Source organism: Microcaecilia unicolor, chromosome 2 (genome assembly GCF_901765095.1).
Source record: "Microcaecilia unicolor chromosome 2, aMicUni1.1, whole genome shotgun sequence".
Lineage (NCBI taxonomy): Eukaryota > Metazoa > Chordata > Amphibia > Gymnophiona > Siphonopidae > Microcaecilia > Microcaecilia unicolor.
Window position 1 is genome coordinate 157,211,113 of NC_044032.1, and position 243,793 is coordinate 157,454,905.

Here is a 243,793-nt window from a genome sequence, read left to right on the forward strand (position 1 = left end):
GAATTAGGAGAGAGGAAACATGTCTGGGGGGGTGGGGGATAAACAGATGGTATGAAAGATCTGGAAGGACTAGCAAGGAATGTTATTGGATCTGTGACAGGAATTAACTGTATGAATGGTAACAATGCAAAAAAAACTATAATAATTAACAACAAAAAAATTCTGAGAAGCTAGAAAGTTACCTTGCAGTTTATTATAAAGACTGTTATTGTTGGGAAAGAGTAATTATAGAAATAACAATACCAATCTGGAAGCTATAGGAGTCACTTCACACTAATCTTTATTATGTTACTATAAACTACAATTACAATTATTTGCTATGGAAAAATCAATATGTACAATGGCTCTTTTCTGTGCTGGGGATCACCAGAGTTTAAATGCAAGCAGAAAGTAAGAGTTTACAGATTCTCCTTCAAACAATGCTTAGAATCTTAGCTTTACCCCACAGGTTTCATGTCAGATCAGCCTTCACACCCAGGAGGTCTCCATAACTTCCTTGCAATGGCTAATAACCGCACCCCCATCATAACAGCCCTGACAAAACAGCCCCAACAAAATAGCCTTGTAACAAAATAACCCAAATCGGCCCCTAAGAAAATAACCCTTTACAAAATGGCCCTGAACAAAATACCCCTGGATAAAATGGCCCCTCCCACAAAATAACCCTTGACAAAATAGCCTCTTTGACAAAAATAAAAAGTATACTAAAAAAAATGTTTGTTTACTGGAGCTCTGAAGGGATTGAGACATCAATCGACCAAAATTCCATCTGTTCTCAGAATAAGTAGATAAGGTCAGGACTAGCACTACTGTGCATCATTGCGTTAATGTTTTAATTCATTTCAAAAATGTTGTTAGCATAAATCACAAACTCTTTATTATACTGTACACCCAAGATAATGTGGATTAACTTAAAATATAGTTTAATATCTCAGATCACAGTGTGAGTGTTCTATGGGGTCTGCAGTGTAATTAATATTGTTTTCACCATTCTTATCAAACCAATAGAATGCTTGGGAGCTGTTCAGCTCAGAGCCAGAAACAACCACAAATTATAGCGTTGCTGTGGTGGTCATAATTCCAGGCGGGACAAAGAGAAGTATTACACTTGGTCCTTGTTTTCACACTTAAAAAACAAGTGCAGTATGAGACAAGAAGAAGGGCTAATTAGGAACAGAACTAGATAAGAAGATTACATGAAAATACAGCTAAATTAATATCCAAGAATCATGTTGTTGCATAAACATGGCTGTTTAGTGTCCTACTATCAGATAATTGCTCTGCCCTTCCATCTCTCAGATGGGAGAAGGTGAATGGAGAAAATTCTGGACATGCACTTATTTTAAAAAAAACACTCCTTGCTCGACCTGCCAGCTTATTCTGAGTACTCTCAATGCCCAGCTGTTGCAGCAGCTACTTCCATTGCACATACATCTGCAGCCAACTAAAGCTAAACTGATTGCGTTCTTGTCTCGAACCACCTCGCAGCCTCTCTTGCACCATCCTATCTTCAAACTTACTTTCCTTCTCCGGTGTCCCACCCCCTATACATGGTATACATTCAGCACCAAAACACAGTGCATGTGTGAAAAATAATAGAAAGGACAGATTAAAAATAGGTAAGTGGGACATTATGTCGGGGGGGGGGACTAATATGTTGGGCCATTTTGTTGGGGGCTATGTCAAGGGACATTATATGGGCAGGCTGCTTTGTCATTGACTATTATGTTGGGTGCTTTTTTGCTAGTTTTTTTTGTCAGGGCTATTTTGTCTTGAGACTTTTATGACGGAGCTGTTTTGACCCGATATCATAATAATTATATCTTTGGAAGTTGGCAAGTATGTCCATCACAGGTGACATGGAGAAAGTGGACTACTGTTAGAGTTATCCTCTGAACTTTTCTATAATGAATAATTTTGACTTCACCAGCATCCTTGTCTTTGGATGTTTTCCCATTTCTCTTGTTCCTGCAAGCTTGATCTTTTTTTCTCTCCTTGATTGGTCCCCATTTCAGGTTCCGCCAGGAACTAGTGCAGCAGCTAAGTTTGCTCTGTTACTGTTTCTCTCTTTTGTTCCACTGTGCACTGGCTAGGCTAGCCAATATGAGCCTCCCATACATTAATGGAGCAGTGGCCAAGGACTAGAAGTCAAAGACAGGGCCACTCCCATTGGGCTTAGTACATAAATACATAAGTAATGCCATACTGGGAAAAGACCAAGGGTCCATCGAGCCCAGCATCTTGTCCACGACAGTGACCAATCCAGGCCAAGGGCACCTGGCAAGCTTCCCAAACGTACAAACATTCTATACATGTTATTCCTGGGATTTTGGATTTTCCCAAGTCCGTTAGTACGGTTTATGGACTTGTCCTTTAGGAAACCGTCCAAACCCCTTTTAAACTCTGCTAAGCTAACCGCCTTCACCACATTTTCCGGCAATGAATTCCAGAGTTTAATTACACATTGGGTGAAGAAAAATTTTCTCTGATTTGTTTTAAATTTACTACACTGTAGTTTCATCGCATGCCCCCTAGTCCTAGTATTTTTGGAAAGCGTGAACAGACGCTTCACATCCACCTGTTCCACTCCACTCATTATTTTATATACCTCTATCTGTCGCCCCTCAGCCGTCTCTTCTCCAAGTCTGAATAGCCCTAGCCTCCTTAGTCTTCTTCATAGGGAAGTAGGTCCCATCCCCGCTATCATTTTAGTCGCCCTTTCGCTGCACCTTTTCCAATTCTACTATATCTTTCTTGAGATGCGGCGACCAGAATTGAACACAATACTCAAGGTGCGGTCGCACCATGGAGCGATACAACGGCATTATAACATCCTCACACCTGTTTTCCATACCTTTCCTAATAATACCCAACATTCTATTCGCTTTCCTAGCCGCAGCAGCACACTGAGCAGAAGGTTTCAGCGTGTTATCGACGACGACACCCAGATCCCTTTCTTGGTCCGTAACTCCTAACGTGGAACCTTGCATGACATAGTTATAATTCAGGTTCTTTTTTCCCACATGCATCACCTTGCACTTGCTCACATTAAACGTCATCTGCCATTTAGCCGCCCAGTCTCCCAGTCTCGTAAGATCCTCTTGTAATTTTTCACAATCCTGTTGCGAGTTAACGACTTTGAATAACTTTGTGTCATCAGCAATTTAATTACCATCGCTAGTTACTCCCATCTCTAAATCATTTATAAATATATAAAAAGCAGCGGTCCTAGCACAGACCCTGAGGAACCCCACTAACTACCCTTCTCCATTATGAATACTGCCCATTTAACCCCACTCTCTGTTTCCTATCCTTCAACCAGTTTTTAATCCACAATAGGACATTTCCTCCTATCCCATGACCCTCCAATTTCCTCTGTAGCCTTTCATGAGGTACCTTGTCAAACGCCTTTTGAAATCCAAATACACAATATCAACCGGCTCCCCTTTGTCCACATGTTTGTTTACTCCTTCAAAGAATTGAAGTAAATTGGTCAGGCAAGATTTCCCCACACAAAAGCCGTGCTGACTCGGTCTCAGTAATCCATGTCCTCGGATGTGCTCTGTAATTTTGTTTTTAATAATAGCCTCTACCATTTTCCCCCGGCACACCGACGTCAGACCACCGTTCTATAATTTCCCAGATCTCCCCTGGAGCCTTTTTTAAAAATGGGCGTTACATGGCCACCCTCCAATGTTCCGGTACCACGCTCGATTTTAAGATAGGTTGCATATTCACTAGCAGTAGCTCCGCAAGCTCATTTTTCAGTTCTATCAGTACTCTAGGATGAATACCACCGGTCCAGGAGATTTGCTACTCTTCAGTTTGCCAAACTGCCCCATTAGTCCTCCAGGTTTACCGGAAAGTCAGTAAGTTTCTCCGACTCGTCGCTTGACATACCATTTCCAGTACACCGTATCCCACCCAAATCTTCCTCGGTGAAGACCCGAAGGCAAAGAAATTCATCAGTCTCTCGCGCTACGTCTTTGTCTTCCTTGATCGCCCCTTTTACCACCCATCGGCATCCAGCGGACCCAACCGATTCTTTTGCCGGCTTCACTGCTTTTAATATACCGAAAAAAATTTACTACTGTTTTTTTGTGCCTAGCTAATGCTATCTTTTTTTCGTAATCCCTCTTGGCCTTCTTTATCTCTGCGCCTTGCATTTGCTTTGACACTCCTTATGCTGGTATATATATAGAAACATAAAAGCATAGAAAATGAAGGCAGATAAAGACCATGTGGCCTAGCCAGTCTGCCAATCCGTGCCATCTACTCTCACTATCACACCCTTAGAAGCTCCTATATACTTGTCCCAAGCTTTCTTGAATTCAAATACTGTTTTCATCTCCAGTTCCTCCACCAGGAAGCCTTTCCATGAAGAAGTATTTTCTCAGGCTACTTCTGAGTCTGGAGTGCAAAAGTGGCATTCCACCTTCATCTTATGCCCCCTCGTTCCACAGCTCCTTTCAATTGAAAGAGACTCACCGCCTGTGCATTTATGTCACAGAGATATTTAAATGTCTCTATCATTTCTCCCCTCTCCTACCTTTCTTCCAAAGTATGCCACATTCCAGATCTTTAAGCCTATCCCCATACATTTTATGACGAAGACCGACCATTTTAGTAGCCACCCTATGGACCAACTCCATCCTGTTTATATCTTTTTGAAGGTGTAGTCCTCCAGAATTGTAACAATATTCTAAATGAGGTCTCACAGAGTCTTAATAGGGGCATCATCACCTCTTTCTCTACTGGACATTCCTACCTACACAATTTCCCTCCAAAGGGTGTCTCCTCTTACTATGCTCCATCTGACAGAAGAGGTATTCCTTGTTCTGCAAGCTGTGAGAACTTTCCAGTCAAAGGTTCAACAGATACTAATACTGATAGAGGCACTAAGGGTCTCTGCTGAGCAGTTTCTAGCAGGCAGAATCTAATCCCCCCTCTAAATTATTTTACCTTACATTAGAGCTGTCCCAAATTGCATATTTTACGATTCAGCCAAATACAATAATGAAAAATATTATTCAGTCAAAAATGTATACTAAATATGAATAATGGGCATTGAGCTTTAATGTAACAATATAAAAGGAGCAATGAAATCAGAGATCAAGTGTTCATATCAGTAGGATTTAGCACAGTAGAGCCCTGGATTATTCATATTCAAATTTAAATCACCATTTGGCTGAATATGAATAATGTATTTGGGGCACTATTTGTGGCCAAATCAAATTGAATACAAAACTTTGGTACAGCCCTATCTTACAGGGAATTAGAACTCATAAGGGTATTTTTCCATTATCCTAACATACCAGTGGCCAGATTATTTGGAGTTAAAAAGGCCTACAGAACATGGGAACCACTGCAATGCCTTATCATGTTTCTAGATGCTATAGCAATACACATAGGTAAAAAAAAACCAAACATTTTAGGCAGAATACAAAATCCCTTTAATGCAAATAAGCAGCATTAATCACTTCATCTACAGGACACTAATGTCCACTTTCAAATATTGCTGCCAGTAGGAACATGATACCCTGCATAGTGTCTTAAACCAACAATTTTACATTGTATATCATATGCCATTTGAATATATTAAAGGCTGCATGACTTCTGCTTTGTACAGGCAACAACTAGACACTGCAAGTTTATCTATGTTAGAAAAAATGTGTGATACATAAGTGAAGCATTAAATACTTCTACATAAATAGAAAAAAGAGCCAATGTCTGGAAAGCAGTATATACTAATGCCCAAAATATGGGAAATAAGGTTTTAGATCTTGAGGCTGCAATGGAAGAGGTTGATTTGGATTTAGTGGTAATCACAGAGACATGATTCACAGAGAACCATGACTGAGATATAGCTATACCTGGCTATAATCTGTTCAACAAAGACGGGCTAAGAAGAAAGGGAGGGGGAGTGGCATTATATGTTAAAAATAATATTAAAGCTACACAATTGCAGGACCAATTGTGGGTCAATCTGGAAAGAAAGAATGACATATGTATTTACATTGGTGTGATATACAGGCTTCCTTCACAGACAGAAGTAGACAGAGATTTAATTGAAGCCTTTCAATATATATCTATGAAAGGGGAAATACTACTAATAGGTGATTTAAAATGCCAGACGTTGATTGGGGTCCCTATTGCAGGGTCTTTTAGAAACAAGAAGATCCTCGATTCTCTACAGGGGGAACTTTTCTAATAGTTGGTAATGGAACCCACAAGGGATAGGGCCACACTAGATTTAGTGCTTACTAATGGGGAGAGTGTTTCTGATGTTATAGTAGGTGATCATCTGGCATCCAGTGATCACTAGATGGTGTGGTTAATATTAAAATAGGTGTGAAGAGGGTTCACTCAAAAGTGAAGGTTCTAGACTTCATAAAAACTAACTTTATTCAGATAGGGGATTACCTCAAGAAATTGCTGTCTGGATCGGAAGATCTGAAAGAAGTTGAAAAACAGTGGGCAAAACTGAAAAGAGTTATTGTAAGGGCAACAAACCTTTTGTAAGGAAAGTAAATAAAAGTTTAAGAGGAAAAGGAGGACACTGATTCTCAAAAGTAGTAGTTGAAAAGGAAAGGAAAAAGAAGTTAGCCTTCATATACTACAAGAGATTACAGAAAGAGGAAAACAGGTGACAATATCTGGAAAAGCTAAGAGAAGCTGGTAGAGTAGTCAGGAAAGCAAAGATGCAAATGGAAAAAAAAATAGCCAACATGGTAAAATGAGAGAACAAGAAATTTTTCAGATATGTTAGTGATAGGAGGGAGTGCAAAAGTGGCATTCTGAGACTCAAAGGTGAAGGGGAGGAATATGTAGAAGCAGGTACAGATAGGTGGAATTGCCTAACGAATATTTCTGTTCTGTGTTCACAGCTGAAGGACTGGGAACAGGACCACAGAAGACAAATAGGAATAGAGGGGTGGTAGTCCCTGAACAATTTTCAGAGCACTGTGTTCTTGAAAAGCTGGTTAAAATAAAGGTGGACAAAGTGATGGGGGCCGGATGGCATACATCTGAGGGTACTGAAGGAACTTAGGAAAGTTCTAGCAACTCCGCTAGCTGACCTTTTAAATGTTTCTCTCCAAAGTGGTCCCGGAGAACTGGAGAAGGGCAGATGTGGTCCCTCTCCACAAAGCGGAAGTAAGGAAGAGGTTGGAAACTACAGGCCAGTAAGTGGCTTTCTTTGGTAAGTAAATTAATAGAAACACTAACAGAGAGTAGTAAAGTTTTTGGAATCTAATGGATTACAAGTCCTGAGGCAACATGGTTTCACTAGAGGCAGACAAATCTGATTAATTTCTTTAACTGGCTGACCAGCGAGTTGGATTGAGGGAGAGCACTGGATGTGATGTATTTAGATTTTAGCAAAGCTTTTGACACAGTTCCACATAGACAACTAATAAATAAACTGAGTGCCCTTGGTATGGGTCCTAAAGTGACTGACTGGGTTAGAAACTGGTTGAGCAGAAGGCGACAGAGGATAGTGGTAAATGGAGTTCATTCTGAGGAAAAGGATGATACAGTGGAGGAGTGGCCTAGTGGTTAGGGTGGTGGACTTTGGTCCTGAGGAACTGAGTTTGATTCCCACTTCAGGCACAGGTAGCTCCTTGTGAGTTTGGGCAAGTCACTTAACCCTCCATTGCCACATTGAGCCTGCCATGAGTGGGAAAGCGTGGGGTACAAATGTAATAAAATAATAGTATGCCACAAGGTTCAGTTCTTTTAAAAATCTTTGTAAGCGATAATGCTGAAGGGCTGTCTGATAAAGTTTGCCTCTTTGCAGAGGATACCAAAATCTGCACTAGGGTAGACACCCCTGATGGTGTGGATAACATAAGGAAGGATTTAGCAAAGCTAAGGAAGGATTTAGCAAAGCTAGAGGAAAGCTCATTTGGCAACTTAGATTTAATGCTAAAAGTTGCAGGGTCATGCATTTGGGCTACAAGAACCTGAGGGAACGATACAGTTTAGGGGGTGAAGAACTTTTGTGCACAAAAAAGGAGCAGAACTTGGGTGTGATCGTATGTGATGATATTATGGTGGCCAAACAGGTAGAAAAGGCAACAGTGGAAGCTAGAAGAATGCCTGTGTGCATAGGGAGAAGAATGGCCAGTAGGAAAGAGGAAGTGATGATGCCCCTGTATAAGACTCTGGTGAGACTTCGTTTAAAATATTGCATACAATTCTGGAGACTGCACCTTCAAAAAAAACATAAACAGGATGGAGTCTTCGTCAAAAAGTGTATGGGGACAGATTTAAAGATCTCAATATGTATTCTTTGGAAAAAAAAGTTGGAGAAGGGAGATATGATAGAGAAATTTAAATACTTCTACGTTATAAATGCGCAGGAGGTGAGTCCTTTCAATTGAAAGGAAGCTCTGGAACAAGGGGACATAGAATGAAGATGAAAGGGGATAGACTCGGGAGTAACCCGAGGAAATACTTCTTCATGGAAAGGGTGGTAAATTTGTAGAATGGCCTCCCAGTGGAAGTGGTACAAACAAACAGTATCTAAATTCAAAAGAGCTTGGGACAAGTATATAGAATCTCTAAGGCAGTGATAGGGAGAGTAGATGGTATGGATGGGCAGACTAGATAGGCCATATGGTCTTTATCTGCCTACATTTTTCTCTATTTCTATACATTTTAGAATAAATACACAGCTTTATTTTTGCTTATATTTTCTATTCCTGTCCTATATAAATCATTTTTGTTGTTACATGTGAATTTACATGATTTGTGTATAACCCCCAGCTGCCTATGGTACCCTGTGATAACCCATTTTCAGGAGTTAGGCCGGAAGACACATCCTGATGTAGAAGGAATGTGAATAAGCAAGAACACTTCCTCCTTTACCTGGAAAAACAGGGTTCTGGGACACTGATCCACTGGAGCAAAATAGGTATAACAGGCTGATCAAAGGATTTCTGTGTTTCACACAAAAATTAAACATAGAGCAGGTGTATAATTCACATTAACTTTATTGAAAGTTACTGGGGTTAAAGCTAAAAAAAAAAAACCAGGAATAAGTCAATAAGGCATATAAACAAGAGAAAAAAGAACCAACATAAAATAAATAGTACATTCCTTTAAATAGCAAATGTTACTGCAAGACTTGGGATTTCAGTTAGTTGTCACACTGCTAAGCCTGCCAAAGAATGTGTTACTCAAATAAGCTCAGTTCAATAATAAGATAGCAGGTGTGATGGAGCCCAGTTGGAGCTCTTACAGTGTTCAAATAGGATTTCAAACAGCAGATATAATAACCATCTCAGTGCTGTATTATAGTTGGGCTAGATATGTCCCCTCTATGTTTAAATTTTGAAGGAGAGAATATCTTCTTTTTTTTTTTCTCCTGGAGTAGTGCATTTCTCTCTTCTCCAAAGAAGTTTGACATTTTCTTTTTTTCACGGGACTTGGGGGTGATTGTGTCTGATGACCTTAAAGCTTCCAAACAGGTAGAAAAAGCGACAGTCAAAGCCAGAAGAATACTTGGGTGCATAAAAAGAAGGATGACTAGCAGGAAAAAGGAGGTGATAGTGCCATTGTATAAGTCTCTGGTGAGGCCCCATTTAGAGTACTGTGTACAGTTCTGGAGACCGCACCTATGGAAAGATATAAACAGGATGGAGTTGGTCCAGACAGCGGCTACAAAATTAGTAAGCGGTCTTGAACACAAAAAATATAGGGACAGGCTTATGAACCTCAACATGTATACGCTGGAAGAGAGGAGGGAGAGAGGAGACATGATAGAGACGTTTAAATATCTCAAGGGCATTTATGTACAGGAAGTGAGCCTTTTTCAACTGAAGGAGAGCTCTGGAACGAGGGGGCATACGATGAAGTTAAGAGGGAATAGGCTTAGGAGTAATCTAAGAAAGTATTATTTCATGGAAAGGGTGGTGGAGGCATGGAATGTCCTCCTGGTGGAGGTTGTGGAGTCGAGGACTGTGTCAGAATTTAAAAAAGCATGGGATAAGCATGTGGGATCACTTAGGAAAAGGAAGAGTTAGGGGTTACAGAGGATGGGCAGACTGGATGGGCCATATGGCCATTATCTGCCATCATGTTTCTGTGTTTTCACTGAGAGGCACCGTAAGGTAAAGTATCCAGTGGCAATGTTTTCTTTTGGGCTGGTGAAGTCCAAATTATTTCTTGTGATTTCCCAAGTCCTGTGTGAGTTCCTGAAGCTGACTCTCTTCTCTCTAGCATGCAGACCCTTCTCCAAATCCTCTCCCTTCCCTTCTGCATATTGCTCTAGGCTGAGCTCCCAGAGTATTTTCAAAGTAGCCAATAGTAGCAGCTGTGTTCAAACAGTGGGAACAGTCCAGGCAGTGTATTTCCACTTCCTTGTTGCTTTACAGAGGCTTGCATGATGCTTTTTCCCCTAGTGGTGGAGTGCAGAATTACACTTATAAATAATTTGTCAGAAAAGGTCACAGTCCATGAAGTTTCCAAGGAACACTCCACACACAAAGGGGATTTGACAAGAACAAAGAGTAAATAATAATAAATTATGTCATTCAAGTATATTTCATTAGGTTTTGTGCATCTGGGCCTCTGTCACAGTCACTAAAAGTATTTCTGTATGAGACCTTCCTCACATATTTTATTTCCAGTACATTTTTTTAACAAAGAAAAAGATACCGGTACTCATACAGCACCAACCTTAAGGGTGGTGTCACTATGGCTCTGCCCCTACAGTAGCCACACCCCCACAGTAGCCACACCCATTGAGCAAGTAAAAAGGCATCATTAAAAATAGTACACCAGTCCTTAGGTCCAACAAAAGAACCCATGAGGATGACCATAAACTAATAAAATATATCAACAAACATTTAGCTGAACCCCCCCCCCCCCAAACCAGACTCTGACATGCAGGACAACACCAAAAAAACAAAAATATTTCTCCTTGTACTGCTATAAAGACAGCAGGCGCAAATTTCAAAAACGGACATATTCCATTCACTACATTACAAATTAACAACTACAAATAAAACAAAAAATTAACACAGATACCACATCACTTTATCTTAAACTAAAAATAAAATTATTTTTTCTGCCTTTCTGTCTGGCCACATACTTTTTTCAGTTGTGTTGGTCCCAGTCTCTGAGTTCTACTTTCCTTGTCTTCTGTTAACTCTATTGCCAGGATTTCCTGTTTGCTTGTCATTTTTCTCTCCTTTTCCTTTCAGCTTTCTTCAGTTTATTTTCTGCCTCTGTCCACATTTAAGTGTTTCTTATTATCCAATCTTCACTTTCCCTCTTTTGACTGTGTCTACGTACAGCTTGCACTTCTCTCCTCCCCACTTCCAGCATTTCCCCTCTATCTTCTCCCCACTTCAATCATCTGTCCCTCTCTCCTCCCCACTTCCATCTAGCATTTGCCCCCTCTCCTACAAACGTCCATCCAGCACCTCCCCTCTTTCTGTCCCCATCCTTCCTGCATCTCCTCTCTCCCCCCCCCCCCATTCTTCCATCCAGCATCTCCACCTTTCTTTCTCCTTCCAGCTAGCATCTGCCCTCTTTCTCTCCACTTTCCATCCAATTTCTCCCCTCTCTCCCCATCTTTTTATCTAGCCTCTTTTTACCCCTTCTTCTGGCCATCATTTCTCTCCCCCCCCCCCCCCCCTTCTCCTGATAAGCAGCAACAGCAGGCAATCAGTAGCAGGTGCAGAATCATAGTGTTCAGGCACATGCTGTTGTCTCTGCTGGTCCCCTGCCCCAGAACGGGAAGTTGACGTCAGAGGGTCAGGGAACCAGCAAAGCTGACAGCGCATGCATGAGCACTGTGGCCCTGCACCTTCTACTGCTTGCTTTGCCTGCCGCTGCTCATTGGGAGAAGCAGCAGCTGTGGGACAGAGGCAGGAGATGGGGGGGATGAGCGGGCAAGGAAAAAAAGGTTCCGGTAAGTTATACCGGCACAAAAAAAGCCCTAGTTATTTCTGTACTTTTCTATGGTTGTGATCCATTACACATCATCTTTCCCCAGTATGAGAGGGCATACGCAGTTTCTGATATTGAATATCTGGGTCTCACTAGTCATCCAGAAGTTAACCGGGCACCACCAGCTGATATTCAGACCACTGCCTGGTTAATTTTAGCACATAAAGTTAGGACAAACGTTTTGCTGTCCTAACTTTATGCAGTTACTTAGTAAGTAGGCACTCTGGCCATGCTCTTCCCCTGGTCCGCCCCTAACCGGTTAGGAGATAGCTGGTTAGCGGCAATATTCAATGGCACTAACCAGTTAAGTGCTGCTAAATATCATGTGCCGGGGCGCTTAGCAGGGTTTAACCGGACAGGAGCCTCTCTTGCCCAGTTAAATCCTTTTGAATATCCGGCAGTATATGTTTACGCCAGCCATATTGGGCTTAGCACCACTTAGTAAATGGGCCCCTAAGCACCGTTCTATAAAGAGCATTCAGTCTGCAGCACCTCTTATAGAACAGTGCTGAGTGTGACTTTTTCTCAGCACCTATGTTTTGGTGCCATTTACTGAATTCCGCCTTTATAATGTAGTAAGTGCAAAACTTAATCCCCAAATCTGGGTGTCATGAGAAAAACAGGATCTCAGGCAGTGGCCAGGTAGGAGAAAAGTATGTATCTTTCATTTCCTGGTCCTTATCATTATGCACCATAATGTATTTTCGTTTAAAGTGCATAATTTAAAACTTGCAACTTCTGTATTACAAAGAAAGACAATAAAATAATCGGACTTACCTTCAATTCTAGCATTATTCTATTTCTATAATAATAATGCCATCTTGTGGCAGTAGCCAAAGAATGAATAACAGTATGAATGAAAGAAAGAATGAAGAGAGCTATGTGAGGCAGTCTTTCATGCTTGCGAAACTGCAGAAACTTGAGTTGTGTTCAGCAAAGTGAAATAAAATGGTATGATCCAGAACCTTAATTTTAAACCCCCACGCTGACAGAATTTCTAACAGAACTTTATGCAAAAGATATCTGCAGGGGAACGTAGAGCAGTAAGTGCTGATACATCTTAATCAGGAGTGGAAAGTACAGTTCTATAAAATGTACATTACTTACATCTCTTACTAAAGTCAGAAATTATCAATTTACCTAGCTAACTTGTTACCTTATTCTTACTGTTCAAATCATTTATCTGATATCGTATTGTATTATCTCCATGACTCTTATAATTGTCTATTAATTGTAAAGTACTCTTACTAATGTTTGTTAATGTTAGCCACATTGAACCTGTTTGGGATAATGTGGGATACAAATGTCATAAATAAATAAAAGAATTTCAGGTAGAAGTTTCTCATCTACATTTGATTTGGATTTAGCTCACGCCTTTTCAGCAGTAGTTCAAAGCAATTTATGTTCAAGTACATTAGGTATTTTTCTGTCCCCCGAAGGCTTTACCATCTATGTTTGTACATGAGGCAATGGAGGGTTAAGTGACTTGCCCAAGATCAAAAGAAGCATTGGTGGAATTTGATCTGTGTTTTTTCAGGTTCTCAGTCCATTACTCTATCCACTTCGCTACTATTACAGTCAGAAAGTTTTAAATTAAATGAACATTTGAACATTTTGATGTGTTGCTTTAATGGATACTGAGAACATATGCATTGCCATACTGTGACAGACCGAATGTCCATCAAGCCCAATATCCTGTTTGCAACAGCAGCCAATCCAGGTCACAAGTACCCTTCAAGATCCCAAAGGTGTAAAACAGATTTTATGCTGCTTATCCCAGAACTATCCTCAGAAACTATTCAGTATGGTCAACATTTTATGTACTCAGGCACACTCTTTATTAGATGCCCCCCAGGTTTTTCCATAGCATTATACTCTACCTTCCTTTTGGACAAACTAGTGCAATTGCAAGGACCCTCAATTAAAAATCTGAGATTTTTCACCATTGCTATTATCTTCACCTCAAGGTTCATGAGTATTTCCTGTCCTTCTGGACACTGTAGAATCTTTATGAAATGTATCCCATTGTTTCGCTCCATGATGTGACCCCCACCTTGGGTATTGCATTCAATTCTGGTCACCATATCTCAAAAAAGATATAGCAGAATTAGAAAAGGTTCAAAGAAGAGTGACCAAAATGATAAAGAGGATGAAACTCCTCTCATATGAGAAAAGGCTAAAGAGGTTAGGGCTCTTCAGCTTGGAAGAGACAGCTGAGGGGAGATATGTTTGAGGTCTACTGACCATTTAACCCTACTCTCTGTTTTCTATCTTTCAACCAGTTTTTAATCCACAATAGAAAACTACCTCCTATCCCATGACTCTCCAATTTCCTCTAGAGTCTTTCATGAGGTACGTTGTCAAACGTCTTCTGAAAATCCAGATACACAATATCAACCGGCTCACCTTTATCCATATGTTTGTTCACCCCTTCAAAGAAATGTAGTAGATTGGTGAGGCAAGATTTCCCTTCACTAAATCCATGTTGGCTTTGTCTCATGAATCCATGCTTTTGAATATGTTCTGTAAATCTGTTCTTTATAATAGTCTCTACCATTTTGCCCGGCACTGACGTCAGAATCACCGGTCTATAAAAAGGTTCCCCTGGAACCATTTTTAAAAAATTGGTGTTACATTGGCCACCCTCCAATCTTCTGGTACCACGCTCGATTTTAAGGATAAATTACATATTACTAACAATAGCTTCGCAAGTTCATTTTTCAGTTCTATCAGTACTCTGGGATGAATACATCCGGTCCAGGAGATTTGCTACTCTTCAATTTGTAGAACTGCCCCATTACATCCTCCAGGTTTATAGAGAATTCATTCAGTTTCTCCAACTCGTCAGCTTCGAATACTATTTCTGGCACCAGTATCTCACCCAAATCTTCCTCGGTGAAAACCGAAGCAAAGAATTCATTTAATCTCTCCACTACGGCTTTGTCTTCCATGATCAACCCTTTTACTCCTCGGTCATCTAGCGGTCCAACTGATTCTTTTGCCGGCTTCCTGCTTTTAATATACCTAAAAAAATGTGTTTTTGCCTCCAACGCAATCTTTTTTTCGAAGTCCCTCTTAGCCTTCCTTATCATGCCTTCTGTCTTGTCTCTTTTGATGGTGAGCCCTTAGGTCCCCTAAGGCCCCGAAAGACCTCAGAGGACAGCCGTGCAACCCCGAATCTTCACCCGCGGCGGCCGCCGTTCACCAAGGGTTGAGCCCTCAGCTGCAGGCGGCCAGCAGGACTGCTGAAACCGCGGGGTTGACGGTTGGCCCGGCCGGCAGTCAGCAAACACAGTCTATGGGAACGGCTAGCAAGGCAGCTAGCAATCCGTGGATAGAATCGCTATAGTCTCTGGAAATGGCTAGCAAAGCGGCTAGCAGTTCGTGGCTAACAGTAGCACAGTCTCTGGATAGCGGCTAGCAAGAGCGGCTAGCCATCCGCGGTTAACAGCAGCACAGTCTCTGGATAGTGGCTAGCAAGGGCGGCTGGCCATCCGTGGCTGACAGTAGCACAGTCTCTGGATAGGGCTAGCGAGGGCGGCTAGCAATCCGTGGGTAACAGTAGCACAGTCTCTGGATAGCGGCTAGCAAGGGCGGCTAGCCATCCGCGGTTAACAGCAGCACAGTCTCTGGATAGTGGCTAGCAAGGGCGGCTGGCCATCCGTGGCTGACAGTAGCACAGTCTCTGGATAGGGGCTAGCGAGGGCGGCTAGCAATCCGTGGGTAACAGTAGCACAGTCTCTGGATAGAGGCTAGCAAGGGCGGCTAGCCATCCGTAACACGAAACCACTGGACCTGCTTCGGGAACAGAACCGGAAGCAACAAGGTCCTCTGGTCCCTGGGTTTAAATATCGTGCCGTCCCGCCCCCCGGGAAGGAAACCCACCAATCCGGCCCCGGGGAGTCGGCAGAGCTCCCGGATTGGCCTGCCCGAACTCCAGGCGGAGTCATCGCCCGGGTTCGCCAATCCGGTGCGAGGTGGGAGGAACTCCGGAATCCTTCAGCTTCTGGATTACAAGAGGCGTCGGCTCCGGCGCCGCCATCTTGGCCGGCGCGAACCTCCTTTCCCCGAGGCCGGCGTTCGCCCTAGCGGGTCGGCGGTCTCGGCCTGCCCTGCGGCAGCGCCGGCTCCTCCGGAGGCCCTCTCCCGCCATCCCTGATGCCGCGGATGCCGCTGGCTCCCGCTCCCTACAGCGGGAGAGCAGGTATGGACGCGGGACGTGACACCTTCCTTAGCACACTGCTCTAATAGACCTGACTTTAACATCTGAGGCTGTCATACAGGCTGGTAAGTCATATTTGTATTCACGTTTTGGGGGGTGGGAGGGGGTCAGTAACCCCTGGGGGATCATTGGGGAGGTCACCCTTAATTCCCTCCAGTGGTCATCTGGTCATTTAGGGCACCTTTTTGTGCCTTATTCGTTCTGAAAACAGCTCTAGACCAAAACATCTTGGTTTTAGTCCTGGACATTTTTGTTTTGTTCCATTATGGCTGTAAAACGTCCAAGTGTTAGGCACTCCCTAATCCCACCATCAAAATGCCCCCAACATGACCCCTTGTAATTTGAATGCACTTTTGACAGACTTCATAGAAAAATGTCTAAAATATGTTTTTGAAAATACCAATGTGGGCGATTTTGTGAGAAAAGCATCCAAATGCGGCTTTATGCCACTTTTTGGACATTTTTCTCTTTTGAAAATGAGCGCCAAAGTCTCTTTAGTGCTGGTGTAGTGCTGATGTAATTTCACTTAACTGTAGGACTCTCTTGTTACACAAACACTTTGGTCTTTCTTGGTGGGGGCCTGTAGACAGCAGTAATGATCTCTGGTGATCTTCTGTAAGCTATTACTCTAAATTAAAAGGAGGCAAAACCCTCTCTTCTTACCCTATTCTAGTAGCTTTTATCTGGGGTTTATTTATATATACTGTGGTCTTTCTAACTACAGTAAATAAAAGACATTTTAAGCCCTACTTTCCAAGGCTCTATACTTCAAACTGATTCCCTACAGTAAAGAAGAGCTTGATTGTTCATGATCTCACACATACTAGCAGCTGCTCTCATACACACATTTAAAAAAAGAAAACCAGTGCCCTAGGCTTGCTCACTCACTCATACCCTGCTATGTTCACTCAATTCCCTCGTGTCATTCATACCAGCTCAGCAAAACTTCAGGCATATACTTTTGTAAAATTATTATCATCCTCACTTTAATATTCCCTTATCTCTTATTTGTCCTGTTTGTCTGTTCTAATTAGATTGTAAGCTCTGTCAAGCAGGGACTGTCTCTTCTTGTTCAAGTGTACAGTGCAGCGTACGTCTAGTAGCACTATAGAAATGATAAGTAGTAGTAGTAGTTAATATGTTTTCTTTTGTTTTGGTTACCACACTCTAACTTGCTCAAACTTAAATTCACTCTCCCAGTAATGGACCATAAACATCCTTGAAATAGTTTTCAACACAGCCAATTAATTCTGGTCCTTTTCCACACTTGTGCAGTAAGCACCGCACAGCACATCTGCCTCTCTCAGCTACCTCTGCTCTTCTGAGCAACAGTCAGAGGAGATATTTCCTAGGAAACGCTGCCTCAGCTGGGTCATCTGATTTGATCCAGCCAATCACATAGCTTGCATAGAGCCTTCAGTTTTTTTTTTCTTCATCACATGGAACCTTTTTGAGCTGATCCAATCTCCATTTTGGTTTTAACTTTTTCCATAGCGAATAATGGAAAAAAATACACTTTCACACATTTTTGTGGGGAAATAAACACCAAACCTCACCCAATTTACCATGCCAGCTTAGCATAACTATACCAACACCTCGGTGTTTTTAAATTTCAAAAATACACATTCTAAAGAAGTCCAACATTTTTATCAAATAAAGCAGTTTACAATTTCACAAACCTCTTAGATGTCCCTCAGAAAAATTAATATAATATCCCAGACACCTCCTCTGTGAGGAATTTCTAAAAGAACTCACCACAGGCCTTACAAGCACTATGCTGGGATTTCATCCCTTAAATAATTTTTTTCCCAAATTTCACCCCCCCCCCCCCCCCCAGCCCACCTTAGGATGTTCTCAAAGTCCCATAACTACAAAAAAAACTTTCAAATTAAATTAATCCCTCACGACCCAGTCTCTATGATACAAAAACCTAAATTAAAAAAAAAAACTAAGCATTTCCTTGGGTCACCAGACCCCTTACCTTATTCCCCAGGGCTTCATCACATGGTGACCACCCTCCTTTTGGATCCTGACAGACTCCAGATGTAGCGGTTTAAAACTGTAAAAGACACAGATCTCCGGTCAGACAGGGCTCTGTTTTGGGTGTAGCGCAATCCTGGGACACTTATGCATATATGCAAAAAACCACATATGTGCAGAACCTCAGGCCAGGCCTCAGCCATCCATTTTTTCAAGTATGCCTGACCGGAAAACCCTCATTCCAGGCTGGGTCAGCATACAACAGGATGTGGAAAGCATGTCTCTTCACCACTTCTTCCCCCCTAAGAAGCACACTGGACCCCCTAACGGGATTCTGCTGGCCACCAATGAAGGAAACAGGGCCATGAACTGCCTGAAGACCCCCCCCCCCCCCCAAGTATTTTAAAATTTTAACTCTTCAGGGTTACATTATACTCACTTTCACCTCTTGTCTGGGACAGGACTTGGGAACATGATAGTGATGGTCTTGCAACTTTTCAATACCTATTTCCCTCTCACCCTTAGCCCCTAAGCACTTTCCCTATTTCTGCTCCTCTCTTTCCTGTCTCTCATTGTAGTTCCTTTTCTTAGATCACCTACTGTTTTGATTGTTGTAAACCACCTTGACAGGTTTCTCCAAGGTGGTAAATCGAATTGCTAATAAGAAACTTGATCTATAACTTCTTTCTTAGTTATCATTACAAATTGTCCTACTCTATATTATTATTGTTATTCTCCTTCATCCCTTGTGTAGCTATATAGTAACATAGTAGTGACGGCAGATAAAGACCTGAGTGGTCCACCCAGTCTGCTTGATTATAGTCTTTCTTTGATGTTTCTGGGACATAGACCATAGAAGTCCGCCCGGCTCTGTCCTTATGTTCCAACTACTGGAGTTGCCGTCAAAGGCCACTCCAGCCTATCCAAATCCGTCTTGTCATTTGCAGGGACAATGACTGTAGAAGTCTGCCTGGCACTGTCCTCATGTTCCAAACCACTAGAGTTTCCGTCAAAGCTCTCTCCAGCCCACCCTAAACCGGATCACCATATATGGGACTCAGACCATACAAGCCAGCCCAGCACCGGCCTTAGTTGATGCAGCCAGAGTTACCATCTAAGCACCACTTTACATGCAAACACATAAGCAACCCTTCAAGTTTTATTTTTTATATCATTTATTTTCTAATTAGAGATCCTCTGTGTTCATCCCACACTTTTTAGAATTCTGTCACAGTTTTATTTTTCCACCAACTCCCTCGGGAGGTCATTCCAGGCATCCACCACCCAGTGGCGTACCAAGGGGGGGCGGTCTGCCCCGGGTGCACGCCGCTGGGGGGTGCCGCAGCACGCGCCTGTCGGCTGCGAGTTCAAATCGCTACGCTAAATTCTCTCATTCGCTGCAGCTCCCTCCCTCTGCCCCGGGGGGGTGCGCTTCGCCGGGGGGGGGGGCGCATCGGCGAACTGAGGTGTTAGGAAGGGGGCTTGATGGAAAGGGAAGGAGAAGAAGGATGGGAGTGGGGCGGGGGGTATATTGAGGTCTTTTCCTGTGGCCTTTCTGTCTGCTGTATTGGAGGGTATAGTGGGCAGTGTTTAGGAGGTCTTCATGAGCCTTAGATTGGCTACTTTAAATGTGAGGGGGCTGAATTCCCCTTGCAAGTGGCAACTATTGGTGAAGGAATTGAATAGATTGCAAGCATAGATCTTCTTTGTTCAGGAAATTCATTTCATGGTATGTTATGAAAAGCTGCTGTTGTCTAAGGGGATACTTGAAAAAAAGAAGGGGGTGGGAATTCTTTTTTTCCTCATGGGTGTCTGCTAAAATGGATAAGGAATACAGGGATGTCAGGGGCCAGTGGGTTGGGAACTCTACACGGGAGTCAAACAACCTTAGTGACTGTGTATGGGCCCAATTCAGGACAGGATGCATTTTTGGATGAGCAGCTGGGAACCATACTGAAGGTGAGGGATGAGAGGTTAGTACTGGGGGGGGGGGGACTTCAATTTAGTGAGTGGTCCTCATCCATCCATCAGGAGATGGGGGAAATGGCCAACAAAAAGATAGGAGAATATTTTAGAAATTTTAAAGTATGCTGAACTGGTAGACATCTGTAGGGCCTGGCATGTGGGAGAGAAGAACTATACCAATTTTTCTCAGCTGCCCATAGCTCTTATTCCCACATAGATTTCTTGCTAGAGGAAGCAGGGCATGGGGGCAGGGCACATGAGGTAGAAACTGATGTTATCCTCTGGTCTGATCATGCCCCAGTTTGGCTCAGCTTTCAGCATTTACTGCATGGACTTTGCAAGTACCATGTGTTTCTTGTTTTTAACATGTGCTAAGTGGAAAACTCACCATATTTTAATAAAAGGGCCTCTTTGTTGTCTTGTGAATGCCTGAAGTACTGTTATTAACTGAGCTCAGAGGTACTTGCATTTTAAACAAAAAATCGATATTTTGGTATACTGACTTTGATTCTCCTTTCTATACATATTTCTAAACAGGAGTTATAACTCAAATAACATGTGCAAATATAGCTTAATGTCAAGAGTCATTGAATGTTATTCTGTGGATACTTTATGTCAACTAAATTTTACAATAAAATTACTTAGGGGTCCTTTTTACTAGCACTGGGGGATGTTTTTACCACGTGCCAGGGCCCTTTTTACTACAGTGGGTAAAAAGCCCCAAAAAATAACCACGTGGTAAGGGCTCCCACAGTAACCTGGCAGTAACTGGGCAGCACGTGGCAATGCCTGATTACCACCAGGTTAGCGCCACGCTAGGGGAAAAAATTTCCCAGAGTGCCGGAAATGGTGCACGCTCCAGCCGGAACTATCAGCGGCAGCCGCGTTGGACTGACTGTAGTTCTGTTTTAGCGTGCGGTAAGCCCGCGATAGGCTTTCCACCACTTTGTAAAAGGCACTCCCCCCCCCCCCCCACCCCCGTGAACAAGCAATTGGCCAAATCCTCTACATTCAATATCCTACAACTGTGCTGCTTTTGAAAACAGTACTGAATATTTTAGATAATTTCAGATCTTATTTTCAATTTTTCCCAAACATAGCAAAGGCTGTGTGGGAGGATTAAAAAAAAAACCATAACATTGGATAAGAATGAAGCATCTGGGGCCTGCCTGGCTTTGAAGCACAGAAATGTATTTTTAGTCTCATTACAATTTCACACTGGTGCTCTTTGGCTATCATATTCTTAAACATTCTGTAATTTTGCTTGCATAAAGAAATATATGCCTTTAAGATCTTACTGCTAAACTTGGGCACCCTTCACATGTACACATATGGTAACACCTTTAAGGGACTGTAACATTTTTTACTGTAAGTCAGCACCAGTTTTGCTGAACTCCTAGTTTTCCAGTATGACCTCAGGATCACTAAGGGGGGTAATTCTACAATGAGGCGTCCAAAGGGTACCTGATAGGAGCTATCTAATCTAATCTAATCTAATCTTGGCATTTGTAACTTGCTTAATCCCCAATGATGGGTCCAAAGCAGCGTACAAAACTTTAGTTAAGAAAGTAAAAATATGACAGTTGCTATACATGGTAACATAGTAGATGACGGCAGAAAAAGACCTGCACGGTCCATCCAGTCTGCCCAAGAAGTTAATTCATATGTGCTACTTTTTTATTTGTACTGTCCTCTTCAGTGCACAGACCGTATAAGTCTGGCCAACCCTATCCCCGCCTCCCAACCACCAACCCCGCCTCCCAACCACCAGCTCTGGCACAGACCGTATAAGTCTGCCCAGCACTATCCCCGCCACCCAACCACCAGCCCCGGCACAGACCGTATAATTCTGCCCAGCACTAGTCCCGCCTCCCAACCACCAGCCCCAGCACAGACCGCATATGTCTGCCCAGCACTAGCCCCGCCTCCCAACCACCAGCTCTGCCACCCATTCTAGGCTAAGCTCCTTGAGGATCCCTTCCTTCTGCACGATGCACATTAATCACACCATCTTAAATTAATGTCTCCTTCATCAGATATTTATCTTACAAGTGAGTTTTTAAACTTTTGCGAAAAGCAATAAATGGCAAATTGTTCCATAACTGAACTGTCTGAAAAGGAAGGGAATCCTCTAGCACTTTTTAAAGCAAACCCCTTTGAAAGATGGAAAACTTAATTCAAGATGGTCTAGTGTTCATTTAGCTCTTAATCTACACAAGAGGTGACTCAATTGAGTAACATGAATTGAAGTAAGACTATGCAGTATCTTAAAAATATAACAAGAAGATTTAAACAAAATATGGGCTTTGAAAGGAAGCCAATGTAACTTTAGCAGTAAAGTAGACACATGGTCAGATTTACTTGATTTGAAAATTAAGCAGGCTACAGCTGTTCTAAAAAGGAACCTGGGCACTACTATCCTTAACATTGTCATTTGCACTCAGCCAAACACCTCACCATCCTATAACCTTAACTTCTATTAAGTAGCACCATTACACACCTTAGTGGCATTAAATTTGGCCACAGCTTTATTAACCAACAACTCATTTATATTATTTTAACCTTGGAACCATTACAATTTATTCTTCCAATACAATGCTGGCATCCCTAGAGCGGTTTTAAAACAATTCAGAGCCATTCGGTAATGAAACTACCTCCCTTCATTTGCCCAAAATTGCCCCCCTTCAGTCCACATGACTCACAGTGCCGTCAAGCTACACTTCACTTGTGGTGGTTCCGCCCACGAGTTACTCTCATCCATCAAACATCTTTTACACAAACATTAAAGTAACTGCATCTGGTGCCTATTTGTCCCCCCATATCAGGTCTTCACTACCAATGCTGCAACCGACCCTCCCTCCCTCCAGAACCCAATACCAAGACCTCCACAACCCACCCACTGAACACCACAGAAACTCCACCCAACAGACAAACAACAACAAGAAGCAATAACTGAAAAAAACAGTCTGGACCATGGGCAGAGACAGGACAAAAAATTGTAACTACCTCAGCCACCCTCAGCCGCTCCTACCCACCACTTTAGAGCTGTAAACTGATTGGATCCGAATTTCCTGGTGTCCCCCGCCACAGAGAGGAGCTAAACCAATTGGACAGCATCAGCCTGGGATGTCCTGCCCACTCATTACAGGGGGGGGACACCAGGAAGTTCGGATCCAATCAGTTCAGAGCTCTAAAGTGATGTCATCAGGGAAGCCCTGGAGGGAGGGAGGAAGAGTTGGGACAGCAGCCAGCCAATGAAAGTCCATCTTCAGGGAGATGGGCATTCTAGGATGTCAGGCAGCCAATAAAAGGAAGCAGCAGGAACAGCTGGGGGTGGAACCAAGCAGTGTTGCCAGGTGGGCGGTTTTACCGCCCAATTGGGCGGTTTTCCGCGACCCGCCGCGGGAAATTTTTGCCCGCGGCGGGTTGCGGTTTTTTGGGCTGTTTTTGGCCTTCAGGGCGGTTTTTTCGGCCGCGGGGGGGCGGGGTTAGTGACGTTTTTGGGTGGGGTTAATGACGTTTTGGGCGGGGTTAGTGACGTGGGAGGCGGGGCCGATGACGTGGGAGGCGGGGCCGATGACGGGGAGGCGGGGCCGATGACGTGGGAGGCGGGGCCGATGACGTGGGAGGCGGGGGCGATGACGGGGAGGCGGGGCCGGTGACGTGGGAGGCGGGGCCGGTGACGGCGGGGGCGGGGTTGATGACGGCGGGGGCGGGGTTGATGACGCGGGGGTGGGGGTGTCAGGGGCGGGGTTTGTGTTTGGGCGGGTTTTGGGCTGTTTTTTGGGCTCCATCGGGCTGGAAAAAAATTTTCCACCTGGCAACCCTGGAACCAAGCACTGATGCTGCTGATTCCTCACAGAAGAGCCAAAAGGTCATCCTCAGGTCAGGACAGGATAACATAACAGCAGTATACTGTACTGACCTGAGAAAGGAGGTTTTGGCCTCTGAAAGCTAAATGAAAAATGTATTAGTCCAATAACATGGTACCATCTTATTTTCCATTTTTAGTTTCATTTCTGTTTGTTAATTTGTAAAGTGGTCATTGGTATTTGTCAGTTTTTTCACATTTACATGTGCTATCTTTATATTGCACAGTACTAGGGGGCATGCATCACTGTTTCTGTGGTGTGGTGTTGCATTGTATGCAGAATCTGACTTATTGGGGGTTCAGTTTAACTTTTGTCTACATATTTCTGTTTTTAGTTTGTGGTTACTTATTCTATACTTGGTGAGGATGTATCTGTGTTCTATGTGAAAAAGACATGGTTTTGTGTTGGCAGGATCATTTTTACTAATGTCTTGTGTAGTTTTACAATTGGTGTATTGATGTTCTAGTGCTCACTGCAATGTTTAAGATGCTGCCTTTTCGTAGGTGTTCTTCTGTATTTTGGTTGTTTTCCTAGTTACACCCTTGTTGTGTGTCGTGGATTATTATTAAAAATATTTTTTTCATATAGAGGAGGGGGGTGTTAAAAAATTATCAGACCTGTGTGTCAAATACACTAGGTATGCCACTGCTGCAGATTTCTTCTTTTCGCCTGTCACCGGCAGCGCTCTCACTGCTGCCGTTCACACAGGCAGCTCCGTTCCCCCTGCAGTGTCCATCTGGCCCTATGTAAACAGGAAGTGCATTAGAGAGGGCCGGATAGAAGCAGCAAAGGGGAGCGGAGTGCCTGTGTGAATCGCAGCACTGCCGAGGAACGAAAGCAGCAAACCTTTCTACAAGTAAAAGTTGGTTTGTTTTAGTTTTGCTGGTGGTGGGGGTTTGTGTTTTATTTGTTTTATACTTTCTGCATCCAGGATGGCAACTCTGACCCAGTATGGTTACCTTTATGTTTTTGCTTTTGGAATTTATGTACAACACTCTAAATCATGAAAACAGCTGCAAAGGAAAAGTGACTTATTACTGGAGAATAATAAGCCAGCATTGTATTTTAGTATGGTGACTTATTTTGGCTTATCGTGTGTTGTGGGTGTTCATGTTTTTTTCTCTCCTGGGGCTTTAGCTACTTTTAAGAGAGCCTGAAAACTGTGCCTATTTGAATTAGTTATTCACTCACGGATTTGTAAGTTATTGGGAGTGAGGTAGGTGTGCGGTAGGAGTAGGGGCGTGGGCAGGGCATATCAGGTGCCCATCCATCCAACCTGTTGGCCCACCCAAAAATTGCCTTCTGGCTACACCACTGATACATGGAATGATGTCCTCTCTTCTACATTAGACACTTTCCCCAGGATGCTATATATGGCACCTTAATTTCTGCATGGAAATCAAAGCATATTCTATAACTATGTGCATAACTTAATTGATTAACTAACTAATCAGCACTGTTAACTGGATGTTAAGAAGCAATTATCAGCACTAATTGGCATTAAGATTATAGAATACACTTGCTCTGTGCCTAATTTAGGCATTGGGATTTATGCCAAGTAAACATAACATAAATGGTTGCCACTACATTTGGTCATGTGGAGAGGCACTCGATGTTATTCTATTTACCATGCAGAAATGTAAGCCTGTTCTTTAAAATTTTAGGCATACTTTACAGAATATACCTAGATGTATTTTTTTTCCACACAGAATTTTCAGATACAATATATAGAATCTAGCCCTTTATCCCCAATAGTTTGTAAATCACGTTTGGCTAAACATCAGGCCCCTTGGTATACTAAAGAGTTGGCTACTTTGAAAAGACTTTGCCACTAGTTGGAACATAGATGAAAAAGATCAAAAACTGTTCCAGGGCACAGGGAGCATGAAAACAAAGAGCCAACAGGCGCGCGGCACCCCCCCCCCCCCCAGCGGCGTGCACCCGGGGCAGACCGCCCCCACCGCCCCCCCCCCCTTGGTACACCACTGATTTTTTTTATCTTTCATAGGCTGTCAACTTTAAATTCAGATAATATTGACACTCAGCTTTGCCCTTCTGCAGACCAGTTTGCTTCTTATTTTCAGAGAAAATTCATAAAATTATAACTTCATTTACTCCTAATGTAGAACTAGTAGATAAATCAACCTCTTTTAATGTGTTTCACTGCTATCCAGCTGATAGATTATGATTTGATTTTCCTCTTGTAACAATCGACAAAGCTAAATTTTTGTTGAAAAAAACTTTCTAAATCCAGTTGTTTATTGGATAGTTGTCTAGCTTACTTGATGGCTAATACTCTAGTAACCTTAGAAAATGACTAGATGCTACAAACAGATTCCCATTACTCAATGGAAAGAGAATGCGCAGGCTACATCCCCTCATACACAGATAAGAAACCAGCCAATAGGAAAAGTCCCACAAGGCATAGGGAACTGGGACATGTGCTCAGGAAAAAGCCTATTACAGAGCACTGCAGGGTGGAGATGGAGATTTGAAGAAAAAGAAGCTTTATGGCAGAGGTGAGAGAGCTGTCAAGTGAATGAAGGTGGTTCAGAAATGGGATGCTGATTCATGCAATATCTTGACAGAGAGAATGAATGAGGTAAAAAAAGACAAGATCTCTGCAGAGGAGCAAGAACATGTGCATCTAAAGACATGCATTGCTTATATATCATTGCAGGAAGTGACTAAGCAGTAAAAATCCTAGAAGTGAGAATAACATTAAAGGCATTAAACATATTTTACAGCTACACTATAAAAAAACAGTATAAAGCTGCTGGGGGCAGAACAACAGAGACTATGGGACGCTCAATAAAGTTACATGGTAATATTTTTAAAATTAATAGGAGGAAATTTTTTTCACTCGATGAATAGTTAAGCTCTGGAACTCATTGCCAGAGGATGTGGTAACAGCGGTTAGCTTCTCTGGGTTTAAAAAAGGTGTGGATAAGTTCCTGGAGAAAAATCCATAGTCTGCTATTGAGATAGAAAATGGGAAAGCCACTGCTTGTCTCTGGGATCGGTAGCTACTATTTAGGTTTCTGCCAGGTACTTATGACCTGGATTGGCCACTGTTGGAAGCAGGATACTGGGCTAGATGGACCATTGGTTTGACCCAGTATGGCTATTCTTATGTTCAGCTGGTATGGTTTGGGACTGAATAATCAAAGTTGTCCAGTTAACTATCTGATGGAGGCTGACTGAACAAGCTCGATGAAACAAAATTGCTTCAGTCTTTAACTACCATTTATTAGAGGTACAAAATAAAAGGTGATTGGCTGTGTGACTATATTCAGCTCTTTCACTGTATCTTTGTTATAATGAGAGGAGGGAGTTTCAGCCAATATCTGCTATATACACTGTCTGAGATATAGGTTAACTGACTCCTCACAAAGCTTTACACAAAAGGTCATTGACATGGACTAGAATGAAACAGCCACAGCATAATTTTTTCTTAATCCATTGTCTGATTCCCTTTCAATGCATTCCATTTTCATTCCTCATGTCCCCTGCCTCATCTCCTTCTCCTTGTAGGGTTGTCTTAATAGGTCTGCTTCCCACTGTCTCCCTTGTACTGCTTCATTTCACATGCTATGAGTAATTAGCTTTATTGTCCCCAAGCCTCTGTTACTTGTAATTTCACTTGTTCTGTTTTCTGCTGTCTCTTCCCAGGTTTTTTTTTTTTCTGCTTTGTTTAAAATGAAAAGAAGCCACAACAGTATCAATGCCTTTCTGACAGTGACGCCTCGATGTGGTACATTTGCCAGTTCCTGAAATTAATGACTTTTTATTTCTTGCATTGCCACTGATTAAGGTAACATCATCAACTTTTTCTACCACTCAGCCAGTTGTGTGTCTTTTAAATTAACCTGGAGAGCTGAATGTAATTGAAACTCACATAATAATAGAAGCCTTACTGCAACAAGTTTCCTAAGACACATTCACCCAGTTCCTTCAGACTGAATCCTTGAGATTATTTCCTTGTTTGCTGATATTCAATACATTGCTAAAACATGTCAAGGCCAATATTCTAAAATATTTGTGGGTCAGAGAGAAAACCAACAACAAAGTTTTCAAAAAAAAAAAAAATCTCCAGTGATTGTACTTAGAACTTTGGCACTTTTATATGGCCGAAATGTCCAAAGTTATATGTTCAGAAAAGGGTTATGGTTTGAGGTGGAGCAAGGGGGCATAGCAGTTATGGCCTTTATTTTAGAAGCATCCCCACATTTAAATGGTAGCAGTTAAACATCTGGAGAAGCACGGGTGTGTAAATGCTATTCTAGGACAGGGGACATTCAGATGTGGGGAAACTGAGTACATCTACATGGCAAGGGGACATGAGGAACTTCAAAAAAGGGCTAAATAGGTTAAGGTTCTTCAGCTTAGATAAGAGGCAACCCAGAGGGGATCTGATAGAAATATATAAACTCGTATGGGCAATGGAACCATTAAATAGGGAACAATTTTTTAACATTTCAAACACTAAGAGGGTTGTTAACAAGGTGCAGTAAAAGTCAGGCTTTTACAGCACCTTGATTTCCCACAGGAATCACCAACATGCGGTAGGTTACTGACTCCTGTGGTAAATGAATAATACTGATTGGGATCCACCTCACAACCAGTATTATTTTACCAACCCGGGAGCATCAAGCTGTCAAGTCACAGCCGGATATTCCCAGGCCACATTGTAAACGGGCCAGCCATATTGGCAATAAAAAGCCCCCTGAGCCTGACCTCCCCCAATCAAAACCCCCCTCCCAAAGGTCTCCCTCTATTTCATATTGTCATTTGACAATCCTCCCATTCAAGGCCTCCCAACCAGAAGGTTCTATGCAAACAGCTGACACAGTGTGAAGAAAGAATGGAGGTAGTGGCAGTGAGGAGGCAAGAGCAACTATGGCACTGACAGCATATGCCCAAAGCTTAAGACAGGCTGTGTGGCGGCAATAGTAGGGCTTTCCAGGCTACATATCAGGGATGTACAGCCTAGAAGAGGAAGCACAGGAGTGCTGAGAAAGCTCCCACTGCTGAACAAAAGTACTGGGGGGGGGGGGGGTGCTGTTGAGTGCTGCAGCCTCCTGGGAATCAAAAGACCACTGCAGGTGAGCATGAGCTGCTACAGGAATTAATGCCCCACTGTAAAAGAGACTGAAAAATAAGATTCCCAGTCCTACCAAGGAAGGACCCCCTCTGGTCAGCATGACACAGCTAAAGAGAAGTTCATGCTGCAGGAGGGAGGGATCTTGGAGTTCTAAAAGTAACAGGGGTTTGAGGCTTGGCATCACCGGGTTTGAAGGCAATTGAGGAAACCATTCTCTGTAAACACATATTTGGGTAGTTAAGGAAATTTAAAGATGTTTAAAGGAAAAAGTATATAGCTAAGTCTCAAAGGATAAATCATGTTTATGTAGCGAACTTTTACTGGGTGCTCCTGGATTTGGGGTCTGACCCAGTTGGAGCCATTGGGCCCTTACTTGTTTGGTGCTCAGTGCCTCCACCTGGGGAAAGAAGCATTAGCGGGTGGGATTACCCTCTTCTCCCCCAGGAAACCCAAACAAAATCCAAATCCAAAGGGAAACTGCTGTGAACAAGGCTGGCCATCGAATTCCACAGGGGTAGGTGTTCTAGCTCTGAGGTGGTGGTGGTGGTGTCTGCAGGTTCAGGAGACATTTACACTCTCTCAGGTTCAAAGATTACCCTGGAGTCAGCAGTTTATAAAAAAAACCTTCAAACTGTTTATTCTTCAACTCCACAAAAGCAGGAACTTCAAACCATATCAACTCTCCAACATTGTCTTTTAAAACTCACAATCCTTCTGGTATTCCCCAGGGGAACTCCTGTATTCTCCTCCTTTTGGATATATTTACAGATGCATTTCAGCTGGACTATGTACACTTTTTACATACTTCTGCCCCTGTCTATCCCATAGAATGGTGTCTCAAAGGCTGTGCTCCTCTCAGTTTCACAGGTCCAGTCCCCCAGTAGTCCTGACCCTCCTCCAGCGGTGACCCTCACTTTGGATCCACCCTGATCTTGGGATGGGCACTCCCTGACTCTGATCCCTGACTCCCAGGCTGGGTCTCTCCTCTGTGCTATGCTAAGTTGCAAAGTCTTTCTATATGTTAATGAAGTTGAGATCAACCCGAAAGTACATTTGAGATGGAAAAATTCAGATTGTTAGTACAAGCACTGACACTCTCTAGACTCGATTATTGCATTTGGCTGCTCAAGAACTCTGGTAAAACGTTTGCAGCTTGTGCAAAATACAGCCACTAGGTTGATATTTTTTGCTAAAAGTTCTATTTTTGCATCTTTGTTACTTAAGAAATTGTACTCTAGTTTTTAAGATTATGGACAGAAATGCTCCGCTATATTTGATCCATTGGTTGGTGGAATTCACTGCCATTGCATATCCGTGTTTTTCAAAATTATTTAATTTTCCGTAAGGAAGTTAAAACTAATCTATTTAACAAACATTATTCGTAATGTAGCTAAAGAACAGTTGATAAAAGTTTTATTTGTAAATTCCTGGATTATTTATCTGGTTGTCCTAAATTTGTGATTCACATTGAACTATTTTTGCTATTGGGGAATAGAAGAACTGTATAGCATAGCATAGCATAGCATAGAACTCCCTGGCTCCAATCCCTGGCTCCGGGGCTGGGTCTCTTCTCTGCCTACCTGTAGCTCCACTCCTCTTCAGTTACCGCTTTGCTAACCACAACTCCCCTTTACAACCAATGATCACACTTCTCCCAGTTGGGATTCCCCCTTTGTCTCCTCCAGGCCAGTGGCAGGAGACCATCAGGTAACAAAAGACCCCTCTAAATAGCAAACACTCCTCCTTATCTCCTTCCAATCTCCTTTCCCTGTCACTCTTCAGTCCCAGGGCACTATCTCTCCATTTTATTTCAAAACTACTCCCTCTGGGTTGGGCTTCCTCTCACTCAGGGACTTCCCAGTAACTCCTCCCAGTGACTCTCCACAGGGACTTACTCTCTCAGGGGGTCTTTTACAAAGGCACACTATGTTTTTAGCACACACTAAGTTTTAGTGCATGCTAAACGCTAGACACACCCATATATTCCTATGGGTGTCTCTAGTGTTTAGCGTGTGCTTATTTTTAGCGCGCACTAAAAACGTTAGCGTGCCTTTATAAAAGGATCCCTCAGTAATCCCCAGTCTAACAGGGAATTACACTTACTTTTGGAGCAGGCAAGGTTACTGAAGTGGGGAAAATGTATTAGATGATGCATGGTTGTATGACTCAAAATTATGTTATTTAAACCTAGATCAAGATAAGTGCAATGGAAGAGAGAGAATGTTTTAATCTTAAAGAGTGGATTCTTCTCTAGAAAGCAAATGATCAAAAGCCCCGCGCTGTTCCAAACAGCACTCTAAAATAGCGCTGGAACAGTGCAGGGCTTTACCGCACCGATGATCAGAGATAATTGCATGCAAATTTAAGCAGTGCGGGAGAATTGTGCCTGAGCATGCACTCAGCACAATCCTCCCGCACTTGTTTGACAGGTCTGGGCTACCAAACGCCCGAACCTGTCAAACACAGGGGCTGGAGGTCCATGGGACCAACAGGCCCCAACTACCCCTGCCCTGAGCAATGGGGGCTGGAGGTCCCCCCCGACGATCCCCCCAGATTCAGGGAGGGCTGGAGGTCCATGGGACCACCAGGACCCAACTACCCCTGCCCCGAGCAACAGGGGCTGGAGGTCTGGCAGACCTGGTCCCCCCGACGATCCCCCCCCAGGTTCAGGGATGGCTGGAGATCTGTGGGTCTCCAGCCCCCCCTAACTCCCACAGCAAAAGGTCCCTGGTGGCCTAGTGGATGACCAACCCCCCCCCACAGCGACAGGGGGGCTGGAGGTCCGCTGGACCTCCTGTCCCCCCCAGGTTCAGGGAGGGCTGGAGATCCGGTGGGTCTCCAGCCCCCCTCCTAGTCCCCCAGCAAGGGTCCCTAGTGGTCCAGACCCCCCTACCTTCTGGGTTGGAGGATGGAGGGTAGCCTACCTCCCTCCTCTTCCTGCGACACCGCAAAATGGTGGCACCCAGCCCTACCCAGTGTATCCTGGGATGCGCTGGGCGGAGCTACACAACATATGAGGGAGAAACTCTCTAGTCTCAAACAGGTGTCTAATCTTAAATAAACATTAAAAAGACAGCTTTCTTAGCTGTCTTTGGAGTCCATCAGCGTAACTAAGACTCTGGTGACCACCTCAGCTGTCCGTGCTGAAAACAGCTTAATAAAAAAAAAGGCACATGGCAATTTTGTTATGTAAAGGCATTTACAGATTTCAAGGGTTATAGAAGTGAATGTCTGTTAGTCCACAGTGTATAGGCATGAGATAGATTTGGATGCAAATATCTTTGTTCATATCCTGAAACCTGTGTGGCTGGGTGTGTCCTGACTGGACTGAGAATCCCTGAATACTGCTGAACTAAAGAGGGAAATTTACTGGCAATATCTAAGCCTTCCAAAGGAAAAAAAATACTCAGCGTGCTTTTAAAAAGACTGACAGGTATCTACAGAAAGCATTAAGCATAGGGACCCAAGAATATCACAGGAGACTATCAAGTGGGTAGAATATAGTGTGCAAATGTTTTGGAATAGGATGTTCAAGTGGGAGCACATGCCCTTGCAAGCACAATCATCCCTGTGCCACATGTGCAAAGGGAACCCCCAGCAATCTTCACTAGAAGGTTGAGCATATAGACATGCAATGAGGGAAGTACCCCCTGTAATTCCCCAAAGTCCACAGTGGGCCCTGCAAAGTGGCAGAAGGGAATTCTTACTCAATTTAAGGAGAAGCTAAAAACGTATTTTTTCCATCAAGCAGAAGTAATGAAACTGATATGCTATTCTGTATTTGGCTGAATCAGGATATTTATTGAGTTTGTTATGTTGGTGTATTATGACTGTTGTTTGTTTTTAATAATTTTAATATGCATGTAAAAGTGTACTCTGTTTAGAATTGTGAGATAGTATGGATTATAAATAAATTTAACTATGATTATGATTATTACTGCATGGCTCAACAATTGTAAGTTTATCAATTCCTTGTTCATACTTACTGCTGCTGACATCTGCTACTGTATAGCTGGAATATAAAATTTAATCTGTAGGAGAACTCTACAGTTCTCATAAGAAGTGGAAGAAAGGGACAATGTATAAAGTTTTTGCTGCCTTCACTTATGCTAACTCTGCCTTAATTGTTCCCAGTTTTTTAAACTTATCTTTGAAGTAAACTAATATTGTAGTTCAGAGTACATCAACCATGTGGTCTGCTTTTATTTTGATAACTGAGTGACTGTGTGTGAAGCATAGCTTTATTCAGCCTCCTGGGGTTTTCTCTAGTCCCAACCCACACCCTAAACAAATACGTGGAAGGGCATAATCAAATGGGGCGCCCAAGTTTTCATGAGGGCATCCTCACAGGACAGCCCTGTAAATGGGCGGGGCAACCCATATTATCAAAACAAGATGGGCGTCCATCTTTCGTTTCGATAATAAGGTCTGGGATGCCCAAATCATGAAATTTAGGTCGACCTTAGAGATGGCCGTCCTTAGGTCGTTTTTGAGATGGCCGTCCCCGGTTTTCGGCGATAATGGAAACCTAGGATGCCCATCTCAAAAACGACCAAATCCAAGCCATTTGGTCATGGAAGGAGCCAGCATTCGTAGTGCACTGGTCCCCCTGACATGCCAGGACACCAACCGGGCACCCTAGGGGGCACTGCAATGAACTTCAGAAAAAGGTCCCAGGTGCATAGCTCCCTTACCTTGGGTGCTGAGCCCCCCCACCCCCCCCCCCCCCCACACACACACACACACAAAACCCAAAACCCACAACTGTACACCACTACCATAGCCCTTAGGGATGAAGGGGGGCAACTACATGTGGGTACAGTGGGTTTGTGGTGGGTTTTGGAGGGCTCACATTTACCACCACAAGTGTAACAGATGGGGGGGGGGGGAATAAGCCTGGGTCCGCCTGCCTGAAGTACACTGCACCCACTACAACTGCTCCAGGTACCTGCATACTGCTGCGATGGACTTGAGTATGGCATTTGAGGCTAGCATAGAGGCTGGCAAAAAAGTATTTTTAAAGATTTTTTTTCAGGGTGGGAGGGGTTTAGTGACCACTAGAGGAGTAAGGGGAGGTCATCCCCGATTCCCTCCGGTGGTCATCTGGTCAGTTCGGGCACCTTTTTGATGCTTGGTTGTGAAAAAAAATGGACCAAGTAAAGTCGCCCAAATGTTCGTCAGGGACGCCCTTCTTTTTTCCATTATCGGCCGAGGACGCCCATCTGTTAAGCACGCCCCAGTCCCAACTTCGCTACACTGCCGACATGGAACTTTGGTCGTCCCTGTGACGGAAAGCAGTTGAGGGCGCCCAAAATTGGCTTTCGATATGCCGATTTGGGCAACCTTGCGAGAAGGACGCCCATCTCCCGATTTAAGTCGAAAGATGGGCGCCCTTCTCTTTCGAAAATTCACCTGATTGTGTACCTAGCCAACTCTCATGCTCCAGAGCTTACTCTAGGTGGTCACCTAGGGTGACCCCAAAGGTCAGGGCTTACATATAGGTTAAGAGTGACCCAAGTTCTTTTTTCTATGCAGATAGAGGACCTGAAGAAGAAGGGCAAGTTCCTGGCTTGAGGAAGTCCGGGCATAGATGGAAGGAAATGCAGATTAGTACGAAGCACTGACATATTCTATCACAAGTAGGGAATAGACATATAAATGCAGCCACCACAGCAGGCCTAATCCTTGCCTTACCTTCAACAGGTACATCAAGCAGTTACTTACCACATGGAGAGTTCAGTACCATTGTAGGCAAATTGAAAGCACAATGCACACAGCAGCTAATCATTCTAGCCACTTCACCCATCTAAAGTAATCACAACAGTTTATCTCCCTTCCATTCAGAATGAGGGAAACATTTTTTTCAGTTCAAGGATCCTGTCAGGTTCTCAGGTTCAGAGCCCGTGGGGCTGGGCTCTGGAGCAAACGTGAGCCCTTGGGCTGCTGACGAGGAGCGACAGCAGCAGGCAAAACCCACCAACCAACACTGGGTAAGCACACCAGCAGGGACTGCAGGCACTGCCCAGCGAACCGGAACACATGGACTGCAATCCCCCGGACTGGAACACACACCGGACCGGAACACACTGGACTGGAGCACACCAGACTGGAACACACACCGGACCGGAACACACTGGACTGGAGCACACTGGACTGGTCCACACAGCTTCACCTGCACTTAGCTACTAAGCCCCCCAGGAGTTGAGCTCATGGGTTCGAGTAGCCGGCAGGACTTACTGGACAACACAGGGACCAGGACTAGAACAAGCTGTAACTGAAGTGCACCTAACTCCTAAAGTGACCAAAAGTGTTCCTAAGCCCAGCACCAACAGAAAAGCTCCTAAGCCCTCCACTAACAGCAGTGCTCCTAACAGAAACTAACTGGGGTGCCCCTACGCCCTACACTAACAGAAGTGCAGGGAAGCCACAAGGGAAAAGGAAGGGAAGACAAATGCCAGACCTAACACTGGTACTTCCTAAACACCAAGCTGCAGCAGCTAAACATGGGTTCACACCCTGGTGCTTCCTAAGCACCCAGCTACAGCAGCTAAACACAGGTCACGAGGAAAAGCGGGGAAAGCACAAGAAAACAAACAGGAAAGCCAAATACCCAAACAACAAAAGGTGCTTCCTAAACACTTACTAACAAGGGTGCTCCCAGCACCAAACTCCAGCACTGCACTAACAGCAGTGCTACACACTGTAACAAAAGGGAAAAACAGGGAAGTCAAACACACAAGTCTCAAGTGCACACTGCACTAAACTAACCTGGACCTAAAGCAAGTAGCCAGAAGCAAACGTTGCGAAGGCCCTGAAGGAAAGAACCCACTTCCTTATCAAGGCCCTCCCAGATGATGTCACTCTCCCTAGAGCCAGGCAGACCACATTCAAACCCCGAGAGGCCCAACCCACACCAATGCAGCACTGAGAATCTCTTGAAGCCAGTACACCCAGGGAGAGGTAGAGCAACTCAGACCACACCCACAGCTGCAGTGAAGTGAGACAATTAACCCCATGATGCTGGAAGCTGCCAGCACAGAGAGACAGAGCCAGCTCAAAAAGGACAGAAAAACAGAACAGAAGCCAGCTAAAAAGCTGACCCCCAGGAAAGAGGTAAGTTTGAGAGGGGTTCAGACCCCAATCATAACAGATCCAAAACAAACCAATCCCTTGCCCCATCTCAAAACTCCCTAGTCACTAATGCTGTGGTTGACAAACTATTGATTGTATATACAAGAAAAAATATGAAAACACAACACTTTGCTAAAATATGTCCAGGATTATACAAGCTAAACAAGGCAATCTTGTTTTGTCAGAAGGAAAAGCCTCAGAAATATAAGTAGGCACAAATACCATGCTCATAAACAATCAATCATCAGTAGAAAAACCTTCTGGCTATTTAAACGAATGGAAGATAAACACTTCTCAAAAAAATGTCAGTGAACATAACTTTTAACTGTCACTGTTATTGTTCTATATTCGGTGTTCCAGCATTCGAGCAGACAGGTCATCCCAAGGATGGCCAGCGTTTCAAAATATTATGTTGCTGCCTTAGGGACCTAAAAATAATCATTAAAAAACATACAGAATCTATCTTGCAAACAAAACTGAAGCTTTGTCACAGAGTTTGGAAGGGTCTAAGATTGATTTTACATCTCAGATAACATCTGTTAATGATTAAGGTTCTTCTACATAGAAGAACTGAACAGATTGAGAACTATAATAGAAGGTTAAACCTTCGTGGTTTGTTGTTGGTTTTTTTTAAACTTTCCAAGGTCTCCAGGAATCCTGCCTGTTGGTGTATTGAGAAAATATTTCCTCAAAGTTTTTTAAAAGTTTCTTCCGAAGCTATTCCCCCTTTAAATAATCTTCAGTGAGATTATCAGAGGGTGGTTGGAGACTTTAGTTCAAGGAACAGAAGATTTGAATATTTCTGCTGTTTTGGAAACATCTTTAAATGAGAATTATGAGAAAGCAACATCTTTTGGTTTTGAACAAGATTACAATGCTATTATGAAACTGTATATTTGTAATTCTCAAGCCCTTTTCTGTGGCAAAAGAGTCTGGGTTTACAAATGTGACAAAATCAGATGCAAGATCTTAGGAAAACCTGTTTGGCATTAAGGCAAGAGACAGTTACTTTGGGAGTTTCTTTGCTCTTAGTCTACCCTTGCAAATGTTTGATAAAATATCGAGGTGTTAAATATGTGTATTTCCAACCAGAACAATTGAGGGCCTTTTTGGACTTGGAGAAGATTGGGACCGTTTTGCCTAGTTAGATTTGAGAAGATAATGTCTATTATTATTACAGCTATGAGCTTTGATTCAAGACCTGAGACTTTGGTTCAGGATCTAAAATGAGAAAAAAATCTTACAGGCCCATGACTTTAACCTGAACTTCAAGTGTGGCTGCAGAACTCATGATCTGTTGTGACATTCATGCAGCAGAAAGAGTAACGGGCGTAGGTGGAAAAACAGAGTAACATCGTTTAGCAATTTAGTCTTCCAGTAAAAGCTAGTCTATTATTAAGCTTTTTCAGTAAATACTAATCAACTCATCACCATAGCCAATCACTGTTAACCATTACATTAGCATATATCCAATAAATGGGATTATTGTCACAATGACCTGTTATGTTAATGAGCGTATATAGATGATTGTACTTCCTATTTCTTTGGAGTGAGACAGTAACATCCAGCACTTTTGTGCAAGCAGGGCTGCTCTCTCTCATGAGAAACCAATCAATTGTATCTGAATTGGCAAATAATCCTATTGCTTTCTCATAAGTAGCCCTGAGTCCTTTATATCTGCAAATTGGCTTTATCTGGTAATTTGGGGTGAGGGTGAAAAAGACCCTAAAATAAAACATTAGAGACTCAGACACAGAGATCACCTATGTGTAGCTGTGGTACTGTATTCCCATAAACAACTGATTGTACTTGTTGTATGTATAATCTTTGGAGTCTCAGATATAGAGGTAATTTTGTGTAGCAATGTTCTATACTCTCAGTGAGATATCACTGATCTGCTAATTGTACAAATACTTGATAAGAAATAAGGTATCTAATAAAGAGCAAACTGCTGCAGCCTTGGGTGATTTATTTCTTCCGAGGTATTGGTGGGTGGACCACTATATTGGGAGGGATGAATGTACCCTAAACAGTTTCAATAATGATGTCAATGGGGGTTTACTCATGTTAATGGCCTTTTTTTATATTATGTTTTCTTTCATTGACCTCCATGTTTTGGATCCCCCCCCCCCCCCCCCAACACACACACACACACTTTTAGTGGTCTAAGAAGGATAGATTTAGTTTCTTTAATATGTTTCCTAACTGCTTTATGTTATTCCACTTTGCTATATCAAGTGGTTAACATATAATATATTTTTGAAAATATATAAATAAAAATAATTTTTTTAAAAACATACTCAGTTACCACATTTCTGACTGTCATAATGTTACAGTGCACTCAAAAACTTACTCTTTGCATTGTCTCTCTGTGCTTCACCGAACATCCAAGATGGTGACTCAGCATCTACTGAGGATCTTTTATTGGTTCCTCCCACCAATCAGAGCTAGCAAACATTCTGATTTGCCAAAATTCGTGCTCATTCAAATTTATAGAAAAATCTTTAACATGCAAATATAATGAAATGTGGATACATACTGCATAAAAGTGCTTTTACAATTATTAGCTGACCTCATCATCCGATTAAATAGCTTTCACAAAACCTCTAGGACAAAAAAAGGTAGAAAAACATCAGTAATAAGTCTAAAAACAAAAGCATAAAAATTGCTACTGTTTATCTCAAAGATTGCAGTAAAAAAATCACGTGACTAAACATTATAAATTGAGTTTTTAGTAAGTCTGCACAAGATATTTCAAATTCACCAAACTAAGACACCAATATCTGTAAGTAAAAAATTTGTTCCTTATATTTTAATGTTCAAAAATGTGATGTGAGGGATGACTTTCAGTGTTCACAACCACCTGCATCAAATTAGTGGGTATATAGTCCCTAATGTGTCTAGCCATCAAAGCAGCCCAAGTCTGTAGGGGATATTCATTGATACTGTACATCACCAGTCACCCACACTCACCAGTGAAATGTCTCTATGTGCATATACACCAACTTAAGTAGAATGTCCACCAATAATGAAAACAACTTGTCTGTAGTGACCAGGCAATCTCAGCATTCTCCACTGCTAAGAAATTGCCACTGAAAAATGTTCTGCAGCTGCCATACTTGCTCCCTGGTTGTGATTTGACTCTCGGGTGAGTGTGACACATTTTCTGTTAGGTGCACTGCAGAGTCACATCAGCAATGCATTGTGGTGGGTGTAGGGTAGTGGGCTCTACTCCCATGGTGCTTTTCCCTCTGCTAACTGGGTCAGAGTGTGCCCTGTTGTGTTCCCTGTGGCAGGGAAATGAAGAAATTTTACAACATTTTTTTCAGTGGATCAATACAAGAGATCCCAACTTAAGATTCAAGATGGAATTCAACAATGATGAGATTCATTTTTTGGACCTGACTATTATCAAGCAACCATATTTTTTCAAGACTACTATCTACAGGAAACCAACTGACCGCAACAATTTTTTACATTACTCTAGTTATCATAACCCTCAACTCAAAAGCAATTTACCATTGTGCCAGTTCCTTCGTTTAAGGCGTATTTGCACGGATTTTGAAGAATTTAACCAACAAGCACGACAGATGAGTGACAGATTCTCAGTAAGAGGATATCCTCAAAGACACATAACAAGTGGATATGAGAAAGCGAGTCAAATATACTAATTAATAAAATTTGGTTTTAGCTTTACTGTGATCCAGTCTCTGGGACTCCTGGTTTTGTGCCCACTTTTTTGTTTGTTTTACAAAGTATCCGTGCATCTTCTTTGAGTTCTACACATTTTGTGGATTCTCTATATACTTGCTCCAATGCCATTTAGTCCAATATGGCCATGTTTTGGTTTCTCTTTCAGAAACTGGCGCTTTCCATGATCTATGCAGTTTAAAATTTCTTTACGTTCAATCAATATTTAAATGAAAAAAAATGACACCAAGAACCTTTCAGTCAGTTTTTGTGGAAAGAAGCCAACACCCATATCTGGTGTCCCTGATGATGTACTTCCATACCAAATGTAAAAATTCTCTTCAGTTCAAAAGAAGACCAAATAGCAGTATTCCATTCAGTACTGTTCCCCTAGTGACAATATATCCTGAATATTACCTCCTCATCCTATCAAATGGCACACTTGCTCAACAATAGTCTATCATAAATGTTCAAACAAGTGATTATATTGCATACAATGCAGCACCATGGGAGATGTAATAGCATGCACAGATGCCAAAATTACCATAGGGTGCCTAAACGTTCCCCACGGTAAGGCAGTTTAAGCTGTGGTAAACATGCTTTAGTGCTTATCGCAGCTTAGTAAAAGGACCCCAAAGTGAATTATATTAAGAATGTTTTATATTTCCCTTGAATCATTTTTAACAATGAAATGATACTTAGGGGCTTTTTTTATTTTGGGAGGGCGGGGAATCAGCCACAAGCTGTAGTGCTGACTGTCACACACATGAATGCTATCAGGTGTATCACAAGAGAGGAAAGGTAAGAACCACTGACATAGACCAATTTGACCAGACTCACGAGAAAGGGGGGCCAGCAAATCAAACACTCCTCTAGCTTGCTTCTCCTTTCCGTGAGTTTAAACAGTAAGATATTTGAAATGCATGGTGCTCATCTGCAAGCAGCAGAAGAGGAAGAGGTGCCAGCAGCTGGAAGAGCAGGTTATAAAATATCCAGGGCACCAGGTCCATTCTCCTTCTGGTTAGCCAGATCAGGTCAGACAGGGATGCAACTTTGAAACAGAGGTGCAGGCGCAAAAGATCTGAGCAGCTTGTCTGTTGCCCTGTGTGTTAGAGCAACTTGCCAATGGGACAACGCAGTTTTTCAGCAATGGGGGTACTTCGAATGTGACTATAAGATGAGGTGGATTTTTCAACATGCAGAATGTCCAAAAAAAGGTTTGTCTTAAACGTAGGCTGAAATAAACAAGAAAAAAAATAAGAGAATTCAGGCAAGGACTTTGATTTATACTTTCAAATTGCATTCTGTTCTCCATTATTGGTATTGAAACGAGGATTATTTTAAAGAAACTTCATGTTTCATCTGTATTAGAAACTTGATTAGGTTGGGTATCTTCCCTTCTGCATTTTATTGGCTCACTTGCTTGAACACAGAAGGTAAAACATTCCTTAAACTTACCATAAGGTGGCAACAAACCCCCACTAATTTAGCCTCAATCCCTAACATGTAATCTGGTTTTATTTATTTATTTGTAGTATTTATACCCCGCTCGATAGCAGGTTCAGTGCGGCTTACATGGTATGGTACAAAGTAACACAGAGTTAATACAAAGTATCAGAGATGACGTGGAGGGGCATAATCAAACGTCGCCGGCCACATAGATCGCCGGCGATCTATGTTGGCGGCGGCGCTACAACTGGCCGGAACCGTATTATCAAAAAAAATGGCCAGCCATCTTTTTGTTCGATAATACAGTTTAGCCCGGCTAAATGCCTTGGATGTCGCCGGGTTGGAGATGGCAGGTTTTGTTTTTAAGCGATAATGGAAAAAAATGCTGGCCATCTCCAACCCGGCGACATCCAAGGCATTTGGTCGTGGAGGAGCCAGCATTTGTAGTGCATTGGCCCCCCTCACATGCCAGGACACCAACTGGGCACCCTAGGAGTCAGTACGGTGGACTTCAGAAAAACCTCCCACATGCATAGCTCCCTTACTTTGGGTGCTGAGCCCCCCAAACCCCCCCAAAACCCACTACCCACAAATGTACAACACTACTGTAGCTCTTAGAGGTGAAGGGGGCAACTACATGTGGGTACAGTGGGTTTTGGAGGGCTCCCATTACCAGCACAAGTGTTACAGGTAGGGGGGATGGGCCTGGGTCCGCCTGCCTTAAGTGCACTGCGGTACCCACTAAAAGTGCTCCAGGGACCTGCATACACGCAGGCCTCTAGGACTTGTTGCTGCTGTATAACCTTGGCACAGCAGTTCACACCTGAAGACTAATCTCTTTGAAAAAGTCCTTTATTTGAATAAGCACGTTTACTCACAGTTAACTGCAGAAAGGTTGTGCCCCACTGGCAAAGAGTCTCCCTGGTACTGAGATTAGCAGTAGGTCAGAGCTGGTAGAATGGTGTACACTGCCCTCTTTTAGCCACATTCCAGGTAAGAACTAAATTCTCTAACGTGGGTAACACATGAAAGGGATCTAAAACTGCCTTACAAAAATGGCCACTACCTCATGGACGACCGGAAACATAACAGGGCACACTCTGACCCAGTTAGCAGAGGGAAAAGCACCATGGGAGTAGAGCCCACTACCCTACACCCACCACAATGCATTGCTGATGTGACTCTGCAGTGCACCTAACAGAAAATGTGTCACACTCACCCGAGAGTCAAATCACAACCAGGGAAAGGCTGTCAGAGGATAGAACACATTCTGCTGTCATGGAGGTGGGTACGGCATTTGAGGCTGGCATACAGGCTGACAAAAAAGGTTTTTATTTTTATTTTTTTAGTATGGGAGGGGGTTGGTGACCACTGGGGGAGTATGGGGAGGTCATCCCCCATTCCCTCCAGTGGTCATCTGGTGAGTTGGGGCACCTTTTTGAGGCTTGGTCGTGAAAATAAAAGGACCAAGTAAACCCGGCGAAATACTGCTTAACACCGTTTTTTTTTCCATTATCGGCGAAAGCTGGCTATCTGGTAGCCACGCCCATACCCGCCCATGTCCCGCCTTCGCTTCGCCGACGACACGCCCCTTTGAACTTTCGCCGGCGAGGCAACTGGAAAGCGGCAATGCTGTCAAAAAAAGCAGCTTTCGATTATACCGATTTCGCCGCTTTTCCGAGATCGCCGGCCATCTCCCGATTTGTGTCGGGAAATGTCCGGCGATCACTTTCGATTATGAGCTGGATAGTTACATAGAGTATGGTACAAGTATCACAGAGTTAATACAATGTATGAAACAAAGTATCAGAAATGACATTATTACATAGAGTAGGACAATAGTGAGAGATGTGGGAAAAGGATTGGTGTTTGGGTAATACTAGTGTTGTGGAGTTGGGTTCGAGAGTTAGGATGGTTCATTTGGGTAGGCTTGTTTGATGAGGTAAATCTTCAGCAGTTTCCGGAAGGGTAGGTGTTCATTGGTTTTCCTGATGTGTCGAGGTATGGCATTCCAGAGTTTGGGGATTCGCCATGGAGGATTTTGTGGATCATTGTGTGGGCTTTGAAGTTTATGCGTTCCTTGATGGGGAGCCAGTGAAGTTTTTCACATAGTGGTGTTGCACTTTTGAATCGTGATTTGCCAAAAATGAGTCTAGCTGCTGTATTTTGGGCAGTTTGGAGTTTTTTCATAATTTGGGCTTTGCAACCGATGAAGATGCTGTTGCAGTAGTCGGCATGGGTGAGCACTGTGGATTGTACTAGATTGCGGAAAGTTTTCTGTGGGAGGAATGGTTTTACTCTTTTCAGTACCCACATCATGTTGAACATCGTCTTCGTCGTGGCTTTTGAATGAGTTTCTAAAGTTAGGTGTTTGTCTAATGTTACTCCTAGGATTTTTAGATTATCAGATATTGGGATTGTAACGTCAGGGGTGGTCAGGGTGGTTAGGATCTGAGTAGCGTGTTGTGATGAAAGGATTAGGCATTGAGTTTTTGTTTATTCATTTTCATCTTGAAAGCGTTGGCCCATGATGTTAGGATGTTCATGGCAGTGGTTATTTTCTCCGAGATTTCTGTAAGGGTGGATTGGAAAGGGATGAATATTGTGACGTCATCAGCGTAGATGTAGGGATTTAGGCCATGTTTAGATAGGGATATAGCTAGATGAATCATCATAAGGTTGAAAAGGATCGGGGATAGGGGTGAGCCTTGGGGGACTCCGCATTTTGATGACCATGCAGGCGATATTGATGAGGTTGATTTGACCTGATAAGATATGGTGGTGATAAAACTTTTTATCCACTTGATGATGTTTCCGCCGATCCCTAGTTTGTCCAGTAGTTTCGTAAGGATGTCATGGTCTACCATGTCAAATGCGCTGGATAGGTCGAACTGCAGAAGGAGTATTTTGTTACCAATTGAAATTTCTTGTTTGAACTTGGTTACCAGGGTGAGTAATACTGTTTCTGTACTGTGTGCAGGTCGAAAACCCGATTGTGATTCATGTAGTATGGAGAATTTTTGTATGAATTCGTTAAGTTGGGAGGTCACTCTATTTTTCATCAGTTTGGTTAGAAGAGGGATGGAGGCCACAGGTCAATAGTTTGTTAATATACATGGTTAATTCTTAACCCAGTATGATGAGTTTGGACAACTGACCCAAAAATAGGTTTCTTGGTTGATAATGGGAGCTCCAGCGAGTATGCTAATCACTTTCAATCTCACGCATTCTATGGCATATTTAACATTGGTCTTCAGCAGTGCTTCCACATGACCCAGTGACATTTTCACTCTCTTTACAAATAGTGATGTGAATAGGACCTGAAGTATGTAGTATTCTTTGGCATCCCTCACTCATTAAACAGAAAGCATCTTTACTTTTTGTAAAATTTTATGTTCATGTATACGCCATTGGAAAAATCAAATTACTATACAAGTTCTACCTTTTAACTAGAGACTGTAAAGTATGTCCTTTTATTTAAACCAACATTATAAGCTCCTGAATCTATCACCTCATGGCACCCTGTGGTGTCTTTATAAAACAGGCCGCTCGTAAACTGCTTTTTGAGGGGTCCACCATAATTGAGAAGCAGTTATATAAGGGCTCTATAAGGATAGCAGTTGTTCTGGTTAATGAACCTATCTTCGAGCATAGCATCAGCTGGCTGAAGAGGGAGTTTATCAGAAATATTACCAGCGCAGCTTTGGCCACCACAGCAATGTCTATCCCATTTACTCATGATTTTACAGGTCAGGTACAACATTTTGTTTACATCTAAATAATCCTTGAGGTCACGTGATGCCAAGCTAGTGAGCAGGATTGGGTAAGACAGGCTTTCCCCTTACCCAGAGTCACTAACAGGCTTATTTTTGAAAGAGAAGGGCGCCCATCTTTTGACACAAATCGGGAGATGGGCGTCCTTCTATCAGGGTCACCCAAACCGGCATAATCGAAAGCCGATTTTGGGCGTCCCCAACTGCTTCCCATCGTGGGGAGGACCAAAGTTCCCGGGGGCATGTCAGAGGCATAGTGAAGGCTGGACTGAGGCGTGCCTAACAGATGGGCGTCCTCGAGGAATAATGGAAAAAAGAAGGGCGTCCCTGATGAGCACTTGGCCGACTTTACTTGGTCCATTTTTTCTTATGACCAAGCCTCAAAAAGGTGCCCGAACTAACCAGATGACCACCGGAGGGAATCGGGGATGACCTCACCTGACTCCCTCAATGGTCACTAACCGCCTCCCACCCTCAAAAAAAACAACTTTAAAAACTTTTTTTGCCAGCCTGAAATGTCATATTTAGGTCCATCACAGCAGTATGCAGGTCCCTGGGAGGGGAGACGTGTGTGTGTCAGAGGAGGCATAGAGAAGGTGTGGACGTCCTTCTTTCAAACATTTTGGATGTCCTGAACTGTGAGCAGCTCATTTGCATGTGATTTCCTTCATGCATGCCCGTTCCTTTCCGAATCGCTAAGGGATCGGTAAGGGAAGGGCTTTTTCCGTTCAGTTAGTGCATCTGGCTGAAGGTAAGGGAGCTATGTACCTGGGAGCAATTTGTGAAGTCCACTGAAGTGCCCCCTAGAGTGCCTGGTTGGTGTCCTGGCATGTCAGGGGGACCAGTGCACTACGAATGCTGGCTCCTCCCATGGCCAAAGGCTTGAATTTGGTCGTTTCTGAGATGGGCATCCTCACTTTCCATTATCACCGAAAATCAGAAACGACCAGGTCCTGGGGACGACCATCTCTTGCGCTCTGTGGAATGCCCGCTCTGTCTATAACAAACTTTCCTACATCCATGACCTCTTTATGTCTCATACTCTCCATCTGCTTGCATTAACTGAAACTTGGCTTTACCATGAAGACTCTGCTTCAGTCGCGGCCCTATGCCATGGAGGTTATCTTTTCTTCCATACTCCTCGCCCGGTTGGCCGCGGTGGTGGTGTCGGGCTACTACTTTCACCCTCTTGTAGATTTCAACCTCTTCTTCCACCTCAGTGTCACTGTTTTTCTTCCTTCGAAGTCCACTCTATCCGTCTATTTGCTCCTCTGCATCTCTGAGTAGCAGTCATTTATTGACCCCCTGATAAGTCCCTTTCTTCCTTTCTCACTGACTTTGATGCCTGGCTTGCCTTCTTTCTTGAACCTTTATCTCCTTCTCTCATTCTTGGGGATTTTAACATTCATGCTAATGATCCCTCTGACCCTTATGCTTCTCAGTTTCTTGCTTTAACATCCTCTTTCAATCTTCAACTGTGCTCCACTGCCCCCACTCACCAGACTGGCCACTGTCTTGATCTTATCCTCTTCTCAAACTGCTTACTCTCCAGTTTCTGTGCTTCAACTCTTCCCCTCTCTGACCATCATCTGATAACTTTCACACTTAAACACCCTCCTCCCCAATCCCATCCAATCTTAACCAATACATTTAGGAATCGTCAGGCTATTGACCCTTCTACTCTGTCCTCCAGTGTTTCAAATCTCTTCTCTACCACTATGTTATCCAAGTCTGTCAATGAGGCTGTCTCTTCCTATAATACTATTCTCTCCTCTGCCTGGATACTCTCGCTCCTCCCATTCCCTGTTCTGTAAAATGTGCCAAACCCCAGCCTTGGCTGACCTCTAGAATCCGCTACCTACGCTACCTATGCTCCTGTGCCCGCTCTGCTAAACGCCTTTGGCTGAAATCCCGTGCCCATGCTGACTTCATACACTTCAAATTCTTGCTGACCTCCTTCCAGTCTGCTCTTTTACTTGCCAAACAGGACTATTACATCCAGTTGACAAATTCTCTTGGCTCAAACCCTCGACATCTCTTTGCCACACTGAACTCTCTCCTCAAAGTGCCTTCACCTCCAACCCCCCTTCACTTTCCCCCCAAACTCTGGCTGAGTACTTTCATAATAATGTTCAGAAGATTAAACTTGAATTCTCAACCAGGTCATCTCCACCTCTCCTTCCCTTAGTCCATTCTCTCAACCCTCCAACCCCTGCCTCCTTTTCTTCCTTTTCTGAAATCACTGAAGAGGAAACTACACATCTTATTTCCTCCTCGAAACTAACTACCTGTTCCTCTGATCCTATTCCCACCCATCTACTTAACACTCTCTCTCCTACTGTCATCCCTTTTATCTGTCATATCCTCAATCTTTCACTGTCCACTACGACTGTTCCTGATGACTTCAAACATGCCGTAGTCACACCACTCCTTAAAAAACCTTCATTGGACCCTACCTGTCCTTCCAACTATCACCCCATCTCCCTCCTCCCTTTCCTATCCAAGATACTTGAACGTGCTGTTCACTGCCATTGCCTTGACTTTCTTTCATCTCAAGCTATTCTTGATCCACTTCAATCTGGCTTTCGCCCCCTTCATTCAACTGAAACAGCACTTGCTAAAGTCTCCAATGACCTGTTCCTGGCCAGATCTAAAGGTCTCTATTCTATCCTCATCCTTCTCGATCTATCTGCTGCTTTTGACACTGTTGATCACAGCATACTCCTCGATACCCTGTCCTCACTTGGATTTCAGGGTTCTGTTCTTTCCTGGTTTTCTTCTTATCTCTCCCAGCGTACCTTTAGTGTATACTCTAGTGGATCCTCCTCTACTTCTAGCTCACTGTCAGTTGGTGTACCTCAGGGATCTGTCCTAGGACCTCTTCTTTTCTCCATCTATTCTTCTTCCCTTGGTACTCTGATCTCATCTCATGGTTTTCAGTATCATCTTTACGCTGATGACTCCCAGATCTACCTCTCCACACCAGAAATCTCAGCCGAAATCCAGGACAAAGTATCAGCCTGCCTGTCTGACATTGCTGCCTGGATGTCTCAGTGCCATCTGAAACTAAACATGACCAAGACTGAGCTTCTTATCTTTCCCCCTAAACCAACCTCTCCTCCTCCCCCATTCTCTATTTCTGTGGATAACACTCTCATCCTTCCTGTCTTATCAGCTCGTAACCTTGGGGTCATCTTCAACTCCTCCCTCTCCTTCTCTGCACATATTCAGCAGACTGCTAAAACCTGTCGTTTCTTTCTCTATACTATCACCAAAATTCACCCTTTCCTTTCTGAGCACACTACCAGAACCCTCATCCACACTCTTATCACCTCTCGCTTAGACTATTGCAACTTGCTTCTCACAGGTCTCCCACTTAGCCATCTCTCTCCTCTTCAATCTGTTGAAAATTCTGCTGCATGACTAATATTCCGCCAGTGTCGTTATGCTCATATTAGCCCTCTCCTCAAGTCACTTCACTGGCTTCCTATCTGTTTCTGCATACAGTTCAAACTCCTCTTATTGACCTATAAGTGCATTCACTCTGCAGCTCCTCAGTACCTCTCCATCCTCATCTCTCCCTACATTCCTCCCCGGGAAATCAACAATGACACCTAGATCCTTTTCCTGGGTGGGAACTCCTAATATGGAACCTTGCATCACGTATCTATAGTTTGGATTTCTCGTTCTCACATGCATGACATTACACTTGCTCACATTAAACGTTACCTGCCATTTGGATGCCCAGTCTCATAAGGTCCTCTTGCAATTTTTCACAATCCTCTTGTGATTTAACAATTTTGAATAACTTTGTGTCATCAGCAAATTTAATCACCTCACTAGTTATTCCCATCGCTAGATCATTTAGAAATATGTTAAAAAGCAGCAGTCCCAGCACAGACCCATGGGGAATCTATTTACTCTTCTCATTTGAGAATACTGACCATATAACCCTACTCTCTGTTTTCTATGTTTTACCCAGTTTTTAATCCACAATAGGACAGAGGTACTTTGTCAAATGCCTTTTGAAAATCCAGATACACAATGTCAACCGGTTCACCTTTATCCAGTTTTATTCAAAGAAATGTAATAGATTGGCGAGGCAAGATTTCCCTTCACTAAATCCATGTTGGCTTTGTCTCATTAATCCATGCTTATCCATATGCTCTGTAATTTTGTTCATTATAATGGTCTCTACCATTTTGCCCGGCCCTGACATCAGGCTCACCGGTCTACAATTTCCCAGATAACCTCTGGAAAATTGGCGTTACTCTGGCCATCCTTCAATCTTCCGGTACTATGCTTGATTTTAAAGATAAATTATATATTATTAACAATAGCTGTGCAAGTTCATTTTTTAGTTCTGTGAGTACTCTGGAGTGTGTACTATTCAGTCCAGGCAATTTGCTACTCTTCCTGTGCCTATTTGCTGTGCTTTACACTGATACTATAGTAACTGTAAATTAGCCCCATTAAATTCTAGCCTATGGACCTGTAAGAAACGTTACATGCTAAGAAAAACTATTCCTTATACTCCTTTGCTAAGTGAGGGGAGTATCTTAAAATAAAGTTCCTGAGGTTACCAATTTAATTCTAAATCTACATCTCCCCAAATTTAAAAACAATTTCCCTGCAATTGCTTACCACTGAAGATCTCTCCCTCCCTGGAATCTTCTCACAGCACCTTTTCTGAGCTAAGGGGAATTTAGCCCTACATCATTTATCTGTTTCTGTTTCCTTGGTAATTCACACTTCAATCAGTGTGCCAATAGGGCCCTTTGAATGTTTTTTCTTTAATCAGTCACTGTGGTTTGATTGACAGATAACTGAACACAGTACTTACCCTGCTGCCTGAAAGGAAAACTGTTGCAAAAGTTTATTGTGAAGGTGCCCCTCTCTAGCAAGTAATTTTAACCAAATGTTCACAAGAATGAACCAACTTTTCTTTCTGTTTGTATTGATAGAGATATCTGAAATGGCTAAAGTTAAAAAGTCTAAACTGTGGCTTTCCGTGCCTATTAGCTGTGCTTTATACTGCTCCACAGTGTCTATATAGAGATGCAAAACATTAACCCCTTCTATGATGTCTTTGAGTATGTGATTACATTAAGTAAAAGTGTTACATTCTAACCACAAATGTTTGCTAATTTGCCATCTGTGCAGATGAGTGTGATAACCCATTGCTTTTGATTCTTTGATACATACGGATGTACTACACGAGTCACAGGGATTGTCTGTTACAGAGAGAGGCCATGTCCTTGTTCATACTCTTCACAAAAGCTTCCATGGTTGGATATCAGTATCTCTGTACTACAAAATTTTCTTCCAGAATACATCATTATGGTGTAAGGTTGGTCTTTTCTAACATTGTCCATATGCATGGGTACTACAATTACATTGGTCTTATATTCTGCAACATCCTCCTCAGTTCTGTGTGGATCAGCATATTAAAAAAAAACAGCATATTCAGCTGGGAATGTACATTAAATCACATAATAAACTGAACTGTACATCAACCCACAGTCTGCTCAAATAACACTGCTTTAAGTTGCTTACGAAACAACAAATAATTAGTTATTGAATTAATGACTACCAGAAGTGAATTCCACAATGAAGCAGCCTGAGAGGGAATAGAAGCAAAAAGCTGCAAAAAATGCTTAACCAATTTCAGTGACAGAAATTGTAAAGAAACCTGCCTTCTCAACAACAGACTACCTAATAATGGAAAAAAACCTACCAAATAAAGGGGTATATTTCCCTGCAAAGACTGGAAAATTAATATGCATAATTTAAGCTGTGATTGAGCAACTATTGTTAACCAATGTAATTTATAATAAGGTATAACAGATTCTTTCCTTCTTAAAGAAAAGATAACTGCCAGATTTTGTACGGTTTGTAACCTCTTCGTTATTAGTTTAGCACAGCCTATATAAATGATATTACAGTAATCCATATTTGAAAGTACCGACTGCACTATTAATCAAAACATATAATTCAAAAAATTTTCGGACAGATCTAATTTTCTCAATAGCTCAAAAGAATGTTTTACTGTTAGTCCACCTCACGCCCGGATGATGTAAGATAAAACTGGATTCCGGCAAGCCTGATGGTAGCAGTCGAGGCATCTTTCCAGAAACCAGCACCCAGGAATGAGGAGTGGACAACAGTAACTAACCTCGTCTCCCACTCCAGGAGCAGGAGAGGAAAATAAACTAATTTCAGGATTTTACTATTTCTGAGAATAAAAAAACACATTTCACAATTTACAGTTTGTTATAACCAAATAATTTAAGTACTCTGAATATTTTAACCCAACAATGTATCTAACTTTTTAATTGGTAAAATGCAGTAGGTTTAACATGTAATCACCCTCTTTTAACCCCATAAATTTTCCTTTCACAGGATTCAACCCACCTTGGATCACTATCAGATAAGTATTGATTTTACATATTACATCTTTTTTTCTTCACTTGCTAAGTTATAGAACTCCTATAAAGAATTTGATTCTTTGTTTCCAAATTCTTATTTTTCAGAATTTGCTTCAACCCTTTTCCCCAGAAGTAGCAGTACTCAGCCTTTCAGGTAAGTATATTTTCTTTTCCCCTTTTTGTCCTTTTAGGTTTTCTCTGTTTTCCCAAAGTCACTTAGCTGTTACAGGTTTCCTTTTGTTGGCGTGTAGCGTAGACTTTCTTGCATGGGGGCCCAGATCGATTTTCCTCTTCTCTCCTGTTCTTCTTCCTACACCTCACTCTTTATTAAAATAATTGGAAGCAAAACCCTTCCTTCCTGTAAATTTTCAGCAACCTTCATGGAACATTAATCAGGGTATCAATACTGTGGCCAACTTTTCTAATTAAAATAAAATTAATTGAATATTCCCTTCTACACACCTATTCTGTACTGCAGTTCCCTATTCTAAGCGCTGCAGTGCTTTGCTGTCACTCACTCTGCTCAAGATTCTTTCTCTCCTCTCAGACAGTGAACATTCTATCCACATCTCTTTTAATGCTTAGGATAAGAGAAACTCCAATAGACTCCCTTTTCTCCCTTTTGAATCCTAAAAGAAATGTTTTTTCCCTTTTTCACCTCTAACCTATAGTAATTCTCACCTTTTTCTCATTCAATCCCCTTCACCTTTAGGCTTTAACCTTTATCAATCATCAAACAGCTTCACTCTAAATCAAACAGACTCCCTTTTCACTCTTCCCCTATTACCCTACTTTCTTCATACTCATTCCCACATTTCAATCCTGACAATCCTATTTCTCTTACAATTTTACAATTCTCAATTCCCACTCGGAGCTTACTCACACATCATCCTTCTCCTACAAAGCAGCAGGCTCATCACAACTGCCACCAACCCCCGATTCCTAGGAAACCCCTCCTTAGCTTCCCATTCCAAACCCTTCTCAAAATTCCAAGCTACATTGCTGACCGGCAGAATGTTCACCAGCACAAGTAAATCCCCATTTTACAACTTTGTTTTTTCTTCCTTCCCTAACCCCATATTACATTACCACCTTATTTACCTGATTCATCATAGTTAGAGAGCTATCCACCCTACTCCTAAGACTCGAGTTGAAAAATCAAATTTAAACTGCAAGTTTCCCGTAACAAAATTCTTCTTTCCTTTTATAACTCCCAATTGGCCCAACCTTAAAACTTTTGTATTTTTCCTGATTAAGTTTCAGTCTAAAATCTGTTGCCCAATGATCAATTACACCAAAATATTCTTGAATTCTATTTCAAATGTCCTTATATTCTGTAGGAGCTGGCAATAAAACAGTTATATCATCTGCCAACTTCCCATTGTTCTTGAATATCCAGAGGCCTTGCTATTCATACCATAAAAACAGAGTTGGGGCTTGTAGAAATATTCCTGTGGATGTGTTGCTAGGCATCGTGATGTAGAACCCCTTCTCATTATCTGTTTTATCATGTGTAGCCTCAGATATACCTTAGTATATCTGAGGCTACACATATATCAGAAACTAGCACCCATCTGTTAAATTTCTTGTTACCCTGTCAAATTTCTCTAGACACTTTGTTCCTTCCTCTTCCTTTTACTTCTAAAACCTTTTCAAGACAGCACACCCTTATCCAGGTCAGGATTGATTTTTAATAGGACCTGTGGGTAAAAAATACTTTCCAGGCTTCTCCATCACAATTCTGTATCTTGTAACCCATTTTCTGCCCCCCTGTTTACCATCCATTATTACAAATATCAGTCCATGTCTGCTCATACCCCCCTTCTGAAAGATGCCCATTGTTTGACAATCTTATGTGATCACCTTTTTCAAAAAGTTTCTCAGCTGATCCTAAGAACATTTTCCGTATCTGCAAAGAATTCAAGTCACAACACTTGGTTTGCCTTGTATGGTTCTATGAAAACTATGATCATAGCTGTTTAGGAAAGCCTGCAATACATTCAGATAGTGAAACATGTTGCAAGAGGTGAAATACCACCACATTGTAAACTAAGCTTCAGTTAAATCTCTCCACTACGGCAACTTTTTCTTCACTGTTGGTCACAAAATGACAGATTCCTCTACTTTTCAAAATTCTTTACCTTTGTCTGTAATTTGTAAAGCATATAGCCTAAACTAAATATTTTTTCAAAGGTATCAGCTACTTCACAGCTGGTGTTTGTTTTTAGACTCACAGCCCTGTTAGTCACTGGTATGTATTTATATCCGTAATAACAAAACAATGCTGACAAATCTACAAAGTCAGCTTGCCGCTGTGCATCCACCTCTGACACTGTCATTTTGTTTCTTTGAAAATGGATGCAGGTGGTTTGGTGTAATGTATAAGCACCTTGCCCTCTCGAGCAGGTGTAAATGTCCACACCTAGATTATTCAAGCATGCTCATAAAAAAACATATTTTATAATCTAAGTGCATACTTGTGAACTCCACCTATGCTACACCCAAACTCTGCCCCATACGTGCCTACCACCAAATTATACCATCATGTCATCTCATGTATTTTACGCCAAAGATATAGTGGAATTAAAAAAGGTTCAAAGAAGAGCGACCATGATAAAAGGGATGGAACATCTCTCATATGAGGAAAGGCTAAATAGGTTAGTTAGGGCTGAGGGGGGATATGATTGTGGTCTACAAAATTCTGAGTGGTGTAGAACAGGTAAAAGTGAATCAATTTTTCACTCTTTCAAAAAGTACAAAGACCAGGGGACACTCAATGAAATCACATGGAAATACTTTTAAAACAAGTAGTACATATTTTTTTCAAAGAATAGTTAAGCTCTGGAACTCAGAGAAGTCCATAGTATGTTATTCAGAGAGATATGGGGGAAGCCATTCCTTGCCCTGGGATTGGTAGCATGGAATGATGCTACTATTTGGGTTTCTGCCAGGTACTTGTGATCAGCATTGGCCACTGTTGGAAACAGAATACTGGGTTAGATATGACCATTGGTCTGACCCTGCATGGATATTCTTATGTTCTTAAGAGATGACACATACACTCAAAAATGACTTTTTAATATGATGTGGTCTTTCTACAGGTTCTTCAATGAATTCCTTGACATTAAAAAATCTTTTTCTTTTGCCATACAGTCTTTTTGTTGTTTTAAAGCACATTGGGCATGAGTTAAATAAATTTATTCACCAGCAAAAATACTCACTGAAAAGGTGCAATCTGCAGTTAATTCTCAATTTCAAAATTTCCAAAGAAAAAGTATCTGTTGCAATTTAAGGGGCCCTTTTGCCAAGCCGCGTAAGCATCTATGTGCATCCAACACACGCCACAATGGAGTTACCGCCCAGCTACCACGTGGCTCTTGTGGTAATTTCATTTTTGGCGCGTTTCCAATACGTGCGTCCAAAAAATAATTTTTATTTTCAGACACACGTAGTTTATTACCTCCCGGTTACTGCGTGAGACTTTACCACTAGGTCAATGGCTGGCGGTAAGGTCTCAGACCCAAAATGGACACGTACATTTTCAGCAAAAATAAAAAGGCATATTTTGCAGGCGCACTGAAAAAATGGATCTGCGTGTGCCCAAAACATGCGCCTACACTACTGCAGGCCATTTTTCAGCGCACCTTAGTAAAAGGACCCCTAAATATTTATATTTTGTATTTAGACTTAAAACACAAACTAAATGGAGACTGAATTAATGTCTTTGACAGAGATGTATGTACCTTCACAATTTTTCGATCAGGCTCTCAAGAGTTAATACCAATTGTATCGTAGGCCAAATATAGTTCTACTCATGCAATTCTTTCTGTGGGAGGTGTATATGGAATCCGCTTCCTTCTCATTTACATCAACACTTATTTAGTTTTAGTAAAAAATAGAAAGTCTATTAGTTTTTAAGCTTCCACGGCATCTTGACCCCTAATTGTAATACGAGAGACCACCACTTGTGGTCACCAATGCCATTTTGAGTCTAGCACTAGCAGGGCAGTACGACTGGGGATTGCCCCTGCCTCAGAAACAACAGACACCAGGGATTTGAACAGGTAGGCCTGAGGGAACCTCTAGAAGTATGGGGGTCTTTGGAAGGGAAAGAGGGCTCTTCAGTGAATCTTTAGGAAGGGGGTTGTGTTTGGAGGCCTCTGAGGGAAGGGGGGTTGTGTTCCTGGGGAGGGGGTGGGCTTCAGAGAGGAGGAAGATAAGGTTTTTGTAATGCTTGGCCTCTTTAAAATGTGGCCTAGGAGCATTGGAACGTAAGATTAGCAGCCCAATGATCTCAGGGCAAGAAAAATACTGCTAGCTTTGGTCTAACATTATTTTTTCAGGAATACAGCAACTTGCACAAGCTGTGTTATTCAATTTATACAATAATAAGATTTTTTTTCTCTATTTGCATGCTTTGCATCTCATTATATATCCTATCACACTTTATATTAGCATATTTTACAGTAATATAACACACTTTATTGCAGTTTAATGTGAATTAAGAGGCAAATAACATGTATTATTGATATAATGCACCTTAACCCCAATCCAACAAACACACACACATACACATATTAATCCCACATTAGGAGAGAAGTGAAAAATAAGCAAACTGATTGCACAAATCCATTTTAGAAAATCAGTTTACTCCCTTTGAAAATGTACAGTTCCACATTTTCATTAAAATAATTTGTGTACTTTATCGTAAACATCTTATTAGCATTTAAAAATCAATTTAAAAACATTTACATTTTTACAATTTTCCAAAATTAATTTCAAATTATTTTGCTATACAAACCATTTACAGATCAATCAGTAAAATGTGACAATAAATAAATAGTTATAAGGTGCTTCTCTGCTTCATGAAAATATATTCCTTTTTATTAAATTATCATCATTAATTTACATAGCACTGACATAAATTTGAAGCCTAATAGACCCATCTTAGACAGGTCATAGAGATTGGAACTGAGACATCTAGAGCAAGATGTGCTCAGTCACCCCCCCCCCCCCTTTGTTTTTAAACAAAATGCTCTGCCAAAATATGCAAGTTTATAAACACCAGGAGCAACTATTTTATGAATTTACACATGCACAAAAAGAGCGTCATTAATTTGGCATCATCCATTCACTTACATGTGAAAATGTTAATTTTGCAATTTCCATCTGTAAGTGGTAGCACTCCCACAGGTAGCCAGTCCATATTACAAACCTTTATGTGGAAGGTGCCACTGTTGGAGGCAGAAACAAGCAATGGGGGGGGGGGGGGGGTAAGGAGAATTACCCCCTTAACCTCACATATCAAGCCCTGGCTGAAACAAGCACTTTCTTGAAATATGTGCATGCCTCTGAGCTAGTGCAAAAGCCAAAGGGGAATTTTATTTTAAATAGATGTGTATTCCCTATGTAACATGGGGAAATACATGTGCAAATTCTCAGTCCAACCAAGCCACGCCTCCTCAAAAGCTCTGTCTCACATGGATCTCCATATGTAAATAGCAGCTTTCTGAAATTGGCATTTACTTGAGTCTGAAATCTATACATTTAAATGCTGCTATTTACATGTGGAGAGGCTTTTGAAACAAAGGCCTAAATACAATAAAATGTCTCTTTAAGAATCTTTTTTTCTTGTCTATTATAGACAGAATTCAGAGGAAGTTCTCCTCAAAGACAAACTATGTATAAAATGTAGGTCCTGCAGAAAGAATGAGGTAAAAGAGGCAGACTCAGGAGTAACAAGATCAAAGGGGTCAAGGGTCATGGATTTGATATACTTTCTTTCTCTGGTACAACCAAAGTAATTTACATACATTATATGCAGGTGCTTTCTCTGTCCCTAGTGGGCTCACAGTCTAAGTTTTGTACCTGGGACAATGGAGGGTTAGGTGACTTGCCCAAGGTCACAATGAAACTGCAGTAGAAATCAAACCCCAGGTTCTCAGCCCTCTGCATTAACCATTAAGCTACTCCACCCAATCTCAGAAAATATTTCTTTATGGAAAGGGTGGTGGATGCATGGAGTGGCCTCCCAGTGGAGGTGGGTGCAGAGAAGGATTGTATTTGAATTCAAGAAGGCATGGGACAAAAAAGATCTCTAAGGGAGAGGAATGGCTTATAGAGCTTAGTAATTGGTCTGGACAGGCAGACGGGACAGGCTGTGTGATCTTTTTCTACAATCTTTCAAAGTTTCAGTCTAAGAAAACTACCAGGCAGTGGCGTACCAAGGGGGGGGGGGGGGGCGGTCCACCCCGGGTGCACGCCGCTGGGGGGGGTGCCGTGCGCTGGTCAGCGTCGTTGGTTTCCATGCTCCCTTTGCCCCGGAACAGGAAGTAACCTGTTCCAGGGCAGAGGGAGCATGTAAACCAACGATGCTGACCGGCGCGCGGCACCCCCCAGCGTCGTGCACCCGGGGGGGGGGGTTCTTCCACCGGGGTGGGGGGGGTGTCCCTTCGCCGGAGGGGGGTCGCGCTGCACGGGGGGGGGGGGGCGCTGCACCCGGGGGAGGCGGGGCACATCGGCGATCCGCCCCGGGTGTCAGCGCCCCTCGGAACGCCACTGCTACCAGGCATACTGTAAATCAATGATTTTACAATTTGAGTACTTGCACAAGATGGGCAGAAATATTCCATTTCTGGACTGTATTCACAAATATCATTATTTGCCCGTGAGTGACGTTTTCACAATCAAAGTTGTACACTCTGTGTATTTGAGTTTGGAGGAAATTTTGACGATCATAATGTCTGCTCTTGGCGGGTGAGGCTCTGAGGATTGCAAAGCCTGTTTATTACCCCAAGAATGAGGTTTTGATAGATATGAGCTAAAATCTTCTTTCATAAATGCAAATGAAAAAAAATTGCAGTTAAAATAACAAAGGTCCTAAGTGCAAAAAACTTCCAAATATGGACCTATACCTTGCTGTTCCCAAAATAGAAACAAAATGTCCTCTGTAGGCCGCGATATGTCCAGTACATAGACATCTTGTCTTTAGGAGAAAATGCGGGATAGAAAACAGTCTTAACACACGATTCAGTATCTTCAGACTTCTGTTGTCTCTTTGTCTCTTCTGTTTTTACCCATTCAAAGTTAAAGAGATACAGAAGAAACGATGACACTGCCTTGTCGCACGGGTGCTTTTTTCTCTGGTGGAGGTTTATAGAAACAGAATGCACCGATAACAAAGAGGATTGTGATCACTTTAGCAGAGGCACCTACAAAATAAAATGAAACATGAATAAATTCACTTACTGATGTATTTTACTTCCAGTACTATTACAAAAACAGCTCACATTGGTTTTATTTTCAAAACAGAAGATGATTTGCTGGCACTTACTTATAGCTATAAGCAGGAAAGCCATTTTTGAATTGTCATAGGTCCAGCAGGCTCCCTTATCTCCACATTGATCAATCTGCCACAGAATACACGAACTGTCTATTGTAATACCAAACAGAATTGGTCCAGGAATAGATCCTACAAAATATACACATTATGATTACATCACACTTTCATACCACAAAAAAACACAAGTTCTAACTGGTTTCAAAAACAATAAACCAAGCTATCGTTCTTAGGAATTACATGGCATACAATTCTAAAATCAAAGTACAGTGACTTTAGAATTAACGGTATCAAAGTTCACAAGATCATTTTCAAAACTTGTGCATTGTTTGGCAACAGAAAATTCAATACACGTACAAAAAATCTACACTGCAGAAAAAACAAATCCAGAACATATACAGTAGGACTAACTGGTTGCATAAGGGGATAGTTATTAAGGTGTGCTACGGCCATAACCCATGTTAGTGGTCCCAATAAAGGGCAATAATGTGCATTATATAACCTAACACATTAATTAACATTTTTCCTGGCAGGGAGCATCAGGCAGGAAAGCTGCGACACGATGCTCCCAGCTGCTTCTTAAATGGGCCATCCAAATGGCAAGAAAACTCTCTTTTCCTGCCAACGCCCCTCCCAATCACAAACTCTCCTGCCCTGAAGACCACCCATCAAATTCCCCCTCCCGATGCCCTCCCCATCAAAACCCCCCAACCCAAAGGGCCCCCCCCATCAAAATCCCTCCCCCCTCTCCTCAGGCCTACCTTGCAAAATCCCTTGAAATCCCTAATTGCTCCCAGCCCTTGCCAGCACCATGTTCAAAATGGCATCAGCCATTTTGAACATGGCAGTAGTTTCACAGTATTAGCACAAGGGTCAAGTTGCCATATAAGGACAAAAGGAGACACTAAACTGGTAAAAACCATTTTCCTTCTCACACATTTCTAAAATACTAATAATAATCATGGAGACTGAAAACCCACGACTGAACTTTTGGGTACCATAAGACTGGCTTCACTGCCTAGTTATTAACAAGTCTACTTTCTAGACTAGTCTAATGCAAACCACTGGTTTTCTGTTAACAACCCATATCAAGTTTAAGATTCTTGTTTTGATCAGCGTACTGCATAGTGATCAGCCGTTATTTAGTTGACAACTTTCTTCCCTATCTCTCAACACACAATTTATGTTCTTCTCAGGAATTGATTCTCTCTCTTACTTCAATTTTCCAGATTCATCTGGACTGCATTTAGCAGTCTGCTTTTGACTACCTGGGCTCATCATGCTGGAATTCGTTATTGCTTTATATTACACAGGAATCTTCTCTCTTTAAATTTAAAAGGGCCTTGCGAGCCTTTTTCAAACTAACTTTTGCGTCTGATGCTGGAGACTAAGGCTATAGTTTATCTGTCCTAATATCTAGTCTTTCATTTTTTATTTATTTTTATACTTATTAATCACCTCTATCCCCAAAATTTGTAAGGATGTACAAAGCAGAATATACAAGTGCATCAAACCATGAAAAACTTACTATTACAGACAGACCATCCTCACTATACCATCAAATCAAAAATCAACAATAAGCCTACCTCCATAGCCACATCTTGACTCCCTTACAAAAATTTCTATCATGGTGCAACACTTCAGAAAGCTTGTTTTACAAAAACAGCAGAGACATAGGAAAGGCCCTAGTTCTTGCAAATTATGAGTGAACCACAACAACTGGCACTGTTAAAGCTTAATTTGGATTGGGTTATTCACGCTCTCTGCTTGTGGCATTTGTTGTGGAGAAGCCCATTAAAGCTCTAACAGAGAAACAGAGAGTACCCAGGTATATAGCAGTGGTGTAAGCAGACAGCCAGTTTTGGGTGGGCCTGAGCCCAAAGTGGGTGGGCACAAAATTTTCTCTGCTCCGCCCTCCCTCCACCACTATACCCACCATTTCTCCCTCCTCTCCACCCCTATGCCTACCAGTTCTCCCCCTCCCCACCTATCCCCTCTGTATGCAGCATGTGTCCCTCCCCTCCACCTCATACACAGCCAAGACTTCTCCCTTCCTCACCCCTTTGCTGCATCTCTCCCTTTTTCCCCGTGCATCTCCCTCACCCACCAACCAAGCCTCATCTTTCCATCTTCCCTCCCCCCGTGCAGCATCTTTCTTTCCATCTTCCCTTCCCCTTGTGCAGCTGCTGTGTCCCCAGTCTTCCCTCCTCCATGCAACATCTTTCCCCATCATCCCCCCCCCCCCCCCCCCCCCGTGCAGCTGCAGCATCTCACCCTCCTTTCAGGCCCGCCCAGCAGCAGTGTTCCTGACGGCGATTCTACTCGCAGGCTCCGCTCGCAGTCGCAGCGATTCCCACACGCTGCCTGCCGGCTGCCGCTCAACAATCTCCTTGCGCTACTAAGCGCTAACCCGGAAGTCTCTCCTGCAGAGGGACTTCTGGTGGCCAGCACTGAATATCCAGTTTATTTTTGGCGAGTTTAAACATAACCAGCCGAGCTGGCCGGTTAAGTTTACACCAGTCAAAGATATAACTGCTATTTTGGCATCCTAATTTGGGGCCCCTTTTACCAAGCTGTGGAAAAAGGGGCCGGAGCTGGTGTCGGCATGTGTTTTACAAGCTCGCCGAGGCCCCCTTTTACCGCAGCTGGTAAAAGGAAAGTCTCACCTTCCTGCACGAAATGGCCGTGTGGCAAGTAAAGCACTTGCCGCGTGGCTATTTCAGGGAGGAGCCCTTTCCGCCACTCATTGAGGTGGCGGTAAGGGCTCCCGCGTTAACCCAGCGAGCGGAAGCCCGAAATTGGGCTTTGCCGCCGCTTAGTAAAAGGAACCCTTGGCCACTAAACTTAGCCAGCAATGCACTGAATATTGCTGGATAGCTGGTTAAGTGGCATTTAACCAGCCAGGAGCAGTTCCTGACCAGTTAATAGCTTTACATATCGGATGGTACAGCCTTACCTAGTAGTCGTACGAACAGCCACTGCACACCAAGAGCAAAAGACCGTTGCTTATCTGGAACACATCTGCAAATTATGCATTTTTAATGAATTTATTTCCATCTAATTTCCAGCAATTTTTTTTTTAACCTCAACACATGTAAGAAATGTAGTATCAACAAAACATGTCCGGCACAAAAATACACGGTGACCAGTATACATAAAAATAATGTAGAAATCAATATTTTCAAATCAATATTCAGTGGTGCGGTGAGCATATAACAAACATTTAATCTAGACATTTTCAAATTATAAGGGGTAGTTACTAAGGTATGGCAAAATTTGAAAATTGACTGCAGCCCATTTACTACACAGCTTGATTATAAGTATATTTAAGATGCAGATTCAGGTATCTTAGGGGTCCTTTTACTAAGCTCAAGCAAAAAGTTGCCTTAATGTGTGTCCTTACACAAATCTTTCGTGTGCTCTAAGGCCGTTTTTACTGCAATCGTAAAATGGCCTATTTTTGTTTTAAAGGCCATGCAGTAATGTTGCCATTAGCATGTAGGGAAAAGTCAAGAACAGAAAGTAGCATGATCAACACGACACTTCCAAAAAGCCAAGGAGACGAATAATTAAAAGTAGTTCTTTAATAAAGGCTAAGTTAGCATGTGGACTGTTTTAAAAGTTACTGCGTGAGCACTTACCACCACCCCTTGTATAGGTGGTAAGGGCTCACGTAGTATCCCTGTGCTAACCAGTTAGTGCCCAGTAATGTAGATGCGATAGCTGGTTAGCACAGGATGGTCCATCCTCCACCCATGAAACGCTCCCTCAAAAAAAATTAGAATTTTTTTTAGAATGCACACACTTTGAAGTTATCACAGCATGCCTGTGCATATCCTAAGGTACTCTATTTTTAACTGCGTTAACATTAGCGCCTAACGCATCTTAGTAAAAGGACCCCTCAATCCTTTATTTTTGCATATATGTTTGTCTTATTTTTTGTTTTGCACGCAGTTGCGATTTAGCCTATATACTTTTTTCTTCGTATATAAATACATAGAGTACAATAAATATAATGCAACTAGTTAATCGCACAGTAACCTACAACCCTCTCCTGAACCCTTCTATTCATGCCTCCTACCAAGAGGTCATTATGCTACCCCATTCTCCCTTTAATAATCTGTTCAACAAATCCCTGTCTTTTGACAACCCACATCACTATCTTTTTAACTTTTAAATGCTGATTTGAAGTGTCAGGCAACTAATGACATTCAAACAAATAGTTGTTAACCATTCCCCTGCAAGATTGGGATCGAATTAGGGAGCAATATAATTGACAGGGATCACCATTCCTCCCCAATGGTCTGCAAACCCTAACGCCAGCTCTGAGCTGGCGTAGGGTTTGCCACGGACAGCACGCCAATGTTCGGCGCGCTGCCCGCTGATCACTGGGGAGGAATATGTTTAGCATGCATTTGCATGCTACTCCTTTTAAGAACCCTGTTTAGCATGAATTTGCAAGCTAGTTGCGGTCAGAACCCGTGAGTATGTTGTTTCACATGCTCGGGGGCTCTGATTATGGGGCGGTAGCAAACACAGGCACTAGTATGGCGCTAATAGCCTTTAGCGCCCGCGTTTGCTTCTGAACATCGGCCCATTAGTGTTCCAGTGCCGAGTTCAATACTAACAACCCTCATCCACCATCAGCCTAATCAGATATCAGTAATCCTCAAGGCATACCTAGCTAGTCAGGTTTTTAGGAAATCCACAGTGAATATATAAGAGAAATGATAAGTAGTAGTAGTAGAAGACAGATATGAATAAAATTAGTGCATACAAATTTATCTCATGCATAGCCATTATGCAGCCATAGGAGAAGAGGGGCTGGATTTGGGAGTAGAGTAGAGTTCTCTATTCTGCTCCAGGCTCTCCCCGTCCCTCCACTTCCCCGCAGGCTGCCTGGAAGGAAGGGGGCTGAAGGAGAATACTCTTGCTGCTCTGGAGTCTGAAAAGAAGAATGCTGATTCCCCCCTGAGTTACAAAACAAGATGTCCTCAGCCAAGGTTCATAGTGTCTTATCTTATCAGTGTGAGATCAGCCACGGACAAAGTATGATGTGAAAAAGATGGGATCAGTGCACAAATCTATTTGCTAAGACAAAGGTCTAACAAGTTATATTTTAAGGCTCTATAAATAATCTCCCTGTTATTAAAAACTCCCAATTTGCCTCCAAAGAAAAGATAAAAGGGACACACTGGAGCACTCCCTTGCACTCATTTATTTCTAAATAATTAACCCCTTATATGCAAGCTGCAGTGGTCAGTTTTAAACACTAGCAACTGTGGACAATCCATACCTGGATATTCAGCACCAGTATCCAGATAATTGCCGGGGCTGAAATATCAGGCAGCACTAGAAGCCAGGGGGTATCCAGTTAACAGCAGTATTCAGTGCTGGTACCAGAATAACCATCTGCATAGCTTAGGACACATAACTTACCAGGCTATTTATCTGGAATAACAGCACTTAATAAAGCTGATACCTCCCCTCCATGAGGAGGCGGTGCCATAACATGGCTGAGCCGATCCCTCCTTCCTTTGCCCCAGGTCTGGTTACTTATTGGATCGGGGTGGAGGTGGTGGCGGGGGAGGTGTCAGTGAATACCAGTGGTGATTGGTACGTTAGGGTTTTGGTAGTGTATCAATCAAGAGTAGGAGTTTTTGTGTGGAGAATTGGCAGGCTGGACAGTGTTACGTTTAGAGAGCCTGGGCGGGAGCCATTGGCAACCCTCCATCCCAATTTTGGGTTTGGGTTGGGATGAGGGACAAATGTCACAGTGTTGATGTTTGGCCATTTCACATGGAATGGTACTCCCTGAGGGAATTTTGTGAGTTTGGGAAGTTAGGGCAATATGGGATGAAGCTATGGGGTCATGTAGAATGCCACCATGAACCCATGTGGTTTTGCATCACTTCAAACCCTGGTATCTGTTAAGTTCAGTTTGTTCATTACCATATACAGTGGGGGAAATAAGTATTTGATCCCTTGCTGATTTTGTAAGTTTGCCCACTGACAAAGACATGAGCAGCCCATAATTGAAGGGTAGGTTATTGGTAACAGTGAGAGATAGCACATCACAAATTAAATCCGGAAAATCACATTGTGGAAAGTATATGAATTTATTTGCATTCTGCAGAGGGAAATAAGTATTTGATCCCTCTGGCAAACAAGACCTAATACTTGGTGGCAAAACCCTTGTTGGCAAGCACAGCGGTCAGACGTCTTCTGTAGTTGATGATGAGGTTTGCACACATGTCAGGAGGAATTTTGGTCCACTCCTCTTTGCAGATCATCTCTAAATCATTAAGAGTTCTGGGCTGTCGCTTGGCAACTCGCAGCTTCAGCTCCCTCCATAAGTTTTCAATGGGATTAAGGTCTGGTGACTGGCTAGGCCACTCCATGACCCTAATGTACTTCTTCCTGAGCCACTCCTTTGTTGCCTTGGCTGTATGTTTTGGGTCATTGTCGTGCTGGAAGACCCAGCCACGACCCATTTTTAAGGCCCTGGCGGAGGGAAGGAGGTTGTCACTCAGAATTGTACGGTACATGGCCCCATCCATTCTTCCATTGATGCGGTGAAGTAGTCCTGTGCCCTTAGCAGAGAAACACCCCCAAAACATAACATTTCCACCTCCATGCTTGACAGTGGGGACGGTGTTCTTTGGGTCATAGGCAGCATTTCTCTTCCTCCAAACACGGCGAGTTGAGTTCATGCCAAAGAGCTCAATTTTTGTCTCATCTGACCACAGCACCTTCTCCCAATCACTCTCGGCATCATCCAGGTGTTCACTGGCAAACTTCAGACGGGCCGTCACATGTGCCTTCCGGAGCAGGGGGACCTTGCGGGCACTGCAGGATTGCAATCCGTTATGTCGTAATGTGTTACCAATGGTTTTCGTGGTGACAGTGGTCCCAGCTGCCTTGAGATCATTGACAAGTTCCCCCCTTGTAGTTGTAGGCTGATTTCTAACCTTCCTCATGATCAAGGATACCCCACGAGGTGAGATTTTGCGTGGAGCCCCAGATCTTTGTCGATTGACAGTCATTTTGTACTTCTTCCATTTTCTTACTATGGCACCAACAGTTGTCTCCTTCTCGCCCAGCGTCTTACTGATGGTTTTGTAGCCCATTCCAGCCTTGTGCAGGTGTATGATCTTGTCCCTGACATCCTTAGACAGCTCCTTGCTCTTGGCCATTTTGTAGAGGTTAGAGTCTGACTGATTCACTGAGTCTGTGGACAGGTGTCTTTCATACAGGTGACCATTGCCGACAGCTGTCTGTCATGCAGGTAACGAGTTGATTTGGAGCATCTACCTGGTCTGTAGGGGCCAGATCTCTTACTGGTTGGTGGGGGATCAAATACTTATTTCCCTCTGCAGAATGCAAATAAATTCATATACTTTCCACAATGTGATTTTCCGGATTTAATTTGTGATGTGCTGTCTCTCACTGTTACCAATAACCTACCCTTCAATTATGGGCTGCTCATGTCTTTGTCAGTGGGCACACTTACAAAATCAGCAAGGGATCAAATACTTATTTCCCCCACTGTAACTGGTAAATTCTTAACTGCTAAAGGTTTATTGTATAATGTTATAATATTTGAAAACTGAAATTTGGACCTTTGGTTTGGCAATGGGGTTTTTAGGGAAAGAAAGGATATGATTAATGGGGAATTTTAATAAAGCTGCACCCTGGAGTTTTGCCACATGCCTTCCTTGTTTGAGTTTTTATTTTATGGATATTCTTTGAGTTTGGAAGAGAGGAGTGAGTGTGAATCCCAATGTTATGCTGGTCTCTGGATAACTGCTGGCTTCACACTCCACCCCTGACACTCTCTAGATAGTACTGGGGCATTCTGTAGATATTTTCAGTGGCACTATCCTGATAATGCAACTAAAAATCCAGGTATGGCCCCTGTCAGCACTACCAACAGACTTGAAAACAATCAACGAAGTAATCAACTTCCGCAAATCTCTGATGACATATTGCTTCAATAAAGCCTACAAAGAGAACCTACAGTCCTACTAATCCACTTCACTAACCCACACAGTCATGAAAGTCCACCTCTACATTTACCCGCTTAATACTTTCCTTTCCTTCTCCCCTTACTTAATCTATGCACATTATTAATTGTATCTGACACCCTGTAATAACAATGTCATCACAAAACTATGTAAGCCACATTGAGCCTGCAAATAGGTGGGAAAATGTGGGATACAAATGCAAATAAATAAAATAAATAAATACTTATCCTGGCAGCAGCATCTGCTACCTCAGGTGGTAGGCAATCTTTATAACGCTGAGAGCCATTAGCATTATCCCTAGCAGGCCGCAACATGATGTTGACATTGGGACAGAAAATGCACAGCACTGCATTCACCACCTCTGATAAGTAAGTACAAGTGTAACTAAAAATGATGGAAGCAAACTGCTAGAGTGGCTATTCTGAAAAGAGTTGCAAAATACAGGATTTAGAAATTGCCAGAACTCTGGTTAATGATACTTTTTGTGTATACTTCCCATGGTCTCGTGGGCTGCTTAAAATTCAATGGCAAGCCATAGGTTGTTCTCCCCCATGCTACCTAGATAAGTAGACTTGAATAGTGGACCATAAGTGTTGTGTGTTTTCTGCCATGTCTCAGTGATCTTGCTTTAGGGAGTAAAACCTTGCAGCCTCAAACATTACATTTCTTAATCATATAAAGTGTATCATGGCTTTCTTTTAATGATGTGCATTTTGGAAGAGTAACATGGGTTCTCACTCTTTCACTCCCTCTCTCTCTCTGCTTTTATAATACAACTGTTCACTCAGTCAGTAGATCCTTTATAGGGAGGTGATCCATTTTACTGGACTAGAAATTTGAGTCCCTACTTCATCTGAAACCCATGTACAATACCTGTGGAGCATTCTGCCCAATAACAAGATTCACAGTCTAGAAGAAAAACATATTTTTATTTTTCCAAGATCAATAATATTAGAACTCTGTGCTTCACATGAGAAGAAAGTACATACCTGAGGATGGCCATGGTGATCGGCGTGGCACTCATGAAGGTGAACACCACAACAAAAAAGAAGAAGCCCATGAATAAAGGCATATTTTGGCACGTGGCAGGACATTTTCCCTCTTGAGCAATAGAGGTATTAAAGAAATCGCCATCACTGGACCAAGTATGTTTAGGATTTTCGATACAAGAACAATTGTGATAAACCTGTAATAAATTTATTAATAAATTGAAATTTATTATTTCTAATCTGTCCTTATCCAGGGCGGAGTGAAAAACAACTAATGAAAAATTATCATCAATATTTAAGGATATGATATATGGACATATGTGGTTTCAGTTTGTCTTGAAAAAGGATAATGATGATCACCTAACCCTCTTTTATAATTAAGGGGTATGTTTACTAAGGCATGTTAGCACTTTTAACGCGCCTTTAAAGTTAAGGCGTGTTAAATGCTAACGCCAATACATTCCTATAGGCACGTTAGCGTTTGACGCGCATTAGCGTTTAAGGTGCGTTAAAAATGCTAACGCACCTATAACACGTTTTTGTAAACACAAGTCTAAGTATGATGCCATGACAGGGATTATCTGCTCGTTTTCAATTTTAAAAAATATCCTATTTTAAAACTTTCTTCTTTCTAACATCCAAACTTTGAACCAATATTCAAAAGGGTTTAAACTATGCTGAGTAATCTGGAAGGGGATATTCAGTGGCATGTAATCAAGCAGGGCTTCTGAATATCTCCTCTGACCACTGTGGCACTGTTTGGTTTGTGCGGGGCCAGTCCATGGTCAGAGCCTTGGAAGGAGTCAGCACTTAACTGGTTAGTGGTGACATTCGGTTGCTAACTTGTTAAGTAAGCTGATAAAGTTAGGACAGCAAAAAAAAAAAAAGACTGTTCTGACTTTATCCACCAAGCCACCCAGGCACCAGTCTGAATATCAGCCAGTGATAATGCAACTTCCAAGTTTCAGTGCTGACCAGGATATTGAATGCTGATCCCAGACAGTAGCTTAGCCAGAATCCTTTTAAAGGGGGTGCATCTCCCCCATCCCCATTCCACCTTAAAATCATCTCAGCATCTTCACCCAGCAGTGGCAATGGCACTTATAGGCTGCCTGCAGCCTGCTCCTGGACTTCCTTCTGTCCTGGAGAAGACTGGAGGCAGCCTATGAATGCTGCTGCTGCTGCCGGGTGAAGACGCAGAAAGGATTTTAAGAGTGACAAGGTCTGACACGGGGAGAGTATGCCACGACCTACCCTAAATATGCCACTAATCCCGGAAATGGCCTGGCATTAAATATCTGGGCTTAATTCAGCCTGTAGGTGTCAGCAGTTTAAAAAACACTGACCACCGTGGGCTGAATATTGGCTGGTTTTTATTTTTTTTAAAACCCAAAACAAAACAAACACATTGCTGCTGACCTTCATTTAATTTTCTAGCCTTTCCTTCTTATGGTCATTTGAACAACACAGATCTAATGCCAATGATGATCAGCATGTACTAACCTACAATTAATCTAAATCTCAAAATTGGACAGGAAGCATATCATGACGTTTGATACAGATAAAGTGGAAGCCAGTACAATGGCTCAACCCTGTTTCTGATACCTCCTCCTATATTTCTTAGTACATTCTGTTGAAAGAAAATTAAAAGAAAAAAAAGTTTGAGTCTTGGTTTATGATTTTTCACAACGGTTTAATTTAGACATTGTCATTTAAGTATTTTGTTTGTTTCATGCCACAACATCAAAGCACGCAGCCCTTCCTGTCCTCAGAGGATTTCAGACTTGTGGAAGTTTGACTTTCAGTACAGTGATATAAGAATTGAGCAGAGAAGTGCAACAAGCAGTTTTCTGTTGTGAAGAACTGGATTCAACCTGGTTTGAGCTTGACAGAATTTTCAGACCTCATCAGAATCACCGGGTTATTTGTGAAGAGCTAGTTTAGGGTTTCAGCGTTTGGGAGCGGGTATTTCTTTTTACAACCTAAACACTGAGGGGGTAATTTTTAAAAAGGTATTGTAAACACAAGGCCCCCATGAAGGTATACACTTTTATGTGCCCCTCATATAGGCATAATCTTGGGCAGAGATTAAGCATAGAATGGACTGAGTCATGATTTCAGTGTTTTTGGTTTTTTTTTTAATAATATATGCATGTACTTCAGTACTTCACAATTGAGGGGTCCTTTTACTAAGGTGTGCTGAAAAATGGCCTGCGGTAGTGTAGGCACGGGTTTTGAGCGCGTGCAGATCCATTTTTCAGTGCGCCTGTAAAAAATGCCTTTATTTATTTTTGCTGAAAATGGACGTGCGGCATCCAGCGCGTCCATTTTGGGTCTGAGACCTTACCGCCAGCCGACTTAGCAGTACGGTCTCTCGCGTTAACTGTGCGGTAATTGCCTATGCGTGTCAAGTGGGAGTTGCTGCCTGATTTTCGCTGCATGCCACAAAATAAAATATATTTTCTGGAATGAATCGCGGATGCACATAAAAAATGAAATTACCACATGGGCCACGTTAGCTGGGCAGTAACTCCAATTTGGCACACGTAGGTGCCTATGCAGCTTAGTAAAACGGCCCCTGAGTGGGCATAAATGACCATGACCACTCTACGTGAAATTTCTGCCACTTTGCCCCTAGTATTTTATATAACAGTACATAGACGTCTTAAAATGGTCACCTACTTCACCTGTACATATAAGTGACCTGTTATAAGATTATTTCAGAATGTTCAAACTCAGTCTAGATCAGTATCTCCCAGCCTTTTCAAGGATCAGGCACATCTCTATTTTCAAAAATGTTGCATAGCACACCAGCCTCCATGGAGCAGAAATGTGGACATGGGAGAGGATTCATGGCTATAAGAAACCCCAAGAAAACACTGAAAGCCCCCTGCCCCCTCCTCCAAAGGCTGGACAAACTCAAAGGAGGAAATTCAGGAGAGGGGAAGAGGGAGGAGATGCCGTGTGCAATGTGGGAACCACAAAAAGCAGGACCAGGCAATCTGTGCCCTACATGCTACTTGTTAATTCCCAAGCTCCAGGGCTTATACTGTATCTAAGAAGGAGAGATGTGAGCAATCAGTGACACATTTTATACAGTCTGAAGACACAGAAGTGTGCCATATAACATATCCTGACTGCAGAAATGAAGGGGAATATTTTCGGCACATAGGGGTTGATATTTAAAAGAATTTATATGGTTAACTTAATAGTTAATCATCTAAGGGCCTCTTATCAAGCTGCACTAGCGGTCCCCAGTGCGGTAATGCCGTCGAAGCCCATTTACTTTGAATGGGTTTTGTCGGCACTGCTGTGTGGAAACCACTAGCACTGGTTGATAAAAGAGACCCTAAATCTTTTTTTTTATTTACAAAATTGGGCCAACTGATAGATAACATCAAGCTGTCCAGCACAAAGTTATCCACTTAAAAAGTGGTGGCAACAGAGGTGTTCTGGAAATATGGCATAAACTTCAGAAGATAGTTCAGTGGCAGTGTTCAGCTAGAATCCGATTGTTTATCCATTGAAGTAGAAATACTTAAGCAGCTGTGCAAACTTTAAAGGATAATGTGGCTGAAAATATGCCTAAAGATAATTAGAAGTCATTTGCCTACATTTAAGAGGAGACTACCCTACTGAATAGTGACACAATTGGTCAAGTAGTTTATGACTGAAATGTTTCTGTTAGAGGATCCATTTATGTTAATGAAATGTGGCTGGATTTGTTTTTCTTTTTTGTTTTGATTTACACAAAATCCCACCACTGGTGGCCAATCTTTTTAAGAAACCATGATAAATATCCATTAGATTTTGAATGTCAGAAATCTAAATTTGTCATTTTGAAGTCCAGTACATCTCTCTAACAATGACCTCCCAAGGGATATGGGAACACCAGAGAGAAAGACATGGAGATGCTGTCAGAGGATATTCTGTAAGGTGGCTAAATGCTACTGTAGAAATCTAGACAATGGACCCTATACAAAATACTGTCTGATCTCTTGCTAGTGCTGGTCCCTTACAATCTGAAAACACTGTATACTGTGGTATAAATATGATGTTTTTCAAATCATGCAGGCACTTCAGGATACTAAAGCCAGGAAGAAGATTTCACAACTTGAATTGGATAAATGGCAAGTAATATGCATCAGACACAGAGTTAATTCAGAAAAACATATATAAATAAAATGCATATATATGACAATTTAAGTTTATATGTCAGCAAATCTATTGAATAAGAAGATCACCTTTTGCTTATTTTCAGTTGTATAAGAGGTACATCCTGCGTAGCAAGGAGAGAAATACTGGATATTATCTGCTCCACACACAGGGCTATATGAAGAACGCAAGCAGCTGCAGTTCTCATTACAAGGAGCTGTCAATTCCCCTAGGTCTCCTGTTCTGTAAAAATGAAAACAAATATAGTTATGTTATGTTTCAATTATATTTCCTAATAACCTATAATTTGCTTATAGATTTGATATACTGTTCTTCTGTGGTACAACAAAAGCAGTTTTTATATTATATACAGGTGCTTTCTCTGTCCCTAATCTACTCAGTGCTTTCATATTCCGCCAAGTCCTCACAAGAGCTCAGAGCAGATTACAATAATGTAACAAGTACAACGTAACTGAGAATTATAAGATTTCTTCAACAATTACAATTCCATAAATATAAAATATACATAACTTATAATTTAAAGAAAAAATTTTCAAATAAAGTGGTTTTCAAACGACGATGAAACTATGAATAAGATGGTTGAGTGTGAAGTGAAACAGGTAAAAAACTTCAAATGAAAGATGCTTGTTATGGAAATGAACTATCCAGTTGCTTCTGAAAGCTCAAGCTCTGCTTTGTTGAAAAATACAATGTAACATTATCATCCGAGTGGTTTTTGAAGCCTTAACAAATGACAAAAGACTGACCTATGGGCTCATTTTCAAAAGAGAAGGACGACCATCTTTCAACTTAAATCGGAAGATGGACGTCCTTCTCCCAGAAACGTCCAAATCAGTATAATCGAAAGCCGATTTTGGACGTCCCCAACTGCACTCCATTTCAGGGACGGCCAAAGTTCAAGGGTGGCATGTCGGAGGCGTAGCGAAGGCGGGACTTGGGCATGCCTAACACTTGGATATCCTTGACCCATAATCGAAAAAAACAAGGACGTCCCTGACGAGCACTTGGACGTTTTCACCTGGACCCATTTTTCTTACGACTAAGGCACAAAAAGATGCCTGAAATGACCAGATGACCAATGGAAAGAATCGTGGATGACCTCCCGTTACTCCCCCAGTGGTCACTAACCCCCTCCCACCCTCAAAAAACATGTTTAAAAATATGTCATGCCAGCCTCAGATGTCATACTCAGGTCCATGACAGCAGTATGCAGGTCCCTGGAGCAGTGTTAGTGGGTGCAGTGCACTTCAAACAGGCGGACCCAGCCCCATCCCCCCTACCAGTTACGCTTGTGGAGGAAACAGTGAGCCCTCCAAAACCCACCAGAAACCCACTTAACCCACATCTAGGTGCCACTCCTTCACCCGTAAGGGCTATGGTAGTGGTGTACAGTTGTAGGGTAGTGGGTTTTGGGGGGGGGGGGCTCAGCACACAAGGTAAGGGAGCTATGTTCCTGGGAGCATTTTATGAAGTCCACTGCAGTGCCCTCTAGGTTGCCCGGTTGGTGTCCTGGCATGTCAGGAGGACCAGTGCACTACAAATGCTGGCTCCTCCCACGACCAAATTGCTTGCATTTGGTCGTTTCTGACATGGACGTCTTTGGTTTCGAAAATTGCCGAAAATCAGAAACGTCCATGTCTACGGACGTCAAAATCTAGGGACGTCAAAATTTAAGGATTTGGACGTCCCTGATGGTATTTTCGAAACAAATGATGGACGTCCATCTTGTTTCAAAAATACCTGGATTGGGATGTTTTGCAAGGAAGTTCAAATCGAAACTTGGACGTCTCTTTTGAAAATGCCCCTCCTAGTGGGCTCACAACCTAAATTCAAACAGAATCAGGGCACTGGGGGGGGGGTGTAATTTTATAAATCTTTTTCAGCGTTTAACATATGATTTACATATAGAAACAGGTGCTACTTTTTTTCCTCCCTGTGTGAGAGATTACTCCACCCCTGTGGATTCCAGTGGAGCCCTTCAATAGGCTCTCTTTTGTCCCAACAATAACATAATGCGTGTATGTGCAATGGATCAGAGGAAAGCTACTAGATTTCTACTTGACTTCCCTGCAGTGCCAACTGCCAGGTACATTCAAAGGTACTATAAAATCCTGCAAAAAAGACAACTCTGTCCCTGCACATAGAGGAATGGTGTTAGTGAGCATGTGAGAAAAGGCTTTTTATGCTTACTCTCCTCCCCTTCCCCCCCCCCCCCCAGCTTTATGGAGTTTTGGAATCTCTGTGGGGCTAGATTTTCAGGTGACATCCATGTTGTTATCAGACACAGTAGATGAACTTCCCTTTGGGGATGGAATGGAGGTGCTCTTTGTGAGGAAGGCTTGGTTAATTGCTGAGAAACACATGGATTGGTACGGAAACTCCGGTCTTGGTTTGCAGTTGCATGCTGTACTGAGAATGGAGCACCTTGCTGTGACAAGTGTGAGTTTAGCTTGCAGGAAATGTTTTATAAAAGTGTGGTACTCCTTTATTATGTCACTTGCACCACAATATCGTACTGAATACTCAATGTTCTCCATTTTGCTTAAGAGGGATAAGGTGTAATGGATGTGTGGCAGGGAGAGGAGGGGGTTTCAAGTTTACTGTGTTTGGGGTAGATCAACGTTCACTGATGTACTGATGTTTTAGTGTACGCTTTTAAAATAAAGACTGAAAAAAATAACTATCCCAATTCTATGTACTATCTTTTCCCCTTGCTTTCCCTTCGGGATCCTAGGATGGTGGAGACCACCCTCAGCATTGGGGACACTTTATCTTCTGGTAAATTTCTATTTTTCTCCTTTGCTTTGTTATTTAATATGGTAGTTCATTTCATTTCATCAGTTTTATTTGTTTTAAATTTGTGAACCTCTTTGGTTGATACAATTGAAATGCAGTATATCAAATGCAATTAAACATTACTACACATTACAATGAGTATTTACATGTTTTACTACATCCTTATCAGAGCAATTTTCAAAGTCCTGCTGATAACTGCCATCTCCAGGTAAATCCTCAATTTCCCACTTTAGAAAATAATTTCCATATAGAAAAAAAAACAGAAAAATATAGGCAGATAAAGACCACAGAGCTCATTTTCAAAAAAGAAAAACATCCAAAAAGTGGCATAAATCTGCATTTGGCCATTTTTCCTCACAAAAACGCCCAACTTGGTATTTTCAAAACCAATTTTTAGATGCTTTTTTATGAAGTCTGTCAGAAGTGCATTCAAATTACAAGGGAGCGTGTCAGAGGCATGTTAAGGGCGGGATCTGGGAGTTCCTAACACTTAGACATTTTTCAGCCATAATGGAACAAATCAAAAGTGTCCAGGACTAAAACGAAGACATTTTGAGCTAGACCTGTTTTATAACGAATAAGGCACAAAAGGGTGCCCTAAATGACCACTGAAGGAAATCAGTAGTGTAGTGGTCAGTGCAGTGCAGTGTACCATGGAGTGGAGGACTCTGGTCTCTATCTCCCTCTACCTGTCACATTTGTAGGAGAAACTGTGAACCCTCCAAAACTCACCAGAAACCCACTGTATCCACATATAGGTTCCCCCTTCACCCATATGGGCTATTGTAGTGGTGTACATTTGTGGGCAGTGGGTTTTGGGGGGGGGGGGGGTTCAGTAGACAAGATAAAGGAGCAATGGTGAGATGTGTACCTGGGAACATGTTTTTGAAGTCCACTGCAGTGCTCTCATTTATCTCCTGGCATGTCTGGGAGACCAGTCTACTAAAAATGCTGGCACCTCCTACATCCCAAGGACTTGATTTTCTATGTTTTTCACTTGGACTTTTTTTTTTTTTTAATGGACCAAAAAAACAAAACACCCAAAGTACAAAATCTTGTTAGAAACAGTATTTTCAAAAACAAAAGATAGATGTTTTTCTTTTTTGAAAATGAACTTCTTTCCTACTCAAATTTTGGATGTTTTTTTTTGCAAAACGTCTAAAGTCGGACTTAGACGTCATATTGAAAATGCCCTTCTATATGGCCTATCTAGTCTGCCCATTCATGCTATCTACTCTCTCTATCATTCCCATAGAGATCCTATGTACTTGTCCTAAGCTCTCTTGAATTCAGATACTGTTTTCATCTCCACCACTTCCACCAGGAGGCTATTCCACCAATTCATCATCCTTTTCATGAAGAAGCATTTTCTCAGGTTACTTCTGAGTCTATCCCCTTTAACCTTCATCCTATGCCCCCTCATTCCAGAGCTTCCTTTCAACTGAAAGACTCATCTCCTGTGTATTTATGCTGCATAGGTATTTAAATGTCTCTATCATATCTGCCCTCTCCCGCCTTTCTTCCAAAGTATACATATTGAGATCTTTCAGTCTGTCCCCCTACGCTTTATGACAAAGACCACCATTACTTCGGGTTTTTGCAGCCCACATGCATGACCCTGAATTTTTTTATCATTAAATCTAAGCTGCCAAATTCCAGACCATTCCTCTAGCTTCGCTAAGTCCTTCCTCATGTTACCCACACCATCAGAGGTGTCTATCTCCACAAAGAGGCAAACCATACCAGATAGCCCTTTAGCAATATTGCTTATAAAAATGTTAAAAAGAACCTGCCCAAGAACGGAACCTTGTGGCACACCACTGGTAACATCCTTTTCCTCAGAATGAGCTCCATTTACCTCTACCCTCTGTCACCTTCCACTCACCAGTTTTAACCCAGGGCACTATTTATTAGTCATATATGCAGAACTGTGTCAAAAGCTTTGCTAAAATCTAAGTGCAACACATCTAGCGCTCTCCCTCGATCCAACACTCTGGTCACCCAGTCAAAGAAATTAATCAGATTTGTCTGACAAGACCTGCTTCTAGTAAAACCATGTTGCCTTGGGTCCCATAATCCACTGGATTCCAAAAGCTTTACTATTCTCTGTTTTTACAGCTTTTCCATTAACTTACTTACCATAGAAGTTAGACTTACAGGCCTGTAGTTCCCAACCTCTTCCTTACTTCTGCTTTTGTGGAAGGGGACCACATTTGGTATTCTCCAGTCCTCAGGGACCATTCCAAACTCTAAAGAAGCATTGAAAAGGACAGCCACTAGAACCACTAAAACTTCCCTAAGTTCCTTCAGTACCCTAAATGTATGCCATCCGGCTCCATTACTTTATCCACCTTAGTTTAGTCAGCTCCTCACGAACACAGTGCTCTGAAAACTGTTCAGGGACTACCTCCCCTCCATTCCTATTTGTGTTTGTCTTCTGCAGTCCTGCTCCCAGCTCTTTAGCTGTGAACACAGAACAGAAAATATTAAGCAATGTCACCTTATCTTCTACATATTCCTCCCTTCACCTTTGAGTCTCATAATGTCATTTTGCACTTCCTTTTATCAATAACATATCTAAATTAAAATTGTTTTTCCCTCATGTTACCATATTGGCTATTTTTTCTTCCATTTTCATCTTTGCTTTCTTGACTATTCTACCAGTTTCTCTTAGCTTTTCCAGATATTGTCGCCAGTCTTCCTCCTTCTGCAATCTCTTGTAGTTTATAAAGGCTAACCTCTTTTTCCAGACTTTTCAACTACTATTTTGAGAACCAAAGTGGCACCCTTTTCCTCTTACGTATTTACTTTCCTTACAAAAAGGTTTGTTGCCCTTACAACAGCTCCTTTCAGTTTTGCCTACTGCTTTCCAGCTTCTCCCAGATGTTCCCATCCAAACAACAATTCCTTGAGGTAATCCACAGTTTGAACAAAGTTAGTTTTTTTGAAGTTTAGAGCCTTAACTTTCAAATGAACCCTCTTCACACCTATCTTAATATTAAACCATACCATCTGGAGATCATTGGATGCCAGATCACCTACATTAGAAACTCTTCCCGTTAGTAAGCACTAAGTCCAGCATGGCCCCATCCCATGTGGGTTCCATTACCAACTGCTGGAATAGTTCCCCCTGAAGAGAATTCAGGATCGCCCTGCTTCTAAAAGATCCCACAATACGGATACCCCAATCAACATCTGGCATATTAAAATCACCTATTAGTAGTACTTCCTTTTACAGTTATGTCTTGAATGTCTTCAATTAAATCTCTCCATTTCTTCTGTCTGTGAAAGAGTCCTGTATATCACACCAACATAAATACATTTGAAATTCCCTCTTTCCAGACTAACCTCACGGTGCCTCTCCCTTACCCTGTAGGCCCTGCAGTTGTGTGGTTCTAATATCATCATCTTTAATATATAATGCCACTCCCCCTCCCTTTCTTCCTACCCTGTCTTTCTCGAACAGATTATAGCCTGGTATAACTATATCCCAGTCATGGATCTCTGTGAATCATGTCTTTATGATTGCCACTAAATCCAAATCAGCCTTCACAGCCTCAAGATCTAAAACCTTATTCCCCATACTTTGGGCATTAGTAAATACTGCTTTCCATACATTGCCCCTTTCCCCCCCGTTTGTGTAGAGGTATTTAATTCTTCACTTACCTGAGGGCTTGTACCTATCTGGGGGCTTTGAATCACCCTGCTCCAATGATTCTAGTTTAAAGTCCTCTTCAGTAGGTTAGCCAGTCTGCTGCTGTGGCAAGACAGGGGATTTCATGCGTATGATTTTGTATTGTTGCTTTAATGACACCTTTCTTTCAATGCACTTCCCTGGTTTGGCTAGCAGGTGGTGTCTGTCCTCTGCTTTATGGCTGTAACAAGCTGAAAACAGACCTATATCTTCCCAACTAGAAAAGAGGAAAACCACTGGGGGAGAGTAAACTGCAGTTCCATTGGCCAGAAACCCCTTAGTGCTCTGGGTCCTGATTGGCCCTGAAGCCCAAGGTCTAGCCAGAATGTACTGGAATTTCTCCAGTCTCAGAGTGGGAGTAAGGAGATTGAAGACCTCTGAACTGAGACACTGTTCAAATCCTATGGGCAGTTATTTTTCCTGAACTCCCCAGGTACTATTTAGGTAGTAAGAAGTGTTTAGTTAGTTTTAATATTGAGTTCTTGTTCTTTTACCTGTTATTGTCTTTCCCTACACCCCTTCCCGTGCACTCCGCTCCATGGATAAATCCTTCTTATCTGTTCCCTTCTCCACTACTGCCAACTCCAGACTTCACGCCTTCTGTCTCGCTGCACCCTACGCCTGGAATAAACTTCCTGAGCCCCTACGTCTTGCCCCATCCTTGGCCACCTTTAAATCTAGACTGAAAGCCCACCTCTTTAACATTGCTTTTGACTCGCAACCACTTGTAACCACTCGCCTCCACCTACCCTCATCTCCTCCTTCCTGTACACATTAATTGATTTGATTTGCTTACTTTATTTTTGTCTATTAGATTGTAAGCTCTTTGAGCAGGGACTGTCTTTCTTCTATGTTTGTGCAGCGCTGCATACGCCTTGTAGCGCTATAAAAATGCTAAATAGTAGTAGTAGCTGTTTACACCTTTTTACCGTTCACTATTCTACCTTTTATATGATAATAAACCTAATAGTTCGTTAGCTCTGTTGTCCTGGACTGTAAGAATCCTGGTGGTTTTGTGTTCTAGAAACTGTGGGACCCGTGGGATTTTGGCCCCAGTGTCCTTAGAAACCACTGGAGGAATAACTTGCGGGTGGGAGACTTGCCCAGAGGTAAGCAGGACCCAGTTGGTGGGTGAAAGTTATACCAGTGTAGGACCACATGCACAGGTGTGAGAGGGCCTGGGCAGTGCTGGGATAGACCCCTTAAGTGACCACAGGGTTAACCCCAGGTGGGTGCTAGGGGTAGTGCTTAGGCATTTTGTGACAGTTGCTGAAGACATTTCTTTCCTTCACTGATAGGTGGACTCCATCTCTGCTTAGCAGCCCTTGGAAAAGAATCACATGGTCCAGGAAGCCAAAATGCTCTTGACGATGCCATCTGCACAGCCACATATTCATCTCCAGGATGTGAGCTTCTCTGCCTTGGCCTTTACCTGTTTGCTTCACCCTCTATCCCAGAGCCATGAAGTCACTTTTGATACATTCGTAGGGGTACCTAGTAGTATCATCATTTGTGCCAACATGGATAAGCAGCATTGGATAATAGTCATTAGGCTCTCTTAACATCTTGAATTTTGGCACCTGGCAGACAGTACACCTCCCAGGACATCATGTCTGTTCTGTAGATGGATGCCTCTGCATCAGAAGAGAATCGCCAACCACCACTAACTTTGGCCTCTTAATGGTCACTAATCCAGCAACTTTGGGGATTTCGAGCTCAGATTCCTCCTCTCTCTGTGATGCTCTCACCTCCTCCACTTCCAGGGCTACATATCAGTTCTTCAGTTTGAGGGCAGGTGGAGTCATGGTATCGATCCTACAGAGCTTCAGGATCTGAGTCCAGTTATCCCCTTTGAGCACAACTTCTTCCCCCTGCTGAAAATCCTTGATGATTCATGAAGCATTTCTCATTTTCATGGATACTTCTCAACCTTACCACCTCCTCTCTTGGTTCTTTCACTTCTTTCATGAGAGATTCAAGCTGAAGATATCTTGCACATAGAACCAGACCCTCACCTGGGATCACATTTTCTGTTTGCACAAAGGCAGAAACAGGAGCAACAGCTTTGGCGACATAATGTTTCCCAGCTATACTGCAGTTGCAGAACTACTTGCATCTGTAGAAAGAAAACAGAAAAAGCCCTACCAAAGTCCCTAACCTTTCCTCAGCTGTCCTGTAGACTAAAAGTAGCAGTTGTCTTCTTTTGTGTAAGGACTAACCCCTCAGAAGTATGGGGACTTCAAAAGAGAATATTTAGGTCACCTCTCCTTTGGAAATGGAGGTATAAAAGAAATCCTGGAGCAAGCAAGCAAAGAAGCTCCTTAAAGAGAAAATTAAACTAAGTCCTCTCTACTAACATAAGAAAAAAAATAAAACTATTGCTTAATTGAAAGGTAGCTCAACAATATATCAGTTCCTTTCTTCCTAACAGAAGACCTTTGCAAAATGTTCTCTGTAAGGTTACTTTCTCTAACAGATAAACAATAATATGACCCTACCTTGCTCCCTAGTTTTAATTAAGAGATTCCTGTTTTTTTCAGTGACTAAGCTGTACTCTAAACAAGTGATAAACACTAAACAGAGGCTTCACTCAACCGGTATCTATGCTTCAAACTGTTATGCCAAGCTCTAAAATGTTTAAATACTAGATCAAACACATTATACTTACCCATTATACAATGTAGACACTCCTGCAAATGGATCATTTCCACATTTAGCAAAGAGAAACACAGAACTCAGTCCAAGTGACACCACGGACATGATTATTGAAAACTTGATCAGATTTCTGCAATTCAACTTCAGCTTGGAAACTAGAAGCCCACCAACCACCTGGCCTATTGCAGCTGCTGGAATCAATACACCCCCTAAAGAAAACAAGAATGCACCGACAATTAGATTAATTTATTACTTGATACACCACTCCTCATATCATACAGAATAACAGAGTTGTATACAATAAGTTCATTCAAAGGCAGGAAGGAAATAGAATTAACATAACAGTAAATAAAAGCTGACAGAAGAAATGAAGGTTTCATTAACCAGCCACCCCCACCGCCAAGTCCATTTGCCTAGGGTAAACTAAATATACCAGTAAATAATTTGTCTTCAAGGCCTTTTTGAATCTCCCCTGATTTAATTTGCCACACACTACCCACATACACAACCTCACATCCCCAAACACATACTTACCCATGCATGTGTGAATGCACACACACACACACAAAAACATTTGTACAACGGTGAGGCAAAAAAAAAGTAACCCCCTAGAGTTTATTGCTGTTTTCTCAGCAACCGATTGGAATTCCAATGTGAAATGTTACAGGTTTATTTGTTGTTACTATGTTTATGCGCCAAGTAGAATGAGATTATCTTTAAACATGGCGGAGTTAAAGACTTTTTTAGCATGACTAACCAGCAATTTTCGCATGTTCAAAAATGTCTGTACTGTAAAACACCATTATTTGAAAAATAAAATTACAATCTGTATGTGCATAAGATTATTAGACTGAGTGGAGGCACCCCCAATAGCATGGTTTGCAATGATGTGTATTAATTGTGAAAATTGAAGCCTACATGTATAAATTAATCAAGACAATGTGTACACCAAGAAGCAGGCGTAAATATGCACATATATACTACACCCATACTTTTGCTTTGAAAATTCAGTCAGGTCCACACAGGGAAAGCTATGCCCATTCTTTTCATGGCTGAGGACAGCTATAATATTAATCCTGGAAAACTGAGGACAGTCAGAAAGCTTGGAGGACTCCACAGGATAAATTCCAGAAACCCGCCTCCCCCACATACACATGCCCCTTTCCTGAGTGCCCAATCACACCCTCTATAACCTACCCAAAATAAGTACATAAGTATTGCCAAAGGTCCATCAAGCCCAGCATCCTGTTTCCAACAGTGGCCAATCCAGATCACAAATACCTGGCAAGATCCCAAAAAAGTACAAAACATTTTATACTGCTTATCCCAGAAATAGAGGATTTTCCCCAAGTCCATTTAATGACTGTCTATGAACTTTTCCTTTAGGTAGCCGTCCAAACCTTTTTAAAACTCTGCTAAGCTAACCGCCTTTACCACATTCTCTGGCAACAAATTCCAGAGTTTAATTACACGTTGAGTGAAGAAAACTATTCTCTGATTTGTTTTAAATTTACATTTCAAAAATGTAAACTGTGTTGCAACTGACTCCCTGACTGCCAACCCCAGTCAAGGGAAGGTAATTATAAAGAAAACCACCTAACCTGTGCAGCAGGTATACGCTTAAGTTATACGAGAAAGTTTTAGCATACTTTGCCTCTGAAAACTACCCCATGGAAAATACACACACATTTAGTATGCACAAATATTACTTTATATTTGTAAAGTACCTCCCTAGCCATTTCACTCAGATCAATTTAAGAACACATATGGTGTACATGTAGTAAGTGAACTTCGTCTGAACAATTTTATAAAAGGTTATTTCTAAATGTAAATGTAAACTCCTTTTAAATTTAAAATTTATATTTTTACAGTACCAGGAACACTTTACAGTACTGGGAAAACTTGGTTAAAATCAAAACTGCATAACATCATTAAAAAACTAACACAATACAGAGCAACCATAAGATAATTAATTGAAATAGAATTATGCAATATCATAAGCAAAAACCAGGTTAAAACACTAAATTTACCAATCTATCATTAGAATCTACATACTGTTCCCACATGCCCCAAGGTCATAAGGCCAGGAAATCGTAAAATCACAAACACACAAAAAAACAAAACAAAAGCCAACATAGCCCATGTTCAAAAAATCAGAACTAAACCAGAACGCCACACCATTTTATGCCGGAATGTATTTTCTCAAGAGGTATGGCTTTCTATGCACATCATCACTTTCATCAGAATATTTATCTCCTCCTCCATCAATCTTAAATAGTCATAAAATCTAAAACTAGTCAGCCTTTCACATTTGCATTTAAAAAACACTGGTAATGAAAGGCATTAATACACTTTTGTGATGCTTTATACATTTTGAGAGTGCCATGGATTAAGATCGGATGAATTTCTCAGGTAAATTACAGAAGCAGAGTTTGTCTCCACATGAATGCTGAACCTGACTAGTCTACTTCTCTGTGCCTGGCAAACCTAGAGACAAAAAGTCTACACATTGGCACAGGATAGGTTAAACAAGTGCTTAAACGTGTTGCAAAATATAAACTTAGGGCTTGATATTCAGGGACAACAGAAGCCGGATAAAGCAAAATGCCAGGACTGTCACTTTATGCAAAAATTCAGCAGTATTATCCGTTCAAGCAGCAGCGCCAAATATACGTTTAAGTGGCGACCACTGTCACTGCTCATCCATTCAAAGTCCATTCAAAATCTCTTTTGGGAAATACAAACTCCATATCAAATCACAAGTCAGGAACCTAAGGGCAGGGGCACAGCCAGAACTGCATTTTGAAGGGGGCCCCGGGTTGGACTGAGGGGCCAAGCATTTACACTGCCCTCCCTCCCTTTAGCTGCTGAATCATACCTTTGCCGACAAGTCCTGGCAGCTGAAGAGATTCACTTCTAGAGCTCTTGCCTGAGCTGCCTGAACTGCGAGGAAGCCAGAGGGTGCTCTAGCATCCGATGCTGACACTTCTGTACTTGCTCAGTTTAATGCATGAAATCTGGTGCCACATGTTTGAAGGATATTGAACTGATCCAAGACCCCTCCCCCCGGGGCTACGCCACCGCCTTAGGATACAACTAGGCATGACCTGGTTGTGGAACAAAGTTCCTCCCTCTGCGAGATCTGTTAATGATCTTTTGGGATTTCATAAAACTGTTAAAAAAAAAAGACTGTTAAAAAAACTTAATTGTTTTAATCTAGCAACTTGATGAGTTGAAATGGAAATTGTCACAGGCTGGAACCACTGTTTAATTTTATTTTGTTACATATTGTACTGTTTTATTATATTATGAATGCAATTCTGTAACCCGTTTTTAGTGCTGTCAGGAGGGTGAGCTAAATATGGAATAAATAACAGCTGCTTGTATTATTTGTGACAACTACGCTGCCTCACATTGAGAACACAAATCTTATCCCTGTTGTGCATGCCATCATAACATCAAGACTAGATTACTGTAATGCTCTCTCTACACTGGTCTGACTACAAAGGGTTTGCACTAGCTCCAATTGATTCAGAATGCTGCAGCAAGACTAATAGAAGGTTGAAAGCAATGTGAACACATCACACCATTTTTGCAAAAACATTCCTGGCTACCAGTACAATACAGAGCTAAATTTAAAACTCTGTCTGAAAGCCTTTAAACAGAATGGCCCAGAGCATTTGAAGAACAGGATCTTCCTCAGAAGACCTCCAAGATCATTAAGGTCCTCACAAGCAGTATCCCTAACCACTCCCTCTCCAAATGCTATCACAAGATATGATACCTGCCAGCGGGCCTTCTCCGGAGTAGTCCCCAGACTCTGAAATGAACTTCCCGAAAGGCTTTGCTTAACACAAGACTATCTTTACTTCAAGACGCAGGTGAAAGCTTGGCTCATCACCCAGGCCTTTAACGGAAGAAGTAACTAACTTGCTTGTCACACATATTCATTGTGGATATCCTGAAAATATGATGAACTAGGTATGCCTCAAGGACTGGGTTGAGAAGAACTGCTGTAGCAGAACATGTTTATCCACTCATACGCTAGCTGAAATTATATTCATGCACCTTTCTGACTTTGCATGCAACTCTCTTTAAAATTAGTCCCCTTATTTTCTAACTTCTGTTACTCTATCTCAGGGGTTCTCAACCCAATCCCCAGGACATGCCTAGCCAGTCTAGTTTTCAGGATATCCCCAATGTATATGCATGAGCTAGATTTGTATGCACTGCCTTCATTATATGCAAATCTCATGCATATTCATTACTTATACTATAAATTCTACTTTACTTTTTCTTATATTTCTTAGAAAAACATACTTAACAACTGAACTAAAATAAAAACCTAACTAGAATCTTAGTTGGGGACCTATAATCTATAAATCACAATGCCTACAAAAGGTCTACGAAGAAGTCCACAATATTGAGGGGGATAATCGAACGGGGCACCCATCTCTAAAGACGGCCCTGTAAAGGGGTAGGGAAACCTGTACTATCGAAACAAGATGGACGTCCATCTTTTGTTTCGATAATACGGTCGGGGACGCCCAAATCATGAAATTTAGGTTGACCTTAGAGATGGTCATCCCCGGTTTTCGGCAATAATGGAAAGCGAAGACGCCCATCTCAGAAACGACCAAATCCAAGCCATTTGGTCATGGGAGGAGCCAGCATTCTCAGTGCATTGGTCCCACTAACTGAATGGAAAAAGCCCTTCCCTTACCAATCTGGAAAGGAACAGGCATGCACGAAGGAAATTGCATGCAAATGAGCTGCTCGCTCATTTGCACACGATTTCCTTCCTAAGGAGGGGAAGTGACGGCAGTTGAGGACGTCCTTCCCTGTGACAGAAGTTGAAGACATCCAAAATGTGGATGTTTCTGTAAGAAGGATGTCCATGCCTTGGACACCCTCTTTATTTATTTATTTGGATTTGGGATCACAAGTGGCAGCAGTGGGATTTGAACTGGCCACCTCTAGATTGCAAGACCAGTGCTCTAACCATTAAGCCACTCTTCTCCACTCCCTTGAAATTTGGCCATCCCTGTGGGGGGCAGTTGAGGACGTCCAAAATGTTTGAAAGACGGATGTCCACGCCTTCATTATGCCTCCACTGACACACACATACCTCCCCCCCAGGGACCTGCAAACTGCCCCCCCCCCCCACAGGGATGGCCAAATTTCAAGGGAGTGGAGTGGCATAGTGGCCTAGTGGTTAGCGCACTGGTCTTGCAATCCAGAGGTGGCCGGTTCAAATCCCACTGCTGCTACTTGTGATCCAAAATCCAAATAAATAAATAAATAAAAAGAGTGTTGGAGGCATAGTAAAGGCATGGATGTCCTTCTCACAGAAACATCCACATTTTGAAGGTGGTTAGTGACTACTGGGGCAGTCAGGGGAGGTCATCCCCAATTCTCTCTGGTGGTCATCTGGTCAGTTCGGGCACCTTGTTGATGCTTGGTCGTGAAAAAAAATGGACCAAGTAAAGCCGGCCAAATGTTCGTCAGAGATGCCCTTCTTTTTTCCATTATCGGCCGAGGACGTCCATCTGTTACCACGCCCCGTCCCGCCTTCTGTACACTGCTGACATGCCCCCTTGAACTTTGGTCGTCCCCACGACAGAAAGCAGTTGAGGACGCCCAAAATCGGCTTTCGATTATGTCAATTTGGGTGACCTTAGGAGAAGGACACCCATCTCCCGATTTGTGTCGGAAGATGGGCACCCTTCTCCTTCGAAAATAAGCAGGATTGTAGTTCAGACTGCGCAATAATGTCCAAAGGCTTGAAAATGACAATAACCACTTTGAAATCCTTTGGGCGTTATTGCATAGTCTGAACCAAAAATATTGTGGACTTTTTTGTAGACCTTTTGTAGGCATTGTGATATTTAGATTTTAGGACCCCAACCAAGATTCTAGTTAGGTTTTTATTTGAATGCATTTTTTAAGTATGTTTTAGTAAGAAATATAATAAAAAGTGAAGTGGAATTTATTGTACAATTGTACAATGATTGTTGGTAGTGTGGCGGGGCATTTTCGAAGGGGGCATCCAAGTTTCGATTTGGACGTCCTTGCAAAACAGCGAAATCCAGGGGTGGGGAAACCCGTATTTTTGAAACAAGATGGACGTCCATCTTTTGTTTCGAAAATACCGTCAGGGACATCCAAATCCTTAAATTTCGACAACCCTAGACATGGACGTTTCTGACGTTCGGCGATTTTCGAAACCAAAGACATCCATGTCAAAAACGTCCTAATAAAAGCCATTTGGATGTGGGAGGAGCCAGCATTTGTAGTGTACTGGTCTCCCTGATATGCCAGGGCACCCTAGGGGGCACTGAGTGACTTCAAAAATTGCTCCCAGGTACATAGCTCCCTTACGCTGTTGTGCTGAGCCCCCCCAAAATCCCCCCATAACCCACTTCCCACAACTGTACACCACTACCATAGCCCTTACGGGTGAAGGGGGGCACCTAGATTTGGGTATAGTGGGTTTTGGATGGCTCGCTGTTTCGTCCACAAATGTAACAGGTAGGGAGGTATGGGCCTGGATCCGCCAGTCTGAAGTGCACTGCAGTACCCACTAAAACTGCTCCCGGGACCTGCATGCACTGTCATGGACCTGAGTATGACATCTGAGGCTGGCACGACATATTTTTAAACATGTTTTTTTGAGGGTGGGAGGGGGTTAGTGACCTCTGGGGGAGTAACGGGAGGTCATCCCCAATTCTATCCGGTGGTCATCTGGTCATTTCAGGCACCTTTTTGTGCCTTAGTCGTAAGAAAAACAGATCTGGGTGAAAACGTCCAAGTGCTCGTCCTTGTTTTTTTCGATTATGGGTCAAGAACGTGCAAGTGTTAGGCACACCCAAGCCCCGCCTTCGCTACGCCTCCGTCGCCCCCTTGAACTTTGGCCGTCCTTGTGACAGAATGCAGTTGGAGACGTCCTAAATTGGATTTTGGTTATACCAATTTGGACGTCCCTGGGAGAAGAACATCCATCTTCCAATTTATGTCGAAAGATGGACGTCCTTTTCTTTCGACAATGAGCCCAATAAGTACATAAGGTCATCGTTGTTAGCAGATGATAATCCTGAGATAAGTAGTGATTGATATGCATATTCATTAGGGATATCCTGAACATCTGACTGGCTAGATGTGTCCCAAGGATTGGGTTGACCCTGCTCTAACTTATCTATCTATATGTTCCATCTTTGCTTACACCTTATGCTGTCTATTAAAATGTTTTATTGTGTATTGTGTTGACATGCTATGCCATACCTTCTATTATCTGAATATGTTTACTGTTGCAATTGTCTATTGCCTATGTTTGACTTATTCTTGCTGTACACCGCCTTAAATGAATTTCTTAAAAAAGGCTATAAATAAATCCTAATAAAGTCAGGATGCTATTTCTGTATCCAGACTTGAATAGATATATCCATCTATTTAGTAGCTTAATTAACTGCTGGTACAGTTCACAGAATGCCTTTACCCTGCCTTCACATATATACATAGCTTTTATGCACATGCTTGTAATGGAACGCTTTGTGCATTTAAGACGTGTGTGTACCTGCCAGGAAATTTTTACAAGCACCACTTATGCTTTCCAGTGGTTTAATACATAACTTTTATAAGCAGAACATGCCATTGGATATTTGTAAAGAAACAATTAGGAGGCACTGCACACACTAGGAAAAGCTTTTGTGGTCTGATGAAACCAAAGTGGCAGTTTTTGGTCTCAGAGATACGTAATATGTGCAATTCAAACAAGCACAGCACATCATCCTGTTGACATCTCTATAGTAAAGCACGGTGGTGGCAGCAGGACAGGGAAGCTCATGAAGAACAAAGGAAAAAGAAAATTCTGTGCATGTATTTCAGCTGTGTTTGCCTGTTGTACTTGTTAAACCTTCTTCAATGGTTTATATTATTACTAGTAAAAAAGGCCCGTTTCTGACACAAATGAAACGGGCGCTAGCAAGGTTTTCCTCGGAGTGTGTATGTTTGAGAGAGTGTATGTGAGAGTCACTGTGTGTGAGAGAGAGAGCGAATGTGCGAGTGTGTGTGTGTGTGAGAGAGTGAGTGAGTCTGGGTGCGAGTGTGTCTGTGAGAGAGAGAGTGTTTGTGTGAGAATGAAAGTATGTGCAAGTGCGTATGTGAGACACAGTGTGAGAGAGAGAATGTGTTTCACACAGATACAGTGTGTGTGAGAGACAGAGTGTGTGTGAGACACAGACTCTCTGTGAGACTGAGTGTATGAGACCAAGAGAGTGTGTGAGTGACTGTGTGACACATAGAGAGTGAATGTGATACAGTGTGAGACATAGAGTGTGTGAGAGTGAGAGAGAAAGACATTGACTGTGAGAGAGAGAGAGAGTGTGTGAGAGAGAAAGACATTGGCTGTGAGAGAGAGTGAGAGAGAGAGAGAGAGAGAGAGAGCGTGAGAGAGAGAGTGTGTGTGTGTGGCAGAGATACCTCCCCCCCTCTCTCTCTCTGGTGTCTGAGCGTTACAGTGCAGGACGCTGAGCTCTGGCTGTGCTTCAAGGAACTGACCAATCCTATTTAATAGAATGCACCTCCAATATTGTGAAGCCGAGAAACCTCGTGTGATTGGTCACTTCTGCTTGTGACGAACCCGGAAGTACGTGATGTCAATTCAGGAGATGGACAAAGAGAGGGAACCAAGTACAGAAAAAGACCAAACAAAAAAAAAACAGCACAAAGGGCCTTTAAAAACAAAAGGGAACACAGTTCTTTCATTAAAAAAGCCTTTAATAGTGAACTTTGATTGAAGAAAGACCCGACACGGGCCGTGCTGCGTCAGGGGTCACACCAATGACAAAGGAGACTTCAACAGACTAATTTCAAAAGGCTGATGCTTTCCAAAATTTTGTGTGATATGTTCCTCCGAATGAAATGCAGTGCAAAACTCACACACAGCAGCAGCGAAAATCGCACTGCACGTCTCTTGACGTCAAATTAGTAGGAGATGTAGCCCTAAAGGGGGAGCTTTTTTTTTTTTTTTTACTTTATTCAATTTTGAAAATACTTTCCAATAAGACTAAAATCGCATTATAATTAAACGTACAGTCATAACCATAATGGAAGGAAAAAACAACTCATTCACATTATGGAAGTCAACCCTAACTCAGGAAAAGGAGAGAAAATTACAAAACAAAATTAGAGTAATATAGTTGACTAGTATAATTCCCCTATCTTCACCAAGAAAATAACAAAGGAGAAACTATATTTACTTATTCATAAGAAAAGCTTCCAGCTGGGAAGGTTCATTAAAAACATAATTGGTCTGCTGATAGGAAACAAAACATATACAGGGAAACCGTAAGAAAAAAGTAGCTCCAATAGCTGACACTCTAGATTTTAATTGAAAAAATTGTCTCCTTCTCAGCTGGGTAGCTCTACAAACATCAGGAAAAATAGTAATCTTCTGACCACAATACATCAAATCTTTCTTTCAAAAATAAGACTTTAATACTAACAATTTATCCTCATTTGCAAAAGTAACAAGCAAAGTGGCTCTAGTAGAAATAGCATACTGTGAAATCTCAAGAAATTGAGTTAAATTAGCAATTGTGGGATCATTAGCAACTTGTTCTCCATGCTCTGATGCAGTAATTGAACTTGACAAATAAAATAATTTTGACAATGACATGTTATCCACATCAGAAATATTCAAAACCTGCTTAAGATAATTCCTAAATAGTATTTGCAAAAAGATGGGTTTTTGGAAAATTCAATAACCTAAGATTTTTATTCCTTAATGAATTCTCCAAAAATTCTTTGTGCATGTGAAGAACAACATTATCATTTACCCTTGTTGCTCCTAGAGATTGTAAGGAAGACAATTGAGAGGAAAAAACATTACAGGAGTCTTCAACCTTTTAAGGTCTGCCATCTACTTCAACCATTTTCTCAGCTGTTCCATTAGAAAATTTCACAATTTGGTCAGTCACACCCTTCAGCAACAAATTGTTACTGGAAAGTAGAATCTAAATATCCTTCAGAGTAACTTAATCCAAAACAACAGGAACAAACGACATTACAAAAGGATCCATAGGCAAAGTTATTGGAGCTAAAATAGGTAACAATTTCCTAGGAGCATCCAACAAAGAATCCTGTTTAACATTTAAATTTCCACCACTAATAGTAGCAGGGACTTGTAACTCTGTTGGTGAAATTGAATCATGTAATCTTCCAGAAACACGGAGAGTCACCCTCTCAATGGGGCTAAAAGATGCCCCCAAGTTTGAAGAACACTGGATTGAAGAATTCAACGAGAATCTGTACTCATCGGAGGCGGAGTTGATAAATGTCTGTCTATAGGACCACAACTGCTGAGGGAGTAGAAGCTGCCTTCTCTTTAACCCTTCACTTCAACATTTTCAAAGGAAGAAAAAGACCTACTGCATCAAACTGGCACCTAAGGGGCACCAAAGGGGCATGACCCCCTTTGGACATTGGCCGAGCGGCCGTGTCCAATAGCACAGAGGCTCAAAGAAGTAGGCAGCAGTCGATGATCTTAGGAAACAAAGTCTCTCTCACCCAGCTGCCTCCCTGCAGCTGCTGCTCTCCTGGGCCTCCTTCTCCACACTCCAGGTCAGCTTCAAGTCGCTAGAAGGGAGGCTCAAAGACGTAGGCAGCAGTTGATGACCTCACAGCCAGGGGTGGAGCTAAGCTGCAATATACTGGGGAAAAAGTCTCTCTCACTCAACTGCTTCCCTGCAGCAACTGCTCTTTGGGCTCTCCTTCTCCACACTCCAGGTCAGCTGCCTTGAGAGGGAGAGCTTTTATCACCAGCTGCCTCCTGTTCTTTAGTCACTTCTATGTCAGAGTAGTCAAGTTTGTCAAACAATGAACACGTGGTGGTGCCACGTCAATGCCAAGAGCCCAGGTTCTACCTTCTTGTCCTGTTATTTCAGCGTCTGTCATCAGTGGCAAATAACTACAGGCCGATTACATGACTTCCATTCATTTCTAAAATTATTGAATGGGTTATTATGGATTACCTGACTGACTTATAGAATCCCATCAAGTACTGCATCGTCAGATGAGTTTTAATCCTCACCATAATAAGAAAATGGTTGTGTTAGGGCTGACGTTCATCCAGATAGAACTGGTTAACAGACGATCGGCTATCCTGCTGTCTTTAGATTTGCCAGCAGCCTTCATAAGTACATAAGTATTGCCATAGGGGGCCAGACCAAAGGACCATCAATCCTGTTTCCAATAGTGGCCAATCCAGGTCACAAATACCTGGCAAGATCCCAAAAAAGTACAAAACACTATATACTGCTTGGGATCTTGCCAGGAGAGCAAAGAAGTAAGAAGTTAATAGAAATTAGTAGAACTTGATCTGTAATCATTTGTATAAACTTTGAAGAACAAACAACAAACTAAGAAACAAGAAAATCAACAAATAACCCAACAAAACAGAAGATGCAAGGAAGCTACAAAGTAGTAAATTTATAACAAATCAGAGAAAATATTTCTTCACTCAATGTGTAATTAAACTCGAATTCGTTGCCAGAGAATGTAGTAAAAGCAGTTAGCTTAGCAGGGTTTTAAAAAGGTTTGGATAGCGTCCTAAAAGAAAAGTCCATAAACCATTACTAAAATGGACTTGGGGGAAAATTCAAAAAGGGTTTGTGTGCTTCTAAAGCGACTATAGCTCATTGGTTAAAGGATACTATCTCTTCAGCCCCTGGCTGTGAGGCCATCAACTGCTGCCTACTTCTTTGAGCCTCCCTGTCTTGAGATCTTGCCAGGTACTTGTGACCTGGATTGGCCACTGTTGGAAACAGGATGCTGGGCTTGACGGACCTTCGGTCTGTCTCAGTATGGCAATACTTATGTACTTATGTGAAGGGTGGGATCTGGACTAATCCTCTGGGACTAAAGGAAAGAAAATTATCAGGTAAGAATTTTTTCTTCCTTAGCATCTTCCTTAACATCTAGATGTTTTTCTTAGGTGTGGACTCCAAGGTGGACCCTAGCATCAAGTAACTATGATTCAGATCCTTTGCATTTGTCCACATTAAATTTCATCTGCCATTTGGATGCTCAGTCTTCCAATTTCCTAAGGTCTTTCTACAATTTTTCACAGTCTGCACGAGTTTTTAGCACGTGTTTTTACAACTTTGAATAGTTTTGAGTCATCTGCAGATCATTTATAAAAATTCACTCTCCTCCATTGAGAAAAATGGCCATTTAACCCTACTCTCTGTTTTCTGTCAAATAACCAATTCCTAATCCATAACAGAACACTGTCTCCTATCACATGACTTTTTAATTTTCTCAGGAGTCTCTCATGAGGAACTTTGTAAAAGCCTTTCTGAAAATCTAGATATACTACATCAACCGGCTCACCTTTATCCACATGTTTATTCACGCCTTCAAAGTAATGAAACAAACTGGTAAGGCAAGACTTCCCTTGGCTGAATCCATGCTGGCTCTGTCCCATTAAACCATGTTTGTCTATGTGTTCCATAATTTTATTCTTTATAATAGCTTCACTGAAGTCAGGCTTACCAGTCTGTAATCTCCCGGATCAACCCAGAACCCTTTTTAAAAATCAACAATATATTGGCCACCCTCCAATCTTCAGGTACTACAGGAAATTTTAACGACAGCAGATCGGCAATTTCATGTTTGAGTCTTTAATCAACTTCTTCAGATCTTCTCCAAACAGAAGTAGCTTTGCTAAATATGACTTAGAAGCCACATCAGCTATCCAATGCCTAAGCCAGAGACATCTCCTGGCTGAGACTGTCAAGAACTGATCGGCATGGCTGTGACTGAGAGCTAACTGGTGTGGTTGTGCCCAAGAGCTTGCTGGTGTGGGTGAGAGCCAGAGCTAGATGAAGTAACAGAATATGGTTTGACCATTGTGCACTAGTGGTGGCTGAAGTAGTTCTTTAATAATTGCAAGCTCTCCAATAAAATTAAAAGGTACAAAAGTTCAACATAAGCATTTAGAGACACTATGAGGCATATTTTCAAAGCACTTAGCCTCCCAAAGATCCATAGAAACCTATGGAACTTAGCCTCCCAAAGTGCTTTGAAAATATGCCTCTAGGACATACAGCTAGTGGTACTGCTTAGACACAGTGAAGGTTGGAGCTGGTATGCAGTGTCAGTGTGCAAAACCATAAAGCAGAGCTACTGTGGAAAACCAATGCAGCCAACCTTTAGCACTGTAGTATAGTGTTAGCTGTATGGGGGTAAGTATAAGGTCATGCTGAGGGTATAGCTCAGTGGAAGAATGAAATGTGTATGGGAGTGTGGGAAAGTGTGAATGAAATTGTATGGGGAATATCTGGGTTTGTTGGGATGTTGTCTGGGGAGGTGTATGGTGTGTGGGGGGAGGAGGGTGAAAAAATGTATGATGGTGTATGTGTGGAAGTTTGGGGTGCAGTGTATGGGCACCATGGGGTTTGTAAGTGTGGATGTGCAAATGGAGGTAGTTTTTGGAAACATGAGGGAAGTGGCTTTGAAGGTACTTTTTGGTACCATTCTTCACCAGTTATTTCAGTCACTCTTTCCTGTTTCTATCAGCCTGTGATGTTGGGGGGGGGGGGCTCTTTAAATGGAATGTTTGTCAGCATTCTACAGCTTCTAATCCTATATAATAATTCTCACCTCCAATGTTCTAATGTGCCTGGTACCGTGGCTCCCTCGGAGGTGGTCTGCTAGGCAGTTTAGAATGCACTGACGTCAGTGATGTCACTGACAGCTGATTCCAAGGCAAGGGGAGGAGTAGGGAAACACGCGGAGCGTGTTTCCCTACTCCTCCCCCTGCCTGGGAAACAGCTGTCAGTGCCCCCCCTCAGCGTAACACCCAAGCCCCTGCCCTGCAAAACCGTGAGCCAGGCAGGGGGAGGAGTAGGGAAACACGCTCCGTGTGTTTCCCTACTCCTCCCCCTGCCTACCAATCAGCTCTCAGTGCCCCCCCTCGGCGCAACACCCTAGCCCCTCCGCCCCGGCGCAGCACCCAAGCCCCTACCCCCCCTCGACACATCACCCAAGACCCTCCCCCGGTGCATCACCAAAGCCCCTAGCCCCCCCCCCCCCCCCCTCTCGGGCACATCAACTCCCTCACCACCCGCAGCCACCAATACTAACGCTGTCCGGCCGCTGCTGCTTCTCCTGTGGAGCAGCAGCGGCCGGTACAAAAAGAAAAAAGCCAAAAAAAAAAGATTTTTAACCTGAAACGCGGCTCTGTAGACAGCCATCTGGCATTGGCTGTCGTCACTGCAGCCGCTCCTCCTCTCCCCTCCACGTCACTGCCCCTGCAGGAAGACCCTGGAGGAGCGCAGCGATGTCAGAGGGGAGAGGAGGAGCGGCTGCAGCGATGACAGCCAATGCCAGATGGCTGTCTACGGAGCCGTGTTTCAGGTTTAAAATCTTTTTTTGGCTTTTTTTCTTTTTGTACCGGCTGCTGCTGCTCAACAGGAGACGCAGCAGCGGCCGGACAGCGTTAGTATTGGCGGCTGCGGGTGGCGAGGGGGTTGATGTGCCCGAGGGGGGGGTAGGGGCTTGGGTGATGTGCTGGGGGGGGTAGGGGTTTGGGTGATGCGCCGAGGGGGGAGGGGAGGGTCGCTGGACATGGGTGGCTGGAGGGGGGCAGGGGGAGGGGAGGGTCGCTGGACATGGATGGCTGCGGGGGGGGGCAGGGAAGAAGGAGGTGGGGAGGGGGTCCTGAGACCAGATGGGTGGCTGCGGGGGGGGGGGGGGGGGGCAAGGGAGACAGGAAGGACGCTGCAGGGGGGGGATTACCTTGCTAGCGCCCGTTTCATTGCCTACCAAAACAGGCCTTTTATACTAGTAGTTTATAGTTTATGAAGCACTTTCACTTAAGCGGATTGCACTGTATGTGGATACAGCAGCCAGTATCATATAAATTCATTCTCTATATAGGGCTGGGGCAAATTTAGGGCAGGAGCCAAAAGTTCTCTATATTCAGCTACTATCCACCTAATTCTATAACCTTGTATACTTATTTTCATGCTTAATGCGATCAGGTTATAGAATACTCCCTGTTGTGTGTAACTTAATTGTTATATTAGGCCCTAATTGATGTTCTCAACTGGATATAAATTGGTGCTAAGTTACAGCAATTTGCAGTTACATGTACTTAGCTGGTGTTCTATAACCTTAGTGTGTAATTTTAGCACGCAACTGCTAGGGGAGATGTGGACATAGGAGGGGAATGGGAGTGCCTAGCAGTTATATGCTAAGGTTATAGAATACTGTCAATTATGCACCTGACAACGGTTAGGCAGAGTATTTACATCAACCATCAAGCTAGTATATGTGCTCACGCCTTAAGTTAGGCATGTGAATGCAGATTTCCTAGTATTTCTTTTTCATGCTTAGCACACACCCTTTAGTCACCTAACTTCAGGTAACCTGTTGAGAATTACTCCCTATGAATTAGACTCTAAATGGCACCCAAATTTGGGCACCAAAAAAAAAATGAGCACAAAGTGCTATTCTATAAACGGCACCTTGAGTTGGGCACCATTTATAGACTAAGTTCAAGTTCACTTTATTTGATATACTTCAAAATTTTTAACGCACAGATCTAACTGGTTTTCAATATATAAAATAGTGGGGAGGGAAAAAAAAGGGGAAGAGGATCTGCGCCCAATTTTGGGTGTGAGGATTTACATCAACTGAAACCTGGTGTAAATTCTTGCTCCTAAATTAAGCATGGATCTATCATATTCTATAACACTGCACACAAATTATAGCAACACCCATGATCCGCCCCCATGATCCCTCCCATGGCCATGTCCCCTTTGGGATCCATGCAAGAAATTTTACGCATGCATCCTTATAGAATCCCAACTAGGAAGATGCACATGTAATTTCTAATTGTTACCAATTAGCACCATTGTTAGTGCCTCATTATTGACGCTAATTGATACTAGAATGCGGGCAGAAATGCGTCAGATGAACAGGCTATTGACATCCCAGCCGGTGTTACTGAAGAGGAGTTTCATCACTACGTAGCTGTTGATTACGATCTAGAAACAGCTGACGACAGCACTGATGTCCAGATATGTGCCTACACGCAGGCAACAATGGCCGATGATGAAACAGATGAAGAAATGAGCAGCGAGGCACATGCTGATGAAATTCAACAACCTCCTCCTGTCACTTTTGCAAGAGCGCTGGAGAGTCTCAACACCGTGCGGGCCTAACTGGAGGCCACTGGATGTCAGTGCTATGACAGTTTTTACCGTCTGGCAGATGTAGTCTATGGAACTCATAGACACAAGAGTGTACAGAGGACTATGACTGATTATTTCAAGTAAGCCTAACATCAGTTAACAGAGACTATATAACATCAGTTAACGGAGACTGTATACTGTACATATAATAAACAGTACTGTACATATGTTTATCAGATGTCAAGCTTCTTTGGGTCACAACGGTTAAGTGCATGCTCCGGTTAACTGCATGTATTTCTTTGGTCCCAGACCCTTGCCATTGCGCAGCACTGCCATTCACACAGGCAGCTCCGCTCCGCTTTGCCACATCCATCCGGCCCTCTCTGATGCACTTCCTGTTTATGTAGGGCCAGATGGACGCGGCAGGGGGGAGTGGAGCTGCCTGTGCGAATGGCAGCACTGCGCGATGGGCAAAAAGAGAATGCAGGGACCAATTCTGCGGAGCCTGGGGAGAAGACTTATTTCAGGGTAGGCAGGCACGCAGGCAACCCTGAATGCTGCCTCCCAGAGGGCCGTACCCAGAGCCGTGGGAGAAAAGGCAGTGACAGCGAGTGAAGGATGTTGGATGGGTGGGCTTGTAGGGCATTACTAAAGTAAGTGCTGGACCTTTGGGGAGAGGACGAGGGGGGGGGGGCTGGAGGGAAGGGATCGTTTTGCTGGAGTCGGACTTGTGGGAGGAAGGGGATTGGAGGGAAGGGAGAGAGCTACTGGATGTGGGAGGAAGAGGAGGGAGGGGATCTGGATGGAAGGGAGAGAGCTGCTGGAGATGGAAGGAAGAGGAGGAGGGGACTGGATGGGAGAGAGCTGCTGGATGTGGGAGGAAGAGGAGGAGGGGATCTGGATGGAAGAGAGAGAGAGCTGCTGGACATGGGAGGGAGAGGAGGAAGGGGCTGGAGAGCTGCTGGACAAGAGAGGAAGAGGAAGAAGGGACTGGAAGGAACGGAGAGAGCTGCTGGACATGGGAGGAAGAGGAGGAGGGGACTGGATGGTAGAGAGCTGCTGGATGTGGGAGGAAGAGGAGGAGGGGATCTGGATGGAAGAGAGAGAGAGCTGCTGGACATGGGAGGGAGAGGAGGAAGGGGCTGGAGAGCTGCTGGACAAGAGAGGAAGAGGAAGAAGGGACTGGAGGGAAGGGAGAGAGTTGCTGGACACGGGAGGAAGAGGAGGAGGGGACTGGATGGAAGGGAGAGAGCTGCTGGACATGGGAGGGAGGGAGAGGAGGAAGGGGCTGGAAAGCTGCTGGACAAGGGAGGAAGAGGAGGAAGGGGCTGGAAAGCTGCTGGACAAGGGAGGAAGAGGAAGAAGGGACTGGAAGGAACGGAGAGAGCGCTGCTGGACATGGGAGGAAGAGGAGGATGAGACTGGATGGGAGAGAGCTGCTGGGTGTGGGAGGAAGAGGAGGAGGGGATCTGGATGGAAGAGAGAGAGCTGCTGGACATGGGAGGGAGAGGAGGAAGGGGCTGTAGAGCTGCTGGACAACAGAGGAAGAAGGGACTGGAGGGAAGGGAGAGAGTTGCTGGACATGGGACGAAGAGGAGGAGGGGACTGGATGGAAGGGAGAGAGCTGCTGGCATGGGAGGGAGAGGAGGAAGGGGCTGGAGAGCTGCTGGACAAAAGAGGAAAAGGAAGAAGGGACTGGAAGGAAGGGAGAGAGCTGCTGGCATGGGAGGGAGAGGAGGAAGGGGCTGGAGAGCTGCTGGACAAAAGAGGAAAAGGAAGAAGGGACTGGAAGGAAGGGAGAGAGCTGCTGGACATGGGAGGAAGAGGAGGAGGGGACTGGATGGAAGGGAGAGAGAGCTGCTGGATGAGGTGAGAGGAGGAGGGGGCTGGAGAGAAAGAGCTGCTAGATGTGGGAGGAAGAGGAGGGGATCTGGATGGAAGGGAGGGAGCTGCTGGATGTGGGAGGAAGAGGGGGGAGGAGAACTGGAGGGAAGGGAGAGAACTGCTGGTACAGCACAAGCAGGGAGGGAAGGGAAACAGAGATACTAGACCAAGGAGATGAAGGAAAAGGGAACAAATACTAAACATACAGCATGAGGGAGAAAGGGAGGGCAGACAAAGAATCAAGCAACCAAACCAGATGCTGGAAAGGGGAGGGAGTGAGAGGGAGAGAAGCTGGATGGGGTAGGGTCAGAGAGGGTAGAGATATAATGGCACTGGGGACAAAGAGAGGGGAGAAGCTGGACAGAGAAATATAGGGACACAGAGAAAGGGGGATACTAAACATGGAGGAAGATAAGAGGTACCTAGATGGAAGAAGATGGATAGTGAAGTTACTGGGAGTGGGGTAGGTGTGTGGTAGGAGTAGGGGGCATGGGCAGGGCATATCAGGTAGCAGGTGTTTCTCTAGTGCCCATCCATCCAACCTGTTGGCCCACCCAAAAATTGCCTTCTGGCTATGCCACTGCTATGCACAGACAGGTAGATGGATAGACAGACAGCCACCCCTCATACATACGTAATTCTAAAATTCTACTTGTTTGAAACCATATAAAGAATACACTTAGGGTGGGAAATACTTTAAAACAATATAGATTTTGTCAAGAATCTTTCATTTGAAATTCTCAGGAAAATCAGTTTCTGTTCTAGAAGAAACCAGTGTCATTTGAGGTACCAGGGCAATGTTCATTCTATGGAAGAAATAATAAATAGCAACTTACCTCCCAGGGTGGCTGAGAAGCTGGAGGTTTGGGAAAACTGATTTTCTATGAACTTTGGCAAAAATGTAGCAAAGCCAGTGGTAATTAATGCATCAGAACAACTGGCTACAGTCAGACTCATGAAAACAGGATTCCTCAGCAACAGCTGTCATGGAAGATAAACATTCAGTGTGCATTTATACAGCAGGATGGGCAAAAAAGTTCATTAATATACAGTAACTTCAGCCTATATTCCATTAAACCTGAAAAACAAAATTTAGCTACGTTTGGTTTTTTTTAAATCTTTATTACAACCATGCAATACAATAAAACACACCAAAAGACAATACATGGTAATTTTTAGTTTTCACTCCTCCCACTACCCCCTTCCCCCTTCCCAATCAAAGAATACAAAACAAATAGACCAGATCACACATGTTGATTTACATTTGTATTTTCAAGCAATCCATTCCCCATCCCTCCTAGAAAAAAAGGGCCCCCCCAAAAAAACTCAACAGAAGAGTATGGAAACCGTGATTCTAAACCCAAGTGGTATAGCCATGAAAGAAGAAATGATTTCCTTCATTCTGATCAGCTAAATTTTGCCCATCTGTCCTTTACCATCAATTCAATATAAGGGCAATTCTATAAATGGGTGCCCATATTTACACACCCATTGTGCACATAAATTTACAGGATGCTAGCAGTTATGCATATAAGTATGTAATTAACTGTGGGAGTGCCAGCACTGTGTGCATAAATGCTACTCTGTAAGGGCACAAGCATAAGTGACAAAGGGGGGTAATTCTATAAATAAATACAGTACAGTCTTGATTATTCAACGTAAACAAGACCCAGCCATTGTCGGATAAGTGAAAAGTAGGATAATATGGAAAACAATGGCAACCCCTTAAAACATACATGGAAAACATACTTTATGCATAAAGAACAGGCATAGGGTATCTGTTTTTAAAATACGGCACTGATACAGACATTCAAATATTTGAAAGGTATTAATCCGCAAACAAACCTTTTCCAGAGACAGGAAGGTGGTAGAACTAGAGGACATGAACTGAGGTTGAAGGGGGGCAGACTCAGGAATAATGTCAAGAATAATGCACTGAGGAAAAGGATGTTAACAAGTGGTGTATCGCAGGGGTCGGTCCTTGGGACGGCTCTTTTTAACATCTTTGTGAGTGATATTATGAAGGGCTATCTGGTAAAGTTTGTCTCTTTGCGGATGATACCAAACTCTTTAATAGGGTGGACACTCAGGAAGGTGTGGACAGCATGAGGAAGGATCTGGCGAAGGTTGAAGAATGGTCCAAAAATTGGCAACTAAGATGTAATGCTAAGAAATGCAGGGTCATGCGCTTGAGTCACAAAAACCCGAGGGAACAGTACAGTATAGGGGGTGAAGAACTTCTGTGTACAAAAGAAGAGTGGAACTTGAGGTGATCGTGTCTGATGACCTTAAGGCAGCCATAAGGTAGAAAAGGCAACACTCAAAGCTCGGGTGCATAAGGAGAGGAATGAGCAGCAGAAAAAAAAAGAGGTGATAGTGACCTTATACAAGTCTCTGGTGAGGCCCCATTTAGAATACTGTGCGCAATTCTGGAGACCGCACTTACAGAAAGATATAAACAGGATGGAGTCGGTACAGAGGGTGGCTCCAAATGTGTCAGCGGTCTTGGTCATAAATCCTATAGGGACAGGCTCATGAACCTCAACATGTATACGATGGAGGAGAGGCGGGAGAGAGGGGATATGACAGAGATGTTTAAATACCTCAGTAGTGTTCACGTATAGAAGGCAAGTCTTTTTCAAATGAAGGAAACCTCTGGAATGACAGGGCATAAGATGAAGTTAAGAGGGAACAGGCTTAGGATGAATTTGAGGAAATATTCTTTCATGGAAACGGTGGTGGATGCGTGAAGTGGCCTCCTGATGGAGGTCATGGAGTTGAAGACTGTGTCAGAGTTTAAGAAGGCGTGGGACAGACACTTGAGATGTCTTCGGAAAAGGAGGAGTTTCTATAATCGCAGGTTACTGAAGATGGGCAGACTGGATGGGCCATACGGCCCTTTTCTGCCATCATGTTTCTATTTTTCTAAGTAATTTTTCATGGAGAGGGTGGTAGATACTTGGAATATCCTCCAGCAGGAGGTGGTGGAGATGAAAATGGTAAGATAATTCAAAAATGTATGGGAAAAACTGAAAGAAATTCTGTTTAGAAGGAATGTATCAACAGAAGCTTAGCTGAGATTGGGCAACACCTGTAATTGGGAAGCAAAGCCAGTGCTGAGCAGACTTTTACGCCTGTGCCCTGAAAATGGCAAGGACAAATCATATAAAGCATCACATACCATGTGTAATGACTTTACCTTGTTGGGCAGACAGATGAACCCTACAGGTGTTTATCTTTAATCATCTACTATGTTATTATGCTATTGTTTATTGACACTAAACAGCTAAGCTGGAAAACAGGAAGAGAACCTGCGCATATCTTAACAGCAACGCAATGACGTCACTGGGGGTGGTCTGTTGGATATGCCAGAAGGTCAGATTAGCAAAGGTCGAATAATCAAGACTGAATTGTAGCGCTCAAAATGGGCGCCAAGCTCTATTCCCGCACCTAACTTTGGGTGCAAGACTTACGCCTGCTGAAACCTGGTGTAAATGCTGATGCCCAAAATAGGTGCACTTACATGGTATTCACTAATTACACACATAACTTTTCTGAATGCCTCCAACACATCCATGCCCCCTTTTGGAATACACGCTATAGGAGTAAGGCACCCTGCCTTATAAACTACCATAGTGTGCAGCCAAATGCAAGCGCAAATTTTAACAAGTTCCAATTAAATCATTGGTTGTTGGCACTCAATTATTGATGGTTAACAGTCCGTTAACCAATTAATCTGCACACAGATTTCAGCAATGTGCCCAAATTTGGTTGCCATATATAGAATCCAGGGATAGTGAATAGATCAAAGGGGGAGGTGATTACACATGGGCAGGCAATGGACAGGGCTCCCCACTTAAAAGCATAACTTACAAAACTTCCGCACACTACTGAAGACCCATCTCTTTGAAAGAGCATACCAAAATCAACCCAAGTGAATATGCACAACTCGCCTATTTAATTTTAGAACTGTCTCCTAAAATCTGCTTGTATACTACTACTTTGCTTTTATCATCATGCTGACCAAGAACATGCAATACTAAATGTTTATTACTAACATTCTTCCACTACTCATGATGTATTGTAAGCCACTTTGAGCCTGCAAAGAGGTGGGATAAGGTGGGCTACAAATGCAACAAATAAATAAATAAAATACCGTAAGTTCTGCACATCCCACCACATTATGCAACTGCAGTTATGCAAGTTCTACGGCTGCTAAACATACGGGTGTGTAAATGTAAGGTGTGCCAATGCTGGGCTAGTCTAGTATTCTATAATGTAACCTGGGTGCCCAGATGCCATTATAGAATAGACTCTCACTACACATCCACAGGGCCCCAAATGGAGATGCGCAGTTATAGAATTGTCCTCTATCCTCAATCTATAACAGGTCGAAAATTATAGCATATTAGCAGTTATGCACCTGTTACCAGTACGCATGTTAAGTGCTGGCTGGGCTCTAAGTAGTATTCTATCATTTTAGCATGCACTCGCTAACCCCCAAATTCGATATATGGCGCCTTAACCTGTGTGCTCTAATTTGGCTATACAGCCAAATTGCGAGCACAACTTAATTGAGTAACCAGCCAATCAGTGCCAAAAACTGGTACTTAACAACCAATTAGCGGCACTAATTGGCTTTAATTAGAATGTACATGCACAACTTTGGACTGCTTGCACGTTCAGTGAATCATTTAGGAACACTTTTGTGAACACTGAGGCAGGCATCCTGTGATGCTGAAACACGACTGTGTCGGGTCCCCTTTTATCCAAGCAATAAATAAAGCATCCTTCAAGCACCATCTCCTGTGTTGGATTGTCCTTTGGCCAGCCTCTACCCGTTTCTTTGGAAACCCCATAGCCTGTGACTTTTTCTGCTGAATTATTTATAAGTGTAATTCTGCACTCCACCACTAGGGGGTTTGTTACACAGAGAATCAGAGAGAGTGCACATACAAGAGTTATGTGTCTGGGTAGAAACAGCAATGGGGTAACATGATCTTTTCTCCTAGTTTTTGTAGAAGGAGAAGAGAAAGCAAGCCCAACTAGCACCATCAGAAACAGGGCAAGAGTCTAGAGGAGATTATCAGAGATATTAGATTGCAGGTGCCAGGGCTATCCCAAAAAACAGTGGGAAACCTTAAAACAGAGCCAGTCAATCCTTTTGTGACCATGCCCCCCAAAGTCATGACTCCGCATTGAGCCTGCCATGAGTGGGAAAGCGCGGAGTAAAAAATAAAAAATGCCTCCGTTTTGGCTCCCAACTCAGTTTGGGAAGTTCTGCCCTAGAACTTTCTCTAAGTGGGGATATAACATTATAATTTAAAGATTCATCCCCCAGGAAGCATATACTGTGTTAAAAGTGTCACTGCTGAAGTTTTATTTCACTAAACTTTACTTTTGTTTTAACACCAGCTGCTGCATGGAGAGTGATTATTTCAGACTGTGAGAGAGTTCTAACATCCGAAAGTCCCCAAGTGCTACTCCCCCACCCCAATCAGAACAAAGCAAAGAACTGTACTGCATTATATCAGGCCCAAGAGATCCTGCTTTTCCATAGTGAGGCCATGGAAGTGGATCTACATTTAACTTTGACCCAATGAAAAAAAAATAGCTCTCAAAAGCTACTTAGAAATGTATTTAGTCCATGTGCAGCTTACTTTCTGGCCTTATTTCTACTTCTTCAAAAACAGAATCACTGTGAAATCAAATATTCTGCTGATCAGTCATTCTCAGTCAAATATTATCTAATACATCCTCCATGCTGGGCACTAAATAACAATTCATCTCTTTTTACAGGTTCCTTCTCTTGAATCTTGATTACCAGAGCCACCTAAACAGTCCTGACAATTCAAAACATTGCACTACTACGTGATTTATCACTGTATGAAGCCAGCAATTTACTGATATACTAAATTGCATACGCTAAATTTACTGCTAAGTAACTCGAACATTTCCCAATGCACTGTAAATGGAAACATTATTTCAGTCTGTGAATAGGATGCTGTTATGTATCAATGTTCCCTATGTGATCACTCCTAGGTAGTGTAACTGAACAGTACTAGAGTAGTTAATACACAGAAGTATGAGCCTAGAGTCTAAATGAATGTTGTACAGACAGGTAATAAGTTTGGTCAAATATCAGATCTACTTTTACAAACAACAAGATCAGCACGAACTTACCTAAATCTCCACTACCCAAGTACTAAAGGACTCAAATACAAATCAACTTATGCGTCCAGCTTTTCTTACTTAAGCGCACAACTATGGAACGACCATCTAAGTTTCCGGAAAGAACTAAAAACAAACCTGTTCAAAAAGGCATACCCCACCGACCCAACATAAAAACCTAAGTTCCTGCAACACTGCAAAACCAAAGACTGTAATGGACATACCTTAACCCTCATCCCCCCTCCCTAACTTCCCCAATGTATCTACGAAACATGAACCTTCTTTTACCAAAATAACACCTGTATTTGTTCATACAGCAACTGGAGAACGCCGTTGCAGTACCATGTAAGCCACATTGAGCCTGCAAATAGGTGGGAAAATGTGGGATACAAATGAAACAAATAAATAAAAATATTGTGCTCGCCCCACAAACAGCAGAAGACATTAATTATTGTTTTTCTCCGCTCAGCAAGCTGACTGGCACATCGCTGTCAGGAGGACCAAGGGAACCACTATCCCCAGATCTGAGCATTTGGGATACATGGCTCCCTTCACTCTTTCATTTTCCAGATTTTTCTTTTTTTACCACCAGCCTTCAGCTATGTCTATGCTTTCTTAATTTTCCCTGACAAAATCATAGCCACCAATCACAGAGCCTTTTCTGCTCTTTCTGCAGATTATGATATGTAGAATGCTCAATTTGTAGCCTGAGTTCACATATTTCCTACTGATACAGCTCTGGCGATCCAGTCTCAATGTAACTGGGTATCTTCTGTTTGTAAAATAAGGGATTTTTTTTTTTTTTTTTTTACTTCTGCTTGTTCACCAATAGCGTCAAAAGATGCCCTGAGTGTCTTGGGAGGCGAGGTAAAGAATGAAATCAATGAAATGAAATGTTGGTTGACAATCACTAGCACAATATTCAATTAACAATTTGGGATCCTTTTACTAAGGTGCACTAATGGATTTAGTGCGTACTAAATGCTAAGAAGCCCATACAGTGGTGGAAATAAGTATTTGATCCCTTGCTGATTTTGTAAGTTTGCCCACTGACAAAGACATGAGCAGCCCATAATTGAAGGGTAGGTTATTGGTAACAGTGAGAGATAGCACATCACAAATTAAATCCGGAAAATCACATTGTGGAAAGTATATGAATTTATTTGCATTCTGCAGAGGGAAATAAGTATTTAATCCCTCTGGCAAACAAGACCTAATACTTGGTGGCAAAACCCTTGTTGGCAAGCACAGCGGTCAGACGTCTTCTGTAGTTGATGATGAGGTTTGCACACATGTCAGGAGGAATTTTGGTCCACTCCTCTTTGCAGATCATCTCTAAATCATTAAGAGTTCTGGGCTGTCACTTGGCAACTCGCAGCTTCAGCTCCCTCCATAAGTTTTCAATGGGATTAAGGTCTGGTGACTGGCTAGGCCACTCCATGACCCTAATGTGCTTCTTCCTGAGCCACTCCTTTGTTGCCTTGGCTGTATGTTTTGGGTCATTGTCGTGCTGGAAGACCCAGCCACGACCCATTTTTAAGGCCCTGGTGGAGGGAAGGAGGTTGTCACTCAGAATTGTACGGTACATGGCCCCATCCATTCTCCCATTGATGCGGTGAAGTAGTCCTGTGCCCTTAGCAGAGAAACACCCCCAAAACATAACATTTCCACCTCCATGCTTGACAGTGGGGACGGTGTTCTTTGGGTCATAGGCAGCATTTCTCTTCCTCCAAACACGGCGAGTTGAGTTCATGCCAAAGAGCTCAATTTTTGTCTCATCTGACCACAGCACCTTCTCCCAATCACTCTCGGCATCATCCAGGTGTTCACTGGCAAACTTCAGACGGGCCGTCACATGTGCCTTCCGGAGCAAGGGGACCTTGCGGGCACTGCAGGATTGCAATCCGTTATGTCGTAATGTGTTACCAATGGTTTTCGTGGTGACAGTGGTCCCAGCTGCCTTGAGATCATTGACAAGTTCCCCCCTTGTAGTTGTAGGCTGATTTCTAACCTTCCTCATGATCAAGGATACCCCACGAGGTGAGATTTTGCGTGGAGCCCCAGATCTTTGTCGATTGACAGTCATTTTGTACTTCTTCCATTTTCTTACTATGGCACCAACAGTTGTCTCCTTCTCGCCCAGCGTCTTACTGATGGTTTTGTAGCCCATTCCAGCCTTGTGCAGGTGTATGATCTTGTCCCTGACATCCTTAGACAGCTCCTTGCTCTTGGCCATTTTGTAGAGGTTAGAGTCTGACTGATTCACTGAGTCTGTGGACAGGTGTCTTTCATACAGGTGACCATTGCCGACAGCTGTCTGTCATGCAGGTAACGAGTTGATTTGGAGCATCTACCTGGTCTGTAGGGGCCAGATCTCTTACTGGTTGGTGGGGGATCAAATACTTATTTCCCTCTGCAGAATGCAAATAAATTCATATACTTTCCACAATGTGATTTTCCGGATTTAATTTGTGATGTGCTATCTCTCACTGTTACCAATAACCTACCCTTCAATTATGGGCTGCTCATGTCTTTGTCAGTGGGCAAACTTACAAAATCAGCAAGGGATCAAATACTTATTTCCCCCACTGTAGGTATAAAGAAGGCTTCTTAGCTTTTACCCCAGGATTCTATGTATCGCACCTTAATTTCCACATGGAAATTTAAGCATATTATATAACGGTATGTGTAACTTAATTGGTTAACTAGCTAATCAGCACCTACAATTGGATTTTAACAAGCAATTATCAGCACTAATTGGCATTAAGATTTACGTGCACAACTCGCTAAGTTTATTCTGTAATGTGATGCACTTAAATTCTAAGTCGCACAGTTGAAAAAGGGGCATGGCCATGGGCAGGGCTTGGGCGTTTCTAAAATCTATGCGCTTTGTTATAGAATACACCTGCTCTGCGCTTAATTTAGGTGTCGGGATTTATACCAAGTAAAGCATGGCATAAGCGGCCATGACTAAATTTGGTTGCGTGGAGAGGCGCTTGGCGTATTCTATATACCACATGGAAATTTAAACCTATTTTATAAAATATAGCTGTGCTTTACAGAATATGCTAAGGTGTATTTTTTTCTGCGCAGAATTTTTAGGCGCCATATAAAGAATCTAGCCCTTAGCACACACTAAGAGTCCTGTTTACTAAGCCGCATTGTAGGCATCCTATCGTTTTTAGCGCGTGCTAATGCTATAGACACCCATAGAGCAGCAGCGTGTGCTAACTTTTAGCGCACGCTAAAAACAATAGCACACCTTAGAGTAAACAGGGCCCTAAATGCTTTAGCGCACCCATTTGTTTTCAATGTCAGAAACAATTCAGGCAGAACAAAGGCATTAAACTATTTTAAAAACGTTTTTCCTCTTTTGTCAAACAGAGGGGGCCCTTAGAATCATTTACATTACGCATTTTAAACAAATGGATTTTGCAGTAGATTTAGTTTTTCACATTACCTTAAGAGCCACAGGAAAATCTTTAAAACTTTTTCCAATATCCTTCTTGTCAATGATATTCTCACTCCCGTTGCTGTGCGCCTGAGACACTTTTTCCGCCTGTACTTTTGCTGTGCCTGCACAACCAGAAAAATGTTCAGTGAAACCCAGAATAAACTCTTCAGTCAGCATGTACAGCACTGTAACGTACACACATAGCTTCAATGTGAATACCATCAACTTCTACAACAAGACAGAAGACTCAGACCAAGCACTGAGTTCACTATAACCACCCAGTACTACAGAGAATGGTCTGCTTAAAGATGGGAACACTCTCTGACTACCTTGCACATTACCAGCTAGTGTGTTAAATTGGAGGAGTAGTCTAATAGTTAGTGCAGTGAGCTTTGATCCTGGCAACCTGGGTTCGACTCCCCCTGCAGCTCCTTGTGACTTTGGGCAAGTCACTTAACCCTCCATTGCCCCAGGTACAAAAAACAGATTGTGAGCCCCCTAGGGACAGAAAAAGTACCCATATATAATTTGTACAGCGCTACGTACGTCTAGTAGCGCTATAGAAATGATTAGTATCAATAGTAGTATTACCAGCTCTTCTGAAAAATCTGACAGGCTCAAGGATCAGTATTCCATGAAATTAAGTTGCCTTAAAAACTTAGGGGGCGATATTCAAAGCAATTTAAACAGCCAGGAGAGGCTCTTGGCCATTTCAATCACTTGTGCAGGGCTATCTGAGGATATTCAGTGGCACTTAACAGAATAGTGCCAATGACTATGCTAAAACCGGCTAGTTTCTGGCCAGTCTGGGAGTGGAGTTTGGCTAAGTTTCCATTCCACCTTGTTAGTGGAAATTTTCAGTCTGCTACCATAAAGCTAAGACAGCAAACACCTGTCCAAACTTTAAGCAAGTTAACCAGGCACCAGTCTGAATATCGGCCAGTACCCAGTTAATTTCCGGGTCAGCGGTCATACCCAGATATTCAATGTCGGGAGCTGCACATGCCCCTGGCCCAGGGTTAGTTAAGCCCACAGCCAGGAGCGGCTTACCAGGCACTTATATATTTGCATGAGCTTTTCCGGGTTGTGGTTTGAGGGGTGGCTAGTCAGTTTGCCTATGAAGCTGTTTGTTAAAGTTCTCATCTTGCCTGTATTTTTTCCCTCTTTCCCATCATGATTACTGGTGTTCTTTTCTTGGTTTGTTATTTATTATAAATGAATTGTAAACTACTTGGATGTGATTATTAAATGTGATATACCACAAGAATGAAAAAGCTCACCGAGTATAGCCTCATTTATAATGGTGGTGTACTGTCACACTGCCAAGGCCTACTGATGCACACAGTACAGATGAAAGAGAGACTTCTGCATTCTCCTGAAAGGGACAGAAGCCAACAGAAACCCCAGGCTTTCAATTCTACAAACAATCCCTCTCTCCACAGAAACTACCACACCAATGAATGTGGAGCAGAACTAGGCCATTTCCCATTGCTACAGTACTAAACAAACAAAAAAAAAGAGTATACAGATTCTGGTGACATCTCAGTAGTAGCAACACAAACTCCACTATTAGGCACTTTGGGACATTTCACAAAGTCCCACAAAGAATGTACTTAGCACCACTATACCAAAACAGCATTAACTCCCGGGATTCAAACAGTGATAATCTTAACTACGAAAAGGCAGCCATGTACATTTATTTATTACTAGTAAAAAAGGCCCGTTTCTGACACAAATGAAATGGGTACTAGCAAGGTTTTCCTCGGCTCCCCTGCAGCGACCCTCCTCTCCCCCTGCGCCACTGCAGCCACCCATGTCCAGTGAACCTCCTCTCTCCCCTGCCCCACCCTCCTGCCACCCATGTCCAGCAACCCTCCTCTCTCCCCTGCCCCCCTTCCAGCCACCCATGTCCAGCAACCCCCTGCCCCCCCTGAAGCCACCCATGTCCAGCGACCCTCCTCTCGCCCCTGCCCCCCTCCAGCCACCCATGTCCAGCGACCCTCCTCTGGACATGGATCAGCTGTGAGGCATGTTTTTTCCCCCGGGTTCTGAAGTTGGCATCATAATGGCTATGGTGATGTCAGCCTGATCTACGGAATGAGCCACGGTCCCAGGCAGTTGGAGGTGAGAATTATTATATAGGATTAGGATTTATTACAATGCTACAAGTGGTGCTAGAATACCAATAAACTAGCTACTGGAGACTGTCTGAGCTACTTGATAGATCAAGTGGAGTTTAAAGATTTTAGAAGAAATAGAATATCAAAATATTCTTCTCCTTTTGCAGTCCCTTCTCCTAAGGGGATAGAAAGATTTGGTTTATTTAAGCAGTTGATGATGTTCCAGGTGCCTAATATTTGGAACACATTTGCTTTAAAATTGGAAATTTGAAAAGTTATGATAGTTTTTTGGAAACTTCTGAAGACTACTTTTTAAAAGATTTGTTAGTTATTTCTCCTTTTTTACTTAGATGGTATAATTGTAATTCCAGAGGTTTGTCCCTGTTTTTTGCTCTATATTTTATTGTAAACCGCCTAGAATTTACAAGTCAGGCGGTCTAGAAATTCAATGTAATGTAATATATATTGTAAATAATCCCTGCTTGATTGCTGCAGATCCTTGCAGAACCTATATGTTGACAGAATTCCTCACCTTGGTCCACATGCAAAACAAAGGCGGATCACCACCAAATATAGAATAAGGAACCACAAATTAAAAGCAAAAACATATAGACAAAACATGAACTGAAAACCACAGAAACATGTAGACAAAACAAATTGAAAACCACAAGTCACTCTGCACGATTCATAATACTGGGGACAGGATGCTGGGCTCGATGGACCTTTGGTCTTTTCTCAGTATGGCATTACTTATGTACTTATGGAGAAGCAGAAATACAATATGCAACAACTTTTCCCAAAGCTGATGGAAAAAAATCAGAGGTCTCTCACAAAAGTAAGGCTGCCAACTGAATCCAGATTCAAGGACAAGGTTGATGCAGTCCTGGGTTTAGCCCCTTGCATGTAGGGACTTGTAGTTCAGATTTCCCGCCTATCACATTCCCTACGAAAAGACTACAAGTCCCATCATGCAATGGGGTAAACCCAGAACTGCTTCAACCCTGTCCTACGAATCTGGATCCAGTTGGCAGCCTTACACAGAACATAAACAAGAAAACCTCCATATAATCCCGGGGAAAACAGCAGCTAGAACAGCAAACTACAGTGTATCCTTCCACAAGCCCAGAAATGGAATTTGACCAAGGTAATGCCATACATCACCAGAATCCTAGAACCATCCTCGTAGTTCTTTTGCACTTTATAATTCTTCTCTTTTACCATCAAAATTAGATCCTCCATCTAAGACTCCAAGAAATTAAATTTCCATACAAAGTTACTGCACCTATTTTTAACTTCATTACTACCTTATGTGATGCAATTATTAACACTGCGATGGCACGATACGGTCAGAAGCTATTGCTCCTACAGGAAGAAAAGTGACACACGGCATAAATTTAGCATAAACCACCAATAAAATGCATCTGGGCAGAAAAAACAACACTATATCACAGGAACTATATCCTATATCCTACAGCCCGATATTGAATTTTATGCAGCCCACAAGACCATGGGAACTATAAATGAACTTCCAACAAAAATACACTTATTTGAGCAATGTATAACGTTAACTTTTCAATCTGTAGGTGCCACTGCTTTCATGAGCTTTGAACGATGAACAGATGAACATGGCAAAGCAGCACTGCAGAGCACAACTAAGAGACTGGGCATTCAATGAAACACTTATAATGAAAACAAAACATTGATTGTTTATTCACGATATTACATTTGACACACTTTTCCCATCCTCAATTTGGGATACCTGGAGGATGCGAAGCAAAGCCACTGTTCCCAAAGCACAAAGCCTGAATTTTTCATATCTCTAACGGCCATAAGCTATATTAAACCTATTGGCTGGACAGGTAAAGTTAGGCCAGGAGTAGCCTAAATGGTCCAGCAGGATTTTAAATGAGTAACATAAAAAGGAAGGGAAGCCAGGGACAGAGCAGAACACAGCTCAAGCATGCAACCTGGAAGAATAGAAAAAGAAGCAATTAATAAAAACTTACCAATGAGAGCGCGTTGGACCACAGAAGCAAGAAACAACACTGCAGACAGAACTACTGGCAATTGAGCAAGGTACCCAAGTAGCAGCTGCACCATGAGAGGCACAATACTTCAGAACAGCTGATAAAAAGGTAGCAGTCACAAGGAAGGCAGTCATTCAATATTCTACTGAGGTGCTTTCCCTCTGAGCACTTGGCCTGAAGCAAGCTGGCTGGTAGCTCCATCTTCCCTGTCCAACCATCTCTGATGGGCTGATGATCAGAAGCCCTGCGCTGTTGCAAACAGTGCTCTAAAAATAGCACCACAACAGCGCACAGCTATAATGCCCCTATGATCAAAGCTGATCTTGGCGTGGAGGAGTGGCCTAGTGGTTAGGGTGGTGGACTTTGGTCCTGAGGAACTGAGTTCAATTCCCGCACAGGCAGCTCCTTGTGACTCTGGGCAAGTCACTCCATTGCCCCATGTAAGCCGCATTGAGCCTGCCATGAGTGGGAAAGCATGGGGTACAAATGTAACAAAAAACAACAAACAAATTCCTCCCACAGAAGCTGTTAGACAGGTCCAGGCTGTCAAAAGCCCAGATCTGTCAAACAGCAGAAGAGGTTTGACAGGTCTGGGATTTTCTCCCAGAGCTGTCAAACCTAAGCCTGTCCCCCTCTGCCTGGTGCATCCCAGGATGCACTGGGCAGGGCAGGAGGCCACCATTTTGGGAAGGCAACCGAAGAGAAGGGAAGGAGTGCTAGTCCCTCCCTCCTCCCACCATGACGACCACAGAGAGGTAGGCTGTCAGGGGCAGGGGGGGCGGATAAATAGCAGTCCCACTAGACCACCAGGGCATTTCTATTCAGTGGGTGTCTTCTGTTTTTTTTTTGGGGGGGGGGCAGGCTTAGAAAATCCCCGGATCTGTCAAACTTCTTCAGTGGGTCTCCCTCATTCCTCCCTCGCTAGCAAACCCTAATGCAAGCTCCTAGTTGGCGTAAGGTTTGCAGCAGTAGCAGCACCCTTGTTTGCCACGCTGCCCACTGATCATGAGGGATGAATGTGGGAGACCCTTGTTTGCATGCATTTGCATGAAAGTAGCATTCAGAGCCGGCAAGTGCATTACATGCCCTCACCGGCTCTGATCATCAGGCGGGAGCAAACACAGGTGCTAGTATGGTGCTATTGGCCTCTAGCACCCATGTTTGCTTCTGATCATCGGCCCCATGAGTGAGGTTTATCAGCAGTGGCAGCAGCAAAGGAGTCTGGATTTCCAGAGCAACATAACCTCTGGCCCCCTTGGCTTGCATTCAGAGGCAAATGGAACAATACTGGAAGTGCAGCAGACGCAAACTTTTAATTCTTCCTTTTAATCTAGTAGCAAGAGCAGCAACCAAGTGTGATCACTCACCTTGTTATCACCTCTGCTGCCTAATCATGGGAGGCTACAGAATTGCTTCCAGGCCAAACTCTCATCCAAGATCATGGAGCAAGGGCAGGTAGAATGGCCAACATGGACCAAGCAGTTGTCAGAACAGAAGTAGAATAGGAAGCAGCAGTAGCAGCAGCAAAGAGTGTCAGCAGTCCCCAAGCAATATCCACCAGGCAGCTGGAGGTGGAGCCACATAATCACACAGGATAGCGGTCAACTAGAAGGGAAAAAAAGAGCAGCAAAAGACCAGTGGCAAAGTCAAACCTGGCAGAGTCTTGACATGGGTGAGCGACAATCCAAAGAACTAAGCGGGCTGCAGCACACAAACCTCTTTCTGAAATAAGTGGGTCAAAGATAGGTCACCCAAATATGGGCAGAAATTCATGGAGTGCAGCCAGGAGGAGACAAAAGAGAAGGCAGTAAAATCAGTGACAACAGAGATTACTAGAGTGGTATTAATATAAAAGAGAATTTGAAGGGTACGCAGGTAAGAAAGCAGAATGATTGTCAAATGGTTTTGTGCAGGGATTATGAAAGCCTGGTAGGGCACCACAACGGCAAGCAATATAAAGTCAGAACTTAAAGAGAATGTCAGAAATGAAAATGGTAAAGAATTAAGTCTGGGAAGAATAATGATGCCTTTTAGCAGAAGACCATTTGTCAATGTAAACATTTACTACAGAGTAGTGCCTAGGGAATCAAGGGAATTTAGGTAGATCCATCACTTTTCATACACCTATGGGAATAACTTCCTGAAGCTCTTCTGTAATCAGTGACACACACATCAGAGATCTAAGCAGTGAACCTGGTGAGGGGATAGAGTGTGTGTTAGTATTGGAGAAACTCACCACATTCATGGAGTGGGAAAGGAATATTGTGCCAAACATACAGATGTGAAATATTTCCTGAGAGACTAATAAAAACAAGGAGTAATAGTTCTGCAGTATTTCCCTAAGAGGGTACAACAGAAGACTGCCTTACAAATTCTTTACTCAGGGAACTCCATAATAAGCTATTAAGTAAAATTAATCTAGAGTATAGTGGGGGCCTACTATATTGAAGAGAATGCTATCTGTTGTTGCACCACAAGATGGCATTGCTTGGGTATTAGGGGTTAAAGTAACAGATGAAAACATTTCTTTTGCTATTGTGCCCAAATTACTTTTTTTGGCCAATTATTGAACTTACTGATCTTCAGATAACATTTTATTTACTTCTTGTTTCCAATCCTAACGATGAAAAGTCTTGTATAAGTAGGTTCCTGTTTCAGAATCTTGTGCAATTTGCTCTTGACTATTTAAGTAAAAGCTTAAGATCCTGTTTAATAAGCTGTTTTAACTTATTTGCATGTTTCTACCAAAGTAAAATGCATTACTGCAGCTCAAAAGGAAATAGCATGCTGGAAGCTGCAATTAATGCAATATTCTGCAAATTATTTATAGGTTTGTAAACTTGGTGCAACGAGGGTACAGTAAAGAACTCTCTGCATGCAAATGATTGCTAAGCAGCTCATTACTATGAAAATGAAATAACACAGCCTGTGCTATGTTATTCCAATAGTTAACTTTCCCGAAGGAATACAGGTAAGCCAACACACAAACTAATGTTCTGAGGGAGCCACAAAGCTGCAACAAAATCCTCCCATACCTTGGTGTTGAAAAATCTCTGATGCTCATGGTGGGACCCTAAGCCTCTCCACCAACATATTTTAAGGAAAAAAAAGTCCCCTTAAGGTCTACCACCTCCACTGCCCACCCTTGGAACTCCTCCTGGTAAGCAGAGTCAGGAATGGCTGAATGAACAGGGAGCTCCTCCAAGGCCTGATACGAAAATCCTGCAATATCCTTTCCTATACATTAGGCAGCAAACTCACCATCAGACGCTTCAGAGATGATGTCTTCAAAGCCTGGGAAACTGGATTTTGGGGATGCTGCAGCTCAAAAGGGCAAAAAGGCAGACACATGATCTGCCCTCACCCCAGAAAAGACAGCAACGTCACTCTTCAGACTGATGTGTGAGCTTCTGCAGGTCAAGAACATGCTGCAGGAATCATCTACTTCCTCAACCAAGTCCCCAAAGCAGTCCTTGAAATATTTGAGGTCCAGTGGACACAGGAACAATCCCAGAGATTCTTGTCTGTTGGCATCACTTTCCAAAATGGTACCAGCTGTTATGTCATGTGTGAAGCAAAGTAGCACAGGAAATTATCCAAAGCCATTTTAGGAAATGTTACTGATGACTTTATATTACCCATGGTTTTAAAGGTATGACTGAGAGGGGCAAAGGGTATGGAGGACTTCTATGTAGTGGATGTTAATATTACACAGGGGTGGATCATCTGATGGGGGATGAAAAGGGGTCTGGCTGGGGGGGGGGGGTTAAAGTAGGGATTGGGGTATGGAAAGCTCAGAATTCCCCAAAGACCACCACAGATCTTTTTTTTCTTTAACAACTGGCAAGGGGGACTCCATTCCAGGTCCTTTAAGCATGGCAGGCCCAAGGAAGGGGGCCATCATGGCTCCTAGCCAAAAGACACAAAGTTCCCAGTCATGACAATTGACTTCTTGACTTATCTAGTAATAAATCCTTAACAGAAGGCATCAGTGAAGCCTTTTTTAAAAAAAGTTAAATTGGATGTTACTAAGGTTCAGAATTTTAGGCCTCTCTCATCTCTTCCTTATACAGCTAAAATGATTGAAAGAACTCTGCTATTCCAATTGGTGGATTTTTTAAATGAACATCAGATTCCTGACAAGTATCAATTTGGCTTCAGATGTGAGCATGACACAATCTTTGTTGCTCTCTACAACAGATGTTTTAAGAGCAAATTTTGATAAAAGGACATCATTTATTTTAGTCTCTTTAGACATATCTACGGTGTTTGATTCAATTAGTCATATAGTATTGTTACAATACCTGCATTCTATTGGTATCACTGGTGTTGCTGGAAAATGTTTTTCTTCTTTTCTGAGTAAGCAGAGTTTGCATTGTTCAAGAGTCGGATTACTGAGTTAACCACTGGAGTGCCTCAAGGGTCTTCCCTTTCAGCAATTTTAACATTTTTCTTCTTCCATTAAGCTCTTTGTTGAAGGGTCTGGGTATTTATAGGATCTATGCAGATGATATACAATTCTCTTTTTTAAAATTGAGAATTCTGTGACAGAGAGCATTCTTTATTTAAAGACAATTAAGCAATAAATGAAAGCAAATTTCCATAGCTTAAACATGTCTAAGACTCAAGTGGTTTCAAAGTCTAGTTTTTCAATGGATAATGTGCCAAGATCTTTTATGACAGGTGGAATAGAAATATTGTTTAGTGAAACTATATGATTTTTAGGTGTGATCCTGGATCCAGTTCTGAGCATGAAATCTAAGATTACCAAGGTGATTAGTACAGTGGTTTTTTTAATTGAAGCTTGGTAGACGACTGAAAAATTATCTCTCTCAAGAATATTTTCAAACAGTGGTCCAAAGTATAGTGATACCACATTTCAATTATGGTAATGCCCTGTATTTAGGCTTACCATAAAGTTGTTTTACGCTCTTTGCAGGTTGCCCAGAATGCTGCTGTGCGCATTTTGCTAGGGTTAAGGCGATTTGAGCATATCACCCCTGATTTGGTTTCTTTGCATTGCCTTCCAGTGAATTTAGGATTCAGTATAAGATTTTATTGTTAGTTTTTAAAGTGTTGATTAGCAAATTTTCACTAGTCATTGCTTCTAGTTTACACTTACATCAGTCTGCTAGAATGTTCCAGTAATATTTTGGATGCTCCCTCTTTTACACTGATTTATTTAGATGAGTATAGGAATTCCATTTTCTATATTGCTGGGCTGAAGTTTTGGCATTCTTTACCCTCTGAGTTAAGGGCTTTGAAAAGTATGCCTGAATTTAAGAAAGTCATAAAAACTGTGCTGTTCCAGAAGGTGTTATCTTCTAGTTAGGAAGCAAGTCATGGACTAGAACTGCTGTTTCTGATCATTTCTTGTTTTAATAAGAGTTTGTTTTGTATTTATGATTTATGTAGATATTTATATTTGCCATTTTGTTATTTATTTATTTATTTATTGCATTTGTATCCCACATTTTCCCACCTATCTGCAGGCTCAATGTGGCTTACATTGCTCTGCCCTGGCTATTGCCGTGGCAGAATAGAAATACAATTAATAATATCACAAGAGTATGAGTAACATAGTGGAATAAAACATTAGGTATAACAAGATTGATAATGAAATAACAATTAAAACAGTAATGTATTAGAGTTCAGGTGATGGGTCGTTATGATATGCTCTATTGAAGAGATAGGTCTTCAGTGATTTCCTAAAATTGATAAGGTCACTTATTTTTTCACATCAAGTGGTAGTGCATTCCAAAGCTGCGTTCCTATATAAGAAAAACTGGATTTTATTGATTTATTTATTTTATTGCATTTGTATCCCACATTTTCCCACCTTTTTGCGGGCTCAGTGTGGCTTACAATAAGTTGTGAGTAATAGAAATACAATTTGTTATTACTCGGTTATGGATTACATTGTGAGGAGTTATGCGAGACAAACTCAGAGTATCATTAAGGAATATAACAATGGAAAAGAGCAGTGAAACATTGGGGGAAACAATGGGAAACTAAAAGGGGCAGTACATAACAACAAGAAAGCATGTGGTATACATTTTCTGTGAGTAGAGGTATGAGTGTGGTGAGATTACAGGGGATGAGAATTCAGAGTGGCTGTATTGATGCATTATTATTAACTTATATATCAGTCCTCTGCAGCTAGTGAAGTGAAGATTTAGGAATGTGCGTGAAGACCTTTTAATATTCCACTCAGAATTGTAGATGTGGACTACAAATTTTACAAGTAAATAAATAAAATAAATGACAACACAGGGGTCCTTTTACCAAGCTGCAGAAAGCAATAGAGTGTGCTTACTGCAGCTTAAAAGGGCTTACCGCAAGACACACTTAGGTGTCCTATGGTAAATTCCAGATTAGTGTGTACACACCAAGCATTATTTTTAATGCACAGTGTGTCTGTGGTAATCAGCACAGCGTAATGGCAACATTAGTGCATGGCCACTAATACAAAAAAATCGGCCATTTTACTGCTGAACTAAAAATGGCCTTAGTACAAGGGAAAGACCTGCGTAAGTGTGCGCAAAGGCCACTTTTTAGTGCTGCATTGTAAAAATGGTCCCTACAAAAATTGCTAAATGATTCAGTAAACTGAAGTTCTTGGTACGTTAAAAGGGAAAGAGGGAAATGGAAATTGACATACCGCCTTTCTGAGGTTTTTTCAACTACATTCAAGGCGGTTTACATATATTCAGGTACTTATTTTGTACCAGGGGCAATGAAGGGTTAAGTGACTTGCCCAGAGTCACAAGGAGCTGCAGTGGGAATCGAATTCAGTTCCCCAGGATCAAGTCCATTGCACTAACCACTAGGCTACTCCATTTTACTTCATCCTAGTAAATAGGCAGACTCTGTACAGAAAAAAAAATCTGAGAAAACTATCTGTAAGAAATATCAGAATCCTAAGAGCCAGAATTCTTGGTAAATTACTTTGACATTTTTGTAATTTTGGCCAGCAAATCATACCATTTCTAGTCCATATTCTGAAGGGAAGAAAGGGTCTGCTTGTGTGTATGTGTCCCACTCCAATACATTTTTTCCTTTTGATACTCTGTCTGCACCAAATTGTCAGGATACGTTAGATCTATGAAGACCCCCCCAGAGGAGTATATCTGGGGAGAGGAGGTGTATGAGGGGATCCATGTATACCCATAGACTCACGTATACATGCGTTTTCTCGAGCGTAGGCTCCAATAGTGCTGCACAGAAATTTTTTTTTAATTTCATACACTTGAAAGATCTGAAATGTTTTCATTTGCAATCCCAATTGTAGAGACTAAAATCATCTAAAATTAGAGAAGTTGTCATGAGACATCAAGGACAATCAAAAGTTTCAGAAGTTCCATTCTGATTTGTAAACAATTGCTTAATAAAATGTGTGATTTTTGTCCTGTTAAAAGCTATACTTTCTGACCGATATCTTACTTCACTGGCTTTAAAGTACTTTTCCCTGTATTCTATTGTCAGGTTATTTGAATATAAGATTTTTCACATTTTAAAATTCATAATGGTTATCAAGTCTTTGAAAGAACTAGCACCTGAAAGCTTCAAATTGCCCCATATATGCCATTTTCGCATATATAAATTCAATATTTACAAATTCAAATGATGCCTAAGTCTTCTAAAATTTGGTATACAGACCTGGAGACAGGATAACATGAAGTGTTACTTGTTTTAATGTGAAATCCCTTTCATTTTGACTAGCTATTGCTGTACAATAGAATCTCTTTGCATCCACTGTGCATTCAATTTAATAATAAACCTTTTAGATTATTAGTTCTATGTCTATGTCTAAGACAGATTAGAATGTCACACAAGTACGACACTTTAGATTCCTAGTGTTCTGAAGCTTGTGGATATTTTGCTTTCCAGGAATCCCATGACCTAAGGTTGTGGTTAGGTCTTGCTGGAAGAAACTACAGGGAATTAGCTTGTGAAGCATAATTTGCCCGGACAAGAGGTCATTTACTATCGCCTTTATTGCTAACTATTTCCTTGGCATGTAGGGGATTGTTAGAGAAGGTACAGGCAGACAGCATGGTGCTAGCTGAGATCCTGATATGTGTTAGGGGGTGATACCATGAATGTATGACAAGCCTCTACATACAAATGCTTAAGGCCTGTAAATGATTGATTATATCAGAGTTAGATGAAGATAAAAATTGATAAGACAGAGTTGTTATAGGTTAGCTGAAACCCAAATTTCAGTGGATGAGCCTGAGGTTAGATTTGAAGGTATGGTAATCCTGCCTATGATGGAAATAAAAGTCTTAGTAATATACTGGACTCAGCACTTTCATTAGATGTTCAGATTAGTGTAATGATTTTTTAAAAAACCATGGGCATGTTTACATCTGATAAAACAAATTTGGGCATTTTTTGAGGACCCAAGATTTCCTAACAACGATGTAAGCAATGATCCCGAGTCACCTGGACTACTACTATGCAATACAAGTCTTGGGTTATGTAAAGCTACACTAGGGAGGTTGCAAAGAATACAAAAGCTTAAGCTAAAGTGGTTACGCAAAGAGAACTATGGGATAGGACAACCCCACTGTTTGTCTCACTACACTAGCTGCAAGTACAACTGAGATTAGGGCTCAAATTACCTTGCTTAATGTTTACATCTTATTATTGGTTTGACACTGTAATCTCAGTCATAAGTATTCACCATCTCGGGATCCGAGACCAAGACAGGGCCATAATCTCAGGGTCAAAAATGTAAAAATTCAAGAGATCACGAGGCAGCTCATTTTTTGGGTGATAGCCCAGGTCACTGGAATGTCCTGCCAGTGGAGACAAAGGAGCTGGTTGATTATCAGAAGTTCAGAAGACCTGATTGTAGCAAGAAATGGGGTAGCAGTAGCAGGGTGTCTTCTATGAGGCTGAGCTGATCTTGTTTATGAGATTGTGTTTTTAAGGTTATTAGTGTACTGTATGTGGTGTAGTGTATTGCATTGTATGTGAAGCTGAAGTATTTTATATCAATTTTACATATACAGGGCAATTCATTAACCGAGTGTCGATGGTTATACACCCCCTCTGCACATGTGTGTGCGGCAAGAAGTATAATTTATACACATTAATGCCCTAAGTGCATCACTATAGAATAGTGCTTAAGAGCTATCACATGCAAAGATGCATACATGTGGGAAGAGCATGGGAGAAGCATGGGTAGGGCTCCCAGGTATGCACATATGTTACAGAATACTGTAGGGTACTTTCCTAAGATCCTTACCATATTTAAGCGCGTAACTGCAGGTGCATTGATATGGGATTATGCTAGTATTTTATTACAGAATCTGGGCATGAATATGCCATTACTGTTCTGTCCCCTGACAGCCTGGCACTAGTTATAATGTGACCCTGAAATGTGTTAATGCCTTCACTGCTATTCTTACTTCTAAAGATCTTTACTGCTGCAGTCTTCACTGCTAGGATATGTGTGTGAGCAATGCATTGTGTGTAATGTAGTTCACAGACAACACAACCCCACTTGCTTGTCTGTATAAGATCCGTTACTACTGGTTGTGATGCTGCTTAGATCACTCCTCTGTCTCAGCCAAGCTTGGCTTCTTTGTTTACGTGCCAGCACTTCCTGGCCATTCTTGCTATCTCTGTCCTGAGAGGTCAGCCAGGTATGACCTTTTCCTCCAATCAGGGGTGCCCCCTAGAGCCACCCTTGACACTCGAGGGCAGGCTTTGTCCCTATTGGCCTTTCTACTCTTTCTTCTCTGAGTCTGTATGAGCTTCTAGCTCCGCCCACCCCTGTCCATGAGGAGGACAGTATCCATTTTGCTCCAGGACAAAGCAATGATCCTGTTGTAGCTCTGGAAAAGCACTAGTCTTTTCACCCTGAAAATACCCTCCTAGAAGAGGGTACTGCACTCCCAAACACCTAACTCCGAGCTGCCTCTATCTGTGGAACTACTTTTCTTATCTCTGCAATGAGCTGATCCCACTTAAGCTTCTACCTTCTCTCCACTGATACAGCTCATGAAACTACAGGGTTCCTTTGTGCTTATGAACATCTAACTGTGAGTAATCATCTATGTTATTCAATAAAGGAACTTCAGAAAAGAACAAGAGATTTAGGTGTGTTGATGTGCTAGGGGTTTATACTTCAAGATATTGAGACTTATAGCTAAATAACTCTTAAGAAACAGCTATACACGTCTCAAGAGACTTGACAATTACAGACTAGGTGCTCCTCACATGGCCTTGGGAAGCCTAACAGGAGTCACCCAGTTATAGAATTGCCACCTAAATTTGTAAACACTTTGTACCCTCAAGTAGCAAAGAGGTGGTTCATCAAGTTTTAAAATTAAATTAAAATCTCCTGCCAAGCCCCTTTTTCCACATTTGCAAAAAAGTGAAACTGGATTCAGTCCAGATCTCCAGATATGAGGACAACTTGGAAAGGGATTCATCTAGGTAACTAATTATCTGGAACATATTTCCCTAGTTGAAAACTGCCTGCCACTGCCCCCTCAATGCCCCCCCCCATCAGATTATGAAGAGGGGAGCAAACCATGTGTATACAACTGTATGTTCAACTAAATGTATAAGGTTTTGCTCCAGAGGTGAAAAGTACACACAAGCACTTTGAAAATTTCCATATGGTCTGTGGGTACAAAGGGAAACTGCCTGCATCACTTTTCTTTGAAAACCAGCTGCACAGGTTTGCCAAAACAAAAGCCCCATACTAGTAATAAAGCAGCTATTGAAAATTACCCCAAGTGTGTCCACTATATTAAGTGTTCTGCATCAGGAATTCTTACCTGGCAAATGCTTCGGAAAGCAAGAAAAAGGAGGAATCAGGAACCATGTTAGCAGCCCACACAGTAAAAACCCTATCCACCAAGAACCAAGCCAACGGGCATCATCTGGCGTAAGCTCATTCCTATGTTAAAATAAGAATTTGTATTACATTAGCACCGAGTTGTGTAAAATACAGTCTCAATATGCTGATAAAGTACATACTAAGAAATTCCACCAAACTTTTAAAAATGAATACCTTAGCTGGTGAGGATCCCCAAGCTCCACCAGCTGAAGACATCCCTCAGCCCGAACACCCAGGCCATTACAACACCATGACAGTCAACCACGCTGCCAGCCACCACCTCTGGCACCCCGCACATGCTTAATTTTTGTACAAGAACTGAGCATGTGCAGGGTACCAGTATCAGCAAATGGCAACGCACCTACCAACTGCCACAGTATTCTGATGGCTTAGGGGTTCATGCTGAGGAGGACCTCAGCTGCCAAGGATTGGGGATTGGCTATGTCCCTGCTCTGTAGCTGAACACTTATTTTTAGAGGAAAACTCCCTCCAGAGCTTCCGTCTGAAAATTGACCAGTGGGCCAGGGCTGCAGAGAGTTTGAAAGTGTGAAGCATGTAAAGAAGCACAAAAGGCACACGTTCACCGACACTGCTCCAGTCTGTGGTCTTTTTTTTACGTTTGCACTCTATCCGATATATCAATCAGTTGTTTGTGATCATCAAATTAAGTTTAAAGGTATCCTTTTCGATGTCTGCGTTCTGAACTAGTGTGTACTTGCTATTAAATTTCATTATTGTATCCTTTAGATTTTGTAAAATCATATCAATTACTATTAAGCTCAGACATACAAGCATTAGTACAATATGTTTATATTCTTTTGCATTTTGAGTTTTACCAATGTCTGCTTCAGCCTACTTACTTGTATTTTGTATTTTTAATTTATCAATAGTTCTAATATGCATTTATTCATGATATGTTATTTATTTCATTATATTTATTGCCATGATGATTATGATTTTATAACCAGCATCTGAGGCAGGCACGTTCGCACCAAAACACGGCCACTGTGTCAAGTCATTTTGGTGTATCTCCAATAAATTTTATATTGAGGAACTGTTCCATTTTCCTTGTGGTTTTTGGAAGTGCCACCCCTTTACCCTACTCACTGGTTCGTCTGTATCTTACTTTGGGTGCCATTTACTGAATTTGGCTTTATATGTATACTGAATTCCTATTTCAAGCGTGAATGCTCTTCAATGCAAAGCCCAGGGGCCAGTGGCAGCCCTCATCATGATTCTGGGTATTTTTTTTTATATGCTCTGCCTCTGAACCCATGCTCACAGCAGAAAGGGGGAAGTGTATGGGAGGAGAAGAAAGGGGGAAGTGGATGGGAGGAAGAGCCACACACTTGAAGGACAAGGCTTTTCTCGACAAAGAGAAAGCATTTGAAAATGCTGACCTCCTTGAGGATACACACAATGAAAAGTTGAGGACAAGCTGGTGGGGTGGATGTCATTGATACACACTAATAAGCAGTGTTGAGGCATCACATGGGAAGATATTTGTTGGCTTTCCTTCAGCTCACTTGGAAAGAAACTGGCCCTACTTAAAAATTAGGGAAGATCACTGATCTATTATGAAGAAATAAAAACATCTCTCTCAAATTAGATGAATAAATGATTTGCATGTATTTAAAGATTTTTTTTTAACCCTTTTACACACCATTTGGAGCAAAGGTGATGTCTTTAGCCAAGTAAATCATTATTTTAAAAATTGAAATCAAGAGTATATGTTCTTGAGGGGTTTTCCATAGTGTGTTTCTACTGAAAAAAAAAAGTGTATCTGGATGCCATTAATGAATACAATGCAAATTCAATTCCTACTTTTCAAACAATTTTGTGGCTTGTACAAGATTACATAGGCCACAATATTTCTTTTATAAACAAAAGCAACCTCAATAGTTGTTGGTTCAGCTAGTTATATCTGTAAATATCTTTTGATGAACCTCTTGTGAAAATTGTTTTAACAGGGTGAAGTTTTCTTTCAGCTCTTTCCGCTTCAAATTTCTCTTCATCATTTAGAGGGTCTTTTACTAAAGCTTAGCTCAAGTTATCTGCAGCAGGGCCCATTTTATTCCTATGGGCCCTGCTGCAGATAACTCGAGCTAAGCTTTAGTAAAAGACCTCCTAACTTCCTTCGTCATTATAATCTGATGCGGCAAATGAATCTATACTGGTTATCAAATATAAGAGATCTCAAAGGAGATCAGCATGCACATTATTATTTTCCAATCTTTGGAGGTATTTTCTGAGACAATCATTTTGTTTTACGTTTTTATTATTTTTTGTTTATTTTGAAATTCTTTCAAGAGTACACCTTGATTACAGTAAAGTGTGAATTTGCAATTTCAAACCATATATAATAAATAGAAATAAAACAAAATATAGAAAAGAAAATAAGATAATACCTTTTTTTTATTGGATTAACAATACATTTTTTGATTAACCTTCAAAGGCAATATCGTCACTTCAGATCAGAAATGAGCAAATGTTGACAATATATGTGAAATATAAAAGCATTCCAGTCTCACAGGAGAAGGGTAGAAGTGGGTAAGGTGAGATACAGGGAGAGATGGATAGGTGATAAGCTTTTTCCCCCTGATATTCAGTGCAGAACCATATCTGGGCACCAACTTTGAATACCTGGGTATGTGTGGACAGCCATCACTGATCAGGTTAAGGCCTATATTCAGCACTTAACCAGATAGATGAGCTAGACAAAGATATGAAATTGTAGATGTTGGTGCTGGCCAAAATGGTTGAGACGATTATAAAGAACAAAATTACTGAGCATGTACATAGACATGGATTGATACGACAAAGCCAACATGGATTTAGCAAAAGGAAATCTTGCCTCGCCAATCTGCTACATTTCTTTGAAGGGTGAATACACATGTGGATAAAGATGAACCTGCTGATATTGCATATCTGAATTTTTAGAAGACACTTGACAAAGTACCTTAGGAATGACTTATGAGGAAATTCAATAGTCATGGGATAGGAGGCAGTGTTCTAATCTGGATTAAGAACTGATTAAAAGATAGAAAACAGCAAGTAAGGATAAATGGTCAATATTCTCAATGGAGAAGAGTAAATAGACTGGATTTCCCCAACAGTATTTTCTGGAACTGCTGCTTTTTAACATATGTATAAATGAAGTGCTTCTGTGTACAAAAGAAGTGGGACTTCGGGGGGGGATTATGTCTGATGACCTTAAGGTGGCCAAACAGGTAGAAAATGTGATGGTCAAAGCCAGAAGGATGCTTGGGTGCATAGGGAGACGGATGATCAGCAGGAAAAAAAAAAGGTGATAATTCCCCTGTATAAGTCTCTGGGACAGGCAAGTGGGATCCCATAGGAAAAGGAGGAGTTAGTATTTGCTGAGGAAAGGCAGACTGAATGGGCCTTTTGGCCCTTATCTGCCATCATGTTTCTAACCACATCCTCCACGCTGCCATTTCTCTGCACAGAAGGGAAATTTTCAAAAGGGTTCTTTCTTTGGGTAAATACCTGTTTACCTATGAACTCCCTTCACACATTGTCCCCAAAATATACAGGGCTGGTTTACTGAAGTGCACAGCCAGATTACTGCACTCTAACATGCATTAAACATGTTATTTACCACAAGTCCCATTTTATGCAATAGAGCCTGTTTACTAATAACATATGATAATATTGTTGGTGCATGCTAATGCAGTAGCACACTTTAGGAAATCTAGCTCAAGCCACATAAAGATAAATCTACGAATAACACCACCAAAATGAGGGAGGATGCATATAAATTATAACTATAAACTCCTACAAAACGCACTCCAGCCGATACTCAAAGTGGGTAAACTGGCCAGGAACGGCTGCCAACCAGTTAACTCCATTATATACGGCTATCCGGTCATTTTCAGCAGCACTGAAAATGACCAGTTCGTGCCAAAGTGGAAGCCAGCTATGTCAGGGATGTTCTAGGGGCGTTTAAGAGGCAAAGTCCGGTTAGCTCCCAATATTCCGAGCTAACCTGCCATGTTTAGCGCATAAATAGCTCTCCTACCTTCATGCGCCAGCCCACAGTAGGTCAAGTCTAAATATTGACTTAACTGGGCAGTGCTAACCAGCTTTTTAAAAAAATGGAAATTCAATTCCAAAGCCCACACAGAACCCAGCATTGAACTTCCACTTTTAGTGCTCTCGGCAGGGAAAAAAAACGCTGTCTGCCACCAGATGAATATCAGCCAGACTGTGTTAAAAAAAAAAAAAAAAAAACTATACAAAGCTTTTCTGCATAACTGCCAAAAGTTGATCAACTTCAATAAATTAGAGATATATCATCCTGAATAAATTTTCAATAAGCCTACACTCATTCTGGACACCTCACCTAAATGATATTGCCATTAGCCAGTGATTATTGTCACAGACAGAGTTATGAGCATCTGTTCATTGGCTCTAATGGTGCTCGTTACAGAAAAGACAAGGGTAATTACTGAAGATATAAAAAAAAGGGCTTGGAAATGAAATTGTCCGATTCAAGGAAGAGCGACCAAAATGATAAAGGGGATGCACTCCTCCCATACAAAGAAAGAGGTTAGGCCTCTTCAGCTTGGAAAAGAGACAGCTAAGAGGGGGTGATTGAGGTCTACAAAATGCTGAGTGGAGTAGAACAGGTAAAAGTACATCGATTTTTTACTTTCAAAAAGTACAAAGACCAGGGAATATGCAATGAAATTACACAGAAATACTTTTAAAACAAATAGGAGGACATTTTTTTTCACTCAAAGAATAGTTAAGCTCTGGAACTCATTACCAAAGGATGTGGTAACAACAGTTAGTGTATCTGGATTTAAAAAAAAGGTTTGTACAAGTTCCTGGAGGAAATGTCCATGGTCTGTTATTCAGATGGACTTGGAGGAAGTCACTGCTTACCCCAGGATTGGTAGCATGGAATGTTGCTATTAATTGGGTTTCTTCCAGGTACTTGTGACCTAGATTGGCCACTTTTGGAATCACTGTTGGCCACTGTTGGAAACTGGGCTGAATGGAGAGCTGCTCTGACTCAGGGCCAGATGCACTAAACCTAAGGAGCCCACAACTTGCATTTTAAACTGGTTCCAGCCAGTTTAAAACGCAAGTGGAACCAGTTTAAAACGCAAGTAGTTTACCGGGGGCATGCACTAAGGGCATTTTCCCTGTCACGGTAGCAAGCAACAAAAACGGAATGCAAATTATTCAAAAGCTATTATAATGAGCTGCACTACCGTTGCAGCCCATTATAATGAGATGCACTACCGTTTTTCCGAATCCCTTATCATAAGAACCCTAACGGGAGGTCTGCACCTCTCGTTAGGGCTCCTGTGAGGGAATCGGAAAGGAAAAGGGCCCCCCAAAAAATGTAAAAAAGAAAAAAAAAGCAGGGAGCGCATGTGAGGGGCGTCCTTTATGGACGTACTCTCTCTGCGCTTGTGAGAGACGTCTTTTTTTTGCCGTTTTTCGCTCTGCCAGCGCTCATGTTTTTTCCCCTTTCTATTTTGTCTTCGCCGCGCCACTTACCCCTCCACAGCAAAATTTTTCTATTTTCCTGGTTGCCGGAGAATCAGGACGTCCCTTTCGATTATGCACCTCTTCCTGGTCTCTTCAGCCAATATCAGCGTGTTTCGCTGACAACAGCCAGCTAAACCCGCTTTGATTGGCTGAAGAGACCAGGAAGAGGTGCATAATCGAAAGGGACGTCCCGATTCTCCGACTGGCAACCGAGGAAAATAGCGAATGCGAGTGAGCTACAATGAGTAGCTCATTTGCATTCCCTATCGTTGATGCATTCCCGTTCCCTACCGATTTGCTATTGAATCGGTAGGGAACGGGAATTACCGACGACTTTAGTGCATCTGGCTCTCAGTACGGCTATTCTTATGTTCTTATGTTATGCCCTTAAAGATGGAGGTCTTGCAACATGAGTCAACACAATTGACCCCAACCAAGGTTGCAGAAAGAACAAGGTAAACAAGGATAATTCTGTTGTGATCAATTTATCAAGATATCAGTTGACTGAAACAGAAACAGCAGCTGAGTAAGGGGTTATCTTATGTTCCGGTGAAAAAATTACAATCATTTCAGTTGAAAATTGATTTAGAACATTTTTTTAGAAATCTACAATTAAAAGAATTATTTTTTGAACATACGGTACAGAATGAAGAAATATGACGAGTTAAGAACATATCCACATGGATTCCTCCCACTCTCCCAAGTGCCAATTTAAAAGTGTTTAAAGAATTAACACTCCGGGAGATAGATCAGAAGACCCAGAAAATTATACACAATGTTACAATTTAACACAGGAAGAGCTTCTTGCCTTACAAGATTTAAGACAAATCTGAAATCCGGATATGTAAGGCAGATAAGGGAGGAGCCATAGTAGAGACCATGGATTATGACACTAAAGTCTACAGACAGTTGTCAACAGCAACAGAATATTTGAAATTACAAACTGATCCTACTGAAAGGTTGCAAAGAAGAGAGATGAGAAATTACATCTGAGAGCATCAATAAGGGAATTTTGACTAAATCATAATACCATTATTTGAATAAAAAGAACCCTAACCTACTTGGGGGGTTTTTTATATTCTACCAAAAAACACAAAACTTAGTTAAACCACCTGGCCGCCCAATAGTATCCAGTAGAGGTTCTTTGCTTGAGCCCCTCTCGAAGTATGTGGACACTTTAAGGCCATTAGAAAAAGATCTAGGTGTCATTGTAGATGATATGCTGAAATCTTCTGCTCAGTGCACAGTGGTGGCCAAAAAGGCAAACAGGATGCTAGGAATTATTAGGAAAGGGATGGTGCATAAGACCAGAAATACTACAATGCCTCTGTATCGCTCCATGGTTTGACCACACCTTCAGTACTGTGTTCAGTTCTGGTCGTTGTATGTCAAATAAGATATAGTGGAATAAGAAAAGGTTCAAAGAAGGGCAACCAAAATGATAAAGGGGACGGAACTCCTCTTGTATGAGGAAAGGCTAAAGAGGTTAGGGCTCTTCAACTTGGAAAAGATTGAGGTCTATAAATCCTGAGTGGTGTAGAATGAATAAAGTAAATCAATTTTTTACTCATTCCAAAAGTACAAAGACTAGGGGACACTTGAGGAAGTTACATGGAAATACTTTTAAAACAAATAAGAGGGGATGATTGAGGTCTACAAACTCCTGAGTGGAGTAGAGCAGGTAAAAGTAAATCGATTTTTTACTTTCAAAAAGTACAAAGACCAGGGAGGAATATGCAATGAAATTACACGGAAATACTTTTAAAACAAATAGGAGGACATTTTTTTTTTCACTCTGAACTCTTTGCCAGAAGATGTGGTAACAGCGGTTAGCGTATCTGGGCTTAAAAAAGGTTTGGACAAGTTCCTGGAGGAAACGACTCTGCTATTGAGACAGATAAGGGGAAGCAACTGCTTGCCCTGGGATTTGTAGCATGGAATGTTGCCACGATTTGGGTTTCTGCCAGGTACTTGTGACCTGGCTTGGCCACTGTTTGGAAAAAGGATACTGGGCTAGGTGGACCACTGGTCTGACCCAGTATGGCTACTCTTATGTTCTTAGCAGTAAAAGGCTTTTCATATCTTCGGGATTCGTCAGATTTTTTGAATAAATTATTTAAGATGCAAGATGTCTCCTCAATCACATATTTAGTCAAGCTGAACATAAAGGATAGATTCTATATAATCATGTCTAAAAATTCAGCACAGAAATCAAATTTGCTTAAGCATATTCTATAAAGTATGTCTTAATTTAGGCGTACTTCATAAAATAAGCCTAAATTTCTGTGCAGTATATAGAATACGAGCGCCGGTCCATGCGACCAAATTTAATTGCAGCCAATTACGTCAAGTAAAACCTGGCATATATCCTGATGTTTAAATTAGGTGTGGAGCGGGTGTGTTCCATAATAATACACATAGATTTTACATACACCCATGACCTGCCCATTCCATGCACATAGCCATGCCCCATTTTCAACTAAGCAATTTAGAATTTACATGCACTAGATTACAGAATACGCTTGGCAAGTAGTGCGTGTAAATTCTAATGCCAATTAGTGCTGATAATTGGTTTTACATGATCCAACAAGAGGAGGAAAAATTCTAGACCTTGACTTTAGTGGAGCGCATAACCTGGTGCAGGAGGTAATGGTGCTGGGGCTGCTTGCTAACAGTGATCATAATATGATTTGAAATCAGCTCTGGAGTAAGTACACACATGAAATCCAATACGCTAGCATTTAACTTTCAAAATGAGAACGGTGGAAAAAAAAAACCTCAAAACATAAAGAAGTAGCTGTGAAGGTCAAAAGTTTACAACAGCCATGGATAAATACCATCCTGGAAGCCCAGGCCAGTTATATTCCATGCATTAAAAAAGAAGGAAGGCAGGCCAAACAACAGCCAGTATGGTTGAAAAGTGAGATGAAGAAAGCTATTAACAATTTTGAATAACTTTGTGTCATCAGCAAATTTAATTGCCTCACTAGTTATTCCCATCTTTAGATTATTCATAAATATGTTAAAAAGCAGTGGTCCCAACACAGATCCCTGCAGAACCCCACTATCTACCCTTCTCCATTGAGAATACTGACCATTTAAACCTGCTCTCTGTTTTCTATCTTTTAACCAGTTTTTAATCTACAATAGAACACTGCCTCCTATTCCACGACTCTCCAATTTCCTCTGGAGTCTTTCATAAGGTACTTTGTCAAATGCCTTTTGAAAATCCAGATACACAATATCAACTGGCCTACCTTTATCCACATGTTTTACACCCATAAGAACATAAAAGTAGCCATCCTTTGTCAGACCAATGGTCCATCTAGTCCAGTATCCTGTTTTCCAAAGTGACCAAGCCAGGTCACAAGTACCTGGCAGAAATCCAAATCATGGCAACACTCTGTACTACAAATCTCAGGACAAGCAGTTCTGTCTCAATAGCAGACTATGGACTTTCCTTCCATGAATTTGTCCAAACCTTTTTTAAACCCAGATACACTTACAGCTGTAACCACATCCTCCGGCAAGGAGTTCCAAAGCTTAAATATTCGTTGAGTGAAAAAATATTTCCTCCTATTTGTTTTAAAAGTATTTCCATGTAACTTCGTGTGTCCCCTAATCTTTGTACTTTTGGAACAAGACAAAAAAATTGATTTACTTCTACACCACTACACTCTACTCGTTCTACACCACTCAGGATTTTGAAGACCTCAATCATATCTCCCCTCTTTCGTCTCTTTTCCAAGCCGAAAACCCTAACCTCTTTAGCTTTTCCTCATGCAAGAGGAGTTCCATCCCCTTTATCATTTTGGTTGCTCTTCAGTGAACCTTTTCTAATTCCACTATATCTTTTTTGAGATACAGTGACCAGAACTGAACGCAGTACTCAAGTGCGGATGCACCATAAAGTAATACAAAGGCATTATAGTATTTTCGGTCTTATTCACCATCCCTTTCCTAATAATTCCTAGCATCCTGTTTGCTTTTTTGGCCTCCGCCGCACACTGAGCAGAAGATTTCAGCGTATCATCTACAGACACCCAAATCTTTTTCTTGAGCGCTGAACCACAAGGTGGACCCTAGCATCAGGTAACTATGATTCAGATTATTCTTTCCAATATGCATCACCTTGCATTTGTCCACATTAAATTTCATCTGCCATTTGGATGCCCAGTCTTCCAATTTCCTAAGATCTTCCTACATTATTTCACAGTCCACACGTGTTTTAACAACCTTGAACAGTTTTGTATCATCAGCAAATTTAATCACTCACTCGTCATTCTGATTTCCATATCATTTACAAATTAAGTTAAATAGCACCGGTCCTAGTACAGATCCCTTCAGCACTCCACTATTCACCCTCCTCCATTGAGAGAAATGACCATTTAACCCTATCCTCTGCTTTCTGTCCAATAGAAATGTAGTAGATTGGCAAGGCAAGACTTCCCTTCACTAAATCCATGTTGGCTTTGTCTCATTAATCCATGCTTATGAAAAAGGTCTATAATTTTGTTCTTTATAACAGTCTCTACCATATTCTGGCACCGACATCAGGCTCACCAGTCTATAACTTCCCGGATCACCTCTGGAACCCTTTAAAAAAATCGGTGTTACATTGGCCACCCTCCAATCTTATGGTACCATTTGTCCGTGTCCTAAATTATACATGGTATAGACCACACTGCCTTTTAAAGTACTTTTAAGTGAACACAAGAGTTGCCTTAAGCAACAGCACATGGAAGCTCCCTTAGTAGAGCATTGTGTAAATATGGGACACACCTCTTCTATGCTACGATGTTGTGCAGGGGATTGGGTCAGTGAGGATTTTAAGGATCATGCTAAGACTATTATGGAGAGAAACATACTGGATTACACAACTAAAGACTGAAGAACCAAGAGGGTTAAATGTTAAGGTAGAATGGAGGAGTTTTCTTTAAGATTTGCTCATGATTATGTTGATGAATGGTGAATGGGAAATGATGTGAGATACTTGCCTGTTTTAAAAGGAACTATCCCACAACCAGGAAGAGGGAACCTAGTAACGCAAATACTAATGAAGAAGCGCGAGAAAGGCTGGCAAGTACTACTGTTTTATGTAGTGTGGATGAAGTTCTTTAATGTTTGAGCATGATTTTGGTGAATTTCAGATTGCACTGTTTACTTAAGTTTTGGAAAATATGTTAGTTTTTAGATATACCGTCACGTCTTGAGACAGCTTGTTGTGAAACTCTGGCCATAGTCAGCGGGGACAGCAGCTGAACACTAATGAAGCGCCCTGATGAATCAAAGCTGAGTTGCTTTTTTTCCTTTTTTTTTTTTTTTTTGAACTATAAAAGTCACATGTTTATTGGGCATCCACAAGAATTAAAGAACTCTGGAGTGTTTTAAAGACTGCAAATGGGAGGATTTTTATGCCAATGATGTTAAGATCACCCTCACCCTAGAAGATCCTGCCATTTTGAAATTGTAAGAAAGTGGAGGAGGTGTTTTGAGGCTTTTTCCTCCTGCAGTAAGGTCACTCCATTGCTCTTTGATTTAATGTTTAAGTACTTGAGCTAATATCTTGGAAGAAGAATTTGGTATGATATACACAAGATTTTTATTTATTTAAAATACTTATATTCTGCACAGACCACAGTTCCTAGTGGATTACAATAATAACAACCAAAATAACCAAATACTTAACGTAATAAAAAATATAAAATAAAACAAATTCACACATCATTCAAAACAAACTCCACATCAAGTTACAAATAACAAACGAGAGCAAGTCCCAGCCTTAACTCAACTGTTACAAAAATGCGTTCTGAAATAAGTAACCTTTAAGCTGCTTCCTAAAGGAAAGATGTGAATTAATTTTCTATAAGTCAATAGGCAACGAGATCCATAAAGTGGGACCCATTACTTGAAATGTAGAGGACCTAAGGCCAAGTAAATTAACGGTACGAAAACTAGGAATTTCCAGAATCAAAATGTCACCCATAGCCGGTGAGGGGGGGGCAGGGGGGACAAAATTCCCTAGGCCCGGGCCTCCAAGGGGCGCCCGGCGCCGCAGTCCCATCCACCCTCCGTTGTCGACTGACTGCCACCAGGCCGGGCCCCCTGCATTGAAATCACAGCACCTCTCACCTCCGTGTGAAAGCACTGCAGGCAGCAGGGCAGCAGTTCGCCTCCCTTCGGGCCTCCTTCCCTCCCTCCCTGTGTCCCACCCTTGTTACTTATTAGGCTGAGCTCTGGTTTTGCTTCTCATTGCTATCTGTTGCTATGTTGTGAGCTCTTGTGTATTTCTGTACTGAACACCAATAAAAGAAATTAAACTTAAAAAATTGTATTTGGAGAAAAGTTTTCATAGACTGGTGAAAGAGTTTCCAGAAAAGAGATGAAAAATGGGAAGTGCAGAATGTATTTTGAAGAAATTGCAAGAAAGTCAGGAATCAGTTCACACTGAAGAAAACATTACAACAGTTAAGGAACCAGGTAGCGAAATGATGTCATTTAGGTGAGGTGGCCAGCATGAGTGAAAGCTTATATACAAATTTATTACAGATGATATATCCCAGATGTATTAAAATTGGTCAAGTTTTGACAGTTACGCAGAAAACAAGCTTTGTATAATTTAGGTTGTTTTTTGTTTGTTTGTTTTTTGAAACAGTGTACTTAGCAGGTAATTTTATAAAGGGGAAGGAGATAGAATTTGATTTACTGTCTGTGAATACAATCAAAGCAGTTTAAACATTATATACAGGTACTTATTTTGTACCTGGGGCAATGGAGGGTCAAACTGGCTTGCCTGGAGTCACAGAAGCTGCAGTTTGTGGCATGTACCAAGTAAGTACATATTTTGTGTGTGTACTTTGCTGAATCTTCAAAACAAGCATACATGCACCTCATTTACTTTGACCTAGATAAAGTCCTATTTCTGCCAGTAAAGAACTGTTGTACCAACAGAAATAGCTTCAAAATTGCCCTTTTAATTATTGTTTAAAAGGAAAACTAATGATGTTATTACTATGGTACATGGAGAAAGCTTAGAATTACGCACAATTATTATTCTGACGAAGCTACATTTCTCATGTTATAGATAAGGAGGCATCACTACGGCAAAAAAGAACTGGAGATCTTAAGAAATGCACCCAAAGATGTCTAGACAATACCACACAAAAACAAGAAAATGAGATTTACCGTTGCCCACTATCGAAGTCAATATAGATATTTAGTAACTGCCCTCCAACCACATAGCCAATTGCAGGACCGATTACAGACATGCCATAGCCAATTCCTAAAAGAAAGACATTTCAATTAGCTTAAACACGCCTAGCAAAAACAATATCACAGTTAGGTTATAAAAGCTAATTCTTGAATCAAGCTAGAGTCCCAGGACTTAAATTCCTGATGAATGACTTAAGAGGTCATAAATGCATTTACTTCAATAAAATCATATCACTGCCAACCTGTTTGTTGACCCTTAGTACTAAGTAAACAACAGGAAGCATTCTTAAATCTGGATAATCTGGATTTTGCTCACACGTTTCAGTAGTAGCTCAAGGCGAGTTACATTCAAGTACGGTAGGAGTTTCACTGTCCTCAAAGGGCTTGCACTATAAGGGTCCTATTTACTAAGGCATGCTAGCATTTTTAGCGCGCACTAACGCTAGAGACATCCATATATTCTTACAGTGCGGTTTAGTAAATAGGGCCCTAAGTTTGTACCTGTTTGGAGGGTTAAGTGACTTTCCTAAGATCCTTACCAGTTCCATTAAGTATTTGTATATCTGAAGGCTAGGGATTAGGCATAGATTAAAGATGGATCCAATGTGTGCTGCCAGGATCAGACTGAGAAGTTATGGATTCTTCTAGTCTGCTGAATTTCTTGTCTGTATTGTCAATTGAGTGTCCTTTAATATTTGTCAGTCCAATCTGGACCCCTGTACCATCTACCCTAGGTCCAGTGAATAGAGCAGAGAACCCTCCCACCTGGATACCTGAAAAGCACAGGTATATTTTATAAAGACATACAGCACTCCCATGTGTCTTTATGAAATAGGCTAAAAAGGGGGTTCCAAGACAAAGATGAGGGGAGTTCTAATTTAAAATAAAGTTTGACACAGAGGTATAATTGTTTAACATAGTATTTTATGTTACAAATTAATAGTACTGGCAACTGTACTATCAGTTTTGATTTTTTTTTCTTTGATAAAAAATGAAATAAAATTTCAAACAGGCTAGAAACAGGCGCCTTCCTGCTCAATTAACAGATACCTTGTTATAAAGTTACCTTCATACTGCTATATTCAGCTGTGCTGAATACAGTTATAAGTACATAAGTAATGCCACACTGGGAAAAGACCAAGGGCCCATCGAGCCCAGCATCCTGTCCACGACAGCGGCCAATCCAGGCCAAGGGCACCTGGCAAGCTTCCCAAACGTACAAACATTCTATACATGTTATTCCTGGAATTGTGGATTTTTTCCCAAGTCCATTTAGTAGTGGTTTATGGACTTGTCCTTTAGGAAACCGTCTAACCCCTTTTTAAACTCTGTCAAGCTAACCGCCTTCACCACGTTCTCTGGCAACAAATTCCAGTTTGAAATAGTTATAGATTAACCCTTTCAAACTATTTCCTGGACATCCCATATAAAATTTCAAATCTGTGTGAATTCCTGATTTTGCACAGGTACAAGTATATTTTAAAGAACTTCCTCATCAACTTTCGAACCTCATCCAATGAACGGATAGGTGTCATCAACTTGCTTGTTTCAGCCAGGAATTTATAAGAGTGAGGGGATAACTGTGCCTAGCACTCATATTTAAAATATCCTTAAAAACATAGAAAAGTAACACCTTGAGTACTGCGCTCAAGTCTGTTCACCGTATCTCAAAAAAGATACAGTGAAATTAGAAAAGGTTCAAAGCAGAGTGACCAAAACGTTAAAGGGGATGAACTCCCCCCATGTGAGGAAAGGTTAACGAAGTTAGGCTTCTTCATCTTGGAGAACAGACGGCTGAGGAAGGATATGATTGAGGTCTACAAAATCCTGTGTGGAGTATAACGGGTAAAAACAAATTGATTTTTCACTCTTTCAAAAAGTACAAAGACCAGAGGACACTCAATGAAATTATATGGAAAAACTTTTAAAACAAATAGGAGGTAATATTTTTTTCACTCAAAGAATAGTTAAGTTCTGGAACTCATTGCTGGAGGATGTGGTAATAGCGGTTATGTATCTGGGTTTAAAAAAGTTTTGTACAAGTTCCTGGAGGAAAAGTCCATAGTCTGTAATTGAGATGGACATAGGGAAAGCCACTGCTTGCCCTGGGATTGGTAGCATGGAATATTGCTAATAATTGTGTTTCTGCCAGGTACTGATGACCTGGATTGGCCACTGTTGGAAGATACTGGGCTAGATGGACCACTGGTCTGACGCAGTATGGCTATTCTCATGTTCATATATAAGGAGGATACAAAAAAAGACTCTAGTTACCAGCTATTATGATAAGAAACCACTGTGTGTTTTGCCTATAATTTGATGCTCTTCTGTTTTTTGTGAACCACATTTGTACTAGTTGTACTTGTATTTTTGAACCAACTTAATAAAAAGATATATATATATACAGTATATATGTAGAAAAGTACCTTTAAGAGATTCAGTACTGAATTGGCTGCTCTTATAAGTGGAATTTTGTAAGATACAGCACTTATAAAGGGCCAATTCTTACACCTGCAGGTAGTAAAAATGCTCACCTACATTTATAAGCGCTGGTGCTTACATATATAAGATGTTAAGTGATGCTGCTGTTTTTGTACACACAGAGGGGCATTTTTGATATGATGTCTAAGTCTGAATTTGGACGTTTACACAAAACCTCCAAATCCAGAACAGGAAAGAAGGTCATTTTCAAAAAAGAAAAATGTCTATCTTTTTTTTTTTTTTTCGAAAATAGTATGGTCGTTTTGTATTTTGGACATTTTGTGATACGGACGTTTTATTTTTTGGTCCATTTTCAAACAAACAATGTCCAAATGTAAACTGTCCAAAATAGAGAAGTGGCTTAATGGCTAGTGCAGCAGGCTTTGATCCTGACAACATGGGATCCCCACTGCAGCTCCTTGTGACCTTGAGCAAGTCAAATGCACAAGGGGCATTTTTGGATATGACGTCTGAATGTAAAACATCCAAAATCAGAAAAGGAAAGGTCATTTTCTACAAAAAAAACATTCTATCTTTTCCTTTTGAAAATGCTGTTTGGAAAAACGTTTTGTGATTTGGATGTTTTATTTTTTGTTCCATCTTCAAACAAAAAACATCCAAATGCAAAACGTACAATATACACAAGAAAATGCACAATAGAGTGAAACCATTCACATGTTATGTTGTAAGTGTGGTAAAAGCTTTGATTGTAATGTAAATCTCAAAGTGCATCAGAAAGTCCACACAGGAGAGAAACCATTTGCATGTACAGTCTGGTAAAAGCTTTGGTCAGAAGGTAAACCTCACAATGCATCAAAGAATACACACAGAAGTGAAACCATTTACATGCACTGATGAGGTAAAAGCTTCAGTTGCATTGGGACAGGTAATTAGGGAATGTACACTCTTGCTATGAAGTATGGAAAAATAGAACTCTGGTATTTAGATATATGTAATGAGACCTCCTTTTCATCTATAGATCTGAATTCAAAGCCCAAATCTAATGATAAACAAGACTCAGATGTTATAAAGAAAAATAGAAAGCTTGGCATCAGGTAGAATAGTGGAAAAGTGACATCCCAGGAAAGCAAAAGGGCATCCTTGGGGGCACTGCAGTGGACTTTAAAAAAATGCTCCCAGGTAGACATCTCACCATTGCTCCCTTACCTTGTCTGCTGATACCCCAAAACCCACTACCCCCAACTGTACACCACTACTATAGCCCTTACAGGTGAAGGGAGCACCAATATGTGGGTATAGTGGGTTTCTGGTGGGTTTTGGAGGGCTCACAGTTTCCTCCACAAATGTAACAAGTAGGGGGGGGAGGTAGAAGCCTGGGTCCACCTGTCTGAAGTGCACTGCTCCACTACTAGACTACTCCAGGGACCTGCGTGCTATTCTAATGGACCCGAGTATAACATCTGAGGCTGGCATAGACGCTGGCAAGTAATATTTTTATTCACATTTTTGGGGGTGGGAGGGGGATAGTGACCACTGGGGGAGTAAGGAGAGGTGATCCCCGATTCCCTCCTGTGGTCATCTGGTCATTTGGGGTACCTCTTGTGAGGAGCAGCCTAGTGGTTAGTGCAGCAGACTTTGATCCTGGGGAAGTTGGTTTAATTCCCACTGCAGCTATAAAAACAGGTCTAGCTCAAAATGTCTAAGTTTTAGCACTGGACGTTTTTGTTTTTTTTCCATTATGGCATGCCCCCTTGAGATTTGGATGTTCTTCTGATGGACTTCAGAGAAAAACGTCTAAAAAGAGGTTTCGAAAATACCGATTTGGACATCTGGTTCCACTCTAGTTAAGGTGGAGCCCATCTTTCTGGAATAGGCTCCCCCTTCCCCAGAATGTTGCCCAGTTCCAAACAATCTAAAATCCTCCTTGCCTGCGATCTGCACGTAGTGCCAGCAGGCCTTATTTTTTTATAAGATGGAGAGCTGGGAGCAATTTGAGCTTGACTCTATAGACTAATCCCTGCCTGCTGAACCTCAGCCACCCGTGAGTATGGCTAGTTTGTCGGAGGCTGTGGAAGAGTCTGGGTCAGTTGGAGTCTCTTCTTTCATAGCCGATAGTCTGGTGGGCGAGTCCACAGTGAGAACTTAAAAGGGTGTGGAACATCTAGGATTATGAGAGGCCGTGGGTTAGCTTCATCTTCTAAGGGAAAGAGTAGAGCCTTTATGGGGAAAAGAAGAGAGGGAGGACTGTTACTAGGCAGAAGTCACAAAGCTCTCACTGAGGCCACTAGGGTGATTCCTGATGTATCTTCTTCTGCATCAGGCATGGCGGTGCACAATTCCAGCGGAGCTATGGGTACACCCAATCTATTCATAGTGGTAGGTCCACAAGATGCACTTGGTGGAAGGTTTGTACTTACAATGCAGCTGGGGGGAATGTTCCCAACTACCAGAAGGATCTGGAATTCTGCTTAGGACAGCTCTATTGACAATGCAGATGGAAGGATTCCTTCTCAGACTCCCTTCAAGGCAGAGAGGGATCTCAAATCTTCCTTTGGAACTTAGCAGCCCTTATGGTTGGCAAACAAGTGGTCACCCATATCAATCTGAGCCCTTTCATCGGGGAGCACTGGGGCTGGGCTATCAGGGGAAGGTAGCCATCAGCTAGTTCGGCCATTGGGGGCACATCTCAGCCATGGATGGGTCACAGATCACCGCAATTACTAGGTTGGTACCTCTATCCACTATATGCACAATATGGTCCTTCTGGCACTTTGCAGCCAGGATCAAGTTGGTTACTGTATCAAGATTACCCGGGTGTATGGTGGGGGCATGGTGGCTTTGGGTTTTCATGTCTCCTCAATCCTTCACCCAGGTGCAGGTCCTTCTATTGAAGATCCTCCTACTGAAGATCAGCCAGGTCCTTCTGGGAGAGATGCATGGAGGAATGTCCCTCAGTTGCAAACAGTGGAGTATGATTGTGGCGGCAAATCAGATGGTGTTGGAAGAAGGCAGTTGGTGATACTGGTGGTTTGCCAAATGGATTTTGGCTCCTTTGGTGATTGCATCGAAACCAGGTGACATAAGTGCTATGGATGGGCCTAGCAGGAAAAAACATACAGAGGTGGAGACTAGAAAGGTGGACCACAGCTCTGGGGTTTTGGGATAGCGTGGTTGGGGGGAAGGATTCCTCTGGGTTCAGTTCTTCTTTGGACTCCTCTTCTACCACATCATCTTCTCCAGAGCACCCTAAAGGGAGGGAATTGCAGAAGGCTGGGCAGCCCACTTTGATAGCAATAACAGAATTGTGGGAAGGCATTCCTTGAAACTTGCGCAAACATATTGTAACATGAAAATATATTGATATATTTAAGCTGATGGAGGGGAATAGGTGAAACTGAAGAATAAAAAAGGTAAGAAAAAGGAGGAGGTGGAAATGAAGGTGGCCAAGAATATTATTAATTGGATTTGAGCTTTCCTGAGACTAGCAAGTGCGGTTAATCATCACAACCCATCTCAATCTGGTTCTATTACTGGTTTATGCTGTTCCTGTATTGGGCACCATAAGGATTATGAGGGCTGGGCTTGGCTCAGTTACAATGAGTATTTTAGGGACAAGATGGTTGGCATTAAATTTATGAACTGGGGAATACAGGATGTCAACATATGGTTGACTCAAATGATGAATAAGGTGCACTTCAGGATGGGTTGGACACCTTTCTTTTATGTCAATGAGTGAGCAGCAACTGGTTATGGGCCAGCACAGAGCAATCGGGTTGGATCAGGAGTGTCCACCGGTGGACAGACAGGGATGGCAGGATGCCCTGGTGGCTCCAAGAGTGACGTCTGCTGGAGATATAGTAAAGCGGCCTGTCATTTTCCCGATTGTAAATTCCAGCACATTTGCTCAGGGTATGGAGCAGGGCATCCAGGCACCAAGTGACCCAAATGAGCTATATCGGTGGGAGGTGGTCAGTATTAGTTCTGTTTCTATTTGGCTTCTAGTTATGTTTAATTATTTGCTATGTGGTTACCATAATGCTGACGAGACTTTCCTTGCGGGTGGTTTCCAGGCTAGATGAGGCTCAGTGAATTGGTGGCACAGTCCAAAGTGGCACATGGGGGGAGGGAGGGTCGGTTGAGCCTGTATCGAGAGCACGTGTGTTTTACGAGAGATGTTCTACACATACAGGTAGCGTGCTGTAAGACAAACCAGAGTAGTAGGAGGGTGACTTATCCTCTCTCCAAAGTGCAGTCTTTTTTGGAGTGACGTCCTGTGGATGGGAGTTATTTTTTTGATACATCTATCCCCGCTCACAAGTTTTCAGTTTGTGGCCATGACAAGGAGAGAACTTGAGGCTCTGGGTTGAAATCCCCATGACTGGTTCACAGTCTTTTTGAGCTGGGGCTGCGACAGGGACAGGCTAAGACGGGGCTTTCAACGTAGGTTATTTGTCTTATTGACAGGTGGAAATCGGGGGTATATACTAAATACATTAGGCCAGAGAAGCAATAAGGGATTAACTATTTCCTTTTTCTCTAAATTTTAGACTCAGCTAGGTGGGTGCTAGAAGATAAAAGCTCTGCGTCACGGGCATTCCTTTGTGGTTTGGGCTTTTCAGTGGGCACTTGTGCAACCATATGAACCTCATCCATCACTCAAGGACTTTAGTATAGCAGTTGTCTGAATGGGAATTCGCAGTATGTATTGGGACCAATTACTCCAGGAGCTGAGATCTGAGTCAGCAGATTTTCGTGCCCCGCATATTATCATTGTTCACTTGGGTGGGAAGGATTACATCAGTTTCACAGGAAGGCAGTTTACTGAGTGGGTGCAGAGAGATTTCCCCACTCTGTTGAAGTGGTTCCCTAAAGTAGTCACAGATGGTCTGATGATATTCCTAGACCTAAGTTTATGGGATCGATGTTGTGGTCTAAAGGCATTAAGAAAATTAACTGACAAATTGGTAAACAAGTGATTTTACAAGGGGATTTCACATTCGCCATCATTGGCTGAATGATGGGTTGGAAGGGTTTTTCAGGGCAGAGGGTACCCCTCTGTCAGACGAGGGGGTCTTGACTTATTGATTTGCAGGAAGCTCCTGAATCTTATCTGCGACTATAAATGTTTATGCGGCCACACTTCATTTGTGGGAGGGGGGGCCATGAGCAAGCAGTTTTTAAAGGTAAACTACCCCTGTTGACACTTGAAGTTTGACCCAGTTTTATTTTGTGTTAGTATATGCAAATGCAGCATAACTTCAGATATATTGAGAATAGAATATTTTACTTTTGTTTACCTTTGGGACTTTTTAACAATGCTATTCTTCACCAATTAAATGCCAAAGCTTTAAAAAAGAATACATACCTATGTACAGAGAAGATTTATGCACAGGGAGGCTATCATCAAAAAAGGCTGTTCCCAATGTATATAAAGGAGTTCCTCCCACGCCCATCAGCAATTGTGCAAAGATGAACACATACAGATAGTTAGAAAGGGAGGATTTTGATCTGCACAAGGGAATGGTGCTGTTGGTTCCTGAAACATGACAGGTCTCTAAAAAAAGGAGAGAGAGAAAAATGTATTAATATTTAGGCTATATATGTCTTTTTACATATGAACATTCTTTATATAGTAACACAGTAGATGATGGCAGATAAAGACTTGCATGGCCCGTACAGTCTGCCCAGGAAGTTGTTTAGATTTGTGACCATTACCCCTTGTAGGTTACCACCATTGCCATTCTGTCAAGGCAGAGCTTTCCAAACTCTTATCCAATATGATCCCATTTAAAACTTAAGAATTCGTGTTATCCCAAATAATGATGGAAAAATATAAGACCTCCACTCCCCTCCCCTCTTATCCATTTTCTGCTTCATCAGAGTACTCACAGACCTACTCTACATGAGTTTCTAGTCTAACAAGGATATCTGGTGGGGAGAAAATATCCTGTAATTCTACATCTCATAAAATGACATCATGCAAGTATTTAATGTTTCTAAGAACAATTCACTTACTCATTTACAAAAAAAAGGAAAGAACAGTTTACCTACATCCAATATGAACCGATTTGATCCTGACAGCTAACCCCTCCTGTGCTTCCGTATTCAAGGTGCTAATACTGGTTTGGATCCAAACCAACAAGGATAGCTTTCAGTTTGGGACACAATGATTCATACCAAGTCACACACATTTGACCCCCTTCACCAGCTCACACACCAAAAGTTCCTTCCAGCATTGGCACCTTGCTTCTTGCCCTCATGGTAAAGCATCTCTCTTCCTCTGCCCTCCAGCCCAGGGTCTAGCATCTCCTCCCTCCTCCCTGGAATTCAGAAAATGTTTCTCTCTTCTATCTCTTCCCCTCCCCCATCCGTGGATTCAGTATCTCTCACTTTTTTCCCTTCCTCCACAGGACCTGGAAACTTTTCCATTCCTCCCCCTCCAACCACATGGGTCCAGCATCTCTCTCAGCCCCCTCCTATGGTATGGCATTTCCCTCCCTAGTCCTAGTATTTTTGGAAAGAGTAAACAAGCGATTCAAGTCTATCCGTTCCACTCCACTCAGTATTTTATAGACCTCTATCATATCTCCCCTCAGCTGTCTTTTCTCCAAGTTGAAGAGCCCTAGCCATTCAGCCTTTCCTCATAGAGAAGTCGTCCCATCCCTTATCATTTTTGTCGCCCTTCTCTGTACCTTTTCTAATTCCAATATACATTTTTTGGGATGCGATTTACATATTTTGTACCTGGAGCAATGGAGGGTTAAGTGACTTGCAGTCACAGGCCACTGTACTAACAATTAGGCTACTCTTCCACTTTTTTTTTTTTTTTTTTGCAGTTCCTTGTGAATCTGAGCAAACAGAATATCATATTGCCTCTGTATCACTCCATGGTGAAACCACATCATGAGTATTGTGTGCAGTTCTGGTCACCTATCTCAAAAAAGATATATAGTGGAACTGGAAAGGGTACAGAGATGGACAACCAAAATGATTAAAGGGATGAAATGACACTCTAGAAGGAATGACTAAAGAGGTTAGGGCTCTTTAGCTTGGAGAAGAGATGGCTAAGGGAAAGACATGATACCCCTCCGAAGGGACACCACCTTGTAAGTGGTGGAGGGGCTTCCGTGTTTCAATGACTCAGAGGGCTATGCTGAAGGGTTACCCATATCAGACAGGCCTCTGAGGAGAAACCAGAGAAAGAGTGTCCCAAACTGGAGGATCCAAGATAGCATCGAGGGAGGACGTACGTTAGTTGAGTTCCCGTTTTACACCAGAATACCTGAAGAAGTAGGCACGCTCCCCAGAGAATGGGGAAGAAGAAAGGCAAAGCCGTGGTGTTGCCCTCCTCGAACACGGCTAGGGTTCCCACCACTTCTCAGTCTACTTTGGAGAGATTCGGGGTCATAACGTCAGGGATATTGGTTCCTGCTTCGGGGAACAGCAAGGCTTTATTGCCGAATCTCAGTGAAGAGGGAGTGACTTTGAGTCCCCCTGTTGGCATGACATCTCCAAGACCCGGAAACAGTAACACTTCGCTATGGAGGTCGACAGTGGAAATGCCCGAAGTGGGTTAGGGTTTTCACGCGATCCAAGGAGGTCCTGGCGCAGCATTGATTCCGGATAATAAACCAACTGGGGGATTGGAGCGTGAGCTCTTCCCCCCGAAGATATCTGGAGCAGTTTCTGTGGAGAAATTGGACCTGGTGAAGCCAAACAATGTCACAATGGACGCACTATGGGAAGTGCTGCAGAGTGTGAATAACTCTCTTCTTCAGATGTCAAAAATTTTATAGGAATAAATATGTGATTATATCAATACTTATCTAACAAAGTGGAAGTCCAAGATAAAAAAATAAAGACTTTGATTTTGGAAATGGTTTCTCTATGAAAATCAGTTAATCTGGTAATGAAGGCCAATTTATGTTTTTTGTAAAAAATTGGAACTTCTGGCGAACCAATTAAGGAAAAATAACTTGAGAAAGATAAATTTTCCTAAAATACCCTGTATATAGAGTTATATTATTAGTGACTTTTGCCTTTGATTTAGATAGGAACAATGTTTTGAAACTGTATTTCCGACATATGGCTGATAGTTTTTTTGGGTTCAAAGATAAATATTTCCTGACATATCAAGGGAATCGTAGACTAGGAGGTGTGAACTCTTGGCTTTTAAGCCAAGAATCATTGCCCTAGGTGGGACCTTCCTAAAGTGATTCCCTTGTGTTTTATTTCCTGATTACTTATTTGTTGAACCCAGGAAACTATAAGAGTTTGTGGAGATAAAAGAACAGATGAAGAACCCTCTGCAGCAACTTCCTTTAAGTTACCACTGTACCGGCTGCAATTACCGATTAACCTCCTCCCTCAGAAAATATGAATTGTAAGATTAACCATTCCGTGTTTTTTCTTATTTTCTTTGAGATGAGATTGTTTTCCTGATCTTGGATCCCCCAACTGTGGACTAACAAAGATGATATTTTTCCTTAATGTTTGTTTTAATTGATATTTTCTCTTTTCTTTCCCATTTATGTATTGGACATAAATGAAATATAAAATGAATAAATAAAATAATTTAAAAAAAAAAGACAGACATGATAGAGGTCTATAAAATCCTGAATGGAGTGGTACAGGTAAACAGGACTCAATTGTTTGCTCTTTCAGAAAGTACAAAGACTGGGGGGGGGGGGGGGGGGGTATAGTAGTACATTTAAAAACAAACTAAGTTTTCATTCAATATATAGTTAAGCTCTGGAATTCTTTACTGGAGCAAATGGTAAAAAGTTAGTCTAGCTGGGATTTAAAAAAGTTTTGGACACATTTTGGGAGAAAAACTCCACAAACCATTATTAACTTAATATAACCTGCGGTTAAATATTATTTTGTTTGCCTGAAGGGAGAAGCTTGTTTCAGTTGTGGGGGGGGGGGGGGGGGCTCAGGGAAGCCCAGAAATAGTTCACAATGCTCTCAAGACAAATCCCTCCTTTCAGTACCCTTCTCCACCACCGCCAACTCCAGGCTCCGCCCTTTCTGCCTCGCCTCACCCCATGCTTGGAATAAACTCCCTGAGCCCATTCGCCAGGCCCCCTCCCTGCCCATCTTCAAATTCTTGCTCAAAGTCCACCTCTTCCATGTTGCCTTCAGCACCTAACCACCATACCTCTATTCAGGAAATCTAGACTGCCCCAACTTGACATTTCATCCTTTAGACTGTAAGCTCCTTTGAGCAGGGACTGTCCTTCTCTGTTAAATTGTACAGCGCTGTGTAACCCTAGTAGCACTCTAGAAATGTTAAGTAGTAGTAGTAGTAATAGTACTGAGACCAGTATATAAGATAAATTGTTTAAAATGTTTTGATGGTTGTGTATGATTATAAGTTATAGAATTCAGGTGCCCAGAGGTCCTAAAGTGGTGCTGTGACCTTTAAAGAAGTTTGATATATAAAATGCTTTAAATTGTATTTCTCTTTGGGGGTTTAAGAGGTTCAAAAGTGCAGATTTTCACATAATTCTCCTCAAAGCATGGCTATAAGATGTTGTATGATGTTAAAAGTGAACATGAAAGGTTTCTTTAGGATAATTTTGACTGTTTTAACTGTGAGCTTTGCAGGGCTTACTTTGCCAAGCCCTCTTCTACATAAATCTGCATAGCTTGAATCTGATTGGCTGCACAGTTCACTAGAGGAACCTGTTTCTGGGGAATTTTCTGGAACCTCAGGACAGAGAAAAAAAGAAGACAGTTGGACTATGAACAGGCAGGGCGGAATAGATGTCTGAGAGTCTGGGAAGTTAAAGTGTGAGCTGAAGAAATAAGTAATTTGTGTGAGTAATATATGAAGAAGTTTAGCGAGTGGAAGTGAGAAATAAAGTGTGACTGTTTTGGATAGACTTAAACTTTTTGGACCCTTTGGTGTAACGAAGTTCTGCTCTATAGTAAAGTGTAAAGTAAAAATTTATTCTGATAATTATTAGAATTACCTAGTAGTGATTTTTCATTTAACTGAAAAGCTGTGAGAAGTTAAAGGGAAGGGGAGAGAATTAAAATACATACCAGTTCTGTAAGCACCCTGCAAAGCATGTACAGCTTGAGGAGCATTTTTTTTTATTATTATTCTGGTATTCACACAGAAATAAATCTGAACTGTGAAAGGGTTGAGATGTCTCAGTTTCAGGTGTAATTCGGAGTGTGTTTGAATTTCTGAAAATTCTATTCAGAGTGTGTTTAAGGTAATCTAAATTTCATATAGAAATAAATCTGAACTGTGAAAGGGTTGAGATATGTGTCAGCTTCAGGTGTACTTCATAGCGTGTCTGAATTTCTGAGAATTCTGTTCAGAGTGTGTTTGAATTTCTGAGAATTCTGAAGTGGAGAAGGGTATTTTTCTTCTGTGGCTTCATTGTCACTGGAGACTCAGTAATCTTGTCTAGGTGATTGCTACTGTTTGTGTGAAGTGAATAGTATTTTTGAAGAGAGTCAATCAAGAAGACAACAGATAGTGAGGTGAAACAAAGTCTGAGATAGTCAGATAACATTTAGCATATACAAATAATTATTTTTATTTAAGAGAAAGTTAGTCCAAACCAGTATTTAGATTCTTAAACTAAAAGAGATTTTTGTTAGGAACATATCCTGAGTGACAGGTTGCACACACTTTTGGATAAGGGGGTGATTTCTCTCCATTTTATTTTGGTTTTAGTAGTAGGCAGTAGGTTCCACTGCAGCTGATCATTCATCACCCTACACAGGAGGAGGACAAAGAAGAAAAAGGGCCCCACCGTTTCCATGCAAGCAGAAGACCCAAGGAAAGCTTGAACCATCAGATAAGTTCAACAATTGCACCTATGACATCCAGGAACTAGACTACATTTTCTATCCGTTTTCATTGAGCTAAAGAAACACTGACACAAAGAGGGTATCATCAGGGGATAAAGGCACACTTCCCTGGTTGATTCATGATCCTGAGAGAAAGTGTACCGGTACTAGAGTGCAATATCATATTTTCTGCAGAATCTATTATCTGGAAAGAAGTTTCTGATTTTTGTATACACCAAAGTGTTCTGAGCTGTAAGAGAAGTTGCCACATAGTTTATTGTTAAGTGAGAGAGAAGAAACATTTGATTTGTAACTTTCCTTTGCATTTATCCCTGCATTTATACATTGAGAAGTATAGTTTTCTTTCTTGCACCCCTGTTAACCAAGGTTCTAGAAAACCTTTATAGTTCAACTAGTCCTTGTGGAATAAACATATTCTGTTAAACTTTAATTTCGTCATCTTTGATTATCCTGTATATAATTACTTACAAAATTTTCCTTTAGAATGTAATACCTTTTCTCTAGATTTTCACATATTTTTCCTCCCAAGTTTTTTTTTGAAACTCGAGACGAGGTTAGTTTGTTAATGAAGCTTTTCCCTTTGTCTTTACATGAGCACACTGAGGTAATGTTGCAGGCCATGATAACACACTTAAATCCTATTCAGGTACATGTAGGACAGAGTCAGCTCATGGGACTAGGGGGCTTACATTAAGATAAACTTTGGGAAAGCCACAGCTTATCCCTGGGATTAAGTAGTATGGAATCTTGCTACTTTTTGGGACTCTACCAGTTACTTGTGACCTGGACTGGCAACTGTTGGAAACAGAACTAGGCTTGATGGACCCTTGGTCTGACCTGTAGGGTGACTCTTATGTTCTTAACCCTCCATTGCTCCTGATACAAAATAAATAACTGTATATAATATGTAAACCGCTTGGCTGTAACCACAGAGAGGCATAATATCAAATCCCATCCCCCCTTCCTTCCCTAAATGAATGATACTCTCCCTCACCTCCACCCCCAAATCCAACATCTCCAGCATCTCTTCCTTCCTTCAGGTCAATTTTCTCTCTTTCTTTCCTGGGGTCTATCTCTCTCTTCTCTTCCTTCCATTGTCCAGCACCTCTCCCTCCATCCCGTCCACCCTCATGAGCAGCAACACCAAACTCATTGTGAGCAGCATCAAGCTCATCATAGCTGCTGGAGCTCACTGCCTCGGCCATTTCCACCGGTTCTGGGTCGGCAGCTCACTCTCCTCCCTCCACCCAGGGTTCGGGCTCCACCTCCCTCAACCCCCTCCCCCCCACCAACCAATCTACCCTTAAAGGTCACCTTTTATTGGTTCCAGGTAGCAGTAGCGTCAGTGTTACATATACACTGCCTGCGGCCTGCTCCAAAGCTTTTCTTCCAGCCCTTTGTGCCTCTTCTCGACATCACTTCCTGTTTCAGCATGGTAGGATAGGTCAGAGGGAAAGCTTCGGACCAGGCTGCAGGCAGCATATGTGCAACACTGCCATGTTGGGAACCAACAGAAGACCATCTTAAAGGTAGACTGGCTTGGAGGGGAGGGCTTATATTGAATTGTGAGTGGGCAGGAAAGATGCCAGATCACTCCGAGGAGAGGAGTTGGGACTGGAAGAGAGAAGAGATGTTTGGGAAAGACAGGAAATGTTTTAACACGATTAATTTTTTTTTATTTGAGATTAATAATTAATGCATTAATTGCAGAGTTAACTGCAATTAACTTGAAGCCCTACTTAAAATGTTACAGTAGGTATGTTAATACCTGGTTATGCTAGTATTCTATAATGGCATATAGGCACCTACTTTACTTTATGGAATAGGCTCCAGTTCCGGCGCCTAACTGGACGTACCAGTTATAGAATTGCCCGCTTGGTGACTCAACAGTATGGTTTGCTACTCGTTGCTGTATCTACTGTCAACTGACATTAGAAAAACAAGCCAATGTCTGTTGCCATGGGACAGTGGCTCATTGTGGTTAAGCTATAAAATTCACCCTTGAAATCTGTTAACAGTTCCATCTAATGTTTGAATTCATTTTATTATTCTTTCCCAAAACAGAATGTTTGGAAACTACTCAGTACAAGCCACATTTTCTCTCTTGCCTCCAAGGTCAGAGACATACACAAAAACAACACAAATACAAACACATGCACAGAGGGGCTGAAAACAATGTCATCAGCCACACTGCACATGCTTTCTCCCCTTGTTCTTTCTGTGGTTGAATTTTGGTGTTTTATACATCATACAACTGGTTTTGTAAAATGATTTTCATATGTACTATACATTCCAAGATATTATAAGAAGAAAAGCAGAATGCGCTATTAAAAGGAGTTAAGGTATATTTCTGAAAAAATTGTGGAATTAACTCAATACACACACTGGTTTTGAAAAAAATGGATATTTACAGGAGACAAATTTCTAATGGGTCCTTTTACTAAGGTGCACTAACAGATTTAGTGCACATTAAAGAATTGGTGTGCGTTAAGTGCCATGCAGCCCAAAGGTATACAAAGAGCTGTGCAGCACTTAGCACATGCTAATCATTAGCACGTGCTAAATCCATTAGCAAACCTTAGTAAACAAAGGACCCTTAAGTCAATAATATCAAATTAATGACCAACTGTAGGAAAAAAAGTAGTCTGTCTCATAAATTGTGGAAATATAACATCACTACTGAGCTACAAAAAATTGCATTATTGTAGAGATTTTAACTAGGGCTGTCCATTTAACACATTAATAATGCAATTGTGTTAAATGAATAACGTGCGTTAAAGTTTTCTTAACGCGTTAATGTCACCCTTCCTCAACTAGCTGACACCTCTTCTTACCTTCCAAGCACGGCACTCCAGCTGCCCCCTTCTACAGCTCCTTCTCCCTGCTCCTCACCGCTGCACTGAAAACAGTGCTGCTTCTCACCCTTCCCGCAACCGTCTCTCTGTAACAGGAAGTTCCACCTCAGAATTTCCTGTTACAGAGAGACGCTTCTGTTTTCAGTGCAGCCTGCAGCATTGAGGATCAGGGAGAAGGAGCCACAGAGGAGAGAGGGCCCGCTGGAATGCAGTGCAAGGAGAGGTAAGAAGAGGTGCCCAAGACAGAAAGGAATATGCGACCACGGTGGCAGCGGTGGGGGTGGGAGGAACGGAAGAAAAAGGAAGCAGAAAAAAAGAAGACAGAGATAGATGTGAGTCACGGGGGGGGGGGGGATAAAGAGGAACGAGAGATGTGGGGGGGCTGGGAAGGATGCTGGAAATAGAGGATGGAAGGATCAAAGACGAGAAGGAAGGAAAGAGAAACAATATTGATCATGAATGGAGGGAAGGGAGGAGATGGTGCCCATGGAGGGGAGGGCAGGGGAGAGGAGGAAGGGAGATGGTGCACATTTGGATCATGCAACTAATTGTGTGATTAAAAATTTTAATCCGTGTACAGCCTTAATTTTAACTCATTTCCTGTGGAAGTTTCCCAGAATTTCCATGATGTGAGAATAGATTTTCTCTAGCTGGCCTCCTCACAACCAAGGTTTCTAAAATCCCCAACCATCAAATTTCAAGGTCAGTCAGGCTGCCTAGAACTTCAAAAAGACAATTCCAGGGGGGGAAATGTGAAAACAAAGTCAAGGAGAAGGAAAGGAAAGAAGGATATAAAATGAGGAAAAGAAAATACTGCTGCCCATTCTTTCTGAACTAACACCTTCAATGTGCCCCACCTTTCCAGAAGGGTTGCTAAACTGTGTACTGTTACAAGCTCACTGTAACTGCAGATGTTGATTTCAAATGAATGGTCATCTCTGCAATGAATAAGTTTCAACCTTCTCAAAAAGGCACAGAATTCACCAACAAGCTCCCCTGCAATGCTTAGGTCATTTCTTAAGAAAGGCTTGTGGTTTCCTTTAGCTGTTGCTGGAGCTACATCTCATAAAGAAGCCTGCCAGAAAAGTGCTCTCGGATTACAAAATTATCAGATGTTCTTTTAAAGGGATTTTTTATGACAGGTTTATCACAAGTAAAACACCAAAGAAATAACTGCAGTTTAGAGAAACGTGATATTCACTGCAGAAAGGGTTCCATGCCATGTGATCCTTTCTCTCTCCCCTTTGTGAAAAACATAAGCCTAACATGTAAGAGAATAGTTCAGTATATTAGCAAAACTAAATGCATATAAGAATAGATAGTAATACGAACAGCCCCCCCCCCCCCCCAATTTTTTTTTTTTTGGGGGGGGGGATAAGATCTGTTCATTTAGTCCATTTTCCTGATTTTTGGACTTTTCATTTCACTTCACACATTAGTTTTAATTTAAAAAAATAAAATGCTTGCAAATTGACAATGGACCTTCAAATATGTCTGCGTGCACTTAAAAAATTTTTTAAGGCACACTAACAAATACACATCCCTAATTTGCACCATGCCCCCAGACCCTTTAAATTAACCTCCATACTGCTCCACTGGAGGCAAAGGGAGTTACATAAGCTTTGCCATTAAAAATAAATGTACAGCCTGCCAAATGGAAGAGTGCACACATGATCATTTCCCTGACATATGAAAATGTCAGACAGAGATACGTGATGGAAACAACCCACTTCTGAGAACAGGGAACACAGTTCTTAAATCAATAGGCTACTATCATGAAAGAATTACATTCTGTGATGAGGAAGTTATATCAAGCCTTGATGTGAAGTGTTTTAGGCTGTTTTGATGGCCTCTAGCCAGAACCTCTGAGGTTTGCTATATGTGGACCTGTGCAGCCAGCTGAACCTCAGTATTCTCTCTATCCAGCAGGTGGAGGGACATCTCTGTGCAGATCTGGTTTGATCTGGCTACTGGTGTCCTTTGGGCCTAGTTTAGCACAGACAGGGGTTGAGTGGCTGTTTGCAGCTTGTGGTGTACACCTGGTGGTACCAGGTCCCTCCCAGTCTCCCCCTACCTTTCCTCCGTCGCCCGGGGCTGTTGGCCTGATCGGATGTTTCCTTTCTCTCCTGACAAAAAAAAAAAAAAAAAAGCTAAGAGACTTTGTTTTTGTTTAATCATATGGAGGAACTAGACGTTCTGCCAAGTCAGTTTTGGAGCAGGCATTTGTGGAGCATGTCAATGCCTTCTGAGGCGGCTAAGCACTGCTCCCGGTGGGGGCCGGACAGCAGCATCGAGGGAGTGTGAGTCCTGCTGCCATCAGCCCGCAGCGGGTGTACAGCACGACGGGGGTTCCCCTCAGGCGTCCGGTGAGTCGGAAGCGCAGGGGATAGTTTTGGCGGTTTTCTCGGGGCAGTTAGTGCAGCGCGTGTTTGCGGGCGCAATTTTTTCCTCTCAGGCGCGATAGACAAGAGGCACAGCGTGCTTCTGTGGCACATGCTCCAATGGAGGGAAGCAATGTACAGGGAGCAGGGGAGTCCTTTACAGTTCCTTTTGCCCCGGATTTTGTTTTATTAATGCCTTTCTTTTGAAGAAGTCAGGAGCTTCTCTTCTGGCAGCCCCGTCTCTTCCTCAGAAAAACTTCAGTTGCTGCAGCCTCTCAGTCTTTCCTGCCAAAACGTCCCCGGGTGGAGATTTTGGATCCCGAGGAGCTATCTGACACAGATGGCCCGGTTTTGTCTCTTGGCTCTCCCTCAGAATCTTTGGATTTGGCAGATGAGGTCACCCTGCCCTCTGAGGAGGGGGATGATCCAATGGCTGCCCACCATTTTTTCAGGGAAGAGCTTCCCTCCCTGATTGTTAGGGCTTTTGAGGTTTTGGCCATTAACCCCCTGAATCATCAGGGGGAACAGATCTGGTGCCCTCTATTATGTCTGGCACCAAATGCCCACCTCGTTCCTTTCATGTGCATGAGGCCATGAAGATCCTAATTTCAGCGAAGTGGGATACGCCGGGCAGTGTGTTTAAGATTGCTTACAGCTATGTCGTGTCTTTACACGCTACCTGCTCCTGACTTGCTGAAGGTCCCTACGGTGGATTACTTAATCACAGCGGTCACTAAGAAAACCACTCTCCCTGTGGAGGGTTGCGCAGCGCTCAAGGACCCTCAGGATCGTAAGCTAGAGACTTGCTTGAAGCTGTCCTTTGAAGTAGCGGCCCTTTCCCTGCAGGTTTCAGTTTGTGGCTCCTATGCGGCACGGGCATGCTTATCGTGGGTACAGAAAGCCTCCTCTCCAGAAGATCTCGTGGTTGTTTTGCCGGCCTTGGAGTCCGGTTTAGACTTCCTTGCGGATCTTCTTTATGATCTTTTGAGGGCTTCAGCGAAGGAGGTTTCCCTAGCGGTCACCGCACATCGCTGGCTGTGGTTGCAGCATTGGGCAGCAGACGAGGCCTCTAAGTCACGTTTAGCAAGGCTTCCTTTTAGGGGAAAGCTTTTGTTTGGGACATACTTAGAACAGATTGTGAAGGACCTCGGTGACTCTAAGGGCCAGCACCTCCCGGAGGACAGGCCCAAGTTTGTACGACTGGCGGGAACTAGACCTAAGTTTAGGGATACATGGTGTTACCGTCCAGGTCGCGGGGCCTCTTTTCAGAGAGCAAGGTCTTCTCAGAGGCCTCAGCCCTTTCGAGGTGACAGGCGGGCCTTCCTTTCTGGTAACAGAAATCAGCCCGCAGCCAGGTCCGCCCAATGATGGGGCCCTGGTCCATATCCAGCCAGTTATTGGGAACAGACTGTCCCTATTCCTGGTGGAGTGGACCAAGGTAACATCCGAGGAATGGGTCTTGGAGGTTATCAGAGACAGCTACAAGTTAGAATTGGCTCGTCCGATAGTAGACTCTTTTCTGGAATCTCCTTGCAAATGTCCCGCCAAGGTGCAGGCCGTTCGACACACCCTCCTCAACTTACAACGGCTGGGTGCTGTCCAGCCTGTACCCCCAGCAGAAAGAGGGTGCGGTCAATACTCCATTTATTTTGTGGTGCCAAAAAAGGGCGGTTCTTGTCGACCCGTCTTAGATCTCAAGTGCGTCAACAGGATCTTATGGGTTCGACTTTTCCACATGGAAACCCTCCAATCGGTGATCGCAGCATTACAGCCAGGGGAGTTTTTGACCTCTCTCGATCTCAAAGAGGCCTATTTACACATTCCAATCTGGCCTCCCCACAGGCGCTTTCTTCGCTTTGCAGTGCTCAGTCATCATTTTCAATTCAAAGCGATGCCCTTTGGCCTAGCCACAGTGCCTCGGACCTTTTCCAAGGTCCTGGTAGTAGTGGCGGCCTATTTCAGGAAGGAAGGGATTCAGGTCCATCCCAATCTAGATGACTGGCTTGTGCAGGCGTCTTCTTTCGAGGAGAGTCGGCGGGCAACTGACAAAGTGGTCGGGTTGCTTCAGTTGCTTGGTTGGGTGATCAACTTCCCGAAGTGCAGCCTAACGCCTTCCCAAACGCTGGAATACTTGGGGGTGTGCTTCGATACCCGAACAGGGATAGTTTCTCTTCCTTCAGCTCGAGCACAGCAGTTACAGGCTCAGTTATGAGTGCTGTTTCAAACTCCAAACCCGCAGGCTTGGGACTATGTACAAGTTCTAGGTTCCATGGCCTCCACCTTGGACGTGGTAAAGTGGGCCAGAGCTCACATGCACCCCCCTCCAGTGGCACCTTCTGAGCCATTGGTCTCCGCTCTCTGAGGATTACGAGGTTCGGGTGCCATGTTCGGCCTGTCTTCACACAATCATGCACTGGTGGTTCATTCAAAAGAATCTGGTGTCGGGCATTCCTCTGGCAAACCTGGACTGGAAGATAGTGACCACGGATGTGTCACTGTCTGGCTGGGGGGGGCTCATTGCCTGCAACAGACGGCCCAGGACGTTTGAATTTCGACGGAGGCGTCATGGTCCATCAACTGCTTGGAGTTACGGGCGATTCATCTGGCCCTTCGGGAGTTTCTGTCTCTTCTCCGCGGTTGCTCAGTTCAAGTTCTTTCGGAGAATGCGATGGCGGTCGCCTTCGTAAACCGTCAGGGGGTCACCAGGAGTGCACCCCTACCGCGCGAGGCGGCTCTGATCTGCCGTTGGGCAGAGACTCATCTCTCTTTCTTGACAGCAGCTCGTATAGCAGGGTCACAGAATGTGCAAGCAGACTTTCTCAGTCACCACCAGCTGGAGCCGGGGAGTGGACGCTCTCCCCTCTGGCCTTCGATCAGATAACTGCCCATTGGGGGATGACAGAGATGGACTTAATGGCCACCGCATTCAATGTGAAGGTTCCCCGTTTCTTCAGCAGGGGACAAGAGCTGTGCTCAGAAGGCATCAATGCCCTTCTTCAACCTTGGCCCAGGGGCCTGCTCTATGCCTTTCCCCCATGGCCAATGGTGGGCAGATTACTGACTTGCACTGCCAGTCATCCCTGTTAAATGATCATAGCGGCCCCGGATTGGCTCAGACAACCCTGGTAAGCAGATGTGATCAGGATTCTGTTCTATCATCCTTTTCTGTTACGGCGCAAGACGGTCTCTTGCTGCAGGGGCCAGTCATGATGGAGGATCCCTCCCCCTTTGGTCTTACAGCTTGGCCCTTGAAAGGGCAAGGTTGAGAAGAAAAGGGTATCCGGACCCGGTTATCGCTACGATGCTGTAGGCTCTGAAAAGATCCACCTCAATAGCTTATGCTAGGGTGTGGCGTACCTTCGATACATGGTGTATGAGTTCGGGATTGTCAGCGGCTTCGGTATCAGTTATCCTCACATTTCTTCAGGAGGCTGTACAAAAATCACTCTCGTTGAGTTCTCTAAAGTTGCAGGTGGCAGCTCTGGCATGCTTTAGAGGCTGGCTTCAGGGGGCGTCCATTGCCTTCCACCCAGATGTGGTTCGTTTCTTGAGGGGCGTAAATCGTTTGTGCCCTCCTCACATGCCAGTTATGCCATCCTGGAACCTTAATCTAGTTATCAAAGCGCTTCAGCGTCCTCCTTTCGAACCCTTATCGGGGATTACGATTAAGGCTCTCACCTTGAAGGCGATTTTCCTACTAGCCATTACGTCCGCTCGGAGAATTTCAGAGTTGCAGGCCCTTTCTTGCAGAGACCCCTTCCTGCGTTTTATGGAGGCGGGGGTATCGATTAGGATAGTCCCTTCGTTTTTGCCCAAGGTGGTTTCTCGTTTCCACTTGGGGCAGTCCCTGCATTTGCCGGCCTTCCGCCAGGAAGATTACCCTGAGCAATTCCAGGCTCTTCGCTGCCTCGACGTGAGATGGGCTCTTCTCAGGTATTTGGAGGTGACGAATGAATTTCTTCGTACTTTTTGGAGGCAGTAAGAAGGGGCATATGGCTTCCAAGGCCACCATAGCCCGTTGGGTGCGGGAGGCCATCACTTCGACCTACGTGGCTTTGGGCAAGCAAGCCCCTGCGCAAATTCATGCTCACTCTACGAGAGCTCAGGCTTCCTCCTATACAGAGTCCCGTTTGGTTTCTCTATAAGATATCTGCAGTGCCGCTACATGGGCTTCGGTCCATACGTTCACTCGTCATTATCGGGTAGATGTGGCAGCTCGGCAAGATGCGATGTTTGGCTCGTCGGTGATTTCTGCTGGGTTGGGGTGCCCGCCCTACTTTAGGACTGCTTGGGTACAACCCACAAGTCTCTGGATTGATCTGTGAGACGCTATGGAAGGAAAAATTAATTATTACCTGATAATTTTCTTTCCATTAGTCCCAACAGATCACTCCAGAGGCACCCCCTGGGTTTACTGTCTACAGTTTTGTTGCTGTTGGTCAGTTTTTTTTCGGGTTCCGTTGTTCTGAATGTTCCTTCGTTTGATTTTTAAAAATAAATAAATAAATATAGAAATGGTGGGAGTATGTGGGCAATTGGTCTCACAATGTCAGAAGAGTTTTCTATTGTTTTCATTCCACTGCTTTGGTATCGTTCATACTGAGGTTCAGCTGGCTGCACAGGTCCACATATAGCAAACCTCAGAGGTTCTCTCTATCTCCACCTGCTGGTAGAGGGACACAACCCACAAGTCTCTGGATTGATCTGTTGAGACTAATGGAAAGAAAATTATCAGGTAAGAATTTTTCCATGTGGCACTTGTGTGATCCATTAAGGAATACACTTTTCCAAACTAGTTTGATATAAAGATCAGAAAACTGAATGGCACTTACTTCCCAAATTCCACTGCCATCTTGCTTTAGAGAGATTTGCTGTGAAACTGCCAGTATTTGACAGAGAGGATCAGAATATCCACATATCTATATAAAACAACACCTATCCCTGTAAGGTTCTGGCAGTCCATAAGGTTCAAGGTTTATCATGGCCTCTCACAGGCAACAACCTGCCAACACTGCCAAAATTGTAAAAGATGGAGTGGAGTGGCTAGTGTAGCGGGTTGCGGAACTGGGTTTGATTCCTGCTGCTGCCTGATGGTTGGCAGTAGGTTGAGATCATGGGGAACCAGGTTCAATTTCCGTGTGACCCTGGGCAAGTCAATTAACCCTCCATTGCCCAGGTACAACAGTAGTACAATGTACTACCAAGATTGTGAGCCCAATAGGGACAGACCCACTACCTGTAAAGTGAAGCTTTAAACCGCTTAGGTCTAAGCGGTATATAAATACTCAAATGAATGTCATCTTAGCTTAATGTGCAGTATCAAATTAGTTTCTAAACATACTGAAGTTATTTTGTAAAGCTTTCTCCACATGTAACGCGTGTTTTACATGTAGAAACAGTCAATTAAAAAATTGTGTCCAGGTGTACATATCAAGAAAACATGCACTTCTAAACAATTTCTCAGGCATTCCTGGAAGCATCATTTGGGCAAAGCTGGGATAGGGTTGAGAAGTGTATATAGGCGCTTATTCTATAAAGCAATGCCTGTGCACCAATGGCAGTCCCCAGTGACCTCTCATGCCCCCAGATAGTTCCCTGATCCCCCCCAGACACTTCCACAGCTGCCTCAGACATCACTTGACACTCTGCTGATTCCCCCACAACCACTCCTCTGACCTTCCAAACCCTCACCTGCTCAATCGCTCCTGCCTCCAGCACCAACATTTTACAAAATGGCAACACCGAATACCTAGCAGTACATTCCAACACACCATTAAGGGTCAGTCTGCCAAACAAGGTAATGCTTCAAGCATTGATTTGGCAGACTGACTCTTCAAGCAGGGGATCAGAATGCAAGGCTAGGGATCAGACACTGCCATTTTGAAAGATGGTGGTGCCCCTGACAGGAGCAATCACATCTTGTTACTGCCTTTAAAGGTTGAGTCTGGGTTGGCATGGTGAGGGGGGGACAGAAAGAGAGATGCTGGACCTGATTGAGGAGAAGGAAAGGATGGGGAGGGAGAGACTGGTGGCACATACCTAGGTAAGGGGGCTATTCGAGATACACAGATTGGTGGAGATGGATGTCATTGGCACACTGGTCGGTGTTGTAGTTCCACATGGGAAGATATCCTTCAGCAGTTCTGGATCAAAAGCACCACCACTTAAAAATTAGCAAAGATCACTGCTATAAAGAAAAATAGGCAAATACTTTCCTTCATAGAATACCAGGTAATCAGGTATAAGCATGTGTACATGCTTAGGCACGAAAAACAAGCCACCTGAAGGGTGGAGGTACACTAAGGTCCTACGCAAAGAGATGCACAGAGCAAAGAGTAGGAAAGGTGGGCTCTTCCAAGAAACTGGAGCAGACGTGTATAATAAAATCAAACCTTTATTCCAAGATACAAATTAACACACTGCTCCGGTTTCTTGGAAGAGCCCACCTTTCCTACTCTTTGATCTGTACATGCTTAGACACCAGCAAGTACATCAGCCATACAGTTGTTATAAAAGTGTGTGCCCAGGTGCCGGTGATATGCACATAACTTATACTAGTCTAAGTTATGTGAATAAATGTGCAACCCACTCATGCTCCACTCAGAGCCTGCCTGTGTACACATCACTCTATAAAATAAGCACTATCGCAGATATGTGCATATTTACAGAGTACCGCATAGGCGCACATCTAGCACGTATACATTTATTCTCTCTTTATATGCACATATGCCAGCATTCTGAACATTTATATGCATAAGTGGCACCCAAATGTTAATGCCTACTTTAATGAATTACCCCTATGTGCGTATTTCATAAAATACACATTTTATTATAAAGGTTTTGACCACATATAAAACCTGTTTTACATACAGAAAAGGGCTTTAAAAAGATTGCAGAACCACACACACACACACACACACGTGTAAAAGGTACACTCACATAAACTGTATACCCACTTTCTTGCCATCTGCCTGTAGGCATTCCTGGGGGCACAGTTTGTGTGGATGTGCAGGAGGAATTACAATATATACACATTTTACATACACAAGTACATGCTTACAGAGTAAAATTTTAGCAAGCCCCTAATTTATGAAAGTACCTATTTTTCTTTATAAAATTGCTTCACAGAGAAAACTTTCCACAGACCTTAAGAATAACTTCTAACAAAAAAAAACCTGTGGATATGGATATCAAGCGCTTAAAACTGGAGGAAAAGATCTCAAATGTCCATAGTGCTCAGTGAAAATTCACAGAAACATTAGCACTAAGTGGACCCTCACTTCATCATTGGCCAAAATCCTCCAGTCACCCTTAACACCATTTCTTGTAGTTTAATTGATGCTGTAAACTAGTGTGCAGTGCAAAAAAAGGCACTTAGCTTTAACAATGTCATCTTCAAAAGGCACTTAGCTTTAAACTCCCGATGGGGACCTGTTTTGCCCTCCGGCTTGTCAAGGGAGACACTGTGCTATTACACAAGATATCACCAATCGTCATTCTGCTTTATGACATCTTCACAGCCAGGATGACGATAACATTAGCCCAATTGTGGTTGATATATATTTTGATTAATAGTTTAAAAGAATTTGATATACCACTCTTTTTACAAAGTCAGCGTGGTGTACAATTTAAAAGTCAACAAAACAAAAGACAAGAACTCCATCAAATTAGAGCACGGAAACAATCACCCCAAAAACACTCATAGCGACTTCCTTTTCAATCTCCACAGGTCACCTTAAAGTCAGTTAACCCAAATTTCTGAAAAAAATGAGTTTTCAATTTCACTTTAAACTGCTTAAAAGAGTATCGTATTGACTTGCATTCACTCTGCAGTTCCTCAGTACCTCTCCACTCTTATCTCTCCCTACACTCCTTCCTGGGAACTCCATTCATTGGGTAAATGTCTCTTATATGTACCCTTCTCCTCCACTGCCAACTTCAGACTTAGGCCCAGATGCCACTAAACGTTTTTCATCGTTAAATGAGCCCTTAAGGAAGAATTTCCTATCCTTTCCATGCACTAAAGCCTATTTTTCGACGGCAGTAGCAGCTAACGAAACTGGAATGCAAATGAGAAACTACCATTGAAATGTAGACAATTCGGAATGCACTAACCATACCGATGATAGCAATGATTCACTTACCACCAGAAATTAACGTCAGCTCAGACCTGTCGTTAAAGCCTGAGCTGTCATCTCCCCACTGCCCCCTGCACGATGAAAAACCAAATTGCTGGCATGTTTTAAAGAAAAGTGGCTACCTGCTTCCCTGTGCCCCCCCACCCCACCCCCCCTCCCCCCCCCCCCCCCCCCCAACGAAGTCCCCGCTGCTCCCCGCTGCTCCGTTTGTGAAATAAAGCTTTTAAAATGAAACCTTTGCAGTTGCTGGGCTCCCCCTCCCTTCCTGTGTCTCTCTTCTTTAGTCGGCAATGCTCCGCCTCCTGCCTCCTCCCCCTCCGTGCCCCACCCCCCCGATTTCGTCCCCGCCGCTCCCCCCCCCCCACCGGACCCTCCCCCCCCTCCACCATAATGGCCGGTGCAGCGCCTCTCACCTATGTTTGAAGGCGCTGCACAGGATGGATCAGCTATTCTTTAGCTCTTATGTTCTCCCTCCGATGTCTCCTTTTTCTTCCAGTGTCCGCCCTCCTCTGACGTCAGCTATCTACGTAGATTACTGACGTCAGAGGGAGGGCGCGACACAGGAAGAAAAAGCATGCTTTGCGCATGCTTTACGAGCCGATTACCGACGGGGATTAGTGCATCGTTCTTTCCAATACCGCACCAACGTTTTGGGGCTGTGTTTTTGGAGCATGCTTCGTTATTTGAGATTCGGTAAAGGTTTTTACGTTTCTGATTTTTTTTTACGTTTGCTTGATGCATCTACCCCTTAGTTCTTTTTATCTTGCTGCACCATATGAACAGACTTCCTGAGCCAATGTCAAGCTCTATCTCTGGCCGTCTTCAAATCTAAGCTAAACGACCCACCTTTTTGAGGCTGCTTTTAACTCTTAGCTCCTATTCACTTGCTCAGTACCCATGTCTGTTTTATCATTCCTACCTTCAGTAATTCCCTTATCCCCCATTTGTCCATTTTGATTAGATTGTAAGCTCTGTCAAGCAGGGACTGTCTCTTAAATGTTCAGTGTACAGCACTGTGTATGTCTTGCAGCAGCTATAGAAATGTTTAGTAGTAGTATCTTCTGAAAGTTATTACTACTAATCATTTCTACAGCACTACTAGACTTACGCAGTGCTGTACATATTATATGCAGGTACTTTCTCTATCCCAAGAGGGCTCACAATCTAAATTTTGGTACCTGGGGCAATGGAGGATTAAGTGCCTTGCCCAGGGTCACAAGGAGCTGCAGTGAGAATCAAACCCAGTTCCCCAGGGTCAAAGTCTGCTGCACTAACCACTAGGCTACTCCTCCCTAGTTGATTCTATAATAATGGGGCAGACCCAACAAATGCACTCATCTGTGTGGAAGTCAATTGAGCCTGCGCAGCGCCAAGAAGTACTACTAATGCAGCATCACTAGACTTAAGCAATATATCAAATCAACTTGAATGTGAATGCTAACAAAGTTAGATTAAATCTCAACCATGCATTTATTAAAATGCCATCACAGTCTTCTCTGCTTCTATCAGCATAAGAAGCAAGAACTGAAACAAATTCAGCTAGCAGTGGATAATGCTGCAGCCAAGCCATCAAGATGTCCTACCAAGAAAGTAAGAGGGCAACATCAAGGCTGAAATAACATCAGGAAAAAGGAGGATTTTGCAATCCTATTACTACTCAATACACAGCCCAATGACTGTGAATATCCTCCATAACCATGTGCATGGAATATACAGTGTAATCTGGAATAAATTAACAGAATATGTATATTCAGGTGCCCTTTACTGAACTTGATGATTAATGCAAATGAAAGTTTGCAACATTCACAAAGACTATGGAGTTAGCTTCTAAGTTCATGAGGAACTGCAAATTTGGCATGGGATAAAGCAGACTACAACTTGAATATATTTGCCTTTAGACTGGAATGAAAAGATAAAAAGTTTAAAAAAAATAAAAGATTGTTGAAGGTTTCTGTCACTAAAGAAAAGCTTTACAATAGAAAGAAAGTTTCACTAATAGTGGGAAAATAATAGGCAAGCAGCCTTTCTTTATGTGTAGCCAGCCAGGGAAATAAAATATCATGGGAAGAGTACCATGTTTCCTCATGGTAAGGGGCCGATTCACCCCAAGCAGTAAAACTCCTTATGTAATATTGTAACCCATGTAATTTTTTTAAACATTTTTTTTACCTTGGGGGAAGTCCCAAGTGTTGGGGCTTGTCTTCAGGTCATTTCTGTCTCATTAAAAATCATTGGTGGCCAGTCTTGGGATGAGTTTTGGGTCCAGAATTGATCCTGGGGCTCTGGGAGGCAGATCATTAGGGTCAGCGACAAAAGGCAAGCAGGAAAATGGCCGCAGCTAGGAGAAAAGAAGCAAAGTTCTAAGAAGGAGCGTCCAATTGACTGGTTAGGGTCAGCTGACGGCTGCTGAGGCTCCATTATCAGGGAAACAGTTTCTCTGGCAGTTGCTCAGAAGAACTGAGGTGACTGAAGAAAACAGATGCATTTTGTGGTGTCTGCTGAGTGACAGTGAGAGAGGTCTTTGATTGAAAGTTGGAAGTGTGATTTAAGTTTAAGAATTTTTCAAGATGGACCAGTGTGATTGGATTTGGTACGTTAAGCGCAAAATGTCCAAAGTCTGACTTAAACACACTATCAAAAATGCTCCTCTAAGAGGCAGATGCACTAAACGTTTTTCATCGTTAAATGAGCCCTCGGGGAAGAATTTCCGATCCTTTCCATGCACTTAAGCCTATTTTCCGACGACAGTAGCAGCTAACGAAACGGAATGGAGATGAGCAATTAGTGTGAAAACCCCATTGAAACGACATGCACTAACCTTTTCCGATTGCCTTTACGCAGGAAAAAGGCAGGAAAACTAACGAGAGGTCTGGACCTCTCGTTAGGACAGCTCTGTGCCAGGAAAAAAGTGTTAAGTGAAAAAATAAACAAACTTTGAGCCAATCCCAGCGCATTAGCAGAGCTAAAAGCGCTGTGATTGGTCCAAAGGACCTCAGAAAACACATAAAAAAATAAAACTAAAAAAAGGATCGGGAGGGGGCAAGGGCGCTCATCAGGAGCGTCCTGTACGGACGGCCTTGCCCCCCCCCCCCCGCCGCTGCTCCCCACTTTCCGCCGCTCCCCCCACCCCGAAAAAGCAAAATTGTAGCAGCCCCTGCCCCCCTCCCTTCCTCACTACTCTCAGCTCCGCCTCCCGACATCCTCCGTCTGTGCCCCGCCCCCTTTGGGGGTCGTCGCCGCCATTCCCCTTCTCCATCGGGCCCCCCTCCCTCTTACGGGCCCGTGCAGCGCCTCTCTCCTCTGTCCGAAGGCGCTGCACGGGCAAGAACGCTGAATCAGCTGATGCCTGCCTTCGCGATAGAGCGTCTTTCTCCTCCTGGGCCCGCCCCTGTCTGACGTCAGACAGGGGCGGGGCGCAGCAGGAGAAAGACGCGCCATCGCGAAGGCAGGCATCAGCTGATTCAGCGTTCTTCTTGCCCGTGCAGCGCCTTCGGACAGAGGAAAGAGGCGCTGCACGGGCCGGTAAGAGGGAGGGTGGCCCGATGGAGAAGGGGAATGGCGGCGACGACCCCCAAAGGGGGCGGGGCACAGACGGAGGATGTCGGGAGGCGGAGCTGAGAGTAGTGAGGAAGGGAGGGGGGCAGGGGCTGCTACAATTTTGCTTTTTCGGGGTGGGGGGAGCGGCGGAAAGTGGGGAGCAGCGGCGGGGGGGGGGGGGGCAAGGCCGTCCGTACAGGACGCTCCTGATGAGCGCCCTTGCCCCCTCCCGATCCTTTTTTTAGTTTTATTTTTTTATGTGTCAATTCAATTTGCCATGTGCTTGTGATTTGACTGTTTGTGGCATGCGCAGAGCAGCTAACATAACGCTTGGCTGCTCTGCGCATGATTTGGGGGCCGATATAACGATGTGTATTGTGATTCTTTGATACATTCTACGTTTCAATACCGATTCCAGCATGTGTGACTTTTTTTTTTTGGTGCATTTTTCGTTATTTTAAAATCGTTAGGGACTTTAACGATTAGATTTTTTTACGTTTGGTTGCTGCATCTGCCTCTAAATGTACTATTCTCAGATACCCATTCAGCAGTCGTCTTTCTGACAAATTCAAATAGGAAATATAACCATTTTCAAAAAAAAAGAACACCATCTTTTTTTTGAACAAGGTTTTGTGCATTTATCTTTTTAGGCCATTTTCAGTTTAAAAAAAAAAAAAAAAGTCTGCACAAGTTAAAATGCACAAAATTGGCCAGCATTTTCAGCAGACTGGTCCCCAAGACATCTCAGGAAAGCAATGGGACACCCTGGGGGCACTACTGTGAACTTCTTATAAATGCTCCCAGGTAAACATCTCACAATTCCCCCTTATCATGTCTGCTGAACACTCAAAACCCACCCAAAACTCACTACCCCCAACTGTACTTTATTACAATAGCCCTTATGGGTGAAGGGAGCACCTATATGTGGGAACAGTGGATTTTAGTCAGTTTTGGAGAGCTCACAGTTTTCCACCATAAATGTAACGGTAGGGGGAAGTATGGGCTGGGTCAGCCTGTCTACAGTACACTCCACCACCACTAGACTACTCTAGGGACCTGACTGCTGCTCTAATGGACCTGGCTATAACATTGAGGCTTTCATAGAGGCTGGTGAGTACTATTTTTATTCATATTTTTGGGGGTGAGAGGGTGTCATCCCTGAATCCCTCCAGTGGTCATCTGGTCATTTAGGGCACCATTTTATGGCTATTTGTTAGAAAAGCAGGTCTAGACCAAAACATGGAAGTTTTCACCCTAGATGTTTTGGTATAGGTGCTCCCAAATCCCACCTTAGAAGCGTCCCCCGACATGCTCCCTTGTGATTTGGACGCAATGCAGACAAAATGCATAAACAGACATCTGCAAAACAGTTTTCGAAAACCACTGATTTGGACATTTTGAGAAGAAATCCATCCAAATGGTGCTTTATGACACCTTTTGGTCATTTTTCTCTTTCAAAAATGAGCTCCTTAGTCCAAGGACTAGAAAAAGTTGGAACAGCTGTCAGATAATTTTGATTGTTCCCTGTGAAAATTGTGAGAAGAGTGGCCTCCTGTCCCAGGCTTACTCACAGACTCACTGTTTTCATAAGTGTGTGTGTGAAAGCTGCATGAAGGTGCATGCTGAGAAAATAAATTGTACTCTTCAGTAAATTGGGGAAAAGTAAATCATAGTTCCATGGAATTCAGGGCCTACAATCAAAATTTTATTTCTTTAGCTAGCAAGGCCACAGTTATTTGAAAAAAAAAAGTCCAGATAAGGTCCACTGATTTAAAGTAGGAGAGTGAGGGTTTTTTCTTCCTTTGATTTTGGTAAATCATGATAGTAGCCTTTCATCCTCAAGAAGATCATCACTGATTATCAAGGGCCTCTCCACAAGTGAGACCAAAGTCCTGGAGCCAAGAGAAGCCACAGTTATGTGGAATTTGCACCACTACACAAGAATTGCGGAAAAAGGACTGTTAGGAAAACAAAAGTTTAGAATACTTACCTGGGTTGAGACAGGTTCAGGTTGGGAAAGGGAATGAATCAATTCTTATTTAGGGGGAAGAGTTTAATGTATAAAAGTAAAAACGTAAGGTTGATTTATAAAGAAAGAGACATTTCGACTACACACCAGACCAAACCTCTAAAATACTACCGGTACATCAATGACATTTTAATGATTTGGACGGAGGGTGAAGAAAACTCTGAAACAATTTTATTCTGCCTTCAATACATACCATCCTACAATCAGATTCAAAATTGACTACTCCCCAGAAAAAGTCAATTTTTTTGGACACCACGGTCTCAATCAGTGATGGCTGTATACAAACATCTATATACAAGAAACCCACATGACAGATGCAGCTACCTCCACAACTCCAGCTTCCATCCTTCACATACAAAAAGATCCATCATTTACAGCCAAGCCACAAGATACCACCGTATCTGCTCTGACCCAGGGGACAGAGACAGACACCTTAAAAGCCTGACTGCATCCTTCAAACAGAAAGGCTACAACCCCAAAATAATCTCCAAGAATATTGCCTCCTCCCTCAAAACACCCAGGGAGAATCTGCTACAGTACAAGGAGAAAAAATCCACAGACAGAATCCCCCTTGTAGTGACATACAATCCAGAGCTGGAAAAACTGAGGAAAATCATAAGAGATCTACAACCTATACTCCAGGAGGATGAATTACTGAAAGAGATATTCCCATCCCCATCAGTACTGGCCTTCCGACAGCCACCCAACTTAAAACACAAGCTAATCAGAAGTAAGACTGAAAAGGAACAGAAGGGCACACGTCCCTGTAATTTATCCAGTTGCAAACTATGCCAAAATATTTCACAGGACCCCACAGTTATCCACAAAGGAAAGATATTCAACATAAAGGGATCTTTCACTTGCTCATCTTCCAATGTGGTATATATCATTCAGTGTAAAAATGTAACGAAGGATGCTATATTGGAGAAACAGGCCAGATGCTTAAGACAAGATTCAATTTACATAGACATCACATGAACAATACAGCCAGTAGGGCCCCCACCCCGGGTGGGACAGCACTTCACAAAACCAGGACACTGTACCAGTGATTTCACAGTGAGAATACTGAAAGGTAACTTTAAACCATACAAGAATGTAAGACCTTTGAAGTCAGATCGATTGAATATTTTAACACCAACAGAAAGACTTAACAGGATCTGGGGTTCCTAGCCCATTATAAACCATAAAGCTGTATGTCTCTGTTGATCACCCCACCCCTCACCTATCCACACCCATCCTGTTAGAATATCAATGATATGCTTTGATGTCCCCATGCATACCTCCTACCCACCCCCATCCTCCCACCCTATCAGACTGTCATAGTAATATAGTAATGCTTGAATGTTTTCACTTATATTCACTGTCAGCTAGCACATTTGCTTATTTACGATCTGACGAAGAAGGGCAACCTTCGAAAGCTAATCAAGAAATGTATTAAGTTATGTCCAGTAAAAAAGGTATCATCTTATTTTCTTTCCCATGTTTTATTTTACATAAGTACATAAGTAGTGCCATACTGGGAAAGACCAAAGGTCCATCTAGCCCAGCATCCTGTCACCGACAGTGGCCAATCCAGGTCAAGGGCACTGGCACGCTCCCCAAACGTAAAACATTCCAGACAAGTTATACCTAAAAATGCGGAATTTTTCCAAGTCCATTTAATAGCGGTCTATGGACTTGTCCTTTAGGAATCTATCTAACCCCTTTTTAAACTCCGTCAAGCTAACCGCCCGTACCACGTTCTCCGGCAACGAATTCCAGAGTCTAATTACACGTTGGGTGAAGAAATATTTTCTCCGATTCGTTTTAAATTTACCACACTGTAGCTTCAACTCATGCCCTCTAGTCCTAGTATTTTTGGATAGCGTGAACAGTCGCTTCACATCCACCCGATCCATTCCACTCATTATTTTATACACTTCTATCATATCTCCCCTCAGCCGTCTCTTCTCCAAGCTGAAAAGCCCTAGCCTTCTCAGCCTCTCTTCGTAGGAAAGTCGTCCCATCCCCACTATCATTTTCGTCGCCCTTCGCTGTACCTTTTCCAATTCTACTATATCTTTTTTGAGATACGGAGACCAGTACTGAACACAATACTCCAGGTGCGGTCGCACCATGGAGCGATACAACGGCATTATAACATCCGCACACCTGGACTCCATACCCTTCCTAATAACACCCAACATTCTATTCGCTTTCCTAGCCGCAGCAGCACACTGAGCAGAAGGTTTCAGCGTATCATCGACGACGACACCCAGATCCCTTTCTTGATCCGTAACTCCTAACGCGGAACCTTGCAAGACGTAGCTATAATTCGGGTTCCTCTTACCCACATGCATCACTTTGCCCTTGTCAACATTGAACTTCATCTGCCACTTGCACGCCCATTCTCCCAGTCTCGCAAGGTCCTCCTGTAATCGTTCACATTCCTCCTGCGACTTGACGACCCTGAATAATTTTGTGTCATCGGCGAATTTAATTACCTCACTAGTTATTCCCATCTCTAGGTCATTTATAAATACATTAAAAAGCAACGGACCCAGCACAGACCCCTGCGGGACCCCACTAACTACCCTCCTCCACTGAGAATACTGGCCACGCAATCCTACTCTCTGCTTCCTATCTTTCAACCAGTTCTTAATCCATAATAATACCCTACCTCCGATTCCATGACTCTGCAATTTCTTCAGGAGTCTTTCGTGCGGCACTTTGTCAAACGCCTTCTGAAAATCCAGATATACAATATCAACCGGCTCCCCATTGTCCACATGTTTGCTTACCCCCTCAAAAAATGCATTGTTTGATTTCTATTGATAACCTTAAGAGTGGACTAACACGGCTACCACACTCCTCTACATAAAGAAAGAGGAAACTTATCTGATAAGGTGCATCATTCTGCGGTGAGGTTCTTGTTCTCCACTAAGTGTTACAGTAAAGTAGAATTATATCATGGGTAAAAACAAAGAGTTCAGCTGAATTCAAATTTAGAAAATTACATTACATGTTAGACAACAATTGTCACCTTTCTTTTTGAAAGTTAATAACAGTTTATATGGTTGCCAAATACATCCAAGTTCCAAGGCAAAATAAATTTTGTGAAGTACAAACTGGTTTCAGCCTCTATTTACTGGAAAACCCTGAATGTAGAAATATTTTTCTTCACCTAGCTTTGGGCCTGGTGAATGTAGTTAGTTTAGTTGTGTAATCCTAACCATGTCCAAGTTCACCTCCAGGTATTTGCCACAACTGCTAACATTTGGTATGGTGAGCCTAGTCTCTTCTGGAACAGGGTAACAACAATATGTCTTTCTGAACATAAGACATTTGCATGGGTGCCAAATGCACAGAAATGCAGTTTTTATTATGACTACACACAACAATCTATTCAGCAGGCTTTGAAGACTTATGGGACACTGTCAACACAGCAGAATAAGCTATTGGAGCGGCTTTCTGCACTAACAACTCATCCTGCTTCCTGGTCCCCAAACTTGGCAGAAACAGATAAAAGGCAGTTTTGCACATGCCCTCAGGGTCAGTGATGAGAGAAGGGAGGATGGTAGTTAATGATTGCCCAAAATCTTTAAGGAAAGAGCAAGAAAATTATTGGTGTTGTCAGTCTTGGAGGTTCTTGTTCTCCACTAAGTGTACAGTGAAGTAGAATTATATCGTGGGTAAAAGCAAAGAGTTCAGCTGAATTCAAATTTAGAAAATTACATTACATGTTAGACAACAATTGTCTAATTTCTGTTGTTCTCTCTTGCCTATTTTGAGTGTGTCTCTCTCTTACTTTCTAAGTACAGGACCAGTACAACCCAGTAAACAGGGTAAAGCATGGCAGGAGGTGCCAAAAGCTGCTGCAACCAGTGTTCATCTGCTGTGCCAGGCTACTCTCCTCTCCTTCCCCAGCGCCTGCAGCTCCACATTGCCTTATCCCTCCAACCCCTCCCTGGGCAGTCCGGCATCTGGTGATTCTCTAAGCTAAGCTTTTTCTGCATCACTGGCAGCAGCATCAGTGATGTAAGCAGGCTGCTTCAACCAGCCCCAAGGGTCTCCCTTTAGCCATACCCCACCTCCTCTGAATCAACTTCATTTCCTCAAGGGTGAGAAGGAGAGAATGGAAGAGAGAGGTGCCAGACTGGGAGAGGAAAAAAGATACTAAACTTGGGTGGGTGGGAGTCAGAAGGGAGAAAGGTGTCAGATTCAGGGGGGAAGGGAGGACAAGGAGACAGAGAGAGAGGTGCCAGACTTGGAGGGGAAAGGATACAGAGGGAGAGAGGTGCTGGACTTGGGGGGGGGGGGGAAGGACAAGAAGGAGGTGCTGGACGCAGGAGGGTAAGGAGGAAGACCTCAATGTGAAGTACAGGAGTATCATGATCGGTTAAATTTTAAACCAGTAATTAAACAAGCAGAGGCATTATGTACAGCCTGAAGAGAATACAGAAGAACATAAGAGTAGCCATACTGGGTCAGACCAATGGTCCATCTAGAACAGTATCCTGTTTTCCAAACAGTGGCCAAGCCAGGTCACAAGTATCTGACAGAACCCAAATTATGGCAACATGCCATACTACAAATCTCAGGGCAAGCAGTTGCTTCCTCATGTCTGTCTCAATAGCAGACTATGGACTTTTCCTCCAGGAAATTGTCCAAACCTTTTTAAAATCCAGATATACTAACCGATGTTACCACCTCCTCCAGCAAAGAGTTCCAGTGCTTAACTATTGAGTGAAAAAATATTTCCTCCTATTTGTTTTAAAAGTATTTCCATGTAACTTCCTTTTGGAATAAGTAAAAAAAAAAATTTTGATTTTCTTCTACTCGTTCTACATCACTACACTCTACTCGTTCTACACCACTCAGGATTTTGTAGACCTCAATCATACCTCCCCTCATCTGTTTCTCTTCGAAGCTGAAGAGCCCTAACTCTTTAGCCTTTCCTCATACAAGAGGAGTTCCATCCCCTTTATCATTTTGGTCGCTCTTCTTTGAACTTTTTCTAATTCCTCTATATCTTTTTTGAGATACAGCGACCAGAAACTGACCGCAATACAAGGGCATTATAGTATTTACAAAGGCCAATTATAGTGGCCATTTTGTCTCACACTAAAAGCCCACACACTGACACCAGCGCCGGCCACTTTTTCGCATGGCTTGGTAGAAGGACCCCTTGGGTACGCAATAATGTGTTATTAGTAACCCGGTTGCATTGCCCTAAAATGGGACCTGTGGTAAAATAACATGCATTACTAATTGCATTACTAATGTTTTACTAACACTGGGTAAGTGTTATAATAATTTTTTTTTCATTTTGCAATTAAATTCTTCTTTTAAAAAATTAAGGGCTCCTTTTGCAAAGCTGCATTAGCAATTCTGGTGCAGCAAATACAACAAAGCCCATTCAATTCCTAAGCCATGCGCAAATTGCTAGCGTAGCATTGTAAAAACAGTCCTAAAATAGGTATATCAAATTTTAATGAAGTATTATGCCAAAATAATACCTTTCATTTTGGCCCTATACTTGTAATGCAAAGGAATATATCCAGGTTAGATTGTGCAAAGAAGACACATTTAACAGGTCTAATCAAAGAAGCAAACTGAATGAATGATTTTTGTTTCTATTTTTTTAAGGAATTTTAGGATAGGTACATATATTATTAAGAGTACCAGCAAAAGAAACCATTTCCATTATAGGAAATAACACTCTGGTTTGAAATAAGTTCACATAATTGGTTAACTAGCTAATCAGTGCTATTAATTGGATATCAACAAGCAATCAGCAGTAATTGACATTGAGATTTACGCACACAACTCAATAAAGGCCTCGTTTTCTAAGCTGCGCTGTAGGCGCCCATACTTTATAGTGCACGCTGTTAAAGACACCCAAAGGAATATAATGGGTGTCTATCATTAGCGCACGTTAATTTTTAACACGCACTAAAAAGTTAGTGCGCCTACAGCGCAGCTTAGTAAACAGGGCCCTAAGTGTATTCTAACGTAATGCACCTTAATTCTAAGTCACATAGTTGAAAAGGGGGCATGACCAGGGGCAGAGCATGGGCATTTCTAAAATCTATATGCATTGTTATAGAATACACCCGATCTGCACTTAATTTAGGCATTGGGATTTACACCAAGTAAAATGTGGCCTAAATGGATGCGAACAAATTTGGTTGCGTAGAGAGCCGCTTAGAGTATTCTATATACCATGCGGAAATTTAAGCCTATTCTATAAAATATATGCATACTTTACAGAATATGCCTAGGTGTGTTTTTTTTCCATACGGAGTTTACATGTGCCATATATAAAATCCAGCCCTATATGCAGGTACTTTCTCTGTCCCTAGTGGGCTCACAATTTAAAGGTGTTTTTTTGTACCTGAGAATATGGAGGGTTAAGTGACATGCCCAGAGTCAAAGGAGCTGCAGTGGGAATCAAACCCAGTTCCCCAGGATTTAAACTCACTGTACTAACCAGTTAGTGTGTGCTAACTGGTTAGCACAGAACACCCACTCTCCGCCCACAACATACCCCCTCAAAAAAATAAACAAATATTTTTTAGGTCCCGAATTGGCACATGCTAATTTGGTAGTAACCAGAAGATGCCTGAGTGCATCTCACAGTATGCCATTTTAAGCTATGTTAGATACAGTGGGGGAAATAAGTATTTGATCCCTTGCTGATTTTGTAAGTTTGCCCACTGACAAAGACATGAGCAGCCCATAATTGAAGGGTAGGTTATTGGTAACAGTGAGAGATAGCACATCACAAATTAAATCCGGAAAATCACATTGTGGAAAGTATATGAATTTATTTGCATTCTGCAGAGGGAAATAAGTATTTAATCCCTCTGGCAAACAAGACCTAATACTTGGTGGCAAAACCCTTGTTGGCAAGCACAGCGGTCAGACGTCTTCTGTAGTTGATGATGAGGTTTGCACACATGTCAGGAGGAATTTTGGTCCACTCCTCTTTGCAGATCATCTCTAAATCATTAAGAGTTCTGGGCTGTCGCTTGGCAACTCGCAGCTTCAGCTCCCTCCATAAGTTTTCAATGGGATTAAGGTCTGGTGACTGGCTAGGCCACTCCATGACCCTAATGTGCTTCTTCCTGAGCCACTCCTTTGTTGCCTTGGCTGTATGTTTTGGGTCATTGTCGTGCTGGAAGACCCAGCCACGACCCATTTTTAAGGCCCTGGCGGAGGGAAGGAGGTTGTCACTCAGAATTGTACGGTACATGGCCCCCATCCATTCTCCCATTGATGCGGTGTGAAGTAGTCCTGTGCCCTTAGCAGAGAAACACCCCCAAAACATAACATTTCCACCTCCATGCTTGACAGTGGGGACGGTGTTCTTTGGGTCATAGGCAGCATTTCTCTTCCTCCAAATACGGCGAGTTGAGTTCATGCCAAAGAGCTCAATTTTTGTCTCATCTGACCACAGCACCTTCTCCCAATCACTCTCGGCATCATCCAGGTGTTCACTGGCAAACTTCAGACGGGCCGTCACATGTGCCTTCCGGAGCAGGGGGACCTTGCGGGCACTGCAGGATTGCAATCCGTTATGTCGTAATGTGTTACCAATGGTTTTCGTGGTGACAGTGGTCCCAGCTGCCTTGAGATCATTGACAAGTTCCCCCCTTGTAGTTGTAGGCTGATTTCTAACCTTCCTCATGATCAAGGATACCCCACGAGGTGAGATTTTGCGTGGAGCCCCAGATCTTTGTCGATTGACAGTCATTTTGTACTTCTTCCATTTTCTTACTATGGCACCAACAGTTGTCTCCTTCTCGCCCAGCGTCTTACTGATGGTTTTGTAGCCCATTCCAGCCTTGTGCAGGTGTATGATCTTGTCCCTGACATCCTTAGACAGCTCCTTGCTCTTGGCCATTTTGTAGAGGTTAGAGTCTGACTGATTCACTGAGTCTGTGGACAGGTGTCTTTCATACAGGTGACCATTGCCGACAGCTGTCTGTCATGCAGGTAACGAGTTGATTTGGAGCATCTACCTGGTCTGTAGGGGCCAGATCTCTTACTGGTTGGTGGGGGATCAAATACTTATTTCCCTCTGCAGAATGCAAATAAATTCATATACTTTCCACAATGTGATTTTCCGGATTTAATTTGTGATGTGCTATCTCTCACTGTTACCAATAACCTACCCTTCAATTATGGGCTGCTCATGTCTTTGTCAGTGGGCAAACTTACAAAATCAGCAAGGGATCAAATACTTATTTCCCCCACTGTATATGTTAGCGCCTAATGCATCTCAGTAAAAGGGTCCCTCAAATTGTTCTATTAGAAAATTTTAAATTACAACCTTTACATAGTTTTAAACTTAATGAAAAAAAAAGATCCCTAAATGATAAGTAGTAGTAGTAGTATACTTTAGTCTGCATTTATAACAGATTTCTCAAGGTAAATTAGGAAACACTTGAACAAACCTACAGTGGTTTCATTTTTAGCCCTTCTGAAATTAGCGATAGTCCTTCTGTGTTTGGCAGTAAGAGTCCCTATGTCCACAATACTTATGAAATGTTAAAGGATACAGCCTTGGTTGTTAGGTTTACATGCAAAGCTAGCATTTCCCATTTTGTCTGAAACCACAGACATTGCAGTGTCTCGTAAACCCACTGGCTACATATTTGTCAGTGAAGTGCTGGTGCTGCTGTCTACTTCAAGGGCCTGCTTTGTCATAATTCAGGCTTTTAATCCAGTCAGGAAGGAATTCAATAAATGGTGCTGAAAAAAATTCAGCACTAAGTGCTATTCTATACAAGATGCGCACACCTTCAGTGGCTCCCCTACCATTAGGCCACCCCCTCTTGTGAGGCGGCATCTCCCCCCTTCCTCGAACATACCTTTTTTGTTGTTGTTTTTAAAAGGTGGTGGTGACAGCGGCAGCAGCAATTCCCATACTACTTTTCCCATACAAATGCACTGGACCCTTTTTCCAATACATCTTTTCTCCGGAACCCCCTTGTTCTATCTGACCCATTTTCAAATTTGATATGTCTTTTCACTGTTTGCTTTGGGGTTTTTTTTTGTTTGTTTTTGTTTTAACCACACCATGTTTGGTCCTATTTCATAGACAAACATTCTTAATCCCTTATAAGGCTACAAACAGAAGATAGTTTTGCACACATTACCTTAATAAAGGTTTCAATAAAGAGCTGAATCATCACATTTTATAGGTCTAACATTTATTAAACATATTTACTCATACTTGCTACTGGTTGGCAAGGCTTAACTTTTAATGTTTTGTTATAGAGTTGTAACTTTCAACCATGCTATCTAGAGGCACCCAGAGGTTAACCGTTTCCCATTATTGAGATTCACGATCACTCTTGTTTATTTTAACCGTTAGGTCTGATGTCACAGAATGAACCTTACAGCAGTGATAACCTCTCAAAATTTTTCAATATTAATAGATACCCACAATAAACAATCCTTCAAAGGTATTAGAGCTGAGCGCCACTACCTCCGATTTCAATAGTAGATTACGATGCCCTCCATCTACCACTGTCACCATCCACACACCCCCACCCCAAACCACCTAAGAGCTACATAAGCCTTTTATGTAACTCTGTAATATATGACTTAACATGACAAACAATAAAATGAAAAACTCTTTCCCTTAAAGGTATTTATTTCACCAGAGACCAAAATCAGGGATATCATCATGACCTGCCTCCAACATCTTACCTTGGGGAAACTGTATATTGAAGAACACAGAGAAGAAATTAAATATTTATCTAAGTCAAGAGTTTAGGTGCTTGGAATTTCCATTTCAAGCGGGCTCTCCCAGCTAGAGCATGACATGGGGATGAGGACAAACGGTTAACCATGGGGACTGGGACAGAGCCCGCAGGGAGGAGTCAAGCTTTGTCCTTGTGACTTTGTCTAAAAGTTTGAAGACTAGCCTTAAATAGGCTATTCCAACTAGATATACAATATACAAATAAAACACAACACATCTTAGACAACTGACAACTGAATTCAATGATAAACTGCGGAAGAGGCTTTTGGCCTAAAAAAATGCACAGTTAAATGGCATCATTTGTGTCTTATCTGCCTTTGATGTGGCAACAATAATCTTGTCTGCTGATCAGACTTTTACCATCTGCAATGTCCTTCCATCAAGTGCCCAGTTGCTTAAGCATCTTACTGTTTAGTGAAACAGATTCATCCATTGTTGCTGGCATCAAGAAGCATTTCCAACACTTAATTGACACTTATTTTCCTGTTCATCCTCTACAGTGTTGGTTCTCTTCTACACCCATATCTGAAAGTCAATCCAATTATCTTCCCAAATGATGTAAAAACACAGGCAACCAAATCTTTGAGAAAGTTGTACCAAAACTAAATCGAAATGGAAGGCTCGAGTTCAACATCAACAACTCAGGATCCTCCATGATCCACATTCCCAGAAAGTGTCATATCTCCAAGAGAATGAAAATGGATGTTAGCAATATTATGAGCAACTTTTATGGAACAGTGTCTCCTTTGAACAGTACTTTTAGTGAATTGGACAGTTATTTATGTTCGAGTGATGCAGACGATATTTTGATTTTTTGGAAAAACAAGCAAATGTTCTGGCCAAATCAGGCAAAACTTGCACAGGGGATCTTGTGCTTTCTGCTACCAGCACATCTTCTGAGAGGACCCGGGAAAGACTGTGGAAGGCAGAAGAGCTAGATTGAATCCAGAGATTGTTGATGACTATTATTCAACCACAGATTAAAAAATCATAACAGTGCTTCATAGCGCATATTTCTCCCCCGCTAGGGCATACAGAGCAGGTTGCATTTTGTCCCCTGGACATTTTAACAGGGTAGACTTGGGTCCTTGGGTAGCAGAAGTCAGATATTATTCAGGTTGGAAGAGTAGAGGATGGCCGGGGGGGGGGAGGGTATTTCAGTTGCTCACTGTTATTGTTTTCTATTTACAGTTGTACAGAATATTGTTCTTTTTATACTTAATAAAAAGAGCCCACAGGGACAGGAGCAAACTGTCCCCATGTCATTCTCTACTCCCAATCCTTTCCATGTGAAATCTTGCTCTACTACACACATAAAAGGATCCCGGGGGAGGAGAGAAGAAAATCTCTTTCCATTTCTTGTGAGAATTTTAAGTCTTCAGAATAACCACTCTGGTAATTGCGATTTGCAAGTTCACACTAAACAGGTTCCTTTATTTCCCACTAACAAGTTTAGCAACATGGCATATCTTCTGGCTATTTACAATTCTGAATACCTCACTGGCTGCCAACCCTTCTGTCACACTAATTTCCAATTTCAGTTTGAAAGGCCTACCTTTCTCTTGGAACCTGCAAGCCTGACTTTTTTCACTTTCACACACACTCCATTCCTATTTCAGAGGTGCCAGCTATGCCCATTAACAGCAGAACCCCCACAAGAACATTCCGTCACAGTACAATTTACATCAACATTTTACCCTGCAACAGTTTCAGGAATATTGCTACTTTCTCCGTGCATCTTTCTCACATGCAACATTTTTTCATAACTCAATAGGTCACAAAAAGAATAATCACTCCTTTTAAAATTTCACCAGGCTATAATTAGCAGATTACCCATGCAAAAGAACAAAAAGAACAACCTACTCCAGCACTGTCATGAATATATACACATTATAGGAACAGTAAGGGGGCCACAAGTTTTGCAGAAACATGCATGGCTTCAGCTGCATCAATTTCAATGGGCTTCAACACTGCTAATTTTCTGCACAATCTACCACATTTGCAGAAGATTCACAGATTCCGCCAGACACTAGAGCACAGACATACTCGGATACTGCAGTCTGCAGCTTGCATGGGTCAGATATGTTACAGAGAAGGGCTTTCAAAGCCTGAAATACAGAATAAGAGTTCTAGAAAGAATCTGGGACACTTTTTCAAAGTACAGTGCACTCCATTTAAGTGCATATCGGATAAGCGCATGCTCTGTTTAACTGCATGCCGTACTTCGGCCCCGTTTTTGGCGCCATCAATTTCTATGGGGACAAACTTCGGTTTAGCGCACCACTGATAAGTGCAAGATTCACTTATATGCACGGTTTAAGACTGCTCCTCTGCAGGAAAAACTCCGCATAAGCGCATGCATGGAATATGGAAGCCGATTGGCACGTGACAACTGATTAGATATACGTTTTGTTTTAGGTTGGTGTTTAAATTAAATTTAAAAAAGAGTCTGCTACTAACTTTGAAAATTGGCTCTATTATCCCCCGGATTCCATATAGTGCACCTAGAGATCAGAGCCGAATTTCAAGCATATTCTATAACAACGCACTTAATTGGCTTAACAAGTCAATCAGCACTAATAACAGTTCTTAACGATCAATAATGAGCACCAATTGGCATTAATTACAATTTATGTGCACAAGTCGCTAAGTGTATTCTGTAAAGCAGTGCATCTAACTTCTAATATGCACAGGCACAGTTATGGGCAGGAAAATGGGTGTTTTGTGCGCATTCTGAAATTTACATGCGCAGTTATATAATATGGCACAGTGCGCCAGGATTTATACCATGTTTTTGTTGGCATAAATGGATGTGCATAGTTTTAGGCGTCAGACGCACGCAGAGGAACTTCAACAGAAGATCACTGAGAAAGCAACGCCACAAAGGCCAGCACAGGACTTCGGCTGATGGGGGTTGGGGTCCCCCGTCAGCACAGGTACTCCATGGCAGCAGGGGACGATTTTCGCCGAGAAGGGGGGTCGACAGGGTCGCGGAAGGGGAGTACAGGGGTCCGTAACGCGGAGGAGGGGGGTGAAAACGGAGGGAGGGCAGACTCTGGAACAGCGACGGAGGGTGGGGGATGGCCTTGCTAGCTCCCGTTTCCTTCCCTTAAGAAACGGGCATTTTTTACTAGTATTCAATATACCACGCCTAAATCTAGGCGCTGCTTATACAATATGCTTGGTCAGCACTGTTTTCTGCATGGATATTTTAGGTGCCATATGCAGAATCTCCTCCAATGTGTCTATGAAGCCAAAGCAGCTGAAAGAAGTGAAAAGCTTAGTCATTTGCAAAGGATCTGGAGCCCACCGAATGCTTTTCATTCCCTATAAAGTTCTAAGTTATAGTCTCCATGAGGAAGCCACATATGCCTTTCTTACTTGGGAACGTCACAAGAAACATAACTTACATTGAAATAAATGCTACCCAAGTTTCCAAGTTTAATAAGGTTTACTACCCCGCTCTTTGGGAGTGCCTTCAGAGCAGCTTACAGTCTAATAAATAGGGAAGAAGAGAGTTAAAAAGTTGAAATGGATGGACAGAAAGTGAAGGGTAGGAGAGGAAGAACATTGGGAATGCTACAATTGTCTTCAGGACTCCACCCAAGTACTCACTGGTATTAATGACTGGAATAAGTACGTGAAGGTATTAGAAAAAAGGTGGGTTTTGAGATCTAAAATTTATAAGGAGGATTGTAGATGAAGTGAAACTGGGAGTGAGTTCCACAGTTGAGGACCCTGAACAGAGAAGATTGTATGTCTGGTGTGCTCATGAATTATTTCTTGGTAGGTCGGTATGACTACCTGGTTTAGATGTGCAGATCAGAGGGTTCTTGTTGGACTGTAGGGAATAAGCATACATGATAAGTAAGGGGGTTTGGTAGACGCCAAAACTGTAAAGACTAGGAATAAAATTTTATAAGCATTACGATGGGAGTTTGGAACCCAATGTGCTTCTTAAGGTGGGAAGTTATATGGTCATATTTTCGTAAATTAGAGATTAATCAGATTGCAGTTTACTGGATGGTCTGTAGTTCAGTGAATTTCTTTTGTGCTGAGGCATTTATAAAGAGAGCTGCAATAGTCCAATTGTGTTATAACCAAGGAATGAATACATTAAGAACACAAGGAAAAACTAGTAAGCAAATTGAATGAATCAGGCATAATTTATAGAAAGTTCCCTGGAATACTTGTAAAACCTGTGGTTTCAAAGAAAGACTGGAGTCTAGGATGACTTCAAGGATGTGAAGATTTTGAATTTGGGGGATTTGTATATTTGCAAGAAATGTTGGAGAATAGGCTATATGTAGATCTATTTGGATTTAGAACTAATTTATGTGAATCAAGTCAGCTAGTTATGTGTGATAATTTGCAGTTTATGGAAGTGATTCCTGAAGGGGTACAACAATCTAGAACATGGAGCAATTGGATGTCAAGGGTTCCCTTTATGTGTTGTTTTAAAGAGTTTTGGCAGCTGACACACTTTTAAAATAATAAGCCTTTGTGTTTTATTTTAAATAGATGATGGGAAAGCATAATAAAGATATATAAAATAAACTTTAATAGACAAGATTACAGCATGTAGAAACAATAACATGACAAATTTACCCTTTATAGCCAAAATGGTTGAAACAGTAGCTCACACACAACTTGTAGACTTCATCAATAAAATCCACATATTACATCCCAATCAGACTGCATTCCAGCAACATCACAGTACCAAAACTACTTGGCATCACATCTTTCATTTACTGTTCCTTGATCATGCCAAACCAGTCCTCTTATTGTCTCTTGACCTCTCTGCTGCATTTGACTTAGTTGATCACACTGTTCTCCATTGCCTTCACACTATCAGTCTTGCAGATATAGTCCTGGACTGATTTCATTCATACTTGACAAATCTCACCTTCTCTCTCCTCACCATACAGCCCTTGTTCAGGAGTTCCACAGGTATCAATCTTCCCACCCACTTTATTCAACATCTTCCTGGCCCCCTTACTAACCACCATGTAAATCTGCAATGTTATTGTTTCTACATGCTGTAACCCCTTCTATCAAACTTTATTTTATTTTATATATCTTTATTATGGGAGATCACGTGATGCAGTGAGAGCAACGGCTGCAAAGTAGTTGTGCTCCGGGGCCCCCGCTCTTTCCTTTCAAGTTAACGGGAATCGGATCTCGCTGAGAAGCGGGGAGACGCTCGAAATCAGCGTACGAATAGTGGATGGACCAGTTCTTGGTTTCGATGCCGGCAGGAACTGCACGAAAGAACTCTAAAACTGAAAAAGGGAGAACCGCGACGCCTGACGCGGAACCCAAAATGGCGGCCGCAACAGCGGGATCTAATATTGAGTTCACGGAGCAACAAGTGGCCCAAATAGTCAAGGCGGTGGGTTCGGCTTTGGAACCACGATTCGAGGCACTGGCAGACAAAATGAGTAAGTAGGACGCAGTAATAGCGGAATTAACGAAGCGCACGCTGGATGTGGAAAACCGCGTGTCCGCTGCAGAAGACGCATGGAATACCGCCGAACCAAAGCTGAAAGATATGGCGCTTCAATTACAACAACAAAATGATAAGATCGAAGAATTGGAAAACAGAGCCCGTCATTCTAATTTAAGGATAGTGGGCTTTCCTGAATCTGTTGCAGAAAGAAACCTGGGACCGATACTGGAAGCATGGCTGAAGCAAGAATTCGCTTTGTCAGACAGTAATGGGGCACTGTGCCTTGAGCGGGCACACAGGATCAGCAGACTACAAGCTGACAAGACCAGGCCCCGAGTGGCTATTGTGAAAATACATAACTATCTACACAAGGAGGAAATCCTACGAGGCTATAAAGCGAAGCGAGAGACTTTGAAATATGATGACAACAGGATGCTGATTTTTCCAGACTATTCGGCCGGAGTTCAGGAACGCAGAAAGCGGTTTCATCCTCTATGTTCTAAGTTGGCAGACAAGAAGATTCGTTTTAATGCTGAGCTACCCGGCAGTCCTGAAAATCCAGCGAGACGGCAAATGGAATATTTTTGAATCCGTGGCAATGGCCTCAGAGTTTGTGAATCAGGACATTGAGGAGAAGAGGGAGACCACCTGAAGACAAGCCGGGGTCTGAAATCAGATGTAAAGCCGGTGATCGTGGAATGGAAGAGTTGATTTACTGATCTTGTAATGTTCAAAATGAGGTCATGTTTACTGATATGCGTTATGTAACAGATGATGTTTTGCTGATGTTGAAAGTATCGGGGGGGAGCGGGGGTCCTCGCATGTATGTGATTTCTGGGATGGGTTTAGGCTCATCACAAGCACGTGTTTGTTATAAGGGGCAAGGGCAAAGGGTGAGAGGGTGGGGAAGATGGGAAGGATGGGTTGGGGGGGGAGGGAAGACCTTGGTCAGAGGGGGGCGGGTAGGACGGGTAGGGAGGGAGTGGGGAGCAATGTAATATATCTAGGCTCTGAGTGTATGCAAGTGGGAAAGTTAAGGTGCTGGCACGGTGGGGGTTTGAGATTCAAGAGGCTGGGGGGAGGGCTGGGCTCCCGGTCTCGATATATATACATAAACATGATTCATAGGTGGGCTGTATAGACAACTGTCTCTTCCTCATGTAAGATAATATCCTGGAATGTGGGGGGGGATTTCCTCCCCGATAAAGCGAAAGAAAATTCTGGCACATTTGAACCGGCTGCAGGCGGATATCGCTTGTCTCCAAGAAACTAGATTATCTGATGAGGAACATAAAAAGTTGGAGAGGACGTGGGTGGGGCAGGTAGAATGGGCCTCCTCAGGAGCGCGCAGAGGGGGGGTGGCAATATTGATTAGGAAGTCCTTGGTTTTCTCAGTTGAGAGGATCATGGCCGATGACGGGGGAAGATATCTGCTGGTGAAGCTCTGTTTACAGGGCAGGGAGGTATACCTGTTATCTCTTTATGGACCTACTCCCCGGGAGCCGGGGTTCTTCCCAAACCTTCTCAAGGACCTAGTACCATTTCAAGGAAAGACCCTAATAATTGCGGGTGATATGAATGCCTTGTTGGATCCTGCCCTGGATAGCACGGGAAGTAGAGCACAAGGGACTTTGAATACAGGGGGGGCAGGGACTTTGTCGACATTTGTCACATCCTTAGGGTTAATTGACACTTGGAGGTCACTGCACCCGGAAGAGAGGGATTTTACTCATAGATCAAGGGCACATGGCTCTTGGGCACGTTTAGACCATGTGTTTGTCTCAGCCAGTCTTTTCTCAGAGATCTCGGAGGCACAGATAGAACAGGTGGTGATCTCTGACCATGCGCCGATATGGGTAGCGCTGGAGGCACCAGGGGACCGCCATCCCATAAAGCGCTGGCGATTCCCAAATCACTTAGTCAAAGACCAGGAGTTTCTTAAATACTTGCAGGGGAAGTGGGAGGAGTTCTCCCTTCACAATGAGCAGCACAGGGAGGATCCAAAGCTGTTTTGGTGCACAGCAAAGGCAGTTCTGAGAGGGGACATTATTCAGTATACAGCCACGAGACGTAAAAAAGTAGCGGCAAACATCATAAATCTAACTGGGCGGCTGCGACGGGCCAAGCGTGCATTATTAGAATCCCCTTCTCGGGTTAATAGAGAAAATTATCTATCCTTGCAGGTAACTCTTAATTCATTGATCTATGAACAGACCAAAAGACAGATGGTTTTTCAGAGATATAGGTTCTACAGGCATGGAGACCGTCAGGGTGGGCTCCTGGCCCGTATGGTAAAATCGTGGAAGGGTAATAGGACCATAGGAGCTCTAACAGATGCAAAGGGGCGAGTGACAAATCGCACAGAGGGAATTTTGCAGATATTTAAAGAATATTTTCAAGATCTATACGTGCACAGGAGCCCTCCGAACAAAGAAGAGGTGGTAGCTTTTCTGGAAAAGGCAGGGATGGGAAAGTTCACTACGGAGGCTCAAGAAGTTTTGGCTGGCCCCTTCCAACCTAAGGAACTGCAGACGGCAATAAAGGGGTTGAAATTAAATTCTTCCCCGGGGATTGATGGCTTTTCGGGAGAATTTTATAAAACTATGCAGCTTCCATTGTAGAGGTCCTTGTTGGAGTATTATAATGCAGTGCTTGACTCTGGAACGTTTCCGCCACATGAAAACACAGCCCTAATAGTTATGCTCCTTAAACCGGGTAAACCATCAGAAGATCCAGAATCATATCGGCCCATATCACTGATAAATGTGGACATTAAGCTTTTATCCAAAATGATGGCGAATAGATTGATTGGTTATCTTCCAGGAGTGGTGAGTACGGCGCAGGTGGGGTTTGTCCCGAAGAGACACTCGGTGCTGCACGTTCGCAGAATTTTATTGGCAATGGCCAAGAGTGTCTCTGGGGGGAATCCAGCAGTGTTGGTCAGTTTGGACGCCTCTAAGGCTTTCGATAATGTGGGGTGGGAATACCTTTTTTACTTATTGCAGTGGATGGAAGTGCCGGAAGGGTTCTGGAAAGCCATAAAAACATTATATACTGGAATAGGGGCACACATTGCAGTAAATGGGGGTAGATCAGACTGGTTTCCCATATATAGGGGAACTAGACAGGGGTGCCCCTTGTCCCCTATATTGTTTGACCTTTTTCTAGAGCCCTTAATCAGAGTGTTGAACAGCTCCGTGGAGGTGGTGGGGGTGGACATTGGCTCTGAAATAGTTAAAACGCTGGCATATGCGGATGACATTGTGATGATGTTGTCGAATCCGCAGGTTTCCTTGCGGAAGGCTCTGTCTAAAATAAAAGAATTTGGCAGGCTTTCCGGCTTTTCCTTAAATTTACAAAAATCTTGTGCAATGGCCCTAGACGAGACAGTACAACTTGGGTGGAGGGGGGAATTCCCTTTGCGATGGGTGGATAGAGAATTGAAATATTTAGGTGTCCTTCTTCCCAGAGATTTAAAACGGCTTTACTCATGCAATGTTAAACCAATGATTGAGCTGACAAAGCGGAAATTGACACTCTGGGAGGGACTGCCACTGTCATTGTGGGGGCGAATAGCGCTTTTTAACATGCTGATTGCCCCCAAGTGGCTATATTTATTTCAACAATTACCAATATTTTTGAAGGGAACAGATGAAAAGAGAGTGACTCGCCTTCTCCAACGATATCTTTGGCAGGGGAAAAGGCCCAGACTCCCGATGTCCACTCTCACATCGCCTAGGGATTGTGGTGGGATGGGCCTGACCAGTATAAAGACCTTATCGGTGGCATGTGAAATGCGTCACATTAATGACTGGTTCCGGGGTACCTCTGAATTTTCAGTGACACAGGCGGAGGTTAGGTGGTTCCCGGGGTGGCATTTTAGTAGTCTCTTGCATGGGGGGAAAAGGATGCCTCCACACGCGCTAGCACATCATCCTTTGTTACCAGCTCTGAGAGCTACTTGGAGATGGATCTGTAGAAGACATCAGTTTTCGGGTAAGATCACGCCATGGTTGGCCATTTGTGATAATCCAGCTTTCCCTCCAGGTCAGGGTGGAGGAGTGTTTATACGTTGGGCAAGGAAGGGGTTAATATACTTATCTCATGTGCTCACCGAGGAGGGGAGGTTAAAGGCCCTTTCAGAATTAACGAAGGTATTGGGGGAGGAGACAAGTCATCATTTTGCTTATTTTCAATTACATCATTACATTTCCTCCCTAAGCTGGACGGACTTAACTGAAGACGTCCAAGAAGTGTTAGCAGAAATGTATTCCTTGGGGGCGCAGATGTCTGTGCCACTCAGGTTTCATCTTCAGCAATTGAGGGAGACATCATCTGAGATAGATTATGCACGCTTGGTCCGTGGCTGGAGGGAGGACTTGAACTGTGAGGTGACTGAAGATTTATGTAAATCCTTTATAAAACAGTTATACTCTATGAGGATTTCGATTCCACAGAGGGAACGTATGTATAAAATCCTGTTACGAATGTATATACCCCCCAGGAGAGCTTCTAAAATGATCGCTAACTGTGATGGTTCTTGCCCCAAATGTGGAATTGCCAATGCATCTTTGGGTCATATGTTTTGGCGCTGCGCACGAGTGCAACAGTTTTGGGGAGGGTTCTTGCAGACGATAGATAGTCAGTGGGGATGTACAATGTTGAAAGATCCCTTAATAATCTTTTTCAAAAATAGTTACACTTCTCCACCGCCAGCAGGATTTAAAGGATATATACAAATGGCTGTTTATTTTGGGCTTACATCCATTTTAAAATCTTGGACATCAGAAACGGGACCCTCTCTGGCATTTTGGAGATCTCAGATGATTGCCCAGATGAGAACAGATAGATGCCAGGTTAAATCATGGGATAGTGTACCTGGGCAGCAGTTTCGAATGCAATGGGAACCTCTATGGCTGACTTTGCCCTCACGGGGGAGAAGCTTCATATTGAATTTTTGACTGCACTTAGAACTTTGTAAGAGAGGGGTAGGACGAATCTCGCTGTGTCAGATGGGTATAGATTGAGGATCACGTCACACTGAGAGACTACTTGCATTAGATCAGGACTTATTGCATGGCTAGGGTAGGGAGGGAGGGGAAGGTGGGCGGGGAGGGTTTAGGGTTCATATTCTGACCATTCAGATGCCAGAGCAAACACCACAGAGGCGACTTGCAGCTGAAGGGTCATAAGAGTGTAGACCCTTTGCAGCATTGCACAATGAATGGCATAATAGTTTCTGTCAATAAGAAGTTTGTTGTATAGTGGATACTAAGAGGTTAGGTACTGGGACTCCGGTATTTGGGTTCTCTGGGAGAAATGGAGTAGTTGTATGCTGGCAATGTTGAAGAGTTATGAGAAATATGTTTGTATAGGTATCTGAGGGTAGGGAAAGGGTGGGGGGCTGGGATAAAAATGTAAAATGCACGGGAACATTGTTATGAGTTAGATACATTATCTATGTGGTTTGATTTGTGATTATGTACAAGTTCTAAGATGCTCAATAAACAGATTTAAACATATCTTTATTATGTCTTCCCATCTTCTATTTAAAATAAAACACAAAGGGCTATTATTTAAAAAGTGTGTCAGCTGCCAAAACTCTTTAAAACAACACATAAAGGGAACCCTTGACAAAACCAGGTGCAACACCTATGATGTGCCAAGAACAACCGCTCTGGGTTGCGCCATAATACTAAAATTACCATCTGATACATTCAGATGGGAGGTGGTAATTAATGGTGATATTATTAAAGAGCTGAGTTTAACACCAGAACTATTAATAATGCTGGCATCAGCCACATGTACAAACAGCTAGGTAGAAAAACAGATTTCCACCTAGAAACCAAGCAGGGAACACCTATTCACCTGTCCTAGTATAGTCAGTTTTGCACGTGAAACTTTAAAGCAAAACCTTTTGTCAAAGGAACATTCTTAAATACAATTAGGTCAACATTCAAAGCAATTTTACCAGGCATCAAACACTCCTGCCCAGATAATCTCACTGGCCAGTCCAGGAACAGATATTATAGTTTATTGAGATTTGCTATACCACCATGCCTAACTCGCAGATCTAGGCGGTATACAAAAATAAATCCAAAACAATGTAAAAAGAAATAGAAAGGAACTACAACAATTGACAGGAAAATAAATAAGAACAGGCAGAAGAACACTCACACCAAACCGACAGAAGGTAAGGGTGGAAAATAAAGAAACAATAAAAACCAGGGAAAGGAAGGGGGAAGAGAGGGGAGAACTACAGAAAAAAATCTACAGACCAGATCAAGCTCAGGCTAAGAAAGGCCAAAGGCCGGTTGGAAATCATGTCTTTAGTTTGGTACCACCCTTGAGGAGTGGGGTGATCACTAAGGGACCCACCCCACAATAGCCAGGTCCCCTGCAACCAGTCACAGAATCTATGCCAAGGCAGAATTTGTGTGTAGAGCCTGAGCTCTTTCATTAAAACTTGGGGACCATGGGTCAATTTTAGCAGACAATGGAAAAGGTGCCGGTACTCAGTACCCCCAAGTACCCCCTCAAAAAAAGCCCTGGTTTTAAAGCTTTTGAAACAGGTGTCAGTATGGCTATCCAGAGGGAGTGAGTTCCATGAGGATAGGGTGGCAAAGAAGAAGGCATGAAAAATATTGTGGCAGGCCAAGTCTGAAGGATTTGAATATAAGCATGAGAAATTTGAAAAGGACTCATTGCTTAATGGCTAGCCAGTAGAATTTCTGTAATAGAGGAGAAACATGATTGCGATGTTGAGCGTGACATAGCAAGCGAATAGTGGTATTCTGGCTAGACTGCAGTTTCTTGATGTTAAATTGAGTAGATCCCAAATAAATATTGCAATCAAGTCTAGTAGTCAGTAATGAAAGTATAATTGAATGAATGAAACATTTCAGGACTAAAGTAGCAATGGATTGTATGAAGCTGATGAAGGACAAAGAAACCAGATTTACAGACATTGAGGGGCATAACTGAAAGCAGCGCCCAAGTTTTCCTGAGGACGTCCAGGCGAAGGGGCGGGGAAACCCGTATTATCGAAACAAATTGGGTGGCCATCTTTCGTTTCGATAATACGGTCAGGGACGCCCAAATCTCCACATTTAGGTCGACCTTAGAGATGGTCATCCTTAGAGATGGTCGTCTCCGATTTTCACCGATAATGGAAATCGAGGACACCCATCTCAGAAACGACCAAATCCAAGCCATTTGGTCATGGGAGGAGCCAGCATTCGTAGTGCACTGGTCCCCCTCACATGCCAGGACACCAACCGGGCACCCTAGGGAGCACTGCAGTGGACTTCAGTAATTGCTCCCAGGTGCAAAGCTCCCTTACCTTGGGTGCTGAGCCCCCCAAACCCATCCAAAACCCACTCCCCACAACTGTACACCACTACATAAGTACATAAGTAATGCCATACTGGGAAAAGACCAAGGGTCTGGATTACTCTCTTGCCTGCTGCCTGCCTACTGACTTTGCCTGTACCTGGATTACTCCCTTGACCTGCTGCCTGCCTACTGACTTTACCTGTACCTGGATTACTCCCTTGACCTGCTGCCTGCCTACTGACTTTACCTGTGCCTGGATTACTCTCTTGACCTGTTGCCTGCCTTTTGACTTTGCCTGTACCTGGATCACTCTCTTGCCTGCTGCCTGTCTGGCTAGGCCGCCCGCACCTAGGGGCTCAACCTCTGGGGAACGGCGGTCAGCACAGGTGAAACCCGGGGTTATCCTGCCGCCAAGCAGAACCTGGTCTGAGTACCGGGCTCAGCAGCGCTGACACAGTATCTGATTCTGCTGCTCTCTATCTATTCTCTTAACTCTGTTTCCAGGGCTTCCTTTCCATTTATCTCTTTATTTTCCTCCTTTCATCTTCATTTCTTGCCCTACATCCATAAGTAAAAGTTGGGTCCACCACGGACTTGACTGGAGGAGCTATAGAGTGGATCCAGCTTTTGCCTATATTTTCCATCCATGTGCAGTTTTTCTCCTCTCTTCCCTTTCCCTCATCTCCATCCATGTGCATCTCCTTCCTCTGTCTTCCCTCCCTTCCATCCATGTCCAGCATTTCTCCTCTCTCCCTTCCTCTCCATTCATGTGCTTCCTCTTCCTCTGTCTTTCCTCCCCTCCATGTCCAGCATTTCTCCTCTCTCCCCTCCATCCATGTACATCTCCTTCCTCTGTCTTCCCTCTCCTCCAGCCATGTCCAGCTATTCTCCTCTGTCCCCTCCATCCGTCCATGTCCAGCAATTCTCCTCTCTCCCCTGCATCTAAATCCAGCAATTCTCCTCTCTCCCCTGCATCCATGTCCAGCAATTCTCCTCTCTCCCCTGCCCTCCCTCCATGTCCAGCAATTCTCCTCTCTCCCCTGCCCTCCCCTGCATCCATGTCTAGCAATTCTCCTCTCTCCCCTGCTCCAACCTCCATCCATCCATATCCAGCAATTCTTCTCTCTCCTGCCCTCCCCTGCATCCATCCATGTCCAGCAATTCTCCTCTCCCCTCCATCCATGTCCAGCGCAGTTCTCCTATCTCCCCTGCCCTCCCCTCCATCCATCCATGTCCAGCAATACTCCTCTCCCCCTGACCTCCCTTCAATCCATGTCCAGTGATTCTCATCTCTCCTCCCCTCCCATCCATGTCCAGCAATTTTCCCCAGCTCCCACATGCCCCCTTTTTCAGCCCTTGAGTTCCAGCCTTAGCCCCCTTCTCAGCTGCTGCTAATTCCAGTTCCAACCCCAGCCCCCACCTGCCCACTCCCTTCTGCGACTGTCCCCTTTTTGTTCCTGCTGCCCCAAGTTCAAATCTTGTACCTCAAAGTCAAAGTGGCAGCAGTGGCAGCAGACAGTGAAAGAAGCAGACTCGCCTCAAGCTTTCCCTTTCCTCACAGTGTCCCACCCTCGTGGAAACAGGAAGTTACATCAGAGGAAGGCAGTACACTGAGAGGGAAGGGAAGACTCGAGGCGAGCCCTGCTTCTTTCACTGCTGCTGCCACTTTGACTTTGAGGTGCATGATTTAAAAGAGGGGTAGTAGGAATAATAAGGGAGATGTCACGGGAGCTGAGGGCGGGCAGGTGGGGACTGGGGGGCTGCAGCTGGAACTGTGAACCACCGGGGGTGGTAAGCATGACTTGTGGCACCCTCCAGAGGTCGGCATCCCCCTGCCATGCTTACCGCACTTACCGGGTTGCGCTGGCCCTGCCTTTTTCTCATGATGAAGTCTGCACAAAATCAGCCTTTCACAAAACACTTGAAAAATGTAGATAAGAACCTGCATATGTGCATGAAATTTTGCTTGGGCAGAATCACTAATGAACTGATTTGGCAAATAGTTTGACTAACTGCCTAACAAATGTAATAAAACTTGAATGAACTGTTGGGGACATAAAGGTTAAGGGCTATTATTAAAAGCTGGAATAAACTATCAGCGAAGGACAGCAAAAAAGTTACACATTATGATATGCTCTATAAGCGAGTAAGAAGGTAATGGCTGTACCCACAGGCTAGAGGGCCCTGCTGGGACAAGACATACAGACTGCTGATTTTCAATGATGGGAGGAAGTTACATACACCACTATTATTTACATACATAAATAATATTATTCAAAGCTGAAGGGAAAGAATATATATTGAAATAAATATATTCTAAAGAGGTGACAGGAATGTATTCATGAGGAAGGCAGACTCTCCATCCAAACCAGAAAAGGTGGAATTTCACCTCGGTACCTGGCTTCAGAGCAAGTTAATTTTAAACATTGACAGGTAAGATCTTGCACTTTTGACTCCATAGCCTCTCCTCAGCTCTTGGCCTTCTGTCAGAGAGGGGAGGAATCCCTCTACGCTGGCTAATGCTGAACTGTAGTCCATGGGCTCTGTTTGCAATTCCAGCTCTTGGGAGGTTCAGCTAAGAACTGAAATCATTATCAGCTTAATTCACCAAAGCCTACAGAGCCTTGGACCAACAGGAATATAACATGGTGATAGAAACCCCTACCAAGGAGAAAGGCCCTGCCACATTTTGAGCTGTGGCTGGGAGGAACCTAAAGCAAATAGCCTAGTGGGAGGAGCTATAGTGGGTGAGAGGCAAATGACCAATGGCTCCAGGCAGCTGAGGCATAGTTGAGGGGCCCTGTGGCTAAAAGGCACCCAGAGCAGTGCCTCCTCCAGCAAGAGAAAGGTCCATCATCAGAGACAGCAGAGCAGCAACTCCTCCAAGCAGAGAGAGATCCAGCAATTGAGAGGCGGCAAAGACAGGCCAGGTCCCACAGATCTTCCAGCACCAATTGGTTCAGTTGCACTCCTGGCTATGGGTGAGACACAAGGGTTCCTCTTATCTACCTGGTAATATTTGTTGGGATTGGTACCTCAAATGATCTGAAAGACTATCTGATGCATTATAAGAATGTACTGTATAAGAGATTCATACTATTCTTTGAATAGTTACACTTCAAGGGATGTGCTGTTAGTATGTTTTATAAACCTATAATTGTATACATTGGTAGTGTTCTATAAACTTAAATATTGCCAGCAAGCAATTCCAGGAATTCCTCTTCCTCAAACACAGAAGCCAAACCAGGTTCAAGGGAATGTTCAGATTGCAAGGAATACAATTGCTCACCTAATATAGGTGCACAGTAATGAGCAAGGCTTTGAGCACACAAGACAAGAGCCTCAATACATTCCACCTCAGGTCATTCTTATAGGTGTGGTAGGGTAAAGGTAGGTATGCAGCTGTAATTCTGAAGCTCCACTGCAGTATGCATCTGTGAACATGACTCTACAAGTTTCAAGGTCCTATTACAGAAAGAAAATCATTCTGAAACAAACACTTCAACTGTTTTCAATCACAGTATTGGTATTTTAAGTGGAAATCATTAGATGAGAAAAACATACTGATATACTGTAAAAATGAAAAAAAAAGGGGGCACAGAATTTAATCACAAGAATTCCAGAAGCACTTAGAAAAATAGCCAATAAGCTATAATGGTGGGTGGAAGGACAATACATTTTTAGACATGTTAACGATAGGAGGAAGTGCAAAAGTGGCATTGAGGCATATTTTCAAAGCACTTTGGAAGGCTAAGTTCCATAGGTTTCTATGGAACTTTGGGAGGCTAAGTGCTTTGAAAATGAGCCTGATAGTGTGGTGAAGGGGAGAAATATGTAAAGGCTGATAAAGATAAGGCAGAATTGCTTAAATACTTCTGTTCTGTGTTCATAGCTGAAGAGCCGGGAGAAGGATCACAGAACACAAACAAAAATAGGAATGGAGGTGTGGTAGACCCTGGGATTTTCAGAGGACTGTGTTCGTGAGGAGCTGGCTAAACTAAAGGAGGACAAAGTCACGGGGCCAGATATATCCAATAGTAATGATGGAATTTAGGGAAGTTCTAGTGGCTCTGCTGGCCAACATTTTCAATACACTTCTAGAGTCAAGAGTAGTCCCAAAGGACTGGAGAAAGGAGAGCACTAGATGTGGTATATTTAGATTTTAGCTAAGCCTTTGACACAGTTCCACATAGACAACTGATAAATAAAACTGAGCACCCTTAGTATGGGCCCTAAAGTGGCAAGTACAAGGAAAGGAGCCCTTTTTTATGTGGCACCCATCCTGTGGAATTCGTTACCACAGCAGTTACAGGAAGAAGGTTCTTTAAGGCGCTTCAGGTGTTTGCTTAAGGAGCATTATTTGTTCAGGCGCTTAATGCTTCTCTCTCCGAGATCCAGCAGTATTGTGCATTTTTAATTTTTTATCTTGCTTAGAATGTTTTAAGTTTTGTTTTTTCTTTATGTGTGAGTGTGCTTTCCTATGGATTATTGGCATTCTTTTCTTATTTCTTTATGGTTTATATATATTGTACACCACTGTGTTCTGGTTAAGCTAGGCAGTAAAGCAAATTTAATAAATGATAAACAAACTGGTTGAGTGGTAGGTGACAGAGGGAGTGGTACATGGAGCTCACTCTGAGAAAGGGAGGTTATCAATGGTGTGCCACAAGGTTCAGTTCTTTTTAATATTTTTTGCAAGTATTATTGCTGAAGGGTTGTCTGGTAATGTTTGCTTCTTTGCTGATGATACCAAACCTGCAATAGGATAGACACCCCTGATGGTGTGGATAACATGAGGCAGGACCTAGCGAAACTTGAAGGATGGTCTAGAATTTGGCAGCTAAGATTAAATGCTAAAAAATGCAGGGTCATGTATTTGGGCTGCAAAAACCTGAGGGAAGCTGTACAGTTTAGGAGATGGAGATCTTATGTGCATGAAAGAAGAGCGTGACTTATGTGTGATCATATGTGATGATCTTAAAGTGGCCAAACAGGTAGAAAAGGAGATAATGAAAGCTAGAAGGATGCACAAGGTGGGTGCACAGGGAAAAGGTGATGATGATGTCCCTGTATAAAACACTACCCTACAAATGCACTCGATCTGCAGCCCCTCCTTACCTCTCTACCCTCATCTCCCCTTACGTTCCTACCCGTAACCTCCGCTCTCAAGACAAATCCCTCCTTTCAGTACCCTTCTCCACCACCGCCAACTCCAGGCTCCGCCCTTTCTGCCTCGCCTCACCCCATGCTTGGAATAAACTCCCTGAGCCCATACGCCAGGCCCCCTCCCTGCCCATCTTTAAATCCTTGCTCAAAGCCCACCTCTTCAATGTCGCCTTCGGCACCTAACCACTATACCTCTATTCAAAAAAACTAGACTGCCCCAACTTGACATTTTGTCCTTTAGATTGTAAGCTCCTTTGAGCAGGGACTGTCCTTTTTTGTTAAACTGTACAGCGCTGCGTAACCCTAGTAGCGCTCTAGAAATGTTAAGTAGTAGAAAAAAACTGTGTACAATTCTGGAGACCGCACCTTCAAAAAAAGATATAAACAGGATGGCGTCGGTTCAGAGGGCAGCTACTAAAATGGTCAGTGGTCTTTTGTTATAAAGCTTATGGGGACATAATTAAAGAGCTCAATACATATATATACAATTTTGAAGAAAAGCAGGAGAGGGGAGATATGATATGAGAAGTTTAAATACCTACATGGCATTAATGCACAGGAGGCAAGTCTCTTTCAGTTGAAAGGAAGCTCTGGAATGAGGGGGCATAGGATGAAGGGAAAGGGAAAAGATTCAGAAGTAACCTGAGGAAATACTTCTTCATGGAAACGGCCTCTCGATTGAGGTGGTGGAGACGAAAACTGTATCTGAATTCAAGAAATTCAAGTACACAGAGTCTTTGAGGACGGGACAGTAAATGGAATTGACGGGCAGAATGGATAGGACATATGGCCGTCATCCATCTTCATTTTTCTATGTTTATATGTATAAAACTCTAATTTCAGTATATCCATGAAGACTGCACAGTGCAGAGCCTTAGAAAGCACACAAATATACCATAATGTAGACTGCTGAATCAGGAATGTTTACTAGTATATTTTTATTTTTTATTTTATTTGTTACATTTGTATCCCACATTTTCCCACACATTTGCAGGCTCAATGTGGCTTACATAATACCGTGAAGGCATTCGCCAAGTCCGGTATGGGAATAGTACAAAATGTTATAGTGAGATAGGGAAGATAAGATTCAATCAAGTTGGGTTTGAAGTAAAAGGGTTTGTCAATGTTCCAGGGAGTTAAATAAATGTAACCGTCTCCGAGAACACATAACTAAAGCTTCTGGTGACTTTAGTCGCATTTTCCCAGAGACAATCACAACTATAAAAGTTATAAAGAGCAGTAAGAAAACCAGGCTGATCCACCGAGTTCCTCCTCTTTCTGATTTCCTAATAGTTCTCTGTTCATGATAATCCCTAAGAGGTACCAACTCTGTAGCAATTTGAAATATTCTTTCTGGTCCACAAATACTCTAGATTAGCACTTCCCTACCATGCAGCTATATAATTATCCATCAAAATAATCTTTTCTCTAATGATCTTGTTCTTCAATTTCCCTTTTAATTGACATAGGGATCTGTGTACTAACAGGGGTTACGCTTAATGTACATATTTAACATGTGTTAATCCAAGTTATCTACCTCTGTAACAAAACTGGTAATGCACTCATATAGACACATGTGCAGACTGGTCAAGTGTGTGCCTGACCCTAAACATGGGTAGACATATGCAAATAGATTCATTAGGTATTAGATATTCAATTTGCTATAAACATTAACACCTAACAGGCCTAATAAAGGGGAAATTTTGAGCATTTCATGGCCTAAGGGTCACCTGGGTTTTAATACTTCTCTCCTTTGAGGATGAAAGCTCCCTGAGGTTGAACTCCCTCCCTTCCCCACAAAACATGACCATTACCCCCTCCCCCTCCCCAAGATGGACCTCTGGGAGGACAGAACTCCCACCCTACCCTTCCCCGAGGTGGAATCCCCTCCTTGAGATTGGACTCCCCTTAAAACTGCTCCTTCCCAGCATTCGTTACCTGGGGGTCAACCTGACGGCCCGCCACTCTGATCTCTTTGCGGTAAACTATAAGGGCTTGGCTGGGACACTCAATGAGGACCTTGGTAGATGGGGCAACCTTGACCTCTCTTGGTTTGGCAGCATAGCTGCTGTAAAGATGAATGTTTTGCCGCGCCTGCTCTACCTTTTTCAAGCCCTTCCAATCAAAATGCCCCGGAAATTTCTAGTAACACTGCAGGAACGTATTATGCGCTTTATCTGGGTGGGGAAACGTCCGCGGCTGGCGCGCTGGGTCTTGTATCAGGATAAGAAGAGAGGAGGGCTGGGGGTACCCAACTTGGCCTGGTACTATAGAGCAGTTCAGGCGCGTGCGGCAGTGGAATGGTTTCAAGATTACCCAGATCGGCAATGGGTGCAGCTGGAACAATAAACCTTAGGTGCACGGCCCCTGGGGGCGCTCCTGTGGATCTCGAGTTCACTTAGATCCCTAGAGGGGGGCTTGTGTCCTTCCATATACGTCACCCTTTCTAACTGGGATAGTATGTTTCCACATGGACGTACTGTACTTTCTTGTCTGTCCCCTATAGTGCACAATCCATTATTTTACCCAGGTACAATAAAGGGAATTTTCACAAGATGGTACAAGGGAGGCTTACGAATGTGGGGCCAACTGTTTGAAGGGGACTCTTTGTTGTTGTACCCAGAGGCTCTTGAGAGATTCCCGATAATTGGGTCTGACCGGTATGCCTACCTTCAGTTATCCACCTTTCTTAAGACACGGGCAGTTCGGGAGGTGGTGACCCGGGAAAAATCCACCCTTGAAGCCATTTGTGAGGGGCCACCCAAGACGAGTGGGCTGGTCTCACGTCTCTACCACATTGTTAATAGGCAGTCCCAGAACTACACACTTCATAGGAAGGGATGGCAAGGGGAGTTGGGGTTGACAATGGAGGAGGCAACGTGGGAGAGACTGGAGCGGGATGTGGTGGGAGTGTCGTCTCATGTGCCTTTCAAGGAGAATGCGGTGAAGGTGTTGTATCGATGGTACTTGACGCCTGAGCGCCTTCAGTGCATTTTCCCCACTATGACGGGGCTGTGCTGGAGGGGTTGTGGTGTAAAGGGCACAGCGGGACACATATGGTGGACTTGTAGGAAGGTCAGTGCCTTTTGGAGGTCTGTACGCAGCAGGCTGCAGAGGTGGACGGGCAGCCCACTACCTTGGAGCCCGACCTTTTTCCTATTTCTGGCGGGAGTTGCAAGTCGCCCTCAGACCCAGCAAATTTTTCTGAGGCAGGCTATATGCGCTGCTAGAGTTGTAATTGCTGCCCATTGGAAGCAGCCTATAACTCCACCGATAACTCAGTGGATTCAAAAACTGAGGCTTATCTGTGAGATGGAAAGATTACTAGCTGAGAGGCGCAACCACCTGAATAGATGGCACTTGATCTGGGATCCTTTTCTTCTTCATGTATAATTTGATTGCTGTTACAGGTTACGGTGATGCTTGATAGAGGGGTAGGGGTGGGTGGAGGTTTAGTGGGGAAGGGGGATGGGAATTAATATAAAAATCTACAAATATTGAAGTATTGGACTGGACATTCTGAATAGTTTACTGGGTGCACTCGTATAGTAAGATGTGTTTGGTTTGTTGGGTGTGCAGTGAGAGTTTCACCACGTGCTGTATTATTTGTAAGCCACATTACCAGAGATTGGTTCTGTATAACTGAACTGTACTATGTTGTGCATGATGTCCTATGTATTCGACTTTGTGTATTACTTATTAATAAAGACTTCATGAAAATTAAAAAAAAAAACTGCTCCTTCCCTGACTCCTCCCAACTCAAGGAAGGACTGTACCCTGTCAAGGGTAGTCAAGATTCTTGATTTCAGTGAAATATTACCAAAATATTCATGGCTTGGCAGAAAAGTAAAACACAGCAACACTTATTCAATAAAGGCTATAATCTCTAGGCACAGAATAGAGGGAAGCAACCTATATGAATAAACACCCCATATAGAACTACTTACCTTTAAATTCAGATCCATACTCATATAATCCACCAGTGAAGTGTGGCAAGGAAAATATGATTGCTCCTAGCCCAATCATGAATGCTGAAAAGGCAAGCCATCTCGGTTTGTGCCCTCTTTGGCCGTGGAAAGATACAAAAAGTGACAAAACACAGAATGAAATGTCATAGCTGGAGGACACCACGCCTGTGAGGGAGCTGTTCAAGTCGTATCTCTTCTCAATGGTGGATATACCAACGTTCACAAGGCCATTCACGATACTACCTGAAATAAAACAAAAGGAAGACATGAATACAATATTTCTCCAGGCATTATTTTCTCACATAACAATCACATATTTACCCAGTTATTAACGTATATGTTAGTGTGCATTAATATCATTAACATGCATTATTGGTAACTAGGTCCCATCTCCTAAAATTTGGACCTGTGGTTAAAATAATGCACAGTAATGGTGTCAACACATCTAGCCGATCAATTTTTGACTGGAGTCACTAAGACAAGCACTGAGTTATCATAGCTCCTATTTTTAGATAATATTTTTGCTATGCACATATAATGAAAAACTCTTCTCATGAACAATAGCGCAAAATTATTATCATTTTATTATTATTACTACTAAAACTTTATTTCTAACCCACTGTATCTGAAACACTCTAAGCAGGGAACAAAAACTACATACAAAATAATACAAACCAAAACAACATAAAATACAATAAATAACTCAACACTAATACAGTCATCTATTATCAAAAATAAACAGCATCATTAATTTAATGACCCATATACTTCAACAAAATATGGGTTTTTAATTCTTTCTTCAACTGAGCAACATTCTGCACAGAACGAAGCTCAGTATGCAAAGCATTCCATAACAGGGCCTTTAACATAAAAGATGGAAGATCTATACTCTTCCAAGTGAATCTGTCTAAATGATGGAACCTCAAGCTGCTGTTTTGGGGAAGATCTCAAAAAGCACAAAGGTTGATACATCTTAGAGTGGAACTGAGTGCTGGAGAAACACAACCATTCAATACTTCAAACATTTAAATTTTGAACTCAACACAGAACCTAATAGGAAGCCAATGCAGGGACTTCAAAATGGGAGTAATATGATCATAACGTGACTCTTGCTATAGAGTTCTGAGTAACTTGCAATGCTCTCAACAAACTACTCAGAATGCCTATAAAAAGGCTATTACAGTAGTCCATCAGAGGCCAAACCACTAACTGAACAACCTTTAGAAAATTATCTTCTGTAACAAAAGGTCTAACATGTCTAACTATTTTAAGTTTATAAAAGACCCTTGAGATCATATTCTGAACTTGTTTCTTTATTGACAAAGTTGTGTTAAGTTGAACCTCCAAATTTCTAATTTCTCTCAGTACTAGAAATTCAACTGAATTAAATCTAAATAAAGTGGGACAATCAGTATCAATAAAGCCTAATAAAAGAAGAATTTGAGCTTTTGAAATGTTTAATTTTAACTGATTATCTTCTCTCCATTGAGTGATTTTCATAAGACACAATCTCAATTTTGCGAAAGTGTCCTCAAAAAACACTTTGTCTGGCAATAAAAATTGGATGTTATTGGCATACAACTTATATTGCACTCCAAGACACTTCCAACAACATGCATAGCCATATAAGAAAAAGATTGAAAAAAGTACTGCAAACAGACAGGAGCCCTGGGGGACTCCAGTTGAACATGCAACAAATTCAGATTTCTCTAAATTATTACACAATACCTCCTACCTGATAAGAAGGTGATTCATTCATTATAGCAGTTATAAATAAGCAAATAATAAAACTAGTTATTACAATAAAAACATTTGCATAAGCCCACCTTACAAACACTATTTTGTGGACCCATTTTGCTACTCAAAGTAAAGACTACATGTACAAACTTGCATAAATTAATTTAAAAGCACCTTATTTAACACACAAGTCCCATTAATGTCAATGAGACCTTTTTACTAATTAAGCCTCTGTTTACTGAACCCTGTTAGGTGTTTCATTTATTAGATGTTAACCGTTACTGTGGAGCTCCAAAAACAGAAAGGACACAATGTTAACAGTATGTGTTAACTGTTGCATTAAACATCTAACAGGGAATTTCATGTTGGGGCAGGGAGACCACCTTGCAGTTAATGGGGGTGGTGTTAACATACACTGACTGCAAGCACAGCAAATCTGATGAGGAGAGATACATAGGTGAAACAAAAATGTATACTGTTGTTCCTGAAAGGAGGCTGAGCTTGTGAGATGCAACAACCAACATCCATCACCTGTTACAGGCTCTGCAGCTTACAATTCCTGATTCCAAGCACCAGCTAAAGCTTTGTAGTTCCCAAACTGAGGCCCAGATGCACTAAACCTAACGAGCCAGCAACGTGGTTTTTATACCAGTTCTGGCCAGTTTAGCGAACAAGGAGTAAAACGAGACATGAACAAAAGGGTTCTCCGAGCTCTTTTTCTATCACAGTAGCAGCTAATGAAAACGGAATGCAAAGCTATTATAATAAGCTAATTACTATACAAATATGCATGCAAAGCGATGCATAGCCATTTTACAAACAATGCACAGAAGAAGCTTCTACCTTTAGCGCTGAAATTTTATCAGGAGGTCTGGAGCACACGGTCCTGACAGGTCTTGCTAGTACTCCACAGCCGCAGGGTCCTCTTGTGCAGAAGATGTGAGAGCAAAGCGATATATAACTCCCTAGCAGATGTCAGCAAAGACTGCAACACATTATTGTAAGAGCCCAGTGATCTGTGCCTACAGCACACCTCGAGAAGCAAGGGGAGGATGGCGAGAGGGAGAGAGAACGAGAGCAGAAAAGTCTCTAGAGTGACCATGACTGAAAAAAAACCCTCTTGCGGGGCTAGCCCTCTCCAGCCAGGCACTCCTCTCCCAGACCGCACCTCTGTGTGCCCTGGAAGAACTAGCAAGCAAAACCTTCAGGAGCTGGAAGTGTGAACCGGCTGTATTGCTGCTGCTGAGATTACAGGGAGGTGGGGAAGAAGTGGAAGGCCTGACAGAAGCAGGGCCATTCCTCTTGTCACTGCTCTATAGGGAAGACAGGGTCAGCAAATGTTGCCCACCTGCCCTCTTGTCTCCTCCCCTCCCCTCTTTCTCTGGTGTTGTCCGTTCCTTGTGCTGCAGGCGGCTGAAGGTAAGATCTAGCAGAAGCAGAAAACAAACAAAAAAGCCAAAACTTAAGCTGCATGTATGAAGACGTCTGAAGCATGTGCAGAGCAGCCACGCTTAGTGACTGTCTGCTCTGCACATACTCAGCTGAGTGGCTTCCCCCTATCACATGCAAATGAGCCCTGTTAGCAAAAGCAGCGAGCAGCTTGCATGCAATTCCCTTTGGGAATCCCTCTGTATTTCCAAATCGGTAATGTTTACTAATTTGGAAATACAGACGGATTCTTAACGGGGACCTTTGTGCATCTGGGCCTCAATCATTTTTAAAATAACCTAGAATCCTGAGGGGACTTGCACACAATACATGGTCCATCAAATGCACCAATATGCACCTAAAAGGTAAGACAGATATGGTTCCTCTCCAAAAAAAAGTGGAAATAGAGAGGTTAACAACTATAGGCCAGTTACCTGAGTAGCAAGTACATTTAATGGAATTGATGCAATTTATGGAATCCAATGGATTACAGGATTTGAGGCAGCAGGGTTTTACCAGAAGTAAGTTCTCTCCGATAAATCTGATCAATTTCTTTGATTAGGTAAACAGAGAGCTATATCAAGGCAGAGCGCTCAATGTTATTTACCCTGTTTCCAAAAACTAAACATCCTCAGTGTGGGCCCAAAAGTGACAGGACGTGTGGAAGGCATTGAAGGATAGCCATAAATGATATTCACATCAAGGCAAAGGATAGTCCCAATGGTCTGCTGCAAGATCGGTCTTTGATTCGGTTCTTTTCAATATTTTTAGAAAGTGACATTGAAGAAGGGGAACAGAGTGTATCACAGAGTATAATCATGCCTTAAATGATAAAAGGAATGAAAACTATTTCGGCCAGACAAGTGGGATCTGCCTAACTGCTGGCAGAAGGGAAAAATTTCACTGGTCTGAAGTAGTTTAGCAGGGTTGAAAAAAATGTTGGCTTTTTTTTTTTTTTGTAGCAGATGCCAAAATCTGCAACAGTATAGACCCACTGGAATATCTGGAAGACACAAAGAAGGCTCCAGCGAAGCTTGAGGAATAGCCTAGAATTAGCAGCTAAAAGTTCAGAACGAGTAATGCAGGGTTAAGCATTTACTCCAGACTCTATATATGGCAACTAAAGTTGTGTGTGCTAATCAGTGTGCATAGCTGATTTGGGCATGATTAATGAACCAAGCAGCATCAATAACTGGCTGTTAACTAATTATTAGCATTAATTGGGAGTTACGCGCACATCGTATTCTATAACGATGTGAACTTAACTCCTATAAGACATCATTTCAAGGGGGCATGTTTAGGAAGCATTTCAGGGGCGTTCCTATGAGTTACGTGCATTTTATAGAATACACCCAATCCACGCCTAATTTAGGTGCCAGCATTTACACCTGGTTTCAGCAGGAGTAAATGCAGGTGACTTAACTTAGGTGCAGATTAGGCGCCTAGGAACTATTCTATAAAATGTGGATACCCTTTATAGAACAGCGATCAATGCATAATTTTTTCTGTGCTAATTTTTCAGCGTAATTTACGGAATCTAATCCTTAAGGTGCAAAACTCCAAGGTGGTACAGTATAGGGAGAGAGAAGTTCTGGACTTGGGATGATCATATCTGATGTTCTATAGGTGGCCAATAAGTTAGGAAAGATGAAAGCAAAAGCCAGAAAAAAAGCTTCAGTGTACTGGGAGAATAATATCCAGCACAGAAATGACAGTGCCTCTGAATAAATTTCTGATGATACCTCACTGGGGGCCCTTTTACTAAGGCACGGTAGGCCTAACATGGGCCTACCACATGCTAAAAGGGCACTACTGCGGGATGAACTGAGGTGTCCCGTGGTAGTTTTCTGCTTAGGGCATGCTAAACCCACACTGGAAAATATTTTTTATTTTCCAGCGCAGGAGGCGTGCTCATGAGCGGAGAGTAAGTGTGCCTGAGCTAACTGGGTAGTGTAGACATATTATTGCGCACCACCCGATTAGCATGGAAGTAGCGAGGAGGTAAATAGGTGGTAGTAAGAGCTTCTGCGGTAATGGCCACGTATTAATGGGGAAATTAGCGTATGTCCATTACAATAAGGCAGCCATTTTACCACCATGCTAAACGTGATTGCAGTGCATGGAAAACCCATACGCTGACACCAGCGGCAGTCACTCTTTAGTGTGGCTTGGTAAAAGGATCCCTTGGAGTCCTTTGTGCAATTCTGGACATTACACCTTTGAAAAAGACAAATCAGATGAATTCAATTGAGACAGTGACAACTAAAATGGCCACCTGTGCTCTGGTTTATAATGAATGCCTTTATTCATTGTGTACTCATTTTACAGCTACTGAGTCATTTGACAGAGTTTAATTATCTGATGTTTCCTCCATCAATAATCCAAAGTATATCCTTACTAACTAAATGTTCTACTGCCTCACTATTATAAATGGAATAACTTCATTTGAGCACCTAGAATAAAATAAACAGGAAAAAAGGAACATGAAAGCCCAGTGGAGGAGTAACCTAATGGTCAGAGCCGCAGGCTAAAAACCAGGGCAGCCAGGTTCATGTGCCACTACCTCTCCGTGTGATCTTGGCAAGTCTCTTAATCCCTCACTGCCTCACAGACCGAAATGCAAAGGCACTTATTCAGTTAGCAGCGCCTGCTAACCAGATAAGTGCCAACAAGTGGGATATGGAGGAACGAGGAGGCTCGAGAGGGAGGGTAGAGAAAGGAAGGAGTCTTTTCCCTGGGGGATTGGAGAAAAGGAAAAGACTACAATTCCCAGCAGCCCTGAGTAGGCCCCATGGTAGAAACAGGGACTTCAATCCCCAACAGCCCCCAGAGGAGGTCAGGAGAAGGGCAAGAGAAGAGAGTTGGAAAAACCTGTCCCTGAGAGCCAGGATGAGGGAAGGCGTTCTGAACCTGCCCAATCAAGTAAGTGGAGAGCAGCTGAGCAATGGGTGTGGGGAGGAACCTATGGACTGGAAAGGGGAAGAAAAGGGGGAGGAACTAGAGCAAGAGAAGCCGATGGAGATTGCTGTCCTGACTAAACTGTAAGGAAAGGAGGTGAAACAGGAGAGGGCTGCTCGGGAGGAGAGCATGGTAGAAGAAGGGAAAAGGTGGCTATCCCACGAGGGGAGCTGAGAGAACAGGTTTCCACGGAAGGGTCATGCGGGTGGTGGTCAGGGTATAATGCTGGCCTGGTTGGGGAGGGACCCTTGCCACTCTTCCTAGGTTGATTTCTTTTGAAAGGGAGAGAGGAGGAGTGGTGGTTTTGGGCATAACTGCTTACATGAACTGCTGGGGAGTTTGAACCCTTTTTGATCTACCGTGTTTGGAGCATTACTTTGCATAACTGCTATACATGAACTGCTGGGAGTTTGAACCCTTTCTGAACTGCTGTGTTTGGGGAATTGTTTTGCCTAACTGCTGACATGAACTGCTGGGGAGGGTTTGAACCCTTTCTGGAGCTACCATGTTTGGAGAATTACTTTGCAAACCTGCTATACATGAACTGCTGGGAGTTTGAGCCCTTCTTGAGCTACTTTGTTTGAAGAATTGCTTTGCATAATTGCTTTATATGAACTGCTGAGATTTTGGAACTTTTTGGGGGGGTTTTGTTTTGTTTTGAATACTATGCGGTTGAACTGCTATGCTTCTTGAGAAATGCTGTGGTGGGAACTACCTTTGGAGGAGCAGTTGACACAAAGGGATTACAATAAAGTATAATGATCTGACCTTGTGGATTGCCGTGTGCTCTTTAGCAGTGGATTACAGCACACAGCTCAGCTAAAGGGCCGAGGGACTCAAGAGTCTCCCACTGCAGGAGACTTTTCCAAGAGTCTCCCGGTGCAGGAGACTTTTCCAAGAGTCTCCCGATGCAGGAGACCTTACAATATTAAGACCTTTGTGGGACAGGGTCATACCTACTGTACCTGAATTTAACTCACCTTGAGCTACTACTGAAAACGTCATGAGCTACATCCAAAATATCTCTTCCCTTTCTGTATAACTGACATCTAAAATAATAATGTCCCATTGCTAAAATAAACATTTTGAGAATATTGTATAAAGTGTGTACTCTGGGCCTGATGCTGAAAGCTCCAGCACTGAAGCGAACAGCGCCACGAGAACAGCACAGAAACGTAGCCCTCCAATGCTCAAAACTAATGGCATTAAAATGATATGTTTGCTGTAAAAGCAAAAGCAAGGGGGAGAAATGTGCTTGGCGCATGTGCAGATGAGCTTGGCAGTAAAAGCAGCTCTTATGTGCATACGCCAGGCAAACTCGAAAGTGAAGCATATATCAGCACCACTCTTCAGTGCCTTAAATATAAGCATCTCAAATTTTTTTTCACTTGAAAGATTTATATTTAAGCGCATAAAAAAGGTGCCAAAGTGCGCTTTGACATTTGAGTTTACTCAGACTCTCACAATTTTGTTTTTCAGTACCGGCGCTTGGATGCTTGCACGGGCTTCCTTCTGCTTCCAAAACAAATGAAAACTAGCAAATTTTATAGAGAAAAATCTCAAGAAATTCTCTCTACAAACCCCCCAAATGCCAGCTCTTGAGTTGGTGTTAAATTTCCAGCGGTAAGAGCAGGGTTCGCTTGTGCGCTGTTCGCTGAGCGTTGGGAGGGAAAAGCAAATGACCTCATTTACATCTATCTGACTACATTTGAATATAATTTCTGGCCATCTCAGGGGCACATGCTGTTTCCAGCATTACAGCCCTCTGAGCTCTGTGCAAATTAGTGCCGGCATTAGGTTTTGAGCATCAGGTACTCTGTTAGGCAGACATCATCAGGGCTGTTTTGGATTAAGACCTCTTTGTCTGAATGTAAAAATAGGTTTGACAACAGAGGTAAATGACAACATGCAACCGTTTATAATTCTCACAAAGAGGAAACCAGTGAACAATGCAATCCATTATGTAGAACTAGAGAATCAGAAGAAAGAAGAAATCCATTCCTTAATTGTGGTAACAATTACACAACAATAAGATAGGTAACTGGATATATTTCTTCAGAGATTAAATTCTACCTCCAAACGGCCAGAATTGCTGTCAAACTGGGTCAGGTCACAGGTCTAACAGGCCCAGCTTTCTGTCTCTAAGAGTGCCAAACTCCAGGAAAGATTTTACAAAAAGGGCACACTCAGCATTAGTAATTTGCCATTATATCCTTTCAGTTTTCTGTAGTCACTAGGGAAAAAGGCCAGTTTCTGAAACCAATGAAACGGGCGCTAGCAAGGTTTTCCTCGGAGTGTGTATGTTTGAGAGAGTGTGTGTCAGAGTGACTGTGTGAGAGAGAGTGAATATGCGAGTGTGTGTGTGTGACAGAGAGAGAGAGAGAGAGACTGGGTGCGACTGTGTCTGTGAGAGAGTGTGTGTGTGAGAATGAGAGTGTATGTGTGAGAATGAGAGTATGTGCCATGGGCCCCCTCCCTCCCTTCCTCCCAGTTCCAGTGTCCCCTCTCCCTCCCTCCGAGTTCCAGGGTCATCCCCTCCCTCTCTCCCCTCCAAGTTCCAGGGTCGTCCCCCCCTCCCTCCCTCTGAGCTTCAGGGTTGTCGTCCCCCCCTCCCTCTGAGTTCCATGGTCGTTCCCTCCCTCCCTCCGAGTTCCAGGGGACCAAGTTTCAGGTTCCCCCCTCCCTCCCTCCCTCCGAGTTTCAGGTTCCCTCCTCTCTCCCTCCTTCCCTCCGAGTTTCAGGTTCCCCCCTCTCTCCCTCCTTCCCTCCGAGTTTCAGGTTCCCCCCTCTCTCCCTCCTTCCCTCCGAGTTTCAGGTTCCCCCCTCCCTCCCTCCAACCCAGTTCCAGGATCCCCCCCCCTCGGAACGCGACGTCACACACATGAGGGTGTCGTCATCCCTCCCTTCCTCCCTTCCAGTTCCAGGCCCCCTATCTCCAAATTTTAAAAGTCATCTTCACTTACGAAGTCGGGTTTACGGCGGCCGGCAGCAGCGGAAAAAGGCGTGCAGGCTTGGCCCTTCTCTCTCTCTTAGCTCTGGTCCCGCCGTCATTTCCTGTTTCCGCAAGGGCAGGACCAGAGCTGAGAGAGAGAAGGGTCAAGCCTGCACGCCTGTTACCGCTGCTGCTGTCGGCCGCCGTAAACCCGACTTCATAAGTGAAGTTGACTTTTAAAATTTGGAGGTAGGAGGCCTGGAACTGGGAGGGAGGGAGGAAGGAAGGGATGACGACACCCTCATGCGTGTGACGTCGCGTTCCATTGCCTGGCAACTCTGCAGCGTTCCCTTCCAGTGATTGGTCTTTACTTACATGGAAGTACGTGACGTCATTTCAGGAGATGGATACAGCAGGAGCAAGAATGCTTCAAGGCTTCACTTTCTCAGCTTCAGAACGTTGGAGGTGCTTTTTATTATATAGGATGATTTAGATGATAAATAACTATCTGCATTACAATTATATTGACTGAAACTTCACTCACTTTACCCAAACAATTTTTCAAAATGTAAAATATGATTAGGTTACTTAACTCAGATTTCCTCAACACAGAAACATGAATTAGCACTTACTGAATCTAATATGCATTAGCAAAATTATACCTGTAAAACTCTGAGCAGAAACTCTGGGGAAAGCTGGGAAGGGAAGAGATGAGCGGGGGGGGGGGGGGAAGAGTACCCTTTGCTGATGTTAGCAGGTGCAAGCTCTTTGCAACTCCTCTCCGTGCAAGACTGCACTGGCTCCCAATTTCAAAGCCAGACTTTAATCCACAAGATAATACACGGAGAATCTCCAAACTATATGATAAATCTGGTCGACCTTCCAGCAAGAAACATGTCTGTATCCTCACGAAAGTACCTCAACCTGCACTACCCCAGCTGTAAAGGTCTCAAGTACCATTATTATGGATCCAATTTCTCCTTCCTGGGCAGCCATCTATGGAACGCTCTCCCTAGACCTATCCGAGCAATCCATGAACACCTACCATTCAGAAAAGCCCTCAAAAACCCATCTATTCAAACAAGCCTACCCAAAAGACCCAGATTAATCTCATGAACCCATCTACCTTACATATACTGAAGAGAAAATGACATTGATCCAGAATCTATCTCCCACCTTACCCTCCTCTCTCTATCACCTGTCTCTACCTACCTACCCATCCATCCTTCTATTATGTTATACTTAATTTCCTACTTTACATAACAAAATTCTGTGTTACCTATTACTATGTAAGCCGCATTGAGCCTGCTTTTAGTGGAAAAGTGCGGGATACAAATATAATAAATAAATAAATAAATTATACCGAAGCTCAGTTTTAAAGTATCGCTATAAATTCAATATAACTGACTGGACTTTTTGATTTCAACTACAAAGCCCGTGACATCGTTTTGTTTTGTTTTAAGAAACTGACAAATATTTAGCATCAAAGAAAACATATTAGGACACTTTTTTTTATTTGTTTATGAGGTGCATATTGAGGGTCATTTTGGGATGAGCTACATATACGATACCAGTCAGTCAAAATGTTAGTGAAATTATTTATATGTTCACAGTTTCTACCTCATCTTGGACTCCAATCTTTTTAGTCCTGTCCAAAGTGAAATAACCACATTATCCCCTTGATTCTATAAAGGTCACCAAAAGTTGCGCATGCAAATTTAGGCACATTCCCGATTTGTACCCGCAATTTAATAGAATGAGCCAATTAGGGCCAATAATTGGCTTTTTAACAAGTAATTATTGACACTAATTAGATTTAATTGGGACCAAAGAACGTAAAGATAGGCGCAGAATCGATGCCTAAAATTTACATGAGGTCAAAAAAAGGGGACATGGAAATGGGAGGGTCATGGGAGTTTCAGGGTAGAACAGGGGCATAGTTTCAAGTTATGTGTGTAGTTACAGAATAATGATGGTCCATGTGTAAATTTAGATGTGTGCATTTGCACTACATTTTCGTTGGTGCAAATGGCCACGCCTAAATTTACACACAACTCCGCTTAAGTGTCTATTCTATAAACCATGCCGAACTTCAGGCGTAGCTTATAGAATACTGTATACGTGAGTATTTTTCTGTGCCGATCTTTTTTTTTTTAGGCGCCATATATAGAATCTAGCCCCATATGTAAGACCTTGGACAATTTTGTGGTTCCATTGTGGGAAAACCCTTGCTAAGTGGGATGCTTAGATGCCTAAATTTGCAATTAAAAAAAAAAATAAAAAAAGATACCAGGACTGGACTGGAATTCTTGTAACAATTTGTACAGGGCTGGTGCTAGGGTCTCTAGCGCTACCCTGCAAACTATCAGTTGGTGCCCCCCTCCCCCGAGCCAGCATCTCCTTTCTCTCTTCTCCCTCCCACCTTCTCCCACCCTTTTTCAGCCCAATGCCTTAAAAGGTGACCAACAAAAGTTTGTTTGTTTTTTACTCAACAGCTTTTTATTTGAAAGCTTCCCATATGCAGATATAAATAATCATGAAATAAAATTGAATATCACTAAAACTGCTTAAAAAATTATTGTAGCTGGTAGACGCAGCACTAATAAAGGCTATATTTTGTGCTCATTCTTCTACACTATTCTATACAATACAGTAATATATGGGCAAATTTCAGTGAGGATATCCTGTTCACTGATGGGTTCATCTTAACTGTTGTTGTAATCTGGCTTGGGAAGCCTGGTGTTATGAAGATTGGAAATAAAGTTAAACTCTCCTTTCATTGGGGCATATGGAATTACATCTTCACCTTATCTCTTTTGTACAAATGGATTATTCTGTTTTCAGCATGTTTCAGGGACAAGTGGTTTTCATAACTCAACATAATAAAAATAAATATTTTCTTTCATGCAGATCTCTCATTTGTTTTAACATAATTAAATGGGCTAAAAGCCCCTAATGCAGTCCATTGGTTTTCTTACATTTTGTCCTTGTGATGACTTATACTGTGCCAAAACCTGCACCATCACCCTACCGCCGCAGTAATGCCACCATCCCCCTCCCGCATACCACAGTCCTACCTGGTGGTGTAGTGGCCTCTGTGGCTGCGTGGGCAGGAAAGAATCCCACTCTTTCCTGCCCGCTGCTCCGTCTCTCTCTGCTTTGCTCTTCTGTGTTGCGGGCTGTGCCGCCGTGTTTTCCCAAAATGGCTACCGAGACTCCCGCCGGAAGCCTCGGAAGTCATTTTTAAAATACGGCAGGGCCATCCGCGGCACAGAAGAGCAAAACGGAGATGGAGTAGCAGGAGAGAGTGGGATTCTTTCCTGCCCCCTAGCCAAGAGGCCACCACACCACCAGGGCAGCCTTCAAAGATCATGGTAGGTCTTGGGAGGGCTGTAATGTGGAGCAACAGTGGGCAGTGGAGTGTAGCGCATGGGCAAGCGGACAGTTTCTGGCGTCCTGCAGCCTGCAGCAATCAGCAATTTTTGTGGAAATGAGCTCCATGGGCATAATTTGACCCAGATGTTCAATGCCAGGCCTAATCTGGGCACCAACACTCAGTAACTGGGTCTTGTCTGGAAGCCTTTTTGCTATCCTGACTTTATCCAGGCACTTGCCTGGTAAGTGGACTGACAATCACCATTAACTAGGTAAATCCCAGCTCTGCCTAGACTCCACCCCAGACTGCCCTGACACATTGCAGCACTGGTTATGTGCTGCTGAAAATCCAGCGATCACCTGGTCAGCACAATTTAACCAAACAGGATCCTCTCCTACCCGGTTAAGTCATTTTAATTATCAGGCCCAAAATGTTCATCTGTGTACGTCTTTGTATTTTTCATGTATTTGCATTTTATGATGTATAACTGATGATGTATTGCTATTTATTGTAATATTTTCATTTCTTGTAAACTATTTTGGGTTAGACCATGTCCAATGAAGGCTGAATAGAAATGTAACCACCACCAAACCTTTCACTCCAATCCTCACCACACTGCCCTCTGTTCCAAGCTCACTTAACATTCTCTTGCCTCACTTGTAAACTACTGCAGGCATCTACATCCCTCTCAGTAAAAGAAATAGTTCCTCATATTTCTTCTTATCCTCCCCTCCCTCCCTCCAACCACATTCCTTGACTTGTTCCTAAACATACTTTCATACTTACTGAACCCTCCTGTATATCTGAATGTTTTGATCGTGTCACTGCTTTCTGTTCTTTCTTACAGAACACTTACATTAGCTGAAGTCTTACTGCATAATGTTTATGTTGCAAATCCTGTGCCAGTTTAGTAACCTTTCGCTGAACCATTACCATATTTTCACTGTCTTTATGAAGATATGGCCTCCAGAACAGAACAAAAGAGTCTCAGTAATAACCTATATAAAAGGCACTATTGTTTCCTTTTTGCTCCTGGCAAAACCTGGAATACTGTTAGTGTCCTCTGCTGTTTTATTTCACTGACCAGCAAACATCAGATCACATAACATGTTTCTTCCTAGATCCCTTTCCTGTGTAGTTACTGCCTGTTCTTCTCCTTATACCTGATGAGTGGTTAATGGGTTTCTGTGCTCCAAGATACATCATGTTACACCTCTTTTTGCACTGAAGTACAGCTTCTTAATCATTTGACCATTCTTCCATATCTTTCAATTCATTTCAATTTTCCACCCCTCCTGCAGTGCCTTTCATGTTACTGATATTTGTCTCATCTGAATACAAGCCCCTTTGGAATGCTGCTAATGATATTGAAAAGAATTAACCAGCACCCCACTGAACACTTTATCTTCAAAATAGACTCCATTTACCACCATTTTCCACATTCTGCTGTCAAACTGGTAACCTGCCCAGCTCTCTGTCCTCCATTACCCCAGGTACAAAAACTCAGATTGTGAGCCCTCTAGGGACAGAGAAAGTACCCGAGTAAAATGTGTACAGCGTTGTGTATGTCTAATAGCGCTATAGAAATGATTAGTAGTAGTAGTATTCGTATACTGGCTAATTTGCTTACCATTCTGTGCATGATGGCATCAAAAGACCAAAGTCCAAACAGACAACATTCACTACACCTCCCTGAATACTCCAATGAAGTGACAGAAGAGGTGGCTCAATCATGCAGTCTGACATCCTGTAAACAAAATTGTTGTAAAATTATTCAATAAAGGCGTTTAATGCAAAGGTACTGCTCCAAGAACCAAGTACTGGAGAGAGTACAAATTGCTGCAACTATTATAATGTGCATTGTCCATAAAACATAGATAAACCATATATTAAAGATTTTATCTATGCTTTATGGACAAAGGTATGTCTTAATACAGCATTTTGTACTCTTGATTCTTGTTGGAGCAGTACCTTTGCATTAAACGCTTTTATTAAATAATTTTCCTGTTCCTCCTGGATCACCACCTCTTTTTTTTTTCCAGTGTCATCCTGTGCGCTACAGTGGGAGGCGGGGATAGTGCTGGGCAGACTTGTACGGTCTGTGCCCTGAAAAAGACAGGTACAAATCAAGGTAAGGTATACACAAAAAAGTGGCACATTTCTTGGGCAGACTGGATGGACCGTGCAGGTCTTTTTCTGCCGTCATCTACTATGTTACTATCCAGCTTATAATCGAACGAGAATAACGCCCAAGTTCCGACCTAAATCGGGAGATGGGCGTTCTTCTCACAAAAACAAATAAAGCGGCATAATCGAAAGCCGAACTTTGGACGCTTTCAACTGCACTCCGTCGCGGATGCGGACAAAGTTGACGGGGGAGTGTCGGAGGCGTGGTGAAGGCGGAACTGGGGCGTGGTTATCACCCGAACAGAGATGGGCGCCCTTCGCCGATAATGGATGCGTTTGTAGCTAGAATTTAGGGCACTTTTCCTGGACCCTGTTTTTTGACGAATAAGGCCCCAAAAAGTGCCCTAAATGACCAGATGACCCCCAGAGGGAGTCGGGGATGACCTCCCCTGACTCCCCCAGTGGTCACTAACCCCCTCCCACCACAACAAATGATGTTTCACAACTTTTTACTTTCACCCTCAAATGTCATACCCTCCTCCCAAGCAGCAGTATGCAGGTCCCTGGAACAGTTGTTAGGGGGTGCAGTGGACGTCAGGCAGGTGGACCCAGGCCCATCCCCCCCCTACCTGTTACAATTGTGCTGCTTAATGCTACTAGTCGTCCAACCCCCCCAAACCCCCTGTACCCACATGTAGGTGCCCCCCTTCACCGCTTAGGGCTATAGTACTGGTGTAGACTTGTGGGCAGTGGGTTTTGAGGGGGATTTGGGGGGCTCAACACCCAAGGGAAGGGTGCTATGCACCTGGGAGCTCTTTTACCTTTTTTTTTGTTTTTGTAAAAGTGCCCCCTAGGGTGCCCGGTTGGTGTCCTGGCATGTGAGGGGGACCAGTGCACTATGAATCCTGGCCCCTCCCACGAACAAATGCCTTGCATTTATTCGTTTTTGAGCTGGGCGATTTCATTTTCCATTATCGGTGAAAAGCAAAAACGCCCAGCTCACACCTTGGCGAATAAAGCATGGGCGTCTATTTTTTTTTAAAAATACGGTTCACTCCGCCCCTTCACGGACCCGTTCTCGGAGATTAACGCCCATGGAGATAGGCGTTTCTGGTCGATTATGCCCCTCTAAGTTACTTGTTTCAAGGTGCTTCCCTATCCTTCTCTTTAAATAGAACTTCTTTAGTTTAGGCCACCACCAAAGTTAGACAGAGGGGCCTGCAGTTGTAGTCACACTCTACAACATGGGATCAAAGAGGAGGGAGACATCTCTCTCCCTCCGGTTTCTCAAATCTGTCTGCTCTCTAAAGAAACAGTGAACCGTTACTGAGGATACGTCAGCACTTTCCCCGAGTTCTCTCTCTGTATCCTCAGGTGTTCGACATCAGGTCCACTTTCATCACCCAATTCTCTATCAAAATGTCTACCAATAATACTGATGGTATCTCCTATACTTACATCTTTATTAGTAAACTATGGGCCATACAAAATTAAAAGGTTTGTGGTTTTTTTAAATAAATTTTGTTCCATCTCTAAAGCTTTAAATTCCCTAATGGATAACCCCTATACCCAGACAACATGTACATAGCTCACCCTGAACATTTATATTATGTTCTGTTTGCCTCTCATCTCCTTTGACTTGTTTCATTTTTTTCTATCCCTTTCACTTTATCGATACTCTTTCATTCATTCTGCATCTCGCCTATCTTATAAACTTTAGCTCCCTTTGTCCTATCTTAATTTTTTCTTGGGGGGGGGGGGGGATGGATTTCTACTTTTATAGCTCTAAAATCATATTTTGTTCCATCTCTTTTCTGCCCCTCACTTTTTTGCCTATTTATTTATTCATTTAAAATATTTACAGACTGGCAGATTTAGGCAGTTTACAATTAGCTCTACATTTCAATTAAAATTTTAATTGCGATTTTAATTGCAATTAATCACACGATTAAAGGTATGTTCCCCCCTCCCCTTGCATCTCCTTGTGACTCTAGGCAAGCCACTAACGGGCCCTTTTACTAAGCCAAGTAGGCACTTACATGCGCCCAACGTGCGCCAAATTGGAGTTACCGCCCGGTTACCGCGTGGCCCTTTCAGTAATGTCAAATTTTGGCATGCATCCGCTACGCAAGTCTGAAAATTATTTTTTATTTTCTGGCGCATGGCAGCTACGTGCTTCAAGTGGCATTTGACACATGTAGACCATTACCGCCCGGTTACCGTGTGAAACCTTACTGCTAGCTTGCGGTAAGGTCTCGTACCCAAAATAGACACGTGACAATTTTCATTTTGCCACACGTCCATTTTCAGCAAAAAAAAAAAATAGGTGCACTAAAAAATAATTCTATGCACGCCCAAAACATGCGTCTATACTAGCAGTGGCCATTTTTCAGTGCACCTTAGTAAAAGGACCCCTTAAACCCTCCATTTCCCAAAGTCACAAGGAGCTGCAGTGGGAAAAAACATGCCTTTAATCACACAATTAAACGCGATTACAAATATTAATCAAAAAGTAATGTAGAGGTAAGAAATACAAAATACAAATTGACAAATTACAAATTAAAGAATCTAAAACAACATGTAGAATAGCAGTTATATACAGCCTCACAGTTCACAGCCTACTTCAGAAATGCAGCCCTGCTTACAATATGTATTTACTCTTGACGTATGCCCTTGGGTTCCATTCTTAAGACTGACTCATCCTGTTACAAAGGATCTGAATTCACATGACCGCCCAAAAACAGATATACTCACCCACACCATTACATCAGATATAGCTTTGATTTTCAAACTCAAACCAGTCTGTCTTTCAGGATATCCGCAAAGAATATGCATATGCTAGATTTGCACACATTCATCTAACCCAAGGGTTTCTCAGTCCAGTCCTGGAATACACCCAACCAGTCAATCTATGCAACAGGATTTGCAAAGGAGAAAATACATGCAAATACCAACCTGAAAACTTAATTGGCTGTGTCCCAAGGACTACGTTGGGAACCACTCACCAATCTTTCTGTCATTATGACTGCAATTTACACAGCCACAGACACCTAATGATGGTTCTATGCACCTGGTGGAAGCTCTAGTCTCTATTTGGGAAGCTCTCTGCTAGGATTTGCTTAAGTATTAGACCCAATATATAATTCAAGGAAGCCTCAAAGACAAGACAGTGAAGGCAACACCCTGTGGAAAGGCCCAGCCATGCCCCTGCATCCTCCCTCAATTGCCTCCAATTTTCTAGTGCAATTCGACCTAACAGAGGCACACATTTTTCACACCACTAGACTGGTCCTCGTGATGAGACATGACATCAGGGTGCAGTTAGAGGAAGTACTGGGGGTGCAGCCTATTGTAACTTAAGGCTCACCTACACAGCACCATTCTTCTCATACGAGACAATGTCTATCACTGCTGCAGAGAGCTATAAGATTACGGCTTCCTGGACTATTTCCATGCCACCCCCCCCCCCCCCCCCCCCCCCAGCAGCTTCTTACATGCTGTTCTGGATTCTGTTATTCCATATAAATCACCTGAATTACAGTTGCACTTTCAGGTAGAACACTTTGACTCTGCCGATTTCACCCCGCCTGTTTGACCCTAACCCCACCAACTTGACCCCAGATGATTTAACCCCTCATTTAATAATCAGTTTAACAAAAAGAATAATTTTTTACATTTAATTTTATTTTTACATTCAATTAAACTTCCTAATGGCCTAATGTGGGTCTCCTTTATTTGCAATACCACGGAGAAATTCAAATTCGTGCAGTTGTTACAATCTGACCAATCATAGAAGTCTCTGGTCACTTTGTTTTCAATACGAAGAAAAAGAAAGAAATATCTTCAAACAGTGCTGCTGCATAGTAATGGTATACAAACATTATATATGTATATTGAAAGCCCTTGTATAACAAACAACCAAACGGCACTGTTGCATTATAAGGTAGTGGCGTATCTACAGGGGGCCTTGGGGGCCTAGGACCCCCAAACCTGGTGGCCAATCAAGTGCCGTTTTGTCCCTGCATGTGGAGTGAGCTGTGGGGACTACGATTTGTAGGATTGTCCAGTGGCTTTAGCGGGATATGCTGAGGGTCCCCCCGTTTGTTTCCCCTGAAGAAGCCTCGGTTGTGGGCGAAACGGGACCGTTGGGCAGGGCAGCCCGATTGCAACCGCATTAAAGCTAAGTGGCACTGAGCTTCACTTTTGTGGACATATCACGTTTGATGTTTATAAATTTAAAAAAAATTTTTAAATAATTGGCACAGTGGAGGAAGGTGGGTAAGTGACCGATGATTGATATGTAGTGACGCTCATATGAGCACAAGGTTTTCAGCGTGTTCGCTGTATGTCACCTATCTGAGGTCCTTCTCACCATTCGTTATTCAAGCAGTGAATCTATTTTGTAAACCCGCTTGTATTTTTGCTGTTCATGTATATACATGTGTACATATTTTTTATTATTGTTCTTATGTTTAATACAGACCTCTGACGCAGGCGCTGGGCGCCGAAACACGGACTGTGTCAGGTCTTTTTTTTGCATTGTTTCATAAACGTATTTGATTAAAGACTTTATCCCCCTTTTTTTGAAGGCCCTTGGTGCTTTTGTTTTGTTTCTTGGCTTTTTTGTGCTTCGCTTCCCCTCTCTCTGTTATACCACTGAAGAATAAGAAACAGATTGTTCATATTTCTTGTACAATAAAATCCAGTTCCACCAAAGATATAGTCACTTGTATTTCCAATTAATTTTAAAGTAACAGTTATAAGAAAGTCAAACAATAATTTATCATCGTCTGAAAGAAAGAATGAAATACAAATGGACTTCCAGATTATATATTTTGGTAAAAATGATGCTTGAAAACCAAACATTTTCTGCAACTTATCCCATACATCTGACCAAAACATAACTAAATTAGGACATTCCAATAAAAGATGTATTAGTGTACCTGTGTATTTTTTACATGACCAGCAAAGGTCAACATTTGAAGAACCAGATAACTTACTCTTCCTTGGAGTCCAAAGAGCTCTACGACACATAAAGAAAAGAGATTGTATCAAAGCAGTTGACAAAGAGCTCCTGAACCTCTTGACTAAACTTGAAACCAATGAGTATCTGATAATGAGTCATTAAGATCCAATTCCCAAACTTGCTGAGTGGATCTGCAAGAAGTAATAGTTGAAGTTTGGAATGTTTTATATACCCCTGAAGCCCTATGGTTTAACTTGCAATTATCTTCAATAAAGATATTAAGATCCAAACCTTGCATGACAAAATGGAGCTTCCAGCGTTTGGATTTAATTACATTACGTAATTGGTACCATTGTAGTAACTGAGAATTTGGAATGCTGAACTCTGATTGTAATTCAGAAAAGTTTTTAAGACTACCATCAGATATCAATTGGCTCAAAACCCAGATATTACACTTCTGCCAAATAGGCCAGTTTATGGTCCTATTACCGATCAAATTTTTTTTATTATTCCATATAACAATATTAGAAAGAAAGATTGAAGGTCTTGGAAAAGAGTTGCTTAAGACTGAAAAAGCTGTTATAATTGTAGTTATAACAATTCTATTGTTAAGGTTTGGAAACCTACTGTTTTTAGGGTCACACTTTGCTAAAACATTCAGAGGGACAGGATATGCTAATGACCTTTCCAGATACAGCCATGAAGGAGTGTGAAAAGGACAATCCTCAAGGAACCAAAAACTACCCTGAGAGAGAATGAAGGAATTGTGATAAAACACAAAATCAGGAAAATGTACTCCCCCTTTTTGTTTAGGTCATTTGAGGGTACTGATATACGGGGAGGTTTGGACTTCCATAAAAACTGTGAAACAATTCTATAAACTTATTTTTTTAACTGGCAGGAAATATAACTGGAAGCATACTCACTACATAATTAATTCTAGGAGCTAAAGTCATTTTAATAGTATCTAGCCGTCCCCACCAACTTAAAAGACAAAGGAGACCATTTTAGAATGGACATCTTAATTGAATTTGTAATTAAATCAATATTTTTGTTGATGGTATCATAAAGAGATCTACCTAAATATATACCCAAATACTTTATAAATTAAATTGTGTTTTAAATGGAAAAGAGTTCTATTCTTGAACTGTTATATCATGCAACGGGAGACATTCTGATTTACCCCAGTTTATCTTATATCCTGATATAGTTGAGAAGGAAGGTATCAAAGACAAAACATATGGTATTGAAGGAATACTAGTATCAAACATATAAACGGCGAGTGACCGTACTCACTCGCAAATGCGCAGTAGAGACCTTCTCTGCCCCGCCCCCATGTCAATACGTGATGACGGGGGGCGGAACACAGAGGGTCTGTACTGCGCATTGCTGAGGGAGGGACACCGCCGTCTAACGCTCCCCCCACCCGAGTCGCCGCCGCCACCCACCTTCTACCCGGTCGGGCCCTCGCTCCACTATTGAAACAGCGAGGGTCCGGGAACGCAGCACTGAGCTCTGCTGAGCTGCCGACATCGCCCTTCCTTCTTCTTCTCTGCCTCTGTCCCGCCCTCAACGACGTTACGTCACACGAGGGCGGGACAGGCAGAGAAGAAGAACGAAGGCCGACGTCGGCAGCTCAGCAGAGCTCAGTGCTGCGTTCCCGGACCCTCGCTGTTTCAATAGCGGAGCGAGGGCCCGGCCGGGTGGAAGGTGGGTGGTGACGGCTCGGTGGGGGGGGCGCAAACTCGGAGGGGGAGGGGCAGCGGCGAACTCGGCGGTGGGGGCGGGCCTTTCAACCCCCCCTTCCTATAATAGCCCGTTTTTACGGGCTCAAAGTCTAGTACAGAAGTAAATCATCAGCATATAGAGATAATTTAATAATACTGGAGCCTATTCGAAAGTGTTTTATGTTTGGATCTCCCCTAATGACATCAACACATAAGGTGGCAGAGCAGTGGTCCAATATCACATTTCCAGGCAGGGTACATGCACCGCTCACTAGGAAGTCCCTGATAAACTAAGTGATTAAATCTAAATGCAAGCTTATCAGACAGCAAATCTACAAAGAAACTTCCTGTTCCAGCAAGGATCTCCTGCATCACTCTCCATAGCAGCCTCCATCAATGTGAGTTATCCAGCTTCATTTACAATCAAACCTGTTATTTTGTAGCACACTTCCATTGGTAAAAGATCCTCTCTAAAATTGCCTCTCTATTGTAAACTTGTTACCTTGCCTGTATTAGAAATAAACATTTTCTTTTTAAAGTTAACTATCTGGCCTTTATATTGGGAAAAGCACATGTCCTCACATGTGCAAGCTCCAAATGCTTTAAGCACATGCTCCTAAACGTATAATGCAGGTTAATGTAATTAATTCAAATTTAGTGTATTTACTTCCCCTCTTCCTTACATATGCTTATCTTATTACCTTATAGGTAATTGGGGATAATAAAACAGAATAGAATCAAAAAACTTAGAAATACAGCACATGTTGCGACCACATGCTCTGAGCCATCCCCTCTATTCTGAAACATCATTTTGGAACTGTAACATTTCCTGTAACATGTCCCCTCAATATACAAATTCATCAAGTTTCTATGCACACAAATGCAACACCCATTTTCTTTTATGTAAATAGAGAGTCCAAGAGCATTCTCAAGTCACCCATGGCCAAGGTTCCGCATGTTTTACACATGAGAGATCAAGACACATGCAACTCTCATGCACAATTCACCTGCTCCACACAATCTGCCAAGACTACTACTACTATTTAGCATTTCTATAGCGCTACAAGGCATACGCAGCGCTGCACAAACATAGAAGAAAGACAGTCCCTGCTCAAAGAGCTTACAATCTAATAGACAAAAAATAAATAAAGTAAGCAAATCAAATCAATTAATGTGAACGGGAAGGAAGAGAGGAGGGTAGGTGGAGGCGAGTGGTTACAAGTGGTTACGAGTCAAAAGCAAGCCACAGCACCTATGCCAAACAGTGTGTTGCAGGCAAATCTACAAAACACATACAATGCACAGAACTACAATCAAACATATAAACAGCAAGTGACCGACTCACCTGCAAATGCGCAGTAGAGACTTCCCTCTCTGTCCCGCCCTCGTGTCAAGACATGATGACGTCAGAGGGCAGAACAGAGAGGGAAACGGAGTCGGAGTCACTGTCGGACGCTGCCGCCTGGAAATGAATATCGCACGCACCAACCTCCCCCCTCCCCCCCATCCCCGCCGCCGCTCCCACCCTCCTCCACATCGGGCCCCCCACACTGACCTGACAGCGCCTCTCACCTCCGTGTGAAAGCGCTGCAGGCAGCAGCAGACAGCGATCTGAGGGAGGGACACCGCCGTCTAACGCTCCCCCCACCCGAGTCGCCGCCGCCACCCACATTCTACCCGGTCGGGCCCTCGCTCCACTATTGAAACAGCGAGGGTCCGGGAACGCAGCACTGAGCTCTGCTGAGCTGCCGACATCGCCCTTCCTTCTTCTTCTCTGCCTCTGTCCCGCCCTCGACGACGTTACGTCACACGAGGGCGGGACAGGCAGAGAAGAAGAACGAAGGCCGACGTCGGCAGCTCAGCAGAGCTCAGTGCTGCGTTCCCGGACCCTCGCTGTTTCAATAGCGGAGCGAGGGCCCGGCCGGGTGGAAGGTGGGTGGTGACGGCTCGGTGGGGGGGCGCAAACTCGGAGGGGGAGGGGCAGCGGCGAACTCGGCGGTGGGGGCGGGCCTTTCAACCCCCCCTTCCTATAATAGCCCGTTTTTACGGGCTCAAAGTCTAGTACAGAAGTAAATCATCAGCATATAGAGATAATTTAATAATACTGGAGCCTATTCGAAAGTGTTTTATGTTTGGATCTCCCCTAATGACATCAACACATAAGGTGGCAGAGCAGTGGTCCAATATCACATTTCCAGGCAGGGTACATGCACCGCTCACTAGGAAGTCCCTGATAAACTAAGCAGTCTCTGGCTACATCAACCCTGCAGACAAAAGAGACCCTTGAAAAGATATCAATTCTCCTGTCTGTTCCAAACGGCGCTGGCAAGTCTGCCAAATACAAAGTTTTCATGATAGTTGGGAAGATCTCAAATCACACATAGAAAGATATGAACTCTGTCAGATAGGCAAATGGCCAAGGAAGAGTGTTGTCCAGTATGAGCTCATCCATACAAGTCCAGGCAGAAGGTCATCATTTGAGGAGTATACCAGAGAGAGAGAAGCACCTCGAGCAGCAAAAAGAGCCACGTACCACAAGATACAAGGTACTGAAATAGAATGTGCTGCACAAGAGAGACTAACAGCAGCAGAAGGGATAGTTACTCTTCCCAACATAGCCACAAGGCATTATGAAGTACCCATGTATCAAAGCCTACAAACTCATGGATTCCACAGGAGATATGACCTGGCTGTTCCTAATGCTCCTGTCCTAGTCGCTGCTGCCCTGAAGTGATTAAATCTAAATGCAAGCTTATCAGACAGCAAATCTACAAAGAAACTTCCTGTTCCAGCAAGGATCTCCTGCATCACTCTCCATAGCAGCCTCCATCAATGTGAGTTATCCAGCTTCATTTACAATCAAACCTGTTATTTTGTAGCACACTTCCATTGGTAAAAGATCCTCTCTAAAATTGCCTCTCTATTGTAAACTTGTTACCTTGCCTGTATTAGAAATAAACATTTTCTTTTAAAGTTAACTATCTGGCCTTTATATTGGGAAAAGCACATGTCCTCACATGTGCAAGCTCCAAATGCTTTAAGCACATGCTCCTAAACGTATAATGCAGGTTAATGTAATTAATTCAAATTTAGTGTATTTACTTCCCCTCTTCCTTACATATGCTTATCTTATTACCTTATAGGTAATTGGGGATAATAAAACAGAATAGAATCAAAAAACTTAGAAATACAGCACATGTTGCGACCACATGCTCTGAGCCATCCCCTCTATTCTGAAACATCATTTTGGAACTGTAACATTTCCTGTAACATGTCCCCTCAATATACAAATTCATCAAGTTTCTATGCACACAAATGCAACACCCATTTTCTTTTATGTAAATAGAGAGTCCAAGAGCATTCTCAAGTCACCCATGGCCAAGGTTCCGCATGTTTTACACATGAGAGATCAAGACACATGCAACTCTCATGCACAATTCACCTGCTCCACACAATCTGCCAAGACTACTACTACTATTTAGCATTTCTATAGCGCTACAAGGCATACGCAGCGCTGCACAAACATAGAAGAAAGACAGTCCCTGCTCAAAGAGCTTACAATCTAATAGACAAAAAATAAATAAAGTAAGCAAATCAAATCAATTAATGTGAACGGGAAGGAAGAGAGGAGGGTAGGTGGAGGCGAGTGGTTACAAGTGGTTACGAGTCAAAAGCAAGCCACAGCACCTATGCCAAACAGTGTGTTGCAGGCAAATCTACAAAACACATACAATGCACAGAACTACAATCAAACATATAAACAGCAAGTGACCGACTCACCTGCAAATGCGCAGTAGAGACTTCCCTCTCTGTCCCGCCCTCGTGTCAAGACATGATGACGTCAGAGGGCAGAACAGAGAGGGAAACGGAGTCGGAGTCACTGTCGGACGCTGCCGCCTGGAAATGAATATCGCACGCACCAACCTCCCCCCTCCCCCCCATCCCTGCAGCGCCGCTCCCACCCTCCTCCACATCGGGCCCCCCACACTGACCTGACAGCGCCTCTCACCTCCGTGTGAAAGCGCTGCAGGCAGCAGCAGACAGCGATCTGCTGCTGCCTGCAGCGCTTTCACACGGAGGTGAGAGGCGCTGTCAGGTCAGTGCAGGGGGCCCGGCACGGAGGGGGGAGGGAGCGGTGGCGAGGAGGGTAGCTGGAAATCTCGCCCATTTTTACGGGCTTAACGGCTAGTAATACCTATAAAGGGCTTATTACAAGTGAAAGCAAGAGTCCCCTTGAGCAAGTTCAGTATAGCAACGAGGTGTTGCGCCCACTTATCTAAATAAGTTCATGAATTCCATGTCACTCAGGCAACATGAAACTAGTCAGACATTGGTAGTCATAACCCACAGCCTCAAACTCATCATGGCTCAAGACACAAATTAAAAAGCTATAGCAGAGTTTGCTAACACCATCAAGCACCACTGTTCACATAAAATGAGAAAAGATCTAAAAGGTCTAAGTCCACTATTAGTTCTTCTGGATGTTATTTTTGACTCTGAACTCTCAGTCAAGCCTCAAATTGATGCAGTTCTTCAGTCTTCATTCGTTGCCCTTCGTCAGATTTGTGCAATTCGTCCATTTATTCCAGCCACTTCCCTTCGTCCTCTGATTTCTGCACTAGTCATTTCTCATTTGGACTACTGTACCTCACGCTAAACTGGTCTTCCTCTACATTCCCTTAAGCGTTTATTGTTAATCCAAATCAACAGCTGTCAAACCAATGCATGCAGATTTGACCACCTCACCCCTCTTCTTGCTGAACATTGGCTTGCTTTATCTGCACATATACATTTCAAATTCCTTACTTTTGTTTTCAAAGCAAAGCTTTTTTCTGCACCTTCTTATCCCTACACATCGCTGCTCTTCAATCAGCTGATCACAACCTTCTTACCCTTCCCTACCCTATACACCTCCGCTTAACAATTACACGTGACACTGCTTTCAGTTTTCTTGGTCCTAAACTTGGCGCCATCTTTGAATGATGCTAAGTTTAAAATTGGAAAGAGCTCAAATACTCACAGCACGAGTTCCTGATAATGCCGTAAGGGGTGAAACGGAGGCCCCGAACTTAAAGCTAAGTGCTGTTTTCCTTGAGTGACTGTTTGGGCGTCTTTTCCAACATTCAGTGATAGTTTAAGTGAATGCATAGATAAAGTGATATACATAAAATTATTTTTTAAAAAGGAGTTTTCTGGAGGCCAATGAAAGAAAACACATACCAGCACAAAATTTAATTGAGATGGTTATGTTCCTAAGGATATTCCCTGGAATCACTGAGGTCTCCTTTTTCTCCTATTTAAAAATAAATGAAATAGAAAGAAAGAAAGAAATGTCAGGACTACAGAGCACAAGTAATGGGTGTTTGATGTTTATTCAAGCATAGTTTTACAGAAGTTCAACACCAACTTGTGATTGCTATTTTTCAAATATTAAAAAATATTTTCTCCTATTTGTTTTAAAAGTATTTCCATGTAACTTCCTCAAGTGTCCCCTAGTCCTTGTACTTTTGGAATCAGTAAAAAAGGCATTATAACGTCCTCATTTTTGTTTTCCATTCCATTCCATTCCTTTCCTAATTCTATTTGCTTTCTTAGCCGCAGCAGCACACTGAGCAAAAGGTTTCAACGTATCATCAACGACGACACCTAGGTCCCTTTCTTGGTCTGTGACTCCTAACGTGGAACCTTGCATGACGTAGCTATAATTTGGGTTCCTCTTTCCCACATGCATCACTTTGCACTTGCTCACATTAAATGTCATCTGCCATTTAGACGCCCAGTCTCCCAGTCTCGTAAGGTCCTCTTGTAATTTTTCACAGTCCTCCCGCGATTTAACGACTTTGAATAACTTTGTGTCATCAGCAAATTTAATTACCTCACTAGTTACTCCCATCTCTAGGTCATTTATAAATATGTTAAAAAGCAGCGATCCCAGCACAGAACCCTGAGGAACCCCACTAACTACCCTTCTCCATTGAGAATACCGACCATTTAACCCTACTCTCTGTTTTCTTTTAACCAGTTTTTAATCCACAATAGGACACTACTTCCTATCCCATGACTCTCCAATTTCCTCTGGAGTCTTTCATGAGGTACTTTGTCAAACGCCTTCTGAAAATCCAGATACACAATATCAACTGGCTCACCTTTATCCACATGTTTGTTCACCCCTTCAAAGAAATGTAGTAGATTGGTGAGGCAAGATTTCCCTTCACTAAATCCATGTGTCATAGCCATATATTCTACTCTAAAGATTAATAAGTAAAAATAAAACAAATATGTAATTTAAAATGAACCCTTAAGAAGCCAGGCTTTGCACACAGTGCAACAACACAGAAAGAAAACCAGAGTTGTCTGTACCTATGTACTATGGAAAATATAAAAATTTCAGAAACTAGCATATTACAAACAGTACATTACAAATTAAATGGAAAATAAGATGACAGATTTTCTATTGGACTAAGTTAAGTAAGCTTTCAGAGGCCAAAACTACCTCCTTCTGGTTAGAACAGTAGTGGAGGAGTGGCCTAGTGGTTAGGGTGGTGGACTTTGGTCCTGAGGAACTGAGTTTGATTCCCACTTCAGGTACAGGCAGCTCCTTGTGACTCTGGGCAAGTCACTTAACCCTCCATTGCCTCATGTAAGCTGCATTGAGCTTGCCATGAGTGGGAAAGCGTGGGGTACAAATATAACAAAAAAAACAGTATACCATATCTAGGGGTCCTTTTGCTAAGGTGTGCTAATGGTTTTAGTGTGTACTAATGATTAGCATGTGCTAAATGATAAGAGCCTCATAGATATAAAATGGGCTTCTTAGCATTTAGAGTACACCTCAATAAAAGGACCTCTTAATTTGTAACGTAGCATGGAATGTGTCAGGTTTTGAAATTTACACCTGCTATCGTTATATTTTGCACAGTATAAGGGGACACACTACTGTTTCTCTGGTGTTGCATTGTGTGCAAAGTCTCCCTGGTTGGCATCCTGCTGCTCTAACTGTTAGGTACAACTAATATATATGATGCCTATTCCAAACATGTCTGGTAACCTGGTACAATCAATGGTACTCAGTCATCTAGATTACTGCAATGCACTCTACGCTGGCTGCAAAGAGCAAATAATCAAGAAACTTCAGACAGCTCAGAATACTGCAGCTAGACTCATATTCGGCAAATCAAAATATGAAAGTGCTAAACCCCTACGAGAAAAGCTACATTGGCTCCCACTCAAAGAACGCATCACGTTCAAAATATGTACCCTAGTTCACAAAATCATCCACGGAGACGCCCCAGCCTACATGTTAGACCTGATCGGCCTACCACGCAGGAATGCCAAAAAATCATCCCGCACATTCCTTAATCTTCACTTCCCCAACTGTAAAGGACTAAAATACAAACTAACGCATGCGTCAACCTTTTCCTACCTGAGCACATAATTCTGGAACACGCTGCCGCGCAACTTAAAAACGCTCTATGAACTAACCAACTTCCACAAAATACTGAAGACCCATCTCTTTAACAAGGCATACCACAAAGACCAACAAACATGAACTCCAATACAAATATCCAGAACTGCCTTACAAAATTTGCTTGTTAAACTATTAGTATGTTCTATCATTACCATGTTACCCAAGATCCTTCTATAATGCTAAATGTATAACTTCTTATATGCTTCCACTATTCATGATGTATTGTAAGCCACATTGAGCCTGCAAAGAGGTGGGAAAATGTGGGATACAAATGCAATAAATAAATAATAATAAACTCAAGGCTGGCAGATCTGAACTTGGTGTCCATTTGGTAACCTATTAGGCAAATCAGTTTATGGTTGCTGTAAACTGCTGCTGAACAGTGGAGCTAGAACTGACTGCTAGACAAGTGTTAAAGTACCTGCTTACCAGAATACTGCTAATACTAGGAGAGAGACAGAGAGAGAGAGCGTGACAGTGTGCACTGCCTTTGATAATAATTCATGAGGATGAGAGTGGGAGCACCATGAAACAAACTTCCCTGGGTGCTGGTTCATTTCAGTGAAAAAAAATCTTCACTGTCCAATAAACTGGGTTCCTATCCAGTCTATTTTTGAGATAGCCATAATTAATATGTATGAGATGTATATATGCAAGTTAGATTGTAAAATCTGTCGAGCAGGGACTGTCTCTTTATGTCCAGTGTACAGCACTGCATATGTCTAGTAGCTATAGAAATGATAAATAGTAGTAGCAGAATATGCTAATGTGTCACAGCCCACACTTTCCCCCCCATGGAACTGACAAACTAAGCCTATGGTTTCTACTATTTTGCCCAGCACAGACCTCAGGCTGGTCTGTAATTTCCCAAGTTACAATATAAACATAAGTAGTAAAACAATAAATAAACGAATAACCAAAATACATAAAAACACAAAACCTGAGTTACACATATCTAGACAAGAAGTTCACATAGAGGGGCATAATGGAACAGAAACGCCTATCTCCATGGGCGTTTATCTCCGAGAACGGGTCCGTGAAGGGGCGGGGCGGATCGTATTTTTTAAAAGAAAAAGACGCCCATGTTTTATTCGTCAAGGTGTGAGCTGGGCATTTTTGCTTTTCAGCGATAATGGAATATGAAATCGCCCAGCTCAAAAACGAATAAATCCAAGGCATTTGTTCGTGGGAGGGGCCAGGATTCATAGTGCACTGGTCCCCCTCACATGCCAGGACACCAACCGGGCACCCTAGGGGGCACTTTTACAAAAACCAAATAAAAGGTAAAAGAGCTCCCAGGTGCATAGCACCCTTCCCTTGGGTGTTGAGCCCCCCAAATCCCCCTCAAAACCCACTGCCCACAAGTCTACATCATTACTATAGCCCTAAGAGGTGAAGGGGGGCACCTACATGTGGGTACAGTGGGTTTGGGGGGGTTGGACGACTAGTAGCATTAAGCAGCACAATTGTAACAGGTAGGGGGGGGATGGGCCTGGGTCCACCTGCCTGACGTCCACTGCACCCCCTAACAACTGCTCCAGGGACCTGCATACTGCTGCTTGGGAGGAGGGTATGACATTTGAGGGTGAAAGTAAAAAGTTGTGAAACATCATTTGTTGTGGTGGGAGGGGGTTAGTGACCACTGGGGGAGTCAGGGGAGGTCATCCCCGACTCCCTCTGGGGGTCATCTGGTCATTTAGGGCACTTTTGGGGGCCTTATTCGTCAAAAAACAGGGTCCAGGAAAAGTGTCCTAAATTCTAGCTCAAAACTGTTCCATTATCGGCGAAGGGCGCCCATCTCTGTTCGCCCGATAACCACGCCCCAGTTCCGCCTTCGACACGCCTTCGATACGCCCCCGTCAACTTTGTCCGCATCCGCGACGGAGTGCAGTTGAAAGCGTCCAAAGTTCGGCTTTCGATTATACCGCTTTATTTGTTTTTGTGAGAAGAACGCCCATCTCCCGATTTAGGTCGGAACTTGGGCGTTATTCTCGTTCGATTATAAGCTGGATAGTTTATTCCCCTTTGAAAATCGCCTCAAGCAGATATTTAAGAGAGCAGAAGCAGCTCTCCCAAACCCCATATAATCTGTGAAGTAGCAAACGTGTTTGGTTACTCTTACTTCCTATTACAAATCAAATTACTCCCTTTGAGAGAATTATAGGATGCTTTCTTCGCCACTCACAGCAATAATCTGTGATACCATCTTTCTGTTCCTATGCAAATATGCGTTTCATTTCAACAGTTCCCTTTTCGCAATTAACGAAAATCCTGAGCACCCAATCAAATTTTCGGTTTTAACCTCGTTTCCACTTGCGTAAGAAATAGCTATAGCATTGTATGAGCTACAAGAAATCATAACCGCACATGGTTCGAGCAGTCTCTGAGTGGAAGTCATTGTGCTTTTATGCACCTGCCTTTTTTGCTAGGCTCCAAGAAAAACATCAGCTAAACTCCTGAAAAGAACCAAAAGTAAGGAAAAAGATAAAAGCAATGCAAGCAACTATAACAAGATATGGACTTTTGCAGGATATCACACCTGAAAAGCTCGTGCACGTCACCATCCCTCTACATTTTTGTGCATTTATACTAAATTGCAAAAATAAAATGGGCCATTAAGGGCCTGGGGCAAAGCAATTAGAAGTACAAACAAAGTTGCACATGTTACTGTGTCTGAACGGAACTACCTAGAATTGTTATGGAATGAACGGTTACCTTGCATTATAGCCAACAAACTGAAGAAAACCAAATAGCCTTTGGGATTGTTGCAACACTGCAGCGCTTCGGGGGTGAATCGCCCCCAGCCGCAGGGTCCTTCCTCAAACTCATCGTCCGGCTGCTGGTTCTCCTGCTGCCGCTGGAGAGAGTCCAGGGGCCCCTCCGGCTTCTTAGAGTCCCCGAGTTCACCGAAAGCGGTGACAGAAATACCTTCCTGGAGCGTGAAAGCGGGGTTGTCGATACCCTCCTTCATGGTGCCCCAGTAAGACGTAGCTCCCTCTGTACACCAGGCGGGTAGACCCGTCTTATTCGGCTCAGCCGCAGCTCCCTGTCATTCTCCAGCAGCGCAGAACCACCGCGCCAATCAGAAGGCGGAGTTTCAGACCCACGAGGAAGAAGAGCAGGAGAGGGCGAGAGCTTCCCTCTGTTACGGGTTACCGCCTCCACCTCCCAGGCTTTCGTCAGAGGAGCCAAAGTGCGATCGTGCGACTGTCGTCCCCGCCTTCTCCTCTTTGTGTCTTGTCCTAGCAGAGAACGCAGATAATTGCAAGAGGGAAGCGATCTGGGTAGTTTCCCATGTATCCCTGGAGGCATCGCTGTCACCATTTCCAAACTGATTAGGTGTGCCACTGCCAAACACGATATTCCTCTCGGGACACAATGAAGGAGCTGGATGATACATTGAGCGCTTCAATCCAGAGCTGAGCAAAACAAAAGTCTATATTTTCTTTTGTCAAGTAATGTTGTTAAAAAGGATGGAAGGGAAAGATAAAACATTCACAGTTTGTTTTATGGTTTTTTTTTTTACAACCTGTAGTTGAAATTTGATTATTTAATTTTACTTTTTCACACAAGGTAGGCTTACAGTACGTGCCTACCAGAGACTCCAAGAGGCTATTTTCAAAGCGCTTAGACTTACAAAGTTACTTGGAGGGACATTTTTGATATGATGCATGTCTTTGGACGTTTTGTTCAAAACGTCCAGAAATCCAAATAGCAAATAGAGCCATTTTCCAAGCAGCAAAACGTCTATATATTTTTTAAGGCTACATGCAAGCTGTTTTTTGTGTGCTCTGTGCATTTATCTTTTTGGTCCACTTTCAAACAAACATCCAAATGAAAAACACACAAAATCAAGCCATTGGGATGTAGAAGAAGCCAGCATTCTTAGAGGCATATTTTCAAAGCACTTAGCCTCCCAAAGTTCCATAGAAACCTATGGAACTTAGCCTCCCAAAGTGCTTTGAAAATATGCCTCTTTGTAGACTGGCCACACAAACATCCCAGCAGAACAGTAGGACACCCTACACTGTTGCTCCCTTATATTGTATAGTAAGCCCTCCAAAACCCACCAAAAAACCAACTTTACCCAACTGTACACTACAATAGCCTTATGGCTGCAGTTGTCACCTATATGTAGGTACAGTAGGTTTTTGGTGGGTTTTGGAGGGCTCACACTTTCTACTCCAAGGACTCACTACTGTAATAGGACTGGCTATAATATCCAAGGCTGGTATGTAGTCTGTTTCTTTTACAGCTTTGGGGGATGGGGGGTCAGTGACCACTGGGGGATCATTCTTTTATTCCTCCAGTGGTCATCTGGTTATTTAGGGCACTTTTTTGTAGCTTAGTCGTTATTAAAACAGGTCTAGCTCAAAATTGGTGAGAAAAACATCCAAATGCTTCTTTATGCCGCTTTTAGACATTTTTCTCTTTTAAAAATTAGCACTGCAGTAAGCTATAGAACTTTGTAACTCTAAGTGCTTTGAAAATGAGCCCCCCCAAGTATTTTACATAATTCACTCATAATCAACTACTTCATACCTCGCATTGTGTAGAAGAAATTTTGGCTGCTGCTTTATTAACTGAAGCAAAATAAAATACTGGAGCACCTGAGCCATATCCATCTTGTCAGTTTAGCACTCACTCCCCAATATGTCTTCCAGTTAGAGGTTGTCTCCGCAGAAGGGAGGCAATGACCCACTGTGCATGCTATCATTCAGCAAGGTCACATCATGTCTTCTTCTTGCTGTGAGACCCTGGCCCACACCCACAATGCCCTCCAGCTAGGCATCACCACTTCATTAAACAATCCATGGGTAATTTAAAGTCACTGGGTCAAGTTATCATGCCATGCTGTCTTTGGTACACATCGTTCAAAGAATTTCTTTTGGCTCTGGTGCCCCCGCCACAGGCCCTGGGAGCCCCATGTATCATAGCTCAGGAAGCGAAGCATCACCTTCAGGTCAGGACCTCTTCCAGGTTCCCAAGTAAAAGAGGGCCTCCTGCAGAGGACAGAGGAGTTGGCCATTTGCTAGATTGGAAGCATGTATTTAGTTTGCTTCCAAGTGTTCCAGGATGCAAGGAGTTGACCACTCATGTCAGATCCTGTGCCCTCCTATATGGAAGTTCCAGGGTCCAATTCGTTGATTCATTTTCCCGAGGCCACAGCTCCAGGACAGGTGCCGGTCAACAACATGGACAGGTCACAGGAGTCCCCCTGAAATGGAAAATCTAATCTTTTGCGAAAGGCCTGACCTATATTGCTGCCCAACATATTGGTAATCACAGAAACGAGCCAAAAGGAGAAAGGGGGCCTATACCACTGCCCTCACTATTGGTAATTTCAAGAACGAGTCAGTGGGAGAGAGAGGGTGCCCCAATACCTGCTTAGCAATCCACAATCCAAGTATTGGCAGCACTGTCATACTATCCTACTTCGTCTACAGCAGCGGTTCTCAACCCAGTCCTCAGGACACACCCAACCAGTCAGGTTTTCAGGATACCCACATTCAATATGTATGAGATAAATATCTCTCTCATGCATATTCATTATACAGTGGGGGAAATAAGTATTTGATCCCTTGCTGATTTTGTAAGTTTGCCCACTGACAAAGACATGAGCAGCCCATAATTGAAGGGTAGGTTATTGGTAACAGTGAGAGATAGCACATCACAAATTAAATCCAGAAAATCACATTGTGGAAAGTATATGAATTTATTTGCATTCTGCAGAGGGAAATAAGTATTTAATCCCTCTGGCAAACAAGACCTAATACTTGGTGGCAAAACCCTTGTTGGCAAGCACAGCGGTCAGACGTCTTCTGTAGTTGATGATGAGGTTTGCACACATGTCAGGAGGAATTTTGGTCCACTCCTCTTTGCAGATCATCTCTAAATCATTAAGAGTTCTGGGCTGTCGCTTGGCAACTCGCAGCTTCAGCTCCCTCCATAAGTTTTCAATGGGATTAAGGTCTGGTGACTGGCTAGGCCTCTCCATGACCCTAATGTGCTTCTTCCTGAGCCACTCCTTTGTTGCCTTGGCTGTATGTTTTGGGTCATTGTCGTGCTGGAAGACCCAGCCACGACCCATTTTTAAGGCCCTGGCGGAGGGAAGGAGGTTGTCACTCAGAATTGTACGGTACATGGCCCCATCCATTCTCCCATTGATGCGGTGAAGTAGTCCTGTGCCCTTAGCAGAGAAACACCCCCAAAACATAACATTTCCACCTCCATGCTTGACAGTGGGGACGGTGTTCTTTGGGTCATAGGCAGCATTTCTCTTCCTCCAAACACGGCGAGTTGAGTTCATGCCAAAGAGCTCAATTTTTGTCTCATCTGACCACAGCACCTTCTCCCAATCACTCTCGGCATCATCCAGGTGTTCACTGGCAAACTTCAGACGGGCCGTCACATGTGCCTTCCGGAGCAGGGGGACCTTGCGGGCACTGCAGGATTGCAATCCGTTATGTCGTAATGTGTTACCAATGGTTTTCGTGGTGACAGTGGTCCCAGCTGCCTTGAGATCATTGACAAGTTCCCCCCTTGTAGTTGTAGGCTGATTTCTAACCTTCCTCATGATCAAGGATACCCCACGAGGTGAGATTTTGCGTGGAGCCCCAGATCTTTGTCGATTGACAGTCATTTTGTACTTCTTCCATTTTCTTACTATGGCACCAACAGTTGTCTCCTTCTCGCCCAGCGTCTTACTGATGGTTTTGTAGCCCATTCCAGCCTTGTGCAGGTGTATGATCTTGTCCCTGACATCCTTAGACAGCTCCTTGCTCTTGGCCATTTTGTAGAGGTTAGAGTCTGACTGATTCACTGAGTCTGTGGACAGGTGTCTTTCATACAGGTGACCATTGCCGACAGCTGTCTGTCATGCAGGTAACGAGTTGATTTGGAGCATCTACCTGGTCTGTAGGGGCCAGATCTCTTACTGGTTGGTGGGGGATCAAATACTTATTTCCCTCTGCAGAATGCAAATAAATTCATATACTTTCCACAATGTGATTTTCCGGATTTAATTTGTGATGTGCTATCTCTCACTGTTACCAATAACCTACCCTTCAATTATGGGCTGCTCATGTCTTTGTCAGTGGGCAAACTTACAAAATCAGCAAGGGATCAAATACTTATTTCCCCCACTGTAGATATTCTGAAAACCAGACTGGCTTGGTGTGTCTCAAGGACTGGGTTGAGAACCCCTGGTCTGAAGGGGAAAGTGTTTTTCTCCTTTATCAATTTCATTCCCTAATATTTGATCTTTTAGCCATTACTAAATTTTCTTTATAAAGTGTAATGCATTCCCTCCATTTTAGTTTAGCTTGTTCTAAATTAGCATGTAACCATAATCTCTCCAATTTCCTACATCCACATTTCAAAGTTTTTAACTCCTTTGAAAACCAGGGGGCATTATAAGCCCTTAGTTTAATCCACTTGAAAGAAGCTGAAGACTGAACTGCCCTAGCTAGTTGTGAATTCCAAATAGTTATCATCTCCTGGATATTGGTCTTGGAAGAAGATAAAGGCATGACTAAGAGGGATCGATCAATTAAAGTTTGAAATCTTTTCTTGGTCAAGTGGCCTTGATCCATTTGCTTGATGACTGTTGTGTTTTAACTGAAGAAGCATCTCCATGTAATAAGAAAATAAATTCTATCTTACTATGATCTGACCAGACAACAGGTGAGACTGATACATCTTTAATCCATAGCTGGAAATCAGTTTTTACTGATATAAATAATACATCTAGACCTTGACCTGCATTTATGTGTCGCTAACGTGGTAATCCACATTAAACCAATAGAGGACATCATGAGGCTCATTTTCAAAGTACATAGACCAACAAAGGTACATAGGTTACAGAGGCGTATTTTCAAAACACTTAGACTTACAAAGTTCCGTGGAGGGACATTTTTGAAAGAAACGTATAAGTCAGAATTTGGACGTTTTATAAAGACGTCCAAATTCCAAAGTGGGGAGAAGGTCATTTTCAAAAAAGATGGACATCTATCTTTTGTGTTAATACCATGGTCCATGGATTTGGACGTTTTGCAATTTGGACATCTTTGATTTTCAGCCATTTTCGAAAACAAAACCCATCCAAATTCAAGCCATTTGGACATGGGAGGAGCCAGCATTTTTAGTAGACTGATCCCCCTAACATGCCAGGACAGCAATCTTGCACCCTAGGGGGCAGTGCAGTGCAGTGGACTTCATAAAATGCTCCCAGATACACAGCTCCCTTACCTTGTGTGCTGAGCCCCCCAACCCACTACCCCCAACAGTACACCACTATCATAGCCCTTAAGGGTGAAGGGGTTTCAGGTGAGTTTTGGCGGGCTCGCTGTTTCCTCCACAAGTGTAACAGGTAGGGGGGTATGGGCCTGGGTCCACCTGTCTGAAGTGCACTGCACCTACTACTAAACTACTCCAGGGACCTGCATGCGCTGTCATGGACCTGAGTATGACATCTGAGGCTGGCAAGTAATCTTTTTAACCATGTTTTTTGAGGGTGGGAGGGGGTTAGTGACCACTGGGGGAGTAAGGGGAGGTCATCCCCGATTCCCTCCAGCGGTCATCTGGTCATTTCGGGCACCTTTTTGTGCCTTATTCATAATAAAAACAGGTCTAGGTGAAAACATCCAAGTTTTAGTCCTGGACATATTTGCTTTGTTCCATTATGGCTCAAAGACTCTTAGGAATGCCCAAGTCCAGCCTGAAACATGCCTCCAATATGCCCCCTTGAGACTTGGACGTCCTTGCGATGGACTTCCGATAAAGACGTCCAAAATGCGGTTTCGATTATACTGATTTTGACATCTCTGTGAGAAGGACGTCCAAGTGCTGATTTATGTCGCGTTTTGGATGTCCATCTCTTTCGAAAATGAGCCTGAAAGTGTGACTTAAAACCCTATGGCCTACTGAAGTAGGTCTGGTCCCGGCCTGTACCCAACTCAGAAAGAAACTAAAAACTTTTGCTGTGACCCTGGTTTTGAGTGCTGACCCAAAGAACTATCTGGTGCCCAGAACTTTGTGGTGAGACCAGGGTTCCACAAAATGGTGCCCATAACATGGGGTGATACGGTTTAACACAGAAAAGAAACAGGTGGAAAAAACAACTTCAAGAGATCAATCCAAGGCAAGAGGTGAGATGCTCCAGAAAAACTTTATTAAGGACCCAACACGGTCCGTGTTTCGGTTTTTAAAAAAACCTTCATCAGGGGTCAATCAGTAGTTGCACAGAGGATATACTGACAGACAATGGAGCTCATAAAATGTGGTCTCTTGAATGAATTAGGAATGGTTGCCTCGTACTGACAAATTCAATATGAGATAGTGTCGGTTTAAGCCAGAGAGGCTGCTTAACAAAGGACTGAAACTTTGAATGATTTTTCCCAGTACTGGAAGTGACCTGAACTGGTGACCGACCACAAATCTACAGAGTTCTACAACTGCACCATCAAAACTGTGAGTCCCTGGGAAGTGGCAGGGACAAATATGGTCACTGTTTCCGCAACAAGGAGATGGAGGAAAGCACACCAAATTGTTAATTGTTGCATGGAATACTGGGAGCGAGTTCCTATTGGAAAATTAACTCTAGTGATGTCAGCCATGCTGCCATGGAGCAATGGTCGAGCACGAGGACCTGGGATGGCGCACGTAGAGATAAAAGCCGGAGATGAGCACATGGACTGTGTAAGGGAGTTGGCGATTGAGAGAGCGAGAGCTGGAATTGCAAAAGCAAAACGGCATATCAATTGTGTGCAGTTATTGAGGTGAAGGATGGGGCAACCGTAGGGTGAGTTGTCTGCCCAGGATGTACACATTGAAGTGAGTCAGTCTGAGTGCACTTGCACTGTCAGGCCTGCGGCACAGATTTCTACCAGCAGGAGGAGATTGCGCTAATCCTCCCCCCCCCCCCCCCCGACCGAGAAAGAGGAACATGCTTGCAGCAAAAAGAGCAGCATCTGGACATGGATCCAAGAGCTAAGCAAAGCAAGTCCATGGTCCCAAGCACCTCGGGGGAAGACCCTGAGAGACCCTGTGAGGAGATGGAGCCACCCAAAATGGTGAGCTCGAGCCAGAGCCTGCATTCCGTAGGACCAAGTCCCATGAAAGCAACATCAGAGAGTCGAGAGAGTGGAGTGGATGGTGAGTCAAGAATTAGCACCCCACTGACTCTTCTGAAATCCACTAGTAGCCTGAATAGACTTTTCTAGTGGCACCGGGGATGAGGACGAGGCCGGAGGAGAGCAGTGGGACAGGAGACTGTGATCCCACTGGAGGCCGTGCCAGTTGGGCATCAGACCCCAGCTCCCCTGCCAGAGAGCATGAAAGGACATTTGGAGAGATCAAGGTTTGAGGCACTGGTGACCTACCAGGGAGAATGAGGCTCGTTACAGAAGATCCCCAAAGACTTGGCTACCAGATTACCAAGCCTTCCTACACCACTGGAATATCTGTGTTTGGAAAGAGGGGTTTTGGACCGTACTGTCCCCATCGAGTTGGTCACAGAGTAGACGATAAGGAGTGTGGAGGTGGACTACCTGCTCTGAGCCACTGAAGTGAATGTGGAGGATCCATAAAGTGCCAGGGGAGGGCTGGATACCCCCTGCCAGTAGAGCACCTTTGGAAGCCATGGATCGGCCCATGAAGATCTGGCAGGGAAAAGCTCCTGAAGCGACCGCCAGCTGAAGTGGGTAATCTGGGACGTAGCGGTTTGGATACCCATATGTCCCTCTACAGGTCATGAGCATGGTAGATGTGCAGCATGAGACATGGATCAGGGAGGCCGCTCTTTAACCAGATGCATCCTGACCCAACTTATCCAGTCCATGGGCCAGAAAACCCCATGGTTAGGCACCATATAGACTCCCAGTATAGTGACTGGCACATTGGGAGATGTATCCATAAAAATTATGTAGAGGTAATGGACTCATACCATCAGGGGCATTTTCGAAAGAGAAGGGTGCCCATCTTCCAATACAAATCTGGAGATGGGCGTCCTCTCAGGGTCGCCCAAATCGGCATAATCGAAAGCCGATTTTGGGTGTCCTCAACTGCAGTCCATCGCGGGGATGACCAAAGTTCATGGGGGCCTGTCGGAGGCATAGCGAAGGCGGGACTGGGGCATGCTTAAGAGATGGGCGTCCTCGGCCAATGATGGAAAAAAGAAGGGCGTCCCTGACGAGCATTTGGTCAACTTTACTTGGTCCATTTTTTTCACGACCAAGCCTCAAAAATGTGCCCAAACTGACCAGATGACCACTGGAGGGAATCGGGGATGACCTCGCCTTACTCCCCCAGTGGTCAACAACCCCCTCCCACCCTAAAAAAAAATTATTTTTTATTTTTTTCCAGCCTCTATGCCAGCCTCAAATTTCATACCCAGCTCCATGACAGCAGTATGCAGGTCCCTGGAGCAGTTTTAGTGGGTACTGCAGTGCACTTCAGGTAGGCGGACCCAGGCCCATCCCCCCCTACCTGTTATACTTGTGCTGGTAAATGTGAGCCCTTCAAAACCCACCCGAAACCCACTGTACCCACATGTAGGTGCCCCCCTTCACCCCTTAGGGCTATGGTAGTGGTGTACAGTTGTGGGGAGTGGGTTTTGGGGGGGGGTTGGGGAGCTCAGCATCGAAGGTAAGGGAGCTATGCACCTGGGAGCAATTTGTGAAGTGCATTGCAGTGCCCCCTAGGGTGCCTGGTTGGTGTCCTGGCATGTGAGGGGGACTAGTGCACTACGAATGCTGGCTCCTCCCACAACCAAATGGCTTGGATTTGGATGTTTTTGAGATGGGCATCCTTGGTTTCCATTATCGCTGAAAACTGGGGACGACCATCTCTAAGTTCGACCATTTCAACATTTAGGTTGACCATCTCTAAGGACGACCTAAATGTTGAGATTTGGACGTCCCCGACCGTATTATCGAAACGAAAGATGGACGCCCATCTTGTTTCGATAATAGCGGTTTCTGCGCCCCTTCACCGGGACGTCCTTAGAGATGGCGCCCTTAGAGATGGTCATCCCCATTCGATTATGCCCCTCCTCATGAGCAAATACCATGGCATAACTAGCACCTTGCCATGAACACAAACCAGATCCCAAGTGGTATGGAAGAGGATAAAGTGACTGGAAAGGGTCTATTGTTTATGTTAAACTGGAAAAAGTAGTATGTTGAATTAGTATCTGATGAACAGGATGTTTTATTGAAGATGAAGAAAAATGGTGAGTGGTTGGAGAAAAAGAAAGAAGATTATGTTTCAATGTTGTTTGCAAAAGTTGACACTGAATTATTTACAGTGGTGGAAATAAGTATTTGATCCCTTGCTGATTTTGTAAGTTTGCCCACTGACAAAGACATGAGCAGCCCATAATTGAAGGGTAGGTTATTGGTAACAGTGAGAGATAGCACATCACAAATTAAATCCGGAAAATCACATTGTGGAAAGTATATGAATTTATTTGCATTCTGCAGAGGGAAATAAGTATTTGATCCCCCACCAACCAGTAAGAGATCTGGCCCCTACAGACCAGGTAGATGCTCCAAATCAACTCGTTACCTGCATGACAGACAGCTGTCGGCAATGGTCACCTGTATGAAAGACACCTGTCCACAGACTCAGTGAATCAGTCAGACTCTAACCTCTACAAAATGGCCAAGAGCAAGGAGCTGTCTAAGGATGTCAGGGACAAGATCATACACCTGCACAAGGCTGGAATGGGCTACAAAACCATCAGTAAGACGCTGGGCGAGAAGGAGACAACTGTTGGTGCCATAGTAAGAAAATGGAAGAAGTACAAAATGACTGTCAATCGACAAAGATCTGGGGCTCCACGCAAAATCTCACCTCGTGGGGTATCCTTGATCATGAGGAAGGTTAGAAATCAGCCTACAACTACAAGGGGGGAACTTGTCAATGATCTCAAGGCAGCTGGGACCACTGTCACCACGAAAACCATTGGTAACACATTACGACATAACGGATTGCAATCCTGCAGTGCCCGCAAGGTCCCCCTGCTCCGGAAGGCACATGTGACGGCCCGTCTGAAGTTTGCCAGTGAACACCTGGATGATGCCGAGAGTGATTGGGAGAAGGTGCTGTGGTCAGATGAGACAAAAATTGAGCTCTTTGGCATGAACTCAACTCGCCGTGTTTGGAGGAAGAGAAATGCTGCCTATGACCCAAAGAACACCGTCCCCACTGTCAAGCATGGAGGTGGAAATGTTATGTTTTGGGGGTGTTTCTCTGCTAAGGGCACAGGACTACTTCACCGCATCAATGGGAGAATGGATGGGGCCATGTACCGTACAATTCTGAGTGACAACCTCCTTCCCTCCGCCAGGGCCTTAAAAATGGGTCGTGGCTGGGTCTTCCAGCACGACAATGACCCAAAACATACAGCCAAGGCAACAAAGGAGTGGCTCAGGAAGAAGCACATTAGGGTCATGGAGTGGCCTAGCCAGTCACCAGACCTTAATCCCATTGAAAACTTATGGAGGGAGCTGAAGCTGCGAGTTGCCAAGCGACAGCCCAGAACTCTTAATGATTTAGAGATGATCTGCAAAGAGGAGTGGACCAAAATTCCTCCTGACATGTGTGCAAACCTCATCATCAACTACAGAAGACGTCTGACCGCTGTGCTTGCCAACAAGGGTTTTGCCACCAAGTATTAGGTCTTGTTTGCCAGAGGGATCAAATACTTATTTCCCTCTGCAGAATGCAAATAAATTCATATACTTTCCACAATGTGATTTTCCGGATTTAATTTGTGATGTGCTATCTCTCACTGTTACCAATAACCTACCCTTCAATTATGGGCTGCTCATGTCTTTGTCAGTGGGCAAACTTACAAAATCAGCAAGGGATCAAATACTTATTTCCACCACTGTATGTGTGCTAGAGTAAAAGTTATTATGTTTGAAAGAAATTGTGCTGAATAAAACTGGTTATTTGATAATGATGTTTGCTCTTTGATCACAAAGGGGTAAAAGAGAATGTAAAGGGTAAAATAGATTGTTGGGATGGCAATGTGTGTTCTCTAAAAAAAATTAATAATAATATGCAAATGTGAGCTGGTTGCCACCTTCTGCAGAGCAAAGGTGTCCTGACAAAAAGCACAGTAAGGTGTGATAACACATTGTGTAAACTTAAACAGGCTGCCACCCTTACCATCATCTGGATGTCCTGGTTTAAGAAAAATAAGGAAGTTGGTTCTTAAAGGGGTAAATGATAATTCTTGTGTTTGAAAAAGAAAAGAGGAACACAAAACAGCTGATGAAAATGTGGGTTGGATAATGTAAACTCATGGTGATTTGGTAAAACATATGGGATACGTGTTGCAGGAAGTCAGGGGTGTTGGAAAAAATTATTTTGTTTGATTGCTAACTGTTGATGTTACTCAGGTTTGTTTTGACCCCTTAGGGAAAGAAGGAATGTAAAGTGGCCCTTGAGGACAAAGGAAGATGATTCC

At 42.8% G+C, this 243,793-nt stretch overlaps 1 protein-coding gene across 1 annotated transcript; it reads right to left on the bottom strand.

Annotated features, from left to right (window-relative positions):
• Positions 1–58,091: 58,091 nt before the first annotated feature.
• Positions 58,092–232,482, bottom strand: SLCO4C1 (solute carrier organic anion transporter family member 4C1). The gene is made up of 13 exons (XM_030193420.1): positions 232,030–232,482; positions 200,575–200,838; positions 144,513–144,701; positions 136,679–136,775; positions 123,906–124,027; positions 108,966–109,081; positions 100,171–100,315; positions 81,265–81,460; positions 72,175–72,328; positions 67,931–68,127; positions 61,871–61,935; positions 58,909–59,046; positions 58,092–58,786 (listed from the first exon to the last, which is right to left on the bottom strand). Exons 1-13 carry the CDS (start codon positions 232,283–232,285, stop codon positions 58,662–58,664), a joined length of 2,064 nt encoding a protein of 687 aa, XP_030049280.1. The 5' UTR covers positions 232,286–232,482; the 3' UTR covers positions 58,092–58,661.
• Between the last annotated feature and the right edge of the window lie 11,311 nt (positions 232,483–243,793).

Bases quoted from the DNA above. Each gene is read 5' to 3' on its own strand.
- SLCO4C1 (XM_030193420.1), bottom strand. From the start codon at position 232,285: ATGAAGGAGGGTATCGACAACCCCGCTTTCACGCTCCAGGAAGGTATT. The intron at 109,082-123,905 runs GTAAGAATTCCT...CTGGTTGTGCAG, and splicing joins CTTTCCGAAGCATTTGCCAG to GCACAGCAAAAGTACAGGCG. The intron at 59,047-61,870 runs GTAAGGCTGTAC...TATATTTTGTAG, and splicing joins GCTGTTCGTACGACTACTAG to GATCTATTCCTGGACCAATT.